Raw genomic sequence first — 206,331 nt, 5'->3', positions numbered from 1 at the left:
TGATAAAGAATTAGATATATCTAGTAAAAAAATAGAAGTGATTTTATTTTTGTGATCAAACTTTTAAATCGAATTTGGTAGTTTGTGTTTCTCAATTTCAAAAATTATTTCAAATCCAATATTAACCTTTTTTTTAAGATGGAAGAGTACTCATCAGTAGGAGAAGCCATTGTCAAGTTTCAAATAATATCACCAATGAAGGCTTAGCAATGCAAACGAAAATTAGTACAAATAGATAAGGAAATTAAAAAGAAGTATCTCGAAAACTAATTCATTAATTGATGAAATATTTCTAAAAACATGACTAAAAATAGCTGTGTTTTTTTGGCATTGCTACCCGTATCCGCAATTAGGGTTTACATGCATTACAAAAACAACACGCAGCTGCCGAAAGGAATAGAAGCTAAATCAAGCTCCAGATATGATTTTGATGAACTGTTTATATTTACGTTTTCCTCTGTCTTAGTGCGTGAATATTCATTTTTGTTCTGTGTTGATATTTGGGACACCCTACTGTGGCGTTACATTAGAAGTAAACTTTGGTACATGTTTACCGACTCTGAGCCTCAGAAGACTACACAGTAACTTCTAACTCAGGAGTAGAGTAAAGGCCATTCAATAATCGTAATTCATCTTATTAAAACATCAACACGAAAATAACAAATGTTGATGCAAAGATTCTGAACACAAATCATAATAGAGGTTAATTTTATATGAAAATCAGTTATTTTGAGTATGTAATTTTTTTTGTTTCAATTTTGTATATCTTGTTGTGGAACGCGAAGTTATAAATCAAAATGGATGAAAAAGCGCAGATAAGGAGTGCTCAAAGAAAAGTTTTTACAGGTCTACATTAGTGTCCAAAAGTGGAAACTAGAGGCGGAAAACAAAAAACCTCCTTGAGTTTTGACAAAACCTAAGTTTGTCTTTTACATATAAAATCATATAAAATATAAAATCCACTCCGAAGTTATTAAACATGGGAGAGGTCGTCAAATGATCTGGCGATGCTTTGCTGATTCTAGAGTTGAGCCAATCTTTTGTATAAAAGACAAAATATGTACCATCATTGTTTGTTTCATTGCAAAAATTAATGCGACCAAAAAAGCCGACGAAATATAACCCAAATGATCAACAAAATCATCTTGAATGCCATGAACACAAGTGTAATTTATTACAAAAAGTGATTTTTCGAACGCTACGGCAGTTTGAAATAACACCTTTTTATCACAAATATCGATACAAAATATCGTACTATTAAATTTATTCAACGCTACAACGATTACATGAACGTCAAAGGTCTGGCCGTTTACGCTTTTCGGAAAGCCACCAATGCCATTAAAGTGAGTAGCAAGTCGTGACAAACCTCCATTTTGTTCACTTTTGTCGGCAAAATTTACTTAAGAACAGTTTTGGAGAACATTTCAGCAAGATTCTGCTCACGCTGATAAGGCAAAATCATATAAAGTGGCAAAAAAACGTTCCCGATTTGTATTACATGTTGGTTGGCGCACTAACCTCTGGTCAAGAGTCATTTTGAATGTTATTTATGACTGGACCGAAGCCACAGTAGTGTACTTTACTGAAAGTACCTTCTAAGGGGCTGAGCTGACTGCTGTTGTTGTATGTACAATGATCAATGTTATAGATATTGAAACAGTTCCATAAAATAAAATTTCGTGAAGCGCTTAGTTAATAATTATAATATACAAATATTACTAAATTAAAAACATATTCATACTAGATGGTAATCGATAAATAAGTTAAGCTTAAATATTATCAAACTCGTGATCTTACTTAACTTTTACTTTACCACGCTATATACACAACTTTTTTTCTTTTATAAACTTAAAAATAAAAGAATCAATTTTAACAAAAAAAAAAAAAAACAGAATGTATACATTTTTAATGAAAGTTTAGTGCGAGATGATGTTTTTATAAATTAATCAGTACTGAGAATACAACCAATGCATAAATTAGGCAATTGACTGCCTTTATATCTTCGATTTGTGTGTGTTTTTTGATGAGATTAAAAAAAAAGCTTAGCAAAATTGTGAGCTAGCTAATAAATTCAAAAACATAAAATTCTGCTTGGCAAAAATCGTATTGCACTTTTTTTTTTTGTTTTAATTTTAATGAAATTTGTTAATTATTTTTTTTAGCTTTTTGTTATAAACCATTAAGGCAAGACAAAAGTAAAAATTATCGTTTTTTTCGTTTGTTTTTTTAATAATATTTGTTTCTGTCATTCGCACACATTTAATCTTATGAAATTTAATGTCTTTGTAATTTGTTTTTTGTTTTAATTAATTTTAATTTAGATTCTAAATTTGACCATTGTGGTTATGGAAACAATTTTGCGCAATAAGAAACTTATAGATTAATTTCTTTCATTTTTTGTTTGTTAACAAAAGAAGATTTTTTATCACAAAATAAATAGTAAAAAAAAAAAGGAAAATGCACGCGCAACAAATTTGTTTCTTTTAAAAATACACATTTTACAATTTGTTTTTGTTTTTTATTTTTGTTTTATTTTGCAATGTTATCAATAGTTTTTCTTCATTGAAATTTTCTTTTTCATAACATCGTGCGCTTTGAATTTTGATCAGATTTTAATATTTTTCTTTGTTTTTTAATTTTAATTTCTTCAAATATATTCATATTTCTATATAATATGTATATATATGTTTCATGGTGTATATATAATATTTGTTAATATTTAATTTTTTTTATTTGTTTTTTTTTTCTTCTTTTCTTTCAATTTTAATAAATATTATTTTTCGTTTTGTTTATAATTTAAATACAATTAATTATTAACGTAATTTTTTTTTGTTTTTTTTTTTTTATTTATAATTTATGTATAATATTTATAAATTTAGTTTTGTTTTTTTTTATTTTGTTTGTTGTTCGCTTTATTTTAGCTTGAATTTGAAATTTTTTTTGTTTTTTTTTTTTCATTTTCTTTAAAATTATTTTTATAACACATTTTTTTTTGTTTTTTTGTTTTCTATTTTTCAAAAAGGCATGCTAAAATAAAGGCCCTCATCGGGGGCCACTCTCAAACTCTATAAATATCTGGGTGGTCCTGAATTATATGTCCCCTGCGGCGGTGCTGGTGATGGTTGACCTTGACGTAAAACATCAAATGGAGAATCTGAACGCTGCATAAAATGGTGGTAGTTGCTTGGCGGCAGCTGATGCTGAATAAATAAGAAAATACATAGATGTTAATTATAAAAAAAAAAGAAAATAGCAAGCAAATTATTTTTCAAGCTACTTTTTTCACACGGTTGAAATTTGCATCAGAAAAATTAAAATATATAATTCCTAATAACGGTTGCATCACTTTCACTTTCGGGTAGAACTGGTTAGTAAACTCTATAAATTTCGACTAACACAACATGCTTAAAGCAAAGTACTAAAAGGAGCGGTTAAAGGATGGATTTAGAAGTCAAATCTAGTAACACTTTTTGATAGTGAAGGTTCCCAACGAAGGACTGCTTTTAAGGTATGGAGCGAACAGAAATCTTGAAAACTGGTGGATTATTAGATGATAGATCATGCATGGGTTAGCCTTGATTTGACGAAGAGGTTTACGATGGTTCAAACTATGAAGCTTAAAGCTAGAGATATCACCCATTGTGGACAGATAAAAGCTTGTAGATTCTAATTTCTTCCTAAAGAACAGACCGCTTGAATGCAAACAGCTAAAGCATACGAAAGATAAAAACATGCTATTTCAAGTCAAGAAGTTATGTTATTTAAAAAAAATAGCGAACGAACAAAACCACACATTATACGACCTTCATTTTTACTGTTGATTTTAACGGTAAAATCGGGAAGAAGTACTTTTTTGGTTGCTACGACAGGAGAAAAATTTGAGGGTGATATAAATAAGGAAGGATATAGGACTAGTCGTGATGCACATGAGAACACGGCAGATGATAAACAGTTGGTACAGAGGGTTTAGAAAAAACATTTTACAATTCAACAATTCAATCAACCTGGCCGACGAAGGTAAAAATTCATATTTATGATGTTAAATATGCCAAATTTTGTCGTAAAAGTTAATGGTGCGGATTGTCTACTAGCCGAACCGCTTACAGAAAATGGAGATAATTTGGTCTGACCTTCTGAATTTTCCCAGAGAAATAAAAGTGGTCCTAATAGCGTCAAGGTTGATGAAAACTAGGAAAACTGCTGCTTTTAAAGATTTTTAGAGTTATATTGGTTCTAGTATGCAAGGGTGTGAGGAAAATGTAGAAGATAATTTGACAATGATTCCTAAGGACCTTTCAGAAACGTCGATCTCATGAAATTTTTTTATGTTAAAAACGACAAATTTAATCGACCAATCTTCGAAATGTTTAAGAGAAAGGCCTCACTTGAGGTGATGCATACTTGTGGAGAAGACCTCATTCCTTATAGTGTGCCTTATTGAAGGAAGTCAGCAAAAGACCATGCTGGAGAAACTTGTTAGTTCGGACCACGTGATTTCAAATTATTATCGACGTTGTAGTTTCTATAAATGAACTCTTTGTTATATAAACATTAAATCCTCATTACCAGCGGAAACATGTCAAAAAGCTCTATTACGACTGTTATTACGAAACCCCAGAAAAGGCAAGAATCACAACAAAAAAAAAACAAAATTGATACTGCAGTTACTCCAGTCAAAGCGTCGGAAAAAAGGGCCTCACCTTGCGCAGAGAGGCACTGTCTGTTTTTATTTCATGGATCGATAGGGGTATATTTAAAAGGCTTAAACACAATTTCTCACCACCTGATCATTCTTTTTAGCGGAGTTATTCACAAAAATGCATTTTTTGGGATATTTCACTTCTAAGCTAATATCTTTGCTCCAGATTGTCGTAGACCAAAAAATAAACATACATTGTCTTCCTTATAATATTTTCTATCGTTGTATGTAATTTCACTGTATTTGAGTGAGTAAATACAAAATGGCAGCCATTTAAAGTCAAATTCTTGTTCTTAAAAAACACATTTTTGTCATTATTTCGAAAAAAGCTTATATCATGATTGACATTTTTCTAACCTATTTTGTAGTCCTGTTTATGTCCTGCATTTTACAGAAAAAATGAGCTCTTTATCACCAAAGATGGCCGAGCTATTGATAAATGAACGCATGCAAAACCGGTGCGAAAACACCCAAAAATATCGTTTTTTGGGAATAACTCGACATCAGAATGTCCTACGGCAAAAAATAAAGCAAATGAATTGTTCGTTACAACATTTTCTATCAATTTAGTGCACATTCTTTTTGTTGAAACAAATAAAAAATAAGTAATATTAAGTCAAAGTGTTTTTTTGTTTAGCAAACTCTTGCCTTATTATTCTGCAAACGGTGCAAGTATTGGCTATTAAAATAAAATGTTATTGTAGTCCTTTAAATTATCTACAATTGAAAAAAAAAATTAGCTTTCTACGACCCACGGAAGCCGAGTTATTATAATTTTAAGAAAGCATTAATCCGTACGGAACTTCAAAAAAATTTCCCTTGTTTATGATTCGAATACTAGTTCTCAGTGAGAGGGGTTGTTTACATTGTTTCTTGTTATAAGAGAATTTGTCTTATGTTTTTTCGTTGGTCATTTGGACCTTTTTTAAAAAATTAATTTCTCGGCTCGTGTAGGTCGTAGAGAGCTAATTTTTTTTTTAAATTGTAGATAATTTAAAGGACTACAATAACATTTTATTTTAATAGCCAATACTTGCACCGTTTGCAAAATAATAAGGCAAGAGTTTGCTAAACAAAAAAAAACACTTTGACTTAATATTACTTATTTTTTATTTGTTTCAACAAAAAGAATGTGCACTAAATTGATAGAAAATGTTGTAACGAACAATTCATTGCTTTATTTTTTGCCGTAGGACATTCTGATGTCGAGTTATTCCCAAAAAACGATATTTTTGGGTGTTTTCGCACCGGTTTTGCATGCGTTCATTTATCAATAGGTCGGCCATCTTTGGTGATAAAGAGCTCATTTTTTCTTTAAAATGCAGGACATAAACAGGACTACAAAATAGGTTAGAAAAATGTCAATCATGATATAAGCTTTTTTCGAAATAATGACAAAAATGTGTTTTTTAACAACAAGAATTTGACTTTAAATGGCTGCCATTTTATATTTACTCACTCAAATACAATGAACTTACATACAACGATAGAAAATATTATAAGGAAGAGAATGTATGTTTATTTTTGGGTCTACGACATTCTGGAGCAAAGATATTAGCTTAGAAGTAAAATATCCCAAAAAATGCATTTTTGTGAATAACTCCGCTAAAAAGAATGATCAGGTGGTGAGAAATTGGGTTTAAGTCTTTTAAATGTACCCCCATCGATCCATGAAATAAAAACAGACAGTGCCTCTCAGCGCAAGGTCAAATGACGCTTTGACTGGAGTAAGTAATGAGATAAGAAAAAATTTGCAGACAAAAGACTTCTGATAAAAAGGCAGAACCTTTTTTAAAAAATATAAAAACAAAAAGAGCTCACCTGCAATCCTCGCAATCCGATTGGTCCAGCTGCGCCCATGATGTGACTTGGTCCATCGCCTAGATCCAACTGCAAGCTATCCGGTGGCTCACCAGCCAAATGCAATTGTCCCAAAGAAGCTGTTGCCATTGCAACATCCGGCATCATATCCGACAAATGCCCACCTTCACATCCGCCATTGGCACCATCCACCCCACCATCATTCATCGGTGCAAATTGCCGATAATCACCTTCGGTTATTAATGCCGGCAAATCAACTCTATGACCCGATGAGTGTCTAGACCCATAACTACTTCCACCGCCACCGAGTCCTCCCCCTCCGCCTCCTCCTCCGATAGCACCTGAGCCATGATGTGACGGACCAACACTCAAATGTTGTCGTGGAAATGTCATGTTTCGACTGTAACATGGTAAATTATTTTGTACTGAGGTGGCATCATTGCCGCCAGCCAACGCCGGCGATGGCGGTGGTGTCTGATCATCATCATCGATGTCATCAGTCTGTGTCGTATTGTTGGCAGCAACCTCATCTTGTCCGCCTTGACTGCTCAACGTGCTCTCTAGCAACTCCGACACAGGATCTGGCAAATTGAACTCGCGCACTACTCGTAGTCGAATCTGGCGATTGATTTCGTGCTTGGAAGAGAGTGGAAGGAGCAGAGCCCTCTGGCACATGGGCGACTGCCGTAATTTGTGCTCGCGCTTGAACATTGCCGTCATTGTGGGTCCGTCGGGTGGGGGAATGGCAGCTGCTGCGGCCAACATATCAATGTTGTCCGGTCCCGATGGGGCACCAACACCACCACTTCCGGCAGCGTTCATTCGAGACACCATGTAAAGAGTGTCTGGAATATCGGGCAAGTGTCGTGATCGTCGCATTCGAAGAAGCTCAACGTGATGTGATGATGCCATTCGATCTTCGAGTAAGGCTTTAACCTCCTCAAAGTACGGCATAAAGAGACGAGGACGTACGAACAGTCCCTGATTCTTGCCACCTCGAATCCAAGCGTTCACACGCAGATTCTCACGTTCGTCACCAATCATGTGTGAAGGTGGTGTGCTAACGAGACCTCTCCGAATGGCCTGGCAGAGGATATCACTATTTGGCGGGAGAACATGATCCATTCGCACCAGAGGCAGCAACTCTGACAAAATCTCTCTCAACTCAACATCGCTTAGATCGCGTTTCTTCACACCCTTCCGTGTGACTGAATGTGCGGTATGACTTAAGAGATTCGGTTCACGATCTTCCATACGACGAATCAGCTCCTGCTCACCCCATTTGAGAACAGCCTGAAGTACTTCCAGCTCGGAAGCTTGTAAGAAGTTGCTTTGCAGAGCGCAGATCAACTGCGTCTTGTCCAACTGATGCAAAACTGGTGATGATATGACCGCCGAGAACTCTTCACGTAAATACTGACACGCTTGCCGGAATACCCATGCCGAGCCGTGTGGTTGGTTGCCCCATTTTAAAACCGTTGGCAGTGTATCCAGTGACAGCCACTCAAGTATCAGGTCTTCGCATCCTTGAGCCAGTATATCCAACTCCAAGAATCGTCCAATTTGATAAAGTTCCATTGCTTCTTCTAGCGGAGTTGGACGCGCACGGCCTGTATGAGTGAGGGCGTGTACTTCTCCAAGGCTGCCTGCGCTGTTGCCACTGCCAGCACCTCTCAAAATCAAGGACAAGTCAACAGTGTCCAAGTAAATGGCATGCAACAGCACACGAGCATATCTCTTCGGAATCACAGTTTCGTCTAGCACAATGCGTGTTGGAACATGCAGAGCCCGCTCTGTGTATTCATCGACGTTTCGCGTCCGCCGTTGAATGAGATTTCGAAAGAACGGCGAGCGAGCACTCAAAATGGCTTTGTGGCACGGCAGCTCTAGCTTTGGTCGAAAACCATACTCTGAACTGCCTGAATCGGGGCGGTGATAGTCATTGCCTTCAGAGGTGAACACTAGCGCTGCGTCAGCATAGTCTCCCGTTTCTAATAAATACCTCAAATCATGTTCTAGAGGATTTGGGGTACCAAAATCGTCGCCCAGTTGTCGTAAGAGATTTATGTCGATGCTGGGATCGTGGGGACAAAGATCACCTGTGTACAAGTAACGCAGCAGTGATGAGAACATTTGTACGTCAATTGGCGAAGATGGCAGTTCAAGGCAGATACGCGCTCCGAAGCCCGGACACCCTGCTAATAGATCACGAAAGTACGAACACCTTGATGAAAGGATCGACCTGTGTACGGGAAAGATAGTTCCGCGGAATACTAAATCACAATCGGTGCATGTCTTCATGTCAAATAAATTGGCCAGATCCTGTTTAAAAGTGGTTGCTGGTGGTCGAGCCAATTCTGCCTGCACTGAGAGATCTTTGAGTGCAGCTAATGCCTCATATTCCTCACAGAGGGCAGCCAATTCTAAGGGACTCCAGTCCGATACAAAGTCTCGTAATACCCTGGCATGGTCACAAGCTTTCGACGAGCGACGTCGTCGAATGAATTTTCTTTTAAGCGTTGCAAAGCCAGTTACTCGCTTCCGTCGCTGTTCACGGAAATGAGGCCCTCCACCAGGACCACCGCTGCTGCCACCAAGACCAGAAGAAGTTGATTGCATTCCCGAGGTCGATGGCATTGGGTAGTCCGATGATGTTGTGGCACCCATTTTGAATAGTTTCAAATTGTATTTTTATTTTCGAGAATTTTCCCTTTTTCCCAATGTAGACAAAGTTTATGATTTGATTTTTGTTTGTTGTTGCATGCGGCGGTAAGAGATTCAGATGCAGATTGGATTTTGTACTTGTGTCCAAACTCCTTCTGCAACCCCTTTCCGCCTGATTGATTAGCGAATGTTGTTCATATCTTCAGAAGATCACTGAAATTAAAAGAAAAAAAAAACATTTTATGAAATAACAAACAAAATCAGAGTAAACAGAGTATAGAAAGAGTAATTGAATCATTCATTTATTCTGAAAAAAAAAAATAATTCCCACTGAGCTAGCAGCTCAAAATTGAGATCAGGTGAAAGCTTAACTCTTATTTGATAATAAAGCTCAATTATTTTTTAAGTTAGTCACTTTGAGCATACTTTTGGAAAAATCCTATAGTTCAGAAAAAGAACAAACTCAAAAGTGAGTTTAAATAAGAAGTGATCTATGAGAACAGTGCAGCTCACTTTTGAGGTACAACTGTAAATCCGATTTTTAAGTCGGGTGACAAAAGAAAAATATTAAACTATCGTCCTATAAGTAAATTAGCAGTTATTCCTAAGTTACTGGATAAAATTGTAAAAACTAAACTATACAGCGTAATAAAAAATCATATTTCTATCTCCCAACATGGATTTTTTAGTGTCCGTTCTACTTCCATAAAATTAGCTTGTTTTTCCAAAAAATGTTTTAATGCATTAGAAAAACATAGCCAAATGGATGTGGTTGACACGGATTTTGTAAAAGCATTTAGTAGAGTCAATCACCAAATTTTAATTAAAAATTTAAAATCTTATGGTTTTGATGGAACTTTACTAAAATAGTTTATGTCTTATCTCAGTGGTAGGAAGCATATACTGAAAATAGGTGACTTGGTTTCTTATTCTATAATTGTGCACTCAGGTGTTCCAGAAGGCAGTCATCTTGGCCCACCATTGCTCGCTCTTTTTATAAATGATGCCCCATCTGTGTTATCTGTATCCGAAATGTTAATGTTTGCAGACGATATCAAGTTATTTAAAGTCATTGGCACATTGAATGATTGATAATTCCTATTTTCGTGACCTTATTTTTGAATATAAATTCAATCCTAGACCTAAAGCCCACTTAGGATTGAATTTACATTGAATGATTGTCTCGAATTTCAGCAAGATTTATATTCGTTTGAGCGTTGGTGTAAAATTAATGATCTAATGCTCAACTTTTCTAAGTGTTCATTTATGACGTTTTCTCGGAAACTTAGTCCCATAATTTTAGATTATAATATTAATGGAAGTTCCTTATGCAGGGTCAATGAATCAATAGACTTGGGTGTTATTTTCGATGATAAGCTTACTTTTGAATCTCATGTTACTTACATAGTGTCGAAAGCAAACTATATGCTTGGCTTTCTCAAACGAAATTCGTCGGATTTCAAAGATCCATATACACTTAAAGCTATATATTGTTTATCGTTCGTCCAATTTTGGAATATAATTGTATTATCTGGAACCCAACTTCAAAAAAATTATCAGATAGGATTGAAAAAATTCGGAAAAAAATGTTTGAGATATTCTTTGAGAACATTTCAGTTGTCTGGACAAACTCATTTGAATTATCAAACTAGATGCTTGTTACTCGGAATGCAAACGCGTGGATGGATTTTCTTTAAATTTGGTACAGATGATTTTTATGGAATTCTGAAAGTTGTTTTTTTGTTGTTTTTTTTTTTATATCTTGCTAAAGTGTACCTCCCATACAAATTTTTCAATTCAAACCAAATAACTAGAAAACGGCTCTAACGTTTTTTTTTAAACTTTGCAGACGTAATATTCAAAGCTATTGCAATAAAACTGCATTTTTATTTTTTCCAAAAAAAGTCAAATAAATTTTTTTTTTCGTATAAAAAAATTTGCCTTAAATGTCGGCTCTTCCCCAACCTCAACAGAATTTCTTTAAAATTTATATAGAAGCAGCTCGTAAAATTTACAAGTAAACTAACATAGAAGTGCTTTGAACTGCATGAGCAAGTTAGTGCGACCCCAGTCGTGCATTCTATTTTTTTTTTTGGAAAACTTGAGATTTGAATACGTAGGTAATCGTATAATTAATTTCGTTGCGTTTAGCTTCTTTACAATTTTTAACCAAATAAAAAAAATTAAAAATTGTGGTGCCTTTTTTCCTAATGATTTTTTTGATTTTGCAACAAAATTGGGATTGGGGACAAAATCCCGAAAACCCAAAATCCCGAAAACCCAAAATCCCGAAAACCCATAATCCCGAAAACCCAGAATCCCGAAAACCCAGAATCCCGAAAACCCAGAATCCAGAAAACCCAGAATCCCGAAAACACAGAATCCCGAAAACCCAGAATCCCGAAAACCCAAAATCCCGAATGGGATCCCGAAATCCCGAAAAATTATATAAAATGAAAAATTTGCGCAAATTTTTCATTTTATATAATTTTTCGGGATTTCGGTTTCGAAAACAATCCTAAGTGAGAAATTAAGGTGTTATTACGTAAAAAACAATATAAGTTTATGATTCCGTTAATATATCTTTTTTACATGATTTCAAGTTCTTATTGTGATTTCAGCAGTGTTTTGTAATGATTGAGTTAAGTTGGAAAATCGTTGGACTTAAATCAAAAGAATTATGAGTTTTAATATTTAACTTATAATAATTGTATGTTTAAATTGTTTTTGATTGGTTTTAATTTTATATTTCAGTTTAAATTTCAGTGAAACACAGTTTTGAAGAGTTTTTTATTTTTTCTGTTTTTTTTTTCGGGATTTTGGCCTTTCTGGATTTTGGGTTTTCGGGATTTTGGTTTTTCGGGATTCTGGGTTTTCGGGATTTTGGGTTTTCGGGATTCTGGGTTTTCGGGATTTTGGGTTTTCGGGATCTTGGGTTTTCGGGATTTTGGGTTTTCGGGATTTTGGTCTTTCTGGATTTTGGATTTCGGGATTCTGTCCGTCTCCCACAAAATTGGTGTGGAATTACAAAAGAAAGACCTTCAAATTTTATAGTTTATCGAAACAGGTAGATAGGTGCGCACAGTATGTTGTATCATTGCTCTCTGCTAATGATAAAAGTGAAAGTATCGAAGAATAGACATAGGGCACGTTCAAACACCTATCGGATAGGCTATCTGAGATACCCGTATCTGGAATATCTTTTTGAACAAAGAGGTATCCAGATAGCTTGCCCAAGCAGCTACTAAAAAAAATATGTAAATATTGAGAAGAGGAAACTTTTTCTTTTGAGCAAATTACATTTTTTTTATTGTTGAATAGTACTTGCACAATCGCTTTGACTTTATTTCTTGCAATTTTTTTTTATTTTGAAGCTGAATAATCGCCCGAAAAGTAATCAAAATAAAAAAAAGCCAAATGTATATCAGCTGATCACTCGGATACCTGAGGTATACCAGAAATTCTGGGATACCTTCAGATTATTTTTTGACAGAAAATGGTTCGTTTCCTTGCTAATTTTTAACATTGTTTACAACAACAAAAAGCTATCCGATAGCTTTATGTTAGCTCTTTGAACGTGCCCATAGACTAGACTAAGGGTTGTCAACAAGAAGGAAACAAAACAGAACAGTTAATGAAATATGTAGCTATGTCACATGTGCATGTACTTTAAGGTGATCCTTATATGGATTTTTTTCAAAATTTCACGATGGATGGACATCAATTTGTACTAAATAGCTAAAAAAAAAAATTGCGGATTTTTATTTCAACTGCTTAGTCTTCCGGTACTATCCGCGAGTCTAATGGAATACCCTATATAAAATTACCCATTAAAATCAACGGAAATGTTTAACATGAAAATTTCACGTTGAATCCGGGAGAGTAAGGAGTCAAATAAAAATCTTTTAAACAATAAGGGATATTGTTTTTCAACATTTCCAACCGGATGGCGGCTGTCCAAGTACAACTCCCGGATAAGAACCACCCTAATGTACATACATATATACTGCATTATTTGACAGTTGTCATGGCTTTTGTTATCTCATTTTGAATTCGTAGAAAGTGCAGAAAAACATTTCTCAATATTTCAAACAACTTCATTGCATAGTAACCTGGATAGTTTGGAATACGATAAACCTAATTGAAAAGCAAGTTTTTGAACTTCTAAGAAAAGTTCTTTGGGTTTTTCATCTCTCAGATCAAAATCAATTTAAACTGATTTTATAACATAGGAGTTTTAAACTAAAGTAAGTGGCCAAGACCTTAAAACTCCTTCAATGTCCAGTATACGAACGAATAAAGTCGTAAGATTTATGACACATATCAACTTGCTTATACCTGACCAACCATTTCGTGCCCTTTTAACCCAGCTGAATGGTGTGACTTATTTACAACAATTACAACTTTAATTAACTTAATTTCAATGCGTACGTGTTTCATTTCAATAATTAAACCTATTTTTTTTTTTTTTCTTTTTTTCTGTTCTGTTGTTGTTTCCAAAGCCCCCTGACGAACAGCAATGGCGAATGGAAGCAGAAGCACCTTCATGTCACAGAGTCACACAACAGCGCAACACACATAGTAACATGACCCTGAACTAAATAAAAAATTTATTCCACTGAAAACAGTTCAGCACGTCAGTAGTCGTCGTCATAGTCGTCAGAACGCATCAGTCATCAACCATTTAAACCACCATTCTACGATTCTACCATTTGCCATCCGTTCCAAAGGAAATTATAAATGTACAACGACGACGACGGACGATATAATGTAGGTAAATAAGTCATTTATTCTGTTTGTGACTGAAAACAAAAAACAAAAAAAAAAAACATTTTGCTTAAAACTGGGCTAAACTTAAATATTTGCTAATTGATGTTGTGTTCAACAACGAACACCCAGTTTATAGCCAAAATCTGCGCATCCTATTCCCATTCCTAAACTATTATTATTATTTATGAAACAAATGAATGCATTGGCATTCAAAGAATTTCGTTCGGTTTCAGATTTATACCACACAAAACAATTACACACAAAACCGTTAGCAGAACCAGCGCAGAGCTAAACCATCAAACAGAAAAAAAAAAACATTAATTATGCATTTTGCCACAAATAATGTAAAATTGACGAACTGCAGCAGCAACAAAATTTAAAACAAAAAAAAAAAAACTTAAAAAAATACAGAAACAGAAGACGGAAACGAGAAAAAAAAGGGGAGCTGCTTTTGTGAAGGTGTTGTTGCGTTGCTGCTGTAATCGAATGGTGCTGCTGCCAGTGTTGCCAGAAACCCCGATTCATCGTATTTCTCAAATTTTTTAAAACTATTTACTATTGCCCTATTTTTTTTTTTTTTTTCAAAACTGTGTTTTCTCCCGATTTTAAACTCATAAAACACTTTTTCATAGAAGCATATAATTTTATTTAAAAGTTAGCCTTATTTCACTCAAACGTTTTAAAATTTCCTTTCGTTGAATTGGTTATCTTATTTTAACAGTTGTTGGCTTAAATCTCTCTGTTTCATTCAATATTTGGTTTTGACGATAGTCTTACTTCACTTAAAAGCGATGATCTATTATTTTAAAAAGACGATATCGTTTTGACGATTGAAAATTTTCTTTCTGTAAGTCACTAACGGACCTATTCTGCTATTCAATTCACGTGAAACTCGTGAAATGAGGGTTGAAATAACATTTAAGCAATTTTTTCTTCCTTAGAATTGTTAAAATAGACGGAAACAACGTTTTGCCCAAGAAAGTTAAGGGTTTTTCAAAGCCAATTTGATGTGATAAAGAAAGGAAATCTTTCGATCCACGTGAATCGAATAGCAGAATAGGACTGTAAATCATCAAAAAGATATCGTCAAAACGGTAGCGCTTAGACGATAACTAAATAGGTCTCGTTTTTAAGCGTTAAGCTATTCGTTCTAAGATGCAAATCAAATATTAAAAATTTTGGTTTAATGAACACGAACAAATTTATCAACGTGAATATTAAATTATTAACTTTTCCACGAAAGGATATTTAAATTCTCAGGCATGATTCTCAATATTGCGAGACGAAACGAGAGGGTTGCGTTTTTACAAAATTTTTCTTAGAAAAAATAAAACGTTTTAAAATCGTTAGGCAATTCAAAATACGCGATGTTTTAAACAAATTGAATAAACTTATATTGTCAGAGAGAACCACCTTGTCACCTAAGCTAACACGACTTTTTAAATTAGAAAATTTGTAACACACATTAAACATAAATGAATCAGGCATCTTTTCAAATATTTTTGAATAAATAACTTTGGTGAGACGATAATGATAGAGTTACGGTGAAGCAAAAAACGAACAGCCATGTTAACGGTTATCGTTTTGCCGGTTATCATTTTAAAAATTAGTGAATAACCCCCAGGTTAAATCTCAAAACATCAAAAAAGCCGATAATTACAAACTACTCTAGCTAAGGATCAAAACAAAACCACATCTCAGCCTTTACCCCTAAAATGAATGGAAAGTTTCTTATATTAATCAAATCATGTTTCTTATATTAATCAAGTCATGTGATAAGAAAAAGGTTAAAAACTATCGCCCAACAAGTAAACTTTCAATAACTCCAAAACTAATTTGACAAAGTAGTAAAGAATAAGATATATGTATGAAATACTTAAATGCCATATTTGCAATTTCCAACATAGTTTCATAATTGGTCGATCAACAACCACAAATTTGGCTTGTTTTTTACATCATTGCTTTAAGGCAGTGGAAAAACGATCTGAAATGGTTTATACTGATCTTGTTAAGGCTTTTAGTAGGGTCAATCACGTTATTTTCATTAAAATTATGTGATTTTGATGGCAGCCTGCTAAGCTGGATCAGCTCCTATCTTACTGGTAGGAAACAAATTGTAAAGATTGGTGACTTGGAATGTGGACCGATTTCGGTTCACTTTGGTGCTCCTGAAGGAAATTTGGGTCCGCCCTTGTTAATTTTATTTATTAATAATTTTCCATCAGTTTTATCATGAGTTGAATGTTTAATTTTTGCTGATGATATCAAAATTTTTAAAATAATACAAAATTATAATGATTGTGTAGCATTTCAGCAAGAAATAATTAATTTTAAAGTTTGGTGCTAAGTCGGCCTTTGATAACGAGAAATTTTATTTTTGAAAATCCTCATTTTACAAACTATGGAAGTTGTAAATTTGTTAATATGTACTATAATAATCTGGATACATATATATCTATCAAGAAATCAATTTAAAGCTTCTTTACTTATGTTATTACACAATAACTTTTCTTTAAAATGCTCTAGCTTTTGTACATAATAATACACTCCTGCTCAAATTTAACGCACATCCTATTTATTTTAAAGTAAAGTCCTGCTATTACTTTATGCCACAGCATCATGGTTATTTTCTCAAATGAGACAATAGTGATTTTAAATTAAAGGTATGGAATAATATGTTTGTCGGGAAGATTTGGGGAGAGATTTGCTGAAGTCTGTCTGTTAACCCGCGAGCCTTTTAAAGAAGAGTCATAAAATTTCATGGAGTTAAATCTGCTTTACAACACCTACGGAGTTAGCGAGCCTTTCTAGACCTAAGTTAAGTACCCAAAAATACTTGACTGATGCCCTCGAACAGCATCTGGTTCCAATTACCCCTAGATTTGGTCCACAGTTTAGTCTGATGCACGATAATGCATTATAGAGTAGTTTGAGAATATCTTCCAGATTTTAATATTACAGCTTCGGATTAACCACACAGAAATCTGGATTTGAATTCAATAGAACATGTGTAGGAAATATTGAAAAGATGCATTCGCGACCGAAATCCACCTCCAAGTAGTCTTGATCAACTGAAAACATCAGTGAATGAAGTGTTAAAACAAAACCTTCTAAAGTTAATTAGTGGAATGGACAGACGACTCCAGGTTGTCATATGCGCTAGAGGAGACTATACCAAGTATTGCATACAATTATGGGAAAGAACCCGCTTCCATTTTTTTTAAATTTTTCTTCTTAAAAATAAAAATTATTTTATAATCAGTTTTCAGACCTTGAATTGTTAAATTTGGTTTATCTTTTTTTTGGTTGATAATACTGTTGCAGTTTAGCATTTTTTCGACTTGCTAAACAATAACAAAACCCAAAAAAATGCACCAAAGAATTTTAAAGCCTTTTAAAATAAGATGCAGGGGTATAACTTCAGACGAAAAATGTGTGCGTTAATTTTGAGCAGGAGTTTATATAAACAAGAAATTGTAATTATTTTAGACTAAGCAAATCTGTACAATAGTCGGAATAAGTATTTTGACAAAACGAACATTTCCCAATCTGATGAGAATAATCTGTAACGGTTAAAGATAAAAGAGCCAAGTAAACGGTAATTTATTAGTTTTTTTTTATGATGAATCTGATGATCATCAAATCAGTCATTTGGGTGGTATTATGCTTCGATGTTGCCATTTTTGTGTTACCAGTGCGAATTTCTAAGTGGAAAAAGCATTTTGACAAACGTTCTTTTTCAATGTTGGTAAGGTAAGGTGAATCATTTTACATTTTTCAAGCATAGATCAAAGTGTTAAACTTTTTTAGGCTCCGATCCGTAAAAAAGTGCGTAAAAAGGCATAACTAAACACTAAAATTAAAGCATATTTAGTTGCAACAATTACATAATTTCGGTGTGTCTTTTAAACAAATCTGTGAAAAATTGAATTTATATTGCACAAAACTAATAATTACCAAATAAGAAAACACAAAAAAACCCAAACTATCCAAAAATTGCTAAGAATGGGCAAAAAAAAAAAACGGAAAAAAAATGCACTAAAAGAAAACTGGCACATATTGAGAAATTCACTTAAAATCCCAGATTGACCCACAAAAGACTAGAGTTGAAAATGCCATTCTTTCTTTCCAAAAACTTCATTAGCCACAATTTGTAGAAAGAAAGATCTTTACCGGGAGATAACACCATATTTACCTCAGAGAAACAAATTTTTAAAAAATTAGTTCTCAAATGAAAATTTTGGTGTGCTTCTTTGCTTCTGAAACAAAGTTTTATGGACCGCATTTTCTAAAAATTTTTCTCGGTGATTCATGAAATGCAAAATAACTTTTTAACGCACATCCTATTTATTTTAAAGTAAAGTCCTGCTATTACTTTATGCCACAGTATCATGGTTATTTTCTCAAATGAGACAATAGTGATCTTAAATTCAAGGTATGGAATAAAATGTTTGTCGGGAAGATTTGGGGAGAGATTTTCTGAAGTCTGTCTGTTAACCCGCGAACGAGAAGATTCATAAAATTTCATGGAGTCTGCTTTACAACACCTACGGAGTTAGCGAGCCTTTCTAGACCTAAGTTAAGTAACCAAAAATACTTGACTGATGCCCTCGAACAGCATCCGGTTCCAATCACCCCTAGATTTGGTCCACAGTTTAGTCTGATGCACGATAATGCATGCTAGAGTAGTTTGAGAATATCTTCAAGATTTTAATATTCCAGCTTCGGATTAACCACACAGAAATTTGAATTCAATAGAAAATGTGTAGGAAATATTGAAAAGATGCATTCGCGACCGAAATCCACCTCCAAGCAGTCTTGATCAACTGAAAACTTCAGTGAAAGAAGTGTTACAACAAAACCTTCAAAAGTTAATTAGTGGAATGAACAAAGGACTCCAGGTTGTCATATGCGCTAGAGGAGACTATACCAAGTATTGCATACAATTATGGAAAAGAACCGTCACCCGCTTCCATTTTTTTTTTTTAACTTTTCTTCTTAAAAACAAAAATTATTTTATAATCAGTTTTCAGATCTTGAATTGTTAAATTTGGTTAATTTTTTTTTTGGTTGATAATACTGTTGCAGTTTAGTTTTTTTTTTCGACTTGCTAAACAATAAGCAAACACTAAAAAATGCACCAAATAATTTTAAAGCCTTTTAAAATAAGATGCAGGGGTACCTATAACTTCAGAAGAAAAATGTGTGCGTTAATTTTGAGCAGGAGTTTATTATCGCTAAGTTAACATATCGTCGCACAGTGCGGTTATTGTATGTAGATGGTGGACAAAAATCAATTTTCCAAAAAGGAATTGATTTTGCAAAGAAAAATTGTTGTATATGTTAAAAAGAGAAATTCTAAAAAAAATTGACGAAATTTTCACGCCCCCTGCCAAGGACACTTTTGTATATGATTTTTTTTATATCTAAAAAACGGCATGCGCCATTTGATTCAAATTTAGGAAATTTGATTATCTAGATGAGTGTAAAAATAAAAAATAGTTTCAACCCTTTCCGCCCCCTGCCACGCCTACTTTTGTATATGATTGTTTATACCTTAAAAACGGTTTGCACCATTTGCACCAAATTTAGGAAATTTGGTATTCTAGATGAGTTAAAAAAATATAAAATAGTTTTGACCCTCTCCGCCCTCTGCCACGCCCACTTTAGTGGCTAAAGGCTAAACGCTTGCAACTTTCCCTTTTTTCGTCTTTAACGACGCTTTTAAATGTAGTTTTTGTGTCTTCCACGACTAGTTCCCCTTCATCAAGAGCGGATACATTTTGATAGGTTAAAATGCTATCAGGAAGTGTAAGTCTATTTTTAAGATTAGCTTCATGATGCTTCTCTAAGAAAGCATGAACATTGTTCCCATCGTCGAGGTTTGAGTCAAAAAACTTAATTTGTATTTTAGTTCATTTTTAAATTGTATGGAACATTTGTTTATCTTCAATTCATACAGAATAATTATTAACATATTCAATTCGTGATTTTTTATAAAAAAAAATCCCTTTTTATAAATTTTTAAATTTTTTTAAAGATTTGACCTTGTCCTAGAAATGTTGAAAATTTTTAAGGTTAGCAAAAATTAGCATAAAAACTTTACATTTCCGCAAAGTAAAATATTAATACAGTATAACGACACTAAAAATGTTGTTATACTTTGCTAAAATTAATTTATAAACATAACCAAAATGGAAAAAAGCATTAAAAAGCTGTTTTTTAGGCATTGCGTCCCCCTCGGATCAAGATTTATGTCGAAATTTATCAATTTTTTTCTTAAAACACTTTATGTGGCAGTTGCTAGTACTTAACTTATTCAAAATAAACTCAATATCTTCATATTCTCGCCTTTTTTTGCCAAAACAAATCCACTCTTCGTTCATTTTTTCTGGTCCGACTTTGACCTACAAAAAGTCAAATATTTTGAAGGTTAGCAAAAGTTAGCAATGAAACTAAAAGAGTTCTCAAAGAACAATAGGTAACAACACAAGATAATGCCATAAATCATTGTGCTACAATTTGCTACTACAACTTTGTAGGCTTAATTTAGATGAAATTTTATGCCTTAAAAAGGAACTTTTTTCGATAATTCACTAAAATTCAAATTTATTTAAAAAATTAACTATAACTACTCATACAAGTTCTCAATGTATCTATTATTATTATTATTCACAAATAAAAAAAAAATAAAACTTTGGTATTTTTCTTACACAAACCAAATGAAAATGCACAAAAATAAAATCTCGAGCTATCACAATGACTAAAATTTTTTTCAGTGCTTTTGAAAGTCCCCCAAAATGAGCAAAACAAAATTAAAAACAGCCAACAACAGTAATTTAACATATGCTTGACCAGCTCCATGGCTTAGAAGATCAATATTGCATTTTTTGTTTTTTTATTTTTGTCCACTAGTCAACGCACTGTGCGTCGCTTTCAAGGCAAAGTGGCATATAAGTCGGAATTTGCTAATTTTCAGGAGAAACATTTACGGCCAATTTCTTCACAGAGTCCTAACGCTAGTACTGGTCCTAGTCCTAAAGTTAGTACTCAAATCGGTATCAACTCATTTCTTGACTCAGGTACTAAGCCTTAGAACTGTCAATTTAGGACCCAGTACTAGTTAGGACTCGGTACTAGCTAGCTCCTCAAAATCAGCTAGGACCTGGTTATTATACCAATCGTTAGTACTCAAATCGGTACCAAGTGATTTCTTCACAAAAGTCCTAAGCCCTAGTACTGTCAAATTGATACCGAGTATTAGTTAGTTAGATAAATGCAATCGATTTCATTCTTTTTTAGAGATATCTGACAGATTTTTTAATTTCTTGGTTTTCGCTCAACATGTGATTAAAATTTTATTGAATTATTTTTTTTTTAATTTACCATAAACACCTGAAGTGAGAAATGCAATGCCGAAACGGGAACAATGGACAAAATAACACTTTTTCATGAACAAGTACCAAAAAAATATTTCCATTTTGTTCGATCTTTCCAAAATCGACAACCAAGTCAAGAAAGATGGTCTTTATGTAGACGTTCTGCATTAGCATTCCTTGACGTCCGACTGAGCTGCAAGCCACTTACGAGTAAATAACAATAAGACATAAAAAGCAGAAGCCTACGACTACGTCGAACTTGCCTATAAATCAGGATAACATTTTTCCCGCAATGTAGTAAAAAAGACACAGGACATGTTTTTTTTTCAAATTTTAGTTTTTATAAAAATATACAGGGTGTCCCATAAGTAATGGATCAAACGAAGTATGCTGATAGGGGATCTTAAGGGCTCTCAGAATTTGGTAACTTGTTCATCCCAAATCCTTACGGTTTTCGATTTAATGCAATTCTTGTGAAATTTCGAAAAATCCCTACTTGGCAACAGTATTTTGCTTCCTGCGCCCATTATTGATTTTTGTTTTCTAAAATTCTTTTACAAAAACATTGCCAAATAATAAGGAACAATTAATTAATCAAAATATTTTTTATTCCATACGCCATTTCGCTGCAAATTAACTAACAGTTTCAAGTTTGATAAAAAATCAATTTTTAACTTTTATTTGAGAGCAACACGGCGACAAAATTTCTACGGTGTGAGAATGGTTTATTATTTTAAAAAGTTGCCCTGCTATTGTAGTTTTCAAAAATGTATAAAAGTTTCCAAAGTTGCAGTTAGATCAGAAAATATTACAATTTGAATTCAACAAAACAGGGATTTTCAGAACAAAAAACAACCAAAAATAAACACATTTTTCGAACTGTTATTTGTTTATTTTTCTTTGAACAAAAGCGTCTATTTTTGTTTGTATTTTTGCTGTGAAAAACCCTGTTTTGTTGAATTCAAATTGTAATATTTTCTGATCTAACTGCAACTTTGGAAACTTTTATACATTTTTGAAAACTACAATAGCAGGGCAACTTTTTAAAATAATAAACCATTCTCACACCGTAGAAATTTTTGTCGCCGTGTTGCTCTCAAATAAAAGTTAAAAATTGATTTTTTATCAAACTTGAAACTGTTAGTTAATTTGCAGCGAAATGGCGTATGGAATAAAAAATATTTTGATTAATTAATTGTTCCTTATTATTTGGCAATGTTTTTGTAAAAGAATTTTAGAAAACAAAAATCAATAATGGGCGCAGGAAGCAAAATACTGTTGCCAAGTAGGGATTTTTCGAAATTTCACAAGAATTGCATTAAATAGAAAACCGTAAGGATTTGGGATGAACAAGTTACCAAATTCTGAGAGCCCTTAAGGAGGCCTATCACCATATTTCGTTTGATCCATTACTTTTGGGACACCCTGTATAGTATGTACATGTATGTTTTTTTTTAAACTGACACCAACCTAATGGCTTTGCTGCATAAAGGTCGGAGATCCGTTTATACCTCGAGTACTTGAATGACACTTTTGTCGTTTTTGGGGACCTGTATCTCTGCATTGTCTGTTTACCAAATCATACATTTCTTCACTCATCAATTCATTCTTGACTGAAAGTTCTTGATAAAAAATCAAATTTCTTTTGCTTCTTGGCTTCTTGTTAAGTTTAGCCACATTTTGTCTAAATTTGTTTTGTTAAATTCCTTTAAATATCAAAATAAATTATTTCAAACATCAAAATATTGTCAAAATGACAGTTAGACCAGTTTAGACGTATTAATTCTTAGTACTGCTTTGTGATTTTAGGTCAGGTCCTATAAATGTGAAGAAATGCTCAGGTAGTAACTTTTCGTTAGGACCGAGTACTAGTGCTAGGACCTGGTCTAGTTAGACCGGGTACTAGGCTGACTTAGGACTGATGTGAAGAAATTGGCCGTTAAAGTTTTTTGAATCATTTAAAAATGATTTTCGTTGTCAATAAAAAACAAAACTCAAAAGTATTTTCGAAATTGTTTTTTTCTGACTCTATGGAAAAAGTGCCGTTTTGCACGTAATTAAAAGACAAAACTAAAAATATACCTAAAAAAATTATATTATTTTAAGGGCCAATTTTTCAATAGTCAGTTAAACAGTCAGTTAGTACTTATTCCTAAGGATAGAGAAAAAATCAATTTTTCAACAAGCAGATATAGCTTATTCCTAAGAATAAAACTATCTGCTCCTTTCAGAGACGAATAAAAATTATTCTAAGGAATAATCTCAACAAAAATATTGTGTCAGTTGTCAAAGCTGTTTTGAAAGAATTTTGAAAAAAATACAGTGGAAATCAAGAAAACAAAAACAATCATGAATAAAAATGACGTTTAATTTTAAATATTTTTGAATTTGACAATTTTTTTTTGTTATTCTGGAGAATAAATTATTCTTGATTGAAAAACTCAATGTTTTTATCTGATTGTTTATGAGCCTAATAACTTTATTCGTCGAACAGATAACTGACTGTTTATTAGAAGATTGAAAAATTGGCTCTAAGTCAATTTTATTTATTTAATAACGGAACAAACCGTTTACTTGGATCTTTTATCTTTAACCGTTATAGATTATTCTCATCAGATCGAGAAATGTTCGTTTTGTCAAAACACTTATTCCGGCTATTGTAGAGTGAATATAAATAACAAATAAATAAATAAACTGCTCATTATTATTCAACTCAGAACTCGATGACAATAATAATACAAGAAGTTTTCTATAGAATTAAAAGATTCTTTTCTATTAAAAATCTATAACGCTTTTTTATCTTGATTTTTATAAATTTTAACTGATTCCCCGATTTTTGATGTGGTAAAAAAATATTTTATGGCAACACTGGCTGCTTCTGTAGCGAGCTGACGATGATAGTTCGCCAAGGGCGCAGGGGGACAGAGGAAGGGCATAATGCACTGATGATGAAAAACTTTCTATCCAGCTTTCACATTACGACAACTTCACAAAACTGCCTGCCAGAGAGACAGCCAACTGCTGCTAGGCCAGCAGCCGGAGGAACAAGAAAAACGCAAACGACAACGACAAAAAATAATAACGAGACTCAGCAAACGAGAGATGTTTCAAAAAACTGGGCGACGACGACAAGACGATATCAAAACCAAAAAACCACGACCAACCAACAGAAAAAAAAACCCAAGACAAAAATCACAAAGTTTTCGAGAGCGACTTCAAAAATTGTATTTTTCAGAAACAAACATTTTTTTATCAATAAAATTACCTCGAATGGTAAACATCTTGATAATTTTTTTTTTTTTTAATATCAATTTGATATATTTTGTGGGTGAACACACGACACGAAGAGAAGAAATGTAAAAAAAAAAAAAGGAAAAATTAAAAAGAAAAAAAAAATGAAATGGGGGAAAATTCACACACAGAAATTTTTTTTTCTATATTTTTATCAAATCATTTTTTCACATTCATTTTAACACTTGAAACACTTGAAAATTATATTAAATTGTTTGGAATTATTTAGGGAATTGATTGTGGTTAGTTTAAATTGTAAATTTACAATTTATTTATTAGTTTTTTGCAAAAAATTATTGAGAGAAAAAATATAAACACCCTCGAAAATTATGACAGAAACAGGTGTACATTATTTTTTACGAAAAATGTAATAGATGGTAAGGAGGGTATTTTTTTCTATTTCATTTTTCATATGTGTGGGGATTTTTGTGTGCAGTTTTGTGTTTTGTTCTAGTACGAATTTGAGTGGATGGGAAAAATGGAGGAAAAATGGTGTCGAATGTGGTTGGTTTACAAGGGAGAGTTTGAGAGATAAGGTAGTTCGGGCCTAAGTTTACACATGACGATTATTAAGGCTCAACTACATTAGCTCCAAAAGTATAAAAGTGGAGAAGTGATATATTTTTTAAAACACATTTTTTTTTTCACATGGAAAACTTACAAAAATGACACAGAAAGATTAAATTTTGGTTAAAGAAACTTAAAAAAAAAATAAAGGAAGATGTAGTTAAGCTACATAAAAAAAGCTAATGGCCAGTTGTACAAACTTGGTTCAGCCTCGGATCAAGAATTTAACTAGCCGATTTCGGCGGATTAGCAGTGGATCAACTTTGGTTCAAGGATGGATTTAGCTATGTCAACCTATATGGACCTAGAACCAGTGCTAAAAACCAATTTTACCACTGAATTCAGAAAATAAAAGTTGCTGAACCACGGATTACATATTTGTACAACTGGCCCTAAATAAATAAAATAAAATATAATAAAACATTTTTTTTCATTTAGAAATTTACATCTACAAAAACCTTCAAACAGCTTCTGTAAATTGAAATCTTGAAGTTAGAAAGAAGCCTGTATAGAGCTCGCTTTAGAGACAAATTCTTATAGAAGCTTGAACTTGTTTAACAACTTCTAAGAAAAATTACTTTTACTAAATGCGGCCTTCCTTTTATTGAAAAATTACTTTCAAACTTCCTTATACTACGTTTCCACCTACCGTAAATCTGAGATTTAGCTAAGTAGATTTAGAATACCTAAATCTCGAGATTTATTCTAAATCTCCTTCGCTTTATCACGGATTTGGGTTCACCTACCCCAAATCCAAGATTTTCAACCATTTTCAATCTGAGATTTAGAATAAATCTCGAGTTTTTTGCTAAATCTACTTAGCTAAATCTCGGATTTAGCGTAGGTGGAAACATAGTATTACTGACACTACCTCTGTGTACACCTTTAAAATAATCTGTCACTCAAATCAGAGGTGCGTTCTTTTTCTAACAATTGGGCTTTTAAGCAATCTGTCTTTGTCTTTTTCCTTTCTGTCATAACTGTTTATTAAAGAAGTACAAGAAAAAACCAACCAATCAAATCAAATCAATTCTGAGGAAAACAAAAGCATACATGCATAATACATACGCCACTTTTCCTGAGAATTGAAATGTCAAAAGTTTTTTTTTTTTCTTCGACACTGACGTTTGGCTTAAAAGCCCAATAGTTAACTATGGGGAACTTCCAGCGAATGTCATTTCTGGGCTGGTGAAGATGTAAACAAACGTTTTTTGTACTGAAAAATGACTTTTTTTTTTGTTGTAACTAGCATTGGAAAAAGTGTTAGTTTACCTCTTCACCAATGGAGGTTGACCAATAAGAAAGAAGTTCTTCTAGTACTTTTCCACTTGGAAAAACCCCATTAAAGGCTTGGCCACACCGGAGGGTATGCGGTAGCGGTACGGGTAGAGGTAACGGTACTTGTATGAACAAAATTCCAAACTGACATATCAACGTTCAGATGTGGAATTTTTTTCATACAAATATCGTTACCGCTACCCGTACCTCTACCGCATACGGTATGCGGTAACGATATTTGTACTAAAAAAATTCCACACCTGAACGTTGATGTGACAGTTTGGAATTTTTTTCATACAACCCAACTAGCACAACAGCTTCTGTAAATTGAAATCTCGCAGGATCTACTTTGTATACAGCTTGTATTGAGCTTGCTTCAGAATTTGACTGCTTATAGAAGTTCGGACTTGTTTAACAACTTCTAATAAGTTGTTTAAATACTCTTAAAGAAACTTAAACGAAGAAAGCTTGTTTTTCTTATAAGCCTGTTTAATGAATTTATAAAAGCCTTACAGAAATTACCAAGTTTTGTATTTGATTTTTGGTTTTGATATTAAATAATCTAGCTCAGACACTTTATGGTTTTGACATGGAATAATTTAGCTCGGACATTTTTTTGCTATTTGAACTGATTAAATTTTTGATTTTATTTATGAATATACTAGGATGGCCGAGTGGGTAGAGTGATGGACTACCCACCAAGCAGATACGAAGTTCGATTCCTGGGTGTGGTAAAAAATTAAATACTTTTAAAATTATTATTAATAGATATACTAAAAACTAATGGAATGTTATATATAATATCAGATCAAAAGATAAAATGCATGATTTAAAACCAGTTAAAAAAGAATTCTTTTTTGTTTTTGTAGTTTTTTTTTTAAATTTCGATAAGACATGTATTAAAGAGCTATACAAGCTCTTCCAGAGCTATCTGTCAAATCTCAAAGCTTCGGTAGAGCTTCGGTAAAGCTTCGTTTAAAATCCTTATAGTGTGTCAAACTTGTATAACGTTCTCCTTTTTCAATGCCCAACAACCTTACTAAAGTTTTAAAGAAGCTTAAATGTAGCTTTTGTAATACCTTAACCGAAGCTGAAATGTTAGTTGGGAAGTACCCTCACCGCTACCCATACCGCTACCGCATACCCTCCAGTGTGGCCAAGAACTTAGCCCTGTTCCATTGGAAATGGTAATCTACTACTTTTTATATTCAATCACTCCGCTTAAAAATAAAAATAATTTTCATTATTTTTTCACTTTGTAATCTACTTCTAGTAGATGTGTTGATTAATCTAGTACTATCATCTACTCATGCTCTTCTTCCCGCGTAGATACGATTTGTATTGAATTCGTTAAAAGGGCGTTCCATTGAAAATCGCTAGTTAACTACTAGAACAGCCAAATCCATGTTTGAACCAAAGTTGAACCTCAGCTAATCTGCCGAAATTGGCAATTTAAATTCCTGTGGCTAAAAGAAGCACTGCAAAAACTTTAATCGCAGCGGAAAACATTTTGAACTCAAAAAAATGTTGAAGTTTTGCACTTAACTTTTACTAAATGCGACCCTACCATAATTGATATATTTTCCGCTGAATGCTTCCTTTTCTTTCAAACTCCCTTACCGACACTCCCCTGTGTAAGCCTTTAAAATTATCTGTCATCATCAGCTGTCACTCCTGATTTGATCAAAAAAATTGATCAAAAAATTTCCTCCTGCATTAAAATTGCTGGTAATTTTATCTCTCTCCACATAAAATTTTCTGAATTGCGTTCTACAAATAATAACCATAACATCAATTCTATTAAATAACTTAATCAGATTATCAATTCAACACACTCGACAAAACTATCTACAATCATCACCATCAAGTACTTTTGTTTATCTCTTCTCCGATGTTAGCATTTCAATTAAGAAATGCGATCTATAATATTCGCTTTACAACAGCGGCTACCACCTCCAGCACTGTCCATCGACGAAATCTATCCTTAACATCCCTACGATGGCTATCATCACCTCAATTAACACCCTATGATGTAAGTATTTCGCACTAATGCGTATCCTCTTTCTAACAACAATTCCTAGACCCAAAAATGGCATGATTGTGCTTTGTTTTCTATGAAAAAAATTGTCATCATTTTGGTGCTGCTCTGACGACCTCTCAACTGTCTTAAGGTCAACTTGGTTCTGCGCGAAAATGAATTCTCTCACATTTTCATCGAAGGTGATAATCCGTTGTTGGGTTATGAATCAAATCAATTGGCATCGAATAAACCAGTTGAAGATTCACGGACTGAAGCTAGTTTCATTCATAAAAATGGTGAGTAATTGTCATTCCGCCGGTATTTGTTTCTTATCTAATTTAAGAATTGTTTGTTAGCCTTTATTTGTGGTATCTTTGATGGACACGCCGGCTCAGCATGCTCACAAGTTATCTCCAAAAGGCTATTGCGTTATATCGCTGCTGGTTTGGTGGATAGGAAAACACTGCGCGAGGAGATAGCTAAAGGATGTACCAGTCAATCGTTTCTTAAATGTCACAATGATTCGGTAAGTTTTGTAGATGATTTGTAGATGATATTGTCAATAACTTTTGAATTTGCAGCAAGATTTTATTAAAGAAATCCAACAAATTTATGAAAAGAGTTTTGCCAGATATGTGAACAATATCGTGAATACAGACATGACTCCCAGTGAGGCAATGGATAAAGCTTGTATGCAACTGGACTCGGATATGTCTGAGGAAGCTCTTGAGCATAATGATTTGCGGACAATTATGGCTGTAGCTATGTCAGGTAAGATGTTGATATCTCTTCTTCCACATCTCGGATGTATTATTGATTGTCTTACTAAAAAGCCAACAGGGGCGGATTAGTTCAAATTGTCACATAAAACTAGTTACAATTTGTTTTGTGAATTTTGAATTGGGATTTAGATATCGAAATCATTATAGGTAATTCGCAATTGTCCGAACAGGTTTTAGATAGGTTTTGAATTTTTGGAATGGTTTGTAAATTCATGGGTCTAATAACGGCACACGATTACGATCATACTTTAACGTTTTGGCTATTGCTGTCTCTATTTAATCAGTAGGAATAAAAAGGGACATATAGCGATTACAAGGGCGTACGCAGGATTTGGATCATGTAGGGGTAAACTCATTCTAGAACTAATTTTAGGAATCCTTAACCTGCCTTGTATCAATATCGAAAGGCTTAAAAAAAGACTATATAAAAAGTCTAAAAAAGGCCACTAAGATCATTATTTAGGGAATTACAGATAAATTGTTCATTAAAAACGGTGAAAAAGTTCGACTTTGAGGGAGTCGACTGTATTATTATTGTAGGGGGGAGGGCAACTGCCCTTCACTGCCCCCTTGTGTACGCTCTTGATCGATTATGCTAAATTTCGTTGGCTAAGATCTAAAGTTTGTTTGTTTGTTTGTTTGTTTGTTGAGTTTTATTTAGCAACTTGTGCCATTAATGGAAAATATTTACAATTTTACAAATTTTCTTAAAGTAAATTACATTTTTGCTCTTTTATCATAATATTAATGAATATTTAAACGGATATAATTCAAAATTTTTCTTTTAAATTCAAAAACATTTACTGAAGTCTTTGTCTTTGGTTAACGTTGAGCCAGTTCAAGGACTCAACCATAAATGATATTGGCGTGTATCTATCGCACTTTAAAATAATTCGCATTGCTTTGTTTTGGAGCACTTGAAGTCTATTTTTTTGATATTGATGGCATAAAAAAAGTCTGTGATGTGTTATTTATACTGTACAAAACAGTGACCCAATTGCTCAAGATTGAGTTTTTCTGTGAACACGAAAAAAGTGCAAAAATTCCCCTCGCGCACAAGGAACAGAAAAACTCACATAGAAAAAATTACTCTTGAATTGGGTCCAGACCAGTTGTTTTGCACTGAGTGAAACACAAATAGGATTGTTTCGAATTTAATTTAGTTGGGTATAACTTGGTACCATTATTCTTTTCCTACCATGATCTTACCGTTTATATTATAAACGATGTCGCATTTTAAACTTATGTGGTTTAAATTGACGGTTAATAAGCGCATCATTCATAAGTGTTTTATTTATAGGAGCAGTAATTAAATATTAAACCAACTTGATGATCTGTCCGATTCTATTCAAAGAATTGTTCCCCTTTATCCTTGCACTAAAATCTTTATTATCGACAATTCCAATGTACATAATTCTTCTTGACTCCGCTATTCTGGCAATGAAATAGTGTTGAGATCTTTGCTGAGTTAAACCACCTTACTCAGCTGGTCGAGTTGAAAACACTCTGACCCTGATAAATACACTGTAAGTGTGTTATAGCTTCATGGCACATCAGAGCATTGGTCCGTATGCATAAAAAATAGTTAATACTAGCAATAGGAAATTAATAAGTATAAACTAAGTTTGATATGCACAAAATGTGGATAAAAAAGTTCATACTTTACAACTTTTCAGTAAAAGCATTTACTATTTCTTATGCATATCACCCATTGTTTTATATCTGCAAATTTCTCGTCTCAATTAATCGCAGTTAAAAAAAAGCAACAAAAAAAAAAAAATGTCTGGCAATATGAGAAAGCCAACTAAGAGGCCCTCAACGATTTCTTAAAAATAACCTGTAACTGGTCGCTTTGCTTCCTCGATAGTGACGTTTATTCCAGTGGAGATATGCTCTCGAAGACGTTTTCAGGGTTAAAGAGGTAAACTTTCGATGTTGATTTGAGGAAAACCGGAAAAATTTTCAAACAAGCTAGAAAGGCCAGAAACGAACCAAATTTTTGCATGATCAAGAATTAAGACAAATATATGTATTACAAAAGTCGTAAAAATGTTTGGTCATTTGTAAAAAAATATTCGAATCGGCAGTACGGCTTTCGTAGCAACAGGTCCACTAGTGATCTGATAGTTTATCGCGCTGAGCACTAGAACAAATCTTTACATCGTTTTGGAGAAAGCAAGATTGTTGCACTTAAAATTTCAAAGGCATTTGATAGTTTGGCATCAAGATTTTATTTCGAAAATGCGTACTTTTAGCGTCGATGAGTCTCTTCTTCGTTGGATTAGAAATTACCTTTCCAACCGTTCAATACAAGTCATATTGAATGTATTCAAGTCTGAATGTATTCAAGCTTTCTGTTTTCGGTGTGTGCATAACAAACCACCTTCTGTGGAATGACCACATTTTCGACACAGCCAAAAACGCTGCGAAGTATTTAGTTTTCCTATGCAGATGCGAAAAATTTTTCTTCGCGTCTGATTTAGCAGTAATTTATAAGCCGTTTATTTATCTAAGGCTCGAGTATAACTCTCACATCTGAGCAGGTGTTCCAATAACCTCGTTGATTTTCTTGGATAGAATACAAAATCAAGCAATAAAATTGATAGATCATGGATCAATAACTGATGTAATTACGTCTCTTGAGCACCGACTTAACGTCTCATGTCTCACGTTGTTCTGTCGTTATTTTTTATAACAATATAACCGTAATACTCGCACTTCAAGAAATGCTCATCAGTTTACCCTCGAGTCCAATTTCAGACGTACCGTCAATCACAGATATTATAACTCCAGCCGCACTACACGAATGTGAAATGCGTTAACCGGATCTGTTTTTTCATCCCATTTCAAAACTCAGAACTTCAAAACTAATGTTTATCGGTATCTCCTTTCAAATCCCTCCTCCTATTTTCCTAATGCTCGTAATGTGTTGACCATATTAAAGGTAGATTAATCCCTTTAGTCCGCGGTTATTATATACAAATAATCTTCTTTTTTACGTCCTTCCTAATATAGGTGCCGTTGCATGTGTAGCCCACATCGAAGGACGTGATCTGAGTGTAGTCAGTACAGGAGATTGTGCCGCTGTCCTTGGCTATCAAACAGACACTGGCCAATGGATGTCGAAAAAACTCTCCTATGAACACAATTCAGATAATTTGAACGAAGTCAAACGCATCCTCTCCGAACATCCCCCCGAAGAAGCTGATACTGTGATTCGAAATGATCGTTTACTAAGTCAATTGGCGCCGCTGCGCGCTTTCGGTGATTTCCGTTACAAATGGAGCAACGAAATTATGCAAAAATATGTTGTGGCCAATTATGGCGAGAATTATATGCCACCAAATTATTACACACCACCTTATCTAACAGCAATGCCGGACATTATACAACATCAACTAACAACTGATGATAGATTTCTGGTGATAGCTTCGGATGGACTATGGGATTTTTTGTCGCCAAATGAGGTGGTTAGTTTAGTTGGTGAGCATTTATCGTGTAAGAAATTTTTGGATCCACTTAAACTTCCCGAAGGCGATGTCACTTTGGGTCAGATTTCGGATATTCTGGCCAAAAGAAAGTAAGTTAATAAATTTTAAGAGAAAATCTATCTTAAATTCTTAACTCTTTTTCTTTCAGAGCTGGTCGTCAAAAGAAACCACTTGATCAAAACTCTGCCACTCATCTAATACGCAATGCTCTTGGAGGAACGGATTACGGCATTGAACACTCGAAGATCTCATACTACTTGTCCCTGCCACAGGATGTAGTTCGTCTCTATCGAGATGACATAACCGTTACAGTTATTTATTTTAATTCAGATTACATCAAACAACTCTCATAGGCTTTAAGCTCTTGTTGATTATAATCATAATAAGTCTCAAGCTTGTGAGATGTGTGTGTGTATATATTAACAACATAAACAAATTAAAAGAATTGAAATTTTGTGTTCCTGCTTCTTATGTTTTATTTTTTTCTTTCTTAATTAAATTTGTGTTTTAAATTGATTTATCTTTACGTGTGCAGTTAATTTATTTTAAAGAATAATTCAAACTTGATTTGTATCCTTATCTCAGCTAAGAATAAATATATTTTGTTATTTTTATTGAAGTTAGTAGCTATTTACTGATTATTCGTCCAGCTTATGTGCAAATAATTATTTAAATAAAAAACAAATAAAATAAATAAACCATTGTGCTTAGAGAAGTCAATTCAAAAAAAAATTTCCTCACTAAAATAAACTTTGAATTAATGAAAAAAAAAAAATAATCAAATGAATTTCAAATAGTTGACCCGTACCTACAAGATAAAAATACTTTACGGATAGGAATATTCAAATCAAACAGCAGCATTTTTTGGAAACTCTGGTTGTTTTGGATTGTTTACAGAACCAAAAATAACGCCAACTGCCAATTTTCTAATTTTGGAAGTTTTTTTTTTTAGTGGCTACACAGTGTTGTGCCCTTGTGCCCAATCACGTTCCAATTTACATTTTCTAGGAAAATAACCTGAGTTGTATCCTAAAATTCAGGGTGTTGTGCTAAAGTTGGGACAGTTCGTGCACCTTGATTAGCACCGAGTACATTTTTAATTAAAAATTTATAAATCGAGTGCACCCAAAATGAACATTACAAATCCGATCCTTGTGACGATTTTTATAAAATTTTCCATTACGAACGCATTCGGTGATTGTTTTTTTCGGGAATCGTAGCAACTTTCCGTCGTGATAAGGCCGAATTATCAGCCCTATAGTGAGTTTCATTTAGAAAATATTTCAGCCGAAATATTTATCTTCACCTTTAATAACTATTCATCCATATTCTGGGGCCCTATTTTGTAAAACGATTGTCGTTGAAACTATGTACTTCGTTTTCGTTGAAATGCGACTACGTATTACGATAATCGTTTTACTTCAACCATACTCGTCTATCTTTACGACTGCCATTCACCTATCGTTTAACTTTCGTTTTCGTTCAGCTGTCATAATATTATTGCGTTTGCTGGTAGAATTCATATGAGCCTCAAAAAAATATTTTTTTCCGGTTACTTTGGCCAAACGACTTTCTCGTTTTACATAATCGCTCTTTGTCGTGACTATCGTTTACTCTAGTATAGTTGACTTGCCGCTCATTTCGTATTGTGTAATAGACCCCCTGAATGAGTCGTTAAATTTCCAGAATATAATCCTTTTCTGTTTTAATTTTGTTCCCTTTGGCCCTATCGTGAATCTCCAGGGGAATTTTGTTTGCTTCGGAATATTTTTTCGCTCAGTATTTTTTGTGCAATCGTGAAACTCCCACCTTCCAGGGAACAAAAAATCGTATGAAATGACTTATAAATTCCCCTAGATTGCCGATACCAATAAATTCCAAGGGATACTTTTTATGATCATTTTCGTTCCCATGTTTAAAACATGAGAAACATTCCCAGGGAAATTTTTACTCACGACAGCCCCCAATAATGAAAAGGCGAAGAGAGAGCAAAATTTATCGAAGCTTTTTTGGGAGCCCTCTTTCCCCCGGAAATTTAGAACAGGGCTGATTAGGAGTTTCATTTGAAGGAAATTTTCTGCTCAAAATTAAAGTGAGAAGAGACTTCGATTGCCTCACATTGTACTCAAATTATTTGGGCGAATTTTGCTAGCACTTAAGTTGCAAACTTATACAATTTGTCTAAATTATACACTTACATATATATTAATTTTGTTGTTTAAATTTATACGTGCGAAACCGTAGATACACTCGACTTTCAAAGTTGGTTATCGGCTCGAATTAGTACCTATTAAAGCTATGGTTTTTGTTTAAGGCTCAAAGATCAAGTTTAGAAGAATGTTTTGTCTTAAATTGTATTTCTAGTGTCAAGAGAAATTCAGCTTTTATCAGAAGAAAGCTTTGCAATGTATTGGCATCTTGTCATTGTCATTTAGGGCTATCCGAAATTGTTTTTCCTATCATTTCTTCATTGATATGATTATTGTTCCACAACATAAAGAAAACATCTCGCAATTTTAGTTTAAGATGATATTAATGAATCTCAATTATATTTTTTATTGGAAAGTAAAAAGCGACAAAACAATAAAACGAAACACTTTCTCTCTGACCTTACGTACAATTCAAGAAAATAGCATTTTATTCATTATAATTCTTTCAAAATGTCGAATTATACTTTTTTGATTTATCAATTAATTTATTCGAATAATTAGCCATTTTTTATGTTTTATGAAAATTATCAATTACATATTTTATGATTAAATATAAATTAATAATTTACAGATTTCCATAAAATAGGGTTGCTTTGTTTGTTGTTGTTGCTTTAGTCAGTACGATTTAAACATCAAGAATTAAGTTTATTGTATCAGTATTTTTTTTTTGTTTTGTTTATTTATATAAATTTAATATGTTTTCCTTTAAGAGTAGTGCTTTGACATTAAAGGACATTACTCCTAAAATTAAATGTATTTTTTTGAATGTTAAAATATATAATTTTGTTTTGTTTATTCGGTAGCAGCCATAGCTCTAGCTTGTGCTCGAACACGTTTCTCATATTCCAAACGATTTTGACTAAAAATTAAAGAAGAAATTGTTAAATAAGAAATAAATAATGTTTAACAATTAAACATACCAATAAATTGTATAAGCCTCAGCCTGCGCGGGATCCTTAATATTGGGCTCATTGAGTAGGTCTTGAATTCCTAGAAGAATTTGTTTGATGGTAATTGCTGGACGCCAATCTTTTTCTTCGTCCAACAGTGATAAGCAAACTGTACCGGATGGATACACATTTGGATGGAAAAGTGGCGGCTCAAATTTACACTTTGGTGGACTTGTTGGGTAATCGTCTTTAAAAATCATTCGCAGTTTGTATAAACCTCCTTCCCATGGAGTCTGAAATTAGAAAAAAAAAAAACAATTAGTTTGTGAATATAGATGCTCCTCGATCTTTAGAAGTCCTGTATATAAAATCGACCCTAAGTTGAATTTTTATGGACAACAACTCATTTGGAAGCAACACGAGCAGCATTAATAATAAACACATGCGTCTTTTGCAAAATATCTTGGGACAGAATGTGGGTTCACTATTCAAAGGAAGTCACTACTTGCAGACTTGTAGAAAAAAATATAATTTTTATGGTACATATTTCTCTTCGAGCTACATCAACTTCAGCAACGACTTTAAACTTCAATATATCCGTTTCATCGAACCTCACGAATAAAATTTTAATATTTCTGAATTATTCCGACTACAAATAATATTTCTCAAGATTAAATGAGGCTTTACTTTTGGTTTTTAGGTTCATCGATGTAGTAAATGTAGCTGATGTAGAGAAAAAGGCCCCATTTAAGACACATTTTGTGAGACAAATAAAATATGTAAGTGAAATGCAGAACATGAGCAATATTATTGCAAATTTAAAAAAAACGAATGAGGTTGCAAACACAGAAGGAGTGCGCAATTCTCCAGGTACCCTGAAACACAGAGGCAGTGATGAATTATAATATTTCATCCCATGAGGCATTATGTATTTTGTATTAAATCAACAACAAATAAACTTAACAAAACAATAAAAATATAAATTTGGATAATATTTTGTCCAAAAATTGCAAAAAGGCACCAAATTCAAGAAACAAAGTGAACTGAATTCGATCAGAAAATCTAAATGAGTGAAAAAATGCAGAACACCTAATTTCACTTTCGCCAAGTGAATGCCCAAAAAGTTAAATGCAGAACGTGAAAGTCTCAAATACATACTAATTTTCAATGAATTTCTTTTTTATGTTTAATCCAAAATACATATTTTTTTCGCAAACCCTCAACGTCAGCTGATGCTCTTACTCAAATAAACATAAACATCCGTTTTAGAATTTGGAGGGGGCTCGAGCATCTGAGCTGCCTCTAAATCTTTAAGATTTACGACAAGTTTCAGTTAATCATGTGCATTATGATGAAATCAGCTAAATAATAACATAATCTTGAAGGCTGGGAGAAGGGGGGGGGGGGGCTTGAGCCCCCCCCCCCCCCCTCAATACGTCACTGCCCCCATTATATTTTAATTTTTAATCCGGTATAATATACTAATATGTTTATTGTAATGTTTTACACTGCCCGTCACATGATTAGAAGCAATTCGCGCCAATCCCAACGCAACAAAAATTAAACAGATGTACATTATTACGATAAACATATTAGTTCAATTTTTTAAGACCTCCCTTGTCAAAAAAATATTTGTTGTTGTTTATTTTGTCATTACTTCAGAGCAGCAGCCCTGGAGGGCCAGGCTCTTTGATGACTCCAAGAGCGAGAGTTGGTTAAGCCGCTCCTTATAACCTGTGCTTTGAATACGCATGTGTAGCCCATATAAGGTCAAAGCATTTAAAGCTTTTTCGTCTTTTTTATCGATTTTATGCATATAAAACTTAATCGAATGTATGTATCTATTCCTTGTAAAAAAGAACAAAATAAGAAAATGGTAATAATGTTCTCTTAAACAGTATAACTTTTAGATGAAGAAGATGATCATAACAAAACAACAACCTGAGATGAATACGTAGAGCATTAACTCTAATTGGTTTGAAATGTTCTTTTATTTTACTTTATATACATTAGGGTGGGTCAAAAAAATTTATTTTTTTGTATATTTCGAAATATATCGATACAATAAAAATAAAAATTGCGTTTTTAATGGAATTAAAGAAGCAAAACAAAAAGGTAAAATAAGAATTTATTTTTTTGGTTTGGTACTCCAAAAAATCGATTGCTAGACACCTCTAGAATATACACACCAAATATGAACTCTTTATATTAATGGGAAGGTCCTCATTTTTTTATTAATTGACTTTTTAGCTAATTTCTTTGCATATTCTTGTAGGAAATTGAACGCTCTACAAAAAAGGCCTTATACACTTTTTTCGTTTATCTTACGGTTTAATAGATATTTGAGGTCAAAAAATCGAAAAAATCTTTAAAAATTCGTTTTTTGTTCTTAATTTCGTAACAAATTGAAAAACTATAATCATCAAACGCGCAAGACATATTCTTGTAGGAAATTGATTACTCCACAAAAAAGGTCTTATTAATTTTTTTCATTAATCTTACCATTCTAAAGATATTCGAGATCAAAGTTAAAAAAAATTATAAAAACATTTTTTACTTTTAAAAATTTTCCAGTTCACTGAAAAATTATTATTTTCAAATTAGCAAGATATATTCTTGTAGAGGCTTAAACGTTCTACAAATAATTCCTTGACATCAAATTGATTGATTGAAAAAAAAAATTAATTTCCATTTTTTTTGACCCACCCTAATATACATATGTACATAGCTATGAGTTTTTGATATTTTTTTTTTTTGCTTATTATCGATATAGTTTTACCTTTAAAATTAAATAAAAATAACACATCGATGATTAATGTATGACTCATCACAAATAAATAACTGGACAAATAAATAACTATGAACTTAAATTTTGCATTTAAGTGACGTTCGGAAATTTAATTTTTTTCAATTTATGGACCAAAAGAGATGTCAACTCTTGCTTGTACCATGATTTTTCAGGCATGTGACTAAGCATATAACTACATAATGTATACAAAAAAATAAACTTTGCAATTTGATGATTTTATCATAATCCTAATATGGTTTTTTTTTTCATAGATTTGCATAAGAATCAAGGCATTCAAATCTATTCTAAGAAATGCAACTCTGTCTCCCGAGCTAACAAGATGCTAGATGATGTTACATGGACTCATTATAATAATAATAATATAATAATAATAAAGTTTATTAGTTCGTTGAACTTTTTAACAAATACAATTTACAAATTTTTAACAATTTTTCTGTTACGTGAAAACTTAAGAATGGCTTTCAACAGAAGAATAAATTCATTCGTTAATTATATATGTATTTGGAATCATCTTTTTAACCCGCCAATGGTGACACACTGGTCTGTGAGACCGGGTGTACTAAAAATTGCGAATAACTCTACTCTCCGTTATTGTTTTTTGTTGCCGTTTGGAGTAGCTGCCATATTGCACGACCCCCACTATTACTTGATGTCAAAACTTCAAAATGAGCACAATTTGTATAAATTATTTGCTATCCCGATCCATGAGACCGTGCGTCACCCTTCATGAAAAAAAATAATTAAGGATTTTATATGAAGAAAATGGGCCTAAAAAATCGAATACTTCAGAATACCAATTTTTGTTTATTTTATTAAAGTTCCTAATGTCGAGAGACAATAAAGCCCAATTTTCATTAATAAATATTTTATTTTTTACTTAATTTCAAAAAAATGTAGTATTAAAAAACATGTTATTTTGATTGCACTAAGAAAATTTTTTTGTTAATATGTATATTAAAACAAAAGAGCTTACGTTGACTTAAACCGTTGTTTTATAGCCAAGGAGCATATATTTAGGAAAAAACATGAATTTTTAATGACACGTTCCGAAAAACCTACTGTTGAAAAACCCGGTCTGTGAGACCGGCGTCACCATTAATCAAAGTCAAATTTGCGTCACTAATGGCGGGTTAAGTAAATCATGAACGCGCCGAGACCCGAGAACTCATACTCTCGTGTGCATAGTACAAAGACGTATAACTAGTAATGAATTGGTCATACATTTTTAAAGGATAACGATTGCATTGAGTCAAGCGATGATAAGGAAAACATTCGCACTGACAGGCTGAGTAGGGAGTGCACATGACATAGAAACTGCTCTTTTAAATCAGTTCTAAATGGAATAGGAAAAACGTAAAAACCACTTTAATGTTATGAAAAATGTTTTCTTTTAAATTAGTTGCGAGTTTGATGTCATTATTTCGGTTTTTTTTTTGTTACTTAGAATTACATTTCAATGAATAAGATGGTTCTTATAAATTTCACCACAGTAATATACACAAACAAAACATATATTTTACATGCAATATGTTTTTTGCGGATAGAAACTGCAATTCAATGAATTTTTGTTTTGGAGCGCCAACACCACTGAATCTTTATTTTTCCGGAAATGCAATATATTTCATGATCATAAAAGATTAAGTTACAAAACCTACTTCAAAACTGATAACAACTTGAGAGCAGTCTAGAAAAAAATAAACTTATTAAGAAAAAAAAAAAAAACCAGCCACGCGCCTGCTCACATTTTTTGAGTCAGACAAGCAAATGTACCTAGACTTTTTCAGATTTGAGTATCCAAGGTTACTTCTTCTTAACGCATAGGTATTCAACATTCGTATTGCAACAGAAGCAACACAAAAAAAAAAAAAAAAAAAAAAAAAAAAAAACAAGAAAACCAAATTCATAAACCAGTTGCTAAAATTTTTTGCAAACAAAAAGCCTGTAAAAGATTTATAAATTCACTTTCAATTTGTATTTTGATCATTTTTTTTCATTTCTCTCCAAAACAAGAAAAAATCTGAAAAAAGACGAACACAAAAAAAAACACACATACAACTTACCCCCTTCTTTCCGGGAATAGCACATTCCCAAATCATTAAATTCAGTGTTCCATCGGGATTCTTTGTTGGTCTGGCTACAAATCCCTGTAAATTTATTAAAAACAAAGAAACCAAATTTGCAAGTTTTAAAAATGAAATAATTAAAGTAAAAAATTGTAAAAAAAAAACTCACGAATGGATGATCCTTACGCCACGCTTTCCTTTCCTCACCAAGTCGAGCCACAGCAATGCCTGACATTTTCTTTTTTTTCTATTTTTTTTTTTGTTGAAACTTTCTGTTGGATTTTTAAGTGTAATAAATAACTTCCGCAGGCAATTAAATACTTGCGGAAATAACTTTAAATAGTGTAAATTATAATTGAATTATGTTTAGTGATTAATAATACTTTGATGTTTGATTTAAAGAGCTAAATTATAATTAAAAAAAATTATTGCGAGCACGGCTTTGCACGGTTTCTTTTTCTGCAGTTTGCTCTCAAAGCAGCTGTCAAAGAATATGGCGTCAGAAAAATGGCGGGTAGTTAATATGTACAGTTGTCCTTTTCTTTTTCGCTCAGTTTTAAATAAAAAAAACTGAGTGGACATCTAGTGGGGGATAGATGAGATATGAGATTTAAGAATGAACGTATTCAGTGGATAAAAGATTAAAACGAGAATTTTAAAAACTTTTAAAGAACATTATTTTTTTTGAAAAATTATTTTCAGCACATATTTTTGCAGCGGGATGCGAATATATTTTTTTATTTTTGAATTGTGTTTAAGCTTTGTGAAGATAGTGTTGGATTCCCTTTAAGTAGATTTATTTGTGGCTCGCATTGACCAATTAGATAATAGGTCAATGGTGGCTCGATATCATTTTGTGAACATTTCGTCGCCTGAGAATTGTTTTGTCGTATACGCCAATTTTGGAATTTTGGGAAATCGCATTTTAAGGTTTGAGCTTCTATAAAAAAAAAACTGGCCGATAGATTTTTTTCAATTTTTAATAGAATATTTTGTGCGATATCTTCTTTATATTTATGTTGTCAAAATTGTCACATCTAATTTGGCTTTCAAATTATCGGGGTTTTTACCCAAAATCAGTTTGTCGTAAACGCCACCAAAATCAACTTTTTTTCCATCCCATACACGTACGACAAAGTAGGCGCACGTAGGGGGAAGTGGTCACCCTTCGTACAGTTTTTACTTATTTATTTTTAGTTATTTATTTACTCACTCCAGCTTCGAGAAAATGGACTTTATTTGTAATATGTATATTATTACACTTTACAAAAAAATTTGACACTTCTAAGTCAAAGGCTTAAATAGTTATAGCCATTTTACTGGGATTAGATTTTTGTACGAATCCTCCCCACCAGTGGGGTACCTTCGTACAGCACATGGGGTACATTCGTACAGGATATTTAAAACGTTAATTTGACTAACTTTTGGTTTGTCAAATGCCAAATTTGAGTTTTAAAACATTTAATTACTTATTAATTTTTTGAACTTGACTCAGAAAAAAACAAAAACAAATAAAAAACTCAATTTTTCACGATTCGACGATTCTGAAACAAATTATTATTTACATATATATAAAAATACCAACCTTAATTTACTATAGAATGCGAAAAACTTATTATAGAGGTTTAAATTTCATTTCAATAAAACTGTAACTCCGTGTTTTGATTGTTATCTGCTCAAGAAAATTTACTGGCGGGCATACGTATGCGTACGAATGTGCCCCATGTTTGACTGTACGAATGCTCCCCAAGCTGTACATAATGCAGAAAAATCGATTTTTGAAAAAATGTACTGAGATTTTGCAATATTTATAATTAAAACACAAATTTAACACTTTAAACAACAATTCTTCATTACTGTTTAGCCAAAAACATAGTTAACTTAAACACAACATGACATCAAATGTACATAAAAAAATTACTCAGAGCACTAAAAAACACTAAAAGTCTTGTGGCGACCGAATCCGTTACACTTAGGATTCAAAATTTATCTAGCAGCTCGGCGCCTACTATGTCTATGCACACTAGTAAGCACGTGTTTAAATACCGTTTAGTTTTTGTTTTAAGCTCACTGTACGAAGGGTGACCGTGTACGAAGGGTGACCACTTCCCCCTACGACATTCCAATACCAAGACATAAATAAAAAAGTAAATTTTCAATTTTCACAGTTCGTTTTTATTTATTAATTAAACATTTAAAAAATAGTTTCTTATTACATAGTAGTAAAATAAATAGATTAAAAACAAAGAATAAAACAATAAATATGACCATAAACATGAAAAAAAAAATAAAACAAAAAAAAATTTAACAAAAACTAAAAGCCATTCTATGACTATGAAACATGAAAGAAACAACAAATAAAACAATAAAACCGCGACTTTTTTTCACTTCAAGACAGCGCTCTTGAACCAAGCGCCGCCCGCGACCGACGGTCGACTTGTTGTTCTTTTGTGCTCGATACAAGATCAATAAGTGATAAGTGTACAGCAATAAAACAATAAAACAGCGACCTTTTTTTCGCGAAGAACAATGGCGCCTTAAAAAAATAATTTTCGACCAGCAGGTGTTTTTGCGAGCGGGTGCAATAACAAAACTCACAGCAACCCTTTTTCGCTTCGTTCACGACAGCGCGCGTGAACAAAGAGGCGACTTGTTGATCTTGTGTGATCGATACAAGAGCAATAAAACAATAAAACAGCGAAATTTTTTCACTTCACTTCGTTGAAGACAGCGCTCGTGAACGAAGCGACAAGATCAATAAGTGTACAAAAATAAAACAATAAAACCGCAACCTTTTTTCACTTCTTTTAAGACTTGTCGACTTGTTGATCTTGTGTTTTTGATAGAAGATCAACAAGTGTACACATTTATGAGCCACACCCACTTCCATATTGTGTCAGATCGGTTCTTGCAACCGAGGATGAGGTCAAGATACTTGCGGCAGGAACAAACGACAAGAACCATTAATTAAACACAACATTTGAGATGTCTCTGAAATGCACTTTTTTCTTCCTTGCACCTCTAGGAATAAAGCAAAACCTCAAGTAGCGCAGAGCTTAATGCAGCCCATAGTTTTTAAAGTCGTTGTCCCTATAGCACATGAAGTCCTTATTTTCAATAAATACTTTTCTAGTAGGTATATTATATCTGTTTATATTCTATTTCGGATATATACCTACTTTTACATACATGTAAGAAAAAACAATTTTAAAATTTCTTTCGAAATTTTCTACCTATCTGTTTTGTACGACGTACGACAAACCAATACTGAAGAAAAAAAAGCTGAAAAATACATAGAATTTTTGTCGTAAACGCCAAAAGTTGGCGCTTACGACAAACCAACGCTAATCCAATGCTTATTTTGTGGATATACGACAAAATGCACACTAATTATCTCAGTAACCGTAAACGATAGGACAAATCTGATAACAGAAATGAAAAGAGAACGTTCTAAAACCTATTACTACATATCCAGTTTAAAAAAGTGCATTTTGGCGTTTACGACAAAACAACTCTCGGGCGACGATTTATCAGGGCCAGTTGTACAAATCCTAACTAACATTTCATCTTTGGTAAAGGTATTACAGAAGCTACATTTCAGCTTTTTTTTAAACTTTAGTAAGGTTGTTAGGCATGGAAAAAGGAGAACGTTATACAAGTTTGACCTTTTATAAGAAGTTTAAACGAAGAGAAAAATTGGCAGCACTGCATACTAAATGTTCAGAAATCAGCTGACACAAAAAAAAAAATATAAAGTTGTCATATTTTTCGCTTTTGGGTTTTCTTGTGTGTTAAAAAAAAAAAAATTCAATTAACTATTAAATAAATATTTAAAATAATATTATAATCTTTGAACAACAACAACATCTTGAAGGTGCTACCACCAAGTGTTTTATGGCTAGAGTTACAGTACTGTTTCACGGATGCCAATCCGATTATCAGACTCCTTTTATTCCATTTTGTGTGTGGTGCTTGGTCTAGAACAACAATAATCATACTTGAAGGAGCTAGTAAAAATGCTAAGTCTATTCATTTGCATGTTGATAAACTAAGAAAACCTGCAATTGGGTGAGGCTAATCACGTGGGTGAGGTAGCGCAGTGCGTAGTGTACTGGCTTCTGAACTCGCTTGGTCTAGGTTCAATACTCAAGTGTGACGGAAGAAGTTTTTCAAATCAAATGGAAAAAAATTACTAGACCAAGCACCACACACAAAATGGAATAAAAGGAGTCTGATGATCGGATTGGCATCCGTGAAACAGTACTGTAACTCTAGCCATAAAACACTTGGTGGTAGCACCTTCAAGATGTTGTTGTTGTTCAAAGATTATAATGGAATTGACGGAACAAAAAGCAGTCACTGCAAAGTATGGAAACATACGAAAAAAACTGTAAATTTAAAATAATAATTGTCCTTCCAAACATCAGTTTTGATGTTTTTAAACAAATTCTAAACAATTTACGAAAAGTTGAGTTGGTAGCACAGATTTAAACCTGTTGAAAAAGTTAAGCCCAGAGAATTCTCCGGGCTTAACAGCTAAGCCCAAGGGGCTAAAGTGTTGTTGCATTTAACATGTAAATTCCTTAGCCCCGACTGCGTTTTTTTTTGTCCAGTTAAGACCGGTGGTAATAAAAAACACACCTATTATAATACAACATTCCATTAGTTTTTAGTATATCTATTTATAATAATTTTAAAAGTATATCATTTTTGTACCACACTCAGGAATCGAACTTCGTACCTACTTGGTGGCAGTTCACCACTCTACCCACTCGACCATCCTAGTATATTCATTAATGAAATCAAAAACTTAAACAGTTCAAATAGCAGAAATGTCAAAAAAAAAAAATGTCTGAGCTATATTATTCAATGTCAAAAGCAAAAAGTGTCCGAGCTAGATTATTCAATATCAAAACCAAAAATCAAATACAAAACTTATTAATTTCTGTAAAGCTCCTATAAATTCATTAAACAGGCTTATCCGAAAAACAAGCTTTCTATTCGTTTAAGTTTCTTTAACAGTATTTAAACAACTTATTAGAAGTTTTTAAACAAGTCCAAACTTCTATAAGCAGTTAAATTCTGAAGCAAGGTCAATACAAGCTGTATACAAAGTAGATCCTGCGAGATTTCAATTTACAGAAGCTGTTGTGCTAGTTGGGAACTCAATACAAGCTGTATAAACAGTAGGACCTGCGAAACTTCAATTTACAGAAGCTGTAGTTGTGTTAGTTGTAGATATTTTATCCGCGAATCAGCAACTTTTATCTTCTGAAATCGGTGGTATGGTTCCGGTTTAGCACCCGTGCAAGGTCCACATATGTAAAAATAGCCAACATCCATGCTTGAACCAAAGTTGACCCGCAGCTTATCCGCCGAAATCGGTGGGTTAGATTCCTGATCCGAGGCTGAACCACGTTTCTACAACTGGCCCTCAGTGGGTCGAGCCGCATTTATGTGTGTTGAAAGATTATAGGGGTATCCATAAAACAGCGTAAACTCTGGGTAAACCTGGTATAATGATAAATGTGTTAAACGAACTGTCAAACTCATACAAAATTTTGACATATTTATCGCTTTACCACGTTTACCAGTTTACCCAGAATTTATACCGCTTCATGAATACCCCTTAAAGGCTAGACCACACCAGTGGGTATATGGGGTAGCGGTACGGGTAATTGTATGAAACAAATTCCACATCTGAACGTTGATGTGCCAGTTTGGATTTTTGTTCATAAAATTACCCGTACCGCTACCGCATGTACCCTTTGGCGTGGCCAAAGCTTTTATGATTAAAAATTATGTCTAAAATTTAGGGAGCCACACGGAGAACAAAAAAACACCAGAAATAACTTTACTTCTATTCAATCATAATATAGTTTATCTGTAATGAACAATTCAAGACTTGTTAAGTATCGAAACACAAAATTAGCCAAGTTACAGGCATTTTCCCACAAAAAGATTAAGCCACTGCACTGTGGGCTATTCTTTCTTTTGGGATTATCTTGAAACTATAATTTTTGACCTGGTACCATCGCGATCTAAGAAAGTAGGTACTCATCAGACTGTTTTTACACTTTTGCTATACCCTAACCCGACTAACAATTTTGCTTCTGTAACGCTTTATACATGCTTCTTTTGCTTCTATAAAGCTTTATAAAAGCAAAATTGTTAGTTGGGAACACTATTGCAAAAATAAAATACAATGGTGCAAAATTTATCTGTTGTAGTTGTAGTAGTAGAAAAACAAAATTTAGTAATTTTACACCTTTTTGTTGCACCCCCGACAAACAATTTTGGTTCTATAAAGCTTTACAGATGCAACTGTTGCTTCTGTAAAGCATTATAGAAGCAAAATTGTAAGTAGGGCCGGATCGTGAAATACCCCTAATATTTTCAAAATAAAATTTACTATGCATTCTGAAAACCCTTTTTGACATAGATTTAAAAATAAAAAATATTCAAAAAACAAAAAGTGCATTTTTCGGTCTGTCAGGGTGACCAGACCCCTTAATGTTGCGTTGCTGTAATTATTTGTCTCACCTTTCGTATTTTTCAGACTCGGTGTTCTTAACGTGCTCATAACTTAAAAGCGTTCATAGAAATATTTATACACCTATTCAAACAACTCATGAGTGTCGAATTAAAAAAATTGAATTTTCGGCGATCTTCTGGAAATCATATCAATAGGTACCTTTCCCGTAAAAATTTATTAACCGACATTTCTAAAATCTGGCAGGTGGCAAAAGGTGATTGCTTTTTACTTTTGCTGGCATGGGTTCGTATCCCAACGTGTAGAAAAGTTTTGTCTTCTCGCAATATGCAAATCAACGCAATATGCAACTAGGCAGTTGTTGTTGATTCCCTAGAGGGGATATTGAAATTAGTTTTAATGGCACCAGCCATATGACCAGTATGGAAAACCTTTATTTTCGAAAACCCCACTTTTAAAATAGGTAACAATAAAATGTTTTGAACAAATACGCTGTTAAACAAAAAAATAAATAGACGGAAACCTATCACGTTTTGCAAGAATTTCCCTACTGAAAAAATATTCATCTTTTCATAAAAAAGATTATTATTAACTTTTTTATATTAGTCGTTTCGGATCTCATTGCATACAGCATTATAAAATACTTTAACGTTATGTGTTATGGCCAGATTACATTAACTAAAATTTACTACCTTCATCAAAAGTTTCTTCTCCCCTACTCTTGCATATGCGGTAAAAAAAAACAATACAAAAAGAGCACGTATACGCCATAGTGCACGTGGAAAACTTGCAGAGATAATGTGAATTACAACTTTGGTCTAGTCGAAATAAAGACTTGAACTCAATAATTGGACAAGATGTTAATCTTCTTTTAGTCAGTGATAATAAATTTACAGAAAAACAAAATCCTTTCAAATAAGAATACAAAAATTTTAAATATTTCTTCAGCCTCTGCTTATTTTGAGAATAAAAATAAAAAATACAAACCTTACAAAAAATAAATTACTTCGAGAGTTTTCGGAGATAGGTAGTGCTTATTTATAAGTGGTAAGACCCACTCATAGCTCAAATTAATTTTCTTAAGAATACTCACGCTTAAATGGTTTATGAGATTCTCAAGTTAAATAAAAATTAACTTTTTTTCTTTGAGCTATCTTTTTAGTCTTGAGTTAACTAAGAGCGAATTGAGTTAGTCCTAAAAATTAATTAAAAACTTTTCCTTAAAGATACCATTAAAAAAATTTGTGATTAAAAATGAATTAATAAAAAAATTTGCATATAAATAACTCCTAAATGATAAACAAAAAACAAACAGCAAAAAAATTTTGGCACTTTAACTTTATTTTTTTTTATATTTTTTATTAATAAATTTCTCTTAATGTAAGTTATTAAATATTTTTTCAATAATTTGTTTGCATTGTTTCTCATTATTAATATTTTGTTTTAATAAAAGAAAACTAATAAAAATTATATGAATAAGACGACAATACAATTTGTTAAATATTTTTATTTAAAATTAATCTCTTAAATAAATTGAAAAGTCTATTGATAAATTTATTTAAAAAAAAAAGAAGAAATTAACGATATACTAATTGTTAAATTATTTATATCTTGTTTTAATAAAAATTTCTATAATTAATACAAAAAAATGGATTACACTCAAATTTTTAAGATCGTCAGATATAGTTAAATGCTTAAAACTACGACTGGTTAATAGGTTGTTTTTTTTTTGTTTTATATATTTTGTTAGGACTGCGGTGCTGAACGTTTTCATTTATATTTATCTAAGGTGTACTTTATACTTTTATAGTTTATTAGTATTTTTCTTTTTATTTTTGTTCAAATTTTAAAAGTAGGATGATGATTGATTAATGGCTACGTTACATCAGATTTAATGAATACAATGTATGGCGATCGATGGGTCATATTAGAAAAAAACGAATTACAAAATCAATTATTACAACAACAACGAACAAAAAAATTAATTAAAATACAAAAATGGCAAATAATTAAGTTTTAAGTAATTTTTTTTTTTTTAACCTACAGAGCAACAGTGTAAACGATCGATTTGAAGAAAGAATTGATTCTGCTAGATCCAAGCAAGTACAAACAAACTATTATGCACAAATTCCAAAAACGAAAACTTGCCAATATCACGATAGGACTTTTATATTATTTGATTTTAGAAAACGGCTTTTGATTTTTATTTGCTAACAACGTCAAATGAAACTAAAGCCATTAAATTTTGAATTCTTCTGCTTTCGGTTTGATTTTGAATGCTTTCTTGAATCTTTGCAAAATTTCTATTCTTTTTTTTTTACGGAAATCTGTTATCCTAGACCGGAACCAATCTCTATTTCCGTCGAACTTCGATAATAGTCGAGCCCCCAACATTGCCAAAGTTACGACGTTTCTGTTCGTCAATGTACTTTGGCATTGGATCACTCCGATATTGATGGCTTTTGGTCACACTCTGTCTTTCCGAAGACTGAATTGTCTCAACACCGCGACCATCTCTTGCCGGGATAGTCTTTTTGGAGAAAGTTTGAACGGTGTCAGTGACCAAGGGGCGATTGGGATCATCTGATCGAGTCGAATACTTGTAGGTTTCCGAATAGTCTTCAGTGCTGGAGCTTCCTCGTCTGATAATTTCGACAGCTGGAGATCTAGAACCACCTCTTAAGGGAGATGCACTTGCATCTTTACCTGTTAAATGCGAATACTTGTAAACATTCCTGGACGGTGGTGAAGCAAGGTCTGGTTCATCACCGTGGAGTGTTTTGTAGAGGTCAGGTGCTTGATCCCGAAGTCCCTCAAGGAAGACATTGCGTTTGCTCTCGTTGCCGTTGGTATAATTGTTAGCTGTCGATGAGAACCTTCTCTCTCCAAGATTACTCGAGTAATGCCGATCTGTTTCGTCAATTCTTGTAAGATCCTTTTGACTTCGACTTATAAGATTGACTATAGATGGACTTTTAAGACCACTTTGCAAAGGGGCATTCTCAGGCACATAAAGATGAGGATTCGACTTGTACATGTTGCCGCTGCTGCTGCCAATTGCGCTATTATTGGAATAATTGTTTTTCGTTAACTTTTCTATGTAAATGGGACTAGGATCATTGGTGCCGTTCAAACCGTGTACATTGAAACTTTTGCTGCGATTGAGAGTCTTGTATGTTCGAGCTGGTTTGGCTGGGCCTGTATTTTGGGGTGGTTTTAATTGATTGACAATTGAAACATTAATTTTTGACGAATGATGTTGGGGTGGTTGGCTTGTTGGTGTACGATGATGGTTGTCCAATTTACGGGGTAGAGTATGTGCACTACGGTAGTCATAATTTAGATCTGGTGTTGATCCAATGCGATGGTTATTTTTTTGAAATCTTCCGAGTGTGTTTGATGTGATGTTTCTGAAATAATAACAAAAATATTTATAAATAAGCGCATGGAACTATATTTTTGTATGTGTATAAGGTTCTATTTATTACTATATTAAAAAAAAATAAAAGGTAACAAAAGTGTTTTTTAGAAAATCATTACTAATGGTACTTGTTATAGAACCGTTTTTTAAAATCAGATTTTCTCCCAAACCACTAATTTGATTTCAACGTATTTTTTTTATGCAAAAGCATTTATAATCATTTTAATATGAATTCAGAATACATTTTTATATTAGAGAAATTTAATTTTTTTTTTTCAAAAATTAAAATTTTAGAAAAAAGGACTTCGAATATTTTTCAAACTTGGGGTTTTAGGTGTTGATTAATAAATTTTTTAATTATATTATATTATATTATAATAAATTTTTTAATTTGAAACCTCCCAAAGGAACAGGGCTGTTATTATTAATGAACTCTCCTTTAGAACCTTCTTTTCTCTTTTGGACACGTATTCCATTGGCGTGAAAAAAGGTGCGACCTTAGTTCATGTCACGAGCTAAATTAAGCATAAATAAAATGCACGACTGGATCGCACGTACTTGCTCTTGCAGCTCAAAGCACTTTTATATTACTACATAGTTTACTTGTAGATTTTAAGAACTGTCTAAGTTTTAAAGAAATTTGGATCATATACGGGGAGAGCCGACATGGTGAACACATTTTTGTTCATTTTTTTTTTGTTTTTTGACTTTTTTAAGAAAAACCAAAAATGCATTTATGTTGAAATTGTATTGAATATTACGTGTGCAAATTTTAATCAAAATCGTTTGAGCCGTTTTCGAGAAAATTGCAAAAATTAAAAAAAAAATTGTGTGGGAGGTACACTTTCTAAGCGATATATGTATAACAAATAACAAAAAAAATCATGTGTGCAATTCACACGTGGTGGAAGTGAAACCTTAAAAAATCATTTTTCTTGCAAAACAAAAATAGAAAAAAATCTACCTTTTTTTTTATTGTATCAACTTTAAATCCATTTTTTTTTATATGACAACCTATATAAATTTTATATCATCTCAAAGCTTATTGTTTCAGCTCAAAATATTTATATCGGCCATATCTATACAAAACTACAAAAAGAGCTAGATTTTTTTTGAACCCAATCACTTTTTATCAAAAAAGCAAACTCTCTTCTAACACCATTAAATATATTTTTTTAAATTACAACCAATGATAAATTTGTATATCATCTGAATGCTTATTTCACCTTTAATATAACGTATCAATCATATTTCTACCATGCCTAGAAAAAAGTAAGAATTTTTTTATATTACGGTACTTCCTACACTAACTGGTGGCTGGTCATCGGCAACAGATCTCAACAGGTGTTTTTAGGTATTTTTCAAGTTTTTCAATTTAAGATTGTGTTATTTGTAGAGCACTTACCGTTATGTGTGATATATCAATTGAAAGGTAATATTAACAGCATGCTTATTAAAGTCAAATTAAATGTTTGTGTGCTCTAGATCAAAAGATATAACGTGTTTAGAAAAAGAACATCATTTTACCGTTATCTCAGGATATTGAATATGAAATTAATTGAAATGTTGCTTAATTGTCGCTTTTTCGTTTCATCTTGTTTCAAATCACTACGATATAAAGAAGTTTTCACTTCAAAAAAATCCATACAAATTAACAGTTACAAATGTGAAGATAAATCATCCATCCGTTTAGGCTGTGGAATGTGTACAGATGGATGACAAATGCACAGGCCAACGACACGGACGGAATAACTAAACCCACTTCAGATTTCTCCATCATAGTAGATAATGTTGGCTTTGATTAAAGCGAATTTTTTTGCAACGAAACCAACACTTGCTCTATATAGCAAGTAAAAAAAATGGTTAAAATTGTTTATTTTACAATACCTGGATAAAATTTTAATACAAGGAATTTCACAGATATAGGATTTTATTCACAGGGTGTTTCAGTACTAGTCCTAATGTTTCACATACCTAATATATTATATATCCCTTGAGTGAATAATTAAAATAAACTTTCTTGATTCTATATTTGTATGACAAATGAGAAGAGAATAAACCAAAATCCGTACTTCAACTTTTCATGTTTTCCATTTTTTTAATGAAATCGGCTTTTTGCCTTCAATGGAAACTGCTGAAACGCCATATTTCTTACATAAAATGACCCTCTAAAAACTGACTTTCCATACTAACCTATTTGACCTTGAAACACTCATTGCGATTTCTTAATATGTAATTTGTTAAAATGGAAATACGACTCTTTTTTTATTCACTCCTCAAATTAAGTCACATTGGACAAGTTCAGAAAATTTGGGGACAAAATATTTAGTCAAGTTCCGTGTCTCTAATTTATTAGCTGTCATACAAAATCCTTCCAATTTATGCAATTGTATTGGAGAGTTGACTGGAAAATTAAGCAAGAAAAATCTCCCTAACTTGATTAAATATTTATAGTCCCTAACGGGGTTATTCTGTATTCGAAAATTCTGTATCTGAAGAAAAAATTCTGTATGAACATAATTCTGTATTCCATTATTCTGCTTTTCTATTATTCTGTATTTCAAAATTCTGTAAATCCAAAATTCTGTTTTTCAAAATTCTGCAAATCCAATATTCTGCTTTTAAAAATTCTGTAATTCTAAATCTATACATTAAAACATGTCCCTCAAGTAAGCAGAGCAAGTACCCCAAAATTATATCAAGTGCTCCCCTACTTTTGGAAAAACTTAATGTTCTGCTAACTCGATTTAAAGTTAGCAGAGCAATTACCAGAAAATGCCTTAAACTGTTAGTAAAAAAATCGGGTTTGGTATAATATTTAGGTGCCAAACAAAAATTAAAAAAAAAATTGTTTACAAAAATATTTTTTTGTTCTGTGATTTTCGAAAAAAAATTTTTTTTTCAAATTATCTTGAATAATTAAGTGCTTAACTAATCTCAGTTAAGTACCCAATTTACTAACTTGAATTTGTTTTTTTTTTCAACTTTTTCAAAAAAATTGGACATAAATAATTGAATGTTCGACTAATTTGAATTAAGCGCTCCATTTTCCGATGAATTTTCTGCACTTTTTTCATTATCAAAACAATTTTTCTTTTATCATTTACAGAATTTTGGAATACAGAATTTTGGAATACAGAATTTTGAAATCCAGAATTTTGTGTTTACAGAATTTTAGAATACAGAATTATGAATTTACAGAATTTTAAAATACAGAATTTTGAATTTACAGAATTTTAAAATACAGAATTTTGGAATACAGAATTTTGGAATCCGAATTTTGGCCCATACAGAATTTCGACCCCAACCCGTCCCTAACGTTTCCTGAAAGTGCCCATTGCCAAATTTTATTAGTGTAGGTATCATTATATGTATTTTAAATATCTTTTGGATATGATCCTATAGGAATATCTTTGTTCTTATTATATTTAACATTCAAAAATATCTTTAAATAATGTGCCATTGGCCAAATTCCATCAAGTCCTCCCCTAATCTTCTACTAAGCAGAGGGATGTTTGATGACTTTGAACCAGCTATAGAGGGTAAAATTCAGCGTTAATACCAATCATAAAAAAATTATAAATTAATGAGACTTTTTGTAGACATATTTTTTTCGCAAGTCATTCACGGAGTAGCTTTACATTCGAATGAAATGATAGTTTGATATGTTTTATTGGTATGAATATAATGAGAACAATAATTACAAAGTTAACGATACAATTCCAAAGAATATAAAAAGAAAATAAACTGAGTGGGGCTTGAGTTATTGTTTGACTAATAATATAATTTATGGCCTATCAACAAAACGACAAGGCTTTACTTCCTACACAAGCCATTTGTCACAATCAATTAATGTCTGGAAAAGAAATAAGAAATAAGAAATAATTGATCCAAATTGAAGTTGAATACTGAACAAGTCATTTTTTGAAAAAGGCATAAACACTCAAAAACTAAATGCATCGTATGCGGATCTGATTATAATCGTTTTACATGACCTTGTTTTTAAAACAAAGTATAATTTCAAAACTCAATATTTCAGCTTTGCCTCAACAAAAATATCTTTTCTATAGAAATATTCTATATATCGTCTTCAATACAAAGTTGCTAATAATATCAATAACAAAATGCAATTTATTATGACAAACTAGATAAATAAGTCTATCTAAAGATTTAATTTTTCAAAAATCCTTCAAAATTAAATGATGACTCAAACAAAAATTGCATGTGTGATGATGATAATTAAGCAAAAAATGCATTTACAAAAAACAAACTTTACAACAAAACCAATTTAGGCTACAATCACACTTCATCACAACCAAATAAAAACAAAACACTAGAAAAACAAAAAATGTGTCATCTAAATGGTCATTCACCGACTTTTTCAAATGCATTTTTAAAAAGTTGTTTATCTAATTTGAGCTTCGTCAACATATACAGAAGCTCTCTCTGTTGCAATCCGCATTGATCGATAACGATACTATTCACAAAGATGTCTAAAACATTGATTCAACTTGACTTGTAAACAAATTGCATCCACTTCTACCATACACAATATACACATGCTACTTTAGAGAGCTACCTTTCGGATTTCAATTTTCAAACAAACTGACCAACATTTAGTTGGAAGGCACACCTTTTTTTTAGTGAATTCCCTAGGTCGATCACCGCGATCAGTCATCGAAAAAATCGATTGCATTTGCTGCTGTTGCGCATCCAAAGTAGCGCGTTCCAAAACATCCATTCTACACTGTATGCGCACCTGATCACTCCTGTTCTATGTGTTAGAGTTCTGTGTATGACAAAAAAATTTCCAAACCCGTTTAGAGCCGATTACCTACGTTCAATTAAAATGTCAACAATGTGTCTCCAAATGGCGCACGTCGCTGTTGTGTCGTTGTTGACGTATAGCCCCTTTCCCAAACCCCTCCCCAACCACTGCCTAAACTAAACCACAATTGCACGCACCCGATACCTATAGCTTTGGTGGAATAATGTATCTACGTTTCGAGCAAACATCCTATTAGCATACTCACTGACCTTCAACGTTCTATCACAGCAGCGAGTTGGCTTGTGATCACATAACTTAAGCTGGCTATTATGTAGTTAAATGATATTTTTGTTATAGTGTTATTATAGGAACACAAAGGAATTTAATTAATTTATATGGTTAAAAATATATGTGCGAAAGCCTCACCTTTGCACGTAGATTTCCCTGTTTTCATCGGAGGAACCAGCACGTCGTGATCGATGGTACTGGCTGGTTGATGATGATGGAGGTGGTGCAGCAGGCGCTATTGCTACAGTCACTGGTCCACTGTTTTCCCGCGGGTAATTGGAGTCTATTGTGTCTCGAGATTCACGAGCTCTTCTAGCTGCAGCTCCAGCGTCGTATTTATTCTCCTTGCCGAAAAGCCCTCCAGCATAGGGATCTTCGCCCAAATAATAACGCTGTTTGGGATTCCCCATTACGTCTAAATCCGACGAACCACGTCTATTTTCGGCCGAATTAGCGTATTGATTACCATTAACCGTTTGTGTTGTTGGCCTGCTGTCTCGGCCAACTGCTGTTGAACTACTGACGACGCTCGATTCTCGATTGATGGGCGCTGAGTTGCGCTGCTGTAGCTGACTGTGATGGTGGCTGTGGCTGTGATGTGTGTTGTTCGATGGTTGTGTGGAGGAAGTTGTTGTCACAGTACTACTACCTGCTTGGCCAACACCACCACTACCACCATTACCGCCTCCAATATGACTATCGATAACATTGTATTGCTGATAAGTGGACATTCCTCCACCATTTGGCGATGGTGGTCCACCATTTATAGGCGACTTGTCGCGGCTTTTGCTTTTTGATTTCATTCGGAATTTTCTCTCGGCACTAGCCGAACGTATTTTGCCAACTAATTTGCGAAAAGAATTACCAATAGCCTGACCGACTTTTGTCGATGATTGTTTGTTGCTGCTATTACCGCCGCCACCAGCAGATGGCGGTGATGTTTGTGTAGTTTGAGTTGACATTGAGGGTCGCATTTGATGTTGGCTCGCCGAAGATGACTCAGATGCGAAACGTGTGCGCTGGTTCGATTTCCGCGATGAAACTCCGTTGGCAGTAGTTGACATGTTAGCTGGATTACCGGTGTAAGGGGTGATAGCTGGTGGAGGTGGGGCATTGTAACGAGTTTGTGCCGGTGATGCTGAACGACTTTGAGGAGGTGGCGAATAGTCTGGAGGTGGTTCGTCTCGATGGTGGAATTTTGGAGCTACAATGGGCGCTGGTTGTTGGCGAACCTTTTTCTCTATGCCACGTCTTCGCTGCGGGACAGCTGGACGAGATAATGTGGTATCGTGATGGCTAACAATTTCGGAAGATGGAGATCCAAGGTCATATTCTGGGGATTTTGGGAGGCGGTTCTCATTGAAATAAGTCGGTGACGAGACATATGCTGAGTCGTCTTGTACCATCATTCCGGAGCGATATTTCTCCGCGACTATCCTGACATCATCTTCACCATCACATCGCAAGTTTGAAGATGTCACATCTTCACTAGAGTCTTTAACGTACCCTGAGTCTTCCCGCTTTAAGTAGCTAGCATTTTTTGCATTCTTTAAGTTTCGCATGTTTTCCTCAGTCGAGTCTGGTCTATGATATCTCACATCAGTCCTGGAACCACTCAGATATCCCAGGTCTTCTTTCTGAGAGCGAATATTCTTCATGTCGACCAAATCTTCTCGGGAGCTACTGCGATATCGTAAGTCACTTCGAGAATTATATTGCCTCTTTTGCTGAAGGATATCTTCTCGTGTAACATAAGTCTCATTTCTCGCTGCACTTTCCTTGGGATAATAAGTCGATAGATCTTCCCTGGAGGCATTTTGTTTGATACGATTTCGACTATCCAAAGTTCCCTTCAACTCATCTCGAAAAGCTTTCGTTGCGAAGTGTTTCGGAGTTGACTCTTTTCGATCAGCCCAATTAGAGATACCTTGAAAATATGTCTTGCCTTTCTCAAGATCATGATCTGCAACTATAACCCTAGCAGGCTTTCCCACACTATGTATTAGGCCAGAACTAACTGGAACAACATTTGGCGGTGTTGTCGGATTAGATTTGATGGTCACATTGAAATAAGTCTTCTTTGTAGGTTCGATTTCTTGATAATCATCTCGAGAGTCATTGGATGCTGTTGATTCACTGCCAAAATGTGATTCAAGCCACTTCATGGTTTCACCTTTGCGTGTTTCTTCTTCACGATCAAAATCTAATGGCCGTTTTGTTAGTGCATCCTTCCGATCAGATAGCAGAGCCGCCTCTGTAAGGGAAGTTAACACAGGACAAAAGTGTGTTAGGAAATGATTTTTCTATTTTTATCATAAAATTTTGAACTACCTTTTTGTTGTTGTAATAAAGTCTTTGGTGCTCGTTTAGCTTTTCGAATTCGGGCAGATAAACTATCCCAGTCACCAGGTCGATCGGGTGCTCCATCACGTTCCATTTGTTCGGTTTCGGCGGCGTAACGCATCTCTTTGCTTATGACTTTACCATCGACTACAAATTCAACTTCTTGTTCATCACGTTGTTTTAAGAACCTTTGGGATGATTCCTATAGAAAATAGAATGTTTAAAGTTTGAAAAGTGATAATTTGAACAAAAATATGGCTTACGGTGGTAAAAATCTTCTCCTTACTTCCCGTAGAATTATCGTCTTTTTCGGGTAGTTCTTCGTCAAAAATTTCCTCGTGTTCAGTTGTGTTCTTCTTTTCAGTGACCAAAGTACCATCGGCTTGAGCTAAAGACCGTTGTTGGATGTCCTCTGTATCGATTGTTTTGTGGCCTTTTGTCGATTGTTGAATAACTCGAGGACCTGTTGGTACTAATTGTTTTTGACTTTCTGGAGAATAGAGAATGGTTTCGATATTTTCGGCACCACTGTTTACGGCATTAACATAAGCCTGGAAATAAGAAGAAAATATTCTTTGTTATTAACATTACATTATTTCTAAAGTTTGAAATTAAAGAAATTTAAATCATAATTTGTCGTTGAAACTGCAATAAACTCTTTAGGAAGCAATAAAGAAAGACTTCATCAGAGAAGATTGATTCATATTTAATAGTTGAACTTCTTTATTCAAACCATTTCGTCTATTGAATTTAGTTTGAATTTTTTAGGGGAATTTGATGAAAATCATTGCTTAAAGAAGACAATATGAGATTGAAAGGCAACTTAAATAATACAGGTTAATTAATTTTGTACTACATCCTTTTTTTACATAATTGCTACCCTCATTCAAAAGTAGAAAGTAAATAGATAATTCGGAAAGATTTCAATAAAATTTAGCTCAATTAACAATTTTTTTCCTAATGTACATACAAATATACTGACTGATGAAATCCGGTTCAGCTCAGACACTACTTTATTAACCTTTATTAACCATCTGGTACATATAACACATCAGTATTCCTCTAATCCTGAAAAGTCCGCAAAGGTGCGGCAAGGACTTCATATTTTAAACTTCTACTGACAAAAAACACATTGTAAGTATAAGTAGTAAATTGTCATTTGTTGTCAATGTTTAAACAAAAATCTGTTTAAAAAAATGTTACTCATACACCACAGTGATCTTTTCAATTTAAACTTTAAAAATTGTTTCTAAAGTTTCAAGCAATTGAATCTTTTTAGATTTCGTCATCGTAAAGCAAAATTGTTCTAAATCCGAAAATGAGTTAATAATGCATTTTCAATAATTTGAGGGTGCTCTTTCCGATTTTGAAAACCGTTTTTGTCAAAAAAAATGTCATGTCGCAGATAATATAATTTAATGGGACATAGAACAATAAAAACAGGGAAGTAGGCTATCCTAAACTTTCAATTGGGCTCAGTTATCCCGTTTTGAGGTCATTGATTTGTCTGATGTAGTTGAAGGAGTAAACCTGTTCAAAATTAAGGCACCTTGCTTTGGGGTCAGAGCCTCTGTAAAATATGTTGTAATTTCTTAATTTTAAAACCTAAACCTGTCTTACATTAAAATTATTTTATGTAAAGTTTATAATATAAAAAAACTTTAACATTCTTACAAATAATTCACCACTATTTAATTATTTTGTTTAAATATGAAAAAGTTGTATTTTATTGACTTTAGAATCGTTGAATCGTTTATTTTGAAAAAGGAGGTAAGTCCACTTTATAAAACTTTTCAGGAGAAATAAAAAAAACTGGATGTTTTGATTGGTAAATAATTTAACGTATTGCAAGTAACCTATAAGACACAAAATGTTTCCAAATTTCAAATTCATTCACAGTAACATTGAAAATTTAATAATTTTGTATTGGTGGACTAACCCCCTTTTCAAAATTTATGAAAAAATAAAAATCATAAAAAAGTCATAAAAGTTAATAATAATTAAGACATACAAGTATTTATCCATTTTTTAAACAAATTTTGTAATTTAACAAAGCAATGTCATAAAAATCAAAAGATACACATTCCTATGCATTAAGATTATGTGTCCAGGACCTAAAATGTGATCATAACTTTTAAAAGAAGCAGTTTATATAGGATTGGTTTTTAGTATATTGTATATATAGGCCAAAAAACTCAATTTGGCGAAAAAGTGGACTTACCCGCTTTTCAAAATAAACGATTCAGTTATCATGTGTATAGATGGTGTACAGTGTACACGTACTGTACACGTAGTACAAAGATGGTTTTAAATTAGAAATTATTGAAAAATTGAGTAATCTACAAATCTAAATGTTCGACATTCAAGGCCGAAAACTTGGGATGTTCATTTTGGGTTATATCATAACTATAAACAGCTGCGCCAAAAATCAGAATTACATATCGTCGCTGCTAAAGTGACTTTAATATGGTAAAGGTATACGCAAATTAGTATAAGTAACCAACCAAATTATACTTAAAATGGTTATATCTATTAATCCAATAATTTTCGTACACAAGTATTAAACCAAAACTGACACTTACAGTCATTTGCAAAAGTTGTAACATCTTACTCTTACGCTAGAATGGCATACCCTGTGTCCATGTCCATACATATACCAAACTGAACTTGTTTTGTTATTTTGTCAGTTTGATGTATTCAATCATAAAAGCTTTTCAATTTTACTATACAACCTTTCAGGACAAACATTTATCTAATTTTATGAACAACACAATTCGGCGAAAGTTGGTAGGTACCTATACCTATTATTTAAAATAACACACCAAGGAGTTCACCATTTTAAGATTTTCCCTACGTGACATCACACAAGCAAAAATATTTCGAGAACATTCTCTGTAAAACTTAGTTTATGAAAAAATTAAACCACCTTCCCCTAATAAGTTCAATCAACGTCACATGTTTTCTCTCCATATTGATCACAAAATTGATTCATCAATTTCTAATTCACTATAGTGTCATTGATAAGTTGCAAATTCTGACAGGGGCAAACACCTCACGTAGATCGGTAGTTAATGAAATTGACATACATACAAAAAAAATTGTAACTCTATCCACTCGATGACAAGAGAGCGAGTGTCCATATTTTTTTTTTTTATATTCTTGCCCCAAAGGTACACTATATACTCTTCTGAAGTGGACACTTACAAGATCACTTTCATGACCTTAACTGGTGCTTATAGCTTATAGAGTTATATAGGTACACATAAAAATCGATGGATGACGGCCTTCACTTGAGACAAAACAAAGAAGTACACCAACGGACGTGTAGTGCGAAATTACCTTGAGCACCTAACGACTGCTTGTAGTTGTTATACTGGTCATTATAAGATTTATTATTATTGTTGTTGTTTTAGTCTACCTATGTATTCTTATTGATTAATTCGCAAAACATGAGTATGAGTAAGTTTTATAATTTTTTGTTTTTGTTTAATTGCTTGGCGGATAAATCATTATTATGTACGTCCGGAAGTGGTGAGACTTCACCAAATAAGGAATAAACTTGCTTAACATTTATACAATGCAATGTAATATTCCTTCTATATTCTTTCAAATGAATGAGTTTGACAGATAAGGTCTTCTAAAACAAATACAAAAAAAAAAATTAAGACAAAAAAATCCGCATTCTAGACATCAACTATGTTAACGACTATAACATTCCTTTAAGAATCAATAAATAACTGGAAAATAACGTTGGAAATTTGACACTGAAACGAAACGAAACCTAATATTCGCATGACAATCACTACATTATAACCTACTACCGATGATGGCGACATAGTTCATTTTTTCAGGTGATTTTTTTTTTCGAAAGCCCGCAGACATTACTCGTATTTTGCGGTGCTTGAAGAATTTCTTAATGGCAAGCAATGTTAAGGCATAAAACATTATATAGGGCTCAAACCGCAAGTGTTCTTTTTTTTTTGTTTGTTTTAGTTCGTTATTTTTTTGGTCTGGCTCTATGGGTTATAATACAAATGGTAACAGATTTAGAAGGTGATTGCGACCAAAGTATGATGCAAAGTTGTTGCTGTCGATGTTATATGTGCTTTCGAATGGAAAGGCCGTTTGGTATTATTTTTGCGTTTAACAAGGTATATCCTTGGGCATAGGTGGAATAAAATAATTTTTAGGGTTCATTTATTCTTAACTTTTTGTTGTTATCTGAATACTGTGTTAAAAATAAGGAACCGTGGGAAAATGGAGTTATTGTTATCATTTATACAATAGAAAAAATATAAGTTAGGTTCGGGTAATAAGGCCCAGCTAAGGAAGAATACAAATAGAATAAAAATACATTTATTTTTAATTATAGATCAATTGCAAAATGGCAGCTTTTGCCGTTAATAAATGTAAAATAAAACAGTTAGGAAAATGTTTCAAAAGGTATTACAATATTATGGTAGGGTAATAAGGCCTAAGGCCTAAGAAAATGGAATATTCCCGGAGTACTTAAAAACAGCTATTATTGTCCCAATTCACAAGAAAGGCGACAAAAATGATCCAAATAATTACAGACCGATATTGTTACTATCTGTTTTTTCAAAAAATTTTGAAAAGATCATTGCAAATAAAATGCTAAAATTCTTTTATAAATACAAAATCTTGAGCTCTTCTCAATTTGGATTTATGAAGGGAAAATCTACAGAAGATGCGGTAGTGACGTTCTTGGAACATATAAATGAAGAGCTGGACAAAAGCAATAAGGGAGGAGCTCTGTTTCTTGACCTTACCAAGTTAACCACAAATTGCTTTTGTTGAAGCTCTGTAAGTATGGGTTCAGAGGTAACATACTGAATTGGTTCTCATCGTATCTTCAAAATAGATCTCAACTAATTAGAGTAAACTCAGTTCTGAGTGCTTCAATACCCAGTCCAAGTGTCGGTGTTTCCCAGGGGTCAGTGCTCGGACCGTTACTCTTTATAGTTTACATAAATTCAATTTTTGATTTACCTTTGAACGGAAGTATATTAGCTTTTGCCGATGACCTAGCGCTCTCGTATGCTGATTGTCATGTAGAAAATATAAGGGATTCAATGAATTTTGATTTATCTAGATTAGCAGATTGGTTTAGCTACCACCAAATGGTATTAAGTAGTAAATCTAAAGTCATGGGTTTCTCGTTATCGAAAGAAATCAACATCGAAAATGTTGGACTGCATAGTGTCGATTGTGAACCGGCAAGTTGTAAAAATTCCTGTATGTATCTTGAATGCGTTTCTGAGTTTAGATATCTGGGCATAACCTTAGATTCAAAACTAAACTGGAAATCGCACATATTGATTATTAAAAAGAGTTTGTACAATGCCCTAAACAAGATCTTTTTCCTACGTAAGTTAGTGCCAGCTGATTTACTAACCTCTATTTATTATGCTTTTGCGAATTCCCACCTAGAAGATGGCATTTCATGCTGGGGTAGTGCTTATATTAGCAATTTACAACCTCTAATTATAGCTCAGAAAAAACTCGTTAGAGTTATGCTTAATAAGAGAAGATGGGAGCCATCATTTCCTTTATTTAAATCACTCTCTATTTTACCACTAAGGCATCTCTACGTCTACAAGGTAACGAAACTGTTTTACCTGCGAGGTGGTCACAATTTAATTAGAAGAAATGAAGTTGCCTATTCACTTAGATCAGCTAACACGGTGTCCGTGCCTAGAGCTAAAACAGAACATTCAAGACGTTCCAGTATAGTTATAGCTCCGTACATATTCAACAAATTGCCTGCAGATATATGCAGCAACTTAGGTCAATACAAAAGATTCCTTAAAAACCTAAAAATATGGCTAATGTCCAAATCAGATGTGGAAGACTTAATACAGGTAGTTGTTTAATAAAGTTTTGAATAATGTCTTATTTGCTTAGTTAAATTCTTATGTAAAAACTCATAAAAAAAAAAAATTCTTACTTGTCCTTTAACGCTTTCCACTCATTTATCTCTTTTTCACTACACCAATACAAACGCGACTCTTTCTTTTATCAAAATAAATATTAAAAGTGCACTTAACACTGGTATATACTTGCCACAAAGTGTATGAAAGTTTTTCTTTTCTAGTTCACAATTCATGGACAAAGTAAATGCATATATTTAAATTAATTAATACTAAAAAATTAAATTATGCTTTATGTAATATTTATCTATTTGTATAAAGTAAAAATAATGTATGAATTACTATTGTAAACTTGAAATGAAATTAATAAATTCTAAATTCTAAAAAAGACTTTAAAAACTATAATAATTGACAGTGCATGAAATTCCTACGACAATTTCTTAATATTCAAGCCGTTGATGACAACCAATGTGTACGAGATAGTTAAAACGAAGCAATAACTTTTGATTTGTAATTTATGACTGTTAGGTCTTAGACCTATTAAGTCCTCTAGTGATCCTTGGAGGGACACCTGCACGCCAATTATGTACGGTTTCTTTTCAGGTATTCCCAAGTTGAGCTGCCTGTAAAGAGGTTTCATGACTTTCCTTAACCCTCTTTGGGTTGCATTTTTGTTTAAAGACATTCAAAGCCGCATTCACTTCATGTCGGTTAAATATAACCTCACTCATTTTGCATAATTTTGGGTTTTTTAACGACAAAAAGGAGAGAGAGATGAGAGAGAGTCTTACCAGAATGTGAAAAAACCATCTCAAGGTTATAAATAGAACTGAAAGGCGAACAAGAAAACATCTTAATAGAGTCACAAGCGATGCTAATAATTTGGAGAAATCAATTCTGCAATCTCTACAATAGCGATGGCGAAACCACCTCCATTCAAAGGCAGACCATTCAATGTCGATTTTAAAGTCCAACATTTCTTTCCCCCAAACCTAGGCGAAGGGAAGGAAGTTACCTATATCCAAACTAAGGTTCTGGCGTTGATGGGCTAGCTGCTGAGCTGTTTAAAGGAGCAGGATATATTCTGGTTGGGAGTATGCACAAACTCATCATCTGCCGAATATATGGTCGAAAGAAAGCATACCCGTAGAATATAACCTCAGCATTGTATGCCAAATCCTTGAGAAAGGAAACTCTTTGAACTCTGTCGAGAAAGACTTCACCGATACCTTTGATTTAAAAAAAGGTTTTTAGACAAAGCGACGCACTGTCATGCTACTTCTTTAATATCATACTTAAAAAAGGCCTTACGGCTGCTTGATTCTAATAGATTAGAGCTTGAATTCTAGAAAAACGTACAAAAAGTGACTATAATCGTTCATTCCGTATTGACACTTCATTTGTTTTCAAAAGCAACAAACTAACTAAAAACAAGCTCAGTTCAAAAGAGTCTTTGAATGTCAAATCAAAAAGTATTATTAAATTAAATCTTAGCAAATATTTTTCTTGATGCATCAAATGTTCATTTCTTGGAAAACACTTGATTAAAGAAAAATTTTATTTCCTGACTTAAAACGTTCATTTTCATGAATGTAATGCCCAACTGTAATCCATCAAGACACAAAAAACACAACATTGAGGTTAATCCGATTCAGTGTCAAAAAGAATTCCTTGCATCCAACTGTGCAACAAGTACCCATCAGAATATCTTACAATGTGCTCATCCGTTCATTCAAACAATCACCTGTTCTAAGGCACGATTTAAGGAGTGTAAATCTATCTTCTATTCCCTTCTTTCAAAAAAGAAACCCACTCTCTATACCGATTGTATAAGGTACCAGGTTTTTTTTTTGATTGTTCAAAAAAGATGCAACCAAGAGGATAGTCGTCGTCGGTCGTTGTCGTAGAAGCTACTACATGTATGACTTGACTTCATATTCAATGTGGTTTTTCATTTGCAACTCTCCATCCACACACAACATCGCATCTTATCATTTCGATCTTCAACCGCGAAATACATTTCAAGAATCAGGTTAACCTTCACCAGGAGCACTCGAAGCCCCTATATTTCCCTCGAAACATTCGTTGGAAAGGGGGTTACAATAAAAACATGTTTCTACGACTTAAAGTCGGTGCGAGATAAAGTTTCCTATAGTGTTGCCCCCAGGAAGAACAACTAAACTCTATGTATCTATTTATGGGTGGAAGTTTTTGGGGAAAGAGGCAGCCAGCACTCTACTCCAATGCCGCCAATGAAGCCTTCCTGATGCACAGCATCTATAGGTATATAGGCATATAGATGTACTTATGGAGATGACTCGCGTACATTGGACTTGAACTATATACATAGTTGTTAACCGGTCCACGGACGCGCACATGCAATTAAAAACCGCACCCGTGCTATAGAAGAATGGGTTCACCTCCAAGCTTGCAAAACTATGATTCTATACCAGCTTAACATTGGTCGTCCGTTCGTCGTCATCGTCGTGGTTTGGTAGAGCGAGTTCCACAAAGATTCACTATCAACTGAGTGAGCTCTTTTGCGGCAATCAATTACTCAATGAGGAAGTCATGATGATAATATTAATAGAAGGCGCGTGATCTGAGGCTAACGGTTAAGAGAGTTAGGCTCTAAACATAGTTAGTATAGAGAGTCTTAGCTGAATAAAAAAAAAAAACCCATAGGAATTGTTGTATATTTGCGGTGGATCCTATGGCGGTTTTGGTTCTATTTTCCTTATATCCATGCCAATGAACCGCATATTACAATGGTTGTTCAAGGCCTGGATAACAAGATCGAAGCTTGATTTCTGTACAATCTGGGTTTCTTCTTGCTGTGGGTTTTGTTTTTATTTTTTGTCTTGTCTTTGTATTTTTCTTGTCTTGTTTTTGTTTTGCGTCTTATTAAGAGGTCAGAGATTCCATTTTTTGATTTGGTGTTATTTCCTTTGTTTTAGGTCTGGACGATGTAAATGTCAGTTATAAATGATTTTTAAATTATGCAAGGCTATTAATGGGGTGATTGCATTGAGGGTATTGGAAAATTTCTTTATAAAAAAGGAACGCCACCTATATCTTATGCCCTGTAGACACTATAACTTTGTATAGTACCAAAAATGCATGCGAGAACTAACGGATTATGAATTTTAGGTTTTTTTTTTTAGATTTTGGAATTTTTTGGAATTAATTTTTTTGGACCAAAAATAACGGTACCTGTCATATAAAAATTTCGGAAAAGTTTAGTTTTTTGGAAATGGCTCCAACGATTTTGTTAAAAAAATTGTTAAAAAATTTAAAAAAAAATTGTTAAAAAAATAACACAAGGTCGATCTTTTAATAAAAATCATTATTAACGGTACCTGCTATAGAACGGTTTTTTTTTCAAATCCGATTATCTCCGAAACTGCTAACTCGATTTCAACGAAACTTTTTGTGAAGAAGCATTTATATAGTTTATATATAAAACAAAAATGAAATTTCCAAAAAAAATGACTTTTGGATAAAAAAAAAAAAAAAAATTGAAAATTTTTTTTTGAAAAATCAAATTTTCGAAAACGGGACATTGATTTTTTTTTTTGAAATTTTGTTTTTAGATGTTGATAAGTGATTTCTACAAAATGGCATACCAATTTTATTTTGAAACTTTTTTTCCAAAAAATTATTTATAAAAAATTAGTTTTTTAAAAAACTGCTCTAACGATTTTGAATTTTTTTTTCTAAAAATGCATCTTATTATATTAATCAAAACTTGTTTTGGAGGGCAATTTGATTTCAGATTTTATTTTATTAAAAAAAAAAACGAATTTTATTTTGTTTTTTGTACCTACATTTTCCAAATTTCTATATAAAAAGTCTTAAAAATTTAAGCAACTTGAACTGTAAGAGCAAGTTCGTGCGACCCAGTCGTGCATTTTATTTTAATGCGTTTTTCAAATTTTGAACCTCGAATATCTTTTAAATGGTAAAATAAATAAAAATGAAATAGTGAACAAGACTTTTTTGTAGATATTGATTTTCAGTCGATTTATATAGAAAATTGTGATTTTTTTAATATGAGACTGAATTAAAAATGTAAAATTACAATGAGGAAGATCTTTCCATTAATTTTAGGAGCTCCAGCTCATACTAGGTGAATACTTTTAATAGGCTCGAATCAATCCATATTTCTTTGTCATAGATATAACTAAAAAAATTAAATAATAATTGATTTTTTTTTACCCACCCTAATCAGTATAGTCTTCCCTAACCAACACATGAATTTGCGGCTTCTGATGAAGCACTATACAAATTGTGCTCTAATTTTCTTGAGTCTTGAATTAAATACTTATAAAATCTTGTTCACTATACTTAAATAAGTTAAACATTTTATAATATAATGTTTTTTTCTCAGTAAAAAAAGATTTAATTTTAAACATATCTAACAACATGTTTTCTCTATCCACAAATTTGCTACCTTCAACAAACTATGATTCTGATCAATTCTTTTAGATTTCCATTAATATTAATACCTATATCGATCTTATTTTTTTTTTTTCAGTTCTTAAAAAATTAATTGCTTTCCTAAAATAGGCGTTGCATAACTTGTTCGGTTAAAAATCGATAAAAAAGCAACATCGATGAAGGGGTTTTTTTTTTTAAATTGCTTAATTGCTTTATTCGCCTGATTCCATGTTTCTTCTTTCAGCGTCGCATTTATCAAAGATTGATGATATGGGTTGATGATGATTATGATGATAATATTTCACAAAAGTTCAATGTTCTTTTTTTCTTTTCTTACTCTTTTGGGCCCTAAGACTTTGGAATTTTACCTTATTATCTTGATGACTGACTTTTCCTTGGAATAAAATAAACTTTTGAAAATTTGTGTATAATTACATTATAACATTTATTTCCTTGTAGATTTTCATCAATTATTGTTATAAACAAAAAAATAATGCGTCTGACTTCCTCAATTAAAGTTATTAATCGTGTTAAAGTTCGCATAAAAATTAAGATATATCTTTTCTTTATATAGCGCCAACATTACAGAAAATACCATCGTAGTCGTAGAACCAGTAGAGAACTACAGAAGACTTAAAGGGCATTAAATCTCTTTATTTTTCTGTGGGTAGTTTTTTTAAGCAGGGGTGGAGTTCCTTAATTTGCAAAGTAAACATGCAACAAGGGCGTCAGAGTTAAAGGGGCCAGTAATTTGTTTCTTCTTTGAGACGAAACGACATCGAAAAAGTATAAAAAACATAAAGTATTGAGTAAAGCGTCTGTCTGTTCATGGAAATTGTTTTTCAGTTACAAAAAAATATCTTTTTGCTGGTTTCACTTTTGGGTAATCGGTCGATACGGACCTGTTTGAAACTTTCTGAACGAATATCTTTTTAACATAAACTCTAGCATATCTCTGAAGAGTGCACCTCATGTGTCCACCATAAAGACATAAAAACCAATGAAGAATTTCCGTCAAAAAAAAAGAAAAACTCTCAAAGAAGAAGAAAAAACTAAAAACAAAAAAGTAAAAACAGTTGAAGTTAAAGTTAAAAGAAAGAAAAAGAAACAAAAATTTGAATAAATGTATCTAGTAGATACTTTAACAAAACTAAACAAACCAAGCCAATAACGATGACAACGGAGAACGAAGAGAGTATAGGTATTCATTCTGAACGTGCTACCAAAGATTCTCACGTCGCAAATTTATGGAATTTTATTGCCATATTATCGCAACCGATTTTTATATTCCAAGTATAAAGGATGCGATGCACATAAAGAATACATCATCATTGCGTTACGTTCTGGACTTAGTCGTCGTTGTCCGTTGTCATTATATCGTCGACATCATAAGAACCTTTCAGATTTGTCTTCATATAGTGTTCATTTCAGGCCGCTTTGGCATATTTTCAAATTGAATAAGAAAAAAATGAAAAAAATTTATAAAACGATTGTGAAAAAAAAATAAACTACCTTTTGTGTATGCAATGCATGCGTGTATGAAATTCCAAAATTTGTTGCTTAATTCTGGATATATGCGATGGGAGCTTCTTGGTATTTTTTATGTTTCTTTTTTTTACAATGAAGAAAGCTAATGAAGTCTTAAAAATTTATAGTAATTATGCTAATTGAGGATCGACGAGAAATAACAAAAATATACGTTAACAATAAAATTGACTTAATATCATGAACGGTTGGGTTATACAAATTAGGTAGTTTGTATGTTGGTTATATCTTTTAATTATAGTGAGATATTGTAGTGTAATAATAGATTGTGATACATGTTTTTTATAGGATTTTAACAATAGACTTAAAAACAAGCTTCATTTCTCATTTGTATGTTAAAGTCGAACCCTATTTACTTTTTATAACATTTTATTATATTGGTTGCTTCTATACACTTACTGATGTGTTCACAAAACTCTACAGAACATGTATTAAGTATTTTTCATACGCATGCTCGAACAACTTATAGGTACTTTTTTGGTACCTGAAGCTGAAGCAGCTGCTACGTTCCTTTTTACTATCTTCAAAATATCTTCCAGTTCATTCAAACTTTCAATAAGTTTTACTGATAAAATAATAACTTAAATATCAAAGATTTGGTTTTATCACTCCATAAAAAGCTAAAACCTCATCGAATTATTATTTTTAATTCATATTTGTTGACAATTACATTGTTTCACTACCTTCTTCATATTTATTTTTCTGCAATATGTTAACAAAATCTAAAATTATTTGAGGCCGTGTAAGCCAAGTGCCCTAACACACTTTTTTTTTGAGAAAGAAAAACTAACACTATTCCGTCCTTTTTCGAACAATTGCACCCATTCACAATTCACCATACTCCATACACCATTCATCTCATGTAGCTGTTCTCGAAAACACTGATCTTTTAAATAGGCTTTCAGGGCTTTTTACAAAAACATTAGGTATAGAAATACGGGTACTGGTTTATACCAAGTTCTTTTAATATTTTTTTCAATATTTCCAACTTAAATGACTTTTGGCAACCCTCCTGCTATACCACCGTTTTTTATAATTTTTATATTCATAATGTTTGTTAGAGCTTCAAAAGTTAAAATTTTTAGTTTCATACCTGACCAGGGGTCGAATTACGGCATACATACCTACGTTAACGTATTGACGCTTTATGTCTCTATCTTTTTCTTCTGATTAAATAGAGACAGCAATAGTAAAAACGTGAACCTATGATCGTAAACGTATGCCGTAATTCGACCCCAGGATTTATTAAAAATTAAATTAAAAATATCTTATTTCATAATAATGGCAACCCTGTGGTCTGTCAGTCAGTTTTTCCGTATCTATCTATCTAAGCCATGATAAAGATAAAACTAGGTATGCTCTAGATTTTTTATTATTCGCTGTACCGTCATCGCCATCTCGCTCAGAATTAAGTCTTAACTACATTGGCTCAAAAAAGAAAAGCACAAAAGTGAAAAAATGATGCAGAAAGCTAGAAAAAAAAATATTTTCATTTTTGCAAAAAAACATAGTGTCATCATTTGTTCAAAAGGGTCTGTTTATCATGGGGTAAGCTACTGGTGCAATTATGTTTTCAAACTTGGTTTTTATAAGATTTTTTGAGATCGTCTAATAGATTAATATTTTGAGGATGAAATAATGTCTTTTATACGATTTAACATTCAAAATGTTTTAATTTGTGAAATTAGCTTATTTGAGCCGTAGTGAAAACAGGCTTTAAGGAAAATTGTATCATTTATACCTACTCAATTTAAGCCTAAGCCACTTATATTCATAATGTTTATTGCCAAAGATTTCTCTCCCAGCACAGTGAAATCATACAAGTCGTTTATAAAAGTGTAAGCAAAGCCTTTGATCAGTATGTTTTCGTTAGTCAAAACTTTTACCTTTTTTTTTTATTTAAAATTAATATTCAGGTAGCAAGCTTTAGCAAACTTTTTTCTGGTTTGGCACGCCTTGTCTATCATTTTAATTTTAAATATCATTGACATTTAGAGAACATATAATACACATCAACTTTTTTTTGCAATTTATCGAAGAACTGAATTTCTAGTAGCAGAGCTTACCCTTTTTTTTAATCACAAATGTTCATTTAACTATCACATTAGTTCAAAATTTGCTTTTGAATTCAATATCCAGTTTGTGTTAAGATAATCCCAGATTAATTTTTCACACAAATAGGTGGTAAATGGTAAATCAGTGACACAGTAGCTCTCAGTTAATAACGTCGTCACTCAAACATCAAAGCTATGAAGGTATTTATTCGCAGGGTTGGATGTAAAACTCTTCACCGTTGATTTTAATTAAATTTTCATAACTCAATTTCATGTTTTAAACATCAGTGTTGATACGGTCTTTTTTAAGTGAGAAGCTCTAATCGGTAACTACTGTGCCGATCTGTGACTCATTTTCAAACATCTTCTCAACAGAAAGCAGTGCAGACAGATACACCAAAATGTTTATTTCTATATCTTTGAATTAAATATTCAATCTGGGCATTGGTCTCATCAAAAGTTGTCAGTGTTCCCATCAAAAGTTTCACATTTTTTTTTTTTGTTGTATTTTATTTTTATATTTACATTTGGACCACAAAAAATTTTTTATTAATCAAATCAAAGATTTATGTTTCTACTAATTTAATTATATTTGCTTTTATTGTGTGTATTTCTTTATTAAATTCCAGTTTCTTCACAGCTATTTATTTTATGTTATATTTCGTCCAGCACGCGAATTCACCAATCCCTCCATCAATCAGTTTTTAGATTTGCTAATATACAAGAAAATAACTGTATATGTACAATAGCGCCATGCTAAGCACCTAAATGGCAATAAAATTTCCTTTTACACTAAATCCGCTTAGGGAGACAAAAAAAAAAGTAAAATTAATGGACTCAACTCCAAAAATCTGTCACGCTCGATAAATTTACACGTCAAGGTCGTTTTTGACTCTGCTGCTGCTGAGCTCTGATATGTCTCGTTTACGACTTTCGATTTCAACATCGTATAACCTAAAGGCGCTCACGTTTAGTTCGGTGTGTAGTATGCTAGTGTTTGGTGGTGGCGATGGCGGTTCCGGACGACAAAACGGTTACTAATCGTCTGCTAAATACGGCCTGAGAATAAGCTTATACCTCGATTGTCATCTTTTCTGTCATAAATGACGCACCAATCAGTGTTAATATTTCATTTTGTTTTCTTTTCGTTTTTTTTCTTTCCACGAGATGTCCAAAGTCTTTTTAACTGTATATTACTTAATTTATTAGATTTATTAATGTCTTCCGCTCCAGGGAGGGGTGTCAAGTTGAATTCTTTTTATGAATTCTGACTTCTTTTAGACGATTTTGGATGACATTGCATAGAAAGATTGACAGATTGAATAAATGATTTGATTAACTTCAAAAATTCATCAAGTTACATTCAATGCAATGATTGCAACTGTCAATCTTTGGCATAAGAATGTAGGTAGTGGGTTTAAAGAACCCAAAAAAAAAAAAACCCAAATCCATGGCCCTGGTAGCGAACTGTTATGCAAAAATGTCTACAAAAAAAAGGGGAATAGAGAGAAGGTTGAGTATAAAGACATATATAGAAATCGTATACAATTCTATATAGACTTTAAGTTTATTGCAAAAGACCCACGCTAACGGCCTAGAACAAGTCCCCATGCCCAGCGCACATGTCATTCAAATCGAAGAGCGACAGTGCAAGGGTTTTTTTTCAACAGCAGCAGCAACAGTCCCAGTCACACAAGAATAACCCACGAGGAATTTCTGTCATATATTTTTGTACATTTGTGGATTATTTAGTGTTTGTATTTGCGTGTGTTGATGGTTTCTTGTTTTATGGTGTTCACCAGCGCGATGCTGTGCAAGATTGAGAGACAAAGATGGTGGTCGTGTCATTGACTATATTTTGTATTAAAGTTTTAGATCGTGCAATCGTAGGAGCTAGGCATATAGAATAGATTGCAGTCTATTCTGAAGTCATTGAAATAAATAGAAACGTCATCATCGAAAATAAAATGCATCACATTAGAATTATTTTTGACATTTTGACAGAAATGAACTTTAAGAGTGAAGCACCAAAATTGCAGTGAGTTTTTTGAAACCATACCTAAATAAATAAGAAAAGAAGTCCAATTTAAAAAAGGTTACATTTAGGAAATCGAAGAAATAGAATTTACGAATTTTTGTCACAGGGACATGGCTCCATATATGAAATAAGTCCATAATCTACCTAATTTCAAGTGAAAAAAAATTCTATTTTTTCCTTTTTTGTAAAAGGTGGGACATAAGTCCTCTAAACTAGCTCTGTTGTAAGAAAAAAATCAATACTTAAAAATGAAGTTTCAAATGATTAAAGGTTGTTAATGTATATAAACAGTGAGGTGGCAATATGACCACTTTATACGCATGTCAATGTTATCTCGGGGCCTAAACTTAGCCCAAACATCATTTTTGGGAATTCCATTAATTAAAAAAGAAATATTAAGTGGGACATAGCTCCACACATTTATTTTTTTTTTTTGTTGACTTTTGTTCTCTTAAGGTGGGACATAAGTCCATAATGAAATTATGGTGTTACACTGAAAAAATTATTATTCTTAAAAACTATGAATCTTGTTCATAAACCAAAATTCATACATTTTTAAGAAAAATTAAATTTAAGCACAAATTCTTAAAAAAAAGTTTAGATTTAAGAAAAATTCATAAAATTTAAGAATCAGTTTTCATTAAAATTTTCCTATGGAAAAAATTTGTATGAATTTTTTTAAGAACAAGTACGAAGGTTTATGAATAAACTTCTACCTCCAATTTGAAAGAATATTTTGCTGAATCTTAGAATCTGGACATATTTTTATGAATGATTATTTTCCATTCAGTTGTATTTTGAGTTAAAATAATTTTTAAAATTGCCTTTTTTCCCTTCTAAAATTAAGAAAATCTATTTTTAAAATTACATTTGTAAGGAGTTCATAAATTTTGTGTTTTTAAGTATTTTTTTCTTAAAATGAAAGTATTTTTTCTTAAAATCAATGTATTTTTTCATTAATTGAAAAATAACGAAAATTTTACCGTTATCCTGCATTCGGTATTGAGAACTTATTCTTAAAATCTAAGAATCTGTTCATACTTTTTAAGTTCGAAATGGCTCAAGTAGCACAAAAGTCTAAGATACACCAAAATATTTGGTGTATTTTTTGCACTTTCGTGATATGCATTTTGAATATAAAAAATACACCATTTTCTCGTATAAAATAAACTCCGGTGGTTAAAAAAATATACCGATTTTGGTGTATAAATGGCACTAGTGGTATATTAAATGATCTGTTTTTGGTGAAAATTATCCCTTTGAAATTGAAAAATACACAATAAATCTATGGATAAAATACACCATTTAAATTATTCTGATTTAAAATTTGAACCGAAGTTTATTTTTTATCTCAAACAGTTTGATGAATTCTAATTCACACCATTTCTTGTGAAATAAATGAAAATGAATTTTTATTCACTTTCATAATATTGCCATAAGAAACCAATGGTTAAATATGATTTTGTTTGCCAAATTTTAAAACGAAACACATTCTATCTACTAATTTTAGATGCTACCCCCTCTAAAAATCGAGCGCCTCAAAAATGTCAGTGAATTAATGATTTTTTTTTCGATTTTAAGAATCCATTTTTCAAAAATTATAATTTTTGTGTTGTTTTACATTTTTTTAAGAAAAGTTTTTTTATAATGAATCGAAAAAACTAAGAATGCGGGACTATTAGGTCGATAAATATACTATTTTAATAAAATAATTAATCGCTGTCTTCTATTTTTAAATGGCGTCCATTGAAAAATATGGCGTCTCCCACATATGCATTTTGGTGAATTTTATGTCCACAGGGTGTGCTTCCTACACCAAACAGAGTGTACAAAATAAACCGTTTTGGTTGATTTCAGAATCAAATAATTTTATGCACCATTAATGGTATATTATAAAAACAACTGAATATCGGTGTATTTTTTGCACGGAATCTTAAAACAATGTTGAAATTTTGTACAGAAAAGACAGTGGTATAATTTTTATACCACTAATTTTGAGAAATACACCATATTTTTTCAATTTTCTCAATTTTACACCAAAATTAATGAATTTACACCAATTTATACACAAGTGTGCTAATTGAGGGAACGGGTCGTTATTCTGAATTCCAAAATTCTGTGTGACCAAAATTCTGTATTTGAATAAAAAATTCTGTATGAACATAATTCTGTATTCCATTATTCTGCTTTTCTATTATTCTGTATTTCAAAATTCTGTAAATCCAAAATTCTATTTTCAAAATTCTGCAAATCCATTATTCTGCTTTTTTTAATTCTGTATATTCCAAACTTATACATTTTTATCGTGCTTGTTGAACAATTTATATTAAATTAACAAATTAAGTATAACAATGTATAAGAGCCGTTTGCTAAAACGAAACTTAAGAATTTATGTTCTACATAAATCCTTATGCAACAGTCTACGCAGAGAAATAAACCCTTACCTTACAAAAAAAAAACAAATACAAAATAACAAAAAACAATTTGATGAAATATGTACATAATGAAGATTCTTTTGGCTTAATATTACTCGTATTTTGGTATTCAAGATATGTCATTGCCATATCCAAATTAATTGGGGAGATACTTTACTTCAAAGCATTTTCTGCAAAGAATATACCAAAGATCTGTATTCCAAAATTCTGTAAATGATAAAAGAAAAATTGTTTTAATAATGAATAAAAGTGCGCACTTTTTTTGCATTATCAAAACAATTTTTCTTTTATCATTTACAGAATTTTGGAATACAGAATTATGAAATGCAGAATTTTGTATTTATAGAATTTTAGAATACAGAATTTTGAATTTACACAATTTTTAAATACAGAATTTTGAATTTACAGAATTTTAAAATACAGAATTTTGGAATACAGAATCTTGAAATCCGAATTGTGGCCCATACAGAATTTCGACCCCAACCCGTTCGAAATTCATATTTTTCCAAAATTTAAGAATTAATTCTTTAATTTTATGAAAGTATACATATAATTTATGAAAAAATTCTTACGTTTTGAGTTTTTAAGTATATTTTCTTAAAGTCTATGTATTTTTTTCTTAAGAAATAATTCTTAAATTGTATGAATTTTTCTTAAAATCTAAGAAATCTTAAAATCTTAAACATGCTCAAAACTTTTCGAATTCGTTTATGAATAGAATTCTTAAAATTTAAGAACTTATTCTTTAGTTTTAAGAAAGATTCATTCCCTTATGAATTTGTTCTTAAAAAGATTCTTAAATTTAATGAATTTTTACATTGGCTCATTTGCCATGAATGTTTACATTAATTTAATGTACAAATTCATTAATTTTATGTATTTTTTTGGTTCAGTGATATGTCCAGCTGATGTGGGTAAAAAGTCTTTTTGAACATTATGTCCTAATAGGTCTTAGAGGTATTGGCTCTATACACAATAAAGAATAAAGCTAGCTTATAAATTCGTATGCCACATAACAAATTACTGTAAGCTTTATTCCTTGATTACAATTTTCGGTAACTTTTGCCTCATAAAAAAGTTTAAAGGTTTTAAAGTGCAGGATCAGGAAGACCAATCAACCGACTGACTGACTACTTTTAGCGATGATAATACCCCCTGTTTGGGTCGTTTCTCTTTACCGATATTCATTAAGAGTAACCTGACATTAATATTTAGCATAAAAAAATCCCCACAGACATGAAAACTTTAGAAAATGTGTAGAAACATGCTCTCTTCTAATATCATTATTGTTTTATTTAAAAAAAAAAAAAATACAATGATATCTTATAATTTTGTACTTTCTATTACCTAGCGTCAATAGTTTAACATACAGAATTATATATTTTTAAACATATTAAATTAGGTTTATTTAAAAATAAATATTCTTACGGAATTGATAAAAATTGTATTTCAGTTCTAATCTAGTTAAACTGGAATTATTTTTTTTATGATAATAAATCCTGTTATTTTAAGTACATAGTACATACATATATTTTTATTCAGATGATTCAGTATTATCTTACTGTTAAATATGTTAAGCAAATACAAATCGTTATAATAAATTACGCTCTTAATAATAATAACAGTTTGCGAAGATCCTAAACGAAAGAGTTGAGGTAAGAACTTGGGTTTAATATAAAATATTTTGCTAACCTTGATATTTAATTGAATTGACCCAAAATAAAGATCATAAACGAAATTATATCCAATAAAAACCTTGTTTTTTTTTTGTTTAATAAACCTAATTGGTGGATCAAAGTTTTTGAATACATTATACAAGCTCCGTTATCATATCAATTAAAGACTTAATTGTCAAAATGTCAACAAGTTCGCAAAATGATTTTATAAAAAAAAAAAAAAACAATTCGATCTTGATACAAGTTATTTTGTCTTTGAAATTTTGCGGTTAACTTAAATTAACACTTTCACTAATGATTGACGACTTTTTCCAAATAATTACAACTACAACTACAACTTCAAATAACATAATAAAACAGCTTTACAAACATAAAAAAACATAAAACACAATTCAATTAATTAGTTGACCCTCACTTCTATAACAAGACAACTTTCATAGAGGCTTGTCCCCTGATCAGCAAAAAAGAAAACCAAACAAAACAAATGACAACCAAACCTCTTCAAAAAAAAAAAAGGTGTTGCATAATCAAAATAAATAAAAAAAAAACAAACAATATCAAGTCAAATTGAGATCATAAAAATGTTGGTCTCAAGTAGAGACTCGATAATTTCAATATCTGACCCTGAAAATCAAGCAACACTCAGGTAAGACACTGACTAATTGAGAAGTCGATCAAGGCAAGAGTCCACACAAGAGTCCACACAAGAGTCAAGGGATAAGAGTTGATATGTGTTCCAATGTCATTAGCAGAACAAATATAAACAATTTTCATTTTCAATAGATCTCTCCCAGTGTGTCTCTCAATCAACGGAAATGAAACAAACCTTTGTTTTGTTCAAAACAATAATGGTCGACTGGCGGGTATTAATGACTTCACACACGAATCAAATTATATCTATGTGTTAAAAAGTTTATGTCTGCAGAGCAGACAGATTGACATTAGTTGCACTATCATCTAATTGAACACAGAAGTTCGTTTGAAAGAAAGTTTTTGGGCGAAGACTGGCTAATTACTTTATTATCTGAGTCTACTCTAGACCTCCATTAGTACCTCTCGGTGTTATGTCCAGGTCATATGTATACCATAAAGAAAACATGCTGTAAACTTATCACGGTCGATGTAATTACACGAAGTGAGTGTGCCACACGCTTTCGATTAAATTAATGCTCATAGAACAGTATTGTGTTGGTGAAATGTGGATTGTATTTCCATTGGTCTGCTATTGTTTAGAAGTCTACCCACCATAAACCCGCTTGAAAGCTAAGCTCTATGGTTACAATGCACATTTATGTGATATCCATCCAGAGTCTATGATGATGGAGTAAGTAAGCCTGCTGATGATGATAGTTAGGATGAAATGAAGAAAAGAGATGTACAACAACAAAATTAAAAGTGATCCAATGTAACAATTGACTTTCTCAAAATGATATTAGATCGCGTAATTGTAGATATCAAGACTCGACAGTAAGGCATAAAAAACAAGCAGTCACATTCTTTTTGTTAAGATTGAAGGCAATATACCTACTATTTTATTGTACTTTTTTGCCAAAATAAAAGAGAATACAAGAAAGCCGGGAAATTAAATTAAAGGTTCATTTTTTTTTGTAGTTTACAATTTGGCGATAAGCATTCTCTTAGTTGTTTCTTTTTTTTAATGATTGTATAGATGGAGGGTATATTAAACCAACAATTTAAAGAAATAATTGAAGATGAAAGTTTTCATAGCAAAACTTCTGTTAGTACAACTTTGGAATTAGGTTAATGGTAGCCAATTACTATGGTTGAAGAAATGTATCTACCTATGATAATTTTTTTTGTACTAAACTTAATGCTTTGGAATCAAGCTTAAATGCTTAATTTGAGATTTTTGACCGGGAATTCTTTAAACGTTGTTTTGTTCTTCTTTGGCTTTTTCTAGCTACTTAAAAATACAACTGTTAATTGTTTATTTATTTATTTATCAAGAAATCAGTTAATGGATACTTTGAGAAAAATTGTAAATAGTTGAAAAACTTTTAAATCTAACGAACAATAAATAAGTAATTATTGAATTTATTTTTTTGGCAAAAGGTTCAATTTTGTACCGACTTACAAAAAAGTCGTTTTTTTTTTTATAAAATTGATTTATTATTAATGTATTTAGGCATGAATGTATTTTAAGCATCCATTCATGTTAACATTTTGTAATACTGAACCATACCAAGAAAAACTAAATTTTTCGATCCAAATGAATGATATATGAGTGAGGAAAAATGGGTTCTAAAATTTTCTATATTTAAAAGACAATTTTATAAAAACTCCAAGTACCAGAAGAGTCGAGGGATGTCGAATACTTGCTCACAGAGGCGGATTTACCAGAAGGCTGAGTAGGCTAAAGCCTAGGGCGGCAGATTTTAGGGGCGGCAAATTTGGGGACCGATCTGTTCACCTCATAGAAGTCCAAAAGATTTTTCCATGACGACTTTCTGATGTCTTGCAGATATAATTCTGTAAAAAAATTTTCCAATGACTTTTTTTTAAATACAGCAAAGATTCGGGTGGAAACCGTGACTTTTAAAGAGGAATCTCGTGATTTTAAGGGGCAACCAAATCATTAATTTAACCGAACTAACCCTACCCTTGGTTTTAGTGGCCAACCCGTGCTTTAACGACACGTTCCATGATTTATTTTATTCCCGGCTACCGAAGATTTTGCCAAAGCAATACGTGAAGATGATTTTAGCAAAAAAAAAACACAATCGTACAGTAGTGACCCATTGTAGAAATTATGTAATTTTTCCAAAGTAATTCGGGATGTTTTCGTTTATCGGGGAAACCAGTGATTTTAATGACGCGACATTGTGATTTTACTCAAGATTTTCATAATGTTAAGAACAAACCTGTGCACAGCTGTGGTTTAACCGAAGTGACTCTTGATTTTCGTGCAAACCATCATTTAATTGCGGAACTCAAACTCATTGAAATAAAATGCACGAAATAAACCACTTTTGTTATGGGGTTTTCGTTTGGTACGAAAATCAATTATTTATTTTTTGATTTAGATCTGTCAAAAAACTGATTTTTTCAATTTTTGCCTTCGTTTGGCCAAAAAATTGATTTATTTTTTGATCTTAGATCAATTTTCCAGATTTGGATTTTTCGGTAGATTTACCCCTCTTTTACTAACAACACTCAGTTGGACAATTTTTTTTGTTGATAATAATTTATTTCGGTTTCAATACAGAATTAAAATTGTTTTGAATTCAAATAGAAGCAATTTTAAGTAAATTAATTTATTCGTCCAGCTCATCTTCGAATAAAAAAATCAAATGTGGAATCAATATTTTTGACAACTGCGATCGCTGCTTAGCTCACAGACATAAATACACACCAATACTATAGCAAATAAAAATCAATCTGAAATCGTATTCGATTCAAAACGAAAAAAATCAATTGATAGATCAAAATATAAATTTACCAAACGAAAACCCCATTAGTTTACTTGAAGATTTTAAGAGCTGGCTCTAAATAAGGGCCAAAATACTATTTAGTGCCTATAAAGTTGTCCCTTTGGACAGTGAATTTTGAAAAAAAAATATGGACATTTTTATCAATATATTTTCATATATTTTGGTTGACACAGAATGGTAATACTTGGTTTATTACCAAAAATCAGCTTTAAAACTTTAAATGCCACTGCGTTAGATATGTAAACCACAATGTTACCGTGATTTGTAAACAATTCGATCCAAATTTGGGTTTCATACTTGTAGTGAATAATGTTAATTTTATAACTCAATATAGTTTTTCTACTTATTTGTACTTTTTCTTCATAGTCCAGTGATTTTAGGTTTTATCTGCGGAAAAATTCCTACTGGGCTCGATTTTGGTATAGACCTTCGTTACGGCGTTGTTATGAAGATGTGAAAAATCGACATTGATATCGTGTCCGCGTTAAAAGTTATAGAGGTCAAAAGGTCACGAAAATCAGTTTTTCGCATATATCTCGTGACCTGTTGCTCGGGGGTCAATAGGGGTCTATGGAAAATCTGTTCGTCATAAAATTATCTACAAATATTGCCTTATGCATTTTTCTGTAAATAAAACCGTTTTCGGAATAGAGCTGTTTCAAGCGTAGGCATAATACATGATACGTAATAATAGGTTTGTTTTATTTAAGAGTGAATAATTCAGTATTTGAATACTGAAAAATACATGAGTAATCTCTTTTGCGTTTTTATAAGTTTCACTTGAAATCGATATTCAAACTAACTTACTAACGGCCAATTTCTTCACAAAAGTCCCAAGTCAGCTTAGTACCCGACCTAGCTAGACCAGGTACTAGTACTAGTACTCGGTCCTAATGAAAAGTTAGGACCCGAGCATTTCTTCACACATATAGGACCCGATCTAAATTCACAAGAGAGTCCTAAGAACTAATACGTATAAAACTGGTCTAACTGTCATTCTGACTATATTTTGATAAATGAAAAATTTTATTTTGATATTTTTGAGGGAATTTACAAAATTAAAAATAGAAAAAAGTATAAAATAATAAAAAAGAAAAAATAATGTGATGAAACTAACAAGAAACCAACAAGAAAAAAAATTTAATGAGTTTTGTCAAGAATACATTCATGAATGCTGAATATCTGGTAAATGTAGACGAGGCTAAGAAACGCGGATCCGTCGATTTTAATGCAGCAAATCCATCTTAAGTTAAAGAGAGTTTTTTTTATAGACTTTTGCAACATAAATGTATTTTAATAAAAATAAAATAAAAAGACAAGTTTAAAAAACGCAGTCTTGTGATTATGTCTTTTTCTATTATAATGCGACTAGCATTATTTTATCATGGCATGTTGGCGAGCACGAGACAGCCGTAGGTTTTCTGACCACACGTTTCAAGACGTTGGTGTAAATTTAATTGTTAATGGCTTTCCGCAATATCCATAAACAGAATTCTTAAAGCAAGCATATTTTGTGCTGGAATTTGGATGTCGGGTGTCGAGAAATGTAAATGTAGAATGTCTATGTAAAGAGGGCCTTTCCAGACTTAATTGTCTTTTTTCGAAAGAATGAGAAATGTAGAACTACTTCTTTATTAAGCAGTGTACATTTGTTTGTTCTTCCCGTTCTGGCATAGCATTTGCCATTTTTGTTAAATATTAAAAAAAAATCAAGTCATTAAAATCTCCCAAAATGCTTGTCAAGCGAAACAACACTCAAAAAATTGAAAAAAAAACTGAAATACCTCTTAAAAAATGAAATTCATTGCTTTGATTTCAGTATTACTGCCGCTAGACTACCGATTTTGAGGTCCTAAATATTACCGAGTCCTAACTAATACTCGGTACCAATTTGACAGTCCTATAGCTTAGTACTTGTGTGAAGAAATCACTTGGTACCGATTTGAGTACTAACGATTGGTATAATAACCTAATTTTGAGGAGCTAGCTAGTACCGAGTCCTAACTAGTACTCGGTCCTATATTGACAGTTCTAGGATTTAGAACCTGAGTGAAGAAATGAGTTGATACCGATTTGAGTACTAACTTTAGGACTAGGACCGGTATTAGCGCTAGGACTCTGTGAAGAAATCGGCCGTAACTAACTTACTTACTAACTAACTAACTAAATTACTTAGCTACTAACTAACTATGTAATAAAATCTTAGCAATTAGTTTTGACCCTCAGATCAAAAATACCAACCCTGAGACCTTTTGGTCTCAGGGTAAAAACATTTGAGGGTCAAAACACTCCAAATCAATCTTAGACTACTTCTAGGAGTCATATCGAAACTTTGAACAAATTTATGTAGTTTGAATGACTATGTTATAATATAGTCCGAAATCGGTTCAATTTACAGAAAAATGCATAAGGCAATATTTGTAGATAATTTTATGACGAACAGATTTTTCATAGACCCCTATTGACCTCCGAGCAACAGGTCACGAGATATATGCGAAAAACTGATTTTCGTGACCTTTTGACCTCTATAACTTCTAACGCGGACACGATATCAATGTCGACTTTTCACATCTTTATAACAACGCCGCCGTAACGAAGGTCTATACCAAAATTCCGCAGATTGGGGTAAAAAATGCATAAAATTACTGGGCTATCAAGAAAATGAAATTAAAAAAGGGACATTTTTTTAGGCACTAAATAGTATTTTCGCCCATAAATTAAAAAAAATTGTATGTTGGGGAAGAGCCGACATTTAAAGTTTTATAAAATGAAAAATTTTTTCTTGTTATTCAAAGCGAGATATAAATTAAAAAAAATGAAGGGGCAAGGGCGGCAAAAACTGAAAAGCCTATACCATGAAAATTTGTAAATCCGCCTCTGCTTGCTCATATTTTAGTCATTTTTTAAATAGAAAAAAATGGGTTGGGGTGTTAATTCTGTATGTAGCAAAATTCTGTATTCAAAATACTGTGTGCCAAAATACTGTACGTCAAAATTCTGTATGTGCAAAATGCTGTACGAACAAAATTCTGAAAGTCAAAATTCTGTATAGCAAAATTCTGATTGGTCAAAATACTGTATTTCAAAATTCTGTATTTTATACATGTATACACACATAATTGAATGCTGTTTTTTGCTTTTTACAAGGAGTTAATTCAAGAATCTATACTTTTTCTTGTTTGGTTTTGTTTCAATATTCAATCTTTAAACTTTGAACGGTCACTGTGGCGTATGTGAAACATTTTTCAATTCAATTGAATTCAGAAAATCATTTGATATATTCAAATGATATGTTTGTAAATACTGTTAGTATTTTTGTATATCACAAAGTCTAAGGGTAATGAAATAATACACTAGAGACGTTTACTGTAGCGTTACAGGTACAGCGTATTTAATAGCGGAGCGGTAAATACAGCATTAGGAGTACAAACTGATGGTTTGGAAAATTGCTTGGAGACATTTTCCTGCTGGAGCACTAATTTGACTGGCTTTTCCTCTTCAGCAAATGGAAGCATGACTTAGTTGATTTTTAGTGTTAATAGAGAATAAATTTTACAGTTGAAGATGAGATTTTTCCGCATTTTCTAAGCTGCAAGTGGAAACTAATTCAAAAGCAATTAGCTTATAAAGTAAAATAGACCTAACCGTGAGAGCAAATGTCCCAAGACTGTGTGAGTCGTTAAAAAAAAATATTTTCAAAGTTTCTGGCCAACAAATCTATAAAGGAATCTTTTAGTCCCGCTATATAAGGATCTATGAGAACCCATCAATATCACTTCCAACCATATTTCTTTGAAAAAAATACACATATTTTAACATAAATTTTGTATTACAAGAGTATGATCTCACTTAGTTTGATAATGATAGACTGATGAAACAAACATAAATAATTTCTCATAATTTCTAATCAATATCTACATTACTCGTAATATAATGGCGGACAATTTATTAAATCATAATAATTATTGTATAGTAAAAAAGAACCTCTATTAATTTTAACCAAAGATGTCATAAATTTATTAAATAAATATTAATGAAATATTTCTCTATTCCATCACACATGTGACTAACCACCTCTGCAAACAGGAGAAAGGAATATACTCTCGCATAATAAAACTTGAATATGACTCAAGTAAAAAGTTGATCTAAAACATGTCTACTTCTTTTCTTATTTTAAACCACATCATATACTTTTTTATAGTATACATGCATCCTATCACCGGTTTAAGTCAACTGGTAATAATGCCCACTAGCAGCACCTGGTCAACATTATCTTTGACAGTAATTATTCTGAAAAAAATAAAACAAAAAATAAATAATAACTCTCAAGTCCTTGCGGCCAGTTGCCAAAATCTCCTGCTTGTTTTTTAATAGTTGGCACATGTCCATGTCCACCCAGAGTATAACTATTAGTATTTCCATTCACAATTTATATTTTTTTAAAAACAATAACAGCTGCAAAAATATTATTTCAAACAAAAAAAAAAGTTATAAGATTTTAATCCCACTATAGATTGCTTGAACTAGTTTTAAAGTATATTGCTGCTGTTGGCTGCTGTTCTACTAGTAGGAGTTCGAGTCCTGGTTTTTTTTTTTTACTTACTCAACTGATATACTTTATATAACTTGTGCCATATTGGCTTAAATATCGTTGTTGATGTTATTCTTTCCCTCATAGCCAGTTCAATTAAATTTAAAACCCGAGATTGGGAAAATTAAATTCAAATTAAATCCGAAACACTACCGTTCACAATGATGACATACAAAATAGAACTATCTATCCTCTACACTACACACAAAGCAGAGCGAGAAGACAGGCACGTAGCTACTAAAAAGTTATTAAAGGGGTTGATATATCACAAATGTTTAATCTAAAAAACAAAGTAAATAGCTTCATCTCAATAAACTGCGTGTGTTATTTTTATTAATGTTGAGTTTTTGAATTTAAATGACTTGTATAAGAATATTTGAAAATTAAGAAAAACAATTCAATACGATTGAAAAGTTCAACAAAATTATAATTTTGAGCTTTTGCCTATTACCTACCCTTAAACGAAAAGTCTGCCGGTGAGTTAATGAAACTATTTATAAGCAGTAAAATGGTGTACAATCAGGTTATATGAAGAAAAATTGAAGATGCTTGTTCTTTAACCATGATAGGTAAGAAAAGCTAATGCGTATAAATTTTGTTGAGATATGGGCTCTCAAAATCTACTGTTTTTAGTAAGGATTCACTTGGTATATAGCGTTTTTTTTTTTTTGGAAATGTCCTAAATTTTTTTAAGTTTGTTTTTTTTTTTTCGAAAACGTTTCCAACGATTAATTTTAAGTACAAGTGCAAATTTTAAAGCCACGGTCTATATTTTAATGTAAAAAGGTTCTTTTTTCCGAAAACAATTATTATTATTGGTAACTCTATAGAACCGTTCTTTTTTTCTGACTATCACGCAAATGATTGTTTCAATTTTAACGTACAATATGCCTTAATATACCTATGAACCAAAATCAAAATTTAAAGGTTAAGTTTATTTTTTTTTTTAGAAAACAGTGATATTTTTTAAGTTAAGTTAAAAATGTTTATAAAATGGAATATCAACTATAAACTCTAAACATATGTAAGTACATAATTGTATCTCAAACAAATATTAATAAGAAATAATTACAGTTGACACCCTATAAGTAAAAATCCCTTTTAGTCGAATTTCCCTCTAATTTGAACTTTTTCACCATTGTCAATTTTTTTAAGAAAAAAAGAACATGTTATTAACTTGATTTTTGTGTCTCTCTACTTAGAAAGAGTCGACTAAATAAAAATAAAAAAGTGTTTTTCAATCATTTCTGATGATTTAAATTTTGTTTGAAGTGAAAACTTCTTTAGTATCGTAGTGATTTGAAACAAGATGAAACGAAAACGCGACACGACTTCAACTTGTTATAACTTTTTTGTTTGAAATTTGTACTGTAGATAGGTAATTAAATTAATTATAATTGTGCAAAATTTCAATTAATTTCATATTCAAAATTCGGAGATAACGGTTAAAAGATGTTCTTTTCCAACACACGTTATATCTTTTGATCTAATGCACATACAAATTTGGTTTAACTTTAATACACATGCTGATAACGTAACCTTTTATTTGATATATAACACATAACGTTACGTGCTCTATAATTTACACAATCTTAAATTGAAAAAAAATTTAAAAATACCTCCAAACCCCTGTGGAGATCTGTTGGCGATGACCAGCTACCAGTGTAGGAAGTACCGGAATCTCAGTCTGGAAATTCGACATTGTTGACTTTAAAAAATTCTAACTTCTCTTGTAGACATCTTTGAAATAAGATTTATATATCATTATACAAGGTGAAACAATAAGCTTTCACATGGTATAAAATTTTTTATAGGTTGTCAAACAAAAAAAATTGATTTAATAGCATGAGAACATAAAAATAAATGTTTTTTTTGCTTTTTGGATGAAATTTCATCGAGTTTCTAGCTCTTTTTGTAAATGTCTCATACACCTGATCGATATATATATTTTGAGCTAAGACAATAAGCTTTCAGATGATATATAATGTATCTAGATTGTCATATAAAAAAACATGGATTTGAAGGTGATAGAATAAAAATAGGTAGATTTTTTCTATTTTTTTTTTGCAAGAAAAATGATTTTTTAAGGTTTCACTTCTACCACGTGTGAATTGCACACATGATTTTTTTTTAAAGTTCACCTTATTAAAAAAAAAAAAAAGGTACAAAATCTGGGAAACAGACCAATTAACATTTCCTTTTTGATGGAAAAACAATTTTGTTTGCAAAATGTTTGAAAACTCTTAATGTAATCTGATCTTCCATAATCGATCAAGTTTTCTAAAAAAGTACCTATCATTCATAACTGTAAGTATTGCCGTTGTTTTTTTAATAATTTTGTTTTTAGAAAATTGCCCCTCCCACCTAAATCGGGGAGATAGACCCCCCCCCTCCCATAATAAATAATCATTGTTTTAAACCCGTCTACAAAAAACCGATATCAATTCTTGGTTTCTAAGTTATCGCACTTTCCGCCTTTTTTACTTGAGTAAAATGGGAAAAAATATTGGTTCAAATGGCCAATTTAAGCATAAGGGTGGTCCAAAAATATTTTTTTCGATATTTCGGCGGGCCACCCGCTAAATTTGATCCACTTATATATAACATCAAAGTTGTGAAATTTCAAATCACTACTTTAAGCGCAAGAGGGTGCTGATAATAGTTCAATGTTTAGGTTTAGGTTACGGAATCTTAATTTTTTTCAGTTTTTTTTGAAAAGTTAATATTTTATTTAAATTCTACTTGTGACTTGTGTTTTTTGTGTTCAATTCTTTCAGAACTTCTATGCAATAGTTTTACTATGCTTTTATTTCCTATAATCAAAATAAAATTTTGGCTTAGAAATTTATAAAGGTGAATTTGATTTGAAAAGATGTGAATTTCATTTACAACTGCATGATTAATTGTATGGCTGTACCTTAAGATTAAATAATTTATAATAAGTTGATAGAAATTCTGTTATTTAATAAATTATCTGCCGCTGCCGTATACCCCTTCCATTAAAAATTACTATCTACGGCCCTGTCACTAAAATCCTGTCAACTATAAAGCTGTTCGACTTGTTATTCCCGCATGTATTATTTTTTTTCTTGCAGGTTTTTTTTTGTTGTTGTTTTGTGTTTTTAGTCCAAGTGTCATTATTGGAGCGCGATACCGTTGCAAAATTACAGAAGAAAAAAAAAATTGCAATTCAATATATAAATAATGTTGACTATTATAAGTATACCCAGCAGCAAAATAACAACAACACCAACAACTTGAAAAAAAAACCCAAAAAAAACCTATCTTGCAAGACTCTCTTGCGACTGACGGATGAATTGCAAAGATTTAATTTTAACCAAAAGGTGGTCAACATAGCTTTTAAGTTGAAATATTGTAATTCCATTTGTAAGAGAGTCGCGTCTTTTTGGTTCCTTTATTTTATTTTTACTTTTTGTTAAGTATTGCTGTAACACTACCGAAACGACTACTTTAGGGAAAAAAAAAGATACAGATACTTTGGTGTGCAAAGATACACATAAAGATATAGTCTCTCTTTCTGCCAAAAGTAAAGCCAGGAAAGCACATTAGGTATGCATTTCACAGTTCAGCGATCAATCTATGTTATAATCCGCCGAGTTGAGGGTATAATCACACTAAGCCATATACCAACTCTTGGATATACCTAGTACTAAAAAAGTCCATCGTGTCGAATGGATAGACAGACAGACGGACAAGGCAACGGGATAAAGTCGACTCTTGATGGTATAGTGATGATGATGATGATAATGATGATGAAAGTCAAGTCACTGGAAAATAGTGAAAAACCAAACGCCCTTTTCTGGGATTCTGTAAAGCAGAAGAAAAAACAAAAAAAAAAAAAAACAAACATTCAACTTCACAAGTCAAGTCATTCAATGATTCATTTCCTTAAAGAAGGGCCGGATTTTACTCGATAAGAAAAATAGGAAATCTTATGATCGTGAAGATGCTAGCTTTCCTGGGGTCAAAAATCACTCTAAAGTAGGGGTGTGCCAAAGAGCAATTTTAAAAGAGCAGTAATAGCAGTCAGCAGCATATACAAAAAGCAGCTATTAATAACTGCTATTTAATCACTCTTTATATAGGAGTTAAAGTAGCAAATTACTCTTAAAATTTTTTCCTGATTTGAAATATGATTGAAAATATGGAATAAAAAATAAATAAATATAAATAGCTGCTATTGAATCACTCTTTTAATAGCAGTTAACGCCGCAAATTAGTCTTTTAATTTCTTTATGATTGGAAATATGATTGAAAATATTTAATACAAAATAGATAAAAAGAAAGTGACCATTTTTGATTTTTTTAAATAAGAAATAACTCATTGAATGCCTGCACTTTAACAATGATATTTCAAATTGCACCTTTGCGTTTTCAATCGTTTATAAAATCATTAGAATATGCTCACAAAAAATCAGTCAAATTTTAAAGGGCCATGAACATTTTATAAAGAAGAGCAGTGAAGTAACAAAGAACAGAGAGCAGTTTTGCTTGTAAAAGTAGAGATCTTTTAGTGCATAGAACATTTTTCTCTCTGTTTTTTTTTTAGGCTCTCTGTTTTTTTTTTTAAGGCTGGAGGACTGCTAAATAAAGAATGAGCAGTGAGCAGCTACATTGAAGAGCAATCGCGACTTTTCATTGCTCAGTGGAAAAGCAGAGTGATTGAAAGCAGCTATCGCAATAGCAGCCTCAGCTCTACTCTAAAGTAGCTAAAGGCCTTGATGCACTATTTTTTGTAGCCATTTCTGATTCATTTTTTCCATGAAGTCTCCGAAATAAATAATAGTTTCTAACGATTTTAGTTCCCCTACAAGTTTCTAAGTAAAATAAGTACTTGTACTTAATAATTTGATGCCTCTTCCTATTCCTAGATGTAAACAAGTTTAAGTATCAAATTGACTAAATCCGACTCTGCTTCGACACAATTTTGTTCCTTCTTTTATTATTTATTTCAATTGCATAATATTATACAAATATTTCTTTCATAAAAAAAAAAATAAATGTAAGATACTCGTATATTATTTGTTTACAAAGGTATCTATTTCATTTCGACGTAATTCGATATTATCGCGCAATGGTTTATTAGGGATGAATTTTGTTGTAATTGTTTTTGTTTTATAGATAAGCGAGTCTATCTTTACATCATAAAATATGAACAAAAAATTAAACCATATTTTTTGTCGTAATATTGCAATAGATACGCCACCATACGCACTTTTTATTGCATAATTATTATATATGAACTTATGATTGATGAAGAATATCATTGCAAAGAGAGAAAATATTATAGGAGGAGGAAATAGTGTCACACACAAATGATATTGCAGTGTATACTATACACTTATACTTGCAGAAAATAAAAAAATGTAGATCAGTAAAGTGTGACAATTATAATAATTTATTTATTTCTTTTTTTGTTTTGTATTTTCTTTTGAGAAATAAAGAAGAAAAATGTGAGAGTAAATGGTTTATCTAATCAAGAAAATGAGAAGGAAAAGTAAGTTGTTTCTTTAAAAGGGAAGGTGAAAAGGAATTTTTGTAGAAGTAAGCGTATGGAATTTGAAAGATGTTGGGAAATAACATCCTTGACATTCAGTTGGCTAAATATGTTGTTATTGACATTGATTTAATATATTAATTAAAATTGAATCTTTTATGCTTTTATGAGTTTTAAAATCATTACAATTTGAATTCAACAAAACAGGGTTTTTCAGAACAAAAAACAACCAAAAATAAACACATTTTCTCGAACTGTTATTTGTTTATTTTTCTTTGAACAAAAGCCTCTATTTTTGTTAGTATTTTTGCTCTGAAAAACCCTGTTCTGTTGAATTCAAATTGTAATATTTTGCGATCTAACTACAACTTTGGAAACTTTAATACTTTTTAAAAACTAAAATAACAGGGCAACTTAAAATAATAAACCATCCACACACCGTTGCTCTCAAATAAAAGTTAGAAATTGGTTTTTTATAAAACTTGAAACTGTTAGTTAAATTGTTTCTAATTATGTTATGTCTAATAATGTTTTTGTAAAAGAATTAAAAAAAAAAAAACAAAAATCAATAGTGGGCGCAGAAAGCAAAATACTGTTGCAACGTAGGGATTTTTCGAAATTTCACAAGAATTGCATTAAATCGAAAACCTTACGGATTTGGGATGAACAAGTTACCAAATTCTGAGAACTCTTAAGTAGGCCTATCAGGATATTTCGTTTGATCCATTACTTTTGGGACACCCTGTATAAAACTAAAAAAGCAATATATAATTGGATAAGAAAATATATGTATAACATCTTTTTTAATGGTTAAATTAATTTAATTTCACCTTTATAAAAGAATTTCTATAACAAAAATATTGAAAATCGTTAGAGCTATTTATTAAAAAGATATTTTTCAAATAAAAATTTGATGTACCATTAAATGAAAAAAATTAATAGACATAGGTAAAAAAACAAAGTTTAAAAAAATTTAGGTATTGTTCTGTTTTCAAAAAAAAAATAAATTTTTTTAAATCCAAAATTCATTTTTTAATTTTTTTTAGCTTTTACGTTTTTTTTCAAATTGGTTTGTCAGTTAACTTGTTTATGAAAGAGTCAGAAATCAAGAAAACTCTTCTTAGGCAGGTACCGTTTATAAGGGTTTCATAATATGTTTCTTATTTAAAAAATACGATATTGATGGCCACTGTACAAAAATACATACAAATTTTGATGAAAACCGTTTGAAACACTTCGGAGAAAATTAAGTCTTTTCATTTTATTTATACTCCCATATTTTTATTTTGGTAAAAAAATAAAGTTTATTTTTGCCTCTATCAATCTCAATCTCTCAAAATGCAACACTACTAAATTGAATAAGAAACCCTTCTGTAGTTTAGGCTGCAGTTCAAAATAGATACAAACTGACAGGCATACTTCGTTTAGAGATTAAAACCATTTTAAAAGTTTTTGTTCCTTATTTAAAAAACAATTTTTTACATTTCTAATAATATTAATGATAAAATGAAGTTAAAATGTTTGTTTCGTGAATGCAATACAAAAATTTGTATCGTTTCAAATTTTTTTTGACTACAAGTTTAAAGTTGAATAACTTTAACACTATGCAGGAATTCAACAAGAGCAACAAAAGCAATTTAGTAAGATTATCTAGTTAGTGATCGGAATAATGATTTGCAAAATATGAACAACTGTTGTATGCAAATGCTTTAATATAATGGGTTCCAACAGTTTTTATTAAGTATAAGAGTTTTTTAAGATTTAAGCTATTTGCCATATTTTGATTTGTTGTCTCCCATAATTTTTTTTATTTAAGAACAAACAAACTTTTGACCTTGAAAAAAGTTAAGATATTTCAATTTCCCAATTTGTATGTTTTAGTTTTTTTTCTTTTTCATATTTTAACAACAATAAATTTAATAGACGTTTTGGTGAATTGGTGCTTAACAAACCATGAAATTCGTGCGTGATGAAAGGGTTATCGTTTTGTGCGAAAAGTGTTTCAAATTATGTCCGAGGTGTTTGTGTGTGTATGTGACCTTGTACTTTTAGCAATGATCTGAACAGATAAAAATGTTTTCCGAAACTGACCCACACACAAATTATATATTTTGTTAAAATAAATGTAAATCAAAATTTAATTTAATTTAAATAACGTTTTCTTTTCGAGTTTTTGTAAAATTTAATATAGTTTATAGAGCTATTAGTTTAGTTTAAAAATCTTTCACTAATATACAAAATTACATAAGTTTTGCCATTTATTTATATGGCTGTAGGATGCTTTTAAGCCCAGTGTAAGTACCCTTAAATGAATGACTTTTAATTATTAATGCTCAAGGTAAGCTTTTAAAACTATTTTATTTTTATGTAAACTCATAAAACTCACACTCCATCATAAATATTTTTTTTTAAATGTAAGCAAGTTATATTTATCTTTTTAAAGTTCAGTCTAATTTTAATATTTAACCCAACCAAAAATAAATAACCTTTAACAACTTGAAGCAGTCAATGCAAAATAAAATCAAAGTAATTACAATGTTCTGAAAATAATAATTAAAGAACTTAAAATGTAATTAAAAAAATTTCAGTCATCTTGTACTGTACGAGTTTATGGAATTATATGGTTCGTACTACTGTCTGTTGATTTTACGAAGTACATATATCGATTCACTTAAAATTTGTTATTTATCGTTTTTGGAAAAATTTTGGAGCGTTTTTGGAAATATAAATTAATGATATCTAACTAACAATAACAAAGAAAAATAAAATGCACACATTTTTATAACTATTTATTTAAAAAGGTATATAAATGGAAATTAAAAACAATTTTGTTTAAAAAATAAAAAATAAATTATAAAATTCGTTCTTGCAAGTAGGTATACAAAACAACTTCTTAAATCAAGTTCCAAGAGAAGAAAGTAACATGATTTCTTTATTAAATTACATTTTAAATGAAAAAATACAAAAAAAAACGCCAGAGTCGCGTTTTTTGGAAAATGTTTTTTGAAAAAAAAAATTAAATAAAATTGGTCTATTAATTTTTCAAAAAAAAAAAGGTCCAAGGTATTATATTAGCAATTTATCTACTCTTACTCTGCAATTTTTTTTTTTTTTTTAAGAATAGTTCATGTAACAAGCCAATAACAAGAAAAAGACACATTGGGTGATATGCATAAAAAATAATAAATGCTTTTACTTGAAAAATTGTAAAGTATGAACTTTACAATGTGTCTTTTTTATACACATTTTGTGCACAGCAAACCTAGTTTATACTTATTAATTTCCTGTTGCTAGTAATTACAATTTTTTATGCATACGGGCCATTATGTCGAAATTTCGAAATTTTATTTTTGAAAACTTCAGATTCGTGTTCAGCAATCCAAAAAAAAAATCATGTGTGCAATTCACACGTGGTAGAAGTGAAACCTTAAAAAATCATTTTTCTTGCAAAAAAAATAAATAGAAAAAATCTACCTATTTTTATTCTATCACCTTCAAATCCATGTTTTTATATGACAACCTAGATACATTTTATATGATCTGAAAGCTTATTATCTTAGCTCAAAATATATATCTATATCGATCAAGTCTATGAGACAAAAAGAGCTAGAATTTTTTGAACTCGATCAATTTCCATCAAAAAAAGCGAAAAAACACGTATTTTTATCTTCTCACACTATTAAATCCATTTTTTCCCTAACAACATATACAAATTTTTACACCATCTGAAAGCTTATTGTCTTAGCTCAAAATATATATATCGATCAGGTGTATGAGACATCTACAAAAAGAGCTAGAAACTCGATGAAATTTCATCCAAAAAGCAAAAAAAAACATTTATTTTTATGTTCTCATGCTATTAAATCAATTTTTTTTTGTTTGACAACCTATAAAAAATTTTATACCATGTGAAATCTTATTGTTTCACCTTGTATAATGATGCATAAATCTTATTTCAAAGATGTCTACAAGAGAAGTTAGAATTTTTTAAAGTCAACAATGTCGAATTTCCAGACTGAGATTCCGGTACTTCCTACACTGGTAGCTGGTCATCGCCAACAGATCTCCACAGGGGTTTGGAGGTATTTTTAAATTTTTCAACTTAAGATTGTGTAACTTGTAGAGCACGTAACGTTATGTGTGATATATCAAATAAAAGGTTACATTATCAGCATGTGTATTAAAGTTAAACCAAATTTGTATGTGCACTAGATCTAAAGATATAAGGTGTGTTGGAAAAGAACATTTTTTTACCGTTATCTCCGAATTTTGAATATGAAATTAATTGAAGTTTTGCACAATTATAATTAATTTAATTACCTATCTCCTATCTACAGTACAAATTTCATTCATCTATCTATTAAAACAAAAAAGTTATAACAAGTTGAAGTCGTGTCGCGTTTTAGTTTCATCTTGTTTCAAATCACTACGATACTAAAGAAGTTTTCACTTCAAAAAACATAAAATTAGCAATTAAAAACAATTACAGCAAAACTTTCCACTAAATACAATTTGTCTGGACTCCTTAGAAGTTTGAAGAGAAAAACAAAGAAACAACTCAAAGCTTTCATTTATGTTTGAATTTTGCCCGGACTATGATAAATTCTGTCAATCATGTTAGTTTAGAATGATCATGTTAATGATCAGTTAATTTATTTCTCATTTGAATTATAAAGGCAAGCAGTCATTCAGGGATCCGTTCTTGGACCTTATTTGTTTTCAATTATTTTTTTTATATTGATGAATAATGACATTCAGCTGTATTTCAGTTGCTTCCTTGATCTGATTGAACATGGATAATTTTGTGTCAATTAGAGCAGCGATAAATTGGTCTTCTTTTCAACACCAAAGTGTCAGTATCATGATCATGACAATAAAACTATCGAATTTCATTCCGTTTGAATTCTAGCTTTATACCAAATTTTTCTTCATGCAAAAACAGCAAAATATTACTTATTGTTTAAAGTCTTTAATTTTAATAAAAAAAAATGTTCTGTTTTATGAATTAAATTCTTTAATTACTGAGAAAGTTAGTGTTCTAAGAAACAAATTTCAAGTTTCTCATCAAAACTTTTACATACAAAAAAAAAAGAAACCAAATACCATCAATCAAAATTATGTAAATAAATCAAAAACAACAAAATATTTTAAAATAATAAAAAAACTTGAATTTCTTCTTACCACATCTAAGAGGTTAACGATTTTTTTTTATTGAAGATATAAGTTAGATATATCTAGATAAACAATCACAATCAATTCTAAGAGACAAAATTCCATCCAATGATTAATAGTGTTGTGCCTTAAAACTTTGGCCATCTAACAGAGGTTTCACTTAACAAATAAGAAGTATATCTAATTTTTTTTAACAAAATACAAATATATTTCATCTTCTTCAATGTACCTCAAAGATTTATTTTATTTTCAATCTTTATTTCAAACAAACAAAGGAAACATAAAAATAAGGTTGAAAAAAATTAACAAATTAAAAAACTCCACACAGAGATTATACAAGCCAAAAAGTTCTTTAAACTTTATCTTTTCCTCTCCTTCTCAAATAAGTAAAAAAAAAAAACCATTACACTTCAACAAATAATAAAAAAAAAACACAAACTTTTTCAACTAATTTATACACAAAATAGAATAAAAATGTTCAATTTTGTCTGTGCGGGACACAAACAACATTAGAGGTCGTATAAGACTTGTAAGTTAAGTCAAGCCAAGTATAATATCTTTTGCGCAAATATACCTAACTATAAACTTTCCATATTTTTACACAGAGATACAAACACACAAAACTCGTTGCCTAACTTTCTTTTACAAACTACCAATTCAAATGAATTCATACTCGAAATTAAAAAAAAAATTAATATCCAAAACAACAAGGAAAAAAACGCAATATTTATCTTTGAGATACAAAATAATGATGATGGTCATCTGCCTTTGCTGATGATGAAATTTTATCATTATTAAGAGGATCACAGAGAACTAAGTACATCAAAACCCATAAAACACGACCATTTTGCCCCCTAAAGTTCACAAACATTCTAAAGTCTAAACTATTATGATGAAACCATGCTCATGGCACAATTAGAACAAGGTATTGCCACACAAAAAAACAAAAGGTACAAGCAGATTAATTTCTTCGGCTTCTTAACCCAAGAAGAACGAACTATAAGGTACCATCTCCATCTCCAGCATCATCATCATCAAACAAAAAAAAAAAAAAAAAAAACAATTACAAAACTTCAGAGGACTATAAAACCTCATCTCTTCTGCGCTCTGCCATCATCATCGTCATCATGAAAGAAGCCTTAATTGTTTTCTGAGTCTAACTCTGAGTCTTCTCTGCCCCCCCCCCTCCAAATAATGATGAAAGATTTCCTGTTAAAAAATGCTGTGCTGCCTAACAAAAGTCTATGTATATATAAATCAAGACTATTATAGAGGAAAAGAAAAAAGAATCTTCTATGTTTCAAGTTTACCTTCACAGAGAATCGCACTATCACACCGCATTGATATCCATTGAAAAGCTGTTTAGCTTTGCTGTTAGCTGGTTACTTCTGGTTGCACATAAACGTGTTAATGTAATTAGATACTTTAATAGTACACTTGTCGAAACAAATCCACTGACTTAATTTACTTTTTTTTGCACCACAAAAACCACAACACTCAAATTAAGGTTATCATTTATTTTTCATCATCATTTTCTTATGTGATTTTCACTTTTTCCTTGCTAACAATCGGAAAGGTATTTGATATGATTTTTTCTAACCACAATACAATCACAAATATACTGTAAATTGCAACTATAAATTTAGCCCAATAACCTTTCACGAAGGATTTTTTTGTTAAAGATCGATTTCTTAGTATAATGCAATTTATTAGTAAATACGATCCACATACAATCCACACGATATAACTAAACGACCTTAAAACTTTGAGCAGTTATGTTTGTTAAGGAATCATCAGTTATGATTTTCTGCTAAAGGTAAACCACTTATTTACGTTCCACATAAGTTCCACAAGTACTTTTTTAAGATGATTTTCTTCGAGTACACTCTCTTCTTTTGTTGAAGAAGCGAACGTCTTTTTCTTCTGTGCAAAATTATAAACAAGAAATTTCACTCATTTATTACAATTGAAAGTTTAAGTTTACAAACAAAACATAAAAAAAAAATCAAGCAAGAAGAAGAAGGCACCGAAAGTTAACACTTTGCCGAACAAGTTATGCACATCACAGAGCACACACAGATACAAATAAAATTTGTATAGCTGACTGACAAACATTCAGCTACAAAACGGTGCAAGAAAAGTTGACTTGCTTGCAAAAAAAAAAAAAAACAACAAACGCGACAACAAATAAACTAAAAAAAAATTATGCATAAATAAATAAAAAAAACTTTAGTTTTTTCTGAAAAAAGACACAATCATAATAAAACAGCACTAACATTCGACATTCTACTCTATGACATCGTATCTTTACCGAAAAACTTTGTGTATGTTGAATTTTTAAAACCAAAAAAACACACTGAGAGTAAGCTGGACAGAAAAACCCATCCAGTCAGGTGGCACGCTTAAGCCCAACTAAAGCCGAAGAATTTGAAAATCTTAAGCAGCCACATAAGTATCTTTCTTATACTCTGACTGAGTCTCTTTTTAGCCTCCTAATGCTGGCTAGCTGCACTCATATAATATTGACTTCTGTCTTGAAGTTGGAGATGTGGTTTTTTTTGTTTTTGTTTTGTTGCTTATTGTAACTAACTAACCACCATCTAAAAAGTCTGGCTTAGAGAGATGTTGAAGAAGTATGCCTACTCGAATAATAATAATATTGGTAAGAAGTCAACACAGAGCCGGCAGGCAGCAGTGGCAGCAGTAATAGCAGCTCATATACTCAAAACTCGATGCCTTTTACTTTGAATTCTTTTATGAGATAGTTTGATTTCTGGTGGGTTTTGTTGAAGAAACCGCACTTCTTTTATAGTTTGAGATGTTGATGTTGTGAGTGATACTGCTTTTCAAAGATCGTACAGTTTTTGCACCTGTTAAACAGTAAGCAAATACATTCCACAATAGATGCTTTATTTGGCATGTTTTGTTAGGTTTGTGATGACAAATATAGAACTTAGGTTAAAAAACTTGAGAGGAAAAAGTTAAATACTCCTCGTAAATGATTTCATTTAATAAAAAAAAAAAAAAACACAAGTTAAAAACTTTAATTCAAACCAGAAATTTCATGTGAAATGCCCAAGAGGAAAAATTGGTTTGGAAATTTGGAATTTTTTTTGGAAAACTGAAAGCATTTATTGAAATTTGGGAAAGTATGTGATATTATTGACATTATAAAGTATTTATACAATTTTTTTGAAGTACAAAAAAAAACAAAATGGCGGCTCTACAGCTCTTTAAAGTTGACGCCTCGAGTTTGCGCCGTGCAATGTCCAGGTCCAGAAAATAATTTATAATCAAAAAAGAAATTTTTTTCCAATAAAATATATTTATACGCATTGCATGAACCTAAATTTAGTAAAAAAAAGTGTAAAATAAAAATTAGAGACCAAAAAAACGAAAAAACACAATGTTTTTTTATAAACAAATTGTTAAAAAAAATATTTATTGTAAAATTTTTGTTGTTTAGGTTCATGCAATGGCCAATAATTTAAAGAGTAGTTTGCAATTTATTTCAAGTCGATAGCTTCATTAGTTTTTGAGTTACGTTGCACGGCGCGGAAATAAGCGCGTTTTGAGGAAAAAGCGTTTAAAGTTTTCGTTTTCGTACTGAGGTAGGTTGAATGGGCATGGGTTTCGGGACTATCTTGGGGCATTTGAGGCTTCATTTAAGGCTTAGACCACTGAAAATAGTTTCTTCGGTTGATAAATGAATTTATAAGGCAAACAAAAATTAATGCAAAAATAAAAATTTCCAGAGGGATTTCCCCCTTTAAAGCAAAGGGGGTTTCTAAGATATTTGAGCTTGAAATAACCAATTTTTATAGATGTGGCTATGTATGTTCCCTCATATCTTCTAAACAACTTGTCATCATTTGACAACAAATTAAGTATCGAGCATATTGTTTTCTTCTTGGTTAAAATCTATGAAATGTTTTCCAAGATGGCGCCCTCTACAGCTTAAAAGTGCTGAACTAAAATTTTGTTCGTAATATTTAACGGCTCTTAAAATACTTTATCAAATTATAACCACAACATAATTTTAATAAAAAACGATTAATTAGTAGTTTAGAAATTATGAGGGAGAGAGCCTTAAACCATCTTCCAAGTTCAAGGTAAAATATCTTAGAAGTCAGGAAGTTGAGCATCTACAGATTTCTGATCGCCGCGTTGGAAATGGAAACTGCAACATACTTAAATTTTATTAAGTGTGACTGATAGCACTTAAGATCCGGTCTCTTTTTAAGCAAAGCATTTTTTTTACTATCACTAGTGGAGTGAAAAATAACACGTTCCACAAGAAATAATGGGCGTAATATTGATGTCTGCTTAATTATAAAAGTTGATTAGGTAATTGAAAATTGACATTCGTGTAATGAGAAATTAGCAATATTTCACGGACCAAACTACCAGTTTTTGGCAGGTGGAAAACTTAGCTAATCCAAATCTAACAAAACAAAATAGAAGCTTTTCTAAAAATTTTATGAGTGGTTAATTATAATAATTGTACCTACTGTAAAGCATGAAATTAATAATGAAAGCGTTCCAAACCTAATAGTTCTTAGTCTTTTGGAATGCGTCTTTATGCAATTGAGAAGACGTAACGCAATTTTTTGTAATGAATATCTCAGTGAAATGACTTTTCACTTATGAAATGAACAACGAATGTGTTCCACAACTTGTTTAAACTTTTAAACTTTATTTCAAAGTGGAACCTTTGTAGTGGAAGCTTAGGATTTCAAGAAAAAGGATTTCGTGAAATGAAAAAATTGACATGTTTTGGATAGTAGAATTCAGTTTAAAAATTCTTTGCCGTTTTATTAAGCATCAATACTATCTGCTGCAAAATAAGATTGAAGAAATCACTGGACAGCTCAGCTTTCTGCCGAAACCTTGTAGCTTCATGCTACATGTTTTGCCAATGCAGCTGATCAAAGCTGGCATCTTTTTTGTTCTTCAGCATTTTTATAACTTCTGTAACCACTTTAATGCTGTACAGTAGTATTTTGAATTTTTTTACAAGAGGTAAGTCTTGTCCTGCAACTCCCTTCACATATTAGCTCTATTATTAAACACGATGCTAAATGAACGGCAAACTAACAGAATGACTTTTGTGGGTAAAAAAATTGTTGTGCCTTGTATCATGATTCTGTCCGTTTTCTGACAGCGGAAGTTTCCCATGCCAAATTTCACCCTATCCTCTGGCAACTTCTTCATTTAGGCGCCCAGTTCAGTCCAAAATTCTTTTTCGTTTTCGAAAAGTATATAAGTTTAAGCTGTTGCATGTACCGATCACTTAGATTATGAAAAGAGTTTCGACCAGCAATGATAAAATGCCACTGAGTTAGCTCTGATGGGTTGCTTTATTTTAAAGAAAGTGTTCCATAGCTTATTACGGATTCTACTACGAATGACTGAACTTGTGGAAAACATCAAGTCCTTTAGTACTCTACGATAAAGTGACAGAACATCTTATGTTGTTTTCTGTGCACCTTATCGTTATTATTTATTTATATCCTTTTCTTTCTGCACATTATAGAATCCACAAAATATTATTGAACAAATTTTAAACTGAAGTTCTTCAAAATTACTACTAGTTTTTGGGAAAGATTTTCAACAAAATATTAACGATCCACCTACAATCCACAAGCCAATGCCTAAAGATCTGGAATCCTGGAAACCTTTTTTTTTGTGGAAACAATCAAAGGTAAACTCCTTTTTTGCTCTAGATTTAAGATAGTAAATCCATCTTATCTGAGCTAATTTCAATTTAAAATTGTACATCTGTAGATATTTATTTAAATGATTTACTGTAACTTATGATAAGCTTTCTATAGTGACTATTTTTTGAAGATTGAAATTAAAAGTTAAGAATAAAAGTAACTTTATCGCTCAGACTATATACTCCAAGTATTGATATTTTTGTTATTTTGTTATTGTAATCAATTGTTAATTTCTGGTTTCTGTAGGCTTTAAAAGCAAAAAAAAAAAAACCCGAAATGAGCGTACTTTTTTGCTATGCTATGGATGCGATCGTAAAGTGCATTAAGGTGGTGCTCTTTAAGTTCTCTTCAGCTGATCTTTCAAGAAAGATTGGCGACCGACGAAGAACCGGCTTTTTTCGATGAAGGATTTTTTTGTATTTTGTTTGAACGGATCCATATAAGATGCTCTTTGAAGTGAAGCAAAAAAGAGAGAGAAAGAGAGGGATGTGTTTTAAATGGATAGTAGTACTAGCGCAAGCTTGGCTGGTGGGCATTACTGATGGAAAAAAATCTGGTCAATTGGTGTTTTTTTTTTTAATTTTTATTTTTTTCTTGCAAACTGGGTGTATTGGACGGGAAAATTTGCTTATTTTTTTTGTGTAAGTTGCTATGTAAAATCTTGTATAGACGAGGCCCACCTGAAAAATTATTATTTTTTGTTGTTGTAATTTTTTTGCAGTAGATTTCGGGTTTTTTTTTGTTTGTTTCTTGTCTAATAAACCTGCGAGAAATAGTCGGTTGGTCGTATGGTATGCAAATGAGGTGTTATGGTATAGTGGAGAAAGATATGTGAACTGTGTTGAAAGTAACGTGTATGGCAAGTATTATGAGGCATGATACACAATTATTTTGTTTTAAAATAAGATTTTATGAAAGTAGATATACAATGTACTCGTATATTGTATATGTTAAGATCAGTACAAATTGGGGGAAAAAAATTTGGATTATTCGACCTTGACGATTAAGTCTTGCAAAACCTTTTTGCATGGAATTTTGATTGGAAATTCAAGTGAGCTTGTGAGGTTATTTTGTTTTAAATAATTTTGGGATAATGAATGTAAGATTTCACACTTTTGAGCTACATATACCATATTACCTTACATTTTGGTAAGAAATTCACTGTAGAATTTCTTTTATACCATATAATAACCTTTTAGAGATGTTAAGTTTTATTTAAATACATTTTTATGGCACATTGCACATAAAAATGCTAATGTTAATATATCTTAAAAGAGTGTTTTTAATGAAGAGTGTTTAGAGAGCAAACTCCATGCGCTAATTTATTAAAACTACTAGTGAACAAAATTTTACAATTTATTGCTAAATTTATTTTGGGTTCAGTATTGAAAATTTAACATTAACTCAAAGATCGTTGAAAAATCTATAAGACCAGTGCTTCGTTGTTTGCAAAAATAAAATGCAGGACTGGGTCGCACGAACTTGCTTTTAGAGCTAAAGTTGCTTAAATTTTTAAGACTTTTTATATAGAAATTTGGAAAAAAAATAAAACTCGTTTTTAAAAAAAATAAAATAAAATCTGAAATCAAATTGCCCTCCAAAATTGCCTTTCAAAAAAAAAACTTTTTGGTTTTTATTTAAATTATATAAATTCTTCGGTCCATCCGTTTAGGCTGTAGCTTCGTTTACAGACAGACAGACTGACAGACAGACAGACTGACAGACAGACAGACGGACTCCCGGGACCCATTTTTTGGCATTCTCTACCATCGTTATGTCATGGAAAAATATTATCTCAACTTTTTTTTTTTTTACGAATGCATAACTTGATTTACAGGGTGTCCCACAGTCACCGCCCCAAATGAAAACCATGGATTCCTGAGGTCATTTTAAGTCAAAAAACTTAAGAGGTAATTTTCTCGTTTTCGTCCCGTTTTCGAGTTACCACAGTTTTTATGATTTTTGCTCCCTTGTCCTTTAACTGGCCTTATCTTTGCCAAACTTCGTTTGTCTCAAAACTTTTTTTTCTGCGGACATCCGTTTCTCCACAATTTTGCATCAAACACAATTTTCTTCGTTTTTTAAGTTTTTTACACTTTCATATCATTTAGGTCAAAAAAACACGTTAATGAGTATTAATTTTTTGTGCTTTTTATTAAAGCCCAGTTTATTTCCATAAAAAAATAAGTTTTATTTCATAAAAAAGGCTACTGAAAGTAATTAAAAACAAAATAAACAAACTGAGTGAATTAAAAAAAAATAATTTTTAAATAAAAAATTAATTTAAATGAATTATAAACTTTTTCTGAGCTATTGTGGTTAAGAAAAGAACAAATAGATAAAAAAATAAAATGCACGACTGAGTCGCACGAACTTGCTCTTAGAGTTCAAGTTGCGTAAATTTTTAAGACTTTTTATATAGAAACTTAAGAAATGTAGGTATACAAAAACAAAAAAAAAATTAAATTAATTTTTCAAAAAAATAAAACAATATCTGAAATCAAATCGCCCCACAAAACAAGTATGCAGTGTTATTTGATATATTAAGGTGCATTTTTAGAAAAAAAAATTTCAAAATCGTTAGAGCCGTTTTTTAAAAAACTAATTTTTTATAAATAATTTTTTGAAAAAAAAGTTTAAAAATAAAATTGGTATGCCATTTTGTAGAAATAACTAATCAACATCTAAAAACAAAATTTCAAAAAAATTCAATGTCCCGTTTTCGAAAATTTGATTTAAAAAAAAAAAATTTTTTAAATTTTTTTTAAAAATCCAAAAATTTATTTTTTTCAAAATTTTATTTTTGGCTTATATTTAGATTGTATAAATGCTTTTTTATAAAAAATTTCGTTGAGATACAATAAGTAGTTTTGCAGAAAATCCGATTTGAAAAAAGCGGTCCTTTGGCAGGTACCGTTAATAATGATTTAAAAAAAAAAATTTTTTTTTCAAAAGATAGACCTTGTTTAAAAACTAACATTTGAATTTTTTAAACAAAATCGTTGGAGCCGTTTTCGTGAAATTAAACTTTTCCGAAATTTTTGTATGACAGGTACCGTTATTTTTGGTGCAAAAAAATTAATTCCAAAAACCCCTCTGGAGAGTCTCCAAAAACTGCTACATAGCAAGTTTGGAGTCAATCGGTCCATCCGTTTAGGCTCTAGTTCCTTATACAGACAGACAGACAGACTGACAGACTGACAGACTGACAGACTGACAGACTGACAGACTGACAGACTGACAGACTGACAGACTGACAGACTGACAGACTGACAGACTGACAGACTGACAGACTGACAGACTGACAGACTGACAGACTGACAGACTGACAGACTGACAGACTGACAGACTGACAGACTGACAGACTTCAATTTATTCCTTCTTTCATTTGCATAGCTGCCTAAACTATCAAAGTTTCCTTGAGTTTGCATGAGTTTCTACATTTTTGAAGCTGTTTTTCTCAAAACTACAGTTTTACGATATGATCAAAAAAAACAAAGATTATAAAATTGCAACAAAATCTCAAAAACCTAATAAAAATAGGATTCAACGATATCCTTCGAAGAGCTGAAGAGCAAAATACTTTAGTTAATTAATTTTTTAGATTATTTTATTTTTACAGAGAACTTCAGTAGGTACTATAAATAATGTTTAAGGGCCTTACGCTATGGTAAAAAAGTTAAGTCAAAATAAGAGAAACGGAAAAGAAAACAGTTAAATCTATGCAGGAGCAATGTTCTTTATACAAAAACATTTAATATCCAGTCGAAAAGAGTATGAGTATTTCTTAGCCATTTTATTGCTTTTTTGACTAGACTTAAAATAATTTTCAAATTAACCAACCATTCACAGAATAAATAAAATAAATAAAAATAACAAAATCTATTTTTCTAATTTGTCACGTCCATTCCAAGACTTTTGTAAACATACTTAAAATAAATTACTAGTGTTACCCATAAAAAGCAAAAAGTTACCTTTCATTAACATGTACATATGTACACAAATCAACATGTATTGTTAATACCCAAAAAGTAAGCCACTTTCAGCAGCACTCTTGCCTTGATTTATGTCTATTCTTTTACCGGTCGTTAGCCCTTTTTATCTTTTGGTTTTTTTTTTGTTTTATTTTTATTTTCGCATGCTTTTCTGAACTTGTTTTAACAAAAATAAAAAAAAAAAAAGATACCCATTTTTTTGGTAATTGGATACATCAGGTTTTTCATAAATTCTGGTTCCTTTTTCGGCTTTCGCTTTCAAATGTGAAAAGAAAATCTCAGAGAACTGCTAAAAGTTATTCCAGTACAAAAAAAAACTACTTTTTTTTGTAAGAAAACGAAATTATTTATACATTCGGTGTCTTTTGGCAAACTGAGATTTAAGTTTTTGTTATTATTGTTGTTCTTGTATATATGGGAAAAACGTTTCGTGGGATGATTTTAAATTCAAAGACATCACAAACACACACACACAAAATGTGTGTAGATCGAAGTAACAAGCTCGCCCTCTTGTATAACATACGGCATGAAGCCGTATTACGCATGCGTGTGACTTTGAACTCTTTTTTTTTTTTTTTTGTTAAATGTTACTTAAATGCAATGCAAGCTGTTGCATTAATGAATTGTTCTTGAATGAAGGTTGTCTTATGTGTACATATTTTGCAATATGTTCGTATTGTTATGTGACAACTAAACAGAAATCATGTAACAAAAAAAGAATGGGGGAAACAAACATTGAACAAAATGTAGTTATTTTTTTTTTTTGGTTCCAATAGAGCTTTTCAAATAACGTTGCAAAACAAAAAGAATGAAATAAAGTTATCGGCAAATTGTTTCATTAATTTTATAATTTGTCATCACGTTCAAAGAAATTGAAAAAATTGTCACTTAAGATTGTGGAACGGTAGTATTTTTAATTGTATCAGCAAAATTGTGAAGAAAAAAAGGCCCAAAACCTCCGGGAAAAAACAGAAATGGAACTACAACTGCATTCGGTTGGCGTTAGTTATTTTCGCAGATAGCTCGGAAATGGACTTTCATGTGGCCCCCACATAAGCATAATTTATAATTATAATTACATAACTATTATCAATAATTTTTATCTACCTATCTACATGACATCAGCCATGAAACAATTCAAGCCCGGGAGACCTGCTGATGATTCCGGAGGTTAACCCGGCGAATCCCACATGTGGGAACTTCAGGTGTAGCGGTGTGCTTAAGAACGATTTTTAAAGAACAATGATAGAATTGAAGAACAATCGCAACTGTTCACTGCTTAGTTTAAGAACAGATTGATTGAAAGCAGCTATTCCAATAGCAACATCAGCTCCAATCAGGTGTAAAATCTTTTGACTGTCGCCAAAATTTTGAAGTCGTCATTTTGTAGAAGAAAGGTAGCAGGCTTTTAGGTTTCAACCAGATACCAGAAATAACAATCAACCTTCTTTTTTCAATCGGTTTCTCTCTGAGAGTTACCACATTACTTTAAATAGTTTCGGTTAAGGTCTGAGATTTTTTTCTGTCGGCATACGGGTGCGAATTTGGCAGGACAAAAATAAATAAATTACGATTTTTCAAAAAAGTGGTCACAAAAAAGTCTCTTTATAAGGGTGAAAATATTTTTTTTCGGAATTGTGAATACAATATTCGAATTCCTATTAATATTCTACATCAATTTCATACTCTATAAAATATTGTGACCGAAAAAAGTTCTAGCGACATGAAAAAGCATAAACCAAATTCGCACCCGTGATAGGCACATCACGTCACAAAAAAGAGGTGTGCCTACAGAGGGTTAAAAATCAAAAATAAAGGTTATCGGTTGAGATTTATTTTTTATTTTTTTACATATCTCTCAATGGTTGAGATTTTTACAAAAAAAAATAAATGGAAAAGGTCAACCTTTAACCGTTTTCGCTGAAAATAAATCAAAAATGGTCAATTCAAAGGAAAATGTCGAATATGTCAAGAATGTCTTTATATTGCAAAAATAAATATGAAAAGGATGTTTTTTCTAAGTTTATGTATTAAATAATGTATGAACTAAATAGACTCTCAAAGTTTTTTAGACCCAAGATTATATCTCTTTTCGTTTAAAGTAAAATCTGAAGACGAAAATGTGTTTTCCACTGTAATTTGAGTCGCTGGCGCTGGGACGACAAGCAAAACCAATGCAATTTCAAATGTTTCAGGAGACCGATGTTCTAATATCTAGGTCAAAGCTTTCAGCTTCCAGAAGCGTTTTCGCCCGCCCAACTTCAAACGGCTATATCTCGGAATTTTTAAAAAAAAACCAAAAAAAAATTTTTGATGCCAAGGTAGCGGGGACTCTAACCTACATTTGGGTACAACTCCCATCCCTGTAGGTGCACGAGTTCTCAAGCCGGGAGAACTGAAAGGTAAAAAAAAAGTTAAGTCCGATTCTGAAAAAATAGGCATGATGTGGCGGTTTAACATGGAAGATGATTTTTTTAAAATCTGACAATATGCAAAGCGTAGGCCCATGACACAAACTATCATTTGGCATCACTCCCAAAAATTTCTCTCAAGTGGTTTACCTTCCAGGAGCGTTCAAAGATTTGGGGATTTTTCGAAAAAAAAATTTACCCCAACTTTCAAACTCGATTTTCTCGGGATTTTGAAAAAATTCCAAAAACCCGATTATACCACTATCCAGGTAGCTAAAAATATAAGCTTTCACATGGCACCACTCCCATGTCTCTAGGAATTGATACATTTGCAGATGAGATAGAATTTTTATTTTTTTAATTAATGATGGTAATTCTTCTTGAGGGCAAGTCTAATCAAAGTCATCTCTATCCGGTATGAGGGTCAAAACTACAAAACTTAACTGCTAAGAAATTTAACATTATTCAATTGTTTCAAACTTAGGTATATGGAAAACAAAAAATCTTCTTTGTTTTTTAAATCTAATATATAAAAATCTCATGTCGCAGTGTTTGTTACCAAACTCCTCCGAAACGGCTGGACCGATTTTAATAAAATTTTGTACACATATCGGTTAGGTCTGAGAATCGGCCAACATCTATTTTTCATACCTCTGTTAGGGTGGTCCAGCCAAATTTTTTTATATCTTCTTGGAACGATATTTTCGAAATTTTTTGTGTACATACCTATGTCGGGAAGTCTGAGAATCGGCCATTCGACCAACATGAATTTTCATATGATAAAATGGTTAGGTTGGTCCAACCAAAAAAAAATTTTATTTATTTTTGGAACGATTTTTATGAAATTTTGTGGGTAAATCGGGTAAGTCTAAGAATCGGCCAACATCTATTTTCATACCATTTTCAAGTCCTGGCTTTATATTGTTTTCAAGGGGTTCAAAAAAATTAGTTTTCCAACTCATATGAATAGTTTAAATTTGTAATATTTCATATTCTAAATACAGAAACTTTAAGCCTACAAACATCAATCTCGATAATACGATCAATAGAACTCAAAAAACACATTCTTTGATGTTGTGACCCGATTTTTTTTTGGAAAAGATTGACACACTCCAAAATTGGAAGTAAATAGCAAAAGAGGCGTAACGAAGTCCGTCGGGTCAGCTAGTTAAACATAAAGTTTTCATTTCAATGTTACATTACCTATTATATTGGATTTCAATGTACAAGAACCGAACAATAAATTGGCATTAAATATTAAAAAAAAAACAAAGCAAAACAAAATAAACTTCCTTCTAAATATAACCTGTTGGGATTTACTAATAAATTTTCCATTTTAAAGTAATTTCCGTGTTCTGGTTATTGTTTTGTAAGAAACTCTTTAAAAAAATTAAAACCTCCATACATTCTAAATTATAAATACAAGATTGAATGGTAATACCAAAACGGAAATATCTAATCTTCACGCCATGTTACCCTTCTATTAGTGATAAGTTCAAGTTATAAGATCTTTAAACCAGCATCTTTGGTGGTGTGGCTCGCAACCCAATAGATTTTTATCTACTGGTAAGCTGAGATCAACCTCATCATCGTTTTGTATAATATTCTTCTAACAATCATTTCGAAATCAAGTCTAATAAATGAAGTAAAAAAAAATAAAAAGAATTGAACTCAAAGTCCATTCTAGCAATGACTCAAAGTAATTTGTAATAACACTCTTTCTACTCGACAGCATTGATGGCGATCCCCTGAGATTTCCGACTTTTATTTCTTTATATCTATCCACTCTGTATTGGACTTGGAAGCCGCCGCTGATTCTTTTAGCCATGAAATCCAGCACTTGAGCCATCATCCGCAAATGCTTTGAATTAAAAGCAAAAAAAAAACTATATTTTTTTTATTAAAACTTGCAATAAAGTAGGTAGTAAGATGGTTTAAAGGCAAGTTATGGGTTTATAAAAAAAGACGCTCTAGAAGTGTTGAATACGGTTAACCATTTTTGTATAAATTTACTTTTAAAGGTAGGTATTCCTGAGCATGAAAGCCTCGAAAAAAATAAAAATTGTATAGTTTTGACAAATCGTTGTTACCACATTTTCATTTTTAAGAAATTTGGGCCAAAACCATCGACAAAGTTGAGCAATAATTTTTTTATATTTCACGTATTTGCCAATTTTGGATTTTTTTATTTTTTTTATTTTTCTATTATTTTGCAATATTTTAGCATTGAACCATCGCCGCTGAATCGGTTGGGTAGCGCAGGCGGTAGGATGATAGGCAGACTCCGCCGCGTGGTGTAGGTACATTAACCGGGTTCCATCATTAAATTATTTTTTATTATATGTATTCAAACGGCAGGCGAGATATTATTGGTGTTTCATGAAAAATCTCCACCAAGCCCATTCATCTTTGGCTAAAATGTCGGAGAGAGAGGTTTTAAGCCAATCGTTCAACTAAATAGAAAATACAAAAAAGAAGTTACTCTAATAATAATAATGGCATTCGCCTAGGGCGTAATTAGAGTAGATGCCCTCATCAATTTTTCATCTCGCTCTGTCTTGATGTATGGCGTTTACTTTGCTTTTCGGACTTTGTTGGCGGTTCATTGATGTATGATGGCAACAAATGTTTTTGGATTATTTTTTTGTTGTTGTTTTAGATTTTGTTTTATGTTTTTGTTGTAGCTACGCGTGTATATTGTAGGGAATAAAAGTTTTCTAAATCAGCTTGCTCGTGTAAGTAGTGTAACATTATATTATTGAGGATACTACATTGAGATTATAAAGTTAATGAGAACATCTGGTCTTGTGGTTTCTTATAATATATAGGACGAATGTTGCTTTTGGCAAGTTATTGTATGTTCAAGTGGCTTTGAGTATTTTTCGATTGAGGTGTGCATGCAATTTTATTGGGCAGTTCCTGTAAAAATAGGATTCTTTCATTTGAAGATGTCGGGTCTTTTGAGTTCTTGAAAGGAATCAATTAGCACCGCAGGATATTACTGATAACTTAATTACCGGGCTGCAAAACTTTTTCTTAGAAGCCAAGAGGATTGCTATCAACAGTTGTTGTGTGGAGGAAAAAAATCGTTATTGAAATGATTTGAAATACATCGGGGACAAGGGAAAACTCTTCAATTAGAATCACTCTTCCCAGAAACTGCTGAATTTCCTAAAATCCTTTCATAAAGGAGTCTTTTCATCTGTCAAGTGTGATACGAAAAAAAAGTGAATTTGAGGTAATGCAAGTTTTTAATGAATATCTGCTAATTCTGCTTAAAATATTCGTAGTCTCTATTGTACCAAAACCAATTAACATAAAAATAATTGTCACACACCGAAAAAAAAAATTGATAATAACAGCTATCAAATTAACATTTTTCAGTGACAAAAGTCGTCCAACAATTAAAATATCAATTTTGATATTTTATCATATCATTTTGATATTTTTAATTTCAGGTGGGATAGTGAAAATTTCACTTTGACAATTAAAATATCCTTTTAAAATTTTTTAAGTTTAAGTGGATAGTAAAAATTTCACTTTTGACAATTAAAATATCAATGTTGACTAGATTTTACGTTTTAGTTTATTATAATGAAACCTATTTCTTTACTTTTCATTTTTATTATTTTAAGAATTTTCTTTCTTTTTTCAAAATATTACTGAAAGTGAATATTCTTTACAAAATAATAATAAAATTTATTTTTTCTATTATAGGTGATATAATTGTTTTGTTATTTTATCCCAAACTACATTTTAATTCGAAAAAACACAAAGCGCCTTTAAATTAGTACACATTAAGAACTTTTTATTTAATATTTTTCAATAATTTGGAATGAGAAATTGATATAAAAAAATGATAATAAAACATCAAAAAAAATTTCCAAAATGTGGCATTTAAATATCATCCTGATAATAAAAATATTGTTTTAACATTTTAAATATCATAAAACACATTTTATAGAGCATTTTTGGCTGATATTTAAAAAATGTTAATTTGATATTTAAAAAATGTTAAATTGATATTGGTTTTTTTTTTCGGTGCAGACAGGCCAAATTTTTGTGTTTGAAAAATGTCAACTTATCTATCATATAAACCCCCTACACTTAAATGATTTAGACTTGAACTTAAAAATATAATAACGATCTACTAGTTGGAATTTTTTAAATTATCTTATCTATGTAAATGATTTTGGTTTAATAGTTTAATTAATGTTTTAAAAGTTTTAATGAATTAATTTATAATATTTAATACAGTGATAGAAAAAAGGGTCTTCCAATTCTGTATCTCTGTCTCTATCTCGAGCTACAGGCCAAACCACTGATGTACATAGTTTATAAATTAAAGGTTTTGGATAATTTCCTTGAAGATAAATTGCTTATTTTATATTTCAAAAAAAGTCAAAAGGATTTGGAACCGTTTTTAGCGATGCATGTCATAAGGCCGTTTCTTTGATTTTTTTACTTTCTCGTTAACGGCGTAAAATATTTCAGTAAAAAAATGTATACAAATAGAATTTAAGACAAATTTTCAAAAAACATATTTTTGAAGTTTTCAAAAAACATATTTTTGAAGTTTTCAAAAAATGCTATTTTTTTTTTTAATCATTGAATTATTTTTTCATTTTGTTATGACTCGATTGTAAATTTCTTTTCAATTTCTTCTTTATACATACATAAATATTTATTTTTTCAAGTGTTTGAAAATTTTTGTATATCTAGGTATGTATAATAAAATATGTAGGTACATTACAAAAAATGTCTCATAATATTTTCAAAACGTTTTTTTTTTTATTTCTTTGCTATGCAAAAAATTTAACTTAACATTTTGGAGGTCCACCGTTTTAAAAAAGATGTTTTTTTTTTACTTTTTACATCTTTATTTAAGAGAAACACAACAAAATAGTATTTTTTTGCAGAATTTTCTACAAAACCATGTGTCAAAGTGATTCATGAATCATGAGTAACTACAGAGGGTTAATACGAGTATATAAAATAAAGTCGTGTAAGTAACGCTATTTATAGCAAAAAAAATAAATAACAGCTAAGTCGAAAAGGAAAGATAAAAGTTGAGGGAGTTCTGATTTCGAGAATTTTAATGGTCCCAAATTATTTTTTCGAATACCCATGGCAATCAAAACACATAGCTTAATGGCATACATTTTTGAATATAACATAAAACTGCCTTCAATTTATAAAACGAAGCTAATTTTAACGCTAAAGAACCATTTTCTACTAACACACCCCGTTTATTATCACATGCCTTAATTTATTGCTATTCCCAGTTTTGATGATTTAAAATTCTTAGCATATTTTAATATAAGAGAAAAATAAGAGCAATATAAAATAAACGACGAAATAACCCTGTCGTCCATTTTATATTTTTAATATCTGTCCTAATAACTTTTAAACTTTGCTAAGTTTTTTGTAGACCCTTTTGTTTTTTTTTTTTCAATTTTTAATGTTAACCAGAACTATAAATTAAGTCAAGTTTTCATTTTAATATATTTAATATTTTAAAATTACTCTTGGCAAACCTTTGGCTTCACCTTCATGCGTAATTGTGTTGTTCTACTGCAAAAACTATGACCGTACCATTTTTCAACATTGCACTTTATGAGATTTTTTTTCCAAATATTTTTAGTTTTGATGACAACCTTAAAACTTGTCGGTCTTTTACAAAGTATTTTCTCTGAAAAATTCGCATGCATAAGCCACCGATCACGCTCCCTGACCTATAGTCTAAGTTCTGCTATAAACATCTAATGAAGCAGTCGGTATTACAATCAAAGTCAAGAAGATCAGGGATACAAAAATTTTAATACCCTTTAAAGTTTTCTTTTTATTTAGGAAAAAAATGTTATGTATACACCACAGTGACCACATAATACGGATAGCAAATAAACTATTAACAAAATCCTTTGATTTTATATAAGTATGATTTTATACATTACAAGACTTGATTTAATTTCTAGAACTTGTCTCGAAGCTCAATTCACTGTGAAGACCTTGGTTTTGAGTAAATCTCTGTAATGAAGATGTTTGAAAAATGAGCAAATTAATTAGTTCAATTAAGTATAAATAGCTTCTGAATTAGATATTTTTTATCAACTGCGCCCACTTGTTTATATTGTATAGAAATAATACTGGTAAAAGCTTTCGTATTTTAAAACTTGAAATATCTTTGACGACCACGAATATTTATAATCTAATTGTTTTCGATTCTCTCAAAGAGTTCAACGAAATTGAATCCTCTGAGATTTTAAATTATCCTCTAGTTTCTAATTAATCTGCCATTATAAAAAAAAAAAAAAAAAATAAATAAATAAGATAATCCTTTTAGGCATTTTAACGAAATTTCTAATAAAATATAATTTTCATTTTCTACAATGTTACAAATCTTTATTTTTTAAAATTAACACTAACATGTTCTTATAATAGTTGCATTAAATTCACACGAACACAATTTCTGCATTATTTTATTTTTAGGATTTTCTGCATCACTTACTCTTACTTTCAGTGTTAATATTGTATTTGGCATAAATAAATATCTAATAAAACCCGATTCAGGTGGTATAAATAAATTATTCATAATATAAGTTCCAGCTTTCATTGGACACCGCAAAGACATATTTCCCTTGTCCGATGTGAAAAAATTCGAAAAAATTTCCCGAAATACTCGAACTCGTTTTATGAATTTAGCCATATCACAAGCTCTAAGTGAACCTTCATAATGTACTCTATCATAATTATCTCCTTTTTGTGATAGTTTAAAATAAGCTGTTGGAAGAGCAATGTCTTGTAGGACTTCTGTTAATGTATCAACTGTATTATTTTTATTGATTTTAACATGAAGTCGCATGTAAACACTTTCTGTTGACTTGGACCCAGTAAGATTCATCTTAAAGCAATTCTATTGAAAGGCAATGAAAGTTAGCAGACGTTTGATCAAATTAGCTTATCAAAGGTTTGTAAATGTAAATTTTAATAAGAGACAATTAACTCACCTGAAATGCTAAATGAACAATGCTACAGCAAATTAGTAATTGAATTGTACTGATGGCCGTAGTTCGAGACATTTAAAAATCGTTTAAATGGAAGCAGTTTGTTGAATGAGGTGGTTTTTGTTTAAAGTCAATTTTTAACATCGATGTTGGAATATTGATAAATAAATTCTAAATATCATTATCAACTAATTTATGTGCCTTTAAAAATTTTAACCAAGTTTAAATCCAACTAGAGTCTTTGTATTGTACACAAAAATCTCTAAAATATTATTGCGTGTCAAATTTATAAAACGTGGAGGTAATTTATAAAGAGGTAATTGCGAAGATTTTAACATCAATTTAACATCAAATTATAAAAAAATATGAATTTTAGCACGCAAAACAATTATAGTTATTTCTGGATCAACCTTAAATCATTAATTTTTAGGTTTTCATAAAGCGGAGTATAAATTTTGAAGGTATCCAAAAAATATAGATTGAATTCGAACTTACCTCATCAGAAAAGTCACCCAAATGTCGAACATCTTCTGTTTCGAGTCGATCTTTAATCTCTTCGCGTGAAACAACACGTTTTTCATTGATTTCTCGTACCAAACCATCAGCAGGACGTGGTACAAATTTTTGTATCACAGTTCCACTAAAATTATCTAATTGTTTATCATCTGGATTGGCCAATTGATTTACAGTTCCATTGTCAACTTCATCTTTGCCAGATTCAATTGCTAAAGGTTTGGGACTTCCTAAGTCACGTCGCTAAAGAAGAAATAAATAAATTGATTATTTGATAAAACAGCAAGTGTTTAAAAATTCATTGTACCTCAGTTGTTTCAGTTTCTTGTTTATCAGTATCTTCGGTTGTATTTGTTGATACAATTGGGCCTGAATCTTCAATAACTTTGCCATCTTCAAGCACCACTTGTCGTTTTACTCTAGTTTCTATTTGTCGTGTTGTTGTTAATTCGGTTTTCTTTTTCGTAATCCATTCTTCTGCAAATACAAATAAACACAAAAATAATTAAAAATTCATTAAGTGTTTTTTTTTCTAAACTAATATAACGAGAGAGCATAATTTTAACTATAATATAAGAATTGCGAAAACCTTGTTTTCTAAAATTTTTAGTTTAGTCAAAAAATGATTATAAATTGCCTTTGTTTGTTTCCTTAGAAAGTAATGGATTTTTTAATAGCAAAAATAGCATCTTGATTTGGTACCTAAGATCAAGCTTATGCTGACTATCTTCACTTAATATATTTGTATTAAGTCTGATCAGCAATAGCAACATTAATTGTATTAAGTAATAATATTAAAAATTTTTGAAAAGGAAATGAAAAAAAAATGTTCCACATACGCCACAGTGACCCATTAAGTTAATATTCTTTAAATGGACAGAAAATGCTATTCCTAACTTAAAAGTGAAACCGAATGGTGATCTTTGTAAACTATTGATTGACTTTAACAATGATAAAATTGATCTTTATACAGTTTTACTAATGGCTGCTGAATTTCGGGGGGCCAGTTTTCAGTCAGATAAAAACAAATATTATTTTCTTCGAAAATTGCGAGTTTTAACTTTTTCATCATTGAATATGTAGATTGGTAACGCAGGATTAAAAAGTGATTCAATTTAAGTGTTTAAATGTTTTAAAAATTCAAAGTGGTTCGAATAGTACTTTGGTTTTATTAGCCAATTTCTTAAGTAAATATATTATTAAATTAGAATGTGAATGCATGAGCAAAATGATACTAAAAAGATTAGTAAGAAATTTTTGATTTTTAACCTTGTTTTGTTATGAAACTTATAAACGGTATCTTAAGGGGAAACCCGAGTTTCGGTCACTTGGTTTTAAGGAAAAACCATCTGAAATCTTTATCTTCAGTAGAAATAATACAGAGATATCATTGGAATAACGCAAAACCAATATTAATCGCTATTTATTGATTTTTTTTTTCTATAAAAAAAAACTTAGCAACAAAAAAAGACATATGATGACAAGTACGAATACTTGACAATGGTGTAGCACAACAAACTTAAAAGCAATCGGCAACACTGTTCTACAAGATTTATTAATTAAGAACCAAAATATACTTTTCTGAAGATTTTAAGGGCGCTCGAATACCCTCGTTGCCACTTCGTCATTTTTGGACTTGTTTGTATACAATTTTTTCTGTTGCATAAATAGAAAGCAAACTTAAGTTTCTTTATTCTTTCATTAATATTCAGTTATTCATATTCCAATTAATTTTTCATCCAGGATCATACCAAGGTATTTCGTTCAGAGATTTTGAATGGTGCTTCCTCTACAAAAGGTATTGATTTAATATAGCTTTTTACGGCCTTGAGTCCAAACAAATATTTGTTGAGTCCAAGTAAGCTCCACCGGGACGAAACACCTAAATTTTTGTTTGAACTAAAGGCCGTAAAAGCAGATATGAAAATATGAAGATACTTTTATTAATTACAATTTGCTAAGAAACAAGTTGTAAGCAAAAAGCGGCTATCAAATTATTGTTTGGGAGTTTCAAAATAAAATCAATTCCTTATAACTAAATAGCAAAGAAGAGATTAATTGGCCCAAAACTCTTTTTGATAATAGTAATTTTACTTTCATAAATATGACCAAAATATTGGTTCTTCTTTTCGGTAAAATATCCATCAGATCACTGTAGACTTAGTTTTTAACAATTTATCTTCTATAAAGGCTAAGAGAACTAAAAGTTGCATCTGTTAAGATTTTTACAAGCCAAATTGTAAGTTGAATATACATGTATGTACATTATTGTGGGTCAAACAAAATCAAAACTCTTTTTTTTTGATTTGGTACTCCGAAAAATCGATGGCTAGACACCCCTAGAATATAAACACCAAATGAGCTCTTTATATTAATGGGAAGGTTCTCCGCTTCGCAATTTTCCATTTTTACATCAAGCTTCTACAAAAAAAATCATTTTTTTTTAAATCGACTTTTTAGCAAATGTCTTCACATATTCTTGTAGGAAATTGAACGCTCTACAAAAAAGGACTTAAACACATTTTTCGTTTATCTAACCGTTTAATAGATATTTGAGGTCCAAAAATCAAGAAAATCTTTAAAAATTTGTTTTTTGTTCTAAATTTTGTAACGAATTGAAAAAAATAGAATTGTAGGAAATAGATTGTTAAACAAAAAAGGTCTTATTAACTTTTTTCATTAATCAAACCATTTGACGTCAAATTAAAAAAAAATATAAAAACATTTTTTACTTTAAAAATTTTTTTTATTCACTGAAAATTCATTATTTTCAAATTAACAAGATATATTCTTGTAGGGGCTTAAACGTTCTATAAAAAATTCCTCAGAATCAAATTGATTGCTTTAACCGTTTAGAAGATATTCGTATCCAAACCAATGCCCACTAATTCCAATAGTTTTCTTATGACCCGTATGCAATTGTGACTTGGATACGAATATCTTTTAAACGGTTAAAGCAATCAATTTGATGCCAAGGAAGATTTTGTAGAACGTTTAATCGCCTACAAAATTACATCTTGCTAATTTGATAATAATAAATTTTCAGTGAACTGGAAAATTTTTAAAAGTAAAAAAAGTTTTTATAATTTATTTTAACTTTGACCTAGAATATCCTTAGAATGGTTAGATAAACGAAAAAAGTGTTTAAGGCCTTTTTTGTAGAGCGTTCAATTTCCTACAAGAATATGTGAAGACATTTCCTAAAAAGTCGATTTAAAAAAAAATTATTTTTTTTAGTACCTAGAAGCCTGATGTAAAAATGGAAAATTGCGAAGCTGAGGACCTTCCCATTAATATTAAGAGCTCATATTTGGTGTGTATATTCTAGAGGTGTCTAGCAATCGATTTTTCGGAGTACCAAATCAAAAAAAAAAAGAATTTCAATTTTTTTGACCCACCCTAATGTACATTGTACATAATGTATATGAAGAAAGCGTTCTTGTGGTATTTCTTTTACTGATAAATAATTTTCAGTGTTAAGTTAAAAGTTGAATAAAATCATTGAAATAAGAGTGTTTCTACTTCACCAACTTGATTTCATGTTAAGATCTTTGAACAAAGAGTCGAACAAAGGTCTGTCCAGTAAAATAATTTTTCTCCTTTAAATCGTCAATTTTTTAACTTTTTTTTCTTTGATTTTTTGTTAGAATTTTCGCAAAAATAATTTTTAAATTTTTTGAACCATCCTTGACAGAAAATTTAATTTGCTATGAAAAGTGTCTTTGAACCATTTCAAAGTTAGGCTTGGTTTTCGAGTTAAATCAAAAAAACTGAAACCCGACCAGTGTTGCCGTTTTCTCAGAAATGCACCAATGGATTTGGTAGCACTTTTGGCTGGAGCATTCTTTTATGCCAAGGAATCATAATCAGCAATAAAAACTCTTGAACGAATTTGTTCTATTTTTGCTCTGGAGCTCCGGTCTATTAAATAGACTATAAAAAACATTGTACTTTTTGATTCAGAAAATAGGATTAATGGAACAAAGTAGGAAAATAAAATTTCAAAAAAAAAAAAATAACTAACTTACTTACAAGCAAAAAAGACTAACTGAATTTCACGAGTATTCTTTAAAATTTTTCGCCTGAATAAAATTGTTGATTCTCTGAAAAATACTTTGGTGTAGCATACTTTTAGGAATATTTCTCAGCTTAACTTTTAAGCTACTGTTTTAAGAAAGCTTTTCATTATTTCTCATGAAACAGTAGGTATTGCAAGACAGAAGAACTTCATAAAGTACCCAATAAATGTGCACATAAACTCTCATTAAGCTTTTCCAACTAAAAGTTGTCATCAAAACCACGATCTCATTTAATAAAGCTATTTAAACTCCTCTCTTAAGCTTAATGTTGACAGTTTAGCTTATAACTCTTTTATGCTGAATCTCTTAATTGTTTATAAAAATGACGCAGCCCAAAATCTGCAATATAATTACTCACCGAATGCACCTGAGCCCACCAAACAAGACGAGTTTAAGGTTTGTTTGTTTTTAGAAAAAAAAGAGTGGAGATTGGGTAAATTTTTAGGCTCGGGAAGGCGGGCAATTAAACCAGTTGTTGAACTCTCGGTTTTGAGTTTAATTCACAGAGAGTGTTCTAACCAACGACGACGGTATGGAGAGTCGTGTCTTGGCCACTGGCAGTCGTGCTTACAGATATAGCTACTTGTAGGTTTGTGTGTTGTTTTTTTTTTGTGTAGGGGGTGTGTACGCAGGCGCAATGATATAGAGAGAGACACAGTAGAGTAAAGCACCGCACGATAAAGTCGACGAAGACCGACTCGAGGAGACGTCAAAAGACGGTTGATTGTTGATTGCGGTAATCGTGTGTTACGCAACATGTAAGCCGACCTGACGTCGTCGTTGTTTGTAGCCGTCGTCGTCGTCTAAGTAAGCGGTGTGGGAATGGGAATGCTCAACGATAAAGACGCAGGTATTTAAGACTCTTGCTAGGTACTCTTGTAGGTGTCTTAATTTTGCAATCTTTTCTACACAAAAGACTCCAGATGCTCTGCTTGCATTAAATGAGTTTATCTAACTGAAAGAACTGGTCAGTAATAAAGCTACTGTAAACCGTCTTGGGTTACAAAAAAACAGAATTGATACCTTTACCAAGATGTTTAGCTTTATTTGGTGTCTTGGCATCTTGACGTTGAAAAGGTACTGGTGTTTTTTTATTTTTTCTTCTCACGGAAAATAAGTGTGTTTGGAAATTAAAGCATGAGAATTAAGATGCCTTTGATGCACTCTTGTTAATTAATTGGAATAATTAAGACAGGTAAACAGAGTTCGGGGTCAAATTGAATTATTTATGCACACAACATCGTACAAGTGCATCAGCATCACACAACACCTGATGACAGGTCGGTGACATTATTCGCATTATTCCACTTGGCTGGCACGTGCCAGCCAAAATAAAACGACATGACAGGCGAGCCTCGGTCGGTGATGGTGATGGTGCACAACGATGGCGAATCGAGGCGAGACGAGGACGACGTTGATGTAAAGTGACATAAAATTTGTTATTTTTGTGGCGCTCTTGTAGTTTGTGGGTGGGTAGCTCTGCTTTGGCTTATTACCATAATCCACGAACGTGTTAAGCACAAACAAGCGTGTTGTATAGGGGAGAGAAGTGGTTTTAGTAGTTTTTGTTTTTTTTTGTTTTTTGGTTTTGTTCGTTTGGATGCCCGGGAAAGGACGGATACTGGCTTGAATATTATTATATTGCTCTTGGCCTGGTAATGATTGCGTTGCGAAGTTCAAGGAGAGTGTTTTTATTAATAAATTTTTGTCACTAAATAAAGATTTTTTTCTCAGCAAGTTTTTGCTTATTGGATATAAAATGTTGAAAGTTTTTTGAATGTGTTGAAAGGGAATAAATGGTGTTAATATGCATGATTTAACGAGTATAAAATATTGATGCAGCTTTCTTGCGTGGCAGGAGTTTGAGAATATTTAAAAAGAAGTTATTTACATGAGTAAGCTTTATAAATTAAAGATTAGCTGCTATTATGTAAAAAACTAAGCTAGTAAGTAAAGTAAGAGTATGTAAAAACTTCCAAATTCGTTGAAATTATTCAAGCAATTGAATACCAGAGTGCGTATGAAGTTTGACTACTTAAGTGTCTTATTTAATTTAAAATCAGTAAAGTTTTGAACTTTTTTTTTTGTTCAATTAAGAACCTGAAGTAAAAAACTGATAATTTTTGCTTTTAAAAGGACCACCAGAAGACCACCATTTTTCAATATTTCGTGTGTTTTCCTTTTGTTGCAAAAATGCCTTTATTCTTTCGGGAACTCTGTTGTGTTTTTATCTGAATGAGTTGTTGTTCCGTGCTTGTTATGATTCAGCCACTCACCACTAAGCTTTTCGACCAGTTGGTATAAGATTTTCTGCAGCAATTCGCTAAGAATCCCCAAAGAGCGTTATTTGTGGAATTCATCCACGGAAAATAACCAAGCCTGTTTGTTCTTTAATTTTTCTTACTTAGGAAGCACGTTAGCGTTATATTACAGAAAACAGAAAAAATAAAATTAAATTAGTTTTAGCGTAAAAAATTTGTGAAAATTTTCATCGGTCATAATCATGTAGCCTCCTACTGTACATCATGCTGAACCTTTAATAGTAAGGCTTTTGATTCCAAAAGCAATAAAGTTGCATGGTAACTGTTGACAAAAAACTTTCAGACAAGAAGCTATTATTAAAGGCATAGCTGGTATATAGCTCGAATAATGTGCAAACAATAAAACGGTAATGAACAAAAATTATGAGGCTAACAAAACAATAGAACTTCCGTCCTTGTTACAAAAAATATATTTTGTGAGAATTTAAAGTTGATTTTTTATTTTTCGAGAGCATTTTTCGGATGGATTTCAATAAGTAAACTTATTTGAGCTAAATTTGTTGGTATCAGGGAACAATGAACTATTATAGCGTCAACAATTTAATAATTTTTTAATATGAATTAGTAACCACTTGCGCAAGAAATCTTCTGTTGGTTCTTAAACCAACTAAATAAATACACTGAGGAAAAAAAATTAATTGAAGTTGAAACGTCGTTGTTTCAAAGTTGAACTACTTTGATTTATGTGACTTTAAGATACGAAACCATCAAAAATTAACCTATTTTCCACGTTGATTTGAAAATGTCCATCTTCAACTCAAAATCATTCCGAATCATAGTTAAATCAATGTGGTTTTCATTGATTTCACGTTGTTTTAGGTTGGCGTTTCCCTCAGTGTACGAAAAAATGATCTGGTCCATCAAATTTTTTCCATTTTTTTTTTCAATTTTTCAAGAGTTATGAATCATACGTGAATCATGTCATTTTAAAAAATGTTTGTCTTTAAAAATCCGAATAAAAGGTTTCAAGCATCAAATTGCTTTTTTAAGCACTGCGATATAAACCTTTTTAACAAAGATACGCCTTCTTGAAAAATCCTTTTGAGATCGGTGTTTTATTTTTTAATAATCTCTTCTCTAGTAGGTAATTAGGTATTTTGTATCCAGTTTTTTTTTTTTTAATTTGATATGTACCAGGATACTTGTGGCATTAAGCCTTTAATCTATTAAAACAAGTGTTGTAGAGCTTCGACTCTCAAAATTATACTTAGACTCTTGGCAAATTATCAAATGCATATAATTTGGAGAGAAAAAAAAATGTTACGTATACGCCACAGAACACAAAACAAGATTAAATTTTGTTAAGGAGAAACAAAATAATTGTTTCTATTTTTTTTATAGTAACAAAGCCTTAGATGGTAGAAGAAGAGCTGTAATTTTCAAGAAATGTTTAATAATGCCTACACAGAGAAAAATATGACCCGCTAAAAACTAACAGATTGCCATATTGTTTTACCGTCCATACATTTCATAAGGAAATCTTATTAAAATCAACGATTAATAAGGTTTTTTTAAGGAGATTTCTTATTATTTTTATAGAGAAAATCTTATTAAAATTTGACTGAAAAGTTGATTTTTTTGCAACTTAGCACTAGAACAAAAATCGCGATCAATATTTTCATGGCAGGTTGGTTCAGGTGGTAAGGTGTGCGACTAATGATTTGAAGTCTCCAGTTCGATTCCCAGCCTGGTCATCGTTTTTTTTATTTTTTTGCAGATTTTAAAACAATAAGGAAAACCCGATTGTTTTAATAAGGTTTCCTTCTTGGATGAAAACCATAGAGAAATCTTATTGTTTTTGTTCTATTTTATGTGGTCTATTTTTCTCTGTGTATATTAAACATTTCTTGAAAATTACAGCTCTTCTTCTACAGCTGTGCTTTTACCTATTTTGAAGAATTTATGAAATTTAGGTATGGTAGTGGAAAAAAATTTTTTTTTTTGAAAGAAGCCTTCAAAGTTCTGGTATTTGTAAGCATGTTTATATGTACTTTCTAAGTAATTTCTGACTTGGGATTGGAATTTATCATTTTCTGAAAAGTATATTTCGTTTCTTGTTGTATGAATCTCCTGTTTACCAGAATAAACCCCAGATGGTTGACGCAAAATCAGAAATGAAGCAATTAAATGAAAACAAAGAAGTAAATGTATTTAAAAGAGAAACACGTATTTTGATAAAAAAAAATTCTTCTAAATGGTTTAGGAAATACCAATATTGTCCGTCTTGACTTAAAAAATGAATCGAGATGTTAAGTGCATTTTAAAAAAATTAAAAGTTTGCTTATAGTAGCTTAAGGACATATCGTTATTCTAATTTGCGTTAGATTTTAAAGAAAAACATTAAACAGTAAGTTGGAATTAATAGAAAACTATCTAATGACCTGTCTGTCATCAGATAATAATTTCATATCCTTGTCTAGACTTACTGGATTTGTCGAGTGCAAAAGGGAAATGGGTTTCAAAAAATATTGCCAATAGTGATGTAAGAAGATAGAAGATAAATCATTTATTCGTAGATACTCAACAACCCCACATTGTTTTGAGAACCACGTTAAAGTGATGCTTACTATAGTCAAAATACTGAAAGAAATTTCTGTTAAGAATTTTAGCTATATTTTCTAAGAAAGTGGTCAACCAACCAAAAATATCTCTCTTATCAGGATTAAGTTCTTTTATAATCGTAACTTTTCGGAATCGGAAGAAAATTTTATCTTTGCCCTAAGTTATAGAAATATAAATGATTTCTTTTCTTATGGAAACTTTATAACGAGTTTACTTAATGCTTTTGCACCATTTTTATCGCAGTCAACCCCATAATGGATCTGATAGTTTGCACATTTAGACACGTGTTCCATAACATTCATCAACAATATTATTCAACCATGTCAACACCATATTTATAATATACTCAAACTATTATATGCTCAAGTCCGGGCTAGCTAACATATTCATATGTGTAACCTATACCTCCGATTCCAATCAAACCTTACTAAACAAGGCTAACACAAAAACTGCTCGTAATCGTAATCAGCAAGCAAACAATCTAAATTTAATCACGTACTCGCAATTAATATATGCAACCCAATCCTAAAAAAAAAAAATTCTCTACATTTCGATCGATAAGAAAAAAAAAAAAAAATAAAGAATCATGCAAAAATCCACCCTAATGGCTACTACTAGTATACTCCGCCACACTTATCTTCACCACAAAACCGTTGTGAACTAATTATTCTCTTCTACCATTTAAGCCAAAACACCACTACGACCTCCCCAAACGTGTCAGAGTATCGGTAGAGTCTCTCTAACTTACACCCAATTTTAGTTCGAGCCCACCACCATAATACAAAGTACCGGATAATACAGCCAAGTGTACCCGGAAACTGTTGTCTGTTTCGTTGTTGTGTTTTGGTGCTATTACTGTTTTTTGGTTTCACTGTGTTACTCAGAAATACGCTACTGGTGTGTTGTTGTAATTATTTCGTTCACAGCAATTAACTTCTTACATCACAAAATGGCAAACATTATTGTAATTACTAGCTATAATTATGAATTGAACTTTAGTCGTCTGAATGCTGCCATGGTTCAGTGATGCCAGCAATCATATATTTTTTTTTTGGTTTTCGTTGTTTTGTTCGACTCTAATCACCTTGCAATCAGAACAGATTAAAACTTTTTGAACTTGACTCTCAGAACAAGGTAAACCATTTTATTATTGATCTGATTAAATGGTAGGGGAGGTCGGGGTTACATTAATTCTAAAATCTTTTAAATGGATTTAAATCAAAAACAAAAAACAAAAAAAAACTTACCTTCTTTGGTAATTGCTTCGGTATCGCAGCTTTCGTCATCATCGTTTCCATAATCCACCTGTAAACAATCAACATCGTAAAAATTAACACGGGTCACGTGACGGACAAAGTCTTTTGTGTTAGTAACGGTATTAGAATTAAGTAATGGCTGTTCCAACAGGGATGGTGTCGATGGTAGCGCAGGATTATAATTTCGTTCGGCCGAACCAGAAGCCGCTGTATTGTTGCGATGCTGTTTCTGTCGACGCGGTGGCTTTGGCAGAGCATTGATTTCTGATGATGATGAATAAACGCAGGGTTGAATATTTGGTGGTAGACTTTTTGGCAGTGGCGGTGGTGGCGGCGATGATGGGGATAATGGCAGGTTGGATTGTGATGAAGGATGACGCTGATTAGCAGAAGGACTATCCTCGTCAGGATTGTATTGTTGTCGGTAGGAAGGTTGGTCAAATTCGAAAGTGACTTTGTAGGGTTTTTTATGAATTGTTGGACCTCCATTGTTGTTGCTGGTGTATCTTGAGGAGGGTCCTTGACTTTCAGCCGCCGAATATTGATGATGATGATGTGGATGTGAATTATGACTAGATTGTTGATTTTGTTGTTGATGTTGATGATTATAATAATCCTGTTGTTGTTGATATGCTCTATAGGCAGAAGTTGGAATTGCTGTAACACCGGTAGATGTTGTCGATGTACTTTCGTTAGATCCTCCATCACAGCCATTTGTTGTCGATCGTGTCAATAATAAAATCACCACCATTCGATCATTTGAAAAGCAATTTTAATTTTTCTTTTCTTCTTTATTGATTTATATTTTTTATTTTAATTCTCAGATGATTTATTAATTTATTTTGTCGGTTTACGATTGAAATGCAAATTTTTGTGTGTTTTCATTAAAAATCAAGATTTTTCTCTAAACACGCATATTACACCCCCACATTTTTTTTTCTATTTTTATATTTTGTCATTTATAATAGTCTTTGATGATAGTTATTAATTTTAGATTCTTGAACATGATAGAGTTGAATCTATATAATAAAATAAATATGAAAAAAAAAATTCCTCGCACAGATTTTCTAATTGAATTCACTCAAAAATCGCGTGTCACACGCAATATGCAATACTGCAGATTTAAACCATATAGAAATATATTGTGTCTATTTTAGGATGACATGATATTTAATCGAATTTTCAAGGCTTTTTTTCCGGCGAGCTTAAGTGTATTGTTGCAAATCATGCAAAGCAAAAAAGTTTTGAAAGCTTATTTTTTTGTTGTTTTTTGTGTAATTGATTTATTTTTATTAATTAATAATTTTAATCGTGTGCATTTAAAATTAATATTATTGTTCCTTTTTTTTTAAATTGAAGAGAATTTTAATATGCATAATATAATAAGAAACTTCTGACAGAAGTGCCGAAAGAATATGGAAATTTAATGTAACTACTCGTAAAATTGTGACTTAAAACATATAAATCAGTCAAAACATTAGTATTGCGTCAAAATGAAATGAATAATTATTCCAAAGCGGCAACGGCAACACAAAAAGTACTGTCAGCATAGTGACATGACAGCTGTCTTTATAACCAACTGTCATATCGTTCGGCCCAAACTAATTGACTATTATATCAGTAATCGTGAAATGATTATTTCTTATAATCGTGCCAAATGTGTTGCCATTTATTTTTATATTTTCTAGTATTTATGTTAAAATATGAGGGTGGTTCGTATTTTACATTAGAGGCAGTTTTAAAGATTGTAATATTAAATTATTTCATCAGCAATTCGTATATTCCAGGATGGTAATTCTTCAAGAATATAATAAAAAGTATATATTCCAAAATTGCTGTCTTTTCAGGGTTAAAAATTAGGTTGATAAACAATCTTTCAAAAGCACCTGGTATGATCTATTCAATAAAAAAGATTGAAGCCACATAGCAAAGCTTTTATTATATCCAATATGTGTATACCTACTGTTTCCTAAATCTAAACGGGCCAATACAATTTTCGGCAAATTCAATGAGAAAAGTCAACGTGTTGATTTGGGGCAGTGACTTATTAAACATAGAGGCACTAAGTTGCACAAAGAGTTACGGAATTACAGATAATATTGCTATTGGCCTATAGTTTTGAGCTTCGTCTTTTTTTCTCTTTTCTTACATATCGTCGCTATGCTGCCAAAACGCACTAAGTCATATTTTAAGGATTTTTAGATTTAAATGCAAAACGGTTCAGAATGATGATATCGATCTAGTAAAATACCACACTAAGAAATATTTGGCGTACTTTATGAATTATTTGAGGTATATTTTTGCACGAAGTCAGAAAAAATAACTTTAATACAGGCACAACGCACTAAGTTGATTTAGTGCTTTTTACCTGTAACGCAAAAAAAATTAAATCAGTACCAGTTTATAGCAAGAGAAAGCATTAATGAGACTTAGTGCATTTTTCCTGTCTTCAAAACAACATTTTTAAATTTGAAAAATGACTTACAAAGTATCTTGTGAGGTAAATGTAAGAAAAAAGCGGTCAAATGTAAATAGATTAATACAAATGATATAAGTTTATCAGCGAGTAAAGACGACTTGAATTTTCTATATGAATCTTAATAACCTTTTAAAAATGAATTAGAATTCTCGTTCTTAACTGGCTTCAAATTAAATGTTTTCGATACGAAAAAAATAAACCGGGAATACTTCAAACTTAATATGAATATGACCACAATTTTCGAAACTGGAACGTTTTTAAGAATTTTCGAAGAGGGAGAAATACTGTTCCTAATTATCTGCCGGTAAAAAAATGGCCAAGACTGTACAGGGTACACCGAACCTCTTAAATTAGCACAACTAGGAGAAAGACCTGATTGATATATGAGGTGTTCAGAGTAATAATGGGTTAAGTCCATTTGAAATTTGTGCATTATTTTGAACTTTGAAAAGCCTTTTCTCAAGAACTAAAGGAACTTTTGAAATAAAGGTTTCACAGATTTCTTTCTTGTATATTATTTTATATAGAACAAAACCCTTAATTTTAAAGACCTTTAAAAATCCGACTTATGTATAGAGAAGTGGACTTCACCCTTTATTATTCTGAACGCCTCATTTGTAAGAAAGGTGTTATTCCTGAAATTTTTCATTCTTGGTTTTCATCATTACCATCAAAATGTTAGACAAAAGATTTCCTTCCAGAACTAGATGTATTAGATGGAAGAAATTATTTAAAATTGCTTCCATTTTTAAAGCCTTCTTTTAATAGTTACTTGTTTTTAATTCTTCTACGTTGTAAAATTTCTGATTTAACTAGGTATAATTGAGATTTTGTCTTTACTTTTGTGCTATAATGTTGGTTCCTTTAACTTCATATGCCAGAAAAGTATTCATTACGAACAAATAATTGCAAATCATTACAGGTAAAAGGCACTAAGTCATGGCTTTTTCTACTTTTGTTCACATAATTATCATTTTTGTTATTCAAAAACCAAAAAAGTTTTTGGAAACTAATGTCAAAATGTTGAGTTTGTGTTTAAAGTGATTATCTGACAAATAACAGTTAACATTGAATTTTCACAAGAGAAATAATCTTAAAAATCGATTTACTCAAAACTATGTTTTGTGACTTAGTGCGTTTTGGCAGCATAGCGACGATATACATAATAGAGAAATAATAAATTATTTTTGTCCAGATACCAGAAAATCCACAAAAAGTCAACGACAATTAAAAAGAACAGGAAGAACATCGGGACCTGGTATATCATTGTCGTCAAGATTAGACATAAACTTTGAAATATCAGTCAAATATTAGACAGTTTTCGTCAGATCAAAGTTTCACAGTTAAATGTTCTTTGAAAAAAAACGGAAAATAGTCCAGTAATTTTAGGTTTTATCTGCGGAAAAATTCCTAGTTTTCTGAATTTTGGCGTTATTATGCAGATATGAAAAATCGACAAAATCGTGCCGGTTAAAAATGTTATTAGGGTCAAAACGTCACGAAAATTTTGTTTTTCGAAAAACGTTGATCTCAAAATAAGTGAAAAATATCATTTAATTTCATTAAATTAACCACTTATGTACTTAGTTTTGTTTAATTTCAGGTCTATAATATTTTTTATTGTTTTATTGATTTCTAACTTTTTTTATTCCAATTTTATCCGGAAACGTTTAATTAATTTTAATGCTAGAATTTAGAAACATAAAAAAAACCAATTTTTTTAAAAACAACTCACACGATTTGAAAACAAAATATTGTAAAAATTGAATTGCACGCTTCGGTAGTTTAAAAAGTTGTTTAAAAACAATTTTTTTAAAAATTGTATTTATTAAATTAAAAATATTAATTTTTGAATTTTTACATAAAAAGTTTTAATATTCTAAGCAACTAAAGGGAATTGCTCATTTTCGGCCCCTGGTGTACACACCTTTTGTGAAACCAGGATTCACTGGAAATTTTCCGATGATGAATTCTACAAATCGTCGGCGGAAAAAAAAATTATTCTAAGTCCTTAACAAATCCTATTGTGTTGGAACAATTTTGCTTTCCGCAGGCGAAGTAACGATGTTGGGAGACTTTTAAGCAAAAAGCTGCAAAAACCTTTATATCAACCATTACCAATCATTACAAGCTCTAAATAACAACTCATTCATGTAAAAAAACAAAAGAAAAATAACGAAATATTGAAAAATGGTGGTCTCTACTTTTTTCGTCAATTTTTTTTTACTTTTACCCTTGAAAAAAAAATATTAAGTTATAAAATATTGCTTTAAACAACAATTATAATAATTTTTGAATATTTGAGGGTTCAAATAAAAAAATTAATGCCAAATTAGTAAAAATTTCCATCGGTTATAATCGTGTGGCAACCATGTATTTTTACTGTCTATTACTCAAAATAGAAAAAAATGTACATATGTAAAATATTTTTCTAAGTTTCACAAACTTATATATATATATAAAGTGTTTACTTCTCAAAAGGTGCAGAAGTACGAAGATCCGAGGAAGTTTTCAAGTTAAAAATAACATTTTTCCCAACAAATTGAACACGACTGACTCAGTTGATGTAGCCATGTTCAAAGGAGAGATCCTGAGAACCCCATCAAAAAGACAATAATCATATAATGTTTCAATACGAAGTAAGAAGAATGATAGGCCTTAAACTCCTGGTACAAGCAAATCCAAAAACAACAGCATACAGTTGGTCTCAGAAATGGAATAATACGGAACCTGGAGGTTTGCCACCGATTTCTGTGGTCAAACCGTTGAACCCCGCACGTGGATCACTAGTGTGAAGCAGTTACGAGGGACAGTAATGATCCCCTCGGTAGAAGAAAAAGAAGTTTAAATGATTACTCGGGCGTATACGTACTTTTTTTTAAACAAAAGCTCCAATGTGTTGTTTTTTTTATGATTTTTGTAAGATTTTGAAATTTGTTCAGAGTAATATAAGAAATAAAATATAATAAAGTTAAAAGATCTTTGAAGACTTGATACAAGAAATAGAGGAGATAAGATAGTTAACCAAAACATATTCATCAGACCCAAGAAAATTCCACGAATGCACAGCACATAATAATTATAAGACCTGAAACCTCTGTCACAAAGGCAGAGGTAATAAAGATGATCTTGTTAAATTGATAGAAATGCTTACAAAGCATTCCAACATGTTCTTTTTTCCTTACTACAATTAAGTGAAACATCTGCTTCTTATTGCACAGTTCACGTTCACACTACCAAATTAGCTGGGTTTTCTTATGCAACCGTCTTCCATGCAAAACTTGCAGTAATTTATTTGCAATGTGCTTTAATTGTTATTATCTTTCTTTTTTTGTACCTATTTTTATAAATAATAAAAATGTTCGTGTTGAATGCAGTTAGTTTCCTTGAAAAAAATAAAAATAATCATTTCCATAAATTATCTACCATTGTGCGCCATCAACCAACCATCTTAACCAAGAAGTAAGTGTATCTGCACAACCAAATTCATTGTTAGACATCAGCAACAACAACTATCACATCACTCTTCACTCTGTGACTATTTCAAGAGTGAGAAACAATTAACAACACACAACAAGTTGTTGCATTACATCTTCTTAAAAAAAAAAGAAGAAAGATAGTTTTAGGTCTGCAGCCATCATCTCCAAAAGGGTGACGAAGCTAAAAGCGATGACAACGACGACATAAAACTCTCGGAGCGCGAAGAAAATAATGCATGAAAGAAGAAGAAGAACCGTTACATTTGGCGTTTTGTCGCCGCATTGTGGTGAAAAGATTTTTCTGCAGATGGCTATCTTCACACCATCCAACAACTTCAGGCAACAAGCTTCTATAAAAGTTGTTTATAACTGTGTTCGGTTTTTTAACGCTTAACAGATCTCAAGGCCATTACAGAGATTTTCCATCATAGCCATAGCTTTTGATAGATATCAAGTTTCCATCAGAACTCCACTCCTTTCATGGTTTTCCACGATCGACGACGACGAACACGTTGCGAACAGCTTAATTGAATTTAGTTCAACATTTACACGATCAATTTGAGTGCCAAATTGCGCGAAGGTGAAGTTGATTTTTTTGTATAACTCCCCTCGAATTTTATAAGCTTCCAAGTTTCAATCTTAAACAACAAGTGTGGGGTCTTTTGAGTTATAATTCTCACTCTTCTCAGAGACGAACTTCGACTTTGGCATGTTCAGAGTCAATTTATAGCACAAAGGTGATAAGTTATGCTATTTTGTTGCGCAAATAAGATCCAAAACAGCATCCCATTAACATTATAAGACGATTGTATAGTTTTGACTCTGTGTAGAGGTTAAGTCAGCAATTTTGTTTAACAAAAAAATACCTACTTACTTGGCCGTGAGAATGATAATTGTGTGAATTGTGGAGATTTATATTTTCTTAACTAGGTGCTATTAAATATGCGCATAGGTTTTGTTTATATTGCTTTGTGAAACATATTAGATATGAGCTTGGACATTGTTATATGTCGTGTGATGATGGCCGATGGGTCATGCAAATAAACGATTCTATGTCGTTTAATGTTTTCCCAGATGAATTATTCCTATGAAAAGTTCATCTAAGATCGCAGTTAAATTAATGAAATAAAAAAACTCATTATTTTTAATGCGACTATTATTATCCTTGAGTTTGAAATCCAGCATATGTATGTTTTGATTTAAGGAGGTTGAACAGTTTTGGTAAGTTTTACAAGATCAATTCTGAAATATTTGGTGGAACATTTTAAAAATAATCGGATTTCAGAAATGATTTATTATTTCACGAAAATTTAAAATGAGTACTTATACTTAGTTTCTAATTTTTTTTTATAAAACGTTGTTTTATTAAACAATTTAATACTATGTAATGCAAAGGTATGTTATAGTAGATACTTGTTACTTTAATGTTGCGGAGTTTCGAGTAACAAATCATTTTTTTTTTTTGTTAGGAAAATTTCAAGATATATCATAATGTGAAATACACTAGCCCAAAAAAATATTCTTCTGAGTTTATTTGAAAATTTTATTGATAAATATCGTATAAGTTTTAGATAAACCAAGGAAAAACAAAAAATTTTCAAAATTAGGAAAAATATATAAAAATGGTATAAAAAGCTTTTGTTCAAAATTTAACTTTTTTTGAAAACTTTTAATTTTTCCTTGGTTTATCTTAAATTTATCAATAAAATGCTTAAATAAACTCAAAAGAATTTGATTTTGCTCATAAAAAAGTTACAAGAAGTAAGTCATTTAGACCTGCAGAAATATGGTGTTTTATTTCATCTCAAAAGTTCAAATCCTCACAACAGAAAAACTACTTGATGAATATGTCTGAAACTTTGCATATTAATTTTAGGTATATTAAGCTTCAATAATTAAGCCTCAGATAAATCTTATCACCTATAGAAATTAAAAAACGGTACATTTTCTAAAAAAACGTAAAAATGCCTATTTTGATAGCTTTTCTTAATTAATCTAAAAAATAAGAAAACATTTTGTTTAACAAAGCATACTTAGTTTCTTTATAGAGATTTGAATGAAGTTTTTAAATGTGTCCTTGAATATTCTGTACAGTTATCCGTTGTTGAGATATTGATAGTCAAAGTCAAAACTATGGTTTTTGGTTTGATCACTGATATTGTAGTCTAAAAAAAATCGTAGAACTTTAAAACAAATGAATCTTAAAGCCAAATAAATAGCATTTCTAAAAATAATAATCATTTTATCAGAAAAAAATTTCCTACTTTCTCAAGAGAAAAGTAAAAACAAAAAAAAAATTAGAAAATTTTGGTTTTTGAACCGTTCCAACGATTTAGCTATTTTACCGTTAGAAAGAAAATAGTTTAACATTTAATCCTAAAACAAGAAGAATAGAGCTTTCATATGCTTTTTATTTTGTCATGATGCGATCATTTTTTACGGAGATACAGCCTATCGAAAATCACTAAAAAAAATCACGATTTTTTTTTTTGTTCCCTTAATTTTTTGGGCTAGTGTATTTCAAGGGGGTTTTGTTCAAATTCAAGTTTTTGACAGGAATTCTTGTCTAACGTGCATAAGGATAAATAAGATTTTTATGAAAAGTTAAATTTGTATTCTAAAAAAAGATGTTTGAACAAAACAACAAAATTGAACATACCTTGTAGGCTAATAAGATTAAAAACATTTTATGGATGCGTTTTCAAGAATTGGCAAAGTTCTCAAACATTCTTAGCAAAAAAAGTTTTTAAATTCACAAATATGGTAATTTGATCAAACTGTATTTCACATGAAGAATAGCCCAAACTGCGAACATACATATTTTCCCATTGATGTTATAGGCTTATTGAAATTCAACTTTATTTTTTCCTTGAGAGGAGAGCATATACCTTTTAGAACTTCATGCGTTCAAGGTTCGGGCACTTGGTTGAACCTCATCATTGGCCGGCAATGTACGTTGGTTAAAAACGTATAAATTATGAAATTTGTATTTTAAAAACCACGTCATTTTAAAGACCAGTTATTATTTTCAAATGACATATGAAGTGAAAACGAAAAATATATTTTAGTAAAAGTAAGAGCAGACGATTGGAAGATCTAAAAATATTTTCAAATCCATCAAAACTTCTAACAATAGCTGAAACTTAGCTAAAAATTGAAAACTTATTGTCTTACAATGGTTTATTGTCTGATTTTGTCCCAAATTCAAACAAATTCATTGTGTGACAATTGTTTGGCAATAAAACTCCAGAATATACTGGTGGTGTACGAAAACTGGTGGTGTACGAAATTTATTTAAATTTGGTACAGATGATTTTTATGGATTTCTGAAAGTTGTTTTTTTTTTTATCTCCGTGTAAACCTCAATATTCTCAGGTGTGAGTACGAACCAGTAATGCATTTTATTTTAAAGCTTGTTTTGGACATAATCAAAATGGAAGTCTAAAAAGATTACGAAAAATTTCGTGGGTCTGAATGTTAGTATAAAATGGTTTCTATTTTTGAATTATGCTTTTAAATCTATATAAGATATGTGCAGTTTTAATACATCATAGATTAAATTAAGCGGATTTCTGCATCGGTTTTTGCCAAGATGACTTCCGTCTTAAATTGAGCCGATAAATCTTATTAATATCTTGAATGTGCAAATTTAAAGGAAATTCACTTTATTTAAGAGAAAAAAACATGTTATTTGTATGGGAAAATATTTTAAGAACTGAAATTCACATTGAAATTTAACTAAATCTAAGCGGATTGCACTTATTTCAAGCGGAAATCGTACTATTTCAATAGGGTGGGATTTAATGTGGTCATCATCTTGTTTTAAGATGTCCTTTGTCTCCGTGTAAGTATGCTAAAAACACTATCATTATTAATGAATGCATGGAAGCTATGTTAATTTATGACAATATGAATTTAATGTCGAAGCTGTTTAAAGTAGTTTAAAAAACAATTAGATGACTTTGGACGTGTTTAATTTCTAATTAAGAGAGAAAATAGCAATAAGAAATCAGCATACATAAATGTTGAAAAAGATAGCTGAAAAAGACTCTACCAAATGTGCAAAGTTTACATAAACTAAATTTATTGTAATTTTAATTTGATATCTGACCAAAACGTCAAATTAGATTTTTTATACAAATTTCAAACTTTCCAAAAACCCCTTACATAATATCAAGTAAAAATCAAACACTGAAAACACCAACAAGAAGAAGTGTGTATCAATAATACCCATCAAGCACATTTCCCAAGCTCCATTGCTTCTCGCTTGTATGTAAAACGAGTAAGTAAACATCTAATTACGCATGGAAATACTAAACATGAGATGCATCATCCCCAAAATGACATGAATTATTGGTAAATTGATTTGCAAAAAGATATACAGACAAAAAAAACTTGCTTATCCCGCTGCTGACTGCCATACACACTTAACAAACACATTATTGCAGAAGTGCAACATGTATAATAATAGCTCTTTATTTTCCCAAGACAGCCTAATCCTCTTGCTTCTCATTTCCCAGCAAATCACAATGAGAAGATTTGAATGCAAAAAAAAAAAAGAACAAAAAAAATAAACATTTAAAGTTGGTCATTCAAGCAAAAGTAGATATATGACCAGATAGAAATATACAATTTTCTCTCCTTTCATGTCTCTCTGGTCTGTCTGTCAGATGAAGCAAACGAAAAACACATCAAACGAAAATCAAATTGCTAAATCGCGGTCGCACAGTGGGTCGAATTTCTTATAAATTAAAAACAAAAAAACTAATTTTTTAAATAAAAAAAAAAATAAAAAATAATAAAAAATAAAAAAAAAAAAAAAAAAAAAAAAAAATAAAAAAAAAAAAAAAAAAAAATAAAAAAAAAATAAAAAAAAATATAAATAAAAAATAAAAAAAAAATAAAAAAAAGTTAAAAAAAAAAAATAGTAGACACATTCAAGACCGTATAAGACAAAAGGACAAAACAAAGTGAAACAGTCAAAAATAAAGTAGCTCAAAAAAAAAAAAAACTGGAAACGGGTGCGGGCAACCTTTTTTTTTAAACAAGAATTTTGTTGTGAAAAATCAGCAACCGAGTCCACTGTTTTTCATGTTTGCAAATAAATGTGAGATACCTATAACAACAACAAAAACATAAAACAACACAACATAAAAAAAAAGCTCCAAACAATGCATCATTGCATAATCACGCAATGGCCTCCGATCCGACACACAAACCGACTAACTTCGGATGGATGATTCTGCTGCATGTCCTCCTTCTTTAGCCATCAGATTTGCTGCCGTTCGTCCGTCCAGTCCATCAGTATAATATCTGGTCACTAGGCCGCAAATTTATTCCATTCCCCAGTCCAGTGATGAGCAGCAGCAGCACTAGCAAGCCATGATGTATGGGTGGCTGTTCCGCAAATGCATTCAGAGCTTCCGTTTTTATGCAAGTCTATACCTTCTTTATACTGAACCAAACCGGCCGCTGCTACGCCACCATGTTACAACAAACATCTTTTTTGGTTCGTGTTTTTTTTTTTCTGAATAAATTTTTTTGCGTGTTGTTTGCTTTAATCACTGCCCGCATTGGATAACATTGCTGCCACATCACTTGCGCTATAGGTGCTAATTGCCCGTCTAATTCATTCATAATCGTGAGTAGTATAGGGTAAAGGGGGGTTAGTGAGAGTATCAAGCTAGTGGCGTATGCAAACATTATGCCAGAAGCCAGACATCAGACATTGTGGGAAACCACAGTTAAGGCGGGGACAATGTTGTAGAGTTGCCATGGGAAGAAGCAAAAAAAAAAACATAATTGAACTTTTCCGAATCTTAATCCAGCAGTTGGGAAGCTATAACTACTATATCTTGGAGCTTGGTACTATTCAAATGCGAAATGATGACGCGAAGGTAAACGCTCTCGATTTCGTTTTATTTTTTCGATTCCGCGGTATTAGGAAAAAAAAATTGAAAACCACAAACGGCCTAGATCTCACGGTACTCATCAGGGCTTTCATATTATTGTAACTACGGTCAGCCTTTGGAGAGATAGAGAGGGAGAACCTATAGGCCAAGTTATAGGTAGTGTATCGATTTTTGCATTACAATTTTTTTTTTTCAAAGTGTACCTTGATCTGGTTTGTGTGTGTGTGCGCAAAGGAAGGACTGTTGGTTTTGTTCAGTGACAAACAAAGTTCAACGCAAATTACGGTAATAAAAGTTTTCTCTTTTTTTTTATTTATTTTTTTGCCAAGATAGTTTGAGTTTGAAGTTGAAAGAGTCTTTTGGTAGACAGGAAGAGTTAAAGGTTTTATACACTCGTCGCCGTCGTCGTCATCGTTTATAATTACTTTTAAATGCTTTGCCATCCGATATAGTTGAGCGAGTTGTTGATAGTTGTTGCAACAACACCGAGTTCATGTGACTGATTTTAGCTGATAGATAGATATAATTGGTAGCAAAGTTAGTTTTAATTATGTCATTAGACTTTTAAATTGCTGTTGCTTGGAAGAGAGAGAGAGAGTATATGGGTATATCCCTTCAGATAGTTTTTCGATATAATTAGTTTGAAGGAACAAATTTGATGTTAAGCAAAAAAAAAAACAAACAAGCACAGATAGCTTTTTTATGTCTGTCTGGATGAGAGTTTAAGTTTAATTTTTAAAAAAAGTTTTCAAATCAATTTTAATGCAATATAGAAGGTATTTTATAATCAAGAAGTAGGTATGTCATTTCATTTTTGGGAAGTGATTTTTCATCGATTTATATTGTCGTTATGAAAATAATTAGTTACTAATTGCACAAATTAAAATAATTAAGTCGCAATGAAATTTAATGAATTAACGGAAAAGTAGGTATATTAAAAGTTTTTATAGATAAATCATTAAGTTGTCAATTATTAGTTACATTTATACTTATTTATAAGAAAGATTAAAAAAGAGTAAGTTAAACTTTTGAAGAAAAGTTGTCGTTTACAATAATTAAGAAAGACACAAAGATCAAAGTTTTCCTTCGCAAAAAAAAAAATATATATATTTCAATGGAACATGGTGTACAGGTCAAGTACATAATAAGATAATTGTTAATAATAACAAAATTACACAAATGTTTGGATAATTGAATAAAAAAAAAAAAATAAACTTTATCAAATGAAATGACATTTGTGCATTTTTTCTCTCAAAAATATTGCTGGTTAAATTGAAGTGGTAAATTAACCCGAACTTTATCCTGAGTTAAGATCGATATTTTTAATGGGCTTCAAAGTCCAACTAATATTCTTATATGTATCCCTTGTTTTGAGTGCAAATGTTTATCGAGTGATGCGAATGATTAATACGAGAAAAAGTTAGATATTTTTTTAAGCTATCGTGGAGATTTTAGTGTAAGAGAAAACAACCAAGTTTACTTAGCTTATTCTATATTGAAGAGGATCTGCGTGGGTGCAGTGCTTTGTAGCTCGTAAATAATCACTTTTTGACCTATTTTTTACGGGAGTCGTACGAGATCCCCCTAAAAAAATATCAACATGGCACAAAATCTCCAAAAAATTTAATCCAATATCTCCAAGAGGAAATCTCCATGGACAAAATCTCCAAAGAAACAATTTTGTTTGCCAAAATCTCCAAATCCCCAATGTCCAGTTGCTACTACTAACGCCGTTGCTCTTGGGGCAAGGACATGACATTCTTTTACCGTTATGACATGATAACGACAGTGTTTTTGAAGAACAATTTATGAATGTACTTGACGTTTGTCAGAATTATTAATAAATGGAAGTGTCTGTTGATTTTCATAACAAAAGTTACTATGGATGGGATTATTGTATGAAGATGAAATTAAGGACGAAAAAGCTAATAATAAATGGATAAGGCTATCATTTCCATTCAAAAAACAAAGAGCAAATTATGTACATATGTCAAAAACAAATATATTCAAGTAGTGAATTATGCGATTAAATCACGCGATTTCATCGCACTACTTGAACAAATTTTTTGTTTGGAGATTTTGGCTTGGAGATTTTTGCTATGGGGATTTTCTCTTTGGAGATTTTGCTGCTGGGGATTTCAGTTTGGGGATTTTGGGTTTGGGGATTTTAGTTTGGGGATTATGTCTAGGGGAAAACGTCACCGACCCATATTTTTACTTGTTACCTTTTAGAGATTTTTCTTGGATGCTTCAGTTGATTTTGTCGTAAGTTTAGAGTTTATCAAGTAAATATTCTATCTATCATTTTTCTTGTTTGAGAATATTTGAAACACTCAAAAATGTAACATGAGAGTATTTTTTAGTAATTTTTAACCAGACACAACAGAAAAAAAAGTTGAATATACAAAAAATACATTTATTTTTGAAGCACAAGAATTCACCTAAACTAACGAACGGCATAGTTAAATCTACAATTTTGAAGTTTTTTCCTATATTATTTCTTGTCTAGACATTTTTTAAATACTTATTACCTCAATGACCAAGTAAAATACACGATAACATTATCTAAAAATATTAAATCAAGTTTTCATCTCAGCTCTTTCGTTTTAAATTTGTATGAAAAATCTGGTTTACAAAATTGGTACACCATTTAAAAAAAAAATATTAATCAACACTTAAAAAACATAAATAAAAAAAAAATTCAAAAATATAAACTCGTTTGTTTGCTGTAAATTTCAAACGAAAAGAAAAATTATGTTAATATGCTCAGGTACAAGTTTGTAGTATTTTTCTTTCTAAAACCTATAATTTTTAAGATATTTTTTTTGCAATTTTTGACGTCATATAACGGAACCAGGAACGAAGGTAACTTCAAGACTTTTCGCGATAGGTTTGAATGAAACGGTTAACGGTAAGTTTAAAAAAAAATTACTTTTTTATATTTAAATTGTTTGTTATTTAGGGAAGAAGACTTTGAAAATTTGAAGTTCGACGATGAATTAAGGATAAATACGTCGGTAATTAAGATTCTAGGGAAATTTAAAAATTATCAGTAAGATTAAATCAATATTTTTTATAATATACCCAAGTCTGTGGTACTAACTCGATCTTTTGGAAGAATTTGCTAGAATGTTATGGCTTTTTATGTAATTATTCATAAAATAATGGGGTGCCTATTGTTTCGTTGTTTTTACTTCGATTTCTATCCCGAATAAGAGTTCAAATGACTACTAAAAGAATTTTTTTTAACAAAATCTTCGTTTGGGTATTCAACAACCTGCCCTATAAGTATAAAAAAATCTCATTATAAGCTATAAGCTTCCAGGTCAAAACAGGTTGGATGCAAATTTTTAACATTTTAAGTCAAACATTCAACTCTAAGGTTATTGCGCAAGAGTATAGAGAGGAGCAACTTCAACTACCATTTATATTTATCGGTAATAACTACAATTAATCCAACGAACATTATAGCTATAACTTCAATTGTTCAGTTAAATTTTTGAAATTAAGATTGTCAAAATTCACTTCCGACTCTACATTTAAATTATAAAAATATCCACAAATTACGAGTAATTAAACTTAACATACAATACCTAATTATATTATTTTAATGGGTTAAGGAAATGTAAACTAATAACATTTGAAATTTATAATAAGCCAACGATATATAGCTTTATAAGAGGAAAAAATTAATAAAATTCAATATTAAAATTGAGCATTAAAAAAATATAAGTTTAATACAACAACAAAAAAATATATTTAAAATTTAAGTACCTACTAAACAAATTGCCAAGCAATAAAATGCAAGATGAATTAGTTTTAATTACGAAGTAAAAATAAGGCCAACTTCTATTTTTGTATCTGATCCTATAATTTTTTGCAAATATAAGTATGTAGGTACTATTCAGAATTCAATTTCGAAAAATAAAAAAAAATGTAAGTACTGAAAAAAAGGACTTTAAGACAACAAATTTTTGCTTCTGAATCCATGTTTTCTTCTTCAAAAGAATGTAATTGATATCAGTCCCTTAATCGTATGTATGCATAATCACTGATATTGTCAAAAAAGTGAGTCAACAAATCCCAGGTAGCCTCCTTACAAAAAAAAAAAAAACAAAAATAATCACAAAGTTAAACCAAAAAACTCATCAATTAGCAGTCACCCCATATAACACTGTCCATAAACAGAAAATAAATTCTTTCCAATTTGCTGGACACACTGAATTATTATTTTATTCATTGATTTACTCTGTCTGATACGTGATGACCGCCAAACAGAAAAGAAAAAAACAACATTAAATAAATGATGACACAAACGAAAAAAAAAACGAAAAACAAAACATTGAAATCGTGAACCTTTTCATATTCAAATAAAATAAAATACTTTTGCTGCGACACATCACCCACGACTTAAAGGGGTGGCATCAAAATAACAAAAATAAACACAAAAGGCCACTCACTACACTATAATACAACCCTGTTATGAGTAAGCTGATAGATTTTAACAAAATGTCCTCACACCCAAAAACCATTAACAATGCAAAATTATACCAAATCCCTGAGAAATACTTAAAAACCAACTACATTTTATTTTATTTAAGTCAAACAACACAACACGAAAAATCAACTACAATTATTATACCAACTGTCCATTGCAGAGGGGTTTTTTTTTTTGCAAATTTGAAGGCATGCACACAGAGAGCAGAGCAACCACTACATGAACTCAATGTCGAATCGTGACAATACAACTTTTTGTGAGACCGAAAAAAATCAATCAATTTTTTTTTTCGTCTCTCGTTTTTCAAAATAAAATAAAGGTATCACACAAAATTGTTTGCATCAAATAAAAATAAAGACGAACAAAAAACCTTTCTGTCTCTCGACTAACTATAAAATACAACCACACAATATGCACATTTTAAAATAAATTAAATAACAAAATAACTATTTTGTTGACATCATTGTTTTGTTATTCTTTATCCTATTTCTCTCTTTAGTGGTGACTTTAGTGTGGCAGTTAAATAAAAAATAGTTGGAAAAAAAAATTGAACAAACGCCGACGATTTGTTTCATTTTCATGATCTTCAATGCTCACGGATTCTATTATAGCTCTATTGCCTGTTTTCCGGCAGTCATCAGCTCGATGAATAGAGTGATGCACATCGCCAAACAAACTTACATAACTCTTTTTATTTCAAAGCTTCATTGCGCTGTTTTATTTTTTATTTATTTTCTTTTTAAACTTATTTTTTTAGTGGAGTTTTTTTTTGTAATTTTTTGTAGGTTTACAGACAGTTGGTTTTGAGGAATTCAGTTGGAGAATCTTTTCTAAGGAATTTTTTGTTTTTTTTTTTTATGGTGTTGATAATTGAAAATTAAATTAAGTTACACTTTTAAGATTTTTAGACCAATTAATAAATTTTATACCACTTTTATACCAATTGGAGTTTGTTTAAAACAATCTTTTCGAGGTAATTTTTAACTTTTCTTTGTTTTTACACAATTTAGAGGTATTTTGTACTATTTATAATTTAAGACCAATTAAAAAATGTTATACCACTTTTATTAAACTTTATACCAATTGAAATTTGTTTAAAACAATCTTAACACATTAATTTTAAGCACTTCTTCCTTTTTAAACAAAATAATGATGCATTTTGCACTTTACAGAATTTTCGACCAATTAAAAAATGGTACACCACTGTTTTTTAAATTTTATACCAATTGAAATTTGCTAGGAACAATTTTTCCAAACTAATTTTTAGCAGTTTTTTGTTAGTTCACGAAATCTAAAGTATTTTTCCTTTTTCAATATTTTAGACCAGTTGCATTAGGTGACTGCGATCTGCAAAAAAACTCCCAGTTAGATTTATCTTTATTCACTACGAGTACATCAGAACAGAAGTGAATTTTTTAAATTTCAACATTTTAAGGGCATTTATACCATTTAAATTGGCCAATTAGATTGTTGGACAGATCGATTTATACGATTTATAATTTTTCGACCATTTTTTTTCCAATTAAGATTTCAGTATGTATTTAAGGCTTCACGTGTTTCAGTAAGGTACTAAACTTTGGGGATTACCAAAAATTAAATTATTTTATACCATCCGATGGTACATTTGAAGACATTTTCGAACACTCTGATATCTCTTAAATTTCCGTCGAAATTTTCTGCGGTTGTTTATAATTTGAATCCACTTTAAACTCGGATTTATTTATAGGTATAATAACTACGTTGTCTGTGATAGAAGAATAGGTACTTTTGCAATAAAATAACTAGATTAAAATTTATACCAGTCACACGATAGTCTAACAATACTTTATGAACTCATAAAATTTTGTGCGAGTGTGGAAGTAAATAAAAACAATTCAAACAAAATTTCATGATTTGAAATTTAAACGTCTGGTCAATTTTTTTTTTAATTTTTAGACCATTAAAGAAATATTTTATTTAAAATTTTGTGGAAGTTTTTAGACATTATATTCATTGGTTTATCCCTTTCGACCAGTTAGCTTTCAGGTAAAATTTTCGACGAAGGATTGTTTGCACTTAATAAACACATTCAAATCTGTTTTAGACCAATTAATCTTACTTTTCTTTGGATGATCACTTTTTTGTATTAATTTTATTGTGAAAACTCAGAATGGAAAAAATTGAGTTCAATACTCTTCTAATTTAATCTTGACGTGAAGAACACCCCATCCAGTGTTTTAGAACAGATTACAAGTTTTTAGACCAATTAGATTTTTTTTTACTAAAAATTTAATATTCAATCCGACGACAATTAATAAACAAATTCAAATGAAATAATAAAAAAAATAGCTACAATCGACAAGTTAGCAAAGCCCGACGACGTGATGCGCACGTTAACTCTTTAGAGCAGTTACACCTGAACTGACTTTTCAAGAAGAAAAATAATATTAAACTAACAACAAACAAAAAAAAAACACTAAAAAAAAAAAAAAAAATCGAAAAGAAAACACACATTTCAGTGTGCTTTTTGGCGCGGTATGACGACGGCAGTAGTTGTAGAGAAGTCTCTCTCTACTCAGCAAAAGCAGTGCGCTTTGGAATTTCTTCACTTATAGCTTAGCAATATTATTTCAAGCTGCTGAGTTGAAAACTGTTGAGCTGAGATTACTTCAATTGCTGCTGGTAAAAAAGATACAAATATAAACAAACTTTATACACATTTAAAAAAAAATATAAGAAAAAACTTTACTCTTTTTCCAGCGCACAAAATTTTCGAGAGGGAAACGAAAAAAAATGGCACGACGCATTACCACTCTATATCCATATTATAAGTATCTAGTATATAAACACCCTAATACACCACCCCACAACACACCTCTTTTTTGTACTACTTGGTCATTGTATTTGACTGCAAAGTGTTCACCTATTTCACTCTTTTAGAGTAATCTCACAAAAAACAAGCCTTACAGAGTATAGTCAGTAGCCATCGGCATACTACTCAGGGAGGTAACGAAAGATAGATACAAATAGACAAAAAAAAAATAAATAGTTAAATACACTATATTGCAGCAGTCAGTACTCAGTTGCAGTGAAGTTTTCCTATGAGAGTATCTAGTATCTAAATTTCAAGCGGGCATAGTCAGTACTGTGTTGTGACTCTCAAAAAAAAGCCTCAAAGTGAAAGAATACATACAATTACAGACACACCACAGACAAGTCAGGGGCGGATTTTTTCTGTAAAATAAGTTTATCAAATACAAACTGAAACCTTGGTAATTCCAACAAAAAACATCACTTTTTTTCATGGTCTAAAAAGGTCTAAAAAGTTCTATTCGTGTACTGAAAAAGAAATCACTTCACACTATTTTATATTTATTGTTACTTTAGGTAGATTTTACCAAGCATGTAGCTTTTCTAGGTGCTTTTATGGCTACCCAAAAAAAATCAATGAATTTTACACTTGAACAAAAATATGTATGTTGTAGTTTTTAAGGTGAAATAAAACAAATCAACTTAAGCTTCTTCACAGGAATGTTATATGGACTACATTCAATCAAGTGCCAATTTTTCAATAGTCATTTAAACAGTCAGTTAGCACTTATTCCTCAGATAGCAAAAAAATCAATTTTTCAACAGTCAAATAAATCTTATTCCTAGGAATAAGACTATTTGCTTCTTTCAGAGACGAATAAAAATTATTCTAAGGAATAATCTCAACAAAAATAATGTTTCAAATGTCAAAGCTCTTTTGAAAGAAAATTTGATTAAACAAAAACAAATACGAATAAAAATGACGTTTAATTTTGAAAATTTTTGAATTTGACATTTTTTTTTTTTTTGTTATTCTGTAGAATAGCTAACTGGGTGATTGAAAAATTCAATGTTTTTATCTGATTGTTTATGAGCCTAATAACTTTATTCGTCGGATAGTTAACTGAGGATTGAAAAATCGGCTCTAAGTCAAATAAATAACATTTGAGGGGCAATCCAAAAACTAGTGTATTTAATTTTTCTTTTAAAAAAAGGTCACTGTGGTGTATGCGTACTTTTTTTGTGTGGTGAATAAAAACTAATTCTTCTAGTATAATTTTTAAACTAAGCGTAGGATAGCGGAAATAAAAGTTGGGCTACCCTCCCAACTAACAATTTTACTTCCACAAGGTTAGGATATTTAATTTCTTGCAGCTAATATCTCTACAGGGCTTGTATTTAGTTTGTGAATCGAAAATTCAAACTTCCGAGGCTTAACTTTCGTTAACCGCTTCCTAGAAACCTAGTGCAAGTGGAATTTAAAAATTTCTACAAGCATTAATGAAAACATTTCGTTTAAATTTCAATATGGCCACATGAAATTCCATTGTAGAAGCACAAGAAATAAAAGCCAATATCTGACTTCTTTTAAATGGCTTTGCAAAAGAAATTGTATTAGAACTGCTTACAAAATCTTTATGAATGTAATGTATTTTTTTTTTATCCAATTCGAAAATTATTAGACTCAAAAATTACTTAGGTATAGGTTTTTTAGTATGGTAGAAGTACCTACAACTTATACAATTGCCTTCAATGCATTTATTATTATAGTTCTATATTACCAAAATTATGTCAATAGTATATGAGTCGTGATATTCATTAAAAAAAAAATTACGTTGAATTTCAAATAAACCGCAGTTAAACGGTTTTGCCTTTTTAAACAAATATTCCACAAAATAAATGTGTTATAGTTACTCCATTCTAATATTTGAATTAAAAAATTGTTGAATCATTGTTTTTGATTGAAAATTATGTTTAATATCACTTTCAAATAAAACGACTTACATAATTGTATGTTTTGCATCTCTTTGTGAGAAAAAAAGAAGTTCAATTTACGGCGCATGCGCGAAAAGCTTTTAGTTTTATATGTTTGCCTTAGCGAAGTTAGGGGATATTTATTTATATTTGTAGAAGTTCTTTAAGTACAAGCAAAACATTGTAAAAAGCATTTAATTTTATAAGTTTGCCTAAGCGAAGTTAGGCTCCCTAATTTTATTTCTAGAAGCCCTGTGAAAGTGAGTACAAGCCAAATTTTTTAAACTGTCAGGCAAACTCATGAGAATAAGAAATATTGGGATAAGTGCCATTATGGTGACCGTTTTTGGTTTTTTTATTCATTGTTATAAAGAAATAAATGAAAAAGTGAATCTTTTCATATCGGTAATTGGTTTAAAATAGTGATATTAAAAATGGTTTACTGACCAATTCGGAGTTCATATTCAAGTAAGTGGAGAAGAAAGGAAAACAAGATTTTAATCTTCTCCACTTATTTAAATATAAAATAGTGATGGACATTTTAGATTTTTTATCTAAGTTCAAAACAAAGTTAATTCTCTAATTTTTAAGAAAAATCCAAAAGCCCAAAAAAATTAAAGATTTTTTTTCTGCTTCGGAAAAATGGGGCTTGACGGCATACGGGTGAAACCTCTAAAGTCTAAAAAAAACCGAATTTTTCAGATATTCCAGAAAAAATTGTTCTTGAGTAACAAGTTATTCTCTTTCATCTTCTCAATAATGACATGGTTTGACAATCAGTATATAATATTATTTAGTCTTTATTAAATAATTTTTTACAAGATAAAAAAAAAAAGTAGAAAATAACCAAAAATAATAACTTTGAAAAAAAAAAACACAAATGGTCACCATATTCTTTAAGATAGTGCAACTCATCAGGAAGTTAAATCGAAGCCCTTAGGAAGCTCTGGTTTCAACTATAGTCCAAATTTGAAACTCTTTTATTATATACCTGAGTAGCTCGATGGGTAAGGTACCGGACTATCAATCAGGATGTACGTGGTTCAAATCCAGCAAAATGCGTCAAGTGTAAGTAAGAAGTTTTTTTCTCAATATAATTGTGTTTGGAAATTTAATTTCAGAAGCAAAACTTGTCTGGATCGAAAACAAAGAAGAAAATGAAAAAATAAAATGTAATCGGTACAAAAAAAAAAATAAAATGAAAAAAAAATATTTTTTTTTCTTTATTCTATTTGGGATATACCTCGTTTAGACTTTCACAATCCTTCGACAAGTCTACTCAGAGCTTCTAAATAAAAATAAAAGCCTGCAACAATAATAAACATTTTCAAATTTCAAATGTTGTTTGTTTCTATAAGGCATTAAAGACATGTTATGAGTCTCTCCAATCAACTTGCATATGACTCTTCTAAGGCATATCAAGCTTCTCGGGTGGGCCAGATGGGCTTCTCTATGGTCGTATACAAGCAATATTTCTAAAATCGAAACAGCTTCGTTAGACCCTTGTGGAAGTAAAATTGTTAGTTGGGCTGGGCTAACCTTGGGCAAACAAACCACTGTTTCAAACTAACGATTTTTTCACAGGAAAAAAATCACATTTTTTTTTCGGTTTCTTGTATGAAACAAAATTTTTGTTGTATCATTTGAAAAAATAGTGAAATGAAGAAAAAACAAAGTTGGGCTATCTTGGGCTAACGTTATGCAAACGAACCACAGTGCAAAAGGAACAATTTTTACACCGAATGAAAAAAATATGTTTTTGTAATTTTTGAGGTGAAAAAAAAATAATTCTGTTATAATCTTAGAACTAAGGGTGGGCTAGAGAAAAATAATCTTGGGATAACTTTGGGCAGTCGAACCAGGTAGGTTTGAAAAAAAAAAAAATAGCATTTGGGGTAGCCAACTTCACATAGCTTATTTTTTTGATACTATTCGATTTTCTAGCTGTTTCAAGAGCCCGATTTACAGATTAAAGCCTGTTTCGTTTATTGCAAATGGAAATTTAACCATAAGAATTAGGAATTTGAAATGATATAATTTTCACCTCATTAGAATGAAATGAGCTTGAATAGGTCAAATCACTTCAATAATTTGCAAATGAATTGAAGTTTTCACTTAACTTGGTAAAGCAGACTCTTAAACCAAAATGTAAAAAGAATGTGTAAAACATGTATAAAAAGAACAATTTCAGATAGTCCATATTTTTTTCCTTTCACGAGCTTCGATATTAATTTTAAGTTTAAGTTAAAAAAATAACATGCTGTTTTAAAAACAATATTTATTTCCCAACCCAACGAGGTATTTTTTTTTTATGAAAATCCGTTGAGAATTGACTAAGAAAACAGATTTTAAACAATTGCAACTCAATATAGAAATTGGGGGTTGTACGTTAGTTATCTGTAAGTTTTGTAAATTTAAAATTTCTACCTCGATTGAAATCGTTTAAACTTTTTTCTTAGCCACTTAGGTGAAAATTTAAAGAAGATAGATTTGTTGGAATGGATGGAGGTTCCATCCAGATTTTGGGGTGTAACGTATTTTTTAAGTAACATTTTGAAATCAGTAAAACGTGATAAGTCTCTGTCTGCATATATTTTGATGTCAAACGGTGTAATTAGGGAGCGGGTCATAATTCTGCTTGTCAAAATTCTGTACGACAAAATTCTGTGGGGTCAAAATACTGTAATACCATAATTCTGTACGTCATTATACTGTAAATACAAAATTCTGTACGTCAAAATACTGTATGAACAAAATACTGACATGCAAAATTCTGTTTTGTAAAATTCTGTACGGCAAAATACTGTATATAGAAATTCTGTAAAAATGCTGTAAAAAAATATCGTTTTGATAATGTAAAAAAGTGCGCGCACTTTTTTACATTATCAAAACGATATTTTTTTACAGCATTTTTACAGAATTTTGATATACAGAATTTTGATGTACAGAATTTTTAAATACAGTATTTTGACCAACCAGAATTTTGCTGTACAGAATTTTGACTTTCAGAATTTTGTTCGTACAGCATTTTGCACATACAGAATTTTGACTTACAGTATTTGGGCATACAGTATTTTGAATACAGAATTTCGCAACATACAGAATTTCGACCCCAACCCGTGTAATTATTGTACATAAGCAGTATACGTTCATTGCATGAATATGGCAATATTTTACTTTCATAAGTGTGATGATAAACATCATGCATGTGATTTTATAACTCTTCGACCTTGTTCAAAAATGGCATTAAAATTAAATGTACCTTTTTACTTGCTCTATAGGACAAGTATTGGTTTCGTGTAGAACAAACAAATTTGAGGTTTTAATCAAAACCAACATTACGATGATGGAGAAGACCAAAAAAAGTAGTTTTCCTCATGCCGTCCGTCGGTCTGTGCGTGTGTGCGTCTGTGCGTCCATCTGTACATGGATCTAGGGCCTAAACGGATGGATGGATTTGCTTGAAACTTGGTACAGATGATTTTTACGTAATTCCCTAGACCCTTTTTTTTTCATTTTTTTAATATTACTTTTTTAACGCATATCTCCCATATAACGTTTTCGAGGTATTGCAACTTTCTCGAAAACGGCTCTAACGGTTTCGATTAAATTTGGTGTACGTAATAATCTTATTGATTCTAACAAAACTGCATTTTTAGTTTTTCCCAAAAAATTCAGAAAACGGAAATATGGCGTTTCCGTTTTTCAAAAATTGACATATTTTTTAAGTTCATATATTTCATCAAAGCATAAGTCAATTTTATTCAAAATTTACAGAAATCATTTTGAAGTATCAAATGTAAAAAAAAATAAAAAAGATTTTCAAAAAAAAATTTTTCTAAAACGTTTTTGAAAAACAAAATTTTTTTAACTTTCAATTTTTTTTCTTTTTTAATTTTTTTCTCGACACTAATAAACAAAATCTTAAATTTTCAATAGATATTTAAGATAAAGATACTTTGAACTACAAGAGCAAGTTCGTGCGACCCAGTCGTGCATTTTATTTTATTTACTTATAAAAAAACGTTAAATGGGTGATGATATAATAATGTAGGGAAAATCGATTGTATCGCTACGGATGGCCGGAGGTGAGGAGGAAGTGCAAATTGGGGCGGTTTGAAAAAAGGGGTTTAGAAAATAAGCTATGTAAATTTATAGATCATTTACATGTATAGTATATGGTTCTAATGTTTTTTCTTTATAATTTGTTAATAACTACTTTTTTTTTTTATTGGTCAAATTTGATTCGTTAATTTTATTGAGATTTGCATTTTTTAATAAATGCATGTTTGTAATACCTACATAACATTCTTAAACATTAAAAATTCTGTTTTAATGCTGAATATTTTTGAAACACACTTTGTTAGAAAACTTGTTGATGAAAACTTAAAAAATCAGTAGCAGTTTGTTCCTTAAATTTTATTTACAAGAGTTTCTTCTGATGGAGTAAAATTCTCGCAAGACCATTTTATGTTTATATACAATCCGCTCCTGGTGACAACAGAAAAATGGCAAAACTTTGCTCAGAGCACTTTGTGTGTTTTGAGCTCTTTTAAGTTTTTTTTGATACTTTAGAAGCGTATAGTAGATACAAAAATAGTCATCATGCTGACTGCTGCTGAGTAATACTGACATTGTTGTTGTTGTTTAAAGGCTCTTTCTCTATCTGACGACGGTTTTTCTTCGTTTTTCAAGTGTTATTTTAGAGGGTTTTTCTTAACGGTAATAGTTGAAATAGAGAGGAAAGGAAAATGCGGGAAACCAATAGACAAAAAAAAAAAACAACCGCTTAAGGTAGGGAGGGTAAAAAAAAATGCATTCGTCGTCGTCGTTTTTTTGTTGTTGTCGTCATCGTACCTAGTCGTCGCGTCGTGCACAACGAGGGCACTATAATGAGCAGTAAATAAACGATCTACAATTATTGTCGTTGTTATTTATATTTTTTTAGTTGTTTATATGGGCAAGAAAAATATTTCTTGACTCTTGATGATGTTTGGCGGGAAATGTACTTATTTGGGATTCAACATCACAACAATAGAGAGAGAGAGAGAGAGAGACCCACCTATGACCCATATGCTTACTTACCTACATGTTCACATGTCATATTAGACAAGACACATGCAAGTATTTATATTTGTGTTTAGGTAAGTCACCCTTTTACTTTTTTATGAGACTTTTGTTGTTGATAAATAACGATTCTTAAGTCGACTTGTGTTGAGAGCTTTTTTTCTTCAAAAGTGGCAACTCACTTAATAGAGAAGTCATGAGGCTGAGATTGTTTAAAGATAAAAGAACTGTTAAGCTTAAGATCTCAATAAAAATTATTTGAAACTGGTCTAAAATTGAACCACTCGTCTAAACATAGAAGATTGTGTCTAATTTGTCTCTATTCGTTTCAATTTTCGTTTGGAGTTTGGATCAAATATGGTGGGAAGCTGTTGAGAAATCAAGCTATCTCAAGAACCTTAACAAAGTACAGAGACTAGCGTGTATAGGGATTACAGGGGCACAAAGGTCTACGCCACAAGCAGGTTTAGAAATGATCTTGGACCTTCCAGTCCTGGACGAGTTCATAAGATGCACGGCAGCCAAAAGCGCACTTCGATTAAAAGAACTGGGCTACTGGAAGCAAAACACTTATGGTCATGGGTCTATCATGCAAAGATACGACACAGTTCCTGGATTGGAAGCGACTACAGATTACATTCCACCCTTGGTAGATTTCAATAAAAAATTTTCCATTTTAATACCTGAAAGAAAAGGATGGGATCACAATTCGCTTATCAGCAAACAAGGAATACCCTTCTACACTGATGGTTCAAAAATGGAATCAGGAACAGGAGCTGGGGTGTTCTGCAAACCTCTCAATATTAGAGAATCATTCAGACTCCCAGACGATTGTAGTGTCTTTCAGGCTGAAATTTTTGCTATAGAGAAAGCGGCAGAATTGGTACTCAAAGAAAAACTAATCTCCTCGGAGATTACATTCTTTGTGGACAGTCAGGCTGCTATCAAAGCTCTAGACAGTGAGACAATAAGATCCAAGGCGGTTTTAAACTGCAGGAAAAGAATCAATAGTATTTGCTACACTAACCAAGTTAAACTCTGCTGGGTTCCTGGACATAGCAAAATAGAAGGGAATGAAATAGTGGATGAACTAGCTAGGTTAGGCTCAGCATCAAATGAGAATATTAGCATCCAATTAGCAAAGGGACCAGATATCCCTATCGGTGTGCTCAAAAGGAGAATAGACCTATTGACTAGAGAACAAATCAATAACACCTGGAAAACTAGGGACGATTGCATTATTTCTAGAAGTTTATGGCCCAAAACCAATGAAAAAGAAACTCGGTATTTATTATCCCTGAGCAAAAAGAACATTAGAGTCTTGATAGGTGTACTAACGGGTCATTGTGCCATTGGCACAATGGCTATTAGAATGGGTGTATTTGCACCTGATTTCTGTAGGAGCTGTCAAGATGTAGAGGAGATAGAATCCATTAAACACCTGCTCTGCGAATGTCCAAACCTCCAAACAAACCGACTTCGTTTCTTTGGAACGAGGTTCGTGGAAGAACTGGACGATCTAGCGCAGGTACCAATGGCTAACATGAGAAAATTTATTGAAAGTACAGGATGGTTCGTTAATGATCCAGTCTTTGTAAACCGATAGACCAGTTTAGGAACATCATTGCGATTTTTAAAATAAGAGGGTATCACAATGGACCAACAGGCCCCCGTGTATGCAGCAGCTTAGCTGTGCACCACCCTATTAACCTAACCTAACCTAACCTTGGATCAAATTTTAAAATAATTTTATTCTAGAATGTATACCATTTGTATAAACCATTTGTGTATATTATACCAGACGATTGGTATCAAATGGTATAGTTCCAACAGAAAATGATTCATATTTGCTTGATTTATTTCTATGGAAAGTAAAATATTGTTTAAATAGACACTGTGGACGTTTATACCAGTTGGTGATTGGTATAAAACTGCAATAACGAGTTTTACTTGAAAGAAGTTAACAATAAAAGTGAAAAAATGTAGAAAAAAACATTTAAATTTATACCAATTTATTCATCTACCAATTGATTGGTATAAAATGCCATATCACCGAAAAAAATTTCTTTGATTTTTGGGGTTTCTTTCAAACAAAAATTGTTAATTTACCCTACATCAATGAATCGAAAAGCTTGAGAATTTTACTTGAATGAATGTTGTTTAGGTTAATATCCGCACACATTAAGATACAGATTTAGATATAGTGTATAGATATTTTCCGATCTTAGATTCAAGACAAAAAAGAAAAACAACAAAAAACCTACAAAAAGAGGTAAATCTAGTATGAATACGTAGTTGTTTTATGTTGAGCAAGATCTCTAACAACAAGTGCAAAATTTATACTATATGCAAATGCATAATAATAAATGATCAAGTGTTTGAATTGGATTTTTGATGATGGTGGGAATTATAAGAAATAGTTGAAATTCTACTTAAATATATAAAAATAAAAATTTTAACGCACGATTTTTATTTGAATACTTTTAACTTAGTTGATAGAATTTGTTTTTTCTTCTTATTCGTGATTGTAAATGATATATGTATGGCAGGCGGTATAGTTTTAGAAGTGGCTTGAGGCTACTTGAATTTTTATATAAATAAAATACATAGACATCATTAACCTATGTGTATGACCCCAAAGATCAAAAGAGAATTATTATTAGTGAAGGTGATTTAATTTAATCGAATGTAACAATCGACAAATTATCGGAGAATTTGTTTTTTATTTTTTATTCATAATGTGGAATAGGTATCCGCCTGCGATTTGGAAGAACAAATTGATTTTGTTTTTGTGTATTTTATGCTTAGAAGCTATTATGAATGAACAATAAAAGTGTTTGTTACAGGGTGTTTTTGAAGTGCTTCATTGATTGATACACTTGTACAGAAATCTGATTTTATTGAAAAGTTATTTTAGTTAGACAAAGTTAACACACTATGATTTTTACTTGCGAGAAAAGCTGAAACACCAAACATTTTTAAAAATGAATATCGTTCTCCTTAAGTTTTGGTTTATTTTTTTATATCAACTTGAAAAGAATACGAATAGTTTTTTTTTAATTACTTAAATGCACTGGCGGTCGAAATTAGCTGAAGGCTGGCAAAAAAGTGATTTTCTGTTTAGTTTTTATTTTTATATACAGGGTGTCCGGTAGAAAATGGATAAGCCTGAAATGGCTGATAGGTGCACTTTTGACTGTTCTGAAACCGAATCGAAAAAGTTTCTAACGCAACTAGTTTAGAAAATATTAGCTTTTTTTCTTCCAGTGTACTTTAAATCATCTTACGTTTTCTTTAACCACAACCACGAATGAATGAATTTTATAAATTTCTTATTTTTATAATTTTCTACAATAATTGGGTCACTACATAATAAGTTAAAAGTTTTTATAACTGTTGCATCTTTTCTTTTCTTTTAGATGCAAAATGTGAAAAAAAATATTTTATGAAAATTTTCAAACACCTGTGGTATAAAAAATAAAATGCACGACTGGGGTCGCACGAACTTGCTCTTAGAGTTAAAGTTGCTTAAATTTTTAAGACTTTTTATATAGAAATTTTGAAAAAAAAATTAAATTCGTTTAAAAAAAAAAAAATAAAATAAAATCTGAAACTAAATTGCCCTCCAAAACAAGAATGCAGTTTTGATTGATATATTACTATGCATTTTTAGAAAAAAATTTTTCAAAATTGTTAGAGCCGTTTTTTAAAAAACTAATTTTTTATAAATAATTTTTTGGAAAAAAAGTTTAAAAATAAAATTGGTATGCCATTTTGTAGAAATCACTAATCAACATCTAAAAACAAAATTTCAAAAAAATTGAATGTCCCGTTTTCGAAAATTTGATTTTTCAAAAAAAATATTTCAAAATTTTTTTAAAAATCCAAAAATTATTTTTTTTCAAAATTTTATTTTTGGCTTTTATTTAAATTATATAAATGCTTCTTCACAAAAAGTTTCGTTGAAATCGAATAAGCAGTTTTGGAGATAATCGGATTTGAAAAAAACAGTTCTATGGCAGGTACCGTTAATAATGATTTTCAAAAAAAAAAATTTTCATTAGAAGATAGACCTTAACTTACGAATGCATAACTTGATATATAGTACCTATATCGCAAGTAAAAATCCATAGGAACGTAGGTGGCCAACTTTTTTAAAAATATGCCCGTCTAAAGGGGATTGCAGAATGGTAAAAGTTTTTATCAAATCTAGAGTTACTAGGAAGTTGTTGGTACCAAAGTGCAAAAAAAGCCTATTAATTTAATAAAATATTTTAACTTTAAAATCTTAAGTTCTTCACATTGCTGCCACAAATGCATGGATTCCATCAGTTTTTTTAATCAGTCATATTCTACAATAATTCTTCTTACCTATAACTATTAAAAAAGTGTTATAACCGTTGAACAGTGGCTATACAAAAATAATTTAAAAATATTTGTTAGCTAATTTTCTAATAATAATAACCAGTTCAAAAGATAAAATAAGAAGTGGCTCACAATATTAACTGTAAATTAAATTGCATCTAACAAATATTGGATGTTTTTCGTAGCCCAATAAGATTAGGAATTGAACACAAATTCGAAAGTATTGCAACATTTTTGATGAGGTTGCGGGACCGAAAATCTTAATTTTTCTTTTAAACGAGATCATTAAGAAGTCAAAACTCAAAACGATGCACAATTGTATGCCCATGCCGAAACTGAGCAAACAAATATTTTTTTCTACTTTGCATTTTATTTTTATCTTTTCAATGGTTCATCCAAAAGGCTTGACAAAATCATTTTCTTTTATAAAATTGTCCGTTCTACAAAAAAAATCTTGATAATTTTTTTGATTTACCCCCGCGTTTCGAAGTTATTCAATTTTAAAATATAAAAAGTAATTTTTTTTCTTTTTTTCCGATTTTTTTAAGAAATTATTAGGTTTTTCAAAAAATTTGGCAAAATTTTCGAATATTTGTATTCTATGTTGTGTTTTGGTTTCACAGATCCTTTATATAACTCCCAAACCCCTAATACTATCATATTAGATTTCTTCAATAAATTCGAATTTTTCATTTTTTCAACTAAAAATTATGCTAATTAATTTTTCACGTTCGTTTTTTTTTTTTTTTAATTTTATAAATGCAATTTTGTACAATTTTATACAAGAAAATGATTAAATCTAGCCTTTTTGATGAACCATTAAAAAGATAAAAAATTCTAAACACAAATACAAAATCTTTGCCATACAAATCGTATGGGAAATAGAAATTTGCGATGCGGCGGTACTAAATGTTAACATTAAGGGCTGAAAATTTTACAGTATTTTTTTTCGTCATTTCCAACAATATTTTCGGTAATGCTTTGAACAAAAAAAATTTTTTTTTTAATCGGTCTAATCTTTAATATTAAATCAAGTTTGTTGCTCAGCTCTTTCGTTTTTAAACTTTTCAAATTCATTTGATGCAATTTTTTCAAAATTTTGTAAAAAAAAATCTTCACCAATATTGTAGGTATTTTAAATAAAATAAACCAATTTAAAATAAAATTAAAGCTTCCTATAATTTATAAAAACGTACATTTTCACAAAATTTTATTCAAGTTAAACTTTTTCTCTCGAAGATATACAAACATTAAAGCAATAAATTATTAAACAAAAAATTTGGGTTTTGGCATTTTTCTCAATATTTTTGACGTAATGTAAAAAATACCAAAATTAGAGTTGTAAATCTTTATATTATCTACAAATTGCATTTTGACTGTTTTCGATAGGACGTCTTCTATTGCCAGAAATCATAGAAACATTGTTTTAGCTCTTGCACCCCCTTTTTCCCTCCCCAACCTCACTTCCTCCTATCTATTGCAATATGTGGAATACATTTTTTCAAATAGTATTTGGTTTGGGTTCAAATAGTATTTGGATCACTTTCGTTCTAAGCAATGTTTTAATAATTTCTGGAAAATGGCAAATCAATATTTTTCTGTGAGAAATCAAATCATATATTTAAAGTTAATAATAATATCATATGGAATAATATGTCCAGGGTTTGCGGGCTATGAAATGTCATTCAAAAAAAAATTGAATAATATCGTAAAAAGGAGTTGAATGCGTCATATAAGGAATTCATTTTATGTGTTTTTATTTTTAATTTCTTAAAAATTAAAAATATATAAAAATAACTAGTAGAGTAACTAAAGCAAATTATTAGGGAACCCGGCTGAACAGCTCTGATTTTGACGATTTTTTTTTTCAAACGTAGGTAATTAAAAATACTTTAAAGTCTATAGATTAAAAATTGCCGGTGTTGCCGTATTGTTTTTAAAAATTAAAATTAATTTTTTTTTTTACAAAACCATTTTTTTTGCTTAAATTTCATAAAACAAATGATAGCAGTAAGGGACAATCTTCCATCGTTTAAGCGATAAATGCAATTTTCTAACATTCTGACCTCAAACACAAAAAAAATATTTTGAAAACAACGGCAACACCTACAATATTTTAAAATACATTTTTAAAAAGCCAGAAGCTCATTCTTATCTCTTAAATTTAAATCCACTAAATTTAATCAAGACTTTTTGAAAAAATGGTCCTCAAACTCAGAATTAAAAAAAAAATGTTATTAGAAAAATTTAAAATGACTTTTTTCCAAACTTTTTCTAATAAAATATGAATTTATTTAAAAAAAATTTTTGGCCATAAATATTATCAGTTGAATTTCGAAGCATAAAAGGTAAAATATATCACACTTTTGAAAAAAAAAAATGAAAAATTACTTCAATTTCAATTGTTTTTTTTTATTAAATCTGAATTTTTGCATTAAAATAATTAATTTTCTCAAAGACTGTGGTAAATAGGAACTTTAAATTTTTGCTATTTAACTTTCAACAGTAAGGGTTATTAAATGAATAAAAAATAATTTTATGTTTAGATGTTGAACTTTAAAAAAAAAATAAGTTACATTGTTTTTTAAAACTTTTATTAAAAAAAGTTCTTCGAAAATGAAATACTTTTTAATATTTTTCATAAACCGTAATTCATATTGACATTTCCTTTTATAATTTGAAATCATAATAAATGCGGCCAAAAAAATTTAAAAATAAATGCATTTTATATTACGACCAAGTTTAAAAAACGACATGTTAAAATTTTTTCAATAATTTTTTTTTTTTTCAAAAATCTGAGTTCAATTACCATTCTTTCAAAAGCCGTTCATTCAAATAACTTAATTTTAATTTTACATATATGAATAAGCTTCTAGCTTTTAAAAAATGTATACTTGAATATTGTAGGTGTTGCCGTTGTGTTCAAATATTTTTTTTTGTGTTTGAAGTCAATTAATAAGAAAATTGCATCTATCGCTTGAACTATGGAAGATTGTAACTCACTCCCATATATTTTTTTTCCTTGAATTTCCTAGACAATCTTTTGGCATCAATTAATTTATGAATTTTAAGAAAAATTTTTGAAAAAAATTTGTTTTTGTTCACAAAAATCTTCAATTAAATTTAAAAAATCAAAACGGCAACACCGGCAATTTTTAATCTATAGACTTTAAAGTATTTTTAATTACCGACGTTTGAAAAAAAAGATCATCAAAATCTAAGCTGTTCGGCAGGGTTCCCTAATATTGCCAAATAATAATCCGATTAAAAGTTTTAAATCTCAAATATCTCAATATCCAAAATTTTATCAAGGAGTGTAGGACACACAAAATCAAAAAAAAAAAAAAAAATCAGAAACCAACTTTAATTGAATCATTTATTTTCAAAACATGATAAGTCCATGATTTTAAATTTTACAGGAGAAGAAAAAAAAGCTCTATTTTCTTTTGATGTTGGTAGCAAAATTTATAAAAAATATATTCTGTAGAACTTTTGTCTAGGTATAAATTACCGTTTCGTTTTTAATTTTTGGAGCTATAGTTCAAAAGATAAAAAATAAAAACGCTTTTGGACTTATCATACTTTGAAAATAAACGGATGTGAAATTAGTTTTAAAATGGGTACACAACTTTGCTTTCATCCCCAGTCTATCACAAAATTGTATTTGAGATTAAAATATAATGTCCGGAGTGCTTCTTTAACTTTAAAGACGCTTTAAACATAAGATTTTCAGCCAGTAGCTTAATATAGCATTAACACATAAAAAAGCCGTTGTTTATTTTCAAAAGATGATAAGTCCGGGACTTATCCTGTTTTTTTGATACTAAAAAAATATTTCGCTTAGCTGTAAAATTGGATATACCTAGATGGAGTAGATACTTCATTATTTTGAAGATAGACGTGGTTATCTCTAGAGTAACAATTTAGTCAAAAAAACGAATTTTGAAAAAAAGTGGACTTATCATGTTTTGAAAATAAATGATTCAATTATTATTGAAGATTTGAATGAAACCAAGTTTCGATGCTAAAATTATAGCTATTACATGGAGTCCAATTCAATCATCAGACTCCTTTTACCGTATGTTCAATTCATTTAAAAAACTTTTATTTGAGTTGGGAATTTAATAAGTGACTTGGCAATTACAGTTAAATGAATTTGAAAAAAAAAAAATAATAAATGTTAAATAAATAACTCTCATTCCAAACAATCTAAGCCATTCATTCACAAACCATTCCAAAGCAAATAAAAAAAACAATAATGGTTAACCTTTGATTGCTCTCATTATTTAACAAAAGTTTCGCCCACTTATTAATTTTCCACATGCTTCTTTATCGTTCCTCTTAATTCGTGTCGAACACCAAACAAATCTACTCATTTCCATCAGATTAAGATACCAAAATGGAAAGAAAATCTAATTTTCCCACAACCTACAACAAGTTTTTTTTGTTAAACTTCGGTAGTGTTCTTGTAAAAACCTCGTGCACACTGTACACGTCAACAAAATGCTACAACTCCACCTATTTGCTTGCTTTCGTAGATGAGTTTTTTTTTCAATATATTGCTGGACTTAACAAAAAAAAAAAAAAAAACAAATAATCACAGAAAAAACTCCTCCTCCTCATCACACAAAGGAAGCGATAACCATTTGTAATGAAATATTGAATCATTTCGTCCGTCCTCGAGCTGCAAGCGAGCTTATCTCAGTAAAAATCTGTTTGCTCTGAGCAGTTCAGAAAAAATGTTTATATGCCATGTGCCAAGCCCATATGGTTATTACATGTGTGTGCCAGTGCGAACTACACCCAAGCCCCCGAGATTATGGAAGGCTTTCAATGACAGGTACCAAAAGTTCAAGCCCAAGAAAAATGCATAGTGCGCGGTCGGCTTGTACATGTGCATGCACTTTGGCGAGAAAACGTCAATAACTTAGGTCACCGTGTTCAAAATGTACACTCTTCTACTCTCCCTCATCGATTAAGTTTGACGTTCAGTCAGTAGATCGATTCAAAGTTTATGAGTCCGTTTGTCGTTCTAGAAACGACAACGACGACGCGACTTATCGTCGTCGTCATTTAGTCATCCAATAATGAATGCATAAATCAGTTACAGTTAGCCACCTTAAATGGCCGTTTTTTTTTATATGGTAACTCCCTTTTGCCAGCATGCCAACTCAGCCAAGGTATACGCCGCGAGTATATTCCTCCGTCAGCGATCTTGTTGACTCAGATCACGCCCTGAAGTTACCTTTTTTTTTTTTGCCTCTCCATTTAAGTTACGTCAGTTGGTGTGGTGCATGACCAAAAATTTTAAAAATAAACCAAAAAACACAAAATCGACTAACTGATGGAAGGGAAGTTCTGGCATAACGGACGTTTACGTCGTCATTGTTTTATGGAAAATGGGTGGCAGCCATAATATAATCAATGGTAGCGCAGTTATGAATATTTTGAATTAAAGCGATGGATTTATCGCACCTTATTAACATCTCAATTTATGGCCGCGAGGAAGAATGCAAGTTTTAGGTCAAATGAGAAAAATAGAAAATTGTTCGTTATCTTCGGAAAAGAGTTCACTTTTTGTTTGATGGGAAGTAATTTAAGGGCAAGTAAGGGTATCGTAAAAAATGAAACTATTTTTGTTGACATCAATACAAACAAGGAACGAAAGAACGACAAAGAAAGAACGAAGAACTTCAATAAGAAGGAATTCTGATGGAGTTCCACAAGAGAAAGTTTTTGGGCCAGTTCTTTTTAAATTTTTGAATAACTTTGTACTATGAACTTTTTACTCCTTTCAAGTATTTAATTTTTATGCTTTTAAGCATGTACTTGAAACCTGAGCGTAATCTTTATTTTTTTTTTCTAAGAAAAAATCATTTCCAACTGACAGTATAGTCGTTTTTCTTTGACAATGGCACAGCACAGAGATGTCAGAAGTATTAAGACATTTTTTTTTCTTTTTCTTTGTTTCTTTTTGCATTATAATATACTTTATGGGCTATTGTGTTAAGGGAACATAAGTCAAGATACACAAAAAAAAAACATAGCGAGAGGGCACCTACATTATGGTCATGTTGAAGTGAAGAAAAGTGAAAGTGAAATATGAGTTCAGGTCAACGTCAAAGTAAAATTTGATACAACGACGACCAACGCCGCGACTTGGTTAGGTTGGTTGGATTTTTGGGTGCGATGATTTGGGAGATTGAATGATGAAATGAAAATTTTTGGTGGATTTGAATTGAATTATTCAAGAAGTGATAAACGGGTGGTTGTTGCCGTGGGAAATATGAATTAAATATGGTTTGTTTCCTGCATTATAAGAAATATATTATGATTAAACAAGATGAGTAATTATGTTAATAAATCATTTGTTGAAACAACATTTGAAACATTTACCAACTTATTTTATGACTAGAAATACAAAATAAAGAAAATACATTTGTTTTAAATAGTAAGTATACGCCACAGTGACTGTTTTTTGATCTTGGTAATAAACCAGATAAGTCCAGTCAAAGTTAATTCAGTCTCATATAAGAGTGAGTGGAAAGCTATTTTTAAAGAACTTGATGTTTTTTTTTTTTTTTGGGTACTGAGAAGAGGAAGAATCTAAAGTTTGTCGGAAACTTATTATCCAATTAGAAGACTTAGCACCATATTAATTGGAATTGTTAAATTATTGACTTAATAAAGCCTTTTACGGCCTTAAGTTCATATAAGTTAGTCTCGCGATAAGTCAACTGATGAGTCCAAGTAAGCTCCACCGGGACCAAATGCCAAGTTTTTGGATGGACTAAAGTTCAAACACATGCATTTTTTCTTATTTTTGGCTTATTACTGGAAAAGTGACCTTGTTTTACAAAAACGAAAAATGCGTCCAAAACGCGTCCAAAACGCGTCCAAAACGCGTCCAAAACGTGTCCAAAACGCGTCTACAACGAGTCCTAAACTCGTCCAAAACGCGTCCAAAACGCGTCTAAAACGCTTCCAAAACGCTTCTAAAACGCGTCCTAAACGCTTCTGAAACGCGTCTAAAACGCGTCATATGCCCCATTCACAATATTGCGAGACGAAGAGACGAGAGGGAGACGTTTTTTCTAAACGTTTTCGATTTAAATAAAAATCGTTTTAAAATCGTATGGAAATTCACAATACTGCGATTTTTTATTCTATAAAGTAAACAAAAATAAAAAAAAAATAAACAGTATTTACTGACAATCGAACTCCGGGCGGAGAAGTTGGGAGGCAATCACCTTCTCACCTGAGCTAACTCGAATGTTTTAAATTGAGAAAACTTTTATTCATATGAACTGTCAAGAATATTTTTATATTAAAATTTCATTTTCGAAAAACCGTCGTCTCGTGAGTCCTTTTTCCAAATTTTCGGAATTTCAACGTAACGAGAATCGGAATATTGTGTATTGTTTCATATATTTTCATTATTTGGAATTTTTTAAAATCGTCTCGCTCTCGTCTCGTCGTCTTGCAATATTGTGAATCGGGGATAAAACGCGTCTAAAACGCGTCAAAAACGCGTCCAAAACGCGTTCAACACGCGTCCAAAACGCGTCTAAAACGCGTCATAAACGTGTCTTAAACGCGTCTAAAACGCATCCAAAACGCTTCTAAAACGCGTCCAAAACGCATCTAAAATGCGTCCTAAACTCGTCCAAAACTAAAACGCGTCCAAAACGCTTCCAAAACGCGTCCAAAACGCTTCCAAAACGCGTCCAAAACGCGTCTAAAACGCGTCCTTTTAAAGTAGTTTGATGTACAATTTCAATCAATTAACATCAAAGTTAAAGTTAAATGCTTACTATAAAAAAGGACTTTACTCAAGTTTATTAAAATTGTAAACATTGTAACCTCCGAACCAAATTAAGTACGCTTAAGCCGTAAATTACTTTAAGTCAAACTAAAGGCGTTTAGCCGCTCACAAACGAATGTACATTATGCCTATTTATTCGACTAATTAATAGATGAAAATTTGGTAAGTCTCAAAAATGGTCTGCATATCCAACTGCGAAAATAACCATAAATCATTACTTTATCTCTCTTTCTACTTTGCACAAAAATGAAACATTTGACAAACAAACAAACCACACGTTTCATATATTTCCAAAACGTTCGAGTGCACTTTCCTGTCATTTCGGTTATGATATGTCATCGACATTTTTTTCTCCATCATTTTTTTTTTTTTGTTCCATATTAATTGGAGAATAACGAAGCAAAAGCATTCAATTGATTTGCTTGACCAAATTCAGATGCGATGGCGACATTTGGGCGGCAAAATGTTGATGTTTATCAAAGCTCTGCCATCAGCCATTCACCAGCGATTTATTGTTGTTGTTGCTGTATACTGCCCGAATGCAGCAACACGTTTGTTTGTTGCTCTCTGCTGCCCACATGAAATTGTGTATGTTGTTTTGGGTGAAGAATGTTTCCTTTTCCCAGAAGAAGCATAAAGATATTGTACCTGTGCATGTGCACATTTGACAGACACCCACAAAATGACATTTCGAAAGTGTGTGCCTGGTGAACAACACTTTCATTGACAGATCATTCCTAACCTGTCCATAATGCTTATGCCCATACAACCGTAAAATTGCACCGAACGAACAATGTTTTCACTTTATTTCTGTTGTAACTCTCCACTCCAGCGAACCGCCTTTGCCTGCTCCCTTTTTTGTGCGGCGGCAACAGCAGGAGTTTCTCGTTCACTATAACGACGATTCACAGCATACGGTCGGTAATAAAGTAATACTGACCTTTGCCAACAGAGTTTTTCTTTGTACTTTGGTGTAATCGCCTCCCAAATGGGCATATTTAGTGGCTTAAATGTTAATTGGGTCAACATAGGGGGCCAACGCGGGTTCATTGTGTGAGCGCCTGTGAGTTCGCTGGCAGTTTTTACGACTCATTGTGCGCTCTCAAAAAACTCTGGGGGTATTGTCTTTGGGCTTGTGCTTGTTTATATTCAGTTCGGTGCTTTAGTTAACCTAGTAATAGGGAACATCTTATAGATTTTTTTTGTTTTGTTATGGATTTGGTTGAGATTGTATACTTTTTGTGCTTCGAATGATGGTGTTGTGTTCTAGTTTAGTTTTGTTCTTATAGTTTTATCTTTCAGCTAAATGGGCTTTTACTATATTTAAGTGTTATTTCGTTTTTTTGAGGTTAATTGTTTTTTAAAGAATATTGAAGGTAGCTTAGTTTTGTAATTAATGTTTGTGAAGATGCAGTAATACTTATTTAATGAAATCAGATAAACTATAATAGACATAATATTTATAGTTCGACAGGTTCCTTGGTAGTGCTTTTGTTTTAAAAGATTATTGTTAACAGTTCATATTTTGTCAGTCAATGGGTATAATTAAATGGAATGTATCTTAGTTCATAGAGCAATAAGATCAATAACTTTTCGTGGGAACAGAGCAATTATTAAAAATGACGAAAGAAATTGATGATTACAATCAATTTGTTTAAAGAGTCAAGCGTTTTAGGGAGTTAATCTTCTGTTAAAGTGGAAGAAGAAGGCATCCTATTAACAATAGGAATACAGTTACAGTACCAAATCGAATAAGTCGAATACAATTAAGATGACTCAATAACACGAAATAAAAAAAAAAACGAAGTAAAAACAAAACTGTTGATATTTTTTAAAGAATGTCAACGAGGTTGGTTTGGAAAAAAAATCACGACGTTATTTCAAAAAATCCTCAATTATTTAAAAATCCCCGAACTAATAGCGTCCATATGGAGACGTACTTGATTGTGTTCTTTTTACAAAAAAAAGTTTAAATGTTTTTGACTTTTATATAGAAGACACTCCAGCCCCGTTATGAATGAAAAGTTATTACACTAAGGCCCAATTTAGGTATTCACACTCCATTAAAATTTAAAGTCTCCATTAAAATTGGGAATTTTGAAAATTTGTTTGTGATTTGACAGATTTTTAAGGGGGACTCTAAATATAATGGAGAGTGAATAAATTGGGCCTAAGATCACCAATATTCAAGCTCGAATCTTTACGAGTTTTTTTTTTTTTTTTTTTTTTTTGTTTACCAAGTACATAGGTTAAGGTTAAATGACTTTTGGCAACCCTATTTCACTATATACCTTAATAATTTGGTTTTCTTTTATTATAAAGATACATATCTAACAACCACTTCGCTTTAGCTTAATGTGTATGGGTAACTATGGAGCTCGTCAATTTTTTAGGTATTAACGCGTCTGGCCTTTATATTTTGTTTTATCATTGTTGTTAATTTTCACACCAGGCAACCCCTTGATTTCAATGAAATTTTATATTCTTTTATGTCTCGACTAAAAAGGCATTCGAGGCATTCTCAAAAACGACTCTTACAATTTTGGTAAAAATAAAATTTTGGTAAAAATAAACCAAATTACTCAAAAAATAGTGTTTTCATCAATATGCTGTGGATTAAATTTTATTTGTTTTATTCAAAAGAAGCTCAGATCTAAGGAGTACCTAAATTCATCTTCGTGATGCCATTAGTACGGATGGTAATGTTAATGATATTATCCAACTAACTATTTTGCCTTCTTCATACATTCGCGGTATACGTCATATGCATGAATATATGCAAAATATGAGGATTAATGGATTAGAGTTTAGAAAGGGTAAAAAAAAAAAATAATGTGGATCTTGCCGGTCAATTTTGTGGTCCATTTTTTTACGCCCCTACTCTTATTTGTATGTTAAATATGCCATTTATTATGTTTTTAAAAACATAGCTATATGGAATTGAGATTTTCACGAGGTTTTTTTTTGCAGGAATCGTTTATTGGGTTATAAAAGAAGATAAAAGCTGAGTGCTATTTTGACATTTTGAAGAGAATTAAATTTACTATCGGAATAATGTATTTCAAAAATTGAAAAAAAAAAAAAAAAAATGAAAACAGTCGAAACAAACATAACAAAAAATCAAAATTTTCGATTTTTCGAGTTTTTTTTTTTTTTTTTTGCTTTTTTGGGTGTGATTTTTTTTTGTGTTGGGAAAAGCAGAAGCAATGTTCTAAACAATAAAAGGAGATTAAATCTACTTCAATATGCTGGACTCAATTAATTTTTTTATTTAAAATTAACCGAAATATGGCTATTTGAACCTAGCTTTTTTCGCGTTTTTAGTTTTAGTCAAGTAATAAAGAAACATTTGAGGGGAGAATACGATAACTTAAGTCCCAAGAATGGATTTTCTTTTTTTGTAGAGGGGTTTAATACGAATATTCATGACCTTAAAAGATGCTATGTCATATGTTCGTCGTTACCATAGTCCAGATTTGTTCATTACTTTTACATGCAACTCGAAGTGGATAGAAATTAAAGATATTTTGTTGCCTGGTGGACAATCGCCGGCTGATAGGCATGATATTATAATAACGCGTTTGTTTAAGATAAAGTTAAAATCATTAATGGATTTTATCATTTGGGAAAGTACAGTGCTGGATTCAATTTTAAAGTTCAAGTGACCTCAACTCTAAAGCGTTTCGCCTAGGTACAACAGTGGGCTCATCAGTTAGATCTGTTGTACCCTTACATTATACCTATTCATGCTGTGAGTTTTATAAAGTGTCGGTAAACATCGACCAAAATAAGGCGTCTTATGGTACGACAGATCTAACTGATGAGCCCACTGTCGTAACTGGGCGAAACGCTTTGGAGTTGAGGTCACTTGAACTCTAAAATTGAATTATATTTAATCGCTCCACTTAAAATAAAAATAATTTTTATAGATTTTATTATTTTTTCTCCGTTAGTACAATGCTAGATTTACTCAGGAGAGTGCCCGCATTTTGATTTGGCTGGTGAATAAAATTGCTGCAGATAATATATTTGGAGAATGTATATTTTACACCTGAAAATGCTGTTTCAAGTTTCAAGAGCAGCGAAACCCACCCATATAACTTTAACTTTTTCGTTATGCAAGAAATGTTGTACCTATATCAAAAAGTATTACAATAAATTGGTTAATGTTCACTACAAAAAACAAGTTATTTTTTTCGGTTTTAAATTATTTTCAAACAGGTTCAATTTTTTCAAAAGTGCACTCAGCGAAGCGGTAGGGGGTTAGCTAGTGTTTTATATTAAATAGGTTAATCAAAAATTTGTTTGAAAATTCAATTTTTTGAAAACGGGTCATTGAATTTGATTGAAATTTTGACCTTATAGGTGTTGTTAAATAAAAATCTACAAAATGTTAGATAACCAATTTTTTTTTTAACTACCAAGGTATTAAAAAAATTGAGCTTACTTCATTTTTGGAGCTTTAACTAGTTTAAGAAGTTGGATTTTTTAAATCCAAAATGCTGTGGTGTAACCTTTATCATTGAAAAGGTATAGTTTATAGTCAAAATTAATGAAGATTTTGTCAACGACGATCACGTCAACGTTTTTTTTTTTTTTAATGTCTCTTGGTCTCTTATTTTAAATTGAAGTTACGAAAATCTTAATTTTGCATAGATACATTTTTTAACGGTTTTTTTTAATCTATGCTCAACTTAACTATTTTAAGACTAAAACTCGACTTCATGTTCCTCTCTGTTAAACTTTTCGTTTTCATAGAGTTTTTTGCTACTTTTCCTCATTGTTTCTTCTACATTTGAAAAAAACTTTTCAAATCTTTTGAAAAAATTTTGACTCTTGATTTTCATGGAAAATTTAGCAACGATGTTACATGTTATTAATGGTTACAAAATTGGCAAAGTAAAACCTCTTATAGATCAGTTCATGTATCGCTCTCATGTCTCAACAAAGTCTCTCTTTAAAATAAGATTTGATCCAATTTAAAGTTTAAATTCATACTACCTTTTCAAAAATTACTTTACCCTGATTTAACTATATTTTGACATAAAAACCTTAATAGCCATGAACATCAAATTAATTTAACCCAGAATACCAAAGAACCATGAAAATATTAACGAATACTCCCACGTTTTTTTTTCATAAATTCTTTTCATTTGGATATAATCTGGGCAACAAAGAATTTTCTAATTTTCCAACTTAGTATCATATAGTTCACAACAAAGTTCGCACACAAAACTGATTCACCTCATTTTTATATGCTTCTATTTCAAATCAGATATTACACCAGCTTGAAACTCAAACAAAACAAAATTAAAAAAAAAAACTCTAATCTGGTGGCGGAACATCTCTTTCTTTCACTCTTCGCGTTCGCAATGAAATATTAAACCGCAAAAAGAGTGATTCATTTCCGACCTTGTGGTGCACCACACAACAGCAAACCAACAACCAAAACTAAAAACCAAAACCAACCAACACGTTTTATCGCAACATTGCATCATTCATAAATTGTATAGGCTCAGTGGATGTTGTTACACATTTTCCATCATCTTTCTCGTCTCACACAAAACAACTTCAACGATGACGACCGTAGTACCTCCTCCTTGAAGTCTATTAAACATCAACAACTCCCAGCTCCCAATGCCTATGGTATCGCGAGAGCAGCGGTCCCAGCATATCACGGTTACGGTGGTGGTCTATTACTATTAACCAACTCCAAAATAGACAACTTCTTTCATAAATGGTTCAAGACTTTGGAACCATGATGATGTTTCTGTTTCTCCACAATCGCAGCATAAAACCGGCGAAACAAAATCAGCGTTTATAGATTTGCACGCAAGCTATTTGCTGCTGCAAAACAAAACGCGAGTAAAAAATCGTGGGAACTCATAACCAGGTTTAGTACTTTTTTTTTGTATTTCTTTCATTTCAAAGGCTCAGCACTTCAACAGGTCTTGAAAGTATCTTTTATCTTTTATTTATATATTTTTTCGTCGTCCGTCTCCGTCAGTCGTCGTCGTATAGTTATTTCTGTCTTCTCTCTGCGGTGGTGCGTGTTGAGCGAGATCTTCTCAAAATGATACCGCGCGTTGTTTGGACGGACTCCAAGACCACGCGTGGCTCCATAAAAAAAAAAACCGTCCACAATATGCGCCATACGGATAATGGAAAATGGCCATTTCGGCGCCGTCTGCAGACTTTATATGGATGCCTGCGCTATGGGATTATATGGCTGGGTGCGATTGGAACCGGGATAAGCCTTTAGATGGATGGGTTTTCCTTTAAAGCCTTAGAGAGCCAAAGTCGTATCAAATGTTTCAATTTTCAATTGAAAGTGAATTTTTTTTTTTTTTTAATTCCACATTTGTACAAGTAATAATAATACGTTTGTATTTGGTATATGATATTTTATTCGAATCTCTTTAAAGACTGAAGACTTAAGTTCTAAGCTAATTCTATTCTACCCTGCTGCTGGTGCAGCAATTATAATATTTTGCAGCGTGTGCAAAATATCACATTGCTTTCTATCTTTTTTGTGGCTGACGACGGTGTGAACGACTTCGTTTATAGAAGTCGTTGTGTCAGCATATAATGTTGTATGTCGGCGATGATATTGACGACGCGACGACGACGACGACGACATACACGACCGTCGCTTCCGCTGACGACCTAGGAGATCGTGTTAACTCCTCCCTCACTTAAATGAAGGCCGTCCTCGGTCTTCTTCAAGGCCTTGATCATGTTTTTTAGGTCGACTTTTCGACGTCGTTCGTTTTGACATTGTTTCAGTCTAGCAGAAATGTAAATTACTCCAATGATCGAAAGAGTAACGCAGGAGGCTATAAATGGGTGAGTCGTCAATTTGGTTTTCATTTCACCAATGTAGCGTAAGTTGTCTTCGTTTAATTTATGCAAAAACGGTAAGCTCAATATTTCCATATGACCGGTAATATTAACAATCGATGATGTTGCACTAATCGGATGTTTCTTCTGAATGTTGTTGTAATTAACAAATTTTGTTCCATTTATTGAATCTTCATCATCAAAAGTGAGCAAGTATGTCCCGTTGATAGCTATTTCAGTATTGTTGGCCTCCTTTATAATAACATGGTTGTTATTTATAACAATAATACCCTCATCGATTACAAACACTGCATCCCTATGATCTGGTTCTGTATTGCAATGCGCTGTTCCACCAAAGTGCAGTTGTTGAGCACATGTCTTGATAGAAACTTCCTTACAGAATGTAGATGCTGTTGTTTCTACACAATTTTCTACTGCCAGTACATGTTTTCCGCATTCTGCAACCACATTATTGCCGTTGAAGTATATAATTTTACCTTTATGCGCAACAGGGAAGATAATAACCTTCTTACAAACTATCTTAGGTTTAGGATACTTAATTATAAAATGCAATACATTTTCATTTTGCAAAATCTTAACACTAGAGGCTTCCATTAGTTCTACAATGCTTATGTTTACAAATTTTTCGTTTATTGAATTTAAATCAACATCTTTCAAAATTACTGGGTTTACAATTTTTTGCTTTGCAAGTGTTATTGAGGTTATAAGATTTTGTATTTCGTTAATTATAATTCTGTTCCTTGCTAACAAGGTTTCATAAAGATGGAAGGTGTCAATTTGTTGTTTTTTTGAGTTTGCTAAAATACTATTGACTGTGTCTGAAAGCCTGTTAATTTGTTCCCGGTACCTTGTGTTGATAATAACCTGTCTATTATTCGAATTAACTAATTGATCCTGGTTAAATTTAATTTTCTCGAAATCATCAAAATCAGGAGTACCGGCCACAATTTTGAGACCAGTTCCCAAAAAATTAAGACTCCTAGCGTTTCTATGATGAATGTTTATACTTTCGATAAGTGTTTCTAAATGGCTTATATCTATTTCCAGGATTTTACGCATAGGCGACTGCGGAAAAAGATTAGTCATGTTCTTTGACTCATCTACTACTTGTCTGTAGGCTGTTAGATTCGCTGAGTGGCTTAAATAGCCGTAGACTTGCCAGAGAATTACATCACCGTCAACTATTGGTATATAGTTCGAATTGGAATAATTTATTAATTTTCCTGTCGCAGTCGTCATCAATAAAAATAGGATAATCCTGAAAGATGTCGGTTTCTTTAATAAAATCGTTTTTTTTTAAGTTTTGATTGTAAAATGTAAAAAAATTTTAATAAATCATCTATTTGAGATTGTCCTTATGGACTAGGGTACCGGTGTTTCACCAATCAACTGTTTTTTAGGATGTCTATCGTACTTTGACTTTGAGCATATTTTACAATTTGTCACAACCTCATTTGCTTGTTTGGTCATTTTTGGAAAGAAGTAGTCACATAGAATTTGCTTAACGTTCTCTTGAGCTGCTCTATGAGCTCGGTTATGTTCCGTAATTACAATTTCTTTTTGCTCATTGGGGTCAAATATATCTAATACAAATTTATTAGTATGCCAAAACTTAGTTGATGGAAATAACTCGACTAAATTGTTTTGAATAAAAGCCAGAATTGGTAACTCACAATGAATAACGTTGACTACATCTGTTTTAATTACGTTTTTTAAAGTGTCAATTAAAGTATTTCTATCGGAAAAGTTTATGAAATGTCTAGTTTTCTTACCAAATATTATAAATGTACGAGTTGAAGCGCTTGGAGCTTCCTCTATAATAATTTGATTTCTGAAGCAGTTTAATGGCTTATCTGTTGTTTCGATTGTATAAGTTAGAGATATTTCACTATGCATTGTAGCGGCATTAGAAGATGATTCATTATCCAATGCATGAATGTTTTGTCTTGAAAGCGCATCCGCGACATAATTCTCTTTTCCTGGTTTGTAAAATATTCGAGGATTATGCTCGTCTACAAAAGCTTTCCAGCGCTTAATTTTTGCGTTTGTGTTTTTGTCTGAAACTGAAAATGAAAGAGGCTGATGATCTGTAAAGATATTTAGACTCTTTACTCCGTAAAGATAATTACGTAGGTTTTTTAATGACCATACTATGGCCAAAAGCTCTCTCTCGTTGGTTGCAAATTCTAACTCTTTGCCCTTGAGAGTTCTTGAAATCATTGTTATCGGTTTCCCGTTTTGCGACAAAACCGCTCCGAGACCGTACGATGAAGCATCCGTCGTTAGATCGAAAGGCTTCGTGAAGTCTGGGTATAATAATGTTACGTCTTCTGACGCCAAAATGTCTCTTAGTTTATTAAATGCATCAAATTGTTTGGGACTCAATTCTATCTTAACTTTTTTTGACTGATTAGCACTTATTTTACCATTTTCACCTCCTAATATATCAGTCAGTGGTCTAGCTATTGAGGAAAAGTCTTTTATAAAACATCTATAATAACTCGCTAGTCCCAAAAAAGATCTGAGTCCAAAAAGTGTTGAAGGTTGAGTGAAATTTTTTATTGCTTCCACTTTATTGGGACATGTTTTTATACCATCTTTAGATACCATAAATCCTAAGTATTCAACGTTTGTTTTGAAAAAATTTGATTTTTCACGTGAAACCCTCATATTTGCATCATACAATTTTTTTAAAACAATACTGATATCCTCTACATGTTCTTCTTCAGTTTCAGAAAAAACTATTACGTCATCGACGTAAACATAGCAAATTTTCCCAATATGTTCACGTAGAACATCATCTATGGCCCTTTGGAACATGCTGGGGCCATTTTTTAACCCGAACGGGAGGCGACAAAATTCATATTTCCCTCCATTAACGGAAAAGGCTGTCTTTTCCCGATCTCGCTCGGCTAATTCGATTTGATGAAACCCTGATTTTAAGTCCAAGGTTGTAAAAAATCGTGCCTTGCCTAAATTTGACAGAATTGTTGTGACATTTGGGATGGGATACTTATCATCTATGGTTCTCTGATTTAGCTTTCGAAAGTCTATTACTAGACGTTTCTTTTTATTTCCTATTTCGTCAGTGCCCTTTTTATCAACAACCCAAATAGGATTGTTGTAAGGTGACCTTGATGGTCTAATTATGCCATTCCGTAGAAGATCTTTTATTTCATTGTTAACAAAATCTGTTACACCCATAGGATAGGGGTAAAATTTGGAGTAAATAGGATCTTCACATTCAGTACGAATTGTGGCAACTATATTTGTGTTGTAAGGCAATGCCTCATTTGGATCTGCAAATGTTTTAATTCTATTGTTAATCATTTTTTTAAAGTCGTTTTCTATAGATTTTGGCACATCTATATCCTCTACTCTTGTAAAGTTAACATTCTGACAACTATGAAAACTAATTTTTTCAGAACCAGAATCGAAAATGATTAAGCTTTCCTTTAAAGAAATTGTGGCATTGATTTGCGTTAGCAGATCGAAGCCAATTATCCCATCAAATTTTTCGAGGTGTGGTAGTATAAAGAAAGTACTTGTTACCCCGAAAATTTCAAAAAAACATTTGGATTCAACACTATTGAATCCATGTATGGACTTAACTAGGAACGGAGTATCTACTGGAACAACATTTTTTATTTGGCGTAGCGGCTTAATATAGTTTTTCGAAGCTCCAGTGTCAATTAAAAACTTCATTAATATCCCTCCTACTTTTCGCTGGATGAATGGAAGGAGGGATCTTCCCCTAAAAAATGGACGTAGTCAGAATTTGGTATTTCACTTTCAAATTCATTTGATTGTGATTCTGCCAAGGACTGATAGTCAAACTCTTCCCTCTGAGAAGGATTATCCTGCCAGATGTGATTTAACCTCTGACGTCTTTGTCCAGATTGTCTCTGAACACTATTTGGTCTTTTGAACACTTGGCTTTTGTTGTATGAATTGATACCACTTTTGTTTTGTTCAAAGCTTGTAGGCTGTCTAAATCGCGAAGATGTTGGGTCAACATCCATTTCCTCAACAGGCTCATTACTAATTTTATATTGATGATTATTATTATTATTATTTGAAAGAAATTGACTGTTCTTCGATCTATCTTGACTGAAATAAGGATTCTTTTTAGAGTTATTAGCCTGATTGTCAAAGTTATTACCGTAGTAATTTTTATTTTGATATTTATTCTGTGAGCGTTTTTCTTCAAAATTACGTGCAAAATTTGTTGCAAATAAGTACCTTTCGTTGTTCGATTCTATTTCTTGAGCCAATGCTAGTGCTTTGGGCAAGTCAGTTGGACGAGCCGAAAATAAAACGTCACTCAATGGTTTCCTCAAACCTGATATAAACACTCGCAGAGCGTCAGATCTATATTTTTCGTTGAAAGCAGTGGCTAATGCACTGTCATATGACATATTAGTTTTGTTTGTAAGGAGGGTAAGCTTTTTTTCAATCTCGTCATAATATTCTAGAACGGTAAAGTTCCCTTGCCGCAATGTACTGAGTTCTTGCTCAATTAAATAAATCGGACGAACATCGGCGTACGTAAAATCTAGCCTAGCTATAATAGCTTTAAAATTTAAAACTGTATTGAATGAAGCTAGAGCGGCATCGGCCGGACCTCTTATTTTGTTTCTAATTATCCCAACCGCTTGATAGTGCCTGGAACTACCATCGTATTTCTCAAATACTTTATAGGCGGCGTGTACGGCTTGACGCCAAGAAACATAAGTGCCCTGTTTTCCCTCGAATTCGGGCAACGATTTGACTATGTCTAGGGTTTCCTCACATTTAACACCCTCTCTAATTTCAATATCCTTAAAAACTTCTATTTTATTTTCACTATTATTACTAACACTTAAAAACTCAATAGTTTCATTAAGTTTTTTTTCGAACTCCTCCTTTTGTGTAGTTAAAGCACCACGAACGGCAGCCTCAATCACAATTTTTAATTCTGCCGCGTTCATTGCTTCTTTCTGTTCTTTAGTTACTATATGACCACTAATTCTTAAATATCCTAGTCTTTCTAAAGCTTCATCTAAGCTTTTACTAGAATCTCCCATGAAATTTCATAAGCACAAAATAACACTTGCTTACACTGTTATGTTAAGATAATAAATTAATTTGATGATGTAATACTTAATTTGATAAAATAATAATTTTTTCTTACATTTCCGAATTTATTTAATAAAATATGATGCAGCTTCAATAAAATATTTAATTATTTCCAAATAATCTTGGTTCAGCTTCTTGGTGGGTTCAGCTTCTTTATAAGTTGGGCGCCAGTAATAATAATACGTTTGTATTTGGTATATGATATTTTATTCGAATCTCTTTAAAGACTGAAGACTTAAGTTCTAAGCTAATTCTATTCTACCCTGCTGCTGGTGCAGCAATTATAATATTTTGCAGCGTGTGCAAAATATCACATTGCTTTCTATCTTTTTTGTGGCTGACGACGGTGTGAACGACTTCGTTTATAGAAGTCGTTGTGTCAGCATATAATGTTGTATGTCGGCGATGATATTGACGACGCGACGACGACGACGACGACATACACGACCGTCGCTTCCGCTGACGACCTAGGAGATCGTGTTAACTTACACAACGCGGCGCTCACCATCGACATTTTTTTTTTTTTTTGTAAAATTTGTTTTGCAAATTTACTTGTTAGTTGGACAAGCTTATCCCTGATAATGGTCGCGTGAAATGTTTTTTTTTTCTTTTTTTTTTGTTAGTAAAAAAAAATATAAAAATTTAATTTAAAAATATATATTTTCATAAATACTCACCACCAAATCCTTTGTTGGTGGTTCCAATGGTAATCCTTCGAATTTTTGCACTGCCAATGGACTGTTATTGCTGTTGTGGCTGATGATGGGTGTTATGGCACGTTTTATTGAATTTTTGGAAGGAGACTGCACTGTGTCGGTCATGTTTATTGGCATAAAAATTTATATGATATTCAGTATAATATCATTATCCAGTAAAGGATTTTATTTAATCTCTGCAATGAAACAGTGGATTTTTTTATTGTTGACGTAATAAATTAAAAAGTTAAGCATTTAAAAAATTAAAATTAATTTATCAATATGTATATAAAAAAAGAACAAATCAATTAAAAAAATATTATAATGTCGGTATAGCTTTGTTTGGCTGTTTCATCATAGAAGGGAACATAAAGTTGTACATTCATTATCATCATCAGTCATACAATGCACTTTGAAAAGACATTGAATGAATTCAAGTGAAATTGAAATTTTTTTTTAAGCTAACCTGGCTGATAATAAAAAATATAAATGATTTTTTTACGAAAACTGTTAAGGCAATTTTTGAGACAAGAAATGTTGTATACATACATTTTGGTCAAAGGACAGTATATGTTTATATTGGTCCTTAAAGAACTATCTACAGTTCATATTATTATTTTGAAGTTAATATACATCAAAAAGAGGCGTCATAGATTTTGTTGAAATCGAATTAAATTCCAGAAATTTAATATTTAAATTTTGAATATTTCGAAGTAGTACAGGTAAAATAGGCATTTAAAAGAAAAATAATAATTGTTCCACTCATGAAACTTGGCAAAAAGTTTGCTTTTCGAATAAGAACCAAGTACAAAAAAAGTCTATAAAAAAAAGTTGGGTGGAAGAGTGTTTTTTCGCGTACAAGAGGGAGGGGCTGAAGGTCAAAAATATACCTACTGAAAAAAATACATGAGAAAAACACGCTACACTAATAAAATTCGGGATGAAGGTTTAAGATAAAGCAGGGACAAATGATTCATAAAGTTCTTAAAATTATTTTTGGTGAAAGGGTGTTTTTTTGATAGGATAAGTTGTGTGTGAGGAAGGTATAATAACAGCTGACTTAAATTTTATTAATTTTTAAAACTTGGTGTAAATGTTTTGGTTGGTATAAGAATTAAGAATCTAAAAAGTGTACAAAATTATCTTGAGTGAAAGGGTGTTTTTTTTTTAAGAAATGATGAAATTCGGAATTAGTACCACAAAAACTAGGAAAAAATTGTTACACCAATGAAATTTGGTAAAAATGTTTCATTTATAACAGAAACCAAGAACCCAAAAAGTCTATACAAATATTTTAGGTTAAAGGGTGTTTTTTTGGGAAATAGGGAAAAATCCGCGATAAGTCCGATAAAATCTATGGTATAAATGGTACCCTTACGAAATTCATTAAATATGTTCTCTTTCCAATAGAAATCACGAATAATGTAAGTCTATAAATTTTTTTTATGTGAAAGGGTGTTTTTTTTAGAAGTAAAGAAAATATGGGTATATTTAAAAAAGTCTGTAATACTAGATTAATATTGGTGGTTGAAATTTAGCAACTATGTTACTTTTAAGATAAGAAACAAGAATCTAAAGTTTCTATAAAAATATCATGGTTGCCAGGGTGTTTTTTTGGGTGAAAACAAAAATGATGGGTCACCCTAATGAAATTTGGTAAAAACATTGATTTTGGGATAGAAAGCAAGAATAAAAAGTTTTCATAAAAAAAATTTAGGTGAAAGTGTGTTTTTTTCGAAGAGACAGTAAAATCTGTAATTGGTCCCAAAAAGCCAATGATTCGCGTAAAACGTGAAAGAAATTATTTATAAATGTTTAATTTTTCATCAAAACCATAAATAAAATGAATCATTGGCTTTTTGGGACCAATTACAGATTTTAAAAATTAATAAAATTTAAGTCAGCTGTTAGGATACCTTCCTCACACACAACTTATCCTATTAAAAAAACACCCTTTCACCAAAAATAATTTTAAGAACCTTATGAATCCTTTGTCCCTGCTTTATCTAAAACCTTCATCCCGAATTTTATTAGTGTAGCGTGTTTTTCTCATGGGTTTCGGTTATATTTTACATACAATCACCCTTGTTTTTAAACGGCAATAACTTTTCTTAGAGCAATCCTATTGACTTTATTTTTATGTCATTGGATTCAGCATTAAAAAATACCTTGAAAACATGTGTCATATGATGATATTCGACCAACAATTTTTTTCAGTAGGTATATTTTTGACCTTCAGCCCCGTCCCTCTTGTCCGCGAAAAAACACCCTTCCACCCAACTTTTTTTTATAGACTTTTTTGTACTTGGTTCTTATCCCAAAAGCAAACTTTTTGCCAAGTTTCATGAGTGGAACAATTTTTTTTTTTATTTCTTGATTTTATGTACTATTTTACTTGTACTAAAGAAACAACACCTAAAGGGATATAAAAACCATATTTTTAATATTTCAGAATGGATTTTTGGGTTTTTTTTTATAAAGCTACAGAAAAATATGCATCAAGCATAATTGGTCCGTATAAAATCCCGATCTACTTTTTTTTTGGGCTTAACGACATGTAAGTGGTGAGTTTTGAGTCTTTACCAAATTTCCCGTCATCAATTCAATCTGGGTGATTTTAGAGTCAATTTGGGTATCTCCGACCCAAACCGAAATTTTCTTAAACAAATATCTATGTAGGCCCTTATATTGTTGCAAAGAATATATTATGTTAACATTGTAATTTAGGCTTTTACTTCATATTATATTGTTAAAATTCTATTGTAATAAATGTGCTTTAAGCTGTAGATACCAAAGTCTAGGTTTGGTATTTATGCTATTTTCATAACTTCTAGAAGCGAATCAAATTTTTGGAAATAAAATAAAAATCACGTATACGCCATAGTGAACACACAATGATTCATTGAAATTCTTTCTCTTAAGTTTTTCTATTTTTTTTTTTTTGTATATATTCGTCAACAGATATTTTTATTTGAATTCATTTATCCACTATAGTAATTTGTGTTTGTAATTTAAACCGAAAAAAAATTTTTTGAACCGTTGGTCTTTGCACATTAGTTTTATTTTATCCTAGAAATATATTTATAGTTTTGATGTAGACGTGAGCTTTTCTTTTCATATAAAGTTATCAATTGCATACCCTTAGGCGAATGGTCAATTTTATTTGCAACATTTTGATACGATGTGAATATTTGCTTAGATTCAATTTACGATATACGATCTTGGTATCTGCCCAGCATTTAAAAACTACTAGCTCATAACAAAACAAATGCATAAGGTGATCCAGTTTACGATAGATAAACATTTATGATGTAAAATATCATTTAATATCATTGTTTGAAGATTTTGCATCTAGAGTAAATTTGTTGAAATATTTGAACGTTCTTCGAAATCAAATCGATGGTATTTTTACTGAAATAGTTCTGAATTAATTTTAATAAAACAAGTAGTTCAGGTCACCCTTAGCAATTAATTCAGTCAAATTATCAAATAAAATAACATTTTTCACAACTTTTTTATGGAATGGGTATGAAAGTGGGTTGGAGTCAATATTCTGCAAATACGAAATTCTAAATTTTTAAAATTTTGTATTTCAAAAATTTGTAAAAGGTATAAAAGTAAAATTGTTTAGATAGTAAAAAACCGTGGGCATTTTTTTTTTTTATCATAGCAATATCATATAATTAAACGGCAAACACGAATTTTGTGGTACAAAAACCGAAGGGGCATAAATTATATACCGAACGAAAGTAAATGACCTCTAGAAGTGCAGAATGTACTCTTTTTTTACTTTTTTTTAACCGAAATACTTAAATTAAACAAATTAAAATTCGATATAAAAAAAAAAACAAAACAAAAACAACTGGAATATCTGTTGGAAAATTTCCAATCGACTGGAATGAAATGTCATTGATGAATGAATGAAAGCATTCAGCGAAAATCAAAAAACATTAAGGTGGTTTCACATTGGTGCGTTGTTTTAAGATCGCATGTTAACTATGGTTAATTTATTTTATAACTGACAGATTTTTGATATTTTCATCTGCAGAACTTTGATGTAAAGTTGCCAATTCTAACTGAGCACTCCCCAAATTATTTCCATATAGTTTATCGCTATAATGACTGAAATTCCTTGGTTAAACATTTCGAACTCATATCGTGATATAAAGTAGACTATTTAAGACGGTAAGCAAAGAATCGTTGTTGTTGTTAATAGTTGTTGTTCAAAGATTATAAATCGTAAACTTTATTAAATTAGGTAGGTGTGTTAAAAAGTTTTCACATAAAAACATTAGTTTAATAAAAAAAAATATTGTTAAGAAATATCATAAGCTCATTTTGAAAAAAATTTATTTCTAAAAAAAAAAAATACAAATGTTCATAAAAAAAATTCAAAAATCTTCTTTTATTTATTTACAAAAACTGTCATTGAAATAAATTTAATCATTTGCGGTAAATCAGAAATCAAAATTTTTTCCATTTTGGTCATATGTAAAATACCATTAACTATGCTACTAAAAATATCAATATCTCCCTTAGCCCGAGTTTGAAGCAAATCGCTTTACAGATGCTTCTCTAAGACTGTATACAAGCAAAATTGTTACTTGGGACTCCATCATCGTAATGTCATGCCTAACTGTTATTTCGAGTTCAATTTTATTTTACCGATCCTTAACATGTCCCCTGATATCTTGACATACCTATACCAAAATTAAAAATAGTAGATAGAAAGCAAAGAATCATCTTTAAATTAAATACAAAAAATGATTTGGTTAAGCTATTTTAATATACCTAATCAACTAATTTTAGTATCCTAAAGACCTCAAAAACTATGCAAATAATTCTAAGATCAACAAACAAATTCATGGTTAAACTATAAATTAATTGAGCCTTCATAATAATGCTCAAGTCTATTCAACACTTCACCACACTCAATAAAACTAAACAAACAAAAACCAGCGGTTTGAACAGCGAGCACAGCACTCTACTCAAGATCATTTATCATTAACCAAAAGTCATATCTGTCATTTATACTAGAGGAAACACTCCAAAAAAAAAACCTTAACACACACCTCATTAGTGCATCAACCTATTAATAGTTTCCTAAAGTGGCGGCGTGTTAACCTTACCTTACGTCAAGTCAATGTCATCGAACAGACTCTACAAAAGTCTATATACATAGGTACCTAACAAAACGCATTCCAGATTCCATATAACTAATTTAAATGTCGGCAACAAGCACATAAATGGTACCTCGTTATTGGATTTCCCTGTTTTTCTTTTTCTTCTCTCTTCTTTAAACGTTAACATAACCTAAAAGATAGCACAAATAAACATCAAGCATGCTAAGGTGTCTCTGTCAAAAGTTATGAATGACAAGCAACTAGTGGGTGATGACCTAATCGCCAGAATAAACAAAAAACTTGAAAAGACTAATACAGGTTTTTTTTAAATAGTCTTACTTGTCGCCTTCATGGACTTTACCACCAACAACAACAACATTCTGCATTATTTTGACTCATGCTTGCTTTATATTATGCGTGTGTGTGTTTATTTGTATTCGTTGTTGTTTGTCAAAGTGACAAGGTCAAGTTAAGACAACCTGTCAGAGAAAGGTCAACAAAATGGAAACTCATTTCATTTTCTTTCCGAAACGAACTTTAAATATAAGTCTTGACATATCACCTACATGTTAGCTGTCATTTTCAATCAAATAGCCATTGAATGGGTCTTCTTTTTTTTTGTGTTTGACGTTTGATGAATCATGATAGCATACAAAGTATAGTTTCACAACTCCGCCCAGGTGCTTAACTGATTTTTTATTTGTTATTTAGATTTTATATAAATTCATGATGATAAACAGTGTTAACGAGCTTAAAACGAGTTCCACATTTTGTTTCACCCGCGAAGCTCTTTACGTCAAATTGACGTTTCAATCGAAATGCATTATATTTGAGAGGGATTAATATGAAGACATTTTTTTTTGTACAGCGGTGTTCTGTCAAATTCAAATTTGTTTTAAGAAAAATTAATAAAAACAAAAATTCCTCACGCACAAAAAATAATGACCCACGCTCGCCAATAAATAATATTTTTTTCATAAACCGCCCCCTTATACACTCATACAGTTGAAAAAAAAAAATTAATCGACTCAAAGACATGGAATATATATAATTTTCTTGATTTAAAGTCCTACACACAATTTTTCAGAGTGGAGATCGTTCGTTAATTGATGACGACAATAATGGCTATATGACTTTATAAGGCAAAGACAAGAAGTTTAAACTAAACAAATAAACGTCGCCAAGTCTACTTGGTTGTAGTTGTTGGAAAGACCAGGGACAGCCGAAGAGCAAAGAAGCTCTTCCCACACGTTTTTATGCCAACAACTTTGCCTTTGAGTTTTGCAAAGCTCATAGAAGTGATGGCTATGGCTGGAAACGCAATGGTTTTTTGTTAGTTTATTTGTTTTTCTTTATGTGGAAAAAAAAACACCAAGCTAATGTGTTTGAGATGGCTTCTAATGGTTGGATGATTGGAAATCCATTTTTGGCACAGTAAGTGGTATGCAAAGATAACTTTTATTTTTATGGTGAAAAGTGTATTTGACAATCGATTTGGATAGAATTAATGAAGTTGATTGGCATGATTTTAAGAGATTTTGTGTGTGTCTTTTTTTTAATCTTGATTGAAAAAGTCACTAAAACTGCATCGTAAAGTTCTATTCTTATAGTAGCGGATGTAGGTTAATGGAACTTAGTAGTATATTGCTGCTTTAGGACATAAAATTGACTTGAAGCATAAATATATTCATGTAAAATGAGAAGTTTAACGGAAAAGAGGTAACAGAGAGTAGATCGTTAATAAATATAAGGAACAGAGTTGGAGATAAGACAGAGCCCTGTGGCACACCAGCATTTATTTTGAATCAATCCGATAATACTTGTGTTGAACGGTCCAAATCGATCAATATCAAATCACCGTCCAGAAGGTATACGATAGAAGAACCATAAACTCAAGGTTTATGTGCTATTTGCTATATTAAACGTTCCTTTATCACCTTCTGCGGTGCGAAATCAATGTTGATATAATTCTTCTTGGGAAAATGCTCTAGAATTCTTTATAGTGTCCTTAAAGGTGCTATGACAATGATATTGAGAAGTGTTTTCCCTATAAGCTTCAGGGCAAAAGTCTTAAAAAGCTTCTAACCAACGAACAATATTGCTTCTATAAGGCTTTAATAATGCTAACAACAGTTACTGTCGCTACTGCTTCTGTAAAGCCTTACAGGAGCAAAATTTGTCTTCATAAAGTGAGAAAGAGGACTCTGCCAACTCTGTGGTAATTTCATTCACGCTCAAGTGCTATATTATACCTAATCAGGTTTTTGTGTAAAATACATAGTAGGTAAATATAAAATATAAAAAATGGTTAAATCTTGCTAAAAATTAGAAAAAAAATCCCTCTTTATGTTTTCTCCTAAGGTTATAAATTAAAACGCAAATAAAAAAATGTCTACCAATTATACGTTTGATTGACTTCACGTCCAGCCTATTTTTCGTGAGCCATTTGGACCAATTTGATATTTTTTTTATTTCCTCAACCTATGATCCACATCTATACCAGAAAAACTGTCACACTGTCATTTTGAACAAAGAAAGCACGACCGATACCTAAGGTAATTTTTCCATCAGCAACTTAAAGTTAGCCAGCAGGAGCAGCACATCAAAAGATACCCACCAAAAAAACGCAATAGGTAAACCTGCTGCCCTAAGGCATTTCACCTACATACATTTTATACCTACATATAGTAAAAATGTCCCAACTAAAACTAACTAAAACTAAACATTGACAACGAAAAACAATGTAACAAAATTATATGACCAAAAATAGTTACCATTTGTGTTAATAATCCTTAAGTTTACGACAATTCGTGCTTAGAGAGTCTCAAAACTCAATGAAGTAGACGCGACTGGTTCCATATACTTTGTGTAATGTGATTTTATTTAAACGGTTTCTCTGTTAAAAGAAATAAAGTAAGACGGGCCATCATGATAGTTAAGAGCCTGCAAGTTAACCTAAAAGACTATCGTGGACGACACTCAACGCTCTGTCAGCCAAATGATAGCCAAGGGGTGGTGTATTTACTTCATCAACCACAGAAATCAATGCAAAAAGCTCTATGGAGTGTTTATTCCTAGAGGCTGCATAGTTATATGGAATAGCAGGTTCCAAGTAATAGTGAATACAAGGCACAGTGGGAGCAAGACCACATTAATTTAGAGTTTAATTCGGTAAGGCATAATTTATTCGCTCTCATTTATAATTAAAGTCTCCATTAAACATGAAAAATCTTTCAAATCGCATACAAGTTTTAAAATTTCCCTTCTTAAAGGCGACTTAAAATTTAATGGAGCGTGAATAAATTGGGCCTGAGTCTAAATAGTATGTCTAATTGACAGCTGTCAGATTTTAACAAACCTATATGAGCCATTGTGTTCACAAATTAAATACAGTCGACTCCCTCTAAGTCGAATTTTCCTCTAAGTCGAACTTTTTCACCATTGTTTATGAACAATTTTGAAGAAAAAATATTAAATTAATCCTTTTAACTCGAATTTCCCTCTAACTCGAACCGATTTTCGAGTCCCGTGATAGTTCGACTTAGAGGGAGTCGACTGTATATTCATGGAATATTGTAACAATCGTTCAATTTATTTAAAAGCTACACCAAAACAAACAAGCGCCCCAACGATTACTTCATCAGATTAATTTAGTCCTCCTATCCCATGTGTTTGGCCCCACTGTACAACTGCTGTGCAACTATGTAATTCGATTATCTGTAGATCGTTTAAATTTCGTTTGATTTTTTGAAACTATTATTTGTTGAGCTATTTGCTTGTCTTTAAGGAAGTGCAGAATTGTTATAATTAATGGATTAAATACATTGTTAACTTGATGATTACGATATATTTGGTTATTTTAAAAATCTGGTGACAAGTTGTTTTAACACAATTTGGGCTAAAATTTTTCTTGGATTTCTAACAGACTTCCAAATTGAAGCACTATCGCATGTGAAGTGTTTATTTTTCTTATTCAACTTTAATGTTTACTTTTGATTTTTATAATGTTACACCATAGAAATGGGGTCAAAATTATTTTACAATTCGACCTTGGCACTTTTGCGAGTAATGTGAGAATCGCGTGGGTGATAAATTAACACTTCAACTAGCTATACACTACACACATTTATTGAGGAATTACGTTGGAATTTATTACTATTTTAACAACAAGATTTTGAGAGAAAGAATGAAAATGTGACCTCTTAAAACTGACATAATTAGACCTAGACTTTCATAATCTGCTAGACTTAAGGATGCTAGATTACCTAACCTATTCAAATCATAGAAAATGTTGTTTGGTTTGTAGAAGAATAATTACTCGTAAGAAAAAGGATTAAGTTTTTATTTTCGATTTCGGGAGCTTCTCAACTCAAGGTCTTGATAAAAGGCTTTAACAAATTGTCGGTATCTCGCATTTGCAAAAGCAAAATAGTGCCAAAGAAGGTGAGCAACTGTTTTTTTTTTTTTTTATTTTGATACCCAAAACTTCAAAAGGAGTAACGCGAACAATGGTTAGGCCGATGGACTATCATACAGATGTTCAAATCCAGATTACCCTACCAACACATTTTTTCAAAATCTCCCTTTAACCATTCAAACTCAACGGCAAATTGTAGGTCCCAGCTCCATGTTTTCCCATGGGCCAGTGCCTTGATAAGGTTCCTATTTTCCGGGCTATGTCCTTCCTATGTCTACAAATAACGTAAATAGTTCGAATTTTGTCACCCTAGATATAAAATTTTTGTCAAAGTGATTCTTCTTAGAAAATGTTCTGCAGGTTCCTAAGCAGACCAAGTGTCAAACAACCAGTGGAGGCCCTAGACCGTTGCCGAGCAGATACAACTGCTACCTAAGAAGTGTAAGAGGAAGGGTCGGCAAGAGAAAATTGAAGACTCATGACATCTACTACGACGAGGTGACTGCTACCCTCAACAATGGATATTTTGATGAGGATTCGTCTTTGGACCCCGACTCAGATAGAATGTTCCGCGTATTTACTGTGTCAAAAAGAGGCTCACAACGATCTGCATCAAGGCTTGATTAGCCAATATAAGACTAGTTTGTGTGTGTAAATTAGAATTGTCCTGCGTGATTTTAATATGGCGAGCTTGGAAAAGAAGATGCATTGGAAAATAGATAGCCTATAGTCTTGCTTCTACTACAGCAAGTATATAGAACCAGAGGCAAGATTGGCAAGAAGCTATCAGAGATGCCGTCTCCGAAGAGCCGGCAAGCGCGCTAAGCTAAAGAAATTATCATACAAAGCGGCGCTGGAAAGAAGAGACGTTAATGAGCTGTACAAACGAAAGGGAACAGAGGAATATCGGATTCTCATAAGAAAAAAAGAGGCAAAACACGAGAAGAAAAATATTCGGTGTTTTGACAAGTATAAATCCACATTGCTTTAGACTGCGAAAGTTCACCAACGAATCACACTACGACATCAGATCTTGGAAAAGCCCCAGGAACCTAAAATCGATACGATGTGGAACTCCAATGGCAAAATATGATAAGCTCAATAAATTCTGATCTCGAATGCATTGTCCAATGGGGAATAAGAAACCGCGTAGAAAGGCATGGAAAAGTCGATACAATTGTATCGAATTCGATACAAATGAGTTTGCTCGAGTACAAAAATACAATTTGTCGAAATTCGATACAATTTTTTAATCTGTGTCTTGAAAATTTTCTTACAATCTAAGCTTTCAAAAAACGAGAAAATCGAAAGAATTAAGTTTTAAACTAATTTTTGATTTTTGATCCAAAATAAATGTTACAATTTGAGTGAAGTGACTTGTTTTTTGAAAATATTTATAAAACTGATCAAGCTGTTTTATTTTTTCTTATTTAAGCCCAATTTATTCCCTATCCATTGTATTTAAAGTCTCCATTAAAAATTAGAAATTTGTCAAATAGCATACAAAATTTAAAATTTAACTGTTTAAATGGCGACTTTAAATTTAATGGAGTGTGAATAAATTGGGCCTAAATTTAGAAAGTTTTTAAAACTTATTTTAAGTTCAAAAGTGAGCCATTATCTACAAACCTGTCAAAATTGTACTTTTAGGTATTTTTGGGTCCTACAATTTTTGAATTAAAAAAAAAATTTTTTTTTAATACTTGTGAATATGTACTTCATCCAATATTTATTTATACCAAAAATAAATAAAAATTACTCTTTTACGCAGAAAATAATGAAAGATATATGGAAAATTTTAGAGTTTTTTCAAATAAAACATTTTGAATAAATTTTATATTCATTTCTCGTGTACAAAATAAATTTCAATACAATTGGACCCATTTCAGAACAATAAAAATGAAATTTTCAGTACAATTAAAAAATCTCATTTTCCATCCCTGGCGTAGAATTTAATGCTTCTAAAACACAATGCTGCTTACTATCATTAAAACGAAACCTTCCCCCCTTTGCCACTATCCATGAGTGGTACTTGCATCGAGGAAACTGATCATCTTTCGATTCTAGGTATGTCGGTGTAGCCAAAAACTCTGCGAAATGCTTAGATTTCCTCCGAAGATGTAAGAAATATTGTACCCCTTCTGATCTGGCTATAATTTATAAAGCATATATTCGTCCAAAACTCGAGTGTAATTCCCATATCTGGGCAGGTGCTCCTAAGACCCACTTGAGTTATTTGGATAGGTGATAGGTCCATTACTGGTACAATCCCACCTCTTGAGCACCGCCCTAATGTATCATGCCTGTCCTTATTTTATAGGTACTTTTTTAAAAAAAATGTTCTAATGAAATAGCTAGATGCATTCCTCCCCTTAAACAATTCAACCGTGATACTCGTACTTCAAGGAATGCCCATCAGTTTACACTTGAGTCCAATTTCAGACGTACCGTCAAATACAGAGATTCTTTCTTTAGTCGCACTACGAGAATGTGGAATGCATTACCCGGCTCAGTTTTTCCCTCCCATTTTAATGTCCAGGTACCCAAAACCCCTTTAGTGCGCGCAGATTATAAAAAAAAAAAAAAACCATCAAATTAATTACACTGGTTTACAAGGGTTTTGTTGCCGAAACAAAAATATACTTTTCTTAAGGTTTTTGGTGTGCTGAACTCGAATCCGAAGTCAGAAACAACTAATCAGCTCCTGTTTTTGAGATATTACCGTTAGAAAATGCAAAAATACGTTTTTTTGAATTCTTCGGACCTTCTTCTTTTGTATAAAGAAAATTGTTTGAGCATATTTAGTAACGGTTTCTATAAGAACCGTTTTCCATCTTTCGACACCTGTTTAAATCTTTTCAATATCTTTTATATTGCCCGAGATATCTCAAACTGAAGTAAGTGGGTTTGGCTTCATATATCATAAAGAAGATAATGACGTTATAAAATTTATAAAAATACCAAACAACTTAGGATATCTCGGGCAGTAATAAAGATATCGGAAAGATTTAAAAAGATTTAAAAAGGTGGTAAATAGTACTTATGAAAACCGTTACTTAATATGCTCAAAAAAATTTCCTTATATAAAAGAATAAGGTCCGAAGTACTGAATTTTCTAACGGTAATATTTCAAAAACGGGAGCTGATTAATTTTTTTTGACTTCAGATTCGAGTTCAGCACACCAAAAACCTTCAGAAAAGTATATTTTTGTTTCGGCAACAAAAAAAAGTTTAATTTTGTTAACCAGTGTTATTATTATCGATTTCAAGGCCGCGTGTAACATTATTTACAGAGACGAGTTGCTTAGAGCATTGTCTAGTTTTGAGAACCCCGCTAAATTCATAAAAAACACTTACTTAGCCAAAAGAGTTATGTTGCTGTTCGTAGTTCGCTGAACAAGTAGTTTTTGAACGTGGTGCGGCCATGGTTTGTGGGTGGTTCGATAATGATTCGGCGAACAACTAACTTTAGATCGTGGTGTGGCATTGAGTTCGGTAGTTTGGTGGAGGCTCAGCGGTGGTTTGGTGGAATTCTAACTCGGGTTTTCGAAGTTTGAAAGTACAGAATTCAACGATGGGAGATTATTATTTCTCCAAATACAAGCATTACCCACCACTTAACTTTTTTTATGTGCATTTTGAATAACATGAATTCCTTTCAAGTTGGAATAATCTGATTCAAGGATTCATAAGCTTCCTTAAAAAAACTGCCCTTACTCATAAAAGAATGTCGTCAATGTGTTATCAGTTTTTATTTTAATTATTTTTAAACATTTGATTTATTACCGTCCATAAAAAAAAAATCAATAATGAATTTCTCATAAAAAATTAAAGCGGAATGATTACAATTTTTCACTTTTATATTCGAGATCATAACTCCGTCAGGCAAAAAAAAAAGTAAACCATTGAAAGCAACCAAGTGTCTCATTATTATAGCACATAACATAAAAAAGCGTCCGTCGCAATAAAAACTTTTACCTTTAATTTTATATTATTACACCCTCGTTTAAATGCTATATCATAAATTTGCCACCACTCCCTCATACCCTTATTTCATACTCACACCTTTCTACTTTATCACCCTGTTAAGCAAACAACTACTTATTTCATCATAAATTCCGCACACAGAAATTCCTACTGCCCACACACACATAACCTCAACAAAACCTCCCTTTTTTTTTGGTTTTGAAGAGCTGCAAAAGCCCAACCGCACGTTCATTGAATTTTATTTTTCCCTCTAGTTTGCATTATTAAACAAAAAAAAATGAAATGAAAAAAAAAAAATACCAAATTAAAAAATTATAATAGCCTGCTGGCAGCACTAGAAGAGTGATGGAAGTTGGGGTAGACATTGCATCGGACCTGGAACTAGAGATGGGGTCGGGTGGTGCATGCATAGACTAAGTGCAAAGAGGGTTTTAATCGACTTATGGAAGTCATTTCATCAACCACCACTCATTCGCCATTCATAAGCAAAACCTCAATCAAAACCACTACAACACGGGAGCTTCAACGTCGTCATCGTCATCGACGTTGTAGTCCACCGCAGCGCAGCTAGTTGCCCCAGACTTCCCAACGAGCCAACCAACCCACTTTACCCTCAACAAGTGCGAGAACATTGCACAACACTGCACTACCACTGCGCTAACAACGAACGCCAAACAGCTCTATAGAAAGCCAGCTCACAAGTCAACACAGGAAGGGCGGGGAGATTGTGCGATGGAGAGTCAGCAATTCAGCATGTCCGACTAGCCACCACACGACTTCCTCCCAGCGCACCAGCCAGGTCGGTCGCTTGGTCGCCCGGCAATAAATAAAAACAAATAAATAAGCGATTAAGTCGCCATGGAAATCGCATCACGTCCACGTCCTTGTGATGTGAGCTCGCGCCCCAGACCATGTATGGTCAAAGTGACGCATCTAGGCAGCTTCGTTTCGTCGTCGTCGTAGAGAGTTGTCACTTGGAGTGTACTAGATGTGGCACGACTGACGACACGACGACAACACGGCGATTTCAAACTGGAAGCCAGTCGTAGTCGTGTGTAGGTGATTTGTAAATTATGTATGCCGGGAGAGGAAGATGGATTGTACATTGGAGCCAGCAGGGCAAAGACACACAGAGACAGAACCAGCGACGGACATTCGACTGAATGATTGCATTTATGGATTATTCTGACGTCTCTTGGGTTGGCAATGTCAATTGATTCAGAGGGGAATATAGCGAGCGAGCAAGTGAACGACTACTGTGGGTATTGTGGTGGCTGTGGGGAAGAGATTATTATTATTTGAGGACCGGATGGCATAGGTAGATTGGAGGAAGACAGTACAAACGGAGGCAATTACTATGGCACGAGTCTTGTCGTCAAACTTCTTTAACACAATATGACGAACTGACTATGATGACGGACGGATGGATGGCCTTAAGGTCGACATCAGAAGTGAAATTGACAGGCATGCGACGACTCGACGAATTCAAGACGGTCACGATGACGACCATGACGTCTGGCAGAGAAAGAAGACCTGATAGTTCAGCAGGGAGAGAGGACTATTGTATAGAAATGTGGGATGACAAAATTAAACAGATCGTTATGTGATTAAAGATGACGAGTTATTGAGTGACGAGTTGATTTTAACTGGGACAAGAACAAGAATGTGCAAACGAAGGCTTAAAATTTCCAGAGGACTATGAAAAATTGGATTGCTGTGTCAGTGGTAAATAAGACTTTTGGACACTTCTTACTTAAGATTCATACTGAATTGAGAATGAATGATGAATTAATATGGAAAATGACAGGAAAATAATAAAATTTTTACAAGAATGGGATGAAGGTAGACATTTTAATTATTTTAACGAGAAACTATGTTCTTAACTGGGACACTTTAAGTAGGACACTTTTGTACTAAATTGGTACACAATTCTGTTAATTTATGATGTTTTTACTTTATTTCTCTACTGACTGTGTTAATATCATTCTAAAAAGAGCAGATTTATTCCATATCTGAGAACCAGTGGTGTTGGAAAAAAGAAGAATTCTGAGGAAGGTTCAATTCTGATAAGTTTATTCCAAAGCTTTTATCTGAGACACAAGCAGAGTTGGGGAGTAATCATTACATTTGTAATTAATTACTAATTAATTACAATGCAATTACTAGTGGAGTAATTGCATTGTAATCGAATTACTTTCCCATTACAATGGAAATGTAATTCGAAATGCAATTACAATTAAATTACCGTGTAATTTTATTGTAATTAAAACGATGAAATTACAAAAGTAATTGCATTGTAATTAAAATTGTAATTTTAAAGTAATTATATTTTAAAAACAAAATAAAACCAAAATCTAAACCTTCAACATTTCAAAGAAAAACTATGCCACTTGCCACATGTAAAGGGTGGACCTACAGGGATGGTAGTTGTACCCAAATGTAGGTTAGAGTCCCCGCTACCTTTGGGCATCAAAAATTTTGTATTCATTTTTTTTCTCCAAAATTCCGATATATAGCCGTTGGAAGTTGGGGGCGCGAAAAAGCTTCTGGGAGCTGAAAGCTTTGACCTAGAGACATGGGGGTGGTGCCATATGAAAGGTTATATTTTCAGCTACCCAATAGTGGTATAATCCGGTTTTTGGATTTTGTTCAAAATTCCGAGATAATTGCGTTTGAAAGTTGGGGTAAAATTTTTTTTCGAAAAATCCCCGAACCTTTCAACGCTCCGCGAAGCTTAACCGCTTGAGAGCAATTTTTGGGAGTGATGCCAAATGATAGCTTGTGTCATGGGCCTACGCTTTGCACATTGTCAGATTTTTAAAAAATCATCTTCCATTTTAAACCACCGCATCATGCCTATTTTTTCAGAATCGGGCTTAACTTTTGTTTGACCTTTAAGTTCTCGCGGTTTGAGAATGCATGCACCTACAGGGATAGGAGTTGTACCCAAATGTAGGTTGGAGTCCCCGCTTACCTTTGGGCATCAAAAAAAAATTTTTCATTTTTTTCAAAATTCCGAGATATAGCCGTATGTGGCAAGTTGCAAGTTCCATGTAGCAAGTTTCATGTGGCAAGTTGCATGTGGCAAGTTGCATGTGGCAAGTTGCATGTGGCAAGTTTCATGTGTTGCATGTGCTTAAAGCAATAATAAAATACCAGTAATTTTACTGTAACTTTTCGCGTAATATGATAATTGCTGTGTCTTATTATTCTCGTGATCCAGATCAAATCATATTGTTTTCATTTCTCTTACAAAAAAAGCAGGATCTTGCTTTGTTATTGTATAGCTAACAAATAAAATGATCTGATCTAGATCACGGGAATAATAAAACACAGCTAATATTAATTAATTTATTGAATGATTTTGTTTCATTTGACAAAAATAAAATGTTTAATTTAATTTAGAAATTAATTTCAGAGTTTCAATTACAATATAATTACTTTCAAATTCCAAAATATTTAATTACAATGCAATTACTTTTGTAATTTCATAATGTAATTACAATAAAATTACACGGTAATTTAATTGTAATTGCATTTCGAATTACATTTCCATTGTAATGGGAAAGTAATTCGATTACTAAATGGTTTTTAGATCTCGAAATAGATCAATTGGCTATGGGCGGAATTGGACTTTAGATGGTGAAATAATTGAGGTCGTAAATGAATTTAAGTATCTTGGGTATACAATGACATATAATCTTAACATTCAAACCTTTATAAAAGAAAAAACAACCGCTGCAAAAATTGCAATAAATACAATGTGGTCCCAGTTCTTCGCTAATAAACTCGTAGATCCAATTTCAAAATTCAAAGTTTTCAATACCACCGTGAATACTTGTTTTTGCTATGGTAATGAAGTATATGGTTTCGAACAGTTGGATGAAATGGAAAATATACAGAGGTATTTTTTCAAGCGAATTTTTATGTTACCTATTAACACTCCTAATTATGCTATCCACCTAGAGTCAGGCTTACCTCAAATTTTCTTGAAAAACTTAAAGGCTAACGCCGATTTTATGATCAAAGTTATGAAGCGGTCCGACCAAAATTTGCAAAAAAGGCTCCTTAAAATCTGTTTTAGTTGTGGATATAGTCCGGTCAAAAACTGGTATGATCTTGCTGTAGCACATAACCTCTCAATATCATTGCCAGTGGACAATGTGGAAGCATTAAAAAACTCATTGTATGAATGTATCTCTGTCATAGATGACTCGATGTATAGGCTTTGTGTTGCCCGAGGGACTGCATCAACATCCAGGAATATATACAGACAACTTAATCTGAAACTTCGTGAAAGAAACTATTTTAGAGAAGAGCTTACAATTTCTGAAATGAGCTTGATCTTCAAGATCAGAACGGAAATGCTCGATTTGAATTATAGACCACATAGAACAGACTTAAACCCTGTATGTCCTCTTTGCAACCTTGGTCAAAACGAAGATGTTTTGCATTTTTTAGCACTTTGTCCAATATTACAGGAAATCCGAAGGCTCTACTTCTGTTCTAGTTTTCTTTCCCAAGAGGAATGTGTCGGTGTACTAAACGGAGATCGTGGCTGGAAGCCTCTTATACGCTATGTCTTACACGCAAGAAACTATCGAAACGAGTGTTTGAATTTGTTTTGAGTTGTAACAAGATGTTAAATTGATTGTATCTTCTCCTTTATTTTTTTTCGTTTTTAACCAAACTAAAAGCCCTTTAAATTAAAAAAAAAAAAAAAAAAAAAAAAAAAAAAAAAAAAAATGAGAAATATGCAGTTCTTCTTCTTATTCTTCCTATTTTTTTTTTTTTTTTTTTCTCACTTATAAATTATTATCTGTTTTAGCTAAACTAAAAGCCCACCACCAATATATTTCTTTTTTTTTTTCTTTAATTTTTTTGTTTTGACTAAACTAAAAGTCGCACTTTCAATTGAACATACAACTACCTGTTATTGCTTTTGTATAATATATATATATATATCAAAATGTACTTTAATGATAAGCAGTATTCCATATGGTTCAAAGATTCTTTTTTTTTGTTTTGACTAAACTAAAAGTCACATTATGAAAATAATAATATAAAAAAAAAAAAATATATATATGTTTTTTTTGCTTTAATATTTATATTTACATATTTTTTAACTATGAAACTTATTTTGTGAAATATTCTCTCTTTTTACTCAAATATTGTATCCTTTTTATTTAATTAGTTTTTTTTCCGGCAGACGGCTTATAAAGCCATGCTTTGTATATCTTTTATTATGAAATATTGTACTTATAAGAAAATTGAAAAAATAAAGAACTTATCTATCTATCTATCTAATTCGATTACAATGCAATTACCCTGTAATTACATGTAATGTAATTAACGATTCGATTACCCAACTCTGGACACAAGCTATGTATCTAGAAACAACTACATATTGTGAGTGGTTATTCAAAGAGTTTCAAAGATCGAAGCCTTATGCAAAATATCCTTGATAAATACAATTCACTGCCTGAGCTTATGAGGTCATTATTTTGTGATAAAGTGTTTACAGAGCCACTTTATTAAAAAAAATAAGAAAATAGGTCATGATTGTTGAATTTCAATGCGATTCCTTATACATAGGTATAGATTATAACAAGCGGAAAACGTTTTAATCGATACGCGATATCTCATTTGTCAAATAACGATAGGTAGACTAGAAATTATAATAGAACAGATGAACAAACATAAATTAAAATTGAATAATAAGTTGTGTTTTTAAAATAATGGTACAAATCTGTGAAAACTCTGTCAACATTAAATTGGTGGTATTTTCATATTTAAAGTGATAGGTCAAAAAGTGCTAAACAACAATTATCAGGATTACATCTAAAGAAAATAGTAGATTTATAAGAATCGGTAAAAAAAATCAATGGCCTTTCTTCTATGAATCAAGAAAAATTAACCATTAAGAAAGTTTGTTAACCGATTCATTTTATATTGTTGGTTTAAGCTTTTACTTGGAAAATTGATAATCCGGGTTATTGTTAAATGAAAAAAGGGAACGATATCTGGGATACTGTGGTGTATACGTAACCTTTAATGGTTTAATGGTTTTTATAGAATTCATATCATTAATTTTTTAAGAAAAAATCTTAAAAGATGTTTTTAAAATTACAAAAGTAACGTTTCATAATATGGTTTTAATACCAAAACGAAGTATATACCGTTTGATTTCAAAAATGTTTGGATTTTTTCTTAATGCTAGAGTCGTTGGTTTTTGTATATCTAGATATGAAAATTTTTCAAAAAAGAGGTTGACTGTAAAGCCGGTTTACGGACGATGATTTTACGTGATAACTTCGCCAGAAAACAGGTTGTATGCTTTTGTTTAAAATGAGTCAATAAGTCAAAAAGAGCTAGAATTTTTTGAACTCGATCAAATTTCATTAAAAAAGCAAAAAAAAACATTTATTTATTTTTATGTTCTCAGGCTATGGAATCAATTTTTTTTGTTTGACAACCTATACAAAATATATACTATGTGAAAGCTTATTATTTCACCTTTCATTTGACGTATCAATTTCATTTCAAAGATGCCTACAAGAGAAGTTAGAATTTTTTAAATCAACCATGTCGAGTTTCCAGACTGAGATTACGGTACTTCCCACACTGGTGGCTGTTCGGGGGGCAACAGATCTCCACTGGTGTTTTGAGGTTTTTCGCAAGTTTCTTGATTTAACATTGTGTAGCTTGTAGTTAGTCTACCGTTATGTGTGATATACCAAATGAAAGGTAATTGTATCAGGATGCTCATAAAAGTTTAATTAAATTTCTATCCGCTCTTGGTCAAAAGTTATATTCTGTTGAATTCTAAAATTTTATTTTACGGTTATCTCAAAGTTGTATTTACGAAAATGATTGATATATAGTCGTAGTCGTGGTCTATGATTAATTTATATACTTTATTCCTGTATCTATTAAAGAAAAAAAGTTAAAAATAAAAAACGATGAAAATCGGTTTTTTAAAAACTTGTTTCTTCCGTTATTCAGTCAAAACTCACCAAACGATTCCAAGTTTTTGCACATGTATGCATAAGGCCAAAACCTACATGTCCTATAACGCTCCGAAAAAAATCTAAAAATCAAAAAGTACCCAAAAATACCCCTAAAAAAAGGTGTTTTTCAAAAATTCATATTTCAAAACGCAGAGTGTTGGAAAAAAATCCGTATCAGACGCATAATTTTTTTTCCCCCATCTTTCACCTGACATCTTTAGAATTGTCAAAAAAAATTTCCTTTACCCAAAATCATCATTATGTCATAGCCCCAACACGTGTGCAACGTTCAAACAAAACGTTATAGCTTAGTTTCAATTTTTTTTTTGAATTTTTTCTTAAATGCAGTTATTCTTAAATTAATGTCATCTATCTATAGGCAAAAAGTCAATTCTCTACGACTTCGCGTTTAGATCTTAGCGCAAATTTCATCTTTCTTACCCCTTTTTACCCTATTAAATGACGGAATTTTTAAAAATCCTTCATTTGGATTAAGCTTTAGGTTAATATCTTTCAAATAAGATATAGAAGATTTTTGTACCTCTAATAGTTTATTTTTAATTTTGAATTGAAATTTTTGCGAACGTGCGAGAGTGTAACGTTAGAAAATGGCGTCACTTTTTTGTGGTGGCTGCCATGGTTCATCGATTTATAAGACGTTATCACGTCAAAAAAAATTACAGATGCAAGATTGAGGCGAACGTTTTACCGACTCGTGCATTTTTTAGACGGTGACAAAAATGTTTTCTTAAGTTTAATTAAAATCCTACCAAAATGTACCGTGCTTCAACTTTAATTTCCCTAAAATCTATTATTTTTTAAAACATTATTACTGTGTCATCTTAATATTCATTTGATTTTATTTTTTTATTTCAGTTTAAATATTAAACAAAAAATTCCGACTTTACTTGTCTTAATTTTCTTGTCTTAGATTCAAATACATATATTTATATCTATTTGACTATGCCTACAATTAAATCAAATTATTTATATCCTCGCCTCTGCAAATCAATCCATAAAAAATAACTTAATCGTCCTTGTAATATCCATTCATTAAATGGAGAACGAGAGTCATTTAAAATCAAATATAATAACATAATCTCTTACAGACTTTGTTGAGCTACATAAATTAATAACACAAAAAAAAAAAAACAAACACTTCAGGCCCGGACTTTGTTACTTTTGATATACTTTGTTTTTTTTTTTTCTGAAACGCGTTTTTAACATCTGAAACATTAATATTTTGTGGTGTCCGACTCTCTCCCTCATAAACCTGAAATTTCTAAGCAATATATTTTTTTGTTTTTAGATTTTTTTAATTTTTGAGTTGAATACAAAAAAAAATAACTTCTTTTTGTTAAAATATAAAATTTTATTACGACTCTTAAAAATAAAGCAAACAAATACTAAATATCTCTATAAAAGTTTTAAAAAACTCAAATTTAAAAAAAAAATATTTTTTTAAGTAAAAAAATGTATTTCATAATTGTTTTTTAAGGTTTTGATCATTTTTGCAAAAATAAGAACTAAGTAATTTAAAAGCTTCCATGTTTGGAAGGCTCAAAGTCAGTAAGTAGATTTCTTCCTAATCTCTTAAAAATAGTCCGGCATTGTGTATACATTTCCGAATCAAAACAAGAAACAACTTCTTTAAATGGGCCTGCTGCAGACACATCAGAGAGCTATATACAACATAAAATGGTTTGGAATAATTTTTTAATCTAAATGCGGACATAATTCCATTCCGAACTCACGCGACCCACTCACGTTTGCATTTATTATTTTTTTTTTTTCATTTTTCTTTTTCTATATTCATTGATGGCCATCACCCATTCGCTAGTGTCGTCCATTGTGGTGGTAGTCGTTGGTCGTCGTTCGTTGGCGTCATCATTGAATATAACGTGGGGGTTAGGGAAATACTTGTTGACTTGTTGTCCCCTAGTTATAGCCATTTTATATATAGTGACATATATGTCAAACCAAGTTCGTTGTTTGTTTGTTTATTGTTTTTTTTTTTTTCATTCAACTTTTTCTACACCACCTCCATCTAGTGAATGAATTTTAAAATAATATTATTTTTTTTTGCAAATAATTTTTTTTTTTTTACTTTCAATAAAGTAAAGTGAATAATACACTCTCGCAACAGAGACTATAAATACAACAATGAAATTAATTTCAAACAAAACAAAAAAAAAACTTGGTTTCAATTTGTTGTAAAAAAAAAATGAATGCGCTGTCTGCTGTGGAATGAGACACAAAAAAGTGTTACAAACATTTCCACACCCGGGATTAATGTACACAGAATAATGTACGAAAATATTTTTGAAATTTATGCAAATGCAAATTTATGTTTTATTTTTTTGTTTAAATTTAATGTAATAATATATGCTGGACTTGAATTTTATTTTCATGGCATAATGAATAAAGTTGTCAATTATATTGTTTTGTTTTAACAAAATTATTATAATTATTTGTTTGTTGTGAATTGGTAAATAAATGGGTAATCATAAATTTTTATGAATTATAATCCAAACCGATATTTTTGCAATAAGCAATTTTGACTAGTTTTGTTTGTAATAAACACATTTGACCACACTTAAACATTAATAACTCATACCATAGCTGGATTGCTTAAAAATTAAATACGTAGACGATTACAAGAATTGAGGCAAAATTTGGAACCAAAATCTTAATATAATAAAGTGTTAAAATATTTAAATTGAAATTAAAAAAAAAATATTAATTGCAAATAAAATAAAAACATTTATTGCAGCTGAAAAATATTTGCATTAAAAATAAAATTTTTATTGCAAGTAAAAATATTTTGCAAAAAAAAAATTTAATTGCAAAAAAACAATTTTTTAACAAAATAAATTCAATGCATTATGTGTGCATTAAATATTTTATTTTTAATATTCGTCGTACATTATCTATTTTATCTTAAAAATTGAACGTAACATAGCCGAAATTATAAGAAATTCGACGAATATTAAAGAAAAATATTATGCTCACATTTGCATTGATTTTTTTTAATGCAGAACATTTTTTATCTGTAATAACATTTTTTTTATGAAAAATATATTAAGTTGCAATAATTTTTTTTAATGCAAATTTTTTTTTTATTTGCAACAACATTTTTTTTAAATATGTAATGATTTTTTAACAACCCTGATCTTGAAACAGTATTTTAATAAAATTGTTGGACAGCTTCACCATCTGAGCCTCTGCTGTCATCTTTCAATTTCAATGTTAGTCTAAAAGTGTTGTGCAAATTTTAGCTGGAGTATGGAGTCACTGCTTGAGTTAGTGCTTACATATTTCAATAAACACCTAGTTTTGAATTGTTTAAAAATTTCGAAATTTTATCATTAAAACTTCAACGAATTTCCCTTTTGAAGAAATAAATTGCTCACTGACCAAACTACATACTTGTGTTCAGACAAATTTAACAAAATTGTTCGATTTCTACAAAATTGATGATATTTGTGAATTAATATTAAAAATTGCCAAACACTTCAAAATTTGGGGATTTTTGTTTTTGACATTTATACATTTTGACAGTATTTCATTTGACACTCCAGTTAGAAAACTTATGATATTTTTGAGCCATTGGGCACGTTCAGGAAATAATAGGGACTAGATATTTAGGTAACGTCATTTTTTGAACGGAAATTTGAGTAAATTTGATTAAATTTGTTTGGATATGCCATTATTGTCAAATTTCGAAATATACTTGAGAATTTTATAGATCGCATAGGGCAGACACAAAATTTGACTTTACTTTAATAAATAAATAATATTAATTATAACCGATAATGCATCGTTTTTTACACAAATAGATTTAATTATGTTACCGTTGTTCTGTAATTAAAAACAATCAGCTGTCATGTTGACAAAAAAAAACTTTCCTAAATTTTTAGGGAAATTTTTCCTGTCTTCCAGCTTTCCAATAAAATTACCTAAATTGGAAGGATTTTTTTTTTACAGTTGACCAATCAGAGACCGAGAAAATACCTAAATATTTAGTGCCTAACGATTCTGAACCTACCAAATACCATAAAAAAAACTTTGCGAAAAATCAGAACTAACATTTTTAAGGAGAAGTTTGATGTACCTTTACAAATAAAGTTACTGTAACTACGATTATCTCGGAATCGGAATTTTTTCGCACTCAAGAATATATTGGATTCATTAAGAAGAGTACTAGTATCGAAATGTGTCGGGTTGTCGTTATTCACAGTACATTGAACATTATCCTCCTATTTAAGGAATACTTTTAGGTACACCGAAAAAAAAAAAACCAATATCAATTTAACATTTTTTAAATATCAAATTAACATTTTTTTAATATCAGCCAAAAATGCTCTATAAAATGTGTTTTATGATATTTAAAATGTTAAAACAACATTTTTATTATCAGGATGATATTTAAATGTCACATTTTGGAAATTTTTTTTGATATTTTATTATCATTTTCAATTTCTCATTCCAAATTATTGAAAAATATTATAAAAAAAAATTCTTAATGTGTACTAATTTAAAGGCGCTTTGTGTTTTTTCGAAGTAAAATGTATGATTTACTGAGAAAATTTGATCGGCACTAAGATTTTACTTCACATAGTTTGGGAGAAAATAACAAAACAATTATATCACCTATAATAGAAAAAATAATATCACCATTATTTTGTAAAGAATATTTCCTTTCAGTAATGTTTTCAAAAAAGAAAGAAAATTCTTAAAATAATAAAAATAATAAAAATGAAAAGGAAAGAAATAGGTTTCATTATAATAAACTAAAACGTAAAATCTAGTCAACATTGACATTTTAATTGTCAAAGTGAAATTTTCACTATCCACTTTAACTTAAAAAAATGTCAAAATGATATTTTAATTGTCAAAGTGAAATTTTCACTCTCCCACCTGAAATTAAAAAATGCCAAAATGATATGATAAAATATCAAAATTGATATTTTAATTGTTGGACGACTTTTGTCACTGAAAAATGTTATTATCAAATTTTTTTTTCGGTGTAAGGATCCTAAATTGATCACTCTTTTTTGTTCTGAACAGAAAACTAGGCATGAATGCTGAATAAAAAAGCAAGAAATACTAAAATAATTTGAAGAAACAAAACGAATTCGTTATTTTTTAGTTCTTTTCTCTCAAATGATGAAATAAAAAATTGAAAGGAATATTTCTCTAGCTTCCCATTTTTAGTACTTAATCTTTTAAGGGCTTATTTTAAAGATGATTAAAAGTGATATAATGCATTCTTGAAGAATAATCCAAACATATCAAAAGTTCGTCACATATTTGAAAAAATCTTATTTTGTTCTTAACTTGCGAGACTAAGCTGGACTTTGTCCGACTATAAAATTGAATTTAATCAACTCACGGAATTCATTTGTTTACTATTTTTGAGATAGTTTAATTGTGAATAAGTCTGGACATTTTTGATTAAAATTACTAAAATTGGAGCTATTAAACAAAAACGGAACGAACTTCTTTTCCAAGATGGCGGTTGCTCCTGACGTCCTGGCAAATTGACTTTTATAATAAGGACATACACCCGAACACATTTCATCAACAATATTTTGTCCCGTGAAAAATGCGATTTTATGACCATTATTTTGACTAATTTGCCTGGGCTATTAAGCTTGTCAAAAACAAGCTCCTCCAGGGTGAGTAGTTTCTTAGATATAAGGCTTCAAGAATCCCAAACCGTAACTGCCTGACTCACTCACTGATAAATCATATAAATTATAGAGAACTTTTCGCTATCATAGAAACTTTTAATTTAGCAAAGTGATGGGTCTTGTGGTACATATAAAGGAAAAAATCAAAAATTTGAGATTTTTCATTAAAATGTTATTATGTACTACAAAAAATTTTTTCATTAAATTTCTTATTCTAAATATACCTAATGTTTGCTGTCATTTTTAAAGAATATTTCAAGCTCAAAACTAACTTATATCTAAATGTACTCTAAAACTACAATTGCACTTAACAACCTAATTTCTCTAATTTAATCCATATAAACTACGTAAACAAAATTCCATTCCCCTAATCGGCTTGAGTGATTATTATTAATTGAATAACTAACTTGACTACCTAACTTATATTTCATCTTAAATCTATATCTAAAATAATAATTTACACTATTAATCATTCATTTGAATAACTTAATGCATCATGATGATTTCCTAGAAAATTTCTCTCTCCTTTAGCAGACATAGTTTTACTCTGTGAGAAACATGAATTCACTTTTGCTTTTTTTGTGAAAGCATTTTCGTTTTGATGTACTACTCTCTTTACAAAAAATCCATTTATCAAATTTAATTGGAAGGTATTTTTGAACGTTTTTTATTTTTTGCTAAAATCATATTTAAAGTAAACTCTCATTCAACCGTGTTTTTATTTTTTTTTTTTTTTAGTTCTTTCGGATGTTTATATATCCAAAAAAAAAAAAACTCAAACCAATATTTAATCCTCATTTCTCGATAACTTTATTAAATATTTAAACAAAACCCCATCATTTTAAACAACTTACCAAAAATATACACCACAAAACCAGTTAGCAATTCGATGAGCTCAAACCATGTGGTCGTAATGTGGAACCTTGTATAGTTATAATCCAATAAATAAACAACAAATTCTCAAGATAACTTTGTAAATTTAATTATAACTCGACTTGAAAATCTTAAAACACAAAAAAAACAATATTTTGGCACTTTTACACTAAAAAACTGGCGCCCAACACTCAATTATTTTCAATTCTTTGCTTTTAAACTCACGTCACAGCACCAAACACACTACCAAATAGCAGATTAAAATTGATTTGACATCATTACTTTAGCCCCCCGATTAGGATGAATCCACTTGACCACTTCTCATCTCTTTAGTATGCAGCACTGGATGCACATTAATCAAACGAACGAAACCTCGTTTTTTCTGAGTACAAAACAAAAAAAAAAAAACGCTGACGCATAAGGCAGTAGCGCGTAACACGCAAAAATGTAGAAATAAACAAACAAATAGGCAAAAAAAATAGTAGCAGAGGGCAGCACGAGTCGACTATCTTACAGATATAACAACAATTTGTAACAATTACACAGTTGATTGCGAAACAGCTGGTCGAGGTTTTTGAGATACTATTTCCGATTGGCAGGTGAAGAATTTAAGGTAAGACCTTCACGGATTACAAAACATCAGACGACAATATACAACAAAGCTAAGTTCGATATTCTTCAGAAATCAAATCGTTTCAAATTAAAATCGCAAAAAATTCAATGTCAATTCCAATCGACACACGAAATCGAATAAAGTCGACTTTGAAGTAAGAATTCTCTTGGAGAGAGACGAATAAAATTTATATCGTTGTAGACCGTGCAAAAATCGCGTCACGACTGATCTACCTGTGCTGATACAAACACTGAATATGGTCCACAAAACACAAGCGCGCGATCTCTAGAAACCCCAGAGTCAAGTGCGCGCGCGAGCTCTGAATGATCATACACAAAAAAATATAGATACGGTTTGTATCTTTATTTTTTTGTCTTGACTTTGCCTCTGTTTAAACTTTGCAAAGAGACAATAAAAAACATCGATCATACTGAGAGTGGTCGCAAAAATATTGTTTGGCTTCAAAACAAAATCAAAATTCTTACGACCCACAGAAAAATTAAAGAAACTAAAAAAAAAATATATCAACAAACAGATACATTCCACACCACACCGAATAACAAAAATTATCGAAATCTCATCTCACCAGAGAGATAGTTTTTTTTTTTTTATTTTGAGGGAGCAGTAGCTGGACTGAAGTTGGACTTGAACAACCCAACAGGTAGTAGAACAAAGCCAAGCTTAACTCAATTTGCGTCTGATTTTTTTTCTCTGTTTGCATTGTTTTTGTCGTTGTAGTATCTCTCCAGTTGTATCAGTATCTGTATTAAATCGATTTTGCCATATACAAAACAAAACATGGTGATAAATGTAAGGTATGGCAGCAGTG

General features: G+C 31.3%; 4 protein-coding genes across 6 annotated transcripts; 1 reads left to right on the top strand and 3 right to left on the bottom strand.

Annotated features, from left to right (window-relative positions):
• Nucleotides 1-2,819: 2,819 nt before the first annotated feature.
• LOC129908892 (BTB/POZ domain-containing protein 7) lies at nucleotides 2,820-24,905 on the bottom strand. Its single transcript, XM_055985711.1, has 3 exons — nucleotides 24,599-24,905; nucleotides 6,521-9,397; nucleotides 2,820-3,200 (listed from the first exon to the last, which is right to left on the bottom strand). Exons 2-3 carry the CDS (start codon nucleotides 9,185-9,187, stop codon nucleotides 3,066-3,068), a joined length of 2,802 nt encoding a protein of 933 aa, XP_055841686.1. The 5' UTR covers nucleotides 9,188-9,397; nucleotides 24,599-24,905; the 3' UTR covers nucleotides 2,820-3,065.
• Nucleotides 24,906-28,088: 3,183 nt separating this feature from the next.
• On the top strand, nucleotides 28,089-33,381 carry LOC129911456 (pyruvate dehydrogenase [acetyl-transferring]-phosphatase 1, mitochondrial). Its single transcript, XM_055989267.1, has 7 exons — nucleotides 28,089-28,197; nucleotides 28,287-28,501; nucleotides 28,641-28,785; nucleotides 28,846-29,015; nucleotides 29,071-29,260; nucleotides 32,287-32,851; nucleotides 32,911-33,381. The coding sequence occupies exons 2-7, from the start codon at nucleotides 28,361-28,363 to the stop codon at nucleotides 33,113-33,115; spliced, it is 1,416 nt and encodes a 471-aa protein (XP_055845242.1). The 5' UTR covers nucleotides 28,089-28,197; nucleotides 28,287-28,360; the 3' UTR covers nucleotides 33,116-33,381.
• A 2,230-nt stretch (nucleotides 33,382-35,611) lies between these two features.
• LOC129911349 (SUMO-conjugating enzyme UBC9-B) lies at nucleotides 35,612-41,226 on the bottom strand. Its single transcript, XM_055989116.1, has 4 exons — nucleotides 40,904-41,226; nucleotides 40,732-40,815; nucleotides 35,893-36,155; nucleotides 35,612-35,831 (listed from the first exon to the last, which is right to left on the bottom strand). Exons 1-4 carry the CDS (start codon nucleotides 40,967-40,969, stop codon nucleotides 35,765-35,767), a joined length of 480 nt encoding a protein of 159 aa, XP_055845091.1. The 5' UTR covers nucleotides 40,970-41,226; the 3' UTR covers nucleotides 35,612-35,764.
• Nucleotides 41,227-49,579: 8,353 nt separating this feature from the next.
• Nucleotides 49,580-205,889, bottom strand: LOC129912297 (uncharacterized). 3 transcript variants are annotated; one of them, XM_055990504.1, is made up of 9 exons: nucleotides 204,871-205,889; nucleotides 177,766-177,980; nucleotides 126,712-126,769; nucleotides 116,810-116,979; nucleotides 116,485-116,745; nucleotides 58,311-58,598; nucleotides 58,036-58,249; nucleotides 55,843-57,958; nucleotides 49,580-50,637 (listed from the first exon to the last, which is right to left on the bottom strand). In XM_055990504.1, exons 2-9 carry the CDS (start codon nucleotides 177,919-177,921, stop codon nucleotides 49,581-49,583), a joined length of 4,320 nt encoding a protein of 1,439 aa, XP_055846479.1. In that variant the 5' UTR covers nucleotides 177,922-177,980; nucleotides 204,871-205,889; the 3' UTR covers nucleotide 49,580. The 3 variants fall into 3 exon arrangements, with proteins under 3 accessions (XP_055846479.1, XP_055846477.1, XP_055846478.1); XM_055990502.1 differs by lacking the exons at nucleotides 177,766-177,980; nucleotides 204,871-205,889 and adding an exon at nucleotides 145,187-145,503 and having other exon boundaries at nucleotides 126,712-127,739; XM_055990503.1 differs by lacking the exons at nucleotides 177,766-177,980; nucleotides 204,871-205,889 and adding an exon at nucleotides 145,421-145,489 and having other exon boundaries at nucleotides 126,712-127,739.
• Between the last annotated feature and the right edge of the window lie 442 nt (nucleotides 205,890-206,331).

Source organism: Episyrphus balteatus, chromosome 2 (assembly GCF_945859705.1).
Source record: "Episyrphus balteatus chromosome 2, idEpiBalt1.1, whole genome shotgun sequence".
NCBI classification, from domain to species: domain Eukaryota; kingdom Metazoa; phylum Arthropoda; class Insecta; order Diptera; family Syrphidae; genus Episyrphus; species Episyrphus balteatus.
This window is presented reverse-complemented; position numbering and strand designations above follow the sequence as displayed.

Excerpts from the sequence above, each read along its gene's own strand:
- LOC129911456 (XM_055989267.1), top strand. The coding sequence starts at position 28,361 with ATGTTAGCATTTCAATTAAGAAATGCGATCTATAATATTCGCTTTACA. Across the intron at positions 28,502-28,640 it reads CTCAATTAACACCCTATGAT|GTCAACTTGGTTCTGCGCGA; the intron begins GTAAGTATTTCG and ends AACTGTCTTAAG. Across the intron at positions 28,786-28,845 it reads TAGTTTCATTCATAAAAATG|CCTTTATTTGTGGTATCTTT; the intron begins GTGAGTAATTGT and ends ATTGTTTGTTAG.
- LOC129908892 (XM_055985711.1), bottom strand. The coding sequence starts at position 9,187 with ATGGGTGCCACAACATCATCGGACTACCCAATGCCATCGACCTCGGGA. Across the intron at positions 3,201-6,520 it reads TCGGATTGCGAGGATTGCAG|CATCAGCTGCCGCCAAGCAA; the intron begins GTGAGCTCTTTT and ends TTATTTATTCAG.
- LOC129912297 (XM_055990502.1), bottom strand. The coding sequence starts at position 127,471 with ATGGTGGTGATTTTATTATTGACACGATCGACAACAAATGGCTGTGAT. Across the intron at positions 116,746-116,809 it reads AAGAAACTGAAACAACTGAG|CGACGTGACTTAGGAAGTCC; the intron begins GTACAATGAATT and ends TTTCTTCTTTAG. Across the intron at positions 57,959-58,035 it reads TTTATTACAACAACAAAAAG|AGGCGGCTCTGCTATCTGAT; the intron begins GTAGTTCAAAAT and ends CTTCCCTTACAG.
- LOC129911349 (XM_055989116.1), bottom strand. The coding sequence starts at position 40,969 with ATGTCAGGCATTGCTGTGGCTCGACTTGGTGAGGAAAGGAAAGCGTGG. Across the intron at positions 36,156-40,731 it reads CTATTCCCGGAAAGAAGGGG|ACTCCATGGGAAGGAGGTTT; the intron begins GTAAGTTGTATG and ends TTCTAATTTCAG. Across the intron at positions 35,832-35,892 it reads GAGGCTTATACAATTTATTG|TCAAAATCGTTTGGAATATG; the intron begins GTATGTTTAATT and ends TTTAATTTTTAG.